This window comes from Platichthys flesus, chromosome 7, assembly GCF_949316205.1.
Source record: "Platichthys flesus chromosome 7, fPlaFle2.1, whole genome shotgun sequence".
NCBI classification, from domain to species: domain Eukaryota; kingdom Metazoa; phylum Chordata; class Actinopteri; order Pleuronectiformes; family Pleuronectidae; genus Platichthys; species Platichthys flesus.
The window spans coordinates 11,212,891-11,466,000 of record NC_084951.1 but is presented as its reverse complement, the minus strand read 5'-3'; the positions used below and the strand labels follow the sequence as shown (position 1 = coordinate 11,466,000).

Here is a 253,110-nt window from a genome sequence, read left to right as displayed (position 1 = left end):
TTTGTACATTCCTGACGTCGAGCAGCTTCCTGCCCCGACAGGAACCAAATAGTTTACAATGAAAAAAAAGAATGCATGGTGACTCAGTACATTCCTGTGGGGACATCTATCCCCTTATAAAGTTTGTCTTGAACTGCAACTTTTTTAAAGTTACGTTTTATTTCATTATATCTGTTAACGAATGACAGGGAATCTGTGGAGGGGGATATAGGTGTGACATGCAGCAAATATCCCCGGCCTGGTTTGAAGCAGGGATGTTGGATTACATTACATTCGATTTTAGAACTGTTCAATATTTCAATCCTGGTAATTTATGAGAACATTTACAGGAAGTGTTAAGGGGTAAAGAAATGAAAGAATAAAGTAGAAAAGCATTCAAATGTATTTTGTTCAAAGTACTCTGATGCACTTTTTCAGTTTTCATTAATGTTTTTACTTCTTATCGTTTATATACCTTCTGAGTCTGATGAAATATCCTCACAAATATTCCCTCTGTGTAATATTACCTCAAAAACAAGCTTGAGAACTATGTGAAGCTCAACAAGCACCACAGATGTGGTTTGGCCAAACATCAAAGTTTCTCCTGACACTGACACAGCTTCTAAATAAGCATGAAAAGAATCAATTTCCTGTGTTTACATCTGTGCTTTTTCATCAGAGCAGCCACGATGCATTTTAAGAATAGTTTTCCCGCTGGCCACACAAAGAAACCCTTTCAACCCAGCTCGTTTCATAAAACTAGAATCAGTGAAGACTTTTCAGAAACCTCTTCTTTATCTTTCTTATGACGCATATAAAGACTTCACTATGTTACAATCTTTATTCATGTGTTCAAGATTTGTGTGAGCTCTTGCACAACTTTGACTGTTTCATTACCAGGGGACACAACTATGCCAGTGCAGGTGTATAACACAGGAGTAAAGGCAGTGCAGTGTTGAGTGTAAAGTTGCTTACTATTCATTGGTCTAATTTCACCCATTGCAAAAAAAGGACCTCAGAAGTGATATATGATGATAAATGAGAGTTTCATTAAATGGTTTTTTAAATGGTTTTGTATTAATATAGCGCTTTTTTACTCTGATGATGACCACTCAAAGCTTTTAACAGACATTTTTTACATTCACCCATTCATACCTATTAGCACTTTGTTGTTCTATGAGGGGAAATTCAGGGGTTCAGCACTTTGCCCAAGGACACTTCGGCATGCAGATGGGGAAGACTGACGTTCGAAACTGCCGACCTTCAGGTTGGAGGACGACCGCTCTACCCCTCAGCCACAACCGCCATTACACTCAGAAGTTTGCTACTGGCCTGTATTTTCAACTTGATTGATATTTAACACACAAACACAAGACATTATTCTGAACAGGTTGAGGCTAACAGGAGAGAAGGTAAGTGATACATGATATAACCTCAGAACAGACTGCTGTCATTTTATAACTGCATGAATGTATTCCAGTCTGAAAACTAATGAAACTAAAACTGTGAACTATATTGTCAATTATAAGTTGTGTTTTCATCAAATGCTTGTTTTGCAGTGGGTGAGGTTTAAACACTTTAAACAACACAACCTCCAAACCAAACTAAAAGGATTTAATCATGGGGAGACTTTGTGCAGGGAGGACTGCCCCACTAACATCCACGTCACAGCACCACTTGTGCGTCCTCAGCCTGCTGCTCTGTGGAGCCGCTCACTGAATAACTCTCAGACTGACAACAGCTTCACAAACACACGACAGAGAAATGCTGACACTGACAGACCACCCTAACTATATTTGGAAATTGTGGGAAAAGTCAATTGGGCCGTAAACGGATTATAGCGCTTACGCCGAAGTTGTACAAGTGACAAACCACAGAACAATCAATGAAGCACAGCAGAGCCTCACAGCAGGAACATTACACAACATCTGTTAATACCCAAGCTCCCAGAATAAGTTCTAACTACTGCAAATGAATTTAAATAACTGCTTAACATCATCAGGCAACATCTTTACCCATTTCAAATGACTTATTATCATTTGAAATGATAATCCAAGATAGACGGACCTTTATGTCAGTGTATCAAATACAATAAAATCGGACAGCTGTCCTTGCCAGAGCACATGTGGAAGCAAAAGATCACATAAAGATGAATAAAAACAAATAAGACAGATAAAACAAACCCACATTGCATATTTAATTACATACAACCTGCTGGCCAGATCAAAGAAGGTTTCAAATTTTGTTGCTGTGGTGATTTATGATATTTTCACCAATTTCCCATGAAAAAATAATAGTTCAATTAAATTGTAAATAATAATAAATAATTTACCAATAAATTAGCTTTTTGAAACATGGAAATCTGCAGCATGATACAAGACCAGAGAGGAGGCACCAAATTCCATGTTCCGTCTGATGAGCTTTACTCAAGTACCTAATAGATATGGTGGTGTTCTACCTTTTATCCTACAAGCTGCGCCTTCCGACTTTAGAGTCACCAAAGGTTGTTTTTTTCCTGAGTGCAACATCTTGTGTCTCTCGACCTCAGCTCAGCCGGTGACAGTCAAGCATCGGCACACACTAAATGACTCCGTGGCCGGACATAAACGCAGGCTGAGCAGAGCGACAGTACATGACCACCGAGGCACAGAGAAGGCCAGACGGTATATTTAGTAGCTTCACAGGGATCAGCAAATTGGCGCGTGGGGGAGGCAAACACTAATCATGACGGCCTCGATCACTCGGACAGTTTCAGGGTGGCTGTAAAGTGGCAGTCAGGAGGCAGCCAGGCCGATGTTTAAGTCATTAAAAGCACGTCAGGGAATTATGAATGAGCCGGGACTCTATGCACATCTTTAACTCCTCTTGTGAGAGTTGACGCGTCTGTGCTGTGAGTGTGTGTGTGTGTACGAGGTGTGTTATTATATCGCAGCGTGGCTGGGCTTTCACTGACACAAACATCCCATCTGTATTTAGCCCACAGATGCACTTAGCAGTAACTCACACCAGCAGAAAGATCAGAAATGTCACATTATTATTATTTCTGTTTCTATAACTGTTCTTTATGAGAGACAAATTATTTAACAAATCAGATTTAGCTCATTTGTGTTAGACCTCCTCATGTATAAGCAATATATCGATATATTGAACTTCGATCATATTCCAAACAGCAACTAATTTAATTGCGATAATTATTCATATTATTTTATTACCCAGAACCAAGATGAAGCACACAAAGTCGAGCTAATCAGACGCCGAAATACATAACGTCAAATCTTTTAAATCTCTCACTGAATCCTTTGCAGCCACATACTAATGACTAAAGTGATAGGAAATCTTCAGGAGATGTCAAGTACCTTCATATGATGTGCAGCTCTGCAAACTGAAGCTCATCATAAAACCTGTGAGATTTCAACACTTTGAAAAGTTGCCTCAGATCCACATCAGCTCTTTCAGCACTTTGACTTCAAGTTACTGTAACTGAAAAAGTCTCTGAGTCTCATGAGAAATGTTGCTGTGTGCTCTGACTGCAGATGCTGCCCAGGCAAAGCAGCATACAGTAGATACACTAGCAGGCTACAGGCGGGGGAAATGGTTTGTATTTTTGCAGACTGAGCTGTCGAGAATTTTTCCCCATTGAGTCACCGGGAAGGGACAAGACGTCTTTCTGCTGCAAGAGAAAAGATGCTCTGTGTAACCTGGTCAACACAGGAACAAATACCCAAACATTGAGGTCACTCTCAAAGCAGGAATAGTCAGTTTAACAGCCGCTGGTCTTAACGACTTGGTAAATTAGCAGGAAACAGGGTGGGGGGAAACAGACTCATAAATAAATACATACACACACGTACGACGCCGGAAGCACGCAAAACGCAGTGTGTGTCTTGGCAAATCAAACCAACAGGAGAGCTGAGCGGGCATTTTCAAAATTCTGCTCCCTACACAACATCCACTGAGACGGTGAGTGCCAAACAAAATGAGCTTTATGTACAAACGGGGCGCGCTCTGTCTCTGCAGCAGAGGTAGAGGTGACAGTAGATTCATTCAGGATTCACAGGGGGCGAGATTCTCAAAAAGCCCCAAATAAAAGAAAATGTCGACCTCCGCAAATCAGACACACCAGACGGCACTGATTTCAAACATCCCCTCCCTGATGCTGCATGTGGGACGGTTTCCTAACACCAGATCCGCTCTGCCTCCTGAATGACTCACATGCCAGTGAGCCGGGAACCAGGAAGGAGGCAGATACAGTGGCTGGTTTGTGAAATATGCCTCAACGGCCAGTAACCTGAGACCTTCACCTTGAATCATAACACTCCGGCAAAGAGCAGCGGCCAGCGTGAGCTATGGCAGCGATGCTGTATGTTGTACACAGACAGAGCGCGTGCATGTTTCGACATAAAAGGCGACTTGTGAGGACATAACGTATAAATGAGTCTGCGGGATTCTTAAAGAAAAGAGCATTCTTGTTTGCTGTGTGTTACAGGGAGTTAATTCAGTAGTGTTAAAAAAGCTGATTGTGTATTTGAAGATGTTCAGGGCTGAAAATAATCATTTTTTCTCGTTTTCCTGAATTCATTTAGTTTATAAAGTGTCAACAAATTGTGGAAACCATAACATGTTCTAAGAGTGACAGGCTTTATATTAAATGATTTTGATCTAAACATTTCAGAATCTTGTATCAGCTGATGTTGAAAATGTTTTGCTTGATAAATAGTAATCAAGAATCAAATGTATCAAAATTGTAATTAATTGACAATTCCATTAATTGACTCTGATATAATATTTAAATATAGGATTAGAATAAATCTCTTTTCCCTGCTCATGACAGGAAACATCCTGATATACTGTGTTGTTTAGAGCTTTGCTTCATATTAACACAATTCTATCCACAACTGCAAGTCAGCAAATGGAATCCTCGCCTAGAGCAAACAGTGTCTTGTCACAACTGTGGAGAAAAGATGTTATCTGAGATTAAACTAAACATGATTTCAAATTGACTGCTATTAAAACCACTTAAAACCACTGAAAGGACCAAATCCTGTGAACGAGAGCAGAGGAGGTGAAAGTGTCTCAGCAGATTGTCACCTTACCATCTTCCTTTCTGCGTGCTCTTATTCCCATTCATCACAAAGGCGGAGGCATCTGACATAATCCAAACAGAGTCAGAGTCGTTTACAGCACTGCTGCTCCTCCTGCTCGGCGACTGTTGGACCAAAACGAAATCCATTCTGCCTGGACACTCGTTCACAGCTGAGTGAGTGTGGACAACCTTAAGCCAGCCGGATGAGCATTCGTCAAGTCCTCAGCCGAGCCACACTTAGTCTGTGATGTGTCTTCTTTTCCTCCCTCACTCTCTCCTTCCTCTCTCTGAGCGTTTCTCTGATTTAATGGGCTCTCTCTCTCTCTGCCTTCCGCCTCTATGTTTGCTCTCTCCCTCTCCCAGCCACTCGAGTGCCGGGGGCTATGTTTGTCTGAGAGGGGCAGTGTGACCGAACATGAGGAGAGGTGAGAGAGGGAGGGAAGGAGGGAGAGAGAGAAAGAGAGAAACAAGCTTCATAGTGACCCTAGTTCATACAAGCACTAATTCTGCTTCTTACACCATAATCAGACACCCTACACCTTACCCTAACGTTAGAGCCGAGTCGCACTTTAAGATGTAAAGATTTACATGACAGGCTCTTTCTCTCCAAATGGAAGTTGAGTCCTCACAATGTTAAGGTGTAAAGAGATCTCCTCACAACATGAGGGATATAAGCACAAGCACACACACACATAATTAACCTACTGTATAGTGCCGACAGGTTACAGGATCCTTGATACTAATAAGTCAGTGCCAGATAAAACAAAATTATACAGTCTGTGTGTGTGTGTGTAGTTGTGCCTGAGTGAAAAACATGTAGAGATGAAAGAGATTATATTGAGAGTATACTGCAGAAAGCAAATTCGGCTTTTCTTTCATTTTGACTGTGCACACGCACACACACATACACACACAATCACTACAGTATCCCTACTTCTGCTAGTGGACATTTGGGCTTTAAACTTGGTGTAAATGATGCAGTCTCAAGTCAAATTTAAATGTCGGGGCCTGCGTGCACTTGGAGGACACCACAGGAGCAGTATGGAGGCATTTCATGTTGTTTTACTGTTGTTTTATTACTTCTGAAGAAAGTTATTTTAATTGTATTGGATTTGGCTGAAACACTGTGTACCCCTGAGACTCCAGAGGTGTGTTGTGGACTCAATCGCTTCACCCACCCCTCCATCGGCATAGTAGATAATGAGTGAATTTACATTTTTTCTGTGAGCTTTCCCTTATTCTGGAACCAGGTCGACCAGTTACGAGATGAATTGTGGCCATAAAACATTTCATTATGAGCCAAAAACTAATTGTACAAGTTACAAGACTATTTAAAATTGAGGGGATTAAACATCCCATAAACCATTGCAAACAATCCTTTTCAAACGACCTTCAGCTGCTTCTTCTTGCGTTGAGCACTGGAATAACCTTCAGCCCTTTCACCTCTTTTCCTCAAGAAAGAGAGAGAAATCACGGTTGCTCTGTGGTGTAATGTAACGTTTACATCCGATCGTATCTGATATGATTTCAGTAGTTGTGGTAAACACTTCCATAGCAGCGAGGAGCTGCACCAATCAGAGAAGTAGCTGTTACTCCTGAGGATTGTGGGTGGTGAAGGAGACTTGTGGCTTGTATACAACATTGGTTCACAATCTCTGTGATGGTTACAATGATGATAATGACAAATTCATAAGCTGAATGATTTTTTACTTCCAGAACCACACTGTTGAGCTCTATGGACTGGCAGGTAAACATACATGTTGTGTAACTTAATAAAATAAATGATGGGGCATTGAGGACATTTGGGAAATCAGCAGACTGGGTGTCAACAAATAGAAATCTGATATAAGAATATATACTTTTAAATAATATATCGTTTAATCATCATTTGACTTTCTCTTCTTTACACTAAATTTGTATTTCTTAAACACCACCACTACTACTACAGTACACAATATGGCAGCGTTTAAGGCCCAACTAAAAATAAATAAACCCCACACAATTGTCTTTTCTTCCCCCATTACATTAGTAAGTGCAAACTCTCAAATCAGGAGGGAACCAGTCATCTCATAGCCACAGGGCTAACACGCTGGCAAACACTATCAAAGAAAACAGCCGCACAGTCACTAAGTCTTTGACAAACTCAATGCTGTCACTGTGGCTGGGCCAAACCACCGTCCACCACTGCCTCTCTGTTACCGTCACAAGATCATAGTGAGGAAACCCTGAAACAGGACGTCTTAGACTGTGAACAATCAAAACAAAGGAAGCGATGAGAAGTGTTCGCTTTGAAGAAAAGTATCACTGACACTTCAAGATTTGTGTATTCTTAAATAATATCATGTAATCACAGTTAACGCTAACACACAAAACAAAAACATTAGAGACAGAAGTGCCTGGAGAGTTTTTAAGATATTTTGGTGACTGGGACTGAAACAAGAGAAGAGACAGAGACGAGAGAGGAGAAGTGAAGACGTGCTACTGAAAGAAAGGGAAGAGGTGACGAGATCGGGTGAAACACCATACGGACGGCAGCTGTTGTGAGACAGCGAGAATATCTCGTCTCTGTATGTTTGACCTGGACATGTCAAAGATGAGACAAAGAGTGACAGAGAGTGACAGACTGTGGGTGGACGTCCCTCTCTCTCTAACCCAGACTGTGAGACAGAATCCATGCAGCACATTCCTCCGGAGCTTTCTCTGCACTTCTTTCCTTAGAAAACCACAAACGTGTGGTGTGAAAGTGTGAAACGTTAAAATGGATGTAGTACGATTGTTACCTTGGTAAGTATCAACTATGTAGGAACTGTATATGTAAAAACACTGTGTATATATAAATGTAAATGTAAGAATTCCTATTTTTCATACGTTATTAGTTTGAAGTTATATATCTTTTTAAATAAACAGCTGTAATGCTGCATTGGACGGTAATGGGTTAGCTTTTTGTTACCTAACGCAGTGCAAAATAAACTGCAGGTTTTTATGGTTCTTAGGAAATGGCCGGCCAGCTTTATGCAGTGATCTTGATGTGGTTGATCCATATTCTCTCATAGCAGCTGCAGTCTGTAGCTCTTTTATAGTGATTGTTGGTCTCTGTCTTACTCTTTCCCTAGATTTCGAATGAATGCTTTCAGTGCTCACTGGGGTGTCCAACCTTAGATTTCACTTTGTACCATTTTTATAATGTATGTATCTCTATTACTTCTGTACCTCATCCTCATAACATTGTAAATGTTTGTCATACAATTGACAATTTTATGATCAGCAATCAGCATAATTAACTTTGTCTATACTCTGATCAAATGTATTTATTGTCATATTTTACTTCACAGAACATAGACACTGAGGCCAACACTTCCATGGGGCAAACTGTGACGGGAGTGTATGTCATACACAAGGTGGGTGGGGAGCCTGAAGAGGAGCCAGAGGACATTGGTGTCCTGATTGAGGGTGTGAAGGTCCTCAGTGGTTTAGGTAACATTGCAATTGCCTGTGCTCTGCTCTTTGGACTGATATACTGTCTGAACCTGAGCTACCAACCAGAGCTCAAATGCACTTTTGAAGTCCTGCAGAAGATTCTCCTAAACCTGGATGGGCAGAGGTTGTCGTCCAAGGCACAGTTCCTGAAGACCAAGCTTCTGCACTGAATGAGCTTAAAGAAGACTGAAAGAAGCCTGGTATTTGTATATATATATATGACTTCTTTCTTTGTTTTTAAGGCCCGAGCACTGACATGAAAGGTCAGGTGAGACCCTATTGAAATTGTAATGATTATTTTTATTATTATTATTATTCAGGCAAATGAATTTGCTTTTTGAGGGCTTTAACATGCTCAAATTCTTACCAAAATTGGCAGAGTTAGAAAGTGGTGAAAATGTACGTATTCTGGAGGAATTTTCAATGGGCATCACAAAATGTCTCAATGTTGCCCCTCGAGTGGGCTCATTGGTGGAATAGTAATGGTTCTCTTACTATAATGGAATGCTTAGTATGGAGGACCATACATGACATAAGTAAAAATAAATAAATGTATAAATAAATACAGAAATAAATAAATAAATACATAAATAAAAAAGGAAATAAATTAATTAATACAGAAATAAATAAATAAATATGTTAATACCAAAAGAAATGTCAAAAGAAAAGTCTTGAAAACATTTTAACATTTATTTTTTCCCTGATACATTTCCTTTGCATTTGCAGTGTCCTTATGCTAATGAGAAAGGCGGGCCTAACCGCAGTCTCGTGCAGGATTGGTCACAGGAGTGTAATGATCCAGCCCTACTACTTCTGCCTCTCAATGCTGACTGGTGTCCAGTAGCTGTTTGCAGCGTTGAGCCAGTTCACACTTAAAATGAACTAGTTCAAGTTTAGAGGGTTAGTTAAGGTTATTTTTTATTGGGATGATTTAGCTGTCAGTAGTCCTGACTGTGAGCGTCACGTCTCGTTTTCTACTGAGCACAATGAGCGAGCCGAGAGGAGAAGGAGGAAACAGAAACTCCAGCTCGTAACAAACCACCTGCAGCCTGTGCTCTGAACATGAAGCCGCTGATCTCTAAGCAGATGTGACCAGAGAAACTCTGTGTTTCCACTGTTTCCACTGTTCCACAGAGTCACTAACTGGCTGTTTCACGGTGAAGAGCTCAAGTCTCAGTCACTGCCCGTGTCTCTGAGCGATTGTGTGGCGGAGCGCAGGGGCTGTGTATGTGTGTGTAGCTCAGTTGACTAATCCTGCTCGAGACTGAGGTTAGGCCCGCCTTTCTCATTAGCATAAGGACACTGAAATCGATAAATAAAAGTTGGAATAAATGTGGAAATAAATAAATAAACGTGGAAATAAATGCAGAATTAAATAAATCAATGTCTTAAACTTATTTCCACATTTATTTATTTATTTCCACTTTTATTCCAACATTTATTTTTCGATTTCAGTGTCCTTATGCTAATGAGAAAGGCGGGCCTAACCTCAGTCTCGAGCAGGATTGGTCAACTGAGCTACACGCACACACACACACACACAGCCCCTGCGCTCCGTCACACACTCGCACAGAGACACGGGCAGTGACTGAGACTTGAGCTCTTCACCGTGAAACAGCCAGTTAGTGACTTTGTAGAACAGTGAAAACACAGAGTTTCTCTGGATAAATCTGCTCAGAGATCAGCGGCTTCATGATCAGAGCAGAAGCTGCAGGTGGTTTGTACCGAGCTGGAGTTTCTGTTTCCTCCTTCTCCTCTCGGCTCGCTCAATGTGCTCATTACAACACGAGACGTGACGCTTACAGTCAGGACTACTGACACCTAAATCATCCCAATAAAAAATAACCTTAACTAACCCTCTGAACTTGAACTAGTTCATTTTGTGTGAACTGGCTCAACGCTGCAAACAGCTACTGGACACCAGTTTCCTTTTTTATTTATTTATTTATTTATTTACTTCTGTATTTATTTATACATTTATTTATTTTTACTTATGTCATGTATGGTCCTCCATAGCTTAGTGTTTACAGTTTACGGACACTTGGAGACTTTATTTGATAGGTTTATTCAAGTAAGAGTTGGGACAGCTTTATCAGGAAGCTAATAGTGGAAAATGGTACTCCTCAGGGCAGTGTCATTAGTCCACTATTGTTTTACATTATGATTAATGATGTATTCTCTCAAGTTCATGGTGGTATTAGGCGGGCTCCTTCTTCTTCTGTCTTTGGTTAATGGCAGGTGGCAACTAACATCAGAGTGCATTATCGCCACCTTTAGATCTACTAGCTGCATTTAAACCTTATAGAGCACTATAAGGTTTAAAGGCAGCTAAACATCTATAATCATAGGCAACATGCATGCATGTTGCCTATGATTATAGATTTTAACTTTTCACCTATAATGAAATCTAGTAGTAGCTGGTGGGAACGCATCTTAACATAGGTTGCAACAAAGAGGAAAAATAATACATTTCCACTTCAGCACACCATCAAACTTCATTGAAGACGAAGAAGAACTTCAGCACACTCTATCAACTTTAACAATGAAAAAATTACTTAGAACCTTGAGAAATTTTTTCGGGCAATGCTTCTGTTATAGGTGAGCATAGTGCAACATATCTCTCATATTTTGATCGTTTCATTTATACATTTAAGAGGACAGGAATTATCAGAAGAAAGCCTTCTCAAAGCATTCACAAAGCAGTAGCTGGTCAATACTACGTGAGAATGAGGGGTATAAAACATATGCAGAAACAGAACAAAGATACAGACCACCAGATTTCTGTCTATTTTGAGGAAGATTATAACAATATGGAGGTATGCACAGGAGAGTGAGAGATAGTAGAGGTTAGGAGGGAGGACTACAGGTGAGAGCTGATGAAAAGTTGGAGTTGAAGATCATATTGAGATTTGATGAGGAGTAGCGGACACACTAGGCGTGTGAACAACAAACAAACGACACATAGGTGAACTGCGGCTCAACCGCTGCCTGTGAGTCCAGAGAGTTCATAAGATCGACGGTGAACACTGTGGGCTCATTCGTGGAATAGTAATGGTTCTCTTACTACAATGGAATGCTTAGTGTTTATGGTTTACGAACACTTGGAGACTTTATTTGATAGGTTTATTCAAGTAAGAGTTGGGACAGCTTTATCAGGAAGCTAATGGTGGAAAATGGTACTCCTCAGGGCAGTGTCATTAGTCCACTATTGTTTTCCATTATGATTAATGATGTATTCTCTCAAGTTCAGGGGGATATTGGGCGGGCTCCTTCTTCTTCTGTCTTTGGTTAATGGCAGGTGACAACTAACATCAGAGTGCATTACCGCCACCTTTAGATCTACTAGCTGCATTTAAACCTTATAGAGCTCTATAATGTTTATAGGCAATTTGCATGCATGTTGCCTATGATTTTTAAAATAATCATAGGCAACATGCATGCATGCTGCCTATGATTATGGATTTTAACTTTTGACCTATAATTAAATATAGTAGTAGCTGGTGGGAACGCATCTTGACATAGGTTGCAACAAAGAGGAAAAATATAGATTTTCCACTTCAGCAAACCATCAAACTTCATTGAAGACGAAGAAGAACTTCAGCACACTCTATCAACTTTTAACCATGAAAAAATTACTTCGAACCTTGAGAATTTTTTTCGGGCAATGCTTCTGTTATAGGTGAGCATAGTGCAACATATCTCACATATTTTGATCGTTTCATTTATACATTTATGAGGACAAGAATTATCAAAAGAAAGCCTTCTCAAAGCATTCACAAAGCAGTAGCTGGTCCATACTACGTGAGAATAAGGGGTATAAAACATATGCAGAAACAGAACAAAGATAAAGACCACCAGATTTCTGTCTATTTTGAGGAATATTATAACAATATGGAGGTATGCACGGGAGAGCGAGAGATAGTAGAGGTTAGGAGGGAGGACTACAGGTTAGAGCTGATGAAAAGTTGCAGTTGAAGATCATATTGAGATTTGATGAGGAGTAGCGGACACACTAGGCGTGTGAACAACAAACAAACGACACATAGGTGATCTGCGGCTCAACCGCTGCCTGTGAGTCCAGAGAGTTCATAAGATCGACAGTGAACACTGTCAAATCATTGGTGGAATACTAATGGTTCTCTTACTACAATGGAATGCTTAGTGTTTATGGTTTACGGACACTTGGAGACTTTATTTGATAGGTTTATTCAAGTAAGAGTTGGGACAGCTTTATCAGGAAGCTAATAGTGGAAAATGGTACTCCTCAGGGCAGTGTCATTAGTCCACTATTGTTTTCCATTATGATTAATGATGTATTCTCTCAAGTTCAGGTTGATACTGGGCGGGCTCCTTCTTCTTCTGTCTTTGGTTAATGGCAGGTGGCAACTAACATCAGAGTGCATTACCGCCACCTTTAGATCTACTAGCTGCATTTAAACCTTATAGCGCACTATAATGTTTAAAGGCAGCTAAAAATCATAGGCAATTTGCATGCATGTTGCCTATGATTTTTAAAATACATAATCATAGGCAACATGCATGCATGCTGCCTATGATTATGGATTTTAACTTTTGACCTATAATTAAATATAGTAGTAGCTGGTGGGAACGCATCTTTACATAGGTTGCAACAAAGAGGAAAAATATAGATTTTCCACTTCAGCAAACCATCAAACTTCATTGAAGACGAAGAAGAACTTCAGCACACTCTATCAACTTTTAACCATGAAAAAATTACTTCGAACCTTGAGAATTTTTTTCGGGCAATGCTTCTGTTATAGGTGAGCATAGTGCAACATATCTCACATATTTTGATCGTTTCATTTATACATTTAAGAGGACAGGAATTATCAAAAGAAAGCCTTCTCAAAGCATTCACAAAGCAGTAGCTGGTCAATACTACGTGAGAATAAGGGGTATAAAACATATGCAGAAACAGAACAAAGATACAGACCACCAGATTTCTGTCTATTTTGAGGAACATTATAACAATATGGAGGTATGCACGGGAGAGTGAGAGATAGTAGAGGTTAGGAGGGAGGACTACAGGTGAGAGCTGATGAAGAGTTGGAGTTGAAGATCATATTGAGATTTGATGAGGAGAGAGGAATTTTTTCAGTGAGTCCAGTGAAATTGATTTCTGTGTTGAAAAACAATGCAAGATTTCAGAGATGGGAATTGTTGATTGTTTGAGAGTTTGTTGATGGTGGTGGATAGCAAATTTGGATTTGGTCCACATGGAATGAACATGTACTCAGGGTATACTCCAAATGTGGAAAAATAATAAAAGTGATGAAATGTCTACAGGGTCAGAATGGGGAGAGAGCAGGTCGTCAATGGAAAAATATTTATGAATGGCACTTTATGTCTGTGCTATGGTTGTATTGCCGATGGTTCAGCAGCTAAAGCATTTTAAAATGGTTGGAGATTACGGAAGCTCAAGCTTTGAGACCCAATATGGACTGCTTTCACTCCAAACACTGAAAATTGGGTCTGGTTTGAGTAAATTTGACTTTGTTCAAAGTAGAATAAGACTAATTGGTAGGTGTGTTTGTGTCTGTCAAGATCAAGCTCAGCTGATAGAGAAGAAAAAGCAGACAAGAAGAGACAGAAAGGCTGCATAAGAAAAGACAGTCCCTCAGCCGGCAAGACTCCCGCTGAACCGCCAACCAGGAAGATACCTCTACGAGAAAGACTCTTTGGGAAACCGGTGGATAAGAAGAAGCAGCAAGACCGGGTTTCAAAAGACAGTCCCTCAACAACCAAGACTGCCACTGAAAAGCCAATCAGTGAGAAACCGTCAGACAAACATGTCTTAAAGAAACCAGTGGTAAGGTTTCACGTTGAATAGATTTAAGAAGTTAATAAGATATGTATTCTTTTATGATTGTGGACAATCAAAATGTATGACTTTTTTTTTTTACTCTGCAGGGAAAAAAGTCTGTTTTGAAAACAGTTAAAAGAGAACAAAGCTGCATCTCAAGGTAAGTAAAACCTCTCCCTGCAATCACTACCCTAAAAACAAGAATGTCAGATATTTCTGTGCACGCTGTGTCTTACATTAACATTTACGGGTTTACCTCAGTAAAATGTTTTATAAAAAGGTTAGCACGATGGAATAAGTTCTTCATCACATTTTTCAGCAGGGTTGTATGGGCTGGTGGGGTTTTCTGTTTCCAATTCCACATACTCCTGCTTAACAACAGCCACAACTTTTTTCACAGTAGAATAAATATAATCAGTAGGTATGTTTTTGTCTGTCAGCAGTGGTGACTCCACTGACATTCCAGCAGCTGCAACAAGAGCAGCTAAAGGAAAGAAAAAGATATATAAGAAGAAGCAGCAAGACTGGATCCCAAAGGACAGTCCCTCAACAACCAAGACTGCCACTGAAAAGCCAATCAGTGAGAAAACTTCAGAGAAACATCTCTTAAAGAAACCAGTGGTAAGGTTCCACGTTGAATAGATTTTGGAAGTTAATAAAATATGTATTCTTTTATAATCGTGGACAATCAAAATGTATGACTTTCTTTTTTTACTTTACAGGAAAAAAAGTCTGTTTTGAAAACAGTTAAAAGAGAACAAAGCTGCATCTCAAGGTAAGTGAAACCTCTCCCTGCAATCACTACCCTAAAAAAAAGAATGTCAGATATTTCTGTGCACGCTGTGTCTTACATTATCATTTATGGGTTGACCTCAGTAAAATGTTTTATAAAAAAGTTAGCACGATGGAGTAAGTCCTTCATCACATTTTTCAGCAGGGTTGTATGGGCTGGTGGGGTTTTCTGTTTCCAATTCCACATACTCCTGCTTATCAACAGCCACAACTTTTTTCACAGTAGAATAAATATAATCAGTAGGTGTGTTTTTGTCTGTCAGCAGTGGTGACTCCACTGACATTCCAGCAGCTGCAACAAGAGCAGCTAAAGGAAAGAAAAAGGGAAATAAGAAGCAGCTTCAAGACCGGATCCCAAAGGACAGTCCCTCAACAACCAAGACTGCCACTAAAAAACGAATCAGTGAGAAACCTTCAGAGAAACATCTCTTAAAGAAACCAGTGGTAAGGTTCCACGTTGAATAGATTTTGGAAGTTAATAAGATATGTATTCTTCTATAATCGTGGACAATCAAAATGTATGACTTATTTTTTTTTACTTTACAGGAAAAAAAGTCTGTTTTGAAAACAGTTAAAAGAGAACAAAGCTGCATCACAAGGTAAGTGAAACCTCTCCCTGCAATTACTACCCTAAAAAAAAGAATGTCAGATATTTCTGTGCATGCTGTGTCTAACATTAACATTTACGGGTTTACCTCAGTAAAATGTTTTATAAAAAGTTTAGCACGATGGAGTAAGTTCTTCATCACATTTTTCAGCAGGGTTGTATGGGCTGGTGGGGTTTTCTGTTTCCAATTAAAATGGTTGATTTATCCATTTAAAAAGAGATTTTATCAACAGCCACAACTTTTATCACAGTAGAATAAATATAATCAGTAGGTGTGTTTTTGTCTGTCAGCAGTTGTAACTCCACTGACATTCCAGCAGCTGCAACAAGTGCAGCTAAAGGAAAGAAAAAGATATATAAGAAGAAGCAGCAGGACTGGATCCCAAAGGACAGTCCCTCAACAACCAAGACTGCCACTGAAAAGCCAATCAGTGAGAAACCATCAGATAAACACCTCTTAAAGAAACCAGTGGTAAGGTTTCACGTTGAATAGATTTTAGAAGTTAATAAGATATGTATTCATTTATAATCGTGGACAATCAAAATGTATGACTTTTTCTTTTACTCTGCAGGGAAAAAAATCTGTTTTGAAAACAGTTAAAAGAGAACAAAGCTGCATCTCAAGGTAAGTGAAACCTCTCCCTGCAATCACTACCCTAAAAAAAAAGAATGTCAGATATTTCTGTGCACGCTGTGTCTTACATTACCATTTACGGGTTTACCTCAGTAAAATGTTTTATAAAAAGGTTAGCACGATGGAGTAAGTTCTTCATCACATTTTTTAGCAGGGTTGCATGGGCTGGTGGGGTTTTCTGTTTCCAATTCCACATAGTCAGGCTTTGTGCTCAGTGTGTCACAAAAAGTATAAAATTGTGGATTTATCCTTTTAAAAAGAGATTTTATCAACAGCCGCAACTTTGTTCATAGTAGATTAAGAATACTCAGTAGGTGTGTTTTTGTCTGTCAGCAGTGGTGACTCCACTGATATTCCAGCAACTTTAACAAGAGCAGCTGAAGAAAAGAAAAAGGGATATAAGAAGAAGCTACAAGAGCAGATCCCAAAAGACAGTCCCTCAACCACTAAGACTGCCACTGAACAGCCAATCAGTGAGAAACCTACAGTTGAACATCTATCAGAGAAACCGGTGGTAAGGTTTCACGTTGAATAGATTTGAGAAGTTAATAAGATATGTATTCATTTATAATCGTGGACAATCAAAATGTATGACTTTTTTTTTTTACTCTGCAGGGAAAAAAATCTGTTTCGAAAACAGTTAAAAGAGAACAAAGCTTCATCTCAAGGTAAGTGAAACCTCTCCCTGCAATCACTACCCTAAAAAAAAGAATGTCAGATATTTCTGTACCCGCTGTGTCTTTCATTAACATTTACGGGTTTACCTCAGTAAAATGTTTTATAAAAAGGTTAGCACGATGGAGTAAGGTCTTCATCACATTTTTTAGCAGGGTTGGATGGGATGGTGGGGTTTTCTGTTTCCAATTCCCCATAGTCAGGCTTTGTGCTCAGTGTGTCATAAAATATATAAAATTGTTGATTCATCCTTTTACAAAGAGATTTTATCAACAGCCACAAATTTGTTCACAGTAGATTAAGAATACTCAGTAGGTGTGTTTTTGTCTGTCAGCAGTGGTGACTCCACTGATATTCCAGCAACTTTAACAAGAGCAGCTGAAGAAAAGAAAAAGGGATATAAGAAGAAGCTACAAGAGCAGATCCCAAAAGACAGTCCCTCAACCACCAAGACTGCCACTGAACAGCCAATCAGTGAGAAACCTACAGATGAACATCTATTAAAGAAACCGGTGGTAAGGTTCCACTTTAAATCCATTTGAGAAGTCAATAAGATTTGTATTCTTTTATAATCTTGGACAATTCAAATTTATGGAATTTGTTTTTACTTTACAGGAAACGAAGAATGTTTTGAATTCAGATGGAGAACCAAGCTCCATCTCAAGGTAAGTCAAACCTATCCCTGCAATCAGTACCCTAAAAAAAAAAGAATGTCAGATATTACTTGTAGAGATTAAAGATTATAAATACTGAGCTTGATGAATGGTCTATAAACTCTACCTACCTGGCTGATAGGATCTGGTATACTTGGCTGCATCTAACTTTGTTCGTAGTGTGAAAGATCACCAGCATAAATATTCCATCCTTATGTCTTACAACAGTGCGTTAAATATCAGTGAAGGAGACCTGATCCCCTCCCCCACAACACATTACGTTGCACAAAAATACCTTGGCAACGGCGCATATGGAATGGTCACCCAATGCAGGAATGTGACCACCGGTGAGACGGTGGCTCTAAAAATCATCGAAAGCCTCTGGGACATTGACTATGCACAAGTAGAGGAGGTCATCCTTCAAAACATGAAGAAGCTCAGCTCAGACAGGTTCAACATCGTCCGATTTTACGAGTCCTTCTTCTACAAGGAACATTACTGTCTTGTGTTTGAGCTCCTGGATATGGATCTGCAGAAATTCAAACAGATCAGCCCGGGTCAACACCTTCAGCTGAAGCAGATTCGCCCCATTCTGCAGCAGGTTTGTTTTTTAAACTCAAGCTCTTACACTTACTGCTTTGTAGATTGAAGGGTAAACTTGGTCGCTAAAAAGTGACTGTTACAGTTGTTGTTGATGAAATGAACTCTGTAGCTCATGATTATTATTATGCTTTTCATGATTTCAGCTAGCTACAGCCTTGGACTTTTTGAACATCGCAGGGATCATTCATGCAGATTTGAAGCCAGATAACATCATGCTGGTGGATCATGTCAGGCAGCCACTCAAGGTTAAAGTAATTGACTTTGGCTTATCCTTTGATGATCCTGAGGAAATGCTCGGTCAAACCCTCCAGACCTTGTGGTACAGGTTAGTAACTGACAGCATATCTGTATACCTGGGACAGCTGTGTTTGCTGTAAATAATTGGACAAGTCCTGTACACTGGCATGTCAGATTTATATCTCAGAAACTGACAGTAACAAGGAGTTTAGCAAATTTTAAACCTCAGTAATATGTTTGTGTTTCTTATCCTAAGGGCTCCTGAGATTCTGTCTCTAGATTCTTTCAGCGGGAAGATCGACGTATGGTCTCTCGGCTGCATTGCTGCTGAGCTGTCAATGGGCACACCGCTGTTCCGTGCCAAGGATGAGGAAGATTTGGTCAGTATCTGCACTTAAAACACACCAAACACGTACAGTTCTGCCTTGATGTTTGTGTATTTTCAAATCCATACACTTGATTATTATAGTGAAAGAGTTTCAAGTAGAAGTTCACTGATTTTTACTATTCTACTAATGAGACAAACAAGAGACACTTCATTCATATGTCTCAGTAACAGAAGTGAACCTGATGTACATGATCAACAATGTAAACTTGAAGTTAAATAACTCTCACAATGTTGTGTTTTTTCCACAGATGATGAAAATTGCATTTGCACGAAGAGATCCATGGCAAGGAGGAAACCTCCTACCACATGCGTTCTGGCCAAGATCTTGGTTGGAAGGCAGATTTATGGTATAAAACTATTTTACAACCATTTAGCTGGCTCCAGTAGCTCACTAATTAAGGTGTCTTTCGTTCAGTCTGTGTTTCTTTTCCCTGTGCCATCCACTGCCTTTTGAGCAATCTATCTCAATGAAACAATTCTTGATTTCAGTCAATAGGTTCAATTCTAGTTTGAGATCACCAGCCTGGATGAATTTATAACAGCACGATGCCTTCATAATCCAAACAGGAGTACATCTAACATGTTTGTTCTCCTCATCTTGTTAAAGAGGAATCATCCTGCCTGGTCTCAAGACGTCCAAGCGGAATTTTATGACCTGCAGTCCTTTATGGACCTAATGACTGAGATGCTGATGATGAGTCAGTATAAAAGAATTACCCCCGCCAGAATTCTCCAGCATCCATTTATCACCATGAGCCACCTTCAAGGTTCATGCAAAAACAGCCTCTAGTAAGTCTATGTTTAGATGTTCTGATTAAGTCTGTGCTGTTGGACATGGGTGGAAAATATAAGAGCTATAAGGTGATTATGGTGTTTGGCTCAGCAGTTTCTTTTGTCTTCCAGTGTGAAGTCATGTAAGGATCAGATGGACATCTGATGGCCAGGATCAGAGCTCTGAGGATGGAGGACATTGATACCAGGTGATCCTGCAAATGTCCCTGAGCAAGGACTGCTCCATCAGCACTGCCAGCCCAGCCAAGGAGGGCAGAAAAGGGAATGCAAAGTCTGGCAACAGGAGAGTGTTTGAAATATCTTTCTGTTGGATCATTTTATGTTGTAGAAGAATAGTTCAACATTTTGGTAAATATTCAGTTTTTTTGCTCAGAGTTCAATGGAAAGAATGATACAACTCTCATAACTATGGATCTGGAGCCAACTGCTTTATGATCAAGAGTTAAATTATTTTCTTATCCACATCTCAGACCAGAAGACTCCCAAGCCAAGGTCAGAAGGAGTGAACGACTGGCAGCCACTCGAAAGGGCACAAGTGGGAAAACTGGCCCATACCAGTCCAAGAGGATGAGAGAGAGGCATGATCCCTCATCCAATGGCAAGCCCTCAAGAAAGAAGAGACACATGGGCCCTAATGGAATGAGAGACTCCCAAGACGAAGTCAGAAGGAGTGAACGACTGGCAGCCATTCGAAAAGGTGCAAGTGGACAAATGGGCCCAATCCGGCTCAAGAGGATAAGAGGGAGAGACGACAGTGTTGGACGAAACCGGTTCATGGCGAGAAGAGGATAGAACTTGCCCTTTAAAAATCAACAGTTTAAAAGAGGCTGATGAGCTAAAGACTAGAATGAGGAGACCGAAGATCTTAATTTATGTTTTGTCTGCTCTTTTTAATTGATTAATTGATTTTTTAAATCTCCCCTTATTAACATATTCACAGCTTGATTGTGAATTAATACATATGAAATAAAGACATTTGTCTGACGTGGAGATTTTCCACATTAATAACTGCGGTATTATTGGATGAAACTCCCGCCAAATTAATAGAAAAGCTTGAGCTTGCTGAGAACCATACTACCCTTCCAAATGTTCAGTGTTTTATTTCTAATTTATTATATTATACTTAATTTGCTTTTACCTAAGTGTTCCCTTCTTGTTCCTTCCTTATACCGTAATGTACATTAACTTTGCGATTTCTCTTAGTCGAGTGTATTTTGACATTGGGTCATGTCAAGTCATTTACTTTCCTATAAAACAGTGAAGCTGAAAACCTCTAGAGTCATTTTCACTGCCGAATTTCTACTATTGACCCAAAACGAGGGAAAAAAAGGATCACATTTAGCCACCTGGTTTTGCCTTCCTTGGTTTTTTAATAATTAAAAATTGTACAGGCGAACATCCATTTTCACCATGTTAACCCAAATCGCGGGACAATGTCAGCAATCTCATATGTTAAAGAACCATTACACAGAAAAGCTCGAGGAGTTCACCAAGGTGAAGGGAAAAAAGAACAACTGTGGCAGAAAATTTAGGAAACTGCATTTAACCCAAGTAATGAATTCTGTAACTTATGGAGTCTATTGTTGTGTTATTTTTCATTTACGACTATCAAACTAGATAATAAAGTTCTTTGGCATCATTCTGTGTAGGTATTTGTTTAACCTGAGCAAGAAAACAAAACAATGACAGCTATAATTACTTCTATGAAGGATTAGTGGCATAGAGTCGTTAACAGAGCCTGAATCGATGGATCATTTTGTTTTATCTGGCACTGACTTTTTTGGCATCAAGCATCCAGTTCCCTGTCAGCATTATAGGTCAATTATGTAAGTATGTGTGTGTGTGTGTGTGTGTGTGCGCGCACATGTATCACTCGACTTCCAAATGGAGCCCGATCGAGAACTTCCACAGATTTATACAACTTCTCATCAATACCACTTCAAAAATTGAACTTGACAACACCCACAGTTAGGGTATCCACAAATTATAACCCCTAACCTCAACAATACAAAACCACTGCAAAGGAAACCACAAAGTGACAGCAAAGTGTTTGTCAAACTCACACTCAAGATTCAAACAAAACTATTCTTCTTAAATTTACAAATAACATGAAGCAAGGAATAGAGACACACCAAGCTTAATCATTAATTTTAGGATATGATGAATAATATCTTGGTAATTTAACAACGAGTAGTACTATTTCAGGAATAAACATTTGTGAATCATTATGTAGCCTACATCATTAGGGTAAATAAAAGAAATAAAATAATGAAAAAGTATAAAACAGGTATAGTTTCAGAAATGGTACCATGGCTGCATCTAACAACAACTGTCTATTGTGCTAATGATTAATACAATAATTAGTCAGATTAAATAATGGAAAAAATAGTTAGTTGATAAATAACTAAGAATCGTCAATTAGTTAATGGATGTAGCCACTTTCAATAGCCAAAGATGAATAATTAAATGTAGTTCTCTGTCCAAACCAAAATCCAGACATTTTGTTTGATGACATGAGATTATTATTATGTTTTAGCTTTATACATGACTGAACCATTATGCTGTTGATTCCATTTATGGACTTCGTGTACAAATAGTAATAGTATATATATATTTCATCATGTATGATATTTAAATGATTTTCTGTGCATGTCATTCTATATTAGCGATAGTGTTGTGCTCCGGTGAGAACAGAAGAAAATCTCAGCTGCGTATGTTTATTCTCTGTAATGTATGTGAGGGTCACGTGTCCTCTGCACAACTTAAGCAGCTGAGAACGAGCCCGAGGACAAATGTGTGTTCATGTTGTTGTCGTTGTTGTGACATACTGGCGCAATCACGGTTGTTCCTCCCTCTCGTCCTGCTCGTGGCTCTGTTAATGCACTGACTCCACTGGGCGACAGGGCAAATCATGTACAGTTCACAAAGGGACACACAAAGACAGAGAGAGGGAGAATGGGGGGGGGGGGGGGTGGGGAAGAGGCAGGAAAGAGGATGACAGAGGATCAAATGTATGTGTGTGTGTGTGTGTGTGTTTGCGTGCGATTGTCAGCATGTCTGTGGTATTAGGCCTGAGCAGAGCGAGCGTGTCCTCGCCAGAGGAGAGAAGCTGTTGATTCAACTGGTCGTAGCCAAGGCTTTGTCGCCCTTGTCCTCATCTCTCTGTGTCCCTCTCTCACTCTCTCTAATTCCCATTCTTACCCAGTCTCGCTCTCCCCTGCCCTGTCTGCATGTCACTCTCACATAGAGGACATTTTGCTTTAATCCCAAAAGCCCCTCCTCTTGTGCTTCTTTGTCAGGTCATCATTGTAAATCTCAATATGCGTAGAATCGGCCAAACTGGTTCAAAATAAATCCACATTCTTATGTGTGTGTGTGTGTTTGTTCATCCTTTCAGAGAATGAAAGCTGCTTCAGTGTGACACATGTAAACATATGTGAGATCCAGATGAGGAACACTGGTGAAATGGAAATTTGTATGGATGCTTCCTAGTGTCGCTGTTGCATTTTCACTCTCGTCTGTGTATCCTTACTTCAAGCTGCCAGATTTGCCCAAATCATATCTTATGCACAATAAAGACTGAAAAAGCTCTAAAAGTGGCTCATCTTTCTGGATTTTCAATTTCTTCTACAACTTACATAATTTGTTTTAGTCTGACTGGGAAACCAGAGGGAATTTTAGGGAAATCTGTGATGCTCAAGCAGGCAATAGTCTAGTGTTTCTATTCAAAGGCAGGCTTTGTAATGTGTTTCTGAAAAAACTTTTTGTTGAAATCCTGCACGTCTAAAAGCCATCAATAAATAGTTATCTGAAAAAAAAATAAACAGAGCTGGTGCCTGTGTTACTCACAGCACTGTAATTAAGAAGGCCAAGTGAAATGATTGGCTGGTGTAACAGTCCGTCACTAAAAACTTGCATACACCACTGAAGCAGAGTCGATGGCCAGAAGTCAGTGAGCAATCACGGAAAAGTCGGCTTCAAGCAGACGTTCATGTGTTTGGGGATGTAGCACTGATAAGAGGGCTGATCCGAGGTGGGATGCATAGGTTGTGTTGTTTTAAGGATTACCAACCCTAACTTGAATTTATCATAATGAGGTAAAGGTTGATTGTAAAGTGTCCAGGAATTTAAAGAGAAAGCAAGTAATATGATCATCTTTACACGCACCATGTCTGATCCTAAGGTCGGATTTTGTTTTTTTTAGCAGGATCCATAAACTACTGAATAAACTAGCATACGTCTCATTTCGCAATGTTAAAAAAGTTAAATAATAGTTAAAAGAAAGTAACTCCTGCCTCTGCCTCCTGTATTGGATCAGCATCAAACTTTAATGACTTCTTGTCTGACACACACCACATCATGGAAATCAGTTCAGAAACAGATTCTCAAGGTTTATTATCTGACACCTCACAGAGGAAAAAACACATTATAAAAATAAAACAAGTATTTGCATGTAGTGTTTGCCTTAAGTCCTGGCAGTGAATGTCGCTGTGCAAAAAATAACAGCTCCAGACATATAGCAAACAGCCAATAAAACACGTGTATCATAGTGTTCTTATTGTATTTGGAGGCAGAGCTGTGTGTGTTCTCACAAGTCATTGTGCTTTGTTACAATAGCCTTAATGGAACAGCGTGTTTAGAAGCTGCTAATCCTGAGCCAGTGATGGAAACATGCGCACCTCGAGCCTTGGCCTTCTATTTTTGCCTCCAGCATCCTCAGCACTTTAGGCATGCGTCTTCCCAAGCTCGAGCTTATGGGCAGCTAGCACCTCATTAGCATTCTGCAAAGCAGTTAACATAGCTGAAGATGCATAGGGGGTTCAGTGTCTTGCTAGCAAGGAGACTGAGAAGAGCCTGGAATCGAACTTTCGACGTTATGGGAAGTAAGAAAAGAAGGAATGACAAGAAAAGACTTTGGCTGTGCGTCCGTCTGAAATATACAGACCACAAACTTTTCATTCCTGATTCCTGTGTATGTTGCCTGTGATCTGTGGTCAGTGGAAAAGGAAAACAACTGGCAAAAAACCCCAATGGTTTTTCAGCAAAACAGCATTAAGCTGCGTCCGCACTGGTTTTCACTCATCATAGCTGAACCTTACATCCAATGCGACTGCCTTAAGATACAGTACCTGTAGTAACCACTAGATGCTGACCCCAAGAGACATGCCTGAGTGGAGGTTAAATGTCTTTCTACAAGGCAATACAAGCTGTGATCCCAAAAGTGCATGTCACTCTTCTATTATGTCATGACAGTTTAAAAATATGTCTGACATTAAAGCTTTGAGGACGTAAGGTAAGGCATGTGTTAGCACCACAGCCTTCAATCACAGCCTGTTCAACACACCTCTCCTCCACTAGAGTGTGTTTTCCAGCTCCACAAAGGTAAATGAAGTCAACACACAGTGCAGAAAGTATACAAGCACTGACCCACTCTACAAAAGGTGCAGACAGGCTTGACAGGCATGATGACCATCACTATAGTGACACCAATGTGACAAACAAACCCTACTTTTTACAAACAGGCTGAACCAGGAGATCCAGGCTGTGTGATTCAACAGCGACAGCTCCGGGTCGCGGGGGACAAATCGACCAAGTGGAGGAGCGAACGAGATGAGTCCATTTTGGCCGTCCAACTGACTGTGAGACCGCCTCACAGCTCCCTGTTCTGGAACAGACACGGGTGGACATAAATCACCATGAGCTCTTTGGGTTCACTCAGAGTGAACTGTGAGTGGTTACTGGACTTTTTTAAACATATTGTTCTCACAGAAGCCAATCTGTGTGTGTGTGTGTGTGTGTGTGTGTGTGTGTGTGTGTGTGTGTGTGTGTGTGTGTGTGTGTGTGTGTGTGTCTGTGTGTGTGTGACTGAAATGTGATACCTACAGTGGCTGTGCGGACTAACAAAATAACGATGAAGGAATGGCAGGATGCTAAAGACAACCTACAGTTTATAAATTTGGCAAACTACTGGGTTTAACGTTTATTTTTTAATCCTATTCCTGATAATATGCCTTCATCTTGCAGCAGAACATTACTGACCAGCTGCTGTTATCTGTGTGATAATTCCAGATATCTGTGTTTGTTTGTTTGTGGCTCACATATATTAAGAACTGTCTATATTATCTGCTTCACACATGGCATTTGTATCGTTGAGGGCCCAAGGACGTCCAGTGTTGAACTTGGTGTGATTTGGACATGTGATACATTCAATATTAATAGACTCATCAACGCAAGCAACATTGTTGATCACGACAACAGATGTGTTCACGACAATGGCAACGACAACTGACTCTCCAGCTCATGGTTCTGAGTCGAGCTTCGCTGAACTGCAACCAGCTTCACCACAGGCCAAGTTAACGGCCCATTCTAATCAGGCAAGTTAACAACGGGCTCTGCACTAGTCTATAATAAAGAAAATTACCATCCTTGGCCTTGACCCAGCTCTGGCCTGCTGGCGAGGTCTTATACAGACCTTTACATTGACTCATACAGTACTTGTTCCTTGGGCTGGTACTTATGCTCATATGAACGATGCATGTGGAACTCTGACAGACGATGTCAGGTCACAGCCGGCCTGGAGAAAAAAGAAGCCGGAGATCACATCCGTAACAAATTGCAGCAGAGGCACGTTTTTCAGTGAGGCCTTTTCTACAATGTTTCTTAATTTAATCTCTGATGTTAATGAATAGTTTAACATTCAGAGAGAACAGATAGGTTAGTCTGTCGTGGTGGGTTTTATTACTTTAGGAAAGGGACAGGCTGTTCCCCTGTGTGGAGTGTGGTTACAATCCTCTCATTTAGGTCTAAGCAACACAAATATGTGTATTTCCCAAAATATCAAATTATAATTCAATAAAGATATCGATGAGTGTGTGTGAAATTTGGTGTTGGACCTTGGAGGAGGCATATCTGATTTACTGAATGACATTCTAGTTACTTGTGAATCCAGTTCATTCTGTTTTGTTCTCTCTTGCAACTTAGTTATTAAAAAAATGATATAGCAAAATGTCATCAAGTCTCATGCTAAGATTTGAGTTGAGCTTGAATGAGCATTCAGCTAAAACACAGTATGCTGAGCATGAGTATGGTGACCTTGTATCTCTGTATGCGACTATCACTGCTGGTGGTCTGCCCTGCAAAGCTGGGGCCACTTTCCCATGCTTCTCTCTTTCTATCTGTCTAGACAAGAACACACACACACACGGACATAATTTATCTCATCCGCTCAAAGATCAGAAATAGCATAGAAAACCTCAAAACTCTGGTTCTTTCTGTTGGGTTTTCTCTCCTCTTCTAGTATCTGCACTCTGGCTCATGTGCTTGATAAAGAGGAAAACCTCCTCAATTCAAGGTGTTAATGACTCTTAGCATCTCATTAAATAGGACAAATTAGAACCCTAGCAAATTAAAACACACCAGTCATGTTTCCAGTACCTGTATATAAAGATACCTACTTAGACTATTACTGCTATTACTTATCTGTATGCATATTTATCGATATCGATAGTGGATATCGATAATTATGATGATAAATGTAATATTGCTATTTATTTATGCTCCGAGTGAAGGTTCAGGTTTTAATCTTTTCTTTAAGAGCATAGAATGACACACACTTGACAAACAGCAAAGCATTTCAGATATTGGAGGTGGACAGGTGATGCTGACCCAACACACACTACAGCCTGGAACCCCTGAGGTAGAAGCCAGGTGGTATAAGAGCTTCTGCGGCCTGTGAACAACATCTAGAGGCCTGAGAGTACACCTGCACTCTAGAGGAGACAAAAAAATGTCCCCAAGCAGCTGGTTAAACAACACACACACACGGGGGAAAAAATAAAAACCTTCGGCCTTTTATTTATAACCTCAGCCGCACAGCAGAGAAGAAGCCTCAGAGCAGAGAAGACGCAGCCACACACACACAGACAGACAGTAACAGCTGGTTAGTGGAGCGAAGTCTCACAGTTCAGGTCACACAGCAGCTACACTCTACTTTAGGAATAACAGCTAAAGGCCACAGCTTTTATTTCTATAGATTACTTTTTTAATTTATTGCTTACGCCTTTAATAAAAATATATTGGCAAATGTCCACCACAAGTTTTACAGATCTAAAGTTGCATAAATAAGCACTTACTAACAGCCAAAAACCTCAACAAATATTATTTCTTTAAAAGGTTCAAATGTTATTTACAATCGTGAACCTGAAACAAACAATTCTTCAAGGAAATTCAACAAGTCAAAGATGAAGATAAAGTGATTGTATTTCAAGTTGAAAATATCAAAATACTGGAACTATTCCAACACACACACGCATGTCTCCATGACTTCTGAGAACTTTATATAGATTTTCCACATACTTACTATAACCTTTAGCCCAATTATTTCTTGCCCAACACTAACGCGAACCACAGCCACTACCTTAAAAAAACCTAACAACATGTTCTTATGATTCACGTTATATGGGAATAAGGAAGACATGCACCCATAATGTGATTTAGGTCCCAACAAAATGGGTAATACCTGGACCAGACACACACACACACACACACACACACACACACAGGACATTGTGTAATGATGGACATGAAACATGGACTTCCTTTAAAAGGGGAACCATTAAAGCTTGCAGATTTTTAGTATCAAGACAAATATCTCACGAACAAGACTCCATTAGCAACACGTGAGCTGCACAGACAAAAAAATCGGCTCTTTCACAAGGAGTCAAATCCTCAATCATTCTAATCCACACCAGAGACACTGTCCGGCATGTCTGAGAGTGTGCGTGTGTCTGTGTGTGTGTCATCACATCATCAGTTTAACTTTTTTTTTTTTACTGACTGCCAGCAGAGCACATATTTGGGAGGTCTCATCTAACACCTTCTGATTCAAAGAGATCTACATGAATTCATCAATCCTCTTTTGATGTGAACTCTATCAGACAAGAACACAATCCTCTGGGTGCTGATGATCATTAGAAAACATGACAGAAATTTGCCATTAATAAGACGTTTTTAGTGAGCAGACCGAAACTGTGTAAATCCCGGGTCAGGCGGGTCAAACATGTGACGCCTTTAAGGACAGATGACTTTATTTCCTCTCCCACAGAGAGCCTAACCTGCACATACTCATCATAGCTCTCCTCTCCAGAATCCTACAAAGTTCCGATCAATCAATCTGTGGACGGCAGAAGAGACAGCCTAATAATACTCTGATATGTCTGAAAATAAAGATTTAAAAGCATCCGTCTCAGTGTGACTGTATAACATGTGCAGCAGCGGCATATTCTGTGATCAAATTGGAAATGAATATTGATTGAAGTAATTACATAATGAAGTCAGCTGACCTTTCTGCCTGATAGTCACAGAGGAGGATCTGCAGCTGTAGCACACTGCAGATACATGAAGATACAAGGCAGACATCTGAGCCTCAACACTATTTCACCTGTTTCATGCATGTGTCATGATACAAACTCAATTTTATACAGTTGTTCAGAAGTTTGAACATTAACACACAGGACTGGACTTTTCAAACTGAGGCACCAGGACGAGACATTGAACTGCAAATACTACAAACTTCAAATAATCTCTTATAAAGAAATCGCGAGAGGGCAAAAAGCCACCATCATCATCATCCTCATCCTTATCAGCCACTCCACTGTACCAACTTCAAACTCACTCATCTCATAGTAGCACAAGTGCAACATGCGTCAGTGGTTCACCTTGTTAAGATCAACTATTATATACTTGATCGATCATATGAGTAATCGATGGTGGACTGACTGACTTCATGCGTGCGGCCGCTCTCTACCTTGCGTGTTGCTCCTCGTGTCCAGACTGCGGCCGGTGCGGGACTGGGTGCGGGTACACGCTGCTGCGGACACCGGAGAAGCCGCCCGGCTGTGCGTGAACCTGGAGGTGTGGAGGTGGAGGCCCCGCCGTCTCCTGCTGCTGCTGCTCAGCGGTGTCACCGCGTCCTGCTGGTGCCACACAGTCTGTCCACGAGGCAGCGGGGGCGCGCAGTGGGGACGCACGCAGAGTTCAGTGGGAAATCAATGGAGAGACAGAGGGAAGAGGGAGAGACCGAAACCACAGAGAACAAGACAAGAGTCTCTGAGCGTCACGTGTCCACAAACTAAACCCAATTTGACGTTGCAGCTTTATACACACGGCACAACCACAGAGAATTCATAAGCTGGGTATATTTGTGTTAATTAATCAATTTAACTGTCATCAGCTGCATTTGATTTTTTTGTTATAGCTTGGTTCTGTAATTATACATATTTGTTAGGGCCCAAGCACTGTCAGGCACTTACAGACAGTACGGCCCTATTGTAATTGTAAGGATTATTATTATTTTGCAGGCAAATTAATAGGCAGAAGTGAACTGCGCAGGATTCATTTCATTTCATTAAAAAAAATATATATATATATATTTTATATTAAATACATTTTTCTTTATATAATTTTTTTAAATATTTTTTAATATTTACTTTTGTTTTAATGTGTGTATAGAGTAAGACATTTTGAAATGGATAGGTGGTTGAAGGCCTGCCAATTTTAGGGGTCCAATATCTTGCCAAGAACGCCTCAGCATTCAGATCAGGGGCGGCTCCTGGTACAGGCGACATGCCGAGAGGGCGGTCCAAGAGACTTATTTATCATGACGTGACACATGCAATGTAAAACAATAAATAAACGTCACACCATCAACCTCCAACCCCGGGGACGCACAGGAGGTAAAGGCGCCCGAAAAGCGGTTCGCCTCCTTTCCTCGCCCATGTGGAATTAGGCTGCTCGAACCAGCAGCGTAGTGCCGAGAAAAACCGGGAAGCGCCGGCCACACACACACACACACACACACACACACAAGCACATAATCTCCTGTGGGGGGGTGGTGGCTACAGGCTTTGCGAAGGCCAGTCACCTGTGAAGACCAGCATGATTTACCCCTGAACCAGCGCGGAGAAATGATGATGATGATGATGATGATGATGATGATGATGATGATGATGATGATGAAGCTGAAAAATTAAATATAAAAAAATTAAATTAAATAAAAATGTTGGGCTTCTGCACATCCAGCGCAGAAGCCCATTGCGCAGGATGTACGCGCATGTGTTGTGTTTTGTATTTAATTAATTTAAATTTACATTGTGTAGATATTTTGCAATTGATAGGAAAAATCGTGCCATATTTAAGAGTTCCCTATATTGCCAGCTTGAAGATGTGAAAGAGTAGGATTTGAACCCGGTGACATTTCCTTGATAAATGGTTGGAGGTTTTATTACCTCTGCTAAGGAGTTTATGTTTTATACTCTGATTTGTCAGTCAACAGGTTTATGTAATAAACTACTGGACCAATAACCACACAGCTTGTTAGAAGGAAGCTGCATGGATCAGAGAAGAACCTACACGGCTCTGTTGAGCTCTACTGAGTGCCAGTCTAGTGAATGAATCTTGACTCTCTCTCAAAAAACATTTATCTATCTATCTATCTATCTATCTATCTATCTATCTATCTATCTATCTATCTATCTATATATCTATCTTTCTATCTATCTATCTATCTATTTGTTATTTGTATAGTACATTTTCACTTGCAGAGAAGAAAATAAAACACATTTATTAGTATTTATCAGGAAACATAAACCAACTCTGCTTCAGACCACAGACCTGTTCACAGTGCAATGATGCTTAGACTTCATTTTAATATCCTGCTGCTGGTGTCAGAGCAGAGGCCCCGTGTGAACAGTGTCCTCTGAGGACACACCTACAAGGAACAGCACCTTTGAATGAACTTTAAATGAACTGTAAATGCTTGGAGTTGTTTTAAATCACCTCAGTGAACGGACGAGTTTAAACAGGTACAGAGCTTCAGTCCAGCCGCGCATGCCACAGGTGTATTACGGTCTTCTCATCCTCGGTGAATCCAGGGTCAAAGGTCAAACTGTTCAGACCAGCAGTGACGTCCACCATCTTCCTTTTATATAAGCTTTCAACTTTATATGTAGTCTATGGTCTTAACACGTGTGACATCTGATGAAAAAGAAAAAGCTACACAAAGTAGGAAAACACGTTGTTGCCATGCCAACAGTAACAACGTAACTGACGCTCACCAAAACGCTGCATGGTTTTCATTATCATTGTTGATGTTGTTTTTATTTTTATTATTCTACATTGATGACCTGAGGCTGTTTTTTCTACAGGTGTAAGCATAAATAAACACATGAAACTGAATCATCCTCCCTCTGAACCTCACATTATGAAACTATTACACAAAATATCAAAAGTAAGTAAACAACTATTTATGATGAATGTTTATACTCTATAATGTATGAAGCAGAAACATCACTAGTCAGTTAAAACACATCAGTTAATAATGGGAATCAGCACTATAAGGGTATACTGCTCCAGATAAGGCTAAACAATAACTCTGTCGGAATAACTCAAGTTAATTTATTTTCTTCTTTTACTCCTTTTCAGAAGCAACTAGTCGTTTCCAGATAATAATAACACTTTAGATTTCTGACCATCTTCTCTCATCAGCTGAATGTATGTTATTATAAGAGCATGCAGCAGATTCCAGAATGAAGATGCCTCACGTTCCTCTGCTGTTTACATCGCTGCCTCCTTTCTCGTGGGAACGATGCAGAGCGGCTTATTATAGGGAGCAGAGGAAGTTCCTTTGGGTTTTTCATCACTTCCGCAGAAGAACCATGGCTGATGACTGTTCATACAGAGAGTAATTATCATTACAGTAAAACAGAACAGGAAAGAAAGAATGAGTTACATTCGCAAGAGCAAACATACAAATATTGATCTACTGGGATCTCAGAATCTTACCTACATACCCCATTAAACATCTCTATCTTATATCAAATGTAAAAAATGTTTTATATATATTAATATTTCACAGTTGCAGGTCTCAGTAGAGCACACAACTCTGTCCAACAGTCCCCTGAAATTCAATAAAGACACACTAGATTCCACACTCATAGATATTAATCCCCTTAATATGTCAGATCTTTTAATAATCATCATTCATGAATTATTCACAGTGAAATTGGTGAAAATATAAAAAATCTCCATATCTTGTCTGGATCCATACCAACATTTTAAGGATTCTGTTATGGCCTTTTTCATCCTTCCTCCAGGTTTTGTTGAAATCCATTTGATGTATTTTGTGTAGTCCTGCTAAAAACAATCAAACAAACTGACTTCTTAGCAGGGATCAAATGCAGCTAGGGAACCAACTGCAGGACTATACTGGTCCATAGAAATCAAAAAGTGAGGTGTATATCTCTTTAATTGTGTTGAAAAGCTGAATAAAATGAAACTGTTTGTGTTTTCAGACGTTTCTCTTTGGACCAAAATGATTCCCATCCACAATTTCCTTTCTACAAGTTTATTGAACTTTTTACTACAACACAATGGTTCACATACAGTACAGCATAGTGATGAGTCTATATATACAGAGAATTTGCACGGTGATTCTTCACACAGACATCAGTCGACGCTACAGTATCGGCATACAGAAATAAATAAAACAAACGTTTCTCGGAACAAGGTTAGCGCGTACCTTTCCTTTGCGTTTCACTATGTCATGGCACGCTACTTTACTTACAAGATTAACAATATATAGCACATACATTTTTAGATATGTTGAAATCAGACAGTGGGGCAGCGGGTGACAATATAGTACACATTCCCCCTCCTTTAAAATTATTTATTACACTTTAAACATGATGTCAAATAGAGGGTCTGCTTGGACACGTACAGTAGGGTCTGACCAGGGTGCTGCTGAGGGTCCATTTCATTTAGGGGGTCATGAGCTAGAATGGAGATGTTATGTACTGTTTCTATGAAATTATATTATTTCTTTAAGAGTCGTCATCCTGTTTGGTTGTTTAAGAACACACACTGAGCTGATTGTTCATCTGCGACCGCGTAGCTTTGAATCTGACGAGGAGAACAGTGGTGGTGTCTCGTGGTCAGTGTGATTGTGGATGTGAAGCCCTGAGATGTTGTTGATGTCAGTGAGCGCATGAGACCGACTGGTGGCGTCATAACTGAGGCTGTCAACGATCATTCTGAGATCATGCTGTACCTGGACAGAACAAACCCAGTCATTTACATTGAATGACTGGGTTTGTTCTGTCCAGGTACAGCATGAAGTTTCACTGAAGTTTCCATCCAGAAATAGTTTTGAAAATACAACTGAAGATTGTGTTGTTCAAATAGTAAGAGGCTGAATGTAACTCGTCAAATTAAATCTCTCTCATTGACACATATTTGTGTTATATAGAACCGTAGAAGGCACATTCAGCTTCACAATATATCATTTCAATTTGGTCCAACTTTTCCTACACAAAGAAGCTGTTTTAATTTAGGAACACCACGTCTGATTTAATCCGACCTCTTGTTCAGTGACTCTGCTCAGTCCCAACACGCCCATCACCTACGACGCGCTGCTTTCTTCTATCCTGATTGGCTGGTCAGGATTTTTTAACAGAAGAATTACAGCACGAGCTGACGACAACCAACCTGTCAAACTCCCCGTCCACGCCAGACTGGTGGCTGCTCAGCCGGGGACGAGTTTACAGACACTTCCTCATCATCGGACGTCTGAAGGAGTCTAAAGCAAAGAATCACTAAACCGCCTCCACAAAGTCTTAACAGGTTCTGAGATGTTCCTAAATCGAAATTCAGAAGTACGTCAATAGTGCAGCTTCAGATTAGGTCCTTTCAGCCTCAAAAGTTAAAAACGTTAAGGGAATTATTTGAGAATCGATGTAGTATATTTCTCCTTTAACAATGAACTTGATATTACTGTATATGAGCTGACTTGATGAATGAACCCAGATGCTCAGTTACTCTCCTGCAGTAGAAGGTTTATGTAGATGTTTCCACCTAGCTCTAAATCTACTTTCTAACGAAGAACATCTACGCAGAGTTTTTGTACCTAAGTTGCAAATTGTCCGATAAGCTTAATTGAAAGACGACATCTTAGTATACTGTGTAATGAGTAGCTTCAGAGGTAGCAATTACAAATGTAATCACATGACCGCATGTTCATTTGATCATGAGAAACCAGCTCTTGGTTAGGCTCGGTAAGAAGACTCACAAGGTGGGGATGCAGCGCAGGGAGCAACACTAAATGCATATGGGCAGCATTACCTGGAGTGTACAATAGCATGGTAGAGCTGTGACATCACAGTATGAAAGCAATTACAAAAGGTTTCCTCTATACACATTAAATCTGGGCCGGGTTTCCCTGGTATTTTTGCATCTGATGTCTCCCTCTAAGATAAAAAGTAGTAGTTTTTCAATATTTCCTGTGATACAGCCACAACCATTTATTTTAAAATAGAAAATTGAATGCACTGAGACCAGGATCGGGATTAAGGGAAACCAGCTCTCTCTCCTTCTGGGGCATCTGTCGGAGTCGATCAGACGCTTCACGCGTGGCATTCCAGCTCCTGAGTGGAATCATGACATGCAACAATTTGAAAGCTAACCCGCTAACATGCATGAAGAGCGTGGGTCTTCTGTTACAAGCCGGCACTACACTATGCTCTTATTTACGACTGAGAAAGAAGGTCATGTGTGCCTACTGTATGTCGTCCACGTGATGCCCTACAGGAGACGTGTGCGGGGGACGGTGGAGGCTGTGCGCTCCCACAAACAGTTGCTGGTCGAAAACCTCTACTGGAGTATACAGCACTATTATTTACAACATGTGTGTACTAGGTGTTCAGGGATGGAGTCAGACCCACCTCAGTTCAAACACCTCGGGGGGTTAATCAGCATCAAAGGCATCTTCTCGCAAATTGTGGTCAAATTCGTTGTGGTTATTCTGTAACTATAAAAACATCTGATTTGATGTATTTCTTGCACTGACTGAACTGGAGTGGAGCCGATCCCAAACCTGACGATGAGGGTGGTCACCATAAGAGCGGGGGGGGGGGGGGGGGGGGGGGGGCTTCAGCTAGTAATTAGAATACAGGGCTACAGATCCTCATCATCGTCTTCATCAGTGATGCAGTGGAGGGACAGGGGGACGGGCTGCATGCAGATGGGAGGGGAGGGTCCATGGTTGGAAACAGTGTTTGGTCACAAATCTAGAGAGAGAGAGAGAGAGAATAAGAGGTGGTCATCATTTGGAAAGATTGATTTGGACACACCATATTAATCATTTGTAATTAATAAAACTCATGAAATTGAACCCCCCCCCCCCCCCCCCCCAGAGTTTGGCTGCGTACACTTCGAGGAGTGCATTTATCTGCCGACAGAAATGTGCTTAGTTGAAATTGTTATGCAGCCGGCAGTGATGTCACAGGTTCCTGGAGTACACCTGTGACATCACTGAGGGAGAACGAGAAGTGCAATGGCTGGAGGTCAGTGAAAACAAGCTGCTCAGGATGGGTTTATGCTTTCGTTTCAGTTCAAATATTTTTTTTCTAATCAACTCATGAAGTTTTGATAATGCAATCTCGGAGCCCATGTGGAAGAATCAGCCTCTGGAGGCAATGGCCAATATTTCGGGGCCTCCGGTGTAAACAGCAGATATCTGGGCTAAGATGCTCCTTACACTGTTTACAGTCCATCTGGTTTCTTTATCACACATTTAGAACATTTCTCCACACAAAATATAACAGAGATACTTGTATACTTTGTATATGTTTTAGGTCAAATGAAATGTCTGCTGATCTCTTTTAACACCTATCTGTATATTAATGTAGATACATTTAAAAGCTGCTGCATTTCGGTCAATGTGTTCCGCCTCTTTTGTCTCCTGTTTACCTGCAACCAACCAAAGCCTCCTTTGTGTTTGTATGTGTTTGTGTGTGTGTTTGTGTGTGTGTGTGCGTGTGTTTGTGGTTAGTTACCCTGGGATTAACTCGCAGCTGTCTCCTGCTGAACGATGTAGTGCCTGTTTGTATCATCCACCTCGCTGCCACAGTGAACATCACTCCTTAATGCAAAGGACACACAAACTTCATACTCAGTGCACAACCAACTCTGTCATTATAATTTACTGCAAACAACTCTTACTGGACGACGCATTTAGTATCAGCTCAATGAAGACCAGCAGCCAAACTGACCAGTATTTAACATTTTCCTTTCACATCATTTTCCAACAGAAAATAATAAATTATTATTTAGGAGTAAAATCCCTGTTTAATCTAGAATAGAGTTTATTTTCAAACAGATCAAGTGACTAGAAACAAGAAGCAGCTCAAGTCCTCACCTGTTGTCATTGATGTCTCTCGTTCCACTGAGGTTGTTACCTGTAACAAAAGAGTGGTTGGATTTATTTATTTATCGAAACGGTCCATACTAATACTTCTTTAGTAATACAAATGACTTGAATTAATTGATATTAATTGATACAATGACATATTAAAACCCATTTTGTAATCAAATACATCATCATGTACATAGTATTATTGTCAAATACATTATTGATCATTATACTGCATACAGGTACCATTGTCAATGTTGAGTGGGAAGGACTCCAGGATGTCTCCATTATATTTGCCTGCTCTGTAGCCCAGTGCTGTGGAAACTCTGCGTAGAACACAGGAGAGAACAAATTAAAACCCTGGCACAGTATGTGAAGTTACAAATGAAGATCCTTAATCATTTGAAAATAACAAAAGTAGATAATCGTGTATACAGTGTGTTCATATGATACAGTTTGTTTGCTCTCTTTATATAAAGACGTGCCTGTTTAATGGATCTCTGATGGACTAGCGATGAACCGGCCTAACCATGGACCTGACATTAACACTGGGTAACATCAGGCAGAGGCAGAACAGGTCACACTCACGTGTTGCTCTGGACAGAGTTGGGGCTGCAGGTGGCGCTGGCGGCGCTCTGCTGTGATGCGCTTCCTTGGAAGAGGGCGTTGCTGTAGGTGTTGGCGTGTTCAGTGGCACGGATGTAGGTGTAGAACGGATTTGTGGGAGAGCAACTTGGCAGCTGCTTCGGTCTCACCGGCTTGGCTGTCGGGATGAAAGAGTGATGTTAGGGTTCAGCTGTGTCATTGTAAAATATAAATATATTTCCCATTATTAATTAATTAATTAATTCAGTCAAACGATTTGACCGAAGTGCAGTACCGATCTGTGCTGCGTGGGGGCGACGCATGGCGTTCTTGGCTCTCATGGCGTCCTTGATGCGGTCGACCTCCTGCTGATAGCGGCGGCGGTCCATCATGGCGCCCTCCTTGGCGTCCCTCAGTGCAGTCTCCAGGGCCTTAACTCTCTCAGCAGTAGACCGAAGCCGTTTCTCCAGCTTTGGAAGCTCACAGCGCAGATCTGCATTGTCACGAACCAGCTGGACGGGAGAGAGACAGATGAGAGAGAAAGAACGACACTCGAGAGAGGAGAGAAAAATGTAGTGCAGCTTCAAGTTGCTGGTTGAATTAAATAAAAGGCCCCCAGTTCCAATAATGTGTAATGTGAGAAGATAATTGATTCAAATCTATCCGCGACTTTTCCAGCCACTTAAATTTATTTTCGATTCACTTAAAACATGTTTAACTTATGTTAAGTAAATTAATTGTTACAAATAATGAGCAAATTACTGCTGTGTCTCTTGGAATGAAAACACCAGTCTCCCAGTCTAATGTACTATAAGGATATAAAAGCAGTGCAACCTGCGAGCAGTGTTTACATCAGTGAAAGTTACAGGTGAAGTTTCAGGCTCTTGATGTGTGTCTTACCTGTTTGTGAACCTTTGTAAGTTGGTCCAGGTTATTCTCAAGAAAGGAAATCTTCTGCTTCTGGGTGCAAGACCCCCCACTATCATCAGGTTCCATTTCGGAACTCTGCCGGAGAGACAGCGGAGCAAAAAGATGAAAAAATAAAATAGAAAGTAAGGTGGTGAGCTTACAGCTCGGTGATAGACCACAACATTGCAAGTAGGAAAAAAAGGAAAGGTCAAATGCCCAAAGTTACTAGTTAATCATCTAGTATTTTGCATGGTGCGATATTACGTCTTTGGGCCTCTGGATACTTCCTCAGTTTATTCCACTATTCTATATTTAAAGTAAATTTCTTGTGTCTCATACATCCTATCTAAAGGTCAAAAGGATGAGAGGGATTATGGATGTTGTTTTTAGTTATAGGTTGATCCGGGAGCAGAATTAAGGTCAAAGATTCCTTAAAGCCCTCTTATAATGAAAACCAAAAACATCCAGAGTCGCGGCCTCCTGTTTACCAGCTGCTTACTTTTTTAACCCTCGACGTGAGGTCTTGAACGAACAGCTTGCGCAGGTTGTGGAGGGTCTGGAGTTCGCGGGCCTGAAGAACAGACAGAATGAGACAAGGTTAGTTGTTTAACATAGTTTAATATGAAGGAAAGGAGAGACAGACTGAGGTAAGACACGACTGAACGGTACAAGGACAGAAAGAGAGAGACACAGCAGGGGACAATGTTTCAGAGCAGACGCAGGCAGAAAGATGAAGTAGTTATATTTTACTCACGACAGTCTCCTCCAGACCCCTCAAGTCCTGTTTGGTCTGCTCATGACGTTCATGCAGGAATCTGACAGAAACAACAAAACTCTCATTTTAAACATGACGATATTTGTTTATATGTCAGAACATTGTAGTATTTTGTTTTGAGCTTTGAGTTTCCTGTTCTTGAATCTAATGAGGAGATAAACCAGGGACGCTGGAAGTCTGTCAGTGTTGAGGGTGTAAGATGAAGTCTAGACAGTGATTATTCTTATTGATTTGAAAGTGCAACATTTGATGCTCAGAAGCAAACAATCAGCTAACTTAGCTTAAGGGTCTATTTCCAAAATAAGAAAATACACATCAGTTTACGTCTAACGTCAACTATGACTCATCTGTGCCACAGAAAATATACTGAATGTGTTAAAAATGGATTTAAATATAAAAAATAATGGCAGAATTTTCGGTCTGCTACTATGCTACTGTCAAAAGGTTACTGTAGAAAATCTGATTAAAGATTATTTAATTGATTTTAGAAAACTGTATTGCCTTGTTGTTGCTCTCCCTCACCAGTAGGTGATGCTGAAGCCCCCTAACTTTCAGCATCTTTGAGGTAGACTGGACTGTGTCCAATCACTCCTCTAATATTTAACATCCTCTATAGAGGTGTTGATCATTATGCCCCCAATCATCAACATGTACTGACTCTCATGAGTCCAGGATTTCCCTGACACTTACGAGAGCTCCTCCAGGCGCTCGCTCTTGGAGTTGTCCTGACTCTTCAGACGCTCAAAGTCCGCCCGAACCTGAGCCAGCTCCAGCTCCATCTTAGAGTTACGACTGGAGGAGAGAACACACACTCACGTTCAGGAGGATAAAGCAAATGAATATGAGCAAATTATGAACCCTAATGATAATCTTTGTGTAAAGATAGAAATAATGAATAAAGATGGTCACGGACTCATTTAGCTCATCGATGACCCTCTGCTTCTCATTGATCTCGTCCCGCAGGCGGGTCAGCTGCTGGTGATGGATGCCGCGGTGGGAATCTCCCTGCTGACGGACAGTCTTCTGCATTTGAAAAGAGCACATGCACAAAGTCTCTCAGAAAGTTCTAATACAATAACATTTTAAATCAACTAAATCTGTTTGACCATGGCGGGAGAAAGCACGCTGAATAGGAGGAAGGACATCACACAAAAAAATGTGATGTGAAGAACAAGTACATGTGATATTACACATTTACAGACAATTTAAATGTATGTATGTTGAAAAGAAATAAATAACTATAAAAGATAACATGTACATTATATTACAGCTTTTGCTGATTTGCTGAGCATAAAAATCACAAGATACATAGATCAGGGATGAGTCATGGTGACTCACATTTCCAAACAAGAGCCCAGGATCTTACTGGAAATATTTGAGCTGTAACTCTGTAACTGAGCTGCTCAAAAGAAGCTTTCAAAGCCAGCTCACTTCTCCATTCTTTGAAGCTGATTTCCTCCGTTCCCATGTCAGAATTTAAAGTATCTTCTTACCTTCACATTTCCCTCCTCAATCTCGCCCTTCTCTGCATCCTTCCCCTCGAGCAGGGAGTTATCTGGAAAAATGACGGAAAGAAGCATTTAGTTAACACATAATAAATTCCCAATATACATTACAGTAGCACAGTTTTCTCTTGCTTGCATATTAAGTATTTCACTGTTGTCATGTTACCCTGGTCTTGCAGCTTGGCCAGCTCTTCGCTCAGCGAGTCGTGGCTCTCCTCCAGCAGCCTCTTCTTGTGCTCCACACTCTGCATGTACTCCGTCAGAGAGCGGATCTTAGCCTCGTGCTGCACAAACACAATCACCCACATCAGATCACAAAGGGTGCCTTAAAACCCCGCCACGATGAGCATGAAGATTCTCTACAAATACATTTCACTTTCTCAATTTTGCCTGGTTCAGTTTTTCCAAGCTACATCACTTTATTGGTGCCACATCCCTTCCTGTCTCCCTCCCTCCGTCCCTCACCTGAGAGATGAGGAGCTGGCAGGAGGAGAGCTCCCTCCCAGTCTCCTCCATCTTGCGGTGGCACTCCAGCTGCATGATCTCCAGCTGTCGGCAGCGCTTCACCATGCTCTTCACCTCCGACTTGATCTTGCTGATGTAGAGGCGAGCCACCGTGAACTCCTCCTCGATGGCGCCGCTGATCTCCACCGGCTGCAGGTCGGAGGAGAGATGCAGATCAGTATCTGTTCGGCCGTCTGTTTGAAACGTCAGTCAACGCTTGGGATTCCACTCACCAGCTTGATCTCGCCGTTGCCCACGATGGTGCTGAACTCACTGAGGTCCCTCATCAGGCCGTTGAGGACGTCAGCGATGCGTTTCCTCTGCTGACCGCTCACTTCCTGCATACGAGACAGCTCCGCCTCCAGCTCCATCAGACTGGCCTGTCACACAGAAGAAGAGTCAGTAACTTTTCTAACAAACTAGATCCTCCAGATCTCAAACTACAGAGGGACATACAACTCACTGACTTGGTGATGGATGCCATAATTTATATATCTAATTTCTAAAACCAGTTCGAGGAGCATTAGGACTTTGTATATGGATGGTTTATGTATGATTTCATGAGAGTCAGATTCATGACCAATGAGAAAAAGCCATTTAAAATGATCAAGTTGCTACCTACAGCGCCACCTTCAGGTAAAATATGTATAAAATATAGCAGGGTAAATGTAGGGTAAATGTAACCACATTCTTCCACCATCCCTCTTGTATCCATCTAGTATTTTTTGCATTGTCCTGATAACTAACTAACAAACAAATAAATCTCCATGATTGAGGTAACGAAAAACATACGAGGACTTAACCTCCTTGGTGGAGTAAATAAACTGTGTAAAAATGCTCTAAAGAGTTTCCTCCGTTACCTGATTGCAATCTCATTCCTGCATTTTGTTTTATTCATGATCAACTGCACTGCTACAGCAGCTGTTTGTCTCAGTGGGGCAGTCAGCTAGTGACTGGATCTTTCTGTTGCACCTCCAGCTTCTGACTTCAGCACAAACACACACCATACATCTTAAAACATACCATTTTCTGGGCCAGTTGGTCGGCCAGCAGCTGGTTCTGCAGGCCTTTCTCCTCCACCTCCTGGCTCTTCTGGTCATAGTTGATGGCCAGCTCCTCCAGAGCCTGAAGCACCTCCTTCACCTCAGCCTTGGCACAGTCACTCTCCACCTGCAGCCTGCCAAGCTCAGCCTGGACCTTGTCCCCGTCCCCACGGGATGAGGCCAGGAGCTGGAGGAAGGGAAACATGGTGAGTGTCAATGATAGGGAGACAATTAGAGAGGCTTTAAAATGTGTGTGTGTGTGTGTGTTTGTGTGTGTGTGTGTGTGTGTGTGTGCGTGTTTGTGCGTGTGTGTGTGTTAGCGTGTACCCACCTCATCCTGGTCCATCATCTGCTGCTTCAGTTTCTCCACAAACTGGCACTGCAGATTGATCTCATCATCCTGTATTAATGATAGAAAATCCAACATCAGTACCACCCGCACTGGAGAACTTGCATGAGTGTATAATCAGCCGTGACACAGACAGATTCATCTTGCCTAATATTTATAAATCCATAATGAAATTTCAGGGAATAATGCGTTTCAGGGGTTTGTATAATCTTTGATTAAATAAACTATTATCTTCTGAAATATAATATAAGTAATACATATCTGCAAATATACCGTTCAATTGAAAAGTGAGACCTAAGTTGTTTCTATTTGTTGTTTCTACAGCCAGAAAGTCTGAAATAGGAGAACAAGTGGGTGGTAAGACACGCAGCAAAGGGCTGGGTCCAAACCGAACCAGTGGATTGTCAAGTCTCAGGACTCAAACCTCTGTATTGTCTCTATCTAATGTAACAACAATGTTTGTGCGTTTGAACCTTGTCATCCAGGTGCTTGTACAGCTTCCTGATCTCCTCCTCGTACTTCTGACGCTCCTCCTCGGAAATACGGACCACAATGGAGGAGGTGTCGTTGTCCAGAATGGGGCGCTCCTCCACAGTATGGATCACCACGTCGGCCGTAGTCTGCTCTGTCTCAGGCACCTCTTCTCCTGAAGGCAGGGATGAGGTACCACAGGACATCAAAACATGTGCGCTAGAGTTGCTGTTATGCTGCAGAGACAAGGCTTCTTGTGAAAGTCTCTCAGTCGGAAAATATCGATGACTCACCATTCCTCCAGCGGTTGAGCTCGGCCTCCAGCTTGGTGATGGCATCCTTCATGGTTTTGTTCTTCTCCTTCTCCTTCTCAAACTTCTTCTTCCACTGCTCCGCCGTCAGCTCCAGGTTGATGGAGGCGGTGTTCCTGATGGTCTTGGCACTGTGACAAAGACACAGAGTCCCCGATTAACACATCTTTGAAGTATCTCACCTAAAACCACTTCAATAAGAAATTTTGGTGGAGCTGTTCACAACTGATGTGTATCTGAGATGTGGCTGCATTTACTGGTTTAATCATAAAAAGTGTTTTATTTTAAAAGCTTCTTATATTATCCAATGTGTGGTGAAGTTCAAAGTGCAACCTTGTCAATAAATATATCAAATAAATGTAGTGGAATAGAAAGTACCATATTTCCCTATGAAATATGGAGAAATAAAGCAGCATAAAGTACAATACCTCTAAATTGTACTTGGGCACAATACTTGAATAAATGTACTTTGATATGTACATTGCAACGGGTTTTATTCAAGTGAACAGTGTTGTTTAGCATCTGCATCTTCTCTGTTTGGATTTTAGGGTATGCCCAAACTAACTCATTGGCCTACTTACTGTAATAGGGGAACAATAATCAACACAGCAAGATGCGGAAAAACATAAATCACGTTTTGTGGATTGCTTTCTTCCTTGAGTAAAATTCAAAACTTCTTTTTTAACCTTTACTTAACCAGGAAAGGTTCCATCGGGTCCGGGAAAAAAACAGATTATTGATCTCAATCCAAATTAGATGAACTCTGCCTTGTTTTCCTCCTCATGAGTGAAACTACTTAAAGTCATCAGTAACTATGATGATAACAACAGTGAAGTGTGCAGTGTAATTGTGCACCTGCCATGTCTTGATATTAGTCAAACATGGTCACCATCCTGCTTCAGTTTGTTTTCCTGCTTAATGTAGAGGTTATTTCAAATCTACAATGTTTTATTCTGAAAAGCATGGTTTCTTTCCAAAGACAGGGGTATCTACCGTTGGCCAAACATCAGAGTCGACTTGGTCTCTGTGTCGTTGTAGCTGGAGGGAGAGCAGCAGATGAACATGGTGGTGCGACAGTTGCCACCGAGGGAGTCCTGCAGGATGCGGGTCATTTTGCTGTCACGATACGGCACGTGAGATTTCTGAAGGAGAGAGGAAGAGGAGGAGAGAGGAAGAGAGAGGATGGGGGAGGAAGAGCGACGCAGAGGGGGGAGGAGAGGAGGAGAGAAGAAGAGGATACATTGATTGTGCTGGATTGAACTCATCTTAAAAGTACCAGTGACAGTTTTGGTGATTGACAGTCAAACATGTTGAGTCGGCAGAAATAAGAAAAGTGACAGAGCTGCAGTACATGAGTCTCAGAAATGAGATGGAGATTTGCCACATTATATAGAGTCCCATTTGTAGGAATGAAGGAGAACTCCACATGTTTCAGTTTATTTTGTCAGATTCCACAAATAAATCTTTCAATTTCAAATTTCATTTTGCCTAAATTGAAAAAAAGGAAATATATCGACTAATTTACATCAGATCCATAAATGTCTCATATATTGGCTCAAGACAGATGCGGTCACCAAAATAATTTGTTGAATGAGTTCGGGTGGGAGTGACTCACCGTGCCCTCAGCCAACGCAGAGATGACGTTTCCCAGAGCAGAGAGAGACTTGTTGATGTTTTTAGCCTCATCCAGGACAGCTCCTGCAGCTCCGGTCTTACTCACCTGGAGGAAACACAATGCACAGCTCAGAATCAAACAACTGTTAAAAAACAAAATCTCTGAAGATAGGATGAGCTGCAGGTGATGCAGAGTGTGTCCCACCTTCTCACTGCCAGCCAGATCGACCAGGTAGAGCTTTCCACAGAGCTTCTGCTCAGTCTCCACATGCTCCTGCTTGATGTTGATCAGGAAGATGCTGTGGCTGCGGGAGCTGTGCTCGTTCATGTCTGAACAGGGACAGAAACAGTCGGGGAAACAAACACCAGAGGTTTGAGTGCAGTCAGAACTTACTGTACAAGTTCCATCTTCAATTGGTGTTGGAATTAGTGTTTTAGAGGGAAAGTCAAGAATTCAGGAATGAGATATAATCACCTTGGACTTTTAGCCTTGTTTTATTTAGGAATTTTATTATCCAAACCAAGGAAATAACATTCTCACAGTAGAAATTGAAAGAGGGACTTCCATTGATCATCTGTTATTAAAGACGTTTATTTTAAAGATTATGTTATTGTGTGGCGTTCACTATAAACATTCAGCCACCAGGCCGATTTTTTTTTTTTTAAATCAATGAGGACATAGATGTTTTAGAGCAGACAAACTCTTTTCTATGTGACTTTCTCCTGTTAAGTATCAGCAGTGTTTACGATCATGACAACTTTTTCCTCCCATTTATGTTCGGGAATTCAGAGCAGTGCGTGGGTATTTGATATGCACATCCTTTTTAACAGGCATCCACTGAAGCAGAAATAAGTCCCCACTCCCAGTGCAGATAAGACTGATCTGAATGCCTGTAGCTTTATTGGGCGTCCTCAGAGTCAGAGAGTTCAGGTTTCTCCAAGATGATATCTAAGGGCCTGAGCTCAGTGTCTGCTATCAGCCCACCCCTCTGCAGCACGGTGAGTCAGCAAGCACCGACAGGAAACAGGCTGAGGAGCTCTCACTAAATCTGGCCCGCTGCTGCGTACATTCATCCAACTCGTCAGGCTGGATTGTTGTAGAATTGGATTCTTATCACATAATTACCATTAAAATACTTTGTATTTTAAGAAATATGATTTCTGCTCCGCAGATCTGTCCTTCTCTTAGTGTGAGTTACTTTCCCCTTTCATTATTTAAACGAGATATGATCTATTTCATTTGTCATCTGTCAATCATACACATCCATCATCTCTCTGAAAAACAAAAAATCTATACAAATGAAAGCTCACATGATTCTTTACATAATATATATATGAGCGGATCTTATTCAATCCCCTTTTCGATGACACTGTGTAATTCAAAGTCATAACACAGAGGCAGAAATGAATACTTATATAATTTTAACATGCAGCAGGGGCTCATCTTCTACCAGAACGAGCTGCAACTAAGTAGGAGGAGGAGGAGTTGCGTTTCATTGGTCCGTCTGGTAAGAGACTGGTAACAGATCAGTTCAATGGATGGATGATTTATGACACCAGTGTTCTTTTATAGTGCTCTGCAACAGACTATTGATCTGAGCCTTGGATTTGAATCCATTAAGACCCACTAGTCTCCAACCAGAGACACTCTGTAGATGAGTCAGTGCTGATGTCTGCACAGAAACTGTCAGTAGCTGGACTCCAGTGTTACATTACTGATGTAAACACATTTTGAACAGCACTAGCCTTTAATTTGATCCTATATTCAATTAACTATATTTTTAATGCAAGTCTCACTCTGAAGATGCATTAACTCTGAAGAAAGGACTGAATGGGTTGAGATGTATTTATAGTGAAGGAGTCCCTGTGTTTTTGTTGTGATCAGAGAATCCCAGACTTCATCTGATCCCACTCTTTTTTCACCTCTCTGCGGTCAAATTCAGCAAAGGACTCTGACTCAGAAATAATAAATGAATATTTTCATTCATTAAATAAACAAGGCAGTACATATACTGCTTTATTGCTGATAGAGTTCTCAGAGGAGGTTTCTTTATTGTATTTTTATTATTTTTTCTTTTGAGATACCTGAAAACACCAAATCTGCAATGATAGCAGGTATTCAAACTTGTTTCATCAAAAATTATTCTTTGCTTAAAAAAACAATTATAATTACACTTCAATTATGTCTCATACAGATAAACAGGTAAAACCAATATATTCCTTATCAATAATGTGTTTTGTCTTTCAATATATTACATATCTACTGAAATGAATGAGTATAATGACTAACCTAATTAAATGGTAATGAAGTCATCTGTTATCTTTATGCTTTAATACCGTTTGTGAGCCAAGGCTGAAGCTACTGCATCACACTGATCGGTACTGGAGTCATTAGTCAGACGTTATTACTGGACCAAAGGGAGTGAGTCAGCAGCTCAGAGGAGAAAACCAAGAGCAGGGATTACGTCAGATCCCGGAGCTTTTATTGTTGAAACATAATTAAAAGTAAAAACCCTGATGCTAGTTGACTGAACACTGCCCTGCCACAGATTATCGTCTAGTTTTAGTTATTTGTTTTACTTGCTTGTGTTTTATTAAACCAATGTAAAGTGTCTTTGAGCATTGTTAAAAGCATCTGGAATAGTATAACACACTGTAACACAAAGATGACATAACAGGACACAATAACAGGCCACTCAGCGATGAGTTCACGCATCAGTGACGAGCTGCGAGCGCCACCGACGAGAAACCACGACCACGTGCTCTCATGCGCAAGTGGAGCGGTAAGAAGACTTCCTGCTACTGTCAAGAGCTGAACATGTTTCACTGGGAAAATTTGTATCGCTCTTTTTAAATATATGTAACGACGATTTCTAATATTCAAGTAATGTGATCAAATATCAGAATATCAAAAAAGGACTCACTGGTCACAGCCACGTGACGGTTGCTTTTGCCCTCGTCGATCACATCCATGACCTCATCAGGGCTGGAGACGAAACGCTCAGTGCATCCCTGCCACGGAACAGGGGACAGATTTAATGCAGAGGATCTACTGAAGACTGATTTTTGACACTATGTAAAACAGAACTGTCACAAACCTTCACATAGGGCACCCTATTCTTATCCTCATGGACAGACAGGTTGGTCTTTGTCACTGAAAAATAAAGAAGGATTATAATAGTTTATTCAAGTTCTGAAAACGAAGTAGTTGTGGTGGTGCATTACACATTATTGTAGTCTGGAAACTCAAAGTACTTATAAGCACTAACCATCCAGCAGGTCACGGATTTTGTCCATGTAGATTTCAAAGTAGGAAACCTGTTGAGGAAGAAAGGACATTTATTAAACCCCCCCAACAAATTGTGTTTACTTGTTTTACAGCATTAAAATTCGAGCAACAAGAGACAAAAGTTAAATTATTATTATACTAATCAAAAACAAAACTGAACTGTGGATACAGGGAGAGAGTGGACACACACAAACCGACCCAATAACACAACATAAGACATTAATTCCTCACATACCTTGATGTGGAATTCAAGGTTTTCATCCATTGCAAAGATGTGGTTGAAAATGTCCTCGGCGATGCGAGGAATAATACCCATCTGGTGAGGGTCGTGGAGTTTGCCCTGCAGATAAAAGTATCACTGGGTGTTAATACAAAAATGATATAAAATGATCATGTCTGTTAATTCAAAGTAAAGGAAAGTAAGAGCATTCTGTCATAATCACATATATATATAATGACAGAGAATCAATTAATAAAGATGAAATACATGGTGTCATTCAAAACAGAAATCCAGTAGGAGAGAAGACAGGGTCATTTTCAAATGGTTGAAGTAACATTAAAATGAATCTGGTGAAGACATGTTCAAAGTGTTTTATTTATTCTATAAAATGACCAGAACAGAAGAAAACAAATTTACAGTACAAACACTGCATATATTTAGTTAAATGAAAAGTGCACCTCCATGGTGTGAGTCTTCCCGGAGGCGGTCTGTCCATATGCGAAAATAGTGCCATTGTAGCCACCCAGCACATCTACCAGACAAAAAAAACAAGAAATGAGACCACAGTGCATATTTGAGGTACTTCTTAATATTTGGAAATAGGCTATTCATAAATACCCTTGACAATCTGCTTAGCACAGGTGTTGTACACCTGCTCCTGGGTGGTGTTGGTTGGAAACACACGGTCAAAGGCATAGGACCTCCCCTGTGAGGAACATGAACAACATCACAGTTAATAAAGGGACATATGAGAGAACATTTATCACCAACCTTTGTGGAAATTTCCAGGTTTCAACTAATCAATTTTGAAAGTTCTGTAATTAATCGTATATGTCTGAATTCTTTAACAGAGCACGTGTTAGCTATGAAGTGACTGGAAGGAAACTAATAAGGGTGAAATAATGACAATCACTGAAAAAAATAAAAACATCAACTTTGATATTGAATATCAACTGTAATCTATTGTCTGAAACCAAATTCAATTTTTTTTAAAACACTTCCCCCGAAAGCGAGTCGTCTATGTACGTAAGCTTTGGGAAATGATGTCAGCTCTGTGAGTCGCTCAGTGACTGACTCATCCTCATTGGCCTGAATATAAAGACACCAAGAATAGGATGTACACTCATCTAAAAAAAGTGCAACTCTCTTGAAAAAACAAATATTAACGCTATTATCCAACACAATATATTGCTGTTGAAAACATGCAACAAATGTATTTCTTTAAGGTTAGAAACGTTTCCTGAGATTATGAAATACAAAAACATATTTAAGCTTCATTTCTGGAAGTGGAGATGGGTCAACCACAGTTATATACAGTCTATGGTCCTAATGAGCTGTTACATTAGCATCTGTAACTCAGTAGGTTCACTTATTAAGATAAATTGGAAGGCTCATTCACTTTACCGCCAGGAGTTACTACAAGCTGCTGAAAGATCAACATGAAGCTGCAGCCAAGAGATGGTTAGCTTAGCACATAGACTGGAAACACAGGGAGGAAAAATGTTCAGTGTGTATGATTATATGATGTCTAGTGGGCAAATTGCAGATTGCAACCAATGGAATAGCCCTTCATCAACCTCTAATTGCAAAGCGTGTGGGAGAACCCATGGTGACCTTCAGGTAGCGCACATTAACGCAAAAGACCCTCTCTAGAGCCTGTGATTGGTTTGTCTGCTCCGGGCTACTGTAGAAACATGGCGAAGCAACATGGTGGACTCGATGGAAAACAGCCTGCTCCTGATTTAGAGTTTTAGAGTGAGTTTGCGTCAAACGTAACAAGAAGACAATGATTCTTAGTTTCAGCCAAGGGATCATACGCTGACGAAAACATTTAATTATGAATATTACGTTACATTTCTGCAGATATAGATCATCCTAAGCCCAACACATCGAACCTGCAGAGCTCACACTAACACGTTGCATCCTATTTGTTGCTTCAGATTGTTTTGTAGTGACGACAAAATGAATTCATCTTCAGAGAGAACCGGACTGGACGTTTCTCCATTACCAGCCTTAGTGCTAAACTAAGCTAAGCTAACAGTCTCCTGGTTGTAGTTTTGTATTAATATTTCGGATACGTATGAGAATGGTATTAATCTTCTCATTTAACTTTGGGCTTTTACAGAAAACAGGAGAGCCGTCGAAACCCATTCATTTAGAATATGAGCAAAGAATTCATTCATCTTTTGACGTCTCAGGGGAAGTGGTTGAATTAGCATTCTACAAAAAAACAACAAGAGACAGGAAATGAATTTACATTAAAGCTCAGTTAAAAGTCTATGAAGACCATTTACTTAACACTAAATATCATAAACATTAGAGCGTATGGTGGAGGCTTCATCCACAGGAGTACGGTTTGTTTACTTCAAAATGTGTCCCCAATACAGCAGCTCCACCTACAGCACAAACAACCTCTGTGAGACACACCGACGTGTGACTCAGCCCCGACGCTCCTCCCTGCATAAACCAGGCCTTTAAAGCCTCTGAATACCCCCCTCCCATCTGATACACTGGCCCACAATGCAACACAATAACACGAGCCGCCAGGACACGAGCCAGCCGTATGAAATGTCATCAACAGATTGATTCATCTCTGCACGCCATGACAGGGTGATTCCACTGAGAGGGGCAATGAGGAGGGAGGGACGGATGGACGGCTGGAGGAGGAACAGAATGAGACGTAAAAATGGAGATGGATGAGCGAAGGAGAGACAGTGAAAACAGGGGAGGAAAGAAATAAGAGATCGGTGAAAGACAGGGGCAGAGGAACAGGCAGGGGGATGGAGGCAGAGAAAGGAGAAAGCAGGTCAGTAAGTGATGTATGAGCTCGTTTAATGATTATTGATCCTCTTGCAATTAGAGGGATCAGTTTCTGGCTCTACTGTCCAGCATCATGCTGAGAGGAGAGAGGAAGGTCAGGTCCAAATGTCTCCATTGTCACAGGAGGATGTTTCAACGACATTCCCCCAACGGTATTCCTCCAATGGTATTCCTCCATTTCACTACATTTGACCCAAAGCTGAATATTCCTCTCTTTTGAGCTCTGTTTATTCTTTAAGTTTCCTTTAAACCTCGTCACACACGAGTTGCATGGTTAAGAAAAAAAATGTAATCTAAAGAGAGACCACCAGTAATATATGTGTGCAAAAATTGAATAAAACAGAGTATTATGCTAATTGGCCCCATTTTTTAATGATCTGAAGTTACATAATTGAATGAAATTGATGGACGAGCCTCTGAAATTTGATTTGACCTCATTTAAACTCAGCATGGGATCAATTTCAAGTGCGATATTCTGAATTTCAAATGTAACCATGAATCACAAAGCAAAGGTGGAGTCACTATTATAAATAAACAAATAGGCCTACGTAGTTAAACTCCATTTGTCTAGTGGGACTATTTCAGATTGTTTCCAATGGAAATCAAGTTGTTCCAAGAATTCTTCTGGAAATGAGAGTTTGTTTCATTGACGTATATTGAATAAGGCTAATACGAATCAACAGCACGTACTCCCAATTAAAAATTGAGAAAATGTGATTATATTAGAAACTAACATTAGAATAAGCCATCTACTTTCGAAGTTAATTGATTGAGCAACATTTTTATTAGGTAAACAGATGGAGACGTTTTGCTGTGTTGGATACATTTTGATAATCTTTATATTTAGTCAATTTCATTTTCACAGTTTTGACCAAAATCGAATTGTGGTTTCCTGAAAAGGTTTATCATTCACAACAAGTTAACAGTGTAGTCTGGTTTCAGTCCACCCAGCTAGTCACCCAGAGTCTATGTAACATCATCACTGACCTGAGACCAGCATCTGCTGACTAACAACAAAGAGTCTCCTTTATATCGGAGAATGAATTAGAAAGAGGATAATAAACTTAATCATTCGAGTGATGAGGCCCAGGAAAATAATTTGTCATGCATTACATCATTTTAATTATAAGGTTGTATTGGAGTGTGTTATGAATCAGAAGCACTGAGATAGAATTGATGTCCATACAGTAAACTAGAACCTAGAACTATAAGTATTTGATGTAGGTTATACATTTCATTAGAGTTAATGCAATGCACCTATATCATTGAGGGCAGATCTCCAAAGGCCCGAGTACGCACGACAACAACATTGCACCTATTTTTTGCTTTGTCATGTAAAGACAGAATACAGATGAGGTGGGGGGGATGTAATATTTCCATGTGCTGCACCGATGATCAGGTTTTGCTGCACAGCCCACCACCCAAACAGATGTCTCAGGCTCCAGCTGATGATTTATGGATGAGGGGCCTGCGTGTGCACAACAAAGCGCCTCCGCTCGTATACTCACCCCGACGGAGACGGTGTCATCGCCCTGGAATTTGGGCAGGAACAGGTCCCCGCGGACAATCTCCGACTGGTTGAGGGGGCGAAAGCGACACAGCACTTTTATGTTGCACTCCGCTGGGACGTCGGCCATGGCGCAGACTGATCTGGTGGAGGACGCTGCTTCCTGCTGGAAAGATGCGGCTGGAGGCGGACGCGGAGCCTCGGGGAGAGCGATGCGCAGACACTTGGACCTTCTTGGTGCAGAGGAGGCCGCAGGACGGGCCGGCTGGTTCGGGCTGAGATCGACTGCAGATGTATTTGTGCGCAGCTGGTCGGTGTGTCCGTGTCGCAGTGAGGCGAAGGAGCTGGATGTTGAAGTCAAACCGTGAAACGACCCGCTACATCATTACAACCACCGACACTGGCTCTGCTCGGGCTCTTCTGTTCGACGATCGCTATTTATCCGCCGTGTGTTTTTTGCGGGCGCGGCGGTGGACGTGCGTGTGTCCGGCTGAAGGTGAGCTGCTGCTGGAAGGACACGGAGGTAAAGCGGCTGATGAAGATGATGGGGACGGTGCTCGGCTCGCCACAGCGCCCTCTGTCGGCGGGTCGAGAAAGGGCGTGGTCTGCATCCGTCTCGTTAAAGTGGTACCCACAGCATCAGCATCACAGCTCAGCATCCCTCCCTCCTCCTTCCCACGGGAAGGCGGAAACCAGCCGTCACAGCCGAGCAGAGAGGCGAAGGATGACTTGATTAGTTTGCGTAAGGCAGCCACCAGGCCCCATGACGCAACCGCTCTTTCATACAGTCTCTGGCCCCTCTCCAACGCCTGACTGTGTGTCCTCATAGACACAAGACACCGTCATGGGAGGGCATGGAGGACTTTTGAGTCAATTCTGTTTATGAAGCCCATATTCACAAATCACAATTTGTTTCATAGGGCTTAACAAGGTGTGACATCCTCTTTCCTTATCCCTGGACTAAAGAAGGGCAAAACTTTTAACCTTTTAAAAACCTCAGAGCCACAACTGAAGGATCTTCATGAACTCTAATGATGTCATGGTTCATTTTTAGTGTCTTTCCAAGGCTGATAAACTGATGAGAAATAAACAGAAAAATAAAGAATGTTGCCACAGTTAAATTCACTAAATCCAATTATCTGGATCTGCAACAAATTTTCCCCAAGATCCACGAGTGATTTAAGCCTTAATTTTGGGTTAATTATAAATATTTTAAGTCTCAATTAATTATGTTTTTTTGTGTTTGTATATATACTTATTCATATGTGATTTTACTTTTGTTTTAAGTCTGTTCGGCTTGGAAAATCAGAGTTGACTTTCTTGATCTGTAATACCTGTAATTTTATGATTATTTAAAGAATGTACGACTAGGAGTCTTATTCTTTCCAAGTTATCAATTACTACAAAGTGATTTCTTCATATATTTTGTTCAAAAGGTCTCATCAATATGATGCATATTCAACAAAGTTCAGGCTAAACGCAAATTCAGATAAATACTAAAAACTGCATCATAAAGCTGCTCACATCCTTTTCTGAACAGACGTCAACACAAGATACATTTTCTGTAAATAGTTTAATATTAAATAAAAAAAGACTCCCATATAAAAAAGAAAGCTACAGTCCACAATTTAATCGTCTTTTAAACATAAGTATTGAAAGCAAAGGGGTAGAATGAGAAAAATACTTAATTACAATTCCCAGAAAAATTCACAATTTATTGTTTTCCCGTCTCTTTCTCTAACAATATAAAATCAAAATAAAACACGTTAACTGTACATATGTACAAATCTCCAAGTGTAGAAATTGCATAATCTGCTTTCTTTTTCACTTTTCTTTATTCTTTTTTTTATTTTATTTTTTTAAATACAGCTAGTGATGCCAGTACTCTTGGGGCGGGGCAGTGTGTGGAGGAGAGCTCAAACAGTGACATGAGATAGAGGGAGGATATGACTCCAAATCCACAGTAACACACGGATTCAACAGATCCACGTAGGACATTATTACTCTCTGCGTCTTACGTTTTCCAGACATTCATTCATACACTCCAAAGACATACTGTTCTTTCTATAAACTGAGCTCATGTTCAGTTTCAAAATCAAATCCTTCTTTTTTTCTCTCCACACATGTTTCTCGTGGCTGGGGGGGTGAAAGTTTTGCGTGAGTGTTAAGTCAACAGATAATTACATAGTCTCCATCACACCACAGCCACAAGTATTTCTTCACAGCAACAAGTAACGCAGCATGTGGAATTTAAGTGGGTTACAAAAGTGAAGTAAATGGTGCTCAAAGTTTTTTCTGAATTGTTCCAGATTCAGTTGTGGACCTTGCAAACTTCAAAACCTGTAGGTGTGGTCAGAGTCACTTGTTCCCTGCTCTTTAGGGGGAGGGAATTAATGTGTTATGACACAAACAGTTGTACAAAAAAAAAAAATCAAATTTAGAATTAACATTTTCTCAGTTCGTAAGATTATTAGTGATATATAAACCATTATGGAAAATCTTGACAAGATGTGGAATCAGGATTAGAAAAACAACATGTGACAAGTGGCCGATGTAAACTTGAAACCTGATAAGAGTGAACCACATTATTTCCTTGGCTTAGTCCATACAAAGGTTATTTCATCCTGAGGAAGGAAAACAAATAACTCTGGTTCTTCTCATATTCTTCCAGCACCTTTCTTTCTTTCTTTCTTTCTTTCTTTCTTTCTTTCTTCATGAATTCTTTGAAATACAACTACTGTGCATTTCTTTACCTCACTAACGAACCGGGTCTTGTGTGTGAGAATTCAACTCATGATTGGACAGCGAGGGGCTCAGCAATAGCACTGTTGTCCAACACACACTCAAGACACATAAAAAGACACACACACTTCCACACATGTGCACACACACACTTTCAACAGAGAGCATCGTTCAAGTAGATGGGCTTTATCCTGACTCACAGTAACACACTGATGAGAAGAAAACAGTACTTGTTTGTTATTTTTTGTATTTTCTCACTGACATAAATCTAACACCAACCATAATTAACAGATCTCTGATCACAATGTCAAGCAACCATTATTGTGTGAACTAGACCTAAGAGAAGACCTAAGTGAAAAAGTATCCACAAACTCTCCAATTTTCTTGGGACTTTTTTATAAATTAATTTTCAGACTAGATCTCTCTCCTATGCGTTTTTCGTAGTGGTTGCCATAACAATGGTTGACCTGACAACGACATATTAGTGCAGTTGAATTAATAAGAAAAAGGGCTAAACAGTGGTGATGATGGTGGAGAAATGGAGGGGGGGATAGAGGGCTGCCTATGATTGCTGCACATAGCGCTGACTGACAGCTCCCTCCACCAATCACTGTCTCTGTGACCTTGCGCCTCGTCGCCTCCTGCCGCGGACCGACCTCTCAGGCTTCAGCAGTGCTGTCTGGAACGAAAAAGAGAGAGAGAGTACAGTCAGTCAGGCTTATCTCCTCATTCCCCTGTAGCAAACGTTTTGAGACTAGAGTGCAGAGCAAAGTAAATATAGAATTCCGAGCCTCCGGCTGCTGATTCAGCGTCTTGTTTTCACCATTTGTCGGATTTTTCTTAGGAACTATCTTTTTGACATTAAAGTTTCATTCTTGACCTTGAAAACAGTGACTATGTTTACATGGATACCAATGTTCTGATATTAACCTGTGTTGCTCAATTTAATGACCTTTCAGTAGAAGACAGTCAGTAGTATTTTCCTACAAGCACGAGGTGGAGCTTTCCTTCAGCAGGCACATCTCTCGATGCACCTCATTTAACTAACCACAAAGCTGCTGATCTAGACATAAACGAGCTTCTCTTTCCCTTGCTTAATAAGAGCTTGTTGTCATTGTCTGATATCAGAAGCACAGGCCGAACATGCAAATAGAGCATTACAGGGATTTCAGGGTTCTCACACCTTCTTAAAAGAACTTTTTCAGGATCTAATGCATCAAATTAGTTAGAGAAACGGGTCAAAAATAATAACAGTTACAATATATTTATAATGACAAGCTTTACAGTAGCTCACGGACAACATAGGCAACTGGTTGTGTTTTAAAATGGAAGAGCAATCTTTAAATAATTTTTTTTTTTTTTTTTAAATTTAGTTACATATTAGAAATTATAACAATAAAAACATTATATATATAAATAACCTTAAAACAAACGTTTGATCAAACTTGGATGAAGGAAATGCTATCTGATTCCAGTTTCACCTGGGTATTTTGAACAGAAGTTCTAGTAGCAAATTATTTCAGAGCACCTTGAGCTGGTATAGTTGTACTGTTACGCAGGAAAGAATAAAAATAATTTAAAACCCAGATCATCTTAACTTACATTTTCTCAAATGGAGAATATTTTAAAACTGGAGGTTTGAAAGCTGATCGGCAACCAGCACTGCTGATAATTAAACTGATAGATCTGTGAGGCACGGAGGGGGAGCTGGCTCTTACTGTAGCCTTGGTTTCCTCTAGTGCTGTTGCATCCATGTCTCTGAAGTCCTCTAACACGTTCTGTAGCCTAACAAACAAAGTAAGAAACACATTAGTACTCAATACATATGCTAGCAAATATGGTTGATAAGACAGAGTTGTGATGAATCATTAGCAAAACTAAAATATTGTCTAAAGTACTGAAGATTACAGTGTTTGCTCAGTGAGTCCATCTCAGATTTTTACTGAAAATAAATGTTTTCAGATTATTCCAGTGTCTACATGTCTGAGAAATGAACCATTAAAAAGAGAACTTACGTTTGTTTCCTTTTCCTTCCTCTTCTGGCTCCGCCCCCTGTTCCTGCTTGATCCTTAGAAGGTGAAAAGAGAAATCCCATTACAAAAACCCAATAGTGAAAGCATCCATCACTGATATAAAATGCAGCCTCTCAAATTCGTTACAATGCTAATTCATCTATTTGTACAGTCTGAGGTTGATACAAACATCCAAATCCGGTTGTCTCAGCAGGATGATGCTTCTGTCCAAATTTGTGATACGAAATTGTGCCTGAGCTGAAAGAAAACAGAAGAACGTGACACTCACCCTCCCCTGTTCAGTGTGCAGCAATGTCCCAGCTGTCTCCTCGCCGGGCCTCACACTGCATCCATCCATGGTACTGAGGTACCCTGAATGGGGAATACGACCCTGCCTATCCCCACCTGCCTCCACGAAAGGGCACGCAGCTGCAGCAGGCCCATGACAGTCCGTCTTAGCCTCCTCCAAGTATATGGGTGGCATAGGGGGCTCTGGGTGGGTATGTCCCTCTACTATGACTGGCTTCCTGTGCAAGGGTGACGTAGAACCGTCCTCACTGGGTTTGGGCGTCCCCTGAGCAGGGGAATGGGCTGCTGCTTCCAGATTGAGTCGGGAAAGGTCTGGGTTACGGAGGGAGCAAGCCCTACGAGGACTTAGGGAAACCGGGGCACTTGCCTGCGGCAAAGTTGGGACAGGGGTGGATGGGGTATGGTGCTCCACTGGGAAGGAAACCGGCGGTAAGGCACAGAAGGGTGAAGTGGGGTCAGATGGCCCCAAGTGGGCCCCATCTTCCTGCTCTTTAGCACTGACTTGAAGGAAGGAGGTATAAATTGTGTCCATGAAAGAGGTGTAAGGATCAATAACAGACCTTCCCTCAGATTCTCGCTGGGGGGCTGGCGTGGGGCCATGAGCAAGGGTAGGAGCTGATGGCGGAGCTGGAGCAGGTCTGTGGACCATATCAGGAGCAATCTGATTGGCTGGAATGTCTTCCTGTGGAGCAGGACTTTGTCTTTCCTGCATTGAGACTGGCTTCTCTCCTTCTGAGTGTGATGCAAGGTTAAGCTGGAGGGCAAAAAAAGAAAAAGTTCATTCAGACAGGCAAGCTTTCCAATAACGTTTTAAGGACCAAAATGGAAAACAATTGAAAAGCAAATTATCAAAATTCTTTGGCATATGCACTATACTGTACAAATACTGGATCCGATACTAATTTGCCTAAATGTGAAATAGGTGCCCTATATATTGAAATATCAGCTGTAAAGTACTATTAGGATTCATACAAATTTTGACCAATGGATTTCCATGACTTTTCCATGACTTTTCAATAACTTAAAACCAAATTTCGATGACCGAACATTTTGTGAAATCTTGATGTATACGCGAAAGTGACAAAATGTAGTATTTAAACTAACAATGAGAATTCCAAGGCATACAGTATACTTTAAATGACACACACCCAAGTTACCCGCTTATATTTGGAGCGTATTTCTTTAAAAGCATATGAATTATTTAAAACTCAGCGTAAATGACGACATGAAAATATGAATATAACTAATTTTGATGACTTTTCCAAAACTTTGGGGATTTTTTTTTTTCCATGACTTTTCCAGGCCTGGAAAAACACATTTAAAAAAATCCAATGACTTTTCCAGGTTTTTCATGACCGTAGGAACCCTGACTATTTTCACACATTTTCTAACAAACTACAAACTAACCAGGACCTGGCTTAAAGCTATTTGGTTTCTAGCAATAAATAATTGATAGAATTAAAGTAGATGTGATGCAATCCACTAGAGTGACGACTTCTCACTCTCCTCAAGTTGCTGGACTGAAAAAAAACAACACATCACTTGTACAGAGGTGTTAGTGAAGGTTCTTTACTCACGCAAGATCAATCAATGATCGTTCCATATCTGACCTACTGTGTTGACGTTTGGGGAAGTGCTAGCAAAACATATACCAAATCAGTTTTTATTTTACAAAAAAGAGCCATAATAATCATTGATAGAAGTCGATAGAGTTTACATAGAGTTTAAAGTATTCTGCAAATTGTGTATAAAGCTACTTTGCCTACCAACATCCAGAGAGATTTGAAAAGAGAGGAAGCTATTATAATTTAAAAGGAACAGACATCTTTAAAAAACTGAGATTCAGAACCTAATTGGTGGAATGTCACAGAACAGTGAAAGGAATCAGTTAATGTAACAATCTCAACAAAGAAACCATACAATCTCAAACAAAAACTATATCAAAAAAATAAACAATAAAGCCAGTATGTTGAGGAAATACAATGAAATGTGTTAATTAAGTTTTGATGTGAGGGGCTGTGTTGGCCTGCAGCTATTTGAATTTTGTTTAATTATTAGCTTTGTTAATTAATGTCTTGTGAAGAGGGGCAGGATATAAATATATATATAAACTGATAACTGTTAAAAGGAATGGCCGATAAGACTTGCCACTGGCAACATTAAGCATTTTAAAGTGTAAGTTACATTAAATACTTCTGCCACTTTTCTATTTTGTAAACTTCTCAGTTTTAATGAGAGTCTGAGTCATCTGTCCAGATCTTGATATTAAATATCAGTTAAAAAATTCACAGCATCAATGAATATTCTAAAAGCATTCATCCACAATAAAATCCCTGTTCAGGCAGTAGCCTCTATGTACACTTAATCCACCAATTACCTACCTGTATGTTGTTTAGCAAGTTGATAGCCCCATCAGGACCCTGCAGCAGAGGCATACCCAAAGCAGAGGTTTGGACTGAGGGCAGGAGGATGGAACCTGCTCCAATCATGTTGTGAAGGCCCGCGATACCAGAGAGATCTCCTACCGTAGACACATTTCATAGGTTCAGTGATATCATACTACTACAAAGAGCCTGCAGTGTAGGGCTGTCACGATACCAAAAATTCAGTAGACGATTCTCGATGCCAATTTCGATTCCAGGGTAAAAAAACGCTTCACGTCATCCTCCAGAGCAGGGGTCGGCAACTTGCGGCTCCGGAGCCGTATGCGGCCTTTCAGCCCCTCTGCAGTGGCTCCCTGTGCAGTGTTTTGCATGTTGTGCATATTTTTCGTGAACGGCAAACTTAACGAATCAGTTTTCATATGTTGAACGTCAGTGAAAGTCAAGTTCACGTAAATTTTTTAAATCGTCATCGTATCAGGCCGTCATGAAATACCGGGAGCGGGTGGTGTGTGTGTGTGTGTGCGCGCGCTCCGAGATAGAGACTGTGTCTCTGAGCGAGTGAGCGGGGCGGGGAGCGGAGCACACAGTGAGATCACAGCTCGTTCACGTGAAGCAGTCGCTCACTGACTGACCAGCTGCTTCTTATCAGTGGAAACAGTGAAAACACAGAGTTTCTCTGGTCTCAGCTGCTCAGAGATCAGCGCCGCAGCTCCAGAAGAGGCGCAGCACCGATGATAACAGCTGGCATCGGCGCTCACGGTTCTTACGGTTCTTCAAAAAAATGGGCATCTTCTGTGTTTTGTTATTTTAGTATCGGAAGGTATCGTAAGTATCGGTTCTCGTGACATCCCTACTGCAATGTTCCATGTTTTTATACTGAGAGTGGTTAATATAAGTCATTCCTCACACAATTAATGTAATCTTGAGAAGGGTGGGCACAACTCACCTAATACAGCGGAGTTAAGCAAAGTGGGAAGTAACTGTTGGAGGATGGAGTTGTCCTTGCCTTGGAGAGACAGGGGTATGAGGGTGTCAACACCAGCATCAGTAGATACCTGGAGAGTTGAGTAGAGAACAGGAGAAGATTTCAGTTTCAGGCCTCCCAAAAAACTGATTAAAAAAAGGTAGAGACAGGGACAGCTTTCCAGAAATAAGTGCATTCACAACTCAATTCAGCAACCACAAAAAACAATGTTGTTAGAGGAGGACTTCATTTAAATGTAGTTTAGAAAAAACATTTTTCAGATGTGAAGGAATTTTCTGCTTTTAGAGGAGAAGGGCAACTACAGCAGAAAAAATGAAGCAGGCAAGGGAAGTAGCTCACAGGTGCTTTAAGGGAAACTAGGAGCTCCAAGGAAAGAGTTATAGGAGACAAGGGAGCCTACCTGAGATTGGGTATGTTGGGATAGCTGTGCAGGAGCTAACTGGGTGTGGGGAGGCGGGTGGAGCTCAGCAGAGCTCAGGGCAGCGGAGAGCAAGGCAGGGCTGAGGGGCAGGAAGGCTGCAGGGGAAGGAGGAAGAGCGGCAGGGAGGAGCAAAGACTGCAGGGCTTGGATAAGGCCCTCAGCTCCTGGAGGGATCGGCAGAAGGCCCTGGGCGACCTCCAAGAGCCCCGGGCCCAGTAGGGTAGATGGATCAAGGAGGCCAGATACTTTATCCAAGGTGAGGCCCTCCAATGTGGTTGGGATCTGCTGTGGATGCTGAAGAGGAACTTCCAAACTGACCTGGCTCAAATGACCCAGCCCAGACAAAGGTATCAATGGTGCCTGCTGTTGCCCGAGCAACAATGATGCCATGAGCAGAGCCTGAAGGTTGGACTTTTCTGTTAGCCCAAAATCAGCTTCCTGTCCTGTGTTAGGGGTAGAGCCTGGGGGTGGGAGGGGGTTCAATAAGCCCAAAAGGTTCAGAGGCAACTCCCCTTGGGTACCACTCAACAAGGGCAACAAGGGAAACAGGGGATTGTTTAATTGCTGTTGCTTCTGTTGTTGATCCTGGTGTTGCTGCTGCGTCTCTTGTTGTTGTTGTATAAGTAACTGATGTTGCTCCGGTGTTTGTAGTGTCGCATTGGCAGGGGGCATCTGGGCATGTTGCCCTCCCAACCACATTCCCCCTAGGGGCAATGAAGCAAGGACTGTAGGGTCCAGGAGGGATGGTAATCCTCCTGTGGATGACAGCAGTTGAAGAAGCTGCTCTTGGTTCATGAAGGGAAAGGCCTCTGCCAGAGGTAAGGTGCTGGTCGAGTCTGCCATGGCTGAAGGGGTATGTGGATTGTTATTATCCCCAAGAGGAGTGGAGATGGCAGGCCCAGGGCTGACGGCTGCTGGAGGTTTAGCTACTGTTGGGACCTTTGGGTCCGCACATCCAGGCTCCTCTGGCCCTGCAGAAGAAAGGACAACCCACCATTTTATAACAGGACTTAACTGTGGAGACCATATAGCCAAACACATTCCTTGTATTTATCTTAAGTTGTAAGATAAATATTTATGACAGATTTTTGGTCTCCATATAGGTATATTTTAAGTATGCTGTAAATCTTTAACAACAATTTTACTTCTATATGCTTTAAAAAATTATATTTCATTTGCAGGAGCAATACACTGCAGAATAAAGAATATCCTAACCTGTAGCACGATTTCCTTGGAAAGACATCTCAACATCAGTGGTACGGTCAGAGGAACTGCCCTCCCCTTGTGGAGCGGTGGAGGAGGCTGCGAGAAGGGCCAGGACATGGTTGCTAAGATCGAGAGGCTTCGGGGAGGTGGATATTGCCATAGAAACACAACCATGAGAGGGAGTCAGGTCCACTGATGTTGATGTGGTGCTACTACCCATCTCCATTCCCATGGTGCCCCCTGGTGAGGCTTCCTGCAAAGGTGCCTGGGAAACTGAGTCTGTTGTAGGAATGTGACTCTCAGTTGGTTGAGTCTTGTCAGAGGGAGTTGGGCACGTACGCAGAGATGGGCTGTTGCTGTTAGGTAAAGCTACATTTGAGTTGGGCAGCAGTGTTGAAGAAAGAAAATGTCTCTGTAGGGGACTTGATTTAGTTGACGGCGGGTATGAATGAAACTGTGCTGATCTGAACTGAGGGGAAGTGGGAGGAGGAGAGAGTGGCAGAGAAGTAGTGTCATTACTTTGGGAGGGGGACTGTGAATGCCTGACGTTAGAATGATGAGCAGGAGAAGAGGGTGACAGTCTCGGGCTCTGTCTATTAGTGTGTCCAACTCCTTCAATAGACATAGATCCTAGCTGAGCAGAAGCAGAGTTAGAGACTGTAGTTGTGGTCTGTGCATTCTGCACACTGAGTAGGTGTAACAGAGCAGACAGAGGCTGGGTTGGAGGATCCAAGCCAAGGGGTGTGGGCGTCAGGCCTGTAGTGAAATCCAGGGGCTCGTTTTGTCGTGGAGGCCTGGGTAGGTGTGCGGTCTGTCGAGGAACAGGGAGCCTGGTTATCTGACCGGGGAGGAGATGACGATGATGGGTATCCATGACAGCATTCTGGTTCTGCACAGTTGAGGTAGAGGAGGAGGAGTGCAAGGAGGAAGGGGACGAGGACAAGGAAAGGTTGATAACTGTGGCAGAAGCAGCTTCTCCTGGTGACATCGCCTGTGGCCCATTAGCCAGCTGCTGAGTGTCTCTTAGCATGCTGAGCACTGTCTGAGATCGCCGTTGCCTCTTCCTGTGCGATGCATTGCGCTCTGCGGTGGGAGGCAGGTGGGGCAGAGTGGAGGCCAGGGACTGAGCCAGAGAGTGGCATGGAGGAAAGAGGATGGCAGAGGCTGCTGCAAGGGAGGGATGGGGAGACCTAGAAGCAGTGGAGGAGGGAGGGTGGCTGTTATGTAAAGTGCTGTTAGTTACCTTTGACGACTGCTGCTGCTGTGCCTCTTTCAAGATGTCCAGAGAAGAGTTCAAGCTCCCTGCGTTGCTGGCCACATTTGAGCTCTGGCCCTGGGTTATCTGGTTTGCCAGCTGAGCCTTGGCAGCCGCAGAGAGCAAGCTACTTGCAGGGAAAGAAGCTGGGTGTGGCATTTTGCTCTGATGGCTGTGGTGGTTCAAAAATGCCCCCAGAGGTAAACTAGAGGGACCGGCAGAGTTTAACCCAAAACCTGGTGGTCCCGAGCTGGAAGTCTGACTCATGATACTCTTAGAAGGCTTCGAGGAGCAAGCATGAAGGTTGCTACCGCTTTGGTTGGTCAGTAAGGAGGGGTTATTAGGGTTTAGGAGGTGGTGATTATTAGTGCCGCTGTTGCCTGAGTTCTTAAACTGCTCCAAGATATCTTCCAGCTTATACCTCGGGAAATGGGGGCTGGGGTTTGGGGAGCCACCAGGGAGAGGGGAGAGTGGAGAGGAAGAGGTGGATTTCCTCCTCTGAGACAAGTTACTTCCCATCTGCCCTCCTCCTTCTGCTGCTGCTGTAGTGCCTCCCCCCTGCTCAGAGATAGGGGAGGGAGACGCAGATGGGTGGCGTGTCCGCTGGTGAGGAGAAACACAGTTTATGTTATGAAAAGAGGGAGAGTGGGAGGGAGACGGAGAGGGGGTGGAGCCCCCCGAGATGACACCATGAGGATGATGAGCGTTGGTCTGTCCTCCTCTTCCTCCTCCACCAAGGTTCTTAGGGGAGGAGGGAGGAGGTGAAGAGAGCGACCCGAGTAGAGGAGAACTAGGGGTCTCTGGAGTTTTGGGTGTTCTTTGACCTTGGCTGACATTCTGAGGTGTGGGTGTGCGGGTTGACCTCTGAGCAGCACTGTAAGAGGGGAATGTGGAGGTGGAGGAAGAGGTGGAAGGTGCAGGGAGAGAAGGAGGATGGTGAAGCCTTCTCAGGGTATCTAAGGGATGATGAGGGTTTGTGCCTGTGTGGAGGATATTGTTGGAACCGTTATATGGGTAAATAAACTGGTGGGAGGATTTAGGGCTGGCACAGGGATTTGAGTGGAAATTGTTGTGGGGTCGAGCAGGGGATGGATGGAGTTTGGGATGGTAAAGGCTTCGGTCCTCTTCTTCCCGCTCCACGAGTATTCCATTAAGATCGCGACAGTCCACTCGACTGCTCACCTCTGAAAGAGAAGACACACACAAGAAAGGCTTGTTATGTCCTTTTCTCATCCATTATTACATTACATTACATTACATTTCATTTAGCTGACGCTTTTATTTATTGTAAGTCGCTTTTATCCAAAGCGACTTACAATAAGTGCATTCAAACCCGAGGGTACATACCAAGGACATATAAATACTCTTCTGGGCTAATTACTGTGTATGAATATTCTGCCAGTGAGTGTGTGGGAAGAGCATCCGGATGTTTCATCTTTAATGCGGTAATTGGTGTGCAAGGTGTTACAGAAATAAAACCAAGCACAACCACTAACTTTTGCTAAACTGGCAGATTTTGAAAAATGAAGGTCTGTGGACAGAGGAGATGTCAAAAATCATCCATCCTTCCATTATCTAAACCACTTATCCATCAAGTGTTGCGTTTAAGGGGGACCGGAGCAAATCCCCGCTGACATTCGGTAAGAGACAGGATTAACCCTGGACAGGTCACAAGCTTATTGGAAGGCAAACATACAGAGACAACAGCAACTCACATTCAAACCTACAGACAAATTTGAGTCTCCAATCATTCTACCCCAAATCTGTATGTCTTAAGAGGGTGTGAATGATGCCAGAGTAAACTGAGATAAATCATGTATACATGGTTATAACATGCCAACTCTAAAAACGATGACACCTTACCAAATATAACTGTACAGGTAACCATTGATGTAAGGTTACTAATGTGCATATAACACACGCAACTCCACCATGGATAGTTTTGATAGAAAATGAAAAAATTTAGGTTTTATTAAACTCTGGTAGACTGAGAGTCTCAATCCACAGCTAAATAAAAACTATAATTTACTTTACGCTGATCAGCCTCTGTTTAGTAATTCGTATAGAAAAGTTATTTGCATGGATTGGTTTACTATTTTATTCAACAGTGTTTGATATAAAAGGTTCAGGAGTGGTGTGTCTCATCTGAAGTGTGTCTTAATGCTTCAAGATTTACCTGCATGATGAAGGTTGTTGAAGGGCAGCTGGGAGGCCTGCATACTGCGACACAGAGCAGCCATGGCTACCACTTTCCTGCGGTGGTTACACAGTTTGGTCATGTCCTGCTCTGTTTTGCCTAAAGGCTGGCTGTGCTGTTTTACCTTCACTCCCACAGTGAAGTTGAAAACCTGCAGGATACCAGAATGAAAGAGCATTAAGAGGAGTTCAGAGAGAACTTTGCCTGATGTTTATTACATACTGGTCAGTTGATTTTGAAGAGGTTAAAAGGTAATTTGTGGATATGACAGTAGTAGTGTTTTAAACTGAATTCAAAGAGCAAGAGTGGCTCCTACGTTATCACACAAGTACTACTTTATAACTTTTATACTACAAGCTTACCTTATGGATGATGAGTGGACACTCCAGACCACATTTGCAGGTGCCATCAGTCGACAGATAGGTCTTGACCTCATCCAGAGAGGACAAGGCAGTGCCACTGGGACTACAGGAAGAAGGCAGGAATATTTAGTTACAGCAAACTCAAAGTAAACAGAAAAGTGAACGAGCAAAGACAAATCCAAGGCACAGCATAGTGTTAAGTAACAGACCTGATCACACACCATAACTTGTTGACATGAGTATTTGAACCCATCCCCAAAGTAAAAAAAATTGTGTTTTAAGTGCCTCTCTAAAAGGTTCCCCTACTGTATGTTTTTGGAACTGAAAAAAGAAAAAAATACATGAAATTGCAGGAAAAATATTTTTCCGATATATCGTGCAGCCCTAATTTATATCCATGTCGGTCCAGAAAAATGAAATGTCTTTAGTGTGTTTTAATGAGCATATTCATTCATTTAGTTGCGGCCAAAATCAAGTTTTGTGACGTCTGATTGACCTTGACCTTTGACCACCAATTTAGTCAAACTTTAGGTCCAAGTATAAGATCACAAATCTAGGTTATAGTTTATGTATAAATAAATTGCTGTGACATAAGATCAAGCTCATTCAGCAGTGTATTTCCATTTGACCAGTTTGAAAATATACGAACATGTGCAGTGAGCTTGCAGACACTTTCAACTGAGCCAACACACCTGACATAGATCACCTGCCAGCCCTCCACTCTCCTCTGCCAGCCGATGGGGACGTGTATTGCAGTGGCGTGGACACCATCCTTGTCCCCACTGACAGTCTCACTGCCTCCCATCATTTCGTAGCTGCCGTGTGCCAGCACCTTGGAAAAGAAGCTAATGTTAAAAGATCATTCAAGCTCAATACCGTAAAAACAAGTTCAATTACTTTAAGAGACAAGAGGTCGGATATATATTGGCTGCAGCTCCCCCCCGCTGTGAGCCCCATAAGATAAGCAGAATGATGGTGGATGGAGTTTGGGTACGTTAAACTTCTTTTACATAAAAATTATCACGTACAAAGGCTCTTCAAATGCACATAAAGAAACAAAAAAAGAAGAATTACTCCTTTCCCCTAGCCAGTAAAGGAGTTTGACTTTCTGTTTTTTCTTTTAATGAGTCATGTTTGATGTCAAAAATGCACCAAAATACTGAGAAGCTCTCTCATCTTGGTGTCAACCCAGTGAAACATCTTGCATGATAAAAAGAAAAAAAATTGCAGTTGTGCATTGTTCCCAAGATGTAAACAGAAAAAACAGTTTTTCAGTTCATGGCCAGAGTATTAATGGACACTATTACTCTGAGCAGAAAATGTGGAGTCAGTTTCTAGACTGCCAAGTTTAAGAAGTAAGTTGCGCGTTGCCTCAGGTGTCATTTTTCAATCACTGTCTATGTCATGTGTTCTGCAGAGTCATCTGACCCGGGAATGAATTCTGATGTATCCATTCCCATTGCAGACAATAGCCAGATGTTAGTGGGGGCTTTACAAATACCCTGTTGAGAACAAATCCGTGTTTTTCATTTTCAAAGTCATTGTCTTAAATGTTTTCATGTGTTCATTTTTTAAGGTATGGGCTACAGATCAGTCAATGACATTGTGTAATGACCCATTACTACTGCATATAGCATCCAAGGTTTTTGCAGAGCTTTAAAATAGGCGCGTTTATTTTCAGAGCCCATATGCATGTCTTTGCAGTGATATCTAAGGAATATCAACACTGATTAAAACAAGCTGCATGCCACTTCCATCTTTTGAAACAACACCACATGTAAATGTCAAAGATCCAATATTAATAAATTACACCACTATGATGAAATCTGTATCGCTTTAACAGAATCATGAAACATAAACGTAATCTGATAATAAACGTATCACTGGGTGTGGTCAAGTTAAAAGAAAACACGATTTTAGTTTAAGGTCAGTTAAGGTACAAAACAAACTAACTAAGCACTTTTTACATACCGTGTCATCTTTGGGAAGCCAGGATCTGTTTTGGCTAGGGGATCCACTGTCCGGTGTACATGCTGGTGGGTGAGAAGCGCACAGACTGCCAGTAAAACCTGACCCGATGCCTGGACTTTCCCCCGGCTGGCCTCGCTGTGGAGGATGACTCCTGCAGACGTATTTGTTCTTCTCACATCAGAGTAGGGGCTCGGGTGAAGATGAAGCGCCTGCAGAAGAAGTGTGGAGGTGGGTTATGTAATCTGTCAGGGTGAAGCAGGGTAAATAACTCGCGCTCGAAACTGTTTCCTGCAAATGATGTCATGGCAGCGGCGGCAGCGTGCTCACATCACGGAGATCACAGTGTTATAAAAGAAAACAAGTTCAGGACGAGCTGCGGCTGCTCTCATGTGGGAGGGTGTGTTTCGATAGGCCCGTAGTTTGCTGGACCTTTAGCTACAACATGAAGCAGATACACTCCCAAGAAGCTAGCGTGCTAGCAACATGGACGCAGCTTGAAATACAAATCTTGAAGATGCAGAACTCAGGGGAACAAATCTGCTTTCTGCAACAACAGTTCCTGCCCAACTACGAGGCAAAGCTAGCAGCTAGGATAGCGGCTAGCAGGCTACCCCTACTTTATAGTGCGTTCGTCGTGACAGCTGTCAGGCGCACAGAACTCTCCGATGCGAAACTCTTGCGTGTTAGCCACGGTGCCCAGAACCGAGCAGATCCCAATACAGCTGCACAGGGAAATGCATGCGTGGCCTCACTCCCTCACTTACTGACTGACTGACAGCCGCTAGCTAGCCCCGGTGTTAGCGGGACCTGCGAGCCTCTCTCAGCCTGCTGGCGAAGTTTTGCAGTCCTGGCTTTTCTGGGTCGCGGGAGAATCAAGAGTTAGCTGGTTAGCTAAAGGACTAGCCGCGGAGTGTTTTGAAAACGACAGATACTTCAAAATAAATCACCGCGAAATAAACTAATCCGTCCGTTCAAATCACGCACTGGGGCGAGAAGCAGCAGCCCTAGGCGTGTGCGCGACGTCTGCCGGGCGGGTTTAAAACAAAGGGCAATAACGCTTCATTTTCCTGCGCCTGGGCTGTCGCTGCTAGCCCCAGTGGCTAGGCTAACACGGCTAACTGACTGAAATTTACTTGATGGTGGAGAGTCCCGACAAGACTGGAGGATGTCCCGCTGCTGCTGCTCCGCTACCCGGCCGCCACCTGGCTCCCAGCTCCCTTAAAGCGTCTTCCAGTCCGCCGTGGTCCCAAAACCATAATAACGACCCATGTAATCCAGATCCACAGCTACCCTCTGTGTTTTTTTTTCTTACAGATTCCGAGAAAAAAAAATAATGGAGTTTTTTTTTTTTTTTTTTTTTAGTCGGGCATGCGCACTGGGTGACCAGGGAGTATTGTACCCGACATGCACCGGGACCTTTGTAGTGCTCTAGACAGGAGCAGGCTAATGGAGGAGCTGTGTGTGTGCGTTTCTGTGGGGGTGTGTGCGTGTATGTGTGTGTGCGTCTATGCTTGTGTGTCTGTGTGTGTGAGATGATGATGATGATAACGCCACAATAATAACAGCTCTTACAGTTGTACACCTTCTCTACTGTCTGCACTGAAATTCACCTTAAAAACACATAGGATGCTGACAAAAATCCAACACACACTCATGTATGATATGTATGCATTTATATGTATTTTAAAGTGTAATGCAATAATGCAAACCACATGACCTTTCCTTTCACTCCCTGCTCCTTCCATGGGAAACTTACTGAGATTTTCCTAGATGTTGTTACTATAGCAGATCGTCAAAAGAAAACGAGGGAACACGTGAAAGAATAAAACTGAACAGACATAGGCAAATTAATATAAATAGGACTGCAATAAAATGAAATTCAGCAAATATCTTCACTCCTGCCTCTACAGATGAAATTGTATAGAAAGAGATACATACGTAAAACGCAGTGGCATATAGGATGATTGCATGAGGATATAAACTGTGTATGGGCTTTTAATCATTTTAATGAGATACTAAAATAAATGTTTATAAATATATGCATATATAGACTGATATATAGGAAGGTATTGCGTACAATTTTACCTCGATCAAGATTTTGTATTTCACTTTACTTTTTATATCTTTTGTATATTTTTCTTTCGTATTTTTTTTTTTCTTATGTGTGTTGTTTTTATTGTGTTTTTATGTTTTATGTTCATTGTATGCACCAACAACCAGAGCAAATTCCAGGTAGGTTTAAACCTACTTAGCAATAAATAGATTCTGATTCTGATTCTGATTCTTTTTTTTTTATTACCTCCACCAAGGATATTATGTTGTTTGCTCGTCCATTTGCTAGTTTGTTCGCTGGATTACAGATAAACTACAAAAATGATTTCTGAAAAAAATGCTGGAAGGTTGGTATATGGGCCAAATAAAAAAGAAATTTGGTGCAGATCAGGGGCAAAGAGGTAAATCTAGGATCTTTTTCTTTTTACTTTTTCAAAATGGTAAGAAAGGCTTTTTTTTTCTTTTTCTTTTAGATTTCCAATTTAATAACAAACAGATCTTTATAAAGAACATCTGGCATATTTAGAGGACTGATATCTAAGAGTGTGTGACCTTTGGTGCAGATTGTTTTAATTTAAGGGGACTTTTGGGCCCTTGACGGAGGTATCTTCTCTACCACAGCACCACAGGAAAATAATTCCTCAAAAATGTCACGGCTCAACAAGCTGCAGCCTCTAAAATGTGAAAAGGCCAGCTTGTATAAAGGTGTTATTGAAGATGTGTTAACACAGACAACAGCACGTCTACTCATCTGTGTATGAGGTGGTTTAGGTGTGAATGCAACCAGCCCTGGTCTGATGTAAGAGCACAGTTCTAGTTGTATAATCCACAAACAAGGGCAGCTGCCAGGGCAGAAACACAGGGTTCATGAGTAAAAACCCCTCCTACACAGCACTGACTGAAAGAAAAGAAGAAAAAAAAACTCACATTTGATTAACCATTTCATATTTTAAGATATTTTCTTAAAGTGTAAAATCAGGAAAATAACAAGATTGTCATTATTAGTCCTTTTTTGCTGACAGTGCAACGTAACCACAATATAAAATATTTAATATGGCACTTTTTTAGATAAAGGTTTGTGCATCCAATTTACTGGGATTAAAGGACAAGGGCAGTGATCAAAGTATATGCCTTAGTGTGTCTGTGTGTGATTCTGTTCCCCCTAAACAAGTGGGACAAGGGGAAAGAGGGGAGTATTTGTGTGTGTAATGACAGGGGGGAGAAAGTATCTGATTTCCCCTCGTCATCGGTGCTCAGTCCGAGGCCCCCAGCTGTCGCAAGCAGTCAGCCTGACACATGAGTGCTCAGCCTATCACAAAGACACACACAGACACACACATACAAAATTGTAGATAACTACACAAATACTCAGATCTTGAGCTGGGAATCCTACTTTGGAAATCACCTGAATACACGGCAGAGAGAACAAGGCCAGGGGTCCAGCCTGTGCAAGTTTGTGCACACAATCCAAAGAGCCCTACGCAGCTGGTTTGACCGACTCGGATCTACAGGGCTCCAGTCATTGTCAGCAGGTGACGGACTTATTCAACCGGTTTGTAGTGTTCCTCTGTGTGATGTGGGGTTTTGGAAAAAAAAGATTTTTCTTAATTAACAAAGACTTTTTGGCTTGTGTTACATTTATTGACAGAAGCAGCCAATTTAGCTGTGATTAGATTCAATTTCACACACTCCTGAATAGTCGAGGTCAAGTTGTCAAGTGCATTCAAATGATGTGTGTGTGTGTTTGTGTTTGTGTGTGCGTATTAGCATTAGGTGCAAGGCAACATGTAACCTTTTGTTGTGTAGTCCTATATAGACACAGGAAGACATACTGTAATCTGTCCATTCCTGCTTTGTGTCACTGTGTGCCTTAAATAAAATTGTGCTAAACTAGTTTACATCATAACAATCATATCATATACACAACGTTCAGTTTCATTCAGTTGTGTTGATTAGAAGTGTGTAGGCTTGTGGCTTTTGTCCAGGTCAATGGCAGTTGATATGGGAAATGACACAATTCACAGAAATATAATAATACATTAATTTAAATGTAAACCAATTTTATGATAAAATTAATAAATGTGCTAAAAAGATGAATGAAATATAAATATCCTCATAGGGGAGGGAGTGCTGACACCGTCCACCTAACACCATGGACCAGTGAGTATACTTCCAAGAAACAAATACATTGCTTCCCCCACTTTGCCTGCCTGCACCTCCTTGACCCCCCCCCCCCCCCACACACACACGACTCTGTTGAATTTCTTATTGAGCTAAATGTTGCAACAGCCCAGACAGAAAAGTACAAAATCCTCAGATAGCACCTACATCTTAATCATTTATCCATATATCACTAGAATGTAAAAGCACCTAGATGTTAATTTGATCAAATGAACCACGGGAGTCTCCCAAAATAAATGATCAACAACTACTTTAAGGTGGAATGGCAATTTGATGCCAACACAAATTGTGTCAGCTACATCAGGTCACTGCATGAAGTTGTTGTAACAAACCAGAAAACCTCAACACAATCACTTTTCATGTTACCATCCCCTGTTTAAGCAAAAGTTAAAACAAACTTTAGTATCTTTAGTATTTGCTTGATTTGATCTTCCTCTTTGCTCTGCTTTACTTTCTTTGTGTGTGTGTGTGTGTGTGTGTGTGTGTGTGTGTGTGTGTGCGTGTCTGTGTTTCAGGGAGGATGACAAAAACTCCCTGGATATCCATGACAACCCTCCAGCTCCTGACAATCTACTGAAGGAGGACGGAGACACTGTGAGTGACAAGACCATGTCAAATCCCAGCCACCCCCCAACGTTAGCGGTGCCATTCCCGAGCCGTTTAAAATAGCCACCAGCTGGGCCAGGAACGCAGTGCAGCGTCAATTGGAAAAATATGAGCTCTGACTTCAGAGTCTTTTATTCCTCATGGGATAATGTGAAGCTGCAGGCTGATCTGCAGAGAGGGCGAGACCTGCATTTTAAATGTGATGAACAACAGAATGCTCAACTTGTCAAACAGGGATGTTGGGACCCATCAAATTCTGCACTAATGGTTGCATCAAATAAAAGCACCATCCAGTGGCAGTCCTCACTCTGTAGGAATTTCCCTGCATATTATTTTTAGGGCAAAACTGCAGACCATGAATATTCCACACAAATGTTTGCTTTTGACAATAATACAGAGGGAATGAAGGTGTGGATCCAGGATTTAATTTACTGAAACTTTTTTATAAAATTTGGTGCAGTTTCAAATAAAAATCTGATTCTAGGCAATTGGAATGTGGTTTCATGAAGGGATTATTGGGCCTTAGCGCCCCACTGAGTGCCTTTTTGTGTCTTTAATGACTGTCTGACATACGGCCTTTATCTCCAGGTCTATTTCATATATGACGAGGAGGTGGAGGTGGAGGAGAAGGAACCAGAACCTCCTCCACCAGTTGTCAGAGTCAATGACAAACCTCACAAGTTCAAGGACCACTACTGCAAGAAACCCAAGTTCTGTGACGTCTGTGCCCGAATGATCGTCTGTACGTACTGGACCTTCCGTCGAGATAGTACAATTTTTCGATGTCAATGTTTTGTGTTTACTGCTTGAGTCTGGATTTCTGACCAGCCCCTCACATGTCCCTTTGTTTATCTTTCAGTGAACAACAAGTTTGCTCTGAGGTGTAAAAACTGCAAGACCAACATCCACCATTCATGTCAGTCATATGTCGAGTTCCAGAGATGCTTTGGAAAAATTGTGAGTCATGTTCCTTTTTTTAGAAAACAAGAATATCTACAGTACAGCAGAGTGGGCGGCTAAAAACGCACATATATTCCCACTGCTTTGCCTGCAGTGGGACAGATACTTTTGACTGCAACTGATTGGACACATTCAAACCCAATGTTTTCTTCTTCTTGTTCCCGTAGCCCCCTGGCTTCAGAAGGGCCTACAGCTCCCCCCTGTACAGCAGTGACCAAGATCCAAGTAAGTATGGGTTTGTCCTTATATTCAGCGCTGTAGTAACATCAATAACATTTTTGTAATAGCCTCGTTTTTTTATTACAATCTGTTGAGAGATATGGAGAAAGTTTAAATTCTACAATTAACAAAGCTTCAAGTCGAATTTTTTTATCGAAGACAACTGAACAATTAATTTGATCAATAAAATACTAATGTCCAGTTTATCTCCAGATTTTATAACTTTTAGGTTTCCAGATTAATTGAAGGATTAAATAATCTTGGTTTAAAATGTTATCCAAACACTAGCACGTGTATGGAAAAAATAAGTATCTAAAAACACACTGAATTTTCGAACATTTCTTGAAGCTTGATACAGTTTTTATGGATTTGCAACCACAAACCCAAAGTATTTAAATATCTGGTCAGACATCTCTTGGACTCATGATAAAAAATCCAGGCCATGACCTTTATATATCGTATAGTGCAATTCAATTATTTCTGAAGGACGATAGCTTATTCATAAAAAATATCTAATTTAAATGATCCACTAATTACTCTGTATTTAACCAGATAACTCGAGGAGCGACCCCGTCTTCGACACCCTGCGGGTCGGTGTCATCATGGCAAATAAGGAGCGCAAAAAGAATGAAAACGACAAGAAAAACGTGAGTACTCAATATAGTTTCAATCAGATCATAAACACTTTTCATGAATTCACATTCACAAGGTATCCAAGGAAATACAGCATTTTGAAAAGGTTTGAATTGTATGTGTTGATAAATACATGGAATATAATATTCATGTGCATTTCAGATTTTATCATTGTTTTGTCCAATAGTTGATGGTGATGATGGAGGAAGAGGAAGAAGAGAACCAACAGCCCAAAGAGAACGATGAGGGAGAAGGTACAAATAAACAATAGCGTTAGATGGTTACATGTTTTCTGTGTTAGATATTTGTTGTAACAACTATACAAAATTAACATAATTTGTGCATAACCCATATTTAACATGGAATACAGTAAGAAAATAAACATCTAGAAGCTGTGCTGTAAAGATGCAGAATAACTGTTAAAAAGTTATAAATCCACACAAGGATGTTATATAATACAAAATACAAAACAATAACCATAATATGAAATGAGTCGTTCTCATGTTCTTAATGTTGATGACTCTGATGTGCACACAGGGAAGCCTGATGATAAGAAGGACAAAGGAGAACACAAAGCAGATGAAAAGGTGAGAACCAAACCAGCTGCAACATTTCTACCTGCACCTTTTAATTTCTCTGCAACAGTCAGTGGCTTGGAGCATTTTCAGGTCGCCCGTCCATCCGACCAATTCTTCAGGTTTTGAACAGATATCCTTTGGACTCAAAGTTGAATTGATTAGATGTCAGGGGTCACATGTCATGATGACCTCATGCGTCTGGATAAACAATGTATTTAGACCGAAACTGCATTGGTTGATGGAGGCATACAACAACAGGGTGATCATTCGAGCATTGCTATGAATCAAGACCAGTTGTAATCTACAGCAGCCCCTGTTCTGTGTCATCAACAGAGTAAAGGTACATTCTCCCAATCCCACTACTACCTGGCTCTCTACCGCTTTAAGGCCATTGAGAAAGACGACCTGGACATCCAGTAAGTTTGAAAGACAAACAATGCCATAACTACTAACTACTGACTCACAAGCATTTCTTCTTTTATTTGCTTAATCAAATCATTTTCATCGTGGAAGAATTTTTAAAATGTTGATTTTAAATTCTGGTTGTGTTTAGCCCCGGTGATCGGATCACCGTCCTGGATGACTCAAATGAAGAGTGGTGGAGAGTGAGTGAAACTTCCGGATTATATTAAGCTTTAATCTGCTTCAGTTCTGTCTTGCTTTTGTTTTTTAAAGATTGTACTGAGAATGAACTCAAAGTCTCCCCGCCGTGTTTTCAGGGAAAGATGGGAGATAAGACGGGCTACTTCCCCACCAACTACCTCATAAAAGTGCGCGCGTCGGAGAGAGTCTTCAAGGTGACTCGCTCCTTTGTAGGGAACAGAGAGATGGGACAGATCACACTGAAGAAAGATCAGGTAACTGCTGCACTAAAGTGTGCAAGTGTTGGCATTTACTGAGCAAACTGTAACAATTTTCTGATCATACACTGGAACTTGATTCTCATCTGTTGGTGCATTTATTGCTTTATAGGTACAAATATAACATATATCTCCAGATATCAATTCATTTTCTTCAGCGATCACACAAAACAGCTGATAAGGCAAAACAAAAAAACACAGATATGTAAAATCAATACATCAACCTCCCGCCCTTGTATAGGCCTATTGTTAATTATCTTAATTCTTAGTTTGTATGATTGCAAGCAAGATAACACAAGTACAACCGAATGGATTTCCACAGAACTTGGTGGAGGGACACGTGTAAGTCAGGAGAGTATCGATTCATTTTGGAATGGATCTGCACAAAGTAGTGGTTCCAGGATTTGTTTGTGTTTCCTAAACATTTTCAACTGAAAGTTACAATCCTCTTCATCAGCTTCTAAACATGGATAGCATAACTGTTTAGGATCCTTTGAGAGCAGGTGGAAGTTCTTCCTGACGACACTGCTGCACCTCTGTGTTTCAGATTGTGGTGAAGAAGGGAGATGAGAAAGGCGGCTACCTGAAGGTCAGCACCGGACGCAAGCTGGGCTACTTCCCTGCTGATCTGCTGGAGGAGATCACTGTGACATAGAAGCCATGATGTCCAGTGATAGAGGCCACAACCCACTTTAAATATCAGCACAAACTGGGGCCTTATAGCTGTTTTCTGCATCTGGCACACACAATCTACATTTGCTCTTACTGGGTCGGTCTCTGCAGATGCGTATTTGCTGTAATCCATTTGCGCCTTTGACACGAAGTGAAGCATGAGAACAAAGACATTGCGGATTTGAAAACTGTTTCATTGACACTGACAGTTTTAAGTTGGAAAGACACAATTTGAGATGTAATGGTTTTGTTGTGAATAGTTTTGAAAATAAAAACGCTAAATGCTTTAATTTACTGCCGGCTGACAGCTTTGAGGACAGGCTTGGGAAACCTGCAGAGGTCATAGAGTAAGTCATGATTGTTTTGCAATTGATATTTGAAACATGCATCCATGTATGTTTTTGACAATAGTGATGGAAAGTTCATCTAACATCTTACAACTCTACCTCTGAGTAGTAGATACATTTTTATAAGAGGCAGCAGATTGGAATGATTCGTTACCATTTGCTTCTCTGCCCTTGACAGTACCATAAATAAAAGCCATTTCCACATGTACATATCTTTCTATTAACATTGTAAAAAGGAAAACCACAGACAATTTTACTGGACTGGGTTTGAACTGAATTTCACATGATTTTACTGTGGATACGACTGGATAATGACTTACGTGTAAATGTTTCAAATATTAAACCTGAAGTGCACTTAAATACTTTGTGTGAAACTTTTTTCTTTTTTTAAAATATATTTCTGGAAAGCATCATACTATTTAAAGGTCATAATTTGGTGATTAGGTAAATGAAGAGGCTCAGATGAGCTATTCAGGCAAACCGACGGTGAGGGCTCAGGAAAGGTTTCCTCTGTCATTTGATCTGCTCACAACTGTCTGACATGTTCCACAACGAAGACCAGCAATACATATTTAGATTACCAACGTGTCCCTGCTTTGTTTGCTTCATTGAACTGTCTGAACTCATCTGAAGAGTTCACTGGCAGAGAGGCACTGGACTGAAATAAAAACCTATTGAGATGCGAAGAGAATAAGAAGATTTCACACGTGGAGCTGCTCGATCTGCCCCAGATACAAACTCCCCCCCACCGGGCTGCTTCGTTAGCTTGTCAACAACACCACCACCCTATAAAAAAAAAAATCGCAGATTTGTTGTGGCGGCAGAGAAGAGCTCATCCTCTTCCTTCTCTGTACGTGACGCCGTAATGACTGTTTACACTACTCATCGCAGCAAAGCGGGACTCGACATTTTGTTGAGCTTTCTTCCAGTATAATAGTCAGCTGGCTGCTTGGTTACTGCCACCTACTGCCCCGGAGGATAAAACACACGACAAACTCGCAATGCAAATCCAATTCAGCGACATGTTCTTTTTACTTAAACTAAATGTTATGAAGGGGACCTACACAATTTACACAATAAAACACCCGGTTGTGCTTGCAGGATATTTGTGAAGTGAATTCGAAAAAAGAAAGAACGCCTCGCACGTGCGTGACTGCAAGAGAAAAGTCAACAGTCAAATGTGAGGATACGAGGCCATAGTTTGGGTTTATGTTGAATTGTGCACCCTCTTGTGGCCATAGATGCGCATTACGTAATCATTGAACTGCTGCTTCAAGTACTATTTATTAACATGTTTCCATTCATGTTATGAGACCTTCAGGTGAGGTTATATAACAGCAATAGTGTTTGTAACACAGCTAATCAGGATCAGTATTATTTGGAAAATGTGAACAACTGATAAACACACGGTGCAATAACTATTCACAAACACTACATACAGGTAAAGCTGTTACTTCATCTGCAACGAATGTCAAACTGCACCTTTGAATATATATAGTTTTAGTTTTGTACTGTATTGAATTTGACTTTTTTATAGTCAGCTCATTCTACCTTGCTTTTATTTTAATGTAACTATTGCACTGCTGAGCTGACCTGTCTCTTCCTGTCCAACAGCTTTCATTGTGCTGTTGACCCTGTGCTAGCCTGCAGATGACCAATTCAACTTGAAACTAGAAACATGACTCAGGTTTATTTGCCATGTATAAGAACACAAACTTGGATTCTAACTTCAGTGGAGTTGAGCTCAGTGCAGTGACAAAAATAGACACACAATTCTCAACAGGGTACCAGGAACTTCTTCTTCTACATTATTAGTATTCACCATATCATCTGTATATATATTCATCTGCTGTATATATATATTTATACGCCACAGTGTTTATTCATATGCTGCTGCCTGGTCCTGTACATATTTTCTTCGTCCACCTTAACTGTGCATCATTTATGTCTGCATTTTCTTACCTCAATGCACTGCGATCCATTTAGCTCTAACCTAACAACATGAATTAGTGCGAAAGAACATACAATGGATTGTCCATCTTGTGCTTTGTTCTAAAAGGGGACAGTGTTTAGTTTAAAAAAGGGCAGAGAGGTTATGATGTCCTATCTACTGAGTGGGCCACATGGTTTCCATAGTACTGCCATACAAGCCAGCAGCCAGTCAAGACATTACATTACCTTATATAACATTTAGCTGACGCTTTTATCCAAAGCGACTTACAATAAGTTCATTCACCTTTTGTACTTTCAAGAATCAAGAAAGTACAATTTCTTCAAATTCAAAGACAAAGCGCCTCAAGCTCTCTTGCCTCCCAACGTCTCTCACACCAGCCAATAAGGAAACATATTAATTCGGCCATTTCTCTGCACTTTGTCTGGGCACATTTTTAGGGTTAGTGTTGAGGCCCTGGAATTTGCGCTATTCCGCTGGTCTTGTCCTATATTCTGAAACAAAATTCATTCCGTATTTACCTGCGTTCATACATCTCAGACTACTCTTAGTTTATGATTTTTGCATAATGCACTGGTATTTAACTGTGAGTGGTGTGTATTTATGTAGCAGCTTTTCTAGTGCAGGTGGCCACTCAAAACTCATCAGTCCTACACAGTAATTTCACATCCATCCTGAGCCTCTATGTGCAGCGCTTTGTTGATATGCATTAAAATAGTGTAACACACTCAAATACAAAATCCTCTTTAATGCCTTCGGGACATGATTCATAAGGGTGAATAATTAGGATATAGATAAAATACCCTAAAGAACTTCTAGATATTTGAACAGAGTGAGGAAGCCCAGCTTGCGCCGGGCATCAAAAAATTGGACGAAACTCTTATTGTTCCTCTCCACGGAAATCTTTAGTAAAAGGCGAAAGATTTATGCGATCTGAAGAGAAACAAGAGTGTACTGTCTCCTCAATGTCCGAGTGCTCCGACCCTTTCTCTGCCTCACCCTCCTCACTTAGGTTTCACTTTTCAACCCACATCTGAGAAATTATTTTTAATCCAAATGGATGAACGATTCGCATTATAGATCTACGGCAGTCAAACCAAAGTCCTATTTATGAGGATTACGTGTAAATAGTTTAGTAACTGTGAAACAATCGCAAAGCATTGTGGGATATGGCGAACTCCACCACGCCCCCTTAAGAAAATCTCCTCTATTGATTTTAAAACGATCTCATTCATTTTATATTTGCAAAACAGGACGGCTCTTGAACACGTGCAGCTGTGAAGTGGTTTAACGATATGTTTATATAGTTCACGCTCTTCTCGCTGTCGCGGCGTTTACAACGCATGCGCACAAAAATCAGAGATTAAGAGTCTCACACGAAAGTGCTCCGCTCAATCCGTTCAGGACGCTGGTGAGATGATATTATAAAGTAGGAGTATTAAACTCCATAATAAGATAATTTATACATGACTGCAACCTTTAGGTCAACATATTTTGATAGAATAATATGTTTTCAACTATTTTTATCCACTGTTATCTTCAGCTCAGTGTGTAGAAACGAAGACACGGGGACTTTGAGATAACTATCTCCAAGAGCAGCTGTTGCCAAGGCAGGGCCACTTTTATATATGTGTATGGGTAAGACCATTGTTAAGAATACTCACGTGGTGTCATTGTGCTCTGTCTGGGTTTACAATATGAAGCAAAGGCTCCTGAACACAGACCACAACATGTGGCCTTTCATGTCAAATACGTGATATTACACTCATGTCATTCATTTACCACCATTATCACAGTTTTAGGAACTCTGACTATTCTAAATCAACAACACTCAGATGTACCTCCTGTAGATTTTAAAAGCTTTTCTGCACTGAAATAACTTCAATGGCACAGTTACCTTTCCAGGGACACAAAGGGGCCTACCACTAATTACAGCTTTACATTTATCAAAGACCGATCACTGGTACATGAAAAACTTTCAACAACTGAGATTATTGAGAACATTTGTGAAAACACAGTTTGCTGCCGATATCAGTGCTTTAACATTTACACCATTTGAATCCACTTCTAAGATCACAAAAATATCTCCGGTTGACCTAAATGTCATCCTTATTTGCAAGGTGTGTCTTGCGACCAAGTGGAGGAAAACTATGTGTTATGTGTAATTTTACAGGGGGGGATATGAACAGATCAACTCCAGCGATTTCATGGTCTTAATATTATGACTTTTTTCTCATTAAATTACAACTTTATTCTTGTAATATTACATTTTTTCTCATTAGATCACAACTTCATTTCCATAATATGATGACTTTCTTCACATTTCATTTTTCATTCTTTAAAGTTTCTCATTAAATTGTACTTTATTTCCATAATATGACAATTTTCATCTCAATTACAACTATATCCTCATGATATTCTGACTTCTCCTGATTATATTACAACCTTATTATTGTTACATTGTGACATAGCCTGTTCCGTATTTTTTTGTGACAAAGACAAATCGTTGCCAGATCTGAAGGCTATCTAATTGCTAATTATCTTCTAAACTGCTAGAATAATGAAAAGTACATTCGTTACACAACAAATGTTTCATAGAGCTGATTTAAACACTAAGACACTTTGCAGACATGAGGTGTGATAGTTGTCAGTGATGAAGCCCATAGCTAACGGTCCAGCATCTTTGAGTCCAGCTCTCTCATTATGCTTCTTTACACGAGACAACTTGTCTGCTCGGCTCCTACATGCAGTGATTTGTTGGGCTGGATTCGCGCTGATAGGCTGAGGCGGTGGCAGCAGCTCACCACACTTGTCAGCGCTGTTTTAACATTTCCCGGAGAGAGCCCTTGTCATTTTGTCAGCCTCCCCGTGGCTCCAGCATGCGGGGGACCGTGGGGCGGGCTGTCACACTGCGCCCAGCCGAGAGCGCGTTTCCCCGGGCTGATGAGTCATAACAAGGGCCGGCCAGGTGCTGGGAATGAGCAGGGGACTGGCAGGAGCATTAATGCGTGTGTGTGTGTGTGTGTGTGTGTGTGTGAGTGTGTGTGGTGTGTGTGCGTGTGTGTGTGCGTGTGTGTGTGTGCGTGTGTGGTGTGGTTAGTGCGTGTGTGTGTGTGTGTGTGTGTATGCATGTTGGGTGGTGACAGAGAGAGAGAGAGAGAGAGAGAGAGAGAGAGAGAGAGAGAGAGAGGGGAGGGAGGTGGAGAAGGAGCAGCTTCACTCCAGAACTTGGGGGGGATTGTTGCGTTGTGTCCTCTCCCTGTACTTGTACTTGTAGCTCAGTGGAGCAGCACTTGTTGTGGAGCCGCCCGTGTGTTGGATGCTGCAGGATGAAGTGCGTGTGTCTGAACTTTTTCTTCACCGTCACCTGTCTGTGGCTTCTCCCTCCAGCGGTGAGTGACACCGGTGAACGGCTCCGCCCCTCCGCTGCTGAGGTGGAGGGTTTGTCAATCTTCTGCACGTTTACCGATGCTGTGCTGGGAAATATATATGCTCTTTGTTTTTAGGTTTCTTTGTTTTATTGCTCGATTTGATTGTTTAAATTGTTTAAAGTTATAATCACGCTGCATGTGTTTTCTGTCCTTGTGTCAATTTGTAAACCTTTTTTTTTTAAGTGCGAAAATATATTATTGTTGGTCATCAAATTGCAGCATTGATGAAAAAACACTGGTATTGTGTGTTCTTGGTGAAAGGCTGTGTGGCTTCTGTGCATTACAAAATCAACCAACCTGCAATTTTAAAAAACCTTTCTGCTTCATGGTGGTTTGAAAGCATTCTATATGTATCTTCAACATGGAGACGTTGACCGCAGAGTGAATCCTCCAAATCATTTGATGAAGTAGACAGAGGTGACAAGTCCACTCAGCTGATCTGTGCTCTGGTTTGTTGGGATTGTTCAAGACTTGGCTTCTTTGATGATTCTGATCGGAGATATCTCAGATGTTTTATTCTGGGATTGAGACTGGTGCTGGTCTTTTGTCCTGACGGGATTTTGACACAGACCCGAACACTTCATGATTTCAGAGAGTGTCAGGGCTCGATCAGAGCTGTCTCGTTTGAAATTCACGTACCACCCTCAGATTTGTGATTAGTTCCAGCCTTATGCTCTGCAATTCTTAACAATAGTAAATGAATCTGCTGTCCTGTTTTTAATTTAGCTGGGCTGCCTGAACAGATGTCTGCACCCTCTGTAACTTTGTCACTGAAGCTGTCAGGTGAATCTTCAAAGCGAGCTCATTTTGTGCTTTATGACTTGAACTAAATGAATCCTCAGTCTTTGTTCGTTTGAGAAGTTATATCACCCCGGGGCTTAGGAAACATTGTCACCTCGTCTTTTCCTTAAGTCTGAAAAACAAACACATTAAGTATATTTTTAGCCAATGGCAAGAATGTTCTCTCTGGCCTCAAAAATGCAATTACAGCTCTCAGGTTTCCCAGATTGTTGTATTCCAGTGCAGGTGCTCTTGCACAGGTGTTGTGTTTGCATCCGCTCCACCGCCGCTGCTCACTTGCACTCACGGTGCTGGCATCTTGACACAGAGCCAATGACAAGGCTGTCACCCCATGAGCTCCAATTAGGGGTGGTGAGAACAGCCCATAGTTGGAGATTTAGGTTTGTAACAGTAGGCACAGCTGGAGCTCACTTTGTTCCAGGAGGTGGCAGAGATTGGCACATGGGGCAGGAGGTGGTGAGGGGGGATGTGAATCCCACTCGCTGGTGAGAGATAATGATACCCTGGGATCTATTTATTCCGAAATCCGGGGGAGAATATTCCTAAACCTCTGCCTCCGACACGTTATGATGAAACTAGAATAAAGTCCTGAACAACAAGTGTGCAGAACTTTTTGCACACCTTGTTTCTCGACTCTCTGGATGTGTTGCTCACACTGCATGAAGCTTCAATTAGTTTTCACCCTCGACAGTGATTTATATTCACATTGGTTTTTTTTTTACGTCTGTACGACATGTTACATCTGATCACAGGACAATGTTGCAAGTGAATCTGACAAATATCAGTCACATAAACATCCTCATTAATGACTGGATTTATTGGGCTTATAATTTGCTGCTTCATCGAACAATCACTTCATTTCTGCATTCGCTCTCCTCTCATATTTTCTGTGTCATTCTTTTAACAGTTAAGTGCAATTAGCCATGTTGTGTTTGTAACTGATGCTGTTTCCTCTGTGATCAATGTCATCAAACTGTAACTGGTAGCACTAAAAACATATATACATATATATGCACATGTATAAAAAAATAAAGTACAGCTTCTCAATCTATTTAATACTTTACTAGTCAATTAGTTGCAATGAATGACGCCTTCTCTACAAATATGATACGACAGGGCAAGATACGATACGACAAGCTATGATATGAAAAGACAAGATATGACAAAAGTTACGAGAAGATATCATAAGATACTAAAAAGTAGGACAAGAAAGATTAGATACGTCCGGATACATTAGGATTTGATACCATTAGATACAACAACATACGATACGAAACAAAAAGACACAATACCATAAGGTACAATAAGATAAGATATGATACAATGCAATAAGATATCACAAGGTATTATACAATACAATATGGTCCAATACGATACCATTCAATACATCAAGATACACTCAAATCCAGCATGATATGACACAGTGCAATACGATAAATGGGAAAGAAGGGGACATTTGCTGGACTACAAAAGCAGTAAAGGGATATAAAAAAAACTTCTGAAAACATGGAATATAATCACATCGGGAAAATATTCAATTGAATTCAAATATTTTTGTATCGCATTGAAATATAACATACATTATCTCGAGGCACTCTACATAGTAATGTCTACACCTTGAAAATTAGAGAGAAACCCATTCTACTAGTTTCATAGTTCCAACAACTACTAACAATATATACAATGCAAATAGGTTTGCACATGGATGATTTTGACATTGCACAGACACAACTATAGAAGTTGCACTGACAATGGTAGAATTGCTGAGTTTAAATTAGGTTACACACGAGTAAATTATTTATTTGTTACGGTAGATACCTTTATATGGTGTATTTACAGTAGTGTAACAGCAACGACTGGGATGATGAAACTGAACTGCTCCTCACATGAGCAACAAGGTGAATCCAGGTGAAAGCCCAATCCTTAAAACAGGAAAGAGAAGACGGGATTATTTTTTGTCTTTTTGAGACCGACAGAGAAGCTCAGTGTGGAAAAGATGCTGCGGACAGTTTGCACATTTGTTCACCTTTACGTTATAAATGGTGAATGAGCATCAAGCATTCAGCAGTGACCTGTGTTGACTGGGTCCCGGTCTCCTCTACAAACACATTGATTAGTAAGCCAATGGATTCAGTTCATGATCAAGGTCGTTCTGTAAAGACGATCGGGAGTTTTAACAAGGCAACAAGAGTACGAGGGAGGACAGCCAAATTAAAACGTGTCCATTGAAATGGGGCTTTGACATTGTGCATGTTCCTTCCTGCAGTCCTTGCCTGAAGGGGCTGATCTACAGTATCGATCACAGTCAATCGCAATTTGCTCTCGTTCAGGGGATATAACACGTCGAAGCGTAATTATTATCATCGATTAACTGCTTCCTTGTAATGTAGCTGCAGTGAAAACTGTCCTTCATCTGCGGTCGACCTGGTGATCCAAAGGGCTTCTCCCCTCTTATCTGTCTCGTGACTTTTTCTTCTGCAGAGCTAATATTGAAATGCTAGAGCTGCCTGCGAACATGATGACTGAAGAGTGATATAAACACAGTGTTTCAATGCAGAGCTGCAGGGGGTGTTATAACACAAAGAGGGAGTTTAACTCTGAAAGGACTGAACCTCCGGATGAAGCGACAGACTGGTGAAGCCTCATATTAACTTCAGATTCAGAACTTGAGTGCTGCTCGTTGATGCTGACACGCTGCACTGAGCATCTTTTTTCATGCTGTACAATTTCCTTTCAGTCTTTGCTTTTAATGGTACATCCAGAGCACAGTGAGGACCCAAATGCAGATGAGACACTCGAGGACAGATCAAAAAATAGGGTTTGATAAGACCAAACAGGTTCGGGACACAGAACGTTTTTTATCTTAAAGACACATTTAATCACCTGGACATGGACATGTGAAGATATTAGTTTTGAAAGTTCCATCTCTAAAATATCAGAATTGTTGTGTTTGTAGTGCTCACAGCAAAGGTTGACAGCAACATGTCAGTGCTCCCATGAATAACTCCGGATGATCCACACACACTCTGTCAGAAGAGACTATGATAGAGACTATCTTTTTGGTATCCACAGTAACAGAGAGGCTATTTGTGGAAATAAAGTTTATTATTAGGACATGTAATTGTTCACGTCTATAAAATATCAATAACAGATTTCTGTTCATATCTATTGGGTGGTGGTGAGATAGATACAGCTACCTCAAAACCAAGACATTTTGAACCAGATCTACTTTACTTGTTACAAACCCAATGTCACAGCTCGCTATTTATGTTTTGATTCTTCTCTGCAGGTCCAAGAAACAGTGAATCCCTTGGACCAACAGTGGAGGGAGGGGGGAGGAGGAAGAGAAGACTCTGTGGGAGCTGCGCTGAAGGTGAAACACATCTCCAAAGATTTACAGATCATCTCCACCAAACACAAAACGCCTGCTTATGGCTCGCTCGGCCCGTACGGCTGGCCGCAGAACTTCTCCCAGGCCTTGGATCAGTATCTGTACCGCCCTGCTCCCAGATCTCCTGCCAAAACATCCACAAAGGCCAAGAAGATCCTGGGCTGGGGGGATTTCTACTTCAACGTGAAAACAGTCAAGTTCAGCCTCCTGGTGACGGGGAAAATCGTGGACCACATCAACGGGACTTTCAGCGTCTACTTCCGCCACAACTCCTCCCGTTTGGGGAACATATCCGTGAGCATCGTCCCGCCCTCCAAACCTGTGGGTTGGGAAGTTCTGCCTCCCGTGACTCAGAGCGCTCACACCAGAAACTCAGTCCTGGTCCCGGAAGTGACGCCCTCGAACCACAGCCTGCCTCACTCCACCAGCTCCACCCCTCCTGACCAGCAGAAGCAGCAGCAGCAGCCGGATGGGATGATGGTGACCGAACTCAACTGCAGGATTGAGTACCAGAGAACCAACCGGTCTAAGAAGACCAAGCCCTGCCTGTACAACCCGGGGCAGACGTGCTACTCAGAGAACACCCAGTCCCAGGCGGCCTGGATCTGCGCCAAGCCCTTTAAAGTGATATGCATCTTCATCGCCTTCACCGGCACCGACTACAGGCTGGTGCAGAAGATCTGTCCAGACCACAACTATCAGACGGAGCAGAACCAGCAGCACTTTGGATGATGGACTCTGCAAAGCTGAATCTGAGACGTTGAACACTGACTTTTCAAATACACTGTTTTTTAAGATGTTTAAAACACATGACAGCAGTTTGAGCTAAAACTCATTTCTAGCTTAGACCCAGTGCAATGTGGCATGTTACGCACAAAAAAAACAAACACCCACCATTCATTTAGATACTGTGCTTCAGACCATATGCTTATTTATAATGCAGTATAGAGCCCAATGGGTTGATAGTAGAAAATGTTTATAGTGAGTTTGAAAATGTGAGTTTTGTGTTGTAACGACACTCACTGAACAGCTCCATGTTATATTTGACTTCGTATACAGTGTTTTGTTGAGTTTTGTTCTTTGAATATGTATCAATAGATGTGAAGACTTTAAATCCTAAATATTTGCTATTGGAAAAATGTGATTTCTTGCCTTCTTAATAAAAACAAAATGTACATTTCCAGTTGAGACTTCAGGGACAGAATTATCCGTAGTTTTGTAAAAATGAACTGACTTCAAAAGGTTTTTATACAATGAAAGGAAATGTGCACAGTAACAATGATTGGTACGTTTCTTCCTTCAAAGACGGGAACCAGTTAATTTACGCCTGGAATGACTTTTATCAGTGACCAGTGTCCCTGGCTCACCTCCAGTTGTGATTTTACTTTCACCTTTGCACCATGAGAGTGTTTGTGTTTTCCCAGCGCTCTGCTGTGACAAACATGTTTTCTCTCATGCTCCGGAAGACATTTTGGGTAAGTAGATTTGTCCGACACTATAGTTATTATATTTTAAAGTTTTTTTTAAATGCGTGAACAGATGACGTGTGTCTGCATTTAAGATTTGAGTCTTCTTTTGTTTAACTCAAATCACTCATTTCTACAAACTAGGTCAGTCTTGTCACCTCAGCTCACCTCTACCCTGACAGAGACTGGTTTGGAAATGCACATTGTGTGTTTTTTTGTGTGTTGTATTTTCAGTGGCTCGGCCCAGTTTCGTAAGTGTTACCGTGTTTGTCTGATAACTGTGGTTATCAGGTTGTTAGAAGAGAAAAGAGCCCCACTGTTTGTCCTGGAACAGTTTTTGTTGGAGGAAAATTGACTGTACAGTCGTCTCTTTATGCAAAACTTAATATAGTCACAGCTTAGAGAACATAATGAACCCAACAGATGAAAGTAGAGTTGCTTGAACATATATTTAAGCTTGAATAGTAAACTGTGTATTAGGCCGAAGTGAAACATAGTTATATAACTATCATGCAGGTACAAGGTGCTTTCAACAAACACGATACTTATAACCAAGTCACGGCTTGTCTGGGTTTATTCCCCATAACACTTTTCATGTCCAAGGTTTTCCATAACCGCTCCACTGAATAACACATTTGGTTTTCGCTGCCTTTCATTTAATGGATTGTTTAGAACATCAAAAGACACATAATTCCAGCTCCCTTGTTTCAGAGCCCCCGGTGCAAAGCATTATAGTTTTGAGTGATGAAAGTGTTTATGCACAGGCTTACTCTTCATGGGTTTCTCGAAAAGACATAAAAGAAGCAATCCTAGACAATAGCAACAAAACAAGACCACTCGGAAACTTTTCAACCTTTCACAGCTTGCAGCACAATGGAGAGTTGCCCCCACGCTGCAGCCCCTCTTCCCCAGGGTTTCGGGATGTTTGGTTAGAGATTGCCAAACCACTGTGGAGTCATGCAGACGAGGCCTCAGCAGCTCCAGTGGCTGGACGGGACAGGAGAGCCTGGCCCAGGATGACCCAGAGATGTGGAGCCTCCTGCAGCAGGAGAAGGACCGGCAGTGTCGCGGCCTGGAGCTCATCGCATCAGAGGTGAGAGCCAACAGTAAAAAAAAAGACATGGGCAGAAGCAGTAGTAGAAGGGAGTGGAGATTTATTATGTTTCATCATCGGTTTAAGCTTCATGATTTTCATCTACTGTTACATTAGTATCACTGATCATGAAGTTGAGTTGAACTGAAACTTAGCAATTGAATGTTATGAGGTAATATTGGAGAGTCAGGTAAATCCATTTATCGCTGAATTAAAAGAATATTGATCTATTTTGTACATAGCCCTGAACAAAGTGTACGCACAGTAATGACAACATGGTTTAACTGTAACATGTACTCACTGTATTCCGGTAACGTGTGTTGGCAGCGTAACTCTGTTCAACCCTCTCAGACCACAGACTGTATATAAAGATGTCAGCTCCTCAAAAGGGAAGCCAGAGCCTCTTGATCACAGCTGAGACTGACTCCCGATTGGCCGAGGACCTCTCGCTCTAAATGCACAAGATGGCAGCGTTTTAATCCGGCATATTTTATATTTCATGAGAGTGGTAGGAAGTGGAGTCCGTCTTTATGTACAGTCCACTTCTTACACATGCTCTTCTCAATAAAAAAGGCCTTCATCAAGCAAATTAATGCTTTAATTTTACACAAGGTGATAAAATAGATATCATCTGTGGGTGAAATCCCCCAGATCGTGCAGGTTATATGTGGATTAATTTCACTCAACTGTCGACCATGATGCAAAGTGGCTGGGGCTTCACCTGTGACAAACAGGGATAATTCATAATCAGTGAATTCATATACAAATATATTTTAACATGTAAATCTTGTGTGTCACAGTTTTTCTTATTACCTGAACAGTTTTCGATGTCATGCTTAGCTTAAATTCTTGCCTTGCATCTTCACTGTGAAAGCAGCTGTTCAACCTGTGAATATAGAAGATGATTAAGACATTAAGACAGATTATCTCATGAGGTTTTCTTTGGACAGACATGTTAAAGATGTTGTGTGTGAGACAGAAGGCAAGAAAGACACTCAAGGAGGAGCCCATCCAGCCGTACAACCCCATTTCACCGGAGCTGCGGTTTTCAGAATTGATCTGTTTTCTGTGAAGAGTGAAAGTGACTGTTTTCATCTAAGTGGAAGCTTTTGAGAAAAGAAGGGAGCTTTCATTCCTTTATTCTCTAGCAATTATGAATCCAGCACCATCAGTCACAATGACATCTAAAGGATTTTCATATTTTTGCTCATGTGCTGCCAAGTCAGTCAGTCGCCGTCGCAGGCTGGCTCCCAACAGAGAGTCTGCGTCTTTTCTTCAGGAACAGTCAAATGATCCCAGTAGGTTCCCACACTGATTTCTGCCATTGATCGACGGTGAGAGAGAAGAGGAGGTGTGTGTGTGTGTGTGTGTGTGTGTGTGTGCTACTGTGTGTTGAGGTACAGTTTTGAAAATGTCCTAGAGAGACACATGTCACATGGGGGACAGGTTTGAAATCCCACAGCTATGATTGCGGGCTCCCTGAACAGAGGCAGGCTTAGTATAATAACAAGGCAGAGGGGGACAGCGAGAGGCAGATAGAGAGAGAGGCTGTGCAGGAGTGAGAGGAGGGAAAAACATTGAGACAGGAAGAAAAATTCATTTCCATTCGTTTCCTTTTCTTTCTGCAGCTCCATCTCTCTTCTGACTCTCGTCTAGGGAGATTTGACATCTTGCCCGAGCCCCATGGGGATCAGGCAGAGTGAATATGGAGACACTTTTGACGTATTTCACCATATTCATCCATTAATTCTGACTACCTCCAATATTTAGTTATTTTTAAATGAGCTCATTTTCGCTTTCCGCAAGCTTTGACCTTTTGTAAAGATTAATGCAACAAATGTAATTGATTTAAATAGCTTTGTCCTTCTCTGATTCTGGAATGTGTCTTACTTTTTATAATTGGTGTTTACAAGAGAAATGCTAAACTAAAACAGACTGCAGGATAAATAGAGTTAGACTTTGGCTGTACTGTGTAGCCGAGTCCTCGCTGAAACAGATCTTCAGTCACCTTTATCCAGTTTGAATTTATATGGGGACATTGTTCTGAATATTTAAGCCTAATAGAAAAGAATCAGTGTGCGGTTCTGGATCCTGACTCTGAGCTTGTTTGTTCTGTCAGAACTTTTGCAGCCGTGCGGCGCTCGAGGCCCAGGGCTCATGTCTGAACAACAAGTACTCTGAGGGCTACCCAGGACAAAGGTAACCACGAGGACAATGAACTTTCCACAATGCACATACTGACCAAAATTATAGAGCTTCAAAAGATGATCAGAATCCCAATGAATCCAGGGCTTCTGAAAGGTTTCATCAAATGTCAGTGGATTTGTGCTGGTTAGTTTACTCCCAGATTACAATTCAACACACAAGGATAAAATATCATGACACGGCCAAATAGGATACAATGATATCATACAACACGGTCTGACAAATTATAGTATGATAAAGTACAATATACGATACGTTATGAAATACTGTGAAACATTTCAAAGTTATCACATTGTTGTATAAACATATAACAATTTCACTTGGTGCCCTAAAAAATTCAAATAAAAAAACAAAGCAAATACTTTTAGAATATTCCAATTTTAATGTGATATTAATATGACATTGCTCATCATTTGTCCCACCAAATGCATGAAGGTAATGGAGGCCGCTGTGTGTCACAGGTACTATGGCGGTGCAGAGGTAGTGGATCAGATTGAGTTGCTGTGTCAGAAACGAGCGCTCGCCGCCTTCGGTCTGGACCCCAGTTTGTGGGGCGTCAACGTCCAGCCATACTCCGGCTCCCCCGCTAACTTTGCAGCCTACACGTCTGTGCTTCAGCCTCACGACCGCATCATGGGCCTGGATCTGCCTGACGGAGGACAGTGAGTTAACATCTTTCTATAATGCCATCACTGTAAAAAGTGAAAAATAACATCTAGTTGAATTCTGTTTATTATCTTTTATCTCCAACAAGAATAAGCAAAAGTTACTACTTAAAAAAAGAGGAACATTATAAAATTGGCTAAAACCGATTTATTAAGTCCTTCTTAGTACTTTTAAATGGAGATTTTATTAAATGTCTGACATGTATAGTATTACCAGTTGCTACAGATTGACATTGGCAGTATATTTGACATTGGCAGAACAACGAACCGCTTCGAACATGTAGCTGTAATTTTCTCTCAGACGAGAAGGAAATACGGTCTGTAAATGATCAGTATTATGCAATTGGGGCACGTGGAATGGGGGAAACTGGGATCGAACCACCAACCTTCAAGTTAGTTGAGGACCCACTCTACCTCCAGTGCCACAGCCACCACAAATATAATATGGTATATAAGGTAAAAATTAAATTGAGTCTCTGGATAATCAGACAAATACTAGATGGGTAGGACTAAAGGAATGATGAAGACGATGTGTTTCATAGAAATCACTTGTGCTAAATCTGATGATGTAAATATCCTGGTGAGACTGAAGAGAAACCAGGAGCTCGACAAGTCAGAACAAGTTCCCACAGAGCAGAAGAAGACCTCACATGAACCCCCCGCTGCACATGCTGAACTCAAATAATGTCCACATTTCAGCCTTACCCATGGCTACATGACAGATGCTAAGAGGATCTCGGCCACCTCCATCTACTTTGAGTCGATGCCTTACAAGCTGGACGTGAGTCATGTTTTTATGATTTGACTTTTAGAGACTAGGAATAAAGATTTAAATCATATTCATCAGAGCACGTCTGTTGGGGGGGAAAATACCTCTCTGGCTGAAAAGATATCAACGTTTCCTGCATCTAAGTGTCCACCTTTATTATCTCAGCCCAAAACAGGTCTCATAGATTATGAGCAGCTGGAGACGACGGCCCGGCTCTTCAGGCCCAGACTCATCATCGCAGGAACCAGCGCCTACGCTCGCCTCATCGACTACGCTCGCATGAAGAAGGTACGTCCAATAGCAAGAAAGGAAATAAATCATCAAGCTGAATAGAAAAACAGAAGAACATTAAAAGTAGGAAACACAAAATAAGTGTGACCAATGAAACATTTCCAAACGATGGCTGGTTTCACTTATTGTCTCTGACTGTGTGTGTTGCAGCTGTGTGTGGAGCTTAAAGCCTACCTGCTGGCAGATATGGCTCATATCAGCGGCCTAGTGGCAGCAGGGGCTGTTCCATCCCCTTTCCACCATGCTGACCTGGTCACATCCACTACCCATAAGTCCCTGCGTGGAGCGAGGTGAGGGCCTGGATACCGTGGGACTCTGATAAGCTCTAGAGGACACGACAAGTTTATAACCACGTTTAACATTCAAAATGTCAGGCATTGGGCTCTTTCTCTCTCTCTCCACTTTGCAGGGCCGGTCTGATCTTCTACCGCAAAGGCGTGCGATCTGTGGATAACAAAGGTCGGGAGGTGACCTACGACCTCCAGGACAGGGTGAACTTTGCCGTTTTCCCTTCGCTTCAGGGAGGGCCTCACAACCACGCCATTGCCGGGGTGGCCGTCGCCCTAAAACAGGTCCAACTTACTTTCACATAAAAAATTCAACAAAAGCATAGAGGAGATTAAACCCTCTGGGGAGGCCAATCTGCAGATCATTTTAAAACACAGCGTTATTTCAGTTGCTCATATATAAATGATACATTCCTATCTGGAGTGTCCTGGTGTGGACTCTGTAACTGGGATTTTTCTCTGCAGGCGTCCACTCCCATGTTCAAAAAGTACATCAGTCAAGTGATGCTGAACGCCAAGGCCATGGCTGACGCCCTGCTGAAGAGAGGCTACACCCTGGTGTCAGGTAGCGAAGCAACTTCTGATGATTAAGATGCACGTCATGTGTTTTTTTTGTTTAGTTGTACATGCACATACACAGGGTTAAGGTTAGAGTCAGCACTTTTCTTTATAGTTTTGTGTTTTTCCCACTGATTCTGTATTTAGTATTGGTTCTAAGTAATATTGTTTTTCTGTCTTTCCATGTCCCTGACAAAGAAATCCTTTAAATCACTGTGATCAATAATTTTACAGAAAGTCTCTCCTCCTCCTCTGCCTCCTCCTCCTCCTCCTCTTCTTCTTAGGTGGAACCGACAACCATCTGGTCTTAGTTGACCTACGACCTCGCGGCATGGATGGGGCTCGGGCCGAGAGGGTCCTGGAGCTGGTGTCCATCACCGCCAACAAGAACACCTGCCCAGGAGACAAGAGCGCCCTCACTCCAGGAGGACTCAGGCTCGGTACTTAGATAAAAACATGAAAGCTGGTGCAGGATGTGTGTGTAAATGGATTATTCTTGGTGACGAGCTGCAGGAGCTTGTTTGTGCAGAATCTGTCAACCAGTCAGTCTTCCCACCTGTAAGATATTGGACCCTTTCTTCTCTGCCTGTCTGTCTCATAGCTTTCGTCTGTCTGCTCATCTGTGTCCATCAGCCTGTCACTCATGAGTCAGCATGTCTCTCTCAACTGCACCAGTCTTAACCTCCTCTTCAACTTTATCAACAGTGAATTTTTTTTTTTATTCTTTATTTTCTTTTCTTCTCTCGTTGTTTTCTTCACAGGAACTCCGGCTCTGACGTCCCGACAGTTCAACGAGACAGACTTCAAGAAGGTTGTGGAATTAATTGATGAAGGGATTCAGATCGCACTAGATGTGAAGAAGAAGACTGGTGGGTGGAGAGGAGGAGGAATTTCTTAACTTTTAAGAAATTCATGATTTATCCAGTGAGAATGGTAGAGGTGTGGTGTTAATGGTAGACACAGGTTTCCAAGCACATGCTGGGGACATCTTCACAATATCATTTCTTTTTTTAAAGCAGGGAAGGATATTTTTAGCCTGATTGATACGACTAAAACCGAAGGCTTGTTTCTGTTGTTGATGTTTCATCCGTCTCTCAACAGGAAACCTGGCCAGCTTCAGGTCCTTCCTGCTGCAGGACCCAGAGACAGTGTCACGCATCTCAGAGCTCCGCCAGCGGGTGGAGCTATTCTCAAGACCCTTCCCCATGCCAGGATTCACTGACCACTGACTACACACCCTCACGACCCCATGGACATACTGGATCCTTCAGACCTGCTCTAATGTCACGTGTCAAAGTATTGAGACCGGCCAGAATATAATATTGTCATTTTATCTTAGCTGTATAAGCATCTCATTCAGAAGAAATATATAATAATTAGACGTTGACTACTTATAAGGGTACTGGCCAAAAAAGTTGGACTACTTTGAAAAGTAAGTGTGGGAAACATGTTTGTTTGATGACATGATTGATAATGCTACTCATTTACATCAAGTTGGGATTCATTTTATGAAATACTGTACTCTGCTGTACATTCTCTGGCAGTTGATAAATTGACATGTTTCCTCTTGAGAGACAGAACATCTAATAGACGACAGTAATTCTACTTATGTATTTGGCTTTTTGTCACCAAACTCTTTTAAGAGCCCTTGTCGAAGTCAGGCTTTGTCCGGGAGCCTGGGAAACTCACAGCAGCTGCTTTGGGAATTGAAAGACACTCACAGTTTACACCGGTATGCACCCACAACACAACAAACCAGAAACGATTATACAAACTTAATTTGGGGGGGTAAAACATACTAATGTCACATACTTTACCTACACTTTGATTTGTTATTGAAATAAAAAGTCTGAGTACAAGTTGATTGACTTCTGGAATAAATCTCCCTGTCCCTTGCACTGGTCTCACTGTGGTACGTGGAACCCTGCTGCTGTGTAACACTTGATAGAGAGGCAGGAAAATTATTTATGTTTACAGTCGAAGGAAGGAGAAGACTTGAGATTCTGTAAACACTGATCCGTGTTAAGCTGTAGGCATTTCCTCTTCTCCTTTTCTCTGTCCACTTCGGTTCAGAAAGAGGAGATAAAAGACCCAGATCTGACAGGAAGATAGTCGGAGCCAGAGAAAAAAACATCTTCTGTCAGCTGTTTCCTGCCAATTTTAATATTTGTGCTACTGTCTCTTTAAGACACCCTGCTTTATCATATTAGTAATGCTAATAAACACAGGTTGTTATATACGTGAGAAGATTATTACATTATGTAACACCAGTGTCCTTCACTGTCTTCAGAAAAACCTTCTGAAGCTGCGTCTCGATTTATTTAAATGCTTCCCGGTGTCTGCTCCCTGCAGTCAGTGATGTTCTAATGTCTTTTTCAGAGAATGATGTTTCCTCTTAAACACAAAGTGCTTCACAGTGCAGCACTAAACTTCTGCCTTATTATTTGTTTCACTGAAGAGCTGAAGGAGCTTTTGTATTCGTCAGATGTCTTTTTAAGATCTGTCATTCAGTTTGAAATGTATTGCTACGGCTTCTGCCAGAGGAATGTGTCCCCTCCACAGAGAGTGAACAGCTGAATCACAGGTCAAAGGTCAGGGCAGCTCTCAGCCCTGTCGTCAGAAAAACACACAAGGACACACAGACACACACATGCAGCATCACAACACAAATAACGACTCATCTCTGTGTCTGTTTCTCATGACCTGACAACACCTTTGACGCAGTGTGTGCGTGTGTGTGTGTGTGTGGGGGGGGGGGGTTAAGCTTTAGGCCATTGAATATCCTTTTGGGAAATCATTTGATCCCACATTTTCCATCGCTCGAGGTCACCAGACCTCTCCTTGTTGCTGCAACATTCCCTGTGGCGTTCACAAGAAGGATGTTTTTTTAGGGGGATCTACGTTATTCTTATTCTCGCCCCGTTCCCTCGTTTTGTTGCGTTACTCTGTGGAGAGCCCACAGCCGACACTGAGATGAAGACGAGCACAGAGTCGAAGGAGAGGCTGAGGTTTCTTAAGAGGATGAAACAGGAATCTCACCTTCACTGAACAAAGCTCAGAGTAACTGTCAAACTTCTAAAAGTCTGTTAAATTTATCTTTCAGAGGTGGTGAGGTAGTTACTGAGGAAGAGAATAAAGCGTGAACGAGGGAGTTTGAAGTTATGGACTGACAAATTATGAGTGTTCCCACAGAGTTGTGTTCGTTTTAACATAATCTTTCTCCATTTGCGGTATCATTTTTGAATTAGCACTTTCAGTATTCAATTCAGAATAAAGTAAGAATGGAAGAAACTTTCTGTTTATTTAATTTCAGTCAGTAACCATCTTTTCGTCTCTATGTGGCAATTTTAGAGATGAACCTTCACAGATATTGTTCCTAATGGATCCAGAACATTTCATTTTCATCTTACGTGTGCTCCGTGTGCCCGTTTCTGCAACATGCAGACACATTAGTACCTGGAAGACTGTGTGCAAGTGTGTTTGTGTGTGTGTGTGTGTGTGTGTGTGTTACTCTCAGGTTTTACACAGTGTGCTCTGCTGTCATATATCAACGCCATGCTTAGGGACTGTTCAACATCCTGCCACTGTTGCCAATGATCAAAGACACAGGGCTCACACACATACACTGTTGCACATGGACACACACACACACACACACACACACACACACACATACACACACACACACACACACACAACCTGGTGATACAAGCACCAATCACCAGGCTGCAAAGTGATGGCTCTGCAGATGGATCTGTTCCATCAGAGTTGATAGTGATACGATGTGGAAAAAGATCTGTATCTTACTGTGTGCTGTGCAGGTGAAAGTCATCTGTCTGTGTGTGTGTGTGTCCGTGTGTGTGTGTCTGCGTGAGAGTGTATCTCATGAAGACCCCAATAAACCTCATGGGGACCAAAGCTTGGTCGTAATTAGGCAAAACCTAATTTTCAGAGGTCCTGGTTAAGATCAGATGTAAGATGTGAAACGTGGTTAGGTCCATAATGAATGGAAGTCAAAGGAAAGTCCAAATAAGGATAACTGCAAACAAACGTGTTTGTGTGTGAGCATGCATGCACGTGTGTGATGAATTATATTCTCATCCAAACTCGAATCTGACGGTTTCTTTATTGAAAGAATACAGCTTGGTTTATGCATTACTACCATTTTCATACCTCACAGAGTCATTGTCGATATAAGAGGCTGCTAAACACAGAAGAAACACGTGCAATTAAATCTCATTAACTCCAGTGAGATGCAGCAGGGTAAGTAAGAAGTTTGTACATTTAAAAGCTCCACACAGAATATGAGACACAAGTTTCTCAGCGGCGGAAGCAACACTGTGCTGCATTTAACCTTCAGACACGGAAAATAAGAATGAAAAACTTAAAGAAGCACATCAGAGTGTGGGAGATGCCTTGAGTGTTTAAATAAATGCATTCTTACCTCTAAAACACTGCAGCATAGTTAACAAAATACTGAGTGTCCTTTGGGATTTATGAGCAAAAGAGACCAGGAAGGTTTAGACATGGAGGAAGAATGTATTGACATGAATCGTATGTGATCCATTGAATTATTATGTGACGATCTCCCTTGTGTTATCAATGATACCATGCTATCACCAGTGACACTTTAGGTTTAAGGCGTCTGACGCAGGACGAGGAGAGGAGCAGGATGAACCTGATCCGGGATTTGGATTTTCTAAGACGTATAAACTCTGATTTAAAACTTAGGCCCATCCTTCTTCAAGTTTTTGTAGTCTGTGTTGACGGCGACAAACTGGGGAAGAAGAAGATCAAAAGAAACAGATTTGCGATGTTATAATATCTGCATCCAAACAATTGTTTTTATTACAGCTGGTGTGTAACCCTGTGTCTTTATTTACCTTGTACTGATACGTGGGGTCAAGTTTATTCCAAGGCTCAGGGTTCTTGGTCTTGTTCCAGCTAAACACAGACAAATGAACAAACTTCAGATAAACTGGCATCGTGTCAGGCTGTTTAAGAATCTGATCTACATGAATAAAGCTCTCATTTCAGAACTAGCACGGCAATATTCACCCCCCCCCCCCCGCTGATACTGATACCCCTGAGAGCTGCTTTATCCCCTCCCTGCTTAGTTAGATAGCACACAAAATAAAAAATAAAATAAGATAAAACAGAAGTTGAGGGTCACATTCAAACTGAGTGCACAGTGCGTGCTTTAATCCTGCTGTGCCGCCACCAGGACGCTCGCTCTCATAATTTCATCAAGCCTGTAAACAGTCAGCTGCTGTAAAGAAGTGAAGAAAGACCTGCAGCGGTGCACCCTCCTGTGAGCTCGTGTTAAAAGCACTTAGCTGTGCTGTGCTGTTATTGGAGTATCATCATGAGCAGATCAACAGTTTGGAAAGCAGCGGGAGGAGAGGACGTCCCAGCAAGAGGCGAGCGGGGGGAGAAATGAAAGCAAGCACGGGCACCCTGTGGTCAGTAACACTCAGAAGACAGATCTCTGTGTTTAATCATGGTGGAAAGTGTCCGTCTGTCCTCCACACGCGTCATTAAAATGATAACACATCTTCATTTCACTCTGACAGGAAGGAAGTCTGATTTTAATGAGGCTAAAATGAATATTTCCTTATTAATTTGAAAACAGATCTTAACCGGTGTCTTAACACATGTGTTGTGAAGTAGCCTTTGTGCTCAGTGAGGCACTGGATCCAAGATCCGGTGCTTAACAATGAGAAAATACAGACGTTCAAATTTGATATAATTTCTTGACGATCCTTACACAACATAGGGTCCTCTGGCCAAACGGAACAGATACACAGCCGCACCGCCTAGTCCCAAACAGATGAAGAAGAACTGGGGGATGAGCTGAAGGCAGAGAGAGAGAGAAACTCAAAAGGTTACACTTCTTAAATGTAATGGAATTCTAGTTTATTTTGACTTTTTCAGAAATGGAAAAACTGCCAGGGGCAATACGACTCTCTGAATGACACTTGATTGGTTTGGCTGGTTGGCAGGTTGGTTGGTTGGTTGGTTTGTTGGTTAGCTGAATGGCTAGTTGTTGATTGGTTAGTTGATTGGCTAGTTGTTGGTTGGTTATTTGATTGGCTAGTTGTTGGTTGGTTATTTGATTGTCTAGTTGTTGGTTGGTTAGTTGATAGGTTGATTGGCTGGTTAGTTGATTGGCTAGTTGCTGGTTGGTTGGTTGATTGGTTGGTTGGTTGGTTGGCTGGTTGGTTACACAGTCAAACCTAAATGTGCTCAGCATTCAAGTATGGAGTATGTTAACACAAAAGAAATTCCCTACCAATAAGTAGATATCTAAACATGCCATCTTTTTTTGTTTATCCTGTAAAAGTTGTGTTTTGAACTGATTTTGACTGAACCAGCACATTGTGGCCTGATGTCTGTTTTATCCATGCTTCTGCATTTTCATTGTGCTGGTAAGTCAACTGCTGTACAATACCTAAACAGCTACCCTACATGAATACAGATTCAATGCTGATTTCAACAAATAGTCTCTTATCTCTACAGGTTCATACAGTGTTTAACCTACAGATAAGATGTGTCGACTGATTTCAAAATGTCTAGCTTCTTGCTGCATGGGGATACGGTTTGGTCTAAATATGATACACATGTCAACCAGTTATTGTTTATTCATGCCAAACGTTCTGGGAGGGTTTCTTTAATAATACCAGCTTGACTCTGTGCTTGGTCATTATCAAGGAGGGGGGTCTTAAAGAGACAGAAGCTAAAACCGAGCATTTCAGACAGAGGCTGAGAAGAGGCGGGGCTGAAGCAATGGACAGCATATGAGGAAAGGGATGTGTTTATCTAAACCTATTCCCACTTAATATCCTTTAAGTTGTGGGTGACTTGGACACACCTGCAAACTATCTGATGACCTCTCCATCGATCTGTCCGTCTCCGTGCTGTCTGTGGTCCCATCTGACTCTGGCTTTAACAGTCTGTCTCATCTCTGTCTGTCGGTCTGTTGTAACTTGCGGCTTTTTGAGGCTCATAGGGATTTGCTCCCTGCAGCTTCTCTCTCTCTCTCTCTCTTTTTCTCTCTTGCTGTCTGTCTCTCTGCCCGTTTGTCTGTTCTGATGATATTAAGGATCTCTAGTGGAGTCTCATAGGGATTTCTTCCCTGCAGTGTCTCTCTCTCGCTGTGTCTTTCTCCTGGGATGCTGATGACAAGAAGTTAAAACTCTGTCACTCTGTTCTCTGACAGCATATAATCCCGTCCCCTGCAGGGACAACTTACATTTATTTCATTCCAACTACTCGTTTCCCAAATGCTGAGATTTTTTGTAAATTGAGATTTGGGTGGTTTGTAAAAGTCACAGAGTTTTTAAAGACTCAGTTTTACTTGAATTTTAATGAGACACCAAAGCAATTTAATAAAAATGAAATGATACAACATTTGATTTTTGCCTCTTAGTTTGACTAATGCATTTACCAACACTCTAATAGGGTTTTGACATTGCGTTAGTGCTACATAACTTGAATTTTAATCTGAATTTAAAAGACTCACCGGGGGTGCAGGGGGCTGCAAGTTAGCTTCAGTAAGCTGCCCTGCTGCATACAGTTTAATTTACATCACATTCCTTTATTCTGTGTGTAACAGTAACACAGATCCACTCAAGGGACAAGGGACTACGCAAGTTATACAGCTAACTTAACTGTATCTACATTGATATTTATGTAGCTAATGTGCACTGCTCTGGCAGAATAGAAATGAAAAAAAATATATACAGGAGCTTGTAAGAAGCTGATTGCATTCAGTGTAGCACATCCAAATTTCATTAATTTTCATTTTGATTAGACATTTCTGCCTGGTTATTTATTTTATTATACCTTCATGAATGAAATTAAGGAAATTTGGCAGTTCATACACTATAACTGGTTCCTAATCTAACTTGAACCACATGTTTAAGCATTTTACTTTGAAAACAGGGTAATTACCACTTTGCAAAAAACATGAAAATATTTCAAAACAAACAAATAGGAAGTAAAGAAAGATTACTTACGCCGGGGTGCCTTCTAGCATGCTCTAGAGCTGTCCGAAATATCATCTCTTCAGTTCAGGAAGAAATTATTTTATTATAAAGTCAGTAATAGGCCCTTGATATCAACAAGCACAGGCTTTGCAGAGCTGTGCACTGACAGGGTTTGGACCTATTGTCCTCTGCATGGGGAGGGAGGGGTGGAGGACGGGGTGGAGAAAGAAGTCATTTAGGTCTGATTTCTGCCACTTCTGCTCCCTCGTTGGGGGGGATTAGACTGATTACACTGTGCAAGAGTCACTATTTAAAAAAAAGTAGGGTTTTATCCTTGAAAATGACATAAACTCATTAGTCATATCAGGATGTTGGATCACAATAAGTTGTTTATTGTCCTGCAGGGAACACCGAGGCCTGTTCTCCCTCATTTCCTTCATCAAGACTGAAGACTTTTCGGCCCTTTGGGAGCTGAACGGAGGAAATAGAAAAGCATACAAACTCTGTGGCCTTTTAAAATCCACTGGGGGATATATGTGTGGATTAACTTCTTTAGTTTCTACACATCAGTAGAGATAACAGTGCAAAAAGACTATGTATACAGATATGCCCAAACACACAGTAAAAGCACAGTTCACTTGAAAACGTCAAACACAAAGATAAAGAGAATAAAATACCATCTCAGAAGAGTAAAGCTCTAATCCCAAAAACAACATTCAAACACAAACTCAAAAGTCGGGTCATTAAAATGCAGCGGGACACTATTTATGGTAAAATAAAATAGAAACAAATGAAGAAAGACTTCAACTGAAAACATAGACACCTGCAAAGAAGTCTGTTGTTTTCCACAGTGCTTTCATTTAGTCTCTCTCTCTCAAAACCTCTTCCAGCTGATCACAGTTTCCTGGAGTGATGATCCTGGCAAACCAAGGTCCAGTGGCACTCCAAAAAATAACCACAGTCACCATGTGAGTATCTTATTAGAAATTCAGCACATTAGGAAAGTCAGCACAGACCTGGACGCACATCTAAGAGAGATTGAAAAAAAAGGTGTTATTAAAAGTGAATTCTCAGGTCAATGTTTTACATTTTTTGGATCAGATTGGATGATTATCAGATCTTATTCCCAGGAAAACATCCGCATCTAAAAGGGTCAAAGCTGAAAAACATTGCTTGAAATCATGGCAACTTCTTGATGGAAACTTCATACAATCTCTCCTAAAAGTCCCTGCAAAAGACAAACTGCTGTGTTTTACGGTTCTTCTGTCACTGACTGACACTGACATTAACTGTGTGCTTACATCAAACAGAGAAAACCTAATGGACCTGTGTCTGTGATTCTATAATATAATATAATTATAATTCAATTTGACACAGAAGCACATTGCTTTCAACTGCAGAGAGGATTCAATATTAATTACAGTTGTCTGTCTCACGTCTTCTGACAGTAAAGACACAAGATGGTTGAAAAAGGCAGACAACGCTGTGCATTATCCGGAAATGAAACCAAAAATGTTTACTTTTTGGTTTGTCCCATCCACTAACATGGAGGAAGTGGGGTTTATGAGCTAAACTGCAGCTAACCTGTCAGTTTACTATGTCCAGAATCGACCTGTTCAATATCAAACACCTACGGTACAGCTCCTCCTGTCAGGATGAAACGTGGCTCTGAAAATGTTGAGGGGTTGGGTTACAAAAGATTCTAAATGTTATCACAGTGGTTTAAAAAAGTATGAAACACTCACAACATAGTCAACTTTTCCCACAGTTACCTATATAATACCTATTCTATTCAAAATAAATATACCGTTCTGGCTAAACTAAATAATCATGACACATGAGAGGAAATTGCTAATTCAACATGCAGCAAACTACAAACTGTTTTATAGGAATCATTCAAAACTACTGTACTAGAGGGTTTCATACTCAAGGAGAGACACATTTTGAGTGGAGTATCCCTTTAACAGATATAATTTAATGTTAAAAGCAATATCATTCAAATAACAGTTGGCCATTAATGACACAGAGACAGCAGTTTCTGCTCAGACAGGAAGTGTCAGGTTTGTCAGGGTCAGTCAGTTCATAATGTTGATGTTGTTGAAGCTTCTCGGTGAGAGGAGCAGTGACACAGAACAGTGACACTTCTGTTAAAGAAAACTGAGAAAACTGCTTCAGAATCAAGAAACTCTGACGGGAAGACAGTTTTTATATTGTGAATGCTTATGTGTATGCTGACAAAGGTATTTGAATATAATAATATTAAAGCATAATTATGTTTATAAGCACTTTAAAGGAACATATCAGTGTTATGATTCAGGGTAGACTGCAGATATCCAGAGACTCCAGTCACTGTTCACAGTTTACAGTTTGACTAGTTTCTTCTTTGAAACGAGTCGAATGGTTCTCCACACAAAAGGTGTTTTAGGTCCCGACGACATGTTGGTTCATCTCTATTAACATCTGCCTGCATATGAATAAAAGATAGATTGTACATTTTCACATACACAGATCTTATGTTTTAAGACTGACTCTACACTTCAGGAAAACTTCAGTTCATCTCCAGAAAATGTAAAAATCAGCTTGTGGACACTTTAATATGGGTTGAGCACAGTGTTGTTGAAAGGATCAGCAGTGTCTTCACATGCTCCCATCGTTCTCATGGGAAGCCCTGACATTTGAGATGAAACAGACAAACAGAACTGAACTGATGAGCTTCAAATTCCCACAAGACAATGAGGAGTTTGTCAAACTTGGACATCTTTGAAGAACATGATGACAAATCTGCTTATGCTTGATTTTGCTTTAGACATCGAGGGAACTCATATGAACACGTCAACAATCTAAAAGTGTATTGGAGGATTTAAATTGTGTAATTTTGTAAATGCAACTTTTGCTTGAATAAACTAAAAGTAACAAATATGTGTAGTAAAGTTTCTCTGAAATGTGAATAAAAAAAAGCATAGAACGACACAGACACACAAATAATGTGTACATCTTCTTCATGTGCTTAGTTTGGCCTAGAGGGGTCAATTGGACTGGTGGGTAGAGTAGTCTTTCTCCAAAAGGAAGGTTGCCGGTTCAATCTCCACTCTTCCCCATCTGCATCCAGAGGTGTCCTTGGCCAGATAGTGAACCCCTTAATTTGGCAGAACGTCAACCACCTATTCATTACAAAATATCTTAAATATCTTAAATATCCACAAAATATATGTAAATTTAAAAGCAAAAATATATTACAAAATTTTGGTAAGAAATTGAGCATGTTAAAGCCCTCAAAAAGCCTATTCATTTGCCTTAGGGCCTGTCTGTCAGTGCTCGGGCCCTAAATACTTTTTTAAATGATTCTTACACATTGTCATATCCAGTGAGCTTTGCTGAGACGGGATCACGAAATGTAGGTTTTAAGCTGCAACCACATTACCATTCGACAGTGTACGTCAACTAGAAAACCACCTACTAGAGCTCAACTCCACCAATTCACAACAGTCGGCTAATCAAACGATTTAAATTCACTAAATCAAAAAAAAAAATATTTGGATCTGCACCAATTTGCGCCCAGCATCTCAGTCCCCTTGACAATGTCAGATTTTTTCATCATGACCCATGAATTCTGAACTGAAAGTTAATGAACTGAAAGTCACTATAACTAATGACATGATGCCTCACTGGCTTCCCAGCCTCACACCAGGTTGTCCTTAGCACAGACTGAACCAGAGGGAACATGGATACAGTGGCTTACATCAGGCTGGATTCCAACTCAAAACTGGCCTCTACCTGGTGACTTCTATGTAACTATGCCAACAGGAAACACTGCAAACAGGCTATTTTAATCTCTGTAACCATGAAGACCCATCTGTACTGAGAGCGAGGGTGGGAGAGCGAATTGGAGGAAGAGAAAGGGAACATGCATTACTCAGACGTTTTGACAAGTTCTACGCAAAAATCCAAGATCGTGTGACACGAGCTCGGCCCTGTCTGCTGTTCCTGCTGACCTCCAACACTGCAGCCCACAGATACATCCTCCCCTAATTAGCAGTGTTGTGCATGAACGAACGGAAAATAACGGGTTCATTGAACACGTTCACTTTTATGAGAACGATGAACTGAACGCAACTCAATGACAAATAATGAATTTGAACAGTGAACACGTCACTGGTTATCTTGGCTCGCTGTCTGGCCGGTAACCAGCCGTCCGGACCGCTCCGTGAAGAAGGAGGAGGAGATGTTTCTTTACTTGGAATGCGGCCACTTCATTTCTCTGATATACAGCAGGAGCAACACTCGCATCACCTCTGGGTGGTCCGTCACTTCTCGTCATACACACACTTTTAGCGTCTTTACCCACAATACCCAGATGCACTATGTCACACACTACAAACTTTCCTTAAAGGGGCAGGCCATACCTGCAACACAACAGCTCTCTGTCTCATATACAGATGGCAAGAGAAAGTAGAGACGCAGACTCAGCAACTACATCCGAGATCCGATGCACCTTATTATTATCTGAGGGATTTTTACACACTGTCTGATAAACATTCCGACAGTAAAGGCAAGGGGTAGTGATGAATAAGGTTTTCTTTAACAAGTTAAGTCTTTCATTCTCACTTTCCACATAAAACTATGACATGAACTGAACTATGAACTAGTTCAGAATTTAAATGGTGAACTATGAACGTGAACAATTCATGTTTACTTGTATGAAATAATATTTGAACTAGTTCATGAGAGGTGTGAACTTGCACAACACTGCTAATTAGACACTGTACAACAATGTGGCCCAAACAGGGACCAACAGGGTGCAGGCTTGTTTAAGAATACACAGCATGTCCATGGCGTCTATACAGGATCCCCTGAGCTGTTAGAAACCACCTCACCTAATGATGACGTTTATTGATCCGAGCAGTAAATTCTACTTGTGCATCACAGACAAGGCAGCGAGGTGACAGTGCACACAACAGAGAAAATAGGGAGGGCAGAGGGTGAGGAGGAAGCAGGTGAGAACACGGATGTACGTCAGCACCATATCAGCACCTGTGTGGGGATTGTTTGCTTTCTAATTTATCAAAAAAAAGTCCAAGAATCACAATGCATATTATAACCACAGATATTGTGACTATCGAATGTTTCTCTGTATTTCTAAAAACCCTCTGATCAATACACTTCCAGAGATGATTCAACTGGTGGTCAAATATAATGACTGTGTTTCATATGGAAATAAAAAGCATTTTACATCGTTAGTGTCGACCAGCACAGGCAGCTGAAGTTATATTTCTCTCTGTAATATCATTAGGAAAGCTTTGCTGAAATGTAGCCATAGAAATAAATCCTCTTTAGCTACTTTTACACATGAAAGATCGTCTTGTTTTTCCTATTTAATCCCTCTTTGCTGAATTTGAGCCAATCACTCGGCAGTCCCATGCCTGGTTTGACTCTGATTAAGCCCACTCTGCTGCGTGTGAGCGTGTGAATGTTTGTGTGTTTGTGTGTACCTGCACCTGCCGGCTCCTTCAGTCCAAGTCCAAACCTTCAGATTAGACCGGAGTGAGCTCAACTCTAATCACCCTAATTATGTTAATGATGATGAATCCACAGGATCAAGGGTCCAAGGTTATTGCTTTTGTATGTTTTCTTGTGTATATTAAGCTGATTAAGGTGTGTGGAGTCTTGTATTAAAAACAAAGTTAATTTTGTTCCATAGCAGTCGTGGAAACCACGGCAGCTCTATGAGATGAAACCCTTGAAAAACAACTATCAGATCTGAGGTCTGTATAATGGATTTACTACTGTGATCATGCTGCTCACACAACACAGGAGCTCAGTTGACTGTGGAGGCTGAGGACGTGACACAGGGTTAATCTGTGCCATCTTGTGGTGAAATACTACACTGCAGCACCGTATAATTATATGCTGCACAGTAGACAATAAAACCTGGTTCTCTCATCTGCTGTCGTGTATCCATGACAATATTGTTGCTTTTATTGGTCCAGATTTGGAGCCATTTACTTGTTCAACTTAATCAGGAAAGTCATTCAAAGCAAACACGTTTTTCCATGAGTGAGAATCAATTTTTTTAAGAAAACACAATTAACAAATTCTATTTACAGAATACAAAATACATACATTCCTAATGGGGCCTTTGAAGATCATTCGATGTCCATTCAATATGAACAGTCTCGTGTGGATTTTCTAAAGAAAATAAAAGAAAGCTGTACCCACAACTGGTCCATTCACAAAGTTAAAAAAGTATCTGGAGAAAAATACAGACCATATATTGTTTTATCCATCTATTTATCCATTATCTATACCAATTATCCTTCGAGGGTCACGGGGGGAGGAGGGTTAAATCCCAGCTGATATAACTTTGTACTCTTCCTCAATACAAAGACAGATTTAGGATTGGTTCATTTGAGACTCTAAACTGCCCATAGATGTGATGGTGAGCAGGATGGTTTGTTTCTGTATGTTGTATCCCACCTCTCACCCAGTGTCAGCTGGGATTTCCTCCAGCAGCCCCCTTCAACCCTTACAGGAAAAGCTGTATAGATAATAGATGGACGGATGGATCTTCATTTTCTTCAGACTCGAGGAGAAAAGTCTTATTGTACTTGATTCTGAAATAAGACTCCTGATATCAGAGGATTTTAGTTCACGAGGTAGCCATAGAAACATTGGCAGCAACGGTAGAACAGGATGGAGTCAGGACAGGCGTGGGCGTGGAGACAGTGGTAGAAGCTCCTGATGGAACCGGCGTGGTCATGGAGGGCTCGGCTGGGCGAGCGGGAAGGGGCTTGGCGATCTGAATGGGAACGAAGACGTTGGAGGCACAGTGCTCGCTCAGATACTCGCCTCCTTTCTCCTCGTACTCCTGTCTGCTGATCCATCCCTCTGCAGCTCCTGCTCCAGGTGGATGCTCCAAGGCCCAGTCTCGTGCCCCATACCAGGCGCCCAGGGCCGGCTGCGACGCCATGGTCACCTGGGGAGGAGTCGGCCAGTTGAGTTTTAATTGATTTTAAAACGGAATAGCTCTGGTTTAACTAAACTATCCCAATCTGGAGAGTGTCTGGCCATCGTAACCGGGGAGAGTGACTGCCTGGATTTTTATTTCTCTTACTTCATATCACATTCCGACTGTAAAATGTCTAATATGAGGAACGAAGCAGAACATTTATTGATTCAGATGCTTTATCGACAACAGGAAAATGTGTGGTACATTCGGAAAAAAAATATTTTATAAGTATAACGATACCTGCAGTTTTGAAAAAGTTTATAGGCTGTACCTTGAATTGTGACTGGAAGGGTCTCATTGCCAGCAGTTCTCGCTCTACTCGCTCCTTCATCCCTGGGTACTGCATGTTCCCACCTGTCAGAAACACATTGCTGACCAGCGCCTCCTGCTGCTCTGGAGTATACCTGTATGTAGCGTCGAAGAAGTAAGCAAAACATCAATATCTTTGAGTTGTAACATTTAAAGGCTAAGAGAAAAAAGAGAAATATTGTGAGGTAAAAACTGAAAACTGACTGTGCACACTTGCTGTAATGTAGTATTACCTGGCCAGGACGTACTGCAGTGTCTCCATCAGTCCCATCTGGTCCTCTCCGGTCAGCGAAGGCTGGAACATTATCTCTGAGCACCGCAGACGCTCCGTCCCCACAAACAGCTGATGGTACTCGGCCACGCTGAACATGGGCTGGAGACCAGATTCAAGTTATTCATCACCAATATGATTGTTCGAGATGTACTGACACCAATGTTTCAGCTCATGAGCTCATTACTGTTCTGGCACAAAAACATTCCAAAAGGACAAAATGTTTCTCACACATCCTGCCACGCATTAAACTGGCAGGTAACTGCTTGCACAGGATTAATGAGGATTTAAATGTCAGTCTGGGAGGTTCCAGTCCCCCTGTGTAACTACCTGAACCACATTAGCAGGTTTTTCTGGCAGCGTGTCCTCGGGAAAGTCAGGATCCATCAGTGCCACTCCGTCTCCCTCGTCCATCGGCTGCTCCAGCTCAGACACCTGGCAGAGAGCGACAGAGAAGCCCCAGGCATTTTGTCAGCCGTGGTACATCCGCTGTAGCAAACGAGGATGAACACTCCAGAGCCCCGAATCATATTCACATTTATGACGTGAAGACCTATTTTATTATGGAGTCGTTTTTTTTTCCACTGCAGCTCCGTGGCTTCTAAGTTAAGTAACTGCTGACATTTTATAAAATATTGAATTAAAAACATATATATTTTATGAACTTTTCTAGTTCCGATAACCTATCAAACCACAACACTATAAGTCTTATTCACACTCACAATCATTCAGAGCTACTCAATTATAGATGCCTTTTATTATTCTACTCATTGTGAAAATTCGCAGTAGGAGATAAAATGGTGTCCAATAGTGAGCATGACAGAAAAATGCAGCAAGTCAAAGCTGTTTCAAAAAACGTCAGGACCTTAAAGTCGGAGAGTAAACGTGATTGAAACAATGTGGTCCTATGTATTTTTAAACATGCAACCATTTCAGACTTGGTGTGTAAAGATCTTATATTCCTCTCCTCTCATTTGCTGGAGCAACACCCACCTCGATTTTCCCCTCTGCTCCGTCACTATGCAGCAGCTTCTGTCTGCTCTGCTCCACGGCCAGCTGCAGTTTGTTGATGTACGACTGCAGCTCCTCCGCCGAGTCCATGTTGAGCTCCACCAGGCGCTTGTGAAAATGATCCAACAGGCCGTCTTCCAGCAGCTCCTGGACACATAACACTCTGTGATCACTGTGCAGAACACACCAGATGTGTTTTCAATTCAACCTAACTGAGAGAGCAACACATTATTATGCACATCCATATAGATACTGCTGCAGTGATTACTTAAAAGAAATATATCTCTTTGTGTCGTCTTCTTTGTAATCTGGACTGCCATACGTATAAAACAGCACAAAAACAAAACCAGTAATGCAATAAACAATAACACCATGATACAACAGGGTCCTTGCCTGCACTGCCATCAGTCTGTCCAGCTTCTCTTGGTCCTGCTGCAGCTTCTCTTCCCGGCGGCGAGCATTGATCTCCTGGAGCCGTCGCAGCTGTTGAGCTCGTCTCTCCTGCCTCTCCTCCACGCTCACACATCCACCGGGCACCTTACCCGAGAAGGGGAGTTGCATCCGGTGCACCTCCTGCTCATAAAACGCTGGGCTGCGCCACTTTTCCAGCTCTAATTGGAACAAACAAAGTGGGAATGGAAAGGAAGTGAAACAGAAAGGAAGGTAAACAGATTGTGAATGGTATTTAAGGTTAACTGGGAGTCAACTATTCAGACAGTTAATTGTAAAGTTCTGCTGTAACTTGGAGCTGTACTGGAGCTTTCTAATTGCACTTTGTACCTTCATGATAATCCACGGCCGTGTAACTGTGTTCATGCAGCAGTTCCTCCATGCGGCTGAGTGTGATGGCGGCGAGGTGACCTGGGTATTTCAGATGGAGGAGGCGCTGCAGGTATGATGCTGCCTGGCTCCCAGCCACATTCACACGCTTACAATTCACCGCATCAAACCTGGAATCAAAACCATATCCAAGTTAGACTGTACACAACAAACAGTGGGAGTTAATGGTTGCACTTACTGAAGTCCAAGCAAATCGCTGAAGAAGTGTCAGAGGAAGAAAAGTGCAGGTGTGAATAATCCCTCTACTAATTCCAGATATCTCTGTCTGACTGTTTGTTTGTTGATCGCACATCACCAGAACTGTTCATCTCATCAGCTTCACTCTTGGCATGTGTATCTTCAGAGGTCCAAGGGAATGCAGTGTAGACTTTTGTGCGGTTTGGACACACGTTCAATATTAATAAACTTTTCAATAAACCGGCAAACAGCGCTCTGTAGAAGCAGCCCATACAAATGTTGCCGCAAGAACTGACTCTACTGTTCAGGGCTCTGTGAACTCTTTATTCGCTGCGGCTCAATTACTGCAGCTCACTTTTACAGTTTCAGAAAGAAAACTGCAACCAGCACCTCCACAGGCCAAGTGAACAGCCCATTCCGAAGGGGCAGGTTTGGAACAGCAACTGCACAAGTAAAATGAATGAGTCCTGGTGTTCAACGTGCTGCTTCACAGTCACACTGTCATGTCTTACAAAGCAGAACTGCTCTTGATGTTATTTTTTCCACCTGAACACTTCCTACGACGATAAGCCAAAAGACCTGCTGTAAAAATGCTCATCAAAGCAAGACAAATCTAAAGATTAAGATTAAGATTAAAATGCATTTATTAGTCCCAAACACATGCACAGACATGCAAAGGCACACTTGTACAGCGCTCGGGGAGCAGATGTTGGGGGAGTAAGGTGCCTTGCTCAGGGGCACTAGACAGGGTAGGGAGACTCTTGGATTTTTGGACAGATCAATCCAGGTTCGTCTTTTGTTGTCTCTCCGTGGAGTCGAACCACAGACGAACCTTCTCTACCAATAGTCCAAGTTTCTGCCACTAGACCACCGCCTCTAAATAAACTGAACAAGCAAATAAATCCCAGAGGCATCTTGTCTGTGAATCCTCACCTGCCGTTGATGATGGGCAGGATGTGAGAGCAGTGGTATCCCGAGGACAGGACGATGCCAGTGTGGGCTGGAGGGACGCCACTGTGAGCGTTGCTGTGGTAGAAGCTGTACAAGCCGTCCACGCCATAGGAGACGTGCGGGACGCGGTAGCACTCGAACAGCAGCTCTGACATCATCTGCCGACAGTGCAGCGGGTTACAGGGGGCCTCGGTGAGCACAACGGGATGCTCCACACCGGCCTGCAAAATCATGGCAAAGAAAAGCTGTGAGATCAGCTGGTCATCACTGACATAACATGTGAAACAGAGATACTGGCAAAATGCGACTGTGTGTTAAGTTAAATTAAAAACTTTATTAAGGCCATAATAGATAAAAATCTCTTAAGGCAAGTATGGTATATATGAAGGAAAATCAGAGTCCATGAATTACTTACACTAACCTATTATTGATGATGGGTGAAGTAGACAAGTAGAGAATAGCCCTCAAACCCTTGTTATTTCAAACTACACACAGTGACTGAAGATATCCATCATCTTTCCTACAGCTAAGCTGAGTGCACTGACAACAGTTATCAGCTCCATGTTGGTAGTTTTATAACAGCGTGCTAATATCAATTATAGTTGAGTAAGAACTACAAACTGTGCAGTAGACCAAAACTTTGAAATTAGGCGCCTTTTTGTAACACACAATCTTCTCATTGGTTTTGGTAAATTGAGTTTAGGTACTTTTATCAGTATATGTAATATAGTCTACAACTCCAGTTCATACAATAAGTCACAATATCTGCAACAATTTTCAGAAAAGTACATATTCTAAGTTTTTGTCAGGCCAAGATAGAAGCCTAATGAACTGAATGAATTAATATGAAGTTGTCCCACTGGTCATTGTTTAGTGCATTTCAGTTTTTTCCACTAATGGTTTATTTATTAATATGAATGTATTTTATATTGCTTTGATCTCTATGTTGTATTTGTTTGTGTCAGTTAAATAAGTCACCTACTGGAGACCTGTGTTGCTGATAATCTGTTGGTATTCTTGCGAAATAATAGGAAGAAAATAAATAATAATATTTGCTATGACTTTACAACCTAAACAAACTTGCTGAAACTTTGGGGAATGGCAAAATAAAAAAGCTACATTGAAATCAATGATTACAATAATAATACTATAAAAATAAATATAAAAGTTATAAGACATTAACGTGTGTTTTCAAAGATAACTCGCATGTGTGCTGGGGGGGGGCACCATGTTCGACCATGTTCCAGCACACTTACCTCAGAGCTGATGCCCAGACGCGAGAACACATGGTCGAACATCAGCTCCTGGATCTCGAAGTTGACCACCACGTTGCGGTCGAACTGGCTCTTCAGCAGCCACCGCAGAGGCTCCAGGTTCGGGATGTCGTTGCCGATCTGGGTCTCGCTGCGAGCGGCTCCTCTGCTGCGCGCCGCCACGGACCTGAAGAGCAGCCGCGGGGAGTCCAGCTCCGCCGCCGCTGTGGCCCAGCCGGCCCGGGTCTGGAAGGAGCCATTATCTATCACTATCGGGATCGGTGCAGGGGTCAGGCTCTGGGCGGGAAGCTCAAGCGTCGGGTCCGGAGACGCTTTGAAGTCCTGGAACGAGAAGATCTGACAGACCGGTCGCTCCGTGGAAGCCATTTTGAAAAGGTGCTACGGCAAAATACCACCGAGTGGAAGCTTGGTGTCGCCTATAGTTCTGCCCTAACTTAAGAAGCAATTGAATCTTTGCACAGGAACAAACTTCTTGTCAATTATTTTAATATCACTTAAGAAAGTTAAGTACAATTCATATAGTATAATAAAAGACGGTGTTTTTATAGTTTTTTTTTATAGTTTGCATATACATTGTCCGACATTTCCAGGATTTGAATTTTAAGCTTAAGCAAGACCTTAACACATCTGTCTGTCTGCACTGCAACACATGTTAGCAGCAGCGTTGTGTATGAATACGATGTGAATTTGCATTGAGGCAAGAAAGCTGTTTTTATTTGTAAAGTACATTTCATACACAGATTCAAGGGGTCGTACAGGGACATAAAAAAAAAACATAGACAAAATGAAATCCATCAGTAGAAAGTTTAAAAGAAATTTGAAGCAAATATAACAAGCAAAGGAGATGAACCTGATAAAAGTGTTTGAAAAAGAAAAAAGTTAAAGGAGTATAATAAAACAAATGAAATAGATAAACAATGTTAAACAATAAAATAAAATGATTGCATGACCTAGATTTTGTAAAACAATTTGGTTAAAAGCAGTTCTGAATTAAATGATTGGGGCTATAACCATCGGTTCCAGCGCTGTTTTGCATAATGAATCAAGGCTGATTTAAAAGAAACTTGAATAAAAGAAACATACCTACTTTCTACCACCAGGGGTCGTAGTACGACTACAATGTTTGTAATATGACTGTGCGAGATGAGACACATTGATTTATTTTAGTAATTTAAGGTAAACTCCCCGATTGAGCCTAATTATCATTAAATCACAATGTACATGAGCATAATGAAAACATTTCACCCTCATATTTAAAAATAATTTGCTGAATAGAAAATTACAATGTGCACAAGGAATTTCAATGCACGACTAAAATCTGACTCATTGTTTCAAGCTGTGCAGCCACATTTTGTTCAAATCCACAGACCTCCATTTTAAATGCTAGTCCCCCTGATGGAATGGTGCAGTCGTAAGAAGCCCTGTATTTACTGCAGAGCTATTTTCAATCTGAATGCAAACTAACAGACTTTGTTATCGTCACCTCAAATTGGGCCCAACTTGGATTATTCGATGGACATGCATTGTCGATTATGAATGAAACAATGTGAAGAGACATTTCCCCTCAGGCCTGATATTCCTGATTTCTTTCTGTCTGCCATCCTGTTACTCTCAGCTGACCGGGTGAGGCCTCAGCTGGTGATGTGGGACACCTGCACATGAGGGATGCTGCATGCCCCACTTCAGCCCACTCAGTCAATGGACGTGCTGCAGATCCCCCACTCTGATTGTCATCCCCCTGCATTGTATAATCTAAAGCTTGATGGAATTTCTGCCCACGCGGATTCACAATTTTGAGTGCAGCATTTTCTCATGTTCTGTAAATTGGGTAGATACCTAAATTAGCAGCCCAGAACTTTTACCTTTCATTCATAATTTTATTCAGCAATGTGTTAATGAAGCGACAATTAATGAGAGGGATTAATATGATGTGAAACCTAATCTACGTTGGATTAAAATGGAAGAATCAGATAGTAGCATATTTTTCTTCACATGCAGCAGCCTTCAATGTGCTCCTATTTATTGCCTTGTGTTTAAAGTTTAACCTTTGATAATATATTCTGACTGCTAATATAATGAAATGATTAAATCACGGCACAGACAGAGATACACTGTAACTGTAGGATCCCTTCAAAGGTTCAAGATTAATATGCAGAGACATTTAAAAAAAGTTTCTGATTGAAATCCCAAATATTCCAAATATGTCTGAAGTTAATTATGTTATTATATATACAATAATCCCATTTGATAAATGGTTGATTGGCTATTTAATTCAATCTGCTGTGTATTGTGTGGACTTGTATAGCAAGTCCTATACATTTTGGAGATTTTCTGTTCTTGCTATCTTTTACTTGTTAATTCATTGTGTATGTATAAGAGATTCCCTCGCTTAGAAGAACATGCAATTAACAGTAGGAAGTGGGGGGTCAATTTCCTGGACAGCAATGGTATTTGGGTGTATAAGAAGGATAAAAGAAGGGAAGTGTGTGTGTGTGTGTGTGTGGGAGGGGTGTTACTGTATGAGGTCTAATGGTGTGACACTGAAGCACGAGCACAGTTCAGTGCTCAGGCACAAAGCTCTAAGTGCCTGCCGTCCCCCTCCTCCTGATGCTAATAAGCAGATCTGGGTCAGCTAACTCTCTCAAACACACACGCACACACATGCACACACACATGCACATACGGCCTCAAATTCATACAACAAATACACCCCCATCTATGTTCGCTCCTCCAAAACACACGCACACACACGGCGTCCATTACTCCCAGGAGGCAAGACATGACATTGTACCGCTGTCCGTGCACGTTGCTCGCAGCCCTCTGCATGTTGTGCTTGTCATCCAGGCAGCAGTGATGAGGTGCAGGAGAACTAACAGTCTACAAGCTCTGTGGGACTGCCATGCCTGATGCCAAGCAGTGTCCATTTTGTGGAGGAATGAGCAGACTGTTAGTTCCCACAGATGGGGAGGAAGGGGAAGGAGGGGATAGCATGTGAGATTTTACACCCAGTTTTGTTGAATGTTCATGATCAATAGGGTTTGATCACATCTTTCATGATTTCTAGTATTTATTTTGGGTTGTTCCCAATGACCATGATTTCATTTAAAGAGGAAAAGTCATTAAAAAATGTCAATGGCAATACAGGAAAATGCTGCATATTTGGGATTAATGGATAATGATCGGCCAATTAGATGATTTCTGTATTATATTTCAGTTTATTTACTACTGAGGTCTCTTTCATATATTTCACAGTCGAGCATCCTCTCTCTCTCTCTCTCCAGGGATGAAACCCTGAACCACCCGCTCACTTCTGGTCCTGTCATGTGTTTGTGTGGGCAGGAAAAGACTGTGACTTGTCACTGACTTTATGCTGTTTTGTTTGCAGAATGCTCTGAGGGGAAAAACATCTGTCAGTGATGATTATGTGCGTGATTGTGAATCACAGAGTACCGCAATCATTTCCATTCAGTTGTCATGAAGACAGAGTAACCACATGATGCTACTTATTTCATATAAATTGGAGCTTTATCCATCCTCTGCTGTTGTGATGTCACAGTAGAGTTATCCATTCCAAAGTTATTCACTGTTTTATACCAAATATTTCTTAAATATTCACCTGTTCACAGGAGCAGAAACTCCTCAGTGAGTGAGTGAGTGGGTGATGAAATGGCAGTTGGAGGAGCAGAGACCAGTTTACATAACAATCCTGACTCTGAGCACTTCTTATATATATCAGAGTCTCAGTGTGGACAAAACCCCCTGCAACCTCTATGACTCTGCTCCGCGCCCTGTCACGCCTGCATCCACCCACACACACACACACACACATATACACACACACACACAGAAACACACATACACATTCCTCTAGACGCACACACTGTAACCTCTATCTCTTTCCCTTTCTCTTTCTCTTACTCACTCACTCACACACACACACACACACAGCCCACACACTCACACACACACAGTCTGTCACTACTGCTCTCTTCAAATGGCCCTGTAAGCCCAGCAGATATTTTTGGGCCACAGACTGATTAATGTGTTTGTGCACCTGTCACTATTCATGCATTCATGTGTGGGAGTGTGTGCACAAGTGCCTGGGATGTGACTGTGTGTGTGTGGGAAGGGTATTTCTAGATTTAAAAATATTAAAATGTATTTGTGTGTTTGTCAGTGATGGTCGGGAGAATCCTCCCTACATCACTCACATTGTGGGGACTTGTCTTCCTTATAGGGACAAAAAGCATGCTCCCATTAAATGACTTAAATTAACTATTAGATTACAAGGTGGAGACAGACTTTATTTGCGTGTGTGTGTGTGGGGGGGGGGGGGGCTAACAGACACACGGCAGTAACTACAGTGTACATTGTTTCCAGCAGGTGCATCAGATCCAACCAAGATGTTACGGATTAAGTAAATCTGTGTGTGGGCACCTCCACAGTCCTGGTATCAGTTTAAACACCAGGACTGTGGCAGGTGTGTGTCACTGTATTTTGCAACGAGGCTGATGGGACATCTCATTCACTCGTAATTATATTGAATTATGAAACATCACCTCTTCTTTTAAGTCTTGGCAAAAAAAATTGGTGGTATATTCTAGAATTTACCAGGGGGGCCAGACTATATATATATTATATCTCCATTATTATCTGTGTACGACCATTAATTTTCGTGTCATGCAGGGATTTGTACTCTGTTTTGGAAAGTGCTTTATGAATAAAGATTTAATAACTATTAAAACCTGCTATTAGAAGCAAAATCGAATTTTTTATAATCACTTTTTTTGTCTAATATTTTGGGCAATGTCACTTACACTTACACAGATGTGTTAAACTTCTTTTTGTAATTTTATGAACATTGGAACATTTCATGTATTCTTCAACCTGTGTGGCACATGTACTGTTTTTGGATTAGAAGTAGACAAATCCATTTATTCACGTGTGTATTAAATTCACTATAGCCTCAGTGGTACACCAACAAATGATAACTTAGACTTTTTGAAATAAGTGTGACTGATTTTGTGCAATGTAATTTTGTTTTGATATATATATATAATCATAAAAAATCCATTAGCAAAAATCGAATTCTCAGTACTTTGCATCCTTGAAAGAAAGTGTTATTTCACCACTCTGTAATTTGTATTTCGCTTTTATTGAGGTTGGGCTTGAATCCTTTAAATTCTTCTTACATTAAACTTGTGCTAGTAAAATCTCTTTTCTCCAAAATCTCCATGTACACACACACGCACGTGCACACATCCTGTCCAATTACTGTGACCATGGCAACTATCAGAGATTATTGCTCCCAGTCAGGGCTGCATGGCTGTTAAAGGAGGCGGTAAGCCCTTCCGTATCTCAGGCCTACACACACACAAACACACACACACACACCCACACACACACACACACACATAGCACTGAATTAATCCTTCTCTTTGTAGCCTTATAGAAGCTAAATTGGTCGCCACAGCAACCAATCTCAAAAACCCATTCAAAGAGAAAAGAGACTGAAAATCCATTTTGTCATGAAGCATAGAAATACATCTATCTAGTTTGACAGGATTCATAGGGGAAATGTTACAGCTATGTTTGTAATATATTATATATCCGCCTCATTATGTTTCCTACGTCTCTTCCTTTTTCGTTGCACAATTTCGGTTATGGGCTGCATGCGTGTAGCCTATTTTCATTTTTTTGCGTGCTTGCGTTTCTTGTGAATGCGCGTGTGTGTGACATTTGCAGACCATCCTCAGTCCCAGCGTCATCCCGGGGTTTGTGCATGTGCATGGGGGGAGGGAGAGACGCCTCAAGGACTCTCCCCGGTTCCTCACTGTCCCACACATACACACGCACGCACACACACCCACAAACACACACACACACACATACATACACACACACACACACACACACACACACACATACCTCCAGCCATTGATGACACACACTCACTAACAAACACTGCGTTGGCCTGAACACAAACAGCAGCTGGCAAAGCCGCCCAAGTCAAGCATGAAAATATGGGGAGCTTTCTCTGTCCTCCGGCTACTTTCTAAATTTAGACCTCTCCTCCATGTTGCGTTTTTTTTTATATTGTCTTGCGACGCTACTCGTGCATCATTGTCTCTCACTTCTCACAACATTTTCCTTGTTTGAATCCAGTATGCACAGCTTTTAAATTATTGCGACTATAGAGGTGAAAGTCTTGGTATTTTAGCCTTCTTGCTATGGTGGGCTTCATTTCTGCACGCATGCTGCAAAAAAAAGAAGATGACAGCTTTGCTGAGCCGTGTCACAGCAGATTATGGCGGCGAAGTCGAGGTGCTTCTTATTCCCGATGATTAGAGTCGAGGTGGAGAAGAAATAACTCTCCCTCTCTCCTCTCTTCTGTGCGGAGCTTCATTACATGTAACAAAGCTGAATAAAGAAGTATTATATTTACCAGTTAATAACTATATTTGTTTTCGTTTTGAACTCTTTGATGGTGAAATTAATAAAAGTTGAGAATTCCGGTTTTCCTCGCAGTGTGTGTGAGGAGCTGTCAGTGGTGCTGCAGCATCAGGCCAGATGCCCGATGCTCATCATATCAACAACGAGTTGCTTCCCTCCGCGCACAGCCTGCACGTGCACATCTGGAATCCAGCTGTTAAATGAGCAGGAAACGTAAAACTCCGCATTCATGCGTGAGGAATAAATGCACAGATCTGGACAAACAGCGCCATTTCTTTTAAATGTTTTAAACGCGGGGCAAGATTTTCATACGGGATAATTGAATTATGTTTTTGACGCGAACAAAATGAATCATTTTTAAGGGAAAATAAACAAGGTCGGGAAACAAATATAATTGTATTTATGAGAAAATAATATTAGTGCATTTTCTAAAATATTATTTACGGGACGTACTTTTTTCTTTATATTTGTGAAAATACACAGTGTGTGTGTGTGTGTGTGTGTGTGTGTGGTCGTGTGTTCACGATTAAAAACCTAGTTGAACAGACCAGGTGGAAGATTTTTTCAAAACGATTTTCTTTTTAATCAAATTCAATTTTGAATAAAACCGAAAATACGACTGTGGATAATGCTGCATTTTGTTAAATCAAAAATACAGACTATTTACGATTACTTATATTTTGATAAGTTGATGCAGAAATTATTTTTGTATTTCTCATGCTATTGTTGCATGCATGATGGCTGTGTGTGTGCGTGGGTATGTGTATGTGTGTGTGTGTGGACCTGTTGACAGAGTAGAGCACGAGGGCAGGTGAAATGTTTGATCTTTTCATTCATTCACGCATTAATGTCAGATACACTGTTGTAATACACTTACTCTATGCGGACATCTCTCTCTCTCTCTCTCTCTCTCTCTCTCTCTCTCTCTCTCTCTCTCTCTCTCTCTTCGTGACAGTTCCTCTGCGGTGCACGAGCCGTGCTACACTGGCACTCTATGCGGACACGTGCCCCCCCCCCCACACACACACACACTCTCTCTCTCTCTCTCCCTCTCTCTCTCTCTCTCCCTCTCTCTCATTGGGTGAGGCAGTCAGAGATTCCACCGCTCGCGCTGTCACCATCAGGACCCCCAACAGGGAGAATAAAAAAACAGCTTGGATGAGAGAAATATGCCAAATTGTCTTTCTTAACCACAAATGATCGAGGACACATTTGTTGGTCTCTGCATGTTTCCGGGCGTTTCCTCGCTGAGACTCATGTCTGATTGTCCTCTAGTTTTTTCTGCGAGGGACTAATATGGATGAGCAGGCTGAGAGAAGAGGCTGAGGATCTGTGAAGGGTTTGGATGAGACGCTCAGGCAGCTCCACATAGAAGAGGCAACAGGCATGACTTCAGTGTAGCCCTGAATCAAAGCTCGATCCTGCATGCATCTGCATCTCCGCTTTTTCACTCCGTAATATCATTCTCATTCGAAGACCGCATTTTACTCGGATAGAAGATGGCTCACCTGATCCGACACAAGCTCTCCAACAAGCTGACCAACGCGGCCCACACGGTGTCCAACAAATCCCAGGCCAAGGTCAGCGGGGTGTTCGCCCGCCTGGGCTTCCAGGCTGCGACGGACGAGGAGGGCCTGGGGTTCGCCGAGTGCGATGACCTGGATTATGACTACCGACAAGGGATGCAGATGGATGTCCTTCAGGGCGAAAACGAAGGGGGACACGTGGAGGGAGATGGGGATCTGGACGGAGACAGCCACTACCAGAGAGATGGCACCGGGCCCCGGCCTGCGCCCCTGAAGACAGGAGGCTCCCTGGACGAGGACAAACCAAAAATCACGACATGGGAAGCTGGCTGGAACGTCACCAACGCCATTCAGGTACACTGTGATCACTTTATTCTAAAAATCATGTGAGGATGCAAAGAATAGCACGTGATGCATGAAGGCCTGCCACTGCACGAGATGTCACCTTGAAGATATTTTAGGAGGAAGAGGGCCTGGAGATGCGCGTACATTTATTCAATAAAAACACCGAATAACGAATAAACATTTTATATAGCAGAATAAAATTATAAGCAAATATTACAAAATCTGTTATATTTTAATAATGGTCTAATTCAATGCATGCTTCCATTTAAAATGTAACAATTGCAGGTTTGTGTGTGAATCCATTGCAGTCAGTGCGTCTTAGAATGGATTTATTCAAATCCTTTTATCAGTGGAGCTGCAGGCAGGGCCTGTTCCTCTGTGATAGCTCCGAGGCTCAATGGCTCCACGTGCTTATCAGCGGCTCCATCAAATGCAGTTTTGAAAGAAATTGACTTGAAATTCCGTTTTTAAATTGTTTTCTTTATAATGCTCTAATTGCTTAAAGCCATCTAAAGGCCTGTTTTTTCAAGGGCGAATTCAAATAGAAAATAATGGGTGTGATGAAGACATTAGAAATTGATCCGTTGTTTTAAATCACAAGTTTGCTTTGCAGGACATTTTAATGCCAAATATACATGTTTATTCTTTGACGGTTATTATGTAAGCTGTGCGCTGTGTGAGTCAGTCATTGCCCGGGCTGCCTCGGCCTGTCAATGCGATGTGGGCCTCGTCCATTATCATTCAACTGCGCCTCTCTATCCGCAGGGCATGTTCGTCCTCGGCCTGCCGTACGCCATCCTCCACGGCGGCTACCTCGGCCTCTTCCTCATTATCTTCGCGGCCGTGGTGTGCTGCTACACGGGCAAGATCCTCATCGCGTGTCTGTACGAGGACAACGAGGACGGCATCAAAGTCCGTGTCAGGGACTCGTACGTGGACATCGCCAACGCCTGCTGCGCGCCCCGCTTCCCGGCCCTGGGCGGACACGTCGTGAACGTGGCGCAGATCATCGAGCTGGTCATGACCTGCATCCTCTACGTGGTGGTCAGCGGCAACCTGATGGTCAACAGCTTCCCGGGGCTCCCCGTCTCCCAGAAGGCCTGGTCCGTGTTGGCCACGATCGCGCTCCTGCCGTGCGCGTTCCTGAAGAACCTCAAGGCCGTGTCCAAGTTTAGCTTGCTGTGCACGATGGCGCACTTCGTCATCAACGTCCTCGTGATCGCCTACTGTCTCTCCAGGGCGCGCGAATGGGCCTGGGAGAAGGTCAAGTTCTACATCGACGTGAAGAAGTTCCCCATCTCCATCGGCATCATCGTGTTCAGCTACACCTCCCAGATCTTCCTGCCCTCCCTGGAGGGGAACATGCAGAGGCCCAGCGAGTTTCACTGCATGATGGATTGGACTCACATCTCCGCCTGTGTCCTCAAGGGCCTCTTTGCACTGGTGGCCTACTTGACTTGGGCGGACGCCACCAAAGAGGTCATCACAGATAACCTGCCTTCAACCATAAGGGCCGTGGTGAACATCTTCCTCGTCGCCAAGGCGCTGCTATCTTACCCACTGCCTTTCTTTGCTGCAGTGGAGGTTCTGGAGAAATCCTTCTTCCAGGACGGCGGCAGGGCCGTGTTTCCTGACTGCTACGGCCCCAATGGGCAACTGAAATCCTGGGGTCTGGGCCTTCGAGTCACCCTGGTAGTCTTCACCTTGCTCATGGCCGTCTTTGTCCCCCATTTTGCCCTTCTGATGGGCCTAACTGGAAGCCTCACCGGCGCCGGCCTGTGCTTCCTCTTGCCGAGCCTCTTCCACCTGAGGCTCCAGTGGAGGAACCTCCTGTGGCACCACGTCTTCTTCGACGTTGCCATTTTTGTTATTGGAGGTATATGCGCCATATCTGGCTTCATTCACTCAGTTGAAGGACTCATAGAGGCCTACAGGTACAATCTCCACGACTGAGAGCTTCAGAGAAGACCTTTTACTGAAACGTGACATCCCATAATGCCGCACTCCTGCAGGCTGTCATGAAGCAGACCTTATCCAAACATCATGTTGACCACTTGCCATAGAAGCTTGTGAGGAGGATTATTTGTGTGAAATGTAGCCTACATCTTTTTATTTCGCCTTTGTGATATAATGTGCAATAATGAACTCTACAGTCATTGTGTAAAGTCTAGTCTTCTCATTCCAGAAACAATGTTTTATTAAGTGGACAGAGGAACACAGCCTCCGCATGACAGGGGGCTGATTAAATAATATGCGGGCATGACAAAGTCTGAGTCTTCATGCAAAGTTATCAGAGATCCAGTGAAAATGTCAGCCGTGGCTCTATAACTGTGAGTGTGTACGTGTTTATAGTTGGGGAATGAAATATGTGAAAAACTATGAGGTGAATATGTTGTTACTGGTTTTTGAGCTGCTAGATATATCATTAATCCCACTCCAGAGAAAAGATAAGAGCAGGGCACCCTTCAGATCACACGATACTCTGTGGAAATATAAAAAAAAAACATGAATAACTTTTGTGTAGTTGTTTAAAACAGAATGACTTTTTATTTCCAGTTTGTTTTTTTTGTTGTGTTTTTTTTTGACATCTTATAGATAGTGGTCCTGTTGGCTCGTTTTGTTTTCTTGGTGTTTCAAGTGTCATTCTGGATGAAGTGAATTCAAAGTTCAAGCAAGTGGGTCCTAACTGTGTTATATGTATGAAAACTGTCTGTCTGATGATATTCTCTTCCTATTGAACGTGTTACTTGTGATTTAAATGGAACTTATCATGGTGTGTGAGACCAAGAGTTTGTTGAATTAAGAGATAAATAAATCAAATATTTTATGGCTGGTGATTCTAATGTTTCCTTTCGCATTGAATTGTGATGAAATGTAACCAGCGGGTGACTGAAAGGCCTCAGTTTGCTCCGTGGAATTATGGGTAAATTTCTCTTATCACAACAATCCGAACATGCGAAGAGTTGGTCGATTTGCAGCTGGTAAGCTGTGTGACAACTTGTGTGCTGCCACTTTAGTAACAGAGGCCTCCAAAACAGCTTGTTGCAGACTGTGTGAAAACACAGTTCCTGCTAACATCCATTTTAGAACATAGGGCATGATTTGGAATATCCCTTGTATGTTTGAAGGTTTACGTAGCTTGTTGTCAAGTTGCCAACCACAAGCAGATATCAGGGATCAGATGTCAGCAGTCATAGTGTCATCGGACGATTTCGGCCTGGTAATCACAAACCCTCTCTACCATGGCAGGCCCACCACAGGCTGAACAGACCAGGGTTTGGTAATACAATCTTGGGGCTATCCTGTAATTTTTTTAAAATATCATGTTTAAAAAATAACAGGATGTGGAGAAGAATACTTTTCTGTTGGTAGGTAACTAAAATAATAAAAAAAAAAAGAAAGTAGGTTTCACTTCACTTTTCAAGATGATTGGCCCTGATAGGTTTCTATTCTCAGAAAAAGAATGTTGTTTACAAAGATCGCTTTTTGAATGTCGAGATTTCTTTTTTCAAACTACAGTGCCTTCCAAATAAGTTATTAAGGCAGTCAGAGCGAGATAATAAGAAAAAGAAAAAAAGAAAAACTACAACCGGTTTTTCCAGCCATCAACACACCAACAAATCTCCACCGTCACATGTCGCTGAGTTTCACTTCTCTGTGACGAGAAGTGAAAGGAAGCACCAGCAGCACGTAAAACCACTGCACAGAAGCGGAGACATCGTTCCTCACACGGAGAAGAAACATCAGGAGCCACCTTCAGCAAATTCATCCTGCAGTGATTCAGGTATGTGCTTCACATCCGTAACATAACTGATCAGCTTTTATCACGAATACCATGTTTGATTTTAGACATTATGTTTCACACTAGAAATGTCTCAGTAGCTCTTTGGGTTTTGTGGTTGTGGTCACTACTCGCATGTTTCATTCGGTGCATTACAGCAGCCCGGCAACATGCTTCTGTCAGTGGCAGCAGTGCTCCTGCTCCTCTCCTGCACCAGTGGAGAAAACCCTGCAATACAAGTCCTCCTGACCAACAAAGGGCTTCAGTACGGTAAGGTGTAGGAGGGAGAGGTATTGTTTTACTGTTTAAGTTTTGTTTAAATTGTACATAGTTCTATCTTGTATTGTTCCTTGTATTCGTATTGTATACATTTACTCATTTATTTCCTCTGTATGGCATTATTTCCTTTCTGCTGCTAAACAGGGTCACGGTAGACACTATTTTTCCTAGTTGGACTAACTGAGGATGATAAATTATGTAATCTCATCTTACTTATGGTTTTATTCATTCAGTTGCTAAGTTGGTTGAAGCACAAAATAGTTGTTTGGAAAGTAAAGCAGTAGTGCAAAATCTTACTGTCTGATCTATATGTAAGACATGTTGAATTCACAATTCATGCTTGTGCTGTGTCACAGGGAAACACGCAGGGACAGACTGGATTCAGAGGAATTTGGAGGGTGTCACCCTCCCTGACTTCAGTGGTCACTTTACTTGGTTACACCTGTTTAAGATTGGCTTCACACTGACAGGGTAGGTTTTACATTCGACATTCCTGAACACTGAAGCGTCCTTTTGGTTCCAAATCACTTCACATACAAGTTTAAGATCATATCACCTCAAACCATTTACTATTTAGAGGGTGAAGGCTGAGTGTATTTGAACTTCGAAAATTTGCAGCATTACAGCAGGAAGAGTCAAAAAGTAAGTACAAGTAATAAGTAACATGCAATACTTAAGTGTAAGGAATATAAAAAAAATATAGAAATATTTTGAAAATTATTAATGTAATTCAACTAAAGTATGCAACGTAAAGACAGTAAAAAAATATATTCTGTGTGAGAATATGTACAGGGAATGGATTGCACATGAACTGTTGATATTGCATAGGCAGATGAACATAGAAGGTCTAAATTGCTGCAACAAGCGGCCACTAGGGAGGCGCCATCTTACTGTCGGTAAAGTTGTGCACCTGTCCTGTTACGACATGACACCAATCCTGGCTGCTCTTCACTCGTTAGTTTAAGATTTGACTGGTAGTTTTTGAAAGCCATGCACGGTCTGGGTCCTGCTGAACCCCTACGAGCCTGATCACTGCCTGAGATCCTCCAGCAGAGCCCAGCTCAAACATCTTTCCCCCCCAAAAATGAAGGCAAACAATAGGAAACATGTTAAAAGCATTTATAAAAACACACAGCACTGGGGCACAAATGCAGAAATATTAAGTGTTACAGATGAGAGAAGAGTAAATAAGAAGATAAAAGAGAAAGTTCACATATGACAGCATGTCTTTAATAGAGATTTAAAAGAGGATAAGAATTCTCTCAGGGAGATAGCTCCACAGAGTGAGTAGGGCCTTCACTGAGGACCCCAGGTCACGACGGGGCACATAAGGAGTCAATAGATCTGAAAAGTACTTAGGTTCAAGTCTGGAACAGGCCTTAAAAGTCAGCAATAAAATCTAAAAATCAATTCTAAAATGTATTGAATCCAACAAAGAGAAAGTGAAATCTGAGAAAAATTATCTCCTTTAGTAAATTTGATAACAAGTCAGGCTGCTGCTACTAACTGTTCCAAAATGAGGACGCATAACTAAAGCTGAGCAGGCTCCTTCTGCTCGGGCTCCTCAGCTGTGGAACTTCCTGCCTGGAGATCTCAGGCTGGAAGTCTCACATCTTCTTTTAAATCTGTGCTCAGAACTCACTTTAATTGGCACATTATCAACCTTAGCTATGGTTGAAACAATACAGTTTTGTCTTTTTACATTTTACATTTTGGGATTTTATTATGTTCATCGTCTGTTATAGAACTAACTTCGTTTGGAAATTTGCTATCTCGATAAAGTTATGATTATTATCAGTAGGTCTGTGTCACTTCACCTATTATCATGCCTGTGCTCTCCTCATGTGCTCCTAGCACCCGGATAAAGAAGTGTGACCTTCCAGAGCCGTCTACTGAGTTCTATCCAGATTCCACAGGATTCAAGACATCACTGTCAGGCCTCAGTGTTGCCTTGTCCGGAGAGTGGAGCACCAGCTTCATGAGATTGTGAGTTTCTTCTCTTCCCTACATGTAAACTCCTTCATGTGTCGGGCTTTCCATTTGGGCAAAAGACTAATCTTGAGAGAAACTGAGGTAATCATCAAAAGTGTGATAAAAGAGTGGCTGTGTGAAAAGGTCTATGTTACACGCTTTTAAATGTTGATTAAGTTCTTCGTTCTTAGATAAAAAAAAAACCTTTCTATATTCATGTTCCACCATCCTCCCTTTATATATGTAACTCATCTTTACTTTACTCTATAAGTCACCAAAAGATTCAAAAGACAACATTGTGGAAACCACATGGTGACAAACTGCCCTGAATTAAATGTGTGTAATTTTAGTTATAACCTGTTTTGGTGACCTCCTGCTCTTTCCCCTTGTGCTAACAGACCATTGTGTAGTTGTCTGAAACTGACCGCTGACTGGTGGTTTTGTTAGGCCAAGGCAGAGGTCTGCACTCTGAGTTAGTTCTGCATTAAACTGTACAGAATTAAGGAATAAAATGACACAGTTTTGGTTAAAAACAACAGAGGAAAAGCCTTTTTTTCTCAGTGGTATTTAAATCCAGCTTGTAACATTTCTAACTCCAGATTTACATCTATTAAATCTGTATTATTTAGTCACAGCTGCTTCGAATTATAAGAAAGTTAAAGTGTAAATGATGAAAAAAGACCAACTGAATATGTTATCGATTCCGCACTATAGTCAAAGGACAGATGCTGTCGCACCTTATACAGATTAGTAAAATATTGATTGATTAAAATATAAAAAATACTCATAATCATGTGTAAAAAAAACACATGATAAGTTATGACTTGGATGAGTCACTGAGGCACAGCCAGTCACCTGGATTTATGTGGCTGATGGTGACTACGTCTTTTGTTGCACAACCAGATCTTCACGTGCACTGATCTCTTTGTGTCGTTCAATTTCAGGCGTGACGGTGGAACTTTCGACATGGCTGTGTTTGGTGTGGATGTGACCTCTGTGGTGAAGCTGGGGACAGATGCTGGCGGCCATTTGTCTGTGACCAGTGTGAGCTGTGACGCTCGCGTTGTACGTGTAGATGTAAACATCCGTGGTGGAACCAGGTAAAGGAGAGTAGAGAGAGAGAGAGAGAGAGAGAGAGAGAGAGAGAGAGAGAGAGAGAGAGAGAGAGAGAGAGAGAGAGAGAGAGAGAGAGAGAGAGAGAGAGAGAGAGAGAGAGAGAGAGAGAGAGAGAGAGAGAGAGAGAGAGAGAGAGAGAGAGAGAGGTTTGATACTGAAGCACGACATAAAGCCCTGCATTCTCATTTGTCATCAGACGCACATTTCCGTATTTTGTGAGGGAATTCAGGAGCGGTATCAGGAGACAAATAGAGATCGGAGTGAGTGTTTCTCCTCTTTCGTTATGTGATCATTAGATGATTAATATACTGTAACATTTTGAGCAGTGGACACTGCATCACCATTGTAATGTTGTTCCCTCCTCAGATTTGCCCCCATGTGAAGGAATATATTGGAAACTTGGAGCAACACCTAGAGGCCATAAACGGTATTGCAATAGACGACTGTATTAAAATAATTCAAATTTGAATCAATACATAAAATGTAACACGGAGTGCCTTACATAACATTTGATATAAATAGCAGGTTAAGGTAAATATGAACAGGATATAACAGCCACCAGGTACAACATAATAAATAGTTGACTGTTCCATAGTTTTGGGGCAAACTAGTAAAACAATTTTTTATTAATTCTGTGACAGCCCTGCTGATTAATACATTTTTTTACTTTCCTGTGGCTGCTTGGGTGAGAAAGGGACTGACTTTGGAAATATTCCTCAACTGATAAGGACTAAAGAGACCCCAATTACAAAATACAATGCATACACTGACACCAGATAGGTTACTTTAGGTTATGCGTGATAAAACTATTTAGTTATATTAACAGAGTACCACTAATTATTCCTATTTTATCCAGTTTTCTTCGATGTGGATCAGGCTCTCAGCTTGGACCTTGCTCTCACCACTTTACCTGTTGTCAGTGTTTCAAGTCTGAATCTGGGTCTCAAGGTAAAGACACCATACACACACACACACACACACACACATTCACACACACACACACACACACACACACAAAACATCATGTTACATACACTTATACGTCTCTTGTCAAGCTACCCTGGCTTCTATATCTTAATGAGGTCTTGTGCATGTGAAAACAAAAAAACATTAACTGTGATCAAAGGTTCAACTGATCATTGGAAACTCTTTATTTAAAGGGTGAGTTCTACAACATCAAAACTCATGCAGAGCCTCCGTTTGAAGCTCCGTCCTTCACTGTGCCGGAGCAGCAGGGCTACATGTTTTCCGTGGGCCTGTCCGACTTCACTGTGAACTCGGCCTTGTATGGATACTACTCAGCCGGAGTGTTTCGGACCCTCATCAACGACAGCGTGGTCGGTTCACTTGACATCACGCACCAACAAAAGCAGAAAAGGAAAGCAAGAGGATTTAAGTTTGGTTTGAAGTTTGTATTTAATAACAATGTCCTCCTCTCAGATCCCCCCAGGCTTTCCCCTGCACCTAAATACCAGCTTAATGGGACCCTACATCCCTCAGGTATGTTTATTTACATATATATATATTAGCTTTTATTATCTCAATGGTGTGGAGCCAGCATCCACACACTTCAAGATCAGGAAAACAGCCCTGAAAATGGTAATGAAAGATTTTCCAACCATCAACATCTCTCTCTCTGCAGCTTCCCAAGATGTTTCCCGGTCTGCTGATGAATCTGCGGGTTTCTGCCACAGAGGTTCCGGTGTCTTCATTCCAGCCTGATTCTGTTAAGCTGAGCTTCCATGGCGCCGTTGAGGCCTTCGCCATCCAGCCAAACGCTACCGAGACGCCACTGTTTGAACTCAGTGTTGTGAGAAACTTTTCTTTGCTGTCCTATCACTTCACCCAAAAGTAAAAACATGCAAGTGTCTGTTCATGGGAAAACCTGCTCACCTAGAAGCTCACGTTAAAGATGTATTAGCCCTGTTGTTTTGTTTTTGAGCATAACTAGTTTTAGCTATTTAAAGGCAAAAATTGACTTTGTCATGGTTCCAGCTTCTCAAATCAGTTTTAATCACATTGTTCTGAAACATTTTGTGCTGGATGTCAGACGTCCTATTGACTTCACACCAGGGGAAATGACTTCCTGATTAAAATAACCATTGATAGAAGCCTGAACTCCGACCACTGTCTTCATCCAGGTGTCAAACTTCAGCAGCAAAGTGTGGACCGCCGGTGAAAGAGTGAAAGGCTCTGCTTCAATGGACAAGTGAGCACATTTTGAAAACACACAATGTGTGAGTTCACAATCTTAAAGATGAACTAATGAATTTTCTTATCTCAAATAGTTTCACACTGACGCTGGTGGGAAGTAATGTGGGACCCTTCAAGGTACATGAAACATATTAACACAACACACCTTGTTTTGTTTGTGTGTGACTGTAAACAATCATGTTCTCTTTTCAGACTGATGCTTTGGAAAAAGTTGCAAGGATAGGAGTAGAGATGGTCCTGGCAAAAGTGAATGGTGAGTCTTCAGTTTTTCATTTATTCATATCTAACTTCATGAATCACCCCACAACATCCTGGTTACAAAGGATAATCATTTGTGTTCATTGTAGAATCACGGAGTATTAGGGCCGTGTTGATGAAAACTATTCAAAGAATAATCGAAATACGACGTAGATTAAATTCATATTTTTAGGTATTAAGGCCACGTGTCACGTGAGAAGGGAAGATCAGAAGATCAGCCTTCTTTAAAATGAGGAATGTGGAGCATCTTAAGTTATACTTTAGTTATAATAAATAACAAAACAGTAAATATTTTGGTCATCAGTGCCATATTATCATAAATACCAGGACTTTAAAAAAGATTGTGTAATAATCTGTCTCTATTCTGAAGAACCTCACAGACTCAAAGAAAATTTTCAGTAGTGTTCGATGTCATCCACCGACCAATTTTAAGGAGCTTTATAGTTTCACAATGAGAATCATTCAATATTTTGCAACTAGTGAAAAGAGTTAATATTTTTTTCTTTTAATATTACCTTTCAGTTTATGACTTCAGTCTCAGAAACACTATTTGTTTCCCTTCGGCCCTGACACTGTAAAGATCCAACATGTTGCTTGTTCCTGTTTCAGAGACACTGGGCGAAGGAATCCTTTTACCCGGACTGGGATATGCACAGCTAGTCGACTCAGTTCTGAAAGTGCATGAGGTCAGTATTGGTAAAAACAACTATTAAATACATAACGTTTTAAACTGAGTCTTTAAACTGACCACTGTCTTTGTTCCTAACAGGGGTTCGTCGTCCTCCTCTCTGATGCTGAGGTGTTAACAGACAGAGGCTTCAGCTCACACACTGACAGAGCTGAGTAACTCTGGCACATCGAGCAGCCAATAGACAAGTTTCTGTCTCTGATGCCACGCGACAGAAGCTAAAGCTCAATGACTAATTTGTCTCAACAATAATCAATTTAAATCAACTCTGACTGCAATAAAAACGTTTTCCAAAAAAAAAAAAAATATATACAGCCTTCAATGTTTCCTACATTAAGATGAATCAAATCAAATATTACTTAATTACCATCAAACGGTCATTCGTATAAATATGTTAAGACCTATCTTACTTTGGGGAATGTTACTGTCATGAGAATTCAGTACTCATAATCAGTGTTTACATACAGAATTATATATATTTAATTATTTCTAAGGATGCATTCATGTGTAAATACATATTAAATTGAATGCTAATCCTGTTTATTAGTGAGTACAAAATCTAAATAAACATTCTACTTTGTACATTGCAATATAAAGGTTTTATTCAGGATTTGTGGTGGTTATTCATGAAAAAGGGGGTGGGGCTTATTTCTCTAGTCACTTTGATTTCTTCCCGTTTAAGTTTTTGCCAGTTTGGAGCAGTGGACTTCCACCAGAGGGCGCCCCATTTCATAAAGTCTACATAGCACAAAATGAAAGAGATAACGGGTTTTACTCATCTAAAAAGTATTACTGCACAGTGTCTTCATTTGAATAAATCTACCTTTAATTTAATGTAATTTCTGGATCCCAAAAATATAGCTATTTTCAATAAAACTGTATTTGAGTCAATGCTCAAATTCAGTGGCATGAATATATTTGTTGGTTTCAGATATGAACCCAAGTGAATCCCCTCAGAAGATGAGAATCCTATAGTCGTCATTTAACATCAGAGCCTAATCAATGTATTTAATTTAGCTGAAAGCTAAAAAGGTGAATAAATATGAGGTTGGTAAGTGTAATAAACAACTGGACTTAATACCTGTTTGAGAACCTCAGTTAAAGTGAAAGTTGAGACATTTAACACTTCACAGCAGCTTTCATGAAACAATGACATCTCTTTATTTTTGAAACACTTCAGTGTGCACTCTTCAGATTGTGTTACATGTTCCCATTCTCAGAATGTAACACTACCAAAATATAAATATAAGCCTATTTACAGCCACTTGTACTTAAAATGTTCCCCATAGAAAAATCATCACAGTTCACTCATGAAAGGAGATGCTGCGTGTGGATACTGCCTGGATGATGGCTGCGTTAGGAAGTGGACCAGGCGTCAGGCAGAAGGATCCAGGGCAGGACAGTGCTTGATGGGATTGAAGTTTAATGATAAAGCCGCAGTTATAAACTTGCTCGACAGCATGATGGTCGAGCAAGAGACGAGCTGTGGAGCCACGTGGGAAGACTTGAGATTGTGTGGAGCTCCATTGAGAGAGGGTACAGGGTAAAACAGATGTAGCAGTAAACTGAACCATCATCGTTTAGCATTTTTATGAGTGTCCTACAGGGATGTACCTGGGAAATTAAGTGTAAAAATTGCAGATACAATTTTTTTTAAATAAATAAATCAAACAGCCTTTGTCAATATTCACCAATAGAAATATACAATAAACATCACCATCTATTAATAGCTTGTTTATGAATGATATCCTAAGTGAACGTTACAGGGGCTCTGAAAATGACTTCCATGTTGGCACACTCCATGATCCTGAACATCACCCTGTAGTGGTCCTCTGACAACACTGATGAGCGTTCACAACACGCTGGACACAACTCTGCACTTTTCAAGAAACTTCCCGCCCACGTTCGAGTACACATGCTGAATATAAGTTAAACATTCAAGCTTGTTCACATACTGAAACAAAACAGACAAAACACGCGAGATTATGAGGAGAGAGAAATCAAGTGATCTTTACAACACAATCTGAGGATCAGTCCAACAGGATCACGGCAGACAGACCAGCAAATTTTTATTAACGGCACAAAGGGTGGATTTCGCTAATGCTCCATCTCCCATTTTGTTTAGCTGCTTTGACGCCTTCAACAAATAAGCCTAGAAGCCGTCATTGTTTGCTGTTCAACACCTTGATCAGCAAACCCCCCCCTTGCAGCAGAGCTTGGACCTTCAGTCTACTGTCTACCTCAACAACTATTATGCTGTTTTCAAACAAGTGTTTAAATCCCCGTCCAAACCAACACACCGGAAAGCCCATATGACCATTCTCGTGCACTGGGCATGTTGCTTGAGTAATAGCTCTTCTACGAATGTAATCAGTTGTATCATTGTGAAGAGCAGAATGTAACTACACAACCGCTGTTAGCAACCTGTCCAGACTAAAACACAGCCTCGGGGTTTTCAAACTCACACAGGGCAATGCGGATGCCAGGTGTTTACGTAGCAGAGTTGATACATTTTCCAAAGAAAACGTCGTACTGTGGATGTAGCCACAGTCTCTCCGACTTCTACCTGGAGGCCAAGTTGTGCTGCTTGTAAAAGACCCAGACAAGAGAGGTGCCATTGTTTCCCCAGCCAGTGCAATACCTGCAAACTGGTGTTACTGTCTGGCCACTTAGCCTGTACTCAGATCTGGCACTGAGCTGCGTCTCTCTTTACAGTAGAAACAAACTGTTCACACAACAGGTTGACAGATGTTTGTCAGTCGAGTCGTGACAGAAACACTGCAATCCGGGAATTCCAAAAAAATTGTCCCAAGGACTGGAAAAGACAAATGTGCAGTTTTATTACCAAAAGTCTAAGATGATAACAGCCAGTCTGGACTGGTGAGGTTTTGGTGGTGACATATTTTGGCCAGTTCTGCTGGAGGGTGAAGTGACTTCATTTCAGCTGCTAGCAGTGCTCAGCTTGTTCAGAAAGAATTCTTTTAATTGGAAAGAATTAAAAGAGATTTAAGAAGACATACCCAGATGAGGGGGCGGAGAAAGATTAGAAAAGTTACGCATAAGTTATGAATGATGCGGAGGCACACGTGAATTTAAAAAAAAAAGAGCTTTAACTTCACAAGTCTAAATCCTATGAGCTTCAAGTGCAGTTCAATTGAACCCTGTGTTTGTTTGCTCTGTTTTTTGTATCTGTCCTCGGCTCAATACTTTCCTTTACTGCCCACAGAGACGAGTATCGAACTCGTCTGTGCAGAAGGCCGAGGAAGGACGAACAGCGACTTCTTGTGACGTACTAAGACAAACATACCAAGGGACGGGGCTGTGGTTACTAGGCTGTGCTGGCAGATGAGGACCCCTTTAAGGGGCAAAGGCTCGAGAAGACCATCGGTTCATGATGCAGGAGGAAGCAGTTGGGCAGGCCCAGGATCATTTGTTTGTAACGGCTGCTGCCATGGGAACACGCATCGTACCACGAGCGGTCGCCGCCAACTCTTCGATTTCAGTGTTTAGTCGTCTGATGACCCACTCCATCGCCTCCCGACCCTGAGACAGACAAGTGAATTACTATACAGCTAATTCAGGGATATTATTATTAGGACTAAGTGCAGTAAGGTACATTGTGGAGTCATTGTGTCATGAAGCCTTATTGGGAGATCTGAGTGCTTTTCTCACCTTGCCAGCGTTGACAGAGATGGTCTTGGCCATGAGACCCTCGAGGTAGCTGCTCAGACTGATGCCTTTCACACTTATCAGAGCCTCCTGTGTCAGCACCGTTCTGTAAATACAGACAAACAAACACATGAATAATAAGGTCAACAATGAACCTGAAAATCTATCGGGACTTCTTCATATTTGTACAAACTGATATTTTTCCATCAGATCTGACTTCACAGGAACAAGGCTCAATTACTTTTCAGGATCCTGCGGATGTGGCTTGTACGTCAACTTCTCGTCCACAGATACCAGGTTAGTGAAGGAGATCTGGATAGACAAAAAAAATTGTTGGTCTTTTTACATCACATATAAAGTTTACAACGTCAATTATGTTTACATTTACTTGCCATAAAGTTTTTTTTAAAGCAACTGCAGTGAGCCCAGTCAGGGAGAGGAGAGCCACGAAGCGCTAACATTAATACTCTCTCTCACTGAGACCATTCCCTTGGTAAACGAACAGAGGAAACTACTGATCTTTAGTTTGGTCTTTATTTCTTCTCTTTAGGTTTGATCCAAATGTCTTACTAACTAGATCTGCTGCTCCAAAAGAGGTAGTACTTATTCTCATTAATATAGGTCCATCTATCAATAACACTCACGTTTGTAGATTGCAGCTCGAAGGACTTCTCTTTGGGGTCCACAACTGAATGCTCCTGAACATACGTGCATGACCTCGTTGCCCCAATCATCTGCAGGAAAATGGACACAACTCAGGCTCAGTGCACAGAAAAACTATTTAACATCATCGAACAAAATGCAGCATCACTTCAACTCGAGCCTTTCCTTGAGGATGTAACTTACAGACTTGGCCATGGCAGGGAGCCCCCACTCTGTGCTGAGCAGTCTGGTGCTGTGTAACCGTCCGTCTGTGTCCACACGTCTGTCCAGAACATCCACGCCAAACACTCCAGGGTTCATGGGGTTGGGGTACTTCTGCATCGCCGCCTGAGTCACCGTCTCCCATGGGTGGCTGTCAGAAAGCAACACGGACATTAGAAACAGTAAATTCCTCCCGGTTGTTTAACATCCCGGCAAGAGACTGCATATGAAAATTTACAGAATCTTATTGAAAATCTGTGTGGTGCCAAGTGACATTTTCAGATTGATCCAGCAAAAACCACTTCCAAACCACACTGACTGATCACTGGTGGCAGTGAGGAACATTTAGAGAGGATCAGTGTATATTGGTTTGTTGCAGGGAACCAACTCAATTTCGAATTATGTTGGAAAATCGTGAAAGGTAGTGGTGCCTCGGGACCTGCATTTAAGTGGAGATGTCGAAATTACATTAATGTTTAACAGCCTGAAATAATGAGTGTTACTGAAGCATTGACACTCACTGCTCAGATAGAGATGAAGCGGTGAACGCCCCCTCCGCACATGACATATCAACCTATCGTGTATTTACAATTCAACAAAAACAAATCAACAAAAACATTCCACGTCTCAGTGCTACACTTTCATTTCTGAGTGAGAAAGCGAACTATTCCCAGGACTGGAAGGACCGTCGACTCCTTTAACCTTAGAGCTTCTGGTGTAACGGACCCGCAGGCCGTTACATAACAATGTCACATTGAGCCGCAGCTAAAGTCTCCGTGATCAAAACACAACACATGATAAAGATAACCTGTAACGGGCTGTGGATGTAATGTCACCAGGAGCTTCCACACAGAAAACGATGCAACGTTGAGAGCAACTTGCATCAGATTTGATGAAGTTAGCTTCGCGGCTAGCAGCTAACGCTAACCTAGAAGTTAACTGTCTCCGCTAGCTAAAGCGGTTATCGCGGTTAATGGCGGAAATGTCATATTTGTAGGAAGAGCTGAACCCTAATGGTGCGTGTGGCTGATTCTCAGAGCTGTGATAACTAAAGTACGAGACGTTATTTAGGTAGTTTAACCTCTGGCTCCTTGTGAGAAGTTACCTAACTTAGGTGTAACCTTAGCAGCGTACAGGCGGCGGCTAGCAGCGGCTGCCCGGATAGTGTGGAGGGAACCAAACAAAACAGCTCATTGAAGAGGAACCCAGTGACCTTGAGCCGCCTCCTCACATATCACAAGAACACACACAGAAAAGCACTCACTTGAAAATGTGCTCTGACGTCCAGATCTTCATTTTAACAGGCTTCTCTGTCGGGGCTCGGGAGCCGGCGGCGACTGGTGACAGCGTGACCGGTGCGAGCGAGGAGGGAGGAGCCGGAGGAGCGATGGTTTAATTCCCATCAGCGCCGACACTCCCCCTGGCGGCAGAGAGTCGTACTGCACCCCGAAAACATCCAGAACAATCCGAGTGTTGGTTATGTTTTTATTTTAATAAACTAATGAAAATGAAGGAGAATATGAACGGGTTCGTGTCTCTAAAACTCTTTACCTATGTTTCTCCACTCTACATCCAGGACCGTGTTGATATACCTTCACTAGGGCAACAAAATAATGGGTTTACTCTGGGTATTATCACCACATAGTCTTATCGATAATAATGATCATTAGTAGCTACTTTCCTTGTCTTGAGTCTTAAATATTGCTCCAAAGGTGACAAAAACAACTATATGAATCCTAAATTTAAAAAAATTGATCTTTGAAATGAATACATGGACACAGTAAATAATGTCGTTGATTCAGAATAACAGAGTAGATATTTGTTTTCTCATGGAAATAGAAAATAAATGTATTTATCCAGAAAAACAGTTTTTAAAAGGGGTATACTGTACTTTTTATTTTACTCTGCATGAGGGGACGGACCAGAACCCATCAGAGCTGTCAAGCACGACCCTGCGCGGTCCTCATTGGGTGACAGAAGAACCACGGGAACAAGAGCCTGCGTAGGTCAAAATACGTCATCACGTTCAAATCCAGCACTGTCCTTGAAGCCACAACACAGACAAGATGGTTGCATACTGGAGACAGGCAGGCATAAGGTAAGAAACTGCAGGAAATAGCCACCACACAGTCAGTGTTATGCTCACAGTTGAACGCGGTGTCATTAATTAAGACCCTGTTATCTGAACTGCTAACGATTACAAAGTGGTTTTCCGTATTTCCTTATTAAATCTTAACCAGAGCTACATGGCTAAGCTACTAGCCTGAGTTAGCTTTTCCACCCATTCGTTGAAGTGACAACCGTGTTAGAGGCGACTCTCTCTGCTACTGCACCGGGGATGTCGTGTGTTTTTTAAAGATGCGCTCACAATTGTCTCCTTTCAGATTGGTCATTCTCAGTGATGTTTGCCCTTTAGCATGCGGCTAACGTGTGTGTGTGTGTCCTCTCTGCAGCTACATCCGCTTCTCCGCCATCTGCGCCAACGCGGTGCGCGCTGCGCTGAAGCCGCAGATCAGGGACGAAGCTATGAAGGTCGCAGAAGCCAGCGTCAAAGTCCTCAAACCCAAAGTAGCAGCATAGCGTAAGTTTAACATGTCTGCAGCGACTGAGTCCCGTGTGCAGGTGGAGTCATCATGGCCCCTGAACGCAGCAGGGGGGTGTGAAGGGAAGGCCGCAGTGACATTGACACCTTCACACTTCAGTCACACTCAATACCACACTACAAGCAAATGCATGTTTAATAAGAGTTAAAGTACAATAGTATCACTGGTTTAAGTCTAAGTTAAAACTATAGAAATCCATTATATTTTATACGTCAGTTACACGAGGCCCAGATTATGTTTAGTATGCTAAATCTTTATCTGCATAGTAACAAGTAACTGAGACTTGAGTACTACACTATATTTGACTAACAACTGGATATGTATCTAGAATGGCATTCAGTATATCACATACTGCTGTCAAGGCCCAAAAATAATTTTAAAATGAATCAAGCTGGATACACACTCGGATATCATTCCCTTAAATATTTCTAAAAGAAAATTCCATCAAGATCTGTGAAAAGTTGCCCCCTGATCCATATCCGAGGAATTGAATGGATTCTAACCTTGACCCATATGACATCCTACCAAGTTTTGGGGGAATATTGCTGACTAACAGACTGACAAAATGATGCTGATGAAAATATAACCTTGTGTAAAGTAGTATTATAATAATCATGAAAGTTACTACATTTGTGTTTGATGAAATAAATGTAGTCGTCAGAGGTTAGTTCTTTATAATCCTTTTCATTTGGCCCCTCATCAAAATTTCTGTTAATGTGCATATACTAAGGAAATGTAATATTACAGCTTCCGGTTATTGTGATGGCACCAAATGATATTCTCTCTGTGACGCCTGGGAGACCGTCTCCCAATGACTCTTGTTACCAGAATTTGTTGGTATTTCTTTGAATTTATTTTCTATATCACTGGTGAAATTATCACTTTCACTGGCTGCAACACAAGTCCATTTTATTTATATATATATATATATATATATACATATACATGTTAATGTTTAACAAGCTTTGCACTCTTCTGCTCTGTTTTTCCTCCAGGATGTGACACTATGATGTAGTTAACTTTTGTGGAGTTGTGAGTGAGGTCCTGTCACTATCCTGTGCACCACCGAGAATGGAAAAAAGATGGATGTTACCAAGATGACTTGTTGGAACGGGGACCCGAATGAAATTACAGTTTTTCCCTTTTATTTGTAATTAAAATGGTATTAAAGATAAATATCTGAAATGCACTCTGTTTCCTAGTATGTGTGCTTGTTGAGACACAAACCATTTAGTCTGTAACCACAATTTTTATTTTGATATAAATAAATCAGAGCAGTAGTCTACATAGACACATTGGTATTTACAGTACAGAGGTATGTGTGTGTGTTGATCTGTAAGTATATCAAGGATATTTTTTAAATGTCCCTAAAAGAGGAGTATGATGATTTGTGCTCTTAACAACAGTAAAAACCTAAATCAGAATTGCATGCATAATACTCAACAGGGCAGGACATTTTATTCACAATGACAAATAGTAGCCTGCACTCATTGATCTATCTGCTGTACAGGCCTTGTTAATGATTGAATCATTTTCCTGGATGAAATTGTTAAAAGAAGTCACATAATAGTTAAATCTACAACATTATCTTTTACAATTTTAAACATGGTTATAAATAATATCAGGAAAAGTATGAATTCTTACAATGTAAAATGTTTTACTAATCAACTAAAAAAGTCTGTCCATGAAGGTCTGAGGTCAAATTTTATATCAGAGAAACGGATTCTCTTCTTCATTACAACTGGATCGATATGGCGAGTGATTGGTGCTAGATTCTGGAACCCTAGCTGTCTTTCTTCTCACGGGTCATCTTGATCATGGTCTCCGGCGATCGGTAGAGGAAGATGAGTTTCTCAAACAGTGTCTCCTCCAGCTCCATCTCTCCCGTCTCCCGGACCACGAAAATGTCCGTGCAGAGCTTCAGGACCCGGTCCACGCACGGCAAGTCCTCAAACATGATGGACCTGGAGATCCCGTTGAAGAACTCCCTGACGAACTTCCCGATGACCAGCACCACCGACATGTACAGACCCACGATGCTGTGGTGAGGAGCAGAGAGTGAGGGAGTTTAAGGTAAGGGTGTGGGAGACTCATTTAAAAAATATCTCAAAGTGTACATTAGAACACTTGACCTGACTCAAAACACTGTTTACATCAGTGCTACAGCATCAATTGGTATTCTGTGGTTTGCTATGATCGGCCAATGTTTAAAGCTATGTCAGCTGTATATCACCTCACTACAGTGTACTCAGTAATATTTGGTTTTAAATGCTCAATCAGCCCCCCTCAAAAAAATCTGATTTGACAAATGCAAAAGATGTCTCTTGGCACTCGTAAAGCAGTGGTGGAGGAAACACTCAAACATATTATATAAGTAAAAGTACAAATATATGTACTCAAGTAAAAATATAAGTCCCACAACAACCGTTCTACCAGAGTGAAAGTAAAAGTACAGACTGTCATATTAATAAATAATGTTGCAGATGCCGCTACTGAAAATTCTTGGCTTTGTTATATTAGTTAATGACTCGACAGTGGCCTCTTCGGCATTCATTTACGATGTTTCCTCTCCATCAGTGATGCTGCCGCTGCAGGTAGATCTAATATTACATGATCGCTCTGATTGTAACAATTGAACGCTTCGCTTCTTCTTATGGATGACTTTTAAGAATACAAAGAAAAATGTGATCATCCAACTCAAGGTTCTGTAGTTATGAAGCAGAAATATATCTGCGGAAATATGTTTGAAGTAAAAGTGAAAAGTACCTGTAAATAAATGGACTAGAACAGTTACATGAAAAATGTACTTAAGTACAATAACTGAGGAAGGGTAGTTTGTAACATCCCACCGCTGTGACAAGGGAAGAGGCGGATGTATAAATGCTAGAAATGAGGTGTATGGATTATCAAAAAGAAAAATATCTAAACTTCAAGCACTCTGAGAAGAACTGAGCACTGAACAGTTTTGAAACAAGGAAAGTTTTACATAGCACGTTGAAATGTCTCTTTAAAACCAGAGAAGAGGGGGAATCGAGTCAAGCCACAATCATGATACTGATTTCTTGACGGATCAAATTTCTCTTGTTACCTACCCATGTCCTGCCAAAAAGCCAAGACTGGAGGGGCTGACTTTATCACTGAACACCACGATCTCTATACTCTCACACTTGAGCTCAGAGGAGGTGAGAACAGGCGAGCACTCCTCCACCCTCCACCACTGGTCTGAGTCCTTCTCTGACGTCCTGTTGACCTGCTGAAGTTTGACCGACATGGGCCTGAAGAAAGCGAGCCCCTGCCGGTCTGTGCGGTCTGAGGGCTCTGGGGGAATAGGAAAACCTGGGGTCAAATCAAACTGCAGGACTGATCACTCTGATCAGCGGAACCTCTCTGGAGTCCAGACATCATCGATATACAAAGAATTCGAAAAAATCCCACATAGAAAGAGAGCAAAAGGAGCTAAATACAAACAAATGTATGACTACATTCTTTAAATTAGTACAATGCAATTACAATTTGCCAAAGAATAAATGCAGTATTTTTTAATGTAAAATACACTGTAACTCACCTACTTTCATCCTGGTCGCCATTTTGGATTCAGGTCCTTTGGGACCCCTGATGAACTTTGGTAGCAGAGAGTTAATGATCCTGCAGAGCAGAACAACAAAACATAACAAAATATAGTGTATGTGAGGACGCAGATGAACGTCTGGGCTGTGAAAGTGTTGAGAAACAGTTGAGAACATACAGTACTTCAACCTTCATTCACATTACATTTGTAGGTATGAGTTTTACTCTTTTTTTTGCATTAGAATCTCAAAAGGAAACCTGCAGAAGATAGAACAGCCAAAAGGCAGCTGTTTGTGCACGTTGACAGAGACTCACACAGAGTTGCTGCTGTTGCCTTTGAGCATGTGGACGATCCCTTCCCTCAACTTCTTGTCCTCAAACTTCACAGTGTGTTCTCCCACCGTCTCTGCGTTCATTGATATGGACGCATTCCTGAGGAAGTGACACAGGTGGCAAAGTTTATGCAAAGCTTTGTACATGTGTTCAAAAGGCAACCAGAGGAAACGCATGACCCATTTTAACGTAGTAAAAATAATCTGTGATTATGTAAACAGTAAAATGGACCATCATCACAACCTGACTCATACAGTACAAGCAGGATTAAAATGTTGGAATCCCAAAGAAATTAATCTGACAAAATAAACTGGTGTCATGGTCATAACATGTCACGTGTGATGTCACCTGTCATGTGCAAACTGTTCACATCCATTCACACGTGAACTATTAATCCGGCTAGTCAACTAGTGATCAAAATACAAAACCGAATAAGTAGAGAAAAAAAAAACAGTAAGTATGAAAATATATTTAAGCAGCTAACATTACAGAAAATGCTTGTATCAGCAAATCAGTGTGTAGCTACACATGTTCCCATGAATGTATACATTAGCAGTGAATCGACATGACCACATACAAGCACATTGTTCTATATCAGAGATTATGAAACACAGAACTGACCGTAGCAGCGTCCAGCCTAGGGTCATGTATATGTGAGAGGAGTTGCTGAGCTCCTGTATCATGGCCTCTCGACTGGCCGGGCTGATGCTCCACACCAGACTGGCATCACTCTTGATCTTAGCAACAACAATGTCCTGAGCATAGTAGTTCATTAAGAACTGCATGGCAGACTGAGAGAGAGGGAGAACATTTAATAGATGTTTACTAGTAAATCCTAAAACACACAAAAAAGAAAAAAATGATGTTTCCTGAATATTTTGTTCCTCTAACTTGAGATCAGGTGCTGGAGTGAACGGTTTCCTCTTTGGTCTCACACACAGGAAAATGAAGCGGTGCTTACTGGTTGATTAGCGTAGACTTTAATGAGCCGGTTCAATTCAGCTTCTGTGTATGGAACCAGGTTCTGCTCCTGGGCGCTCATGGTGAATAGAGGCTGTGGAAACACAAGCAGTCAGACCAGAGAGTAAAATACATGTCCTCACACCTTCTTCACCCTTTTTCTAATCCCAGTGACATCACAATAGGTTATATAACAGGCAAAACAAGATACATTTAATTTGACTCAACAAACATATAAAGATTCACGGTTAAACAAAGAATTTATGAACAAAACCAAAGAATAAACAAATGTTAAATAAATTAAGTGTGAAGACCAAGAAGAAAAGAAAAAATGGGAAGATCTGGTCCAACCAAACAATGGGCTGTTGGATCAAGATTCTTCCCCTCCGGTCTACCTAAGAAAAAATATCTAAATAAAATAAAAAACAAAAAGCGGACTACCGGACCCCAAACTCAAAAGGAAACCAAAAAACAATTCACACTGCTGGCACTCAGTTGGCAGAGAGAGACAGAGAGAGAGACTCTTAAATCCTTTAAATCCTCCTCCACGTGGATCTGTGAGGAGAGAGAGTGAGAACAAACAGGGTACAACAGGATCTAAACACCAACAGACTTTTCATATACCATCACTTTCTATGTAGTGCGTGGCAATAAAAAACGTTTTTCCCGCCTCTAAATCAAAGTCTCTCCAGATTGAAATATAACTTCAACACGCTCATATCCATCCTGACCTCGTATCCTGCAATGCCGAGCTGGATGGAGACGTCCACCGGCTGATTGGTCACCCCGGCTGCTGACTGGACCAGAGACATGAAGAGGAGTGGGAACCAGATGATGCTGATGAGAGCGAAGATGATGAATCCTCCCATCCCGTATTTCACCACCTTCTTCTTCTTCTGCCCTGGAGTGTGGGGGTATTTCTGGAAGAAACAACCTGCCATATTTACGAAGCTGAAGATATAAATGCTCTTGTCTTTTGTACGGCCACTTTACTGTTGTCTCTAGCTTGAGTGTGTGCTGCGTGGCGATGATGCAGCAGGACACCAATGTCCCACTTACTTTCTCAGACTCTCTCCAGCACTTGAGGATGAATATGTTTGCGTAGATGTCTTCAACACAAATCCAGCTGGACAGAGAGAGGGTGGTGTCGGTCCAAACCCAATCCATCACTGCTCTCAGCTCTGTCAGGAAGGGGACCAAACGGAACCTGAGAGAGGAGAGGAGACTCAGATTCAGTTCCTTTTGTAAAACGTTCTCTCTCACTCTCCCCGCCTCTTCTAATCGGCTGTATGTTGGGTGTTCCAATCTAATCTAGCCATGAGCTCAATCAGCCAATCATGTCGCTGCTGTCAAATCTGTTCCCCTCTCACTCACTGTTAGCTGTCATTTCATTGATGTACTATTACATCAAACATCACCAGTGGTCAGCCAGATTGAAGGGGTCTCATTCATTCATTCATTGTGCATGGCTATAACTTTAGTTAATTTGTCATTTGAAATCTATCCTGATTGATATTAGTCATTGTAACTATTTCCTACCCCTGGAAGAGGAAAAGGTTCAGGTAGTTGTAGTTCTTGGTGAGGAAGTTTCCCAGGATGCGGTTCGGGTAGCCACACTTGATCTGGTAGGCAGACAGGCCGAAGTAGATGCACTTTACAAAGTACCAGAGCTGAGCGATAGAATTCGTGTTGAACCGCCTGCAGAGATATAAATGACACAATAGAAGAAGATATCAATGAGGAAAATAAACGGATGTTTTTCTTACAGAAATTAAGCTATTTCTGATCTTAAGAGTTTATTTTGAAACCAACCAGACTGTAGTTCTACTCTGAGGGCCATCATAGTTAATAATATTATATTTTAAAGTATTCTCTTTCTTTTCTTTTTTACCCTTTACCCCTTTTTACAGTATGGGACACAAGGTATCCTCTTACATATCAGGACCGGGAGCAAATCACTATGAAACTATAGTGGGCCACCATAGGCTAGCTCATGAAGGAAAACACTGCAAGGTTGTATACAATGCACCTCCAGGGTATGCATCACCCCTTTTGCTTTTGTGTGTGTGGACTGAATGACCAGAAACAAATGAAGGTGATGAACTCTGACCTCTCAGTGACCCCGGGGAGGATGAAGAACATCCAGAAATGTATGCCAAACACCAGCACCACCTGGAAAACACACTTTCCCAACAGGGACTTTTTCAGGTAGAGAGCACGGTCCACTATCATGGTGCCAAACTGCATGAGCAGCATGACCAGGAAAGCCTCTGGAACCTGGTCCTCCGACAGGGACTCTGAGATGTCGGCCGCTCCGGAGTATTTCTGCACAAATATGACACAGATTTTCTTATATTGAACACAACATACATTTAAGTGTGAATTAACTTGTTAAGTAACATTATGTATAGATGTGTATTCTGAGTTTGACGAGACACCCAAAAGACTCTAACCCCAAAAGCCGAATATCCATATATAGTGACGATGAAATTGACCACGTCGATGAGAAACATGAGGGCGTAGACGTCACACACAGGACTGTAGTCTGGGTGGATGATGTCATAGAAAAACTGCCTTATGGGTAAGTAGATGTGAAGGGCACTAGAGAAAAAGAGACAAAAGTACAGAAATCAGAAACACACAGAAGCTGGAAAAGGTACAATCTTTTCTCTTAGACATCAGACGCAAATAAAACATTTTATATTGTTAGCGGGAAAAAAAGATTATATGCAAATGCAATAATGTGTCATATGTGAAGCAAAAACTAAAGACAAGAAAACATCGTACACTTCTATGATGGCAGCTTTGGCCTGTAGCATCCTCTCCCTGATCTGCTGTCGGATCCTCTGCTTCCTGGTCAGTGGCGCCTTGTTTTGCTGGCGTCTCTTCTTATTGCTGTGCTGCTTCTTGGGCTTCCCCTCTCCAGTGAAAATAATCAAAGGGAGTCATGTGAGTCACGTCTGGAGATTAATTTCATCAAGCGACTAGCAGGACAGGCAGTAGAGCTCATACCTCCACCAAGTCCCAACAGTCCCCTTATGAAACCACATTTCAATGATTGAATTAATACACTAGATTTTGTACAATCCTTCTAAATAACAAACAAACATTTTCGCCTGGGTAACTTTTTAAAACTAAAAATTAAGAAGGAAAGAGAACAGAAAAGAGAGGAGAAGTAGAACTCTCATGAAAATGTATTTTTATCTCAATATTCACCATCCTGAGAGCCTCCAGAGTCGCCTTTCTTTCGTCTACAGAAAATGGAGGTGGTGGAGGCCTGGAGCGGCAGGAACTTGAGCCGACGTGAAGCTTTCCCTTTGCTGCCCATCTTATCTCCCGCTGTCATCTTCGTCTTGTCCACTTTCTTCTTCAGCTTCTTAAAGAAATCGGGCATCTCCACCTCCTTGTTGTCCCAAAGCCCATGGCACTGTGCAGACACGGATACAAAAGTGAATTTAACATAGCTGCACGGAAAACTGTGCTGTAATTCCTGTACAAGAGATACCGCGGCACGTTGGTATATTCGAACGAGCAGACGTATCTGAACTGTCATGTTTCAAGACAACCTTGAGAATAGAGCGGTGGAAGAACAGAGCGAGCAGCTGGATGAGATCCATGAGGACGTAGCCATCTTTCTTCTCCACCCCGATGATGTTGGGCAGGGCAAAGGGCAGGTCTGCATTGATGCCTCTGTAGGCCGACGTGGTCCAGGGGAAGAAACCAAACTGGAAGAAGTACTTCACCACAACTGTCAGCTGAGAAACAGAGGAGAAAGTCCTGGATTGAGCATCAAATGAAACAATGAATAGTTATGACCAAACAAAAACAGGAACATTATTGCTTCCTCGACAGATATAATGACACACATTAGATAATAATATCAGAGTTCTTTATTTGAATATGTCTCTCTAGTTGTAGAAATAATGCACCGAAAATGTAAATTCAGACAGATGAATTCTGTTGAAATGTTACTGTCAATCTATATGAAACACCAGTTTAAATCATTGGAGATCGAATGAGAGAAAAACAGATCTTAGAAATCAGTGGCCGTATTTTCAACATGCATCTTAGTGGATTTCCATTTATTTGTTCAGTAAAAGGTGCTCTGCAGTGGGTAACACTTTCTCCTCACAGAAAGAAGGTTCCTGGTTCGAATCCCGGTTCGACCTGGGTCTCTCTGTGTTGAGTTGTCAAGCTTGTGATAGTATTGAATTACTGTATTATATATTTATCTGGTGCAGCATCATGAAAAATATGACCACAGCAACTATTTCTGCTGCCAGATAAAGGTCGAACACATGCAAAATTGATGAAGGCCATCTTTATGTTACTGTGCAAGCAGAGCATTAAAAGCATTGTTAAAAAAAAAAAGAAGACAACCTGAAATAAACCTCCCTTCTTTAATTTCCATCTTTGGTCCAGACATTTTTACTATACCACCAAGTCGATGAGAAACACTTTGTTTCTACAGTCATTTTTTTATGACTGTAGCTCTGGTGATAAACAGCCTACCTCTGTGTAGATTATAGCTGTCATCCAGAAGCGCTTGGACGGCCGAGGCACAGACAGCATGGCCCAGAGGAAGATGAGAATGGGCAGGATGAGTGAGAGGAAGGAGGCCGACACGATGTGGTTGAGGATGATGACGAAATAGCAAAGCATCTCTGATTTGGACACCATGGTGTTGTAGAGGGCGAACAGAAGCTTCAGTGGCCTCGGCAACGTCACAAAATACTTGTCGGAGTCAGAGATCTCATCATTTTCAAACATGCTGCAGGAAGATGGAGGGAAGTGAGGAATAGACAGAGTGGGAAAGACAGTGAAAGAGATGAAGATTAGAAACTGCTCTCTTGAAAAACGTTTTTTAAAGATGCTCTAATTGTGTTTAAAAGCAACACATTTCTAGAATCAACTGACTTGTTGAGCAGCAGCTCACTGGCAGTGAGGTTCCTCGTCTCCTGACTTAGAGGCCTGGGTGACTCTGTGAGGTCCAGACTTTTCTCTCCATCACTCTCCCTGAAACCCACCAAGTTGCATTCTGGATATTCACCGCACTCATCTTCTTCCTGCTGCGGCTGATCCATGTCCAGCTCGATCTCTCTCTCGATCCAACAATCCTCTTCACGCAGTTCGACCTTCTCTTTCTCCTCTGTCTCTTCCTGTTCTCCCTCAGGTTTCTTCTCAACTTCTGTGTCCTCCTCCTCCTCCTCTTCCTGTTTGGGATCTTCCTTTTGAAGGTCGCCATCTTCAAAGCTTTTGAGGATAAGATGGAAACAGATACTTCGTCTTCACAAATAAAGGAAATTTACACAACACATGTAGAGAGCAAATGTTGTGTTGCGCAAAAACATTCAAGAAATAGCTATAAAAAGACATTAAAAGCTTATCAAACTGGAAAAGTTCTGGAGTCTGGAATGGCAGGAAAAAAAACATCTGAGACAAAGACAATATGATGGCTTCCATTTAATTTGCACTAATTGATGTTGATCGAATCCCACACAGAACATTCTGCCCACACTTACATGATGGACTGGGCCTCTAGAGTAGATCCACTGGAGCGGACCCTTATAGCATTCTGATCTGTTTCAGTTAGATGCTCTTTCCCACATCCGGTGATATAAATAAATGCAACTCTGCAATGTCTTCTTTACACATTTAAAGGATCTTATGTTAATTGTTCTCATTTTGTGGGGAAAATAGATACTAGCCACTTTAATAGGTAAACCTATTACAATTTATTGCAATATATTACCACAGATATGTCATTGTGATAGATAAATGAATCAGTTAAACACTTAAATGTGAATATTTTCTGTTTTCTTTGCTCCTCTAATGACTATTTAGTGAATATCTAGCCGTCTTGGGTGTTAGGAAACATAGATCATCTTTTTTTTCCACCATTTTCTGACATTTTATGGACCGAACTAATCGATTAATAAAGAAAATAATCAACAAACTACTTGCTAATGAAAATAACCTTTAACATCTGTAAATATAGAACAGTATAACTCAAAACCACTGCAAACTGCCACTTCAATTGTCAACATACAGTTACACATACTCAACACCTCACTGAACATTATTTATTTTATAAAGGAAGAACTTATAGCTTAACTGTCCAATTGGATTGCATTGGATTTCGCATTTCCACCTATTAAAGTAGCCGTAGAGTTGTGAATTTATTGTCCACAAAAACCTTTAGCAAATCTGTGTGTGAACACTGAAGAGTTCTCCTTCACCTTGGTGAGAGTGCGTCAATCTCAAAGGAGTTTAGGTCGATGTTGGTCGTCTTCAGGAGCCTCCGTCTGAGTTGGTCGGCAGGGGGCAGCTCATCCAGCTCCTCCTGGGTCGGCTGCCGGGAGCCCAGCATCGTCTCATCCGTCATACAGCTGAAGGTGGAGGAGAGAGAGCAAATGCAGATGGGTATAGGTGGTCTAAAAGACAAGTAGACTATGAACAGTATGGTATATAAAAGTTTGCCTTAGTAAGCCAACTAAGCTGACCTGCTATACTTATTTGCAGTTGGACAAAGAGGATGAAATACACCCAACGCTGGTAGAAGATAGACAACATGAGAAGAAGGTCATCATGTGACTAGCTCAGCGTCCTACCTGGAGACGCTGCTGCCCCAGGACACTTTAGACGCTTGGTTCCTCAGCTTGGCATATGTATGGTGTGAAGAGACAATGACTGGCGGGGACGGAGGAGGCGAGGAGTCGTCCAGGAAGTCCTGAGACGACTGTGTGTTCTGACGGGACAGCCAGTTCTCATAAAACTGCTTCACACTCTCCTGGCTCACCTCTTTGCCCTGAGGAGTGAGGAACACAACGCTGACACTGTCAGAAAGAGAGAAACTGAGGCTGTAGCTCACACATAACACAGTGTGTGTGGGAGGTATCTACTGTACAATATGAACTGTTTAGAATACATCACACAGAGGGTAAAAGGATCTGCAACGTTTTCCAACTGCTAAATATTTGCTGGCATGAATTATTTTTACTAAAATACAATAAAACCAATCAAATTAAATGTTTAACGGTAATCTATTTTTCGTGTCCATACTCAACATGTTAAATATGAAACTGAAAGTCTGAAGATTACATTTACAAATGTCAGTCTTAAATCCTTTCATCCCACCTTCTTTTGCTGCTGGTTGAGTAACGCTCGCTCAAAGCGCAGCACTTCGGAAATGTCCAGGGTGTCTTTACAGAACGAGTTGAGGCTCTCCGTCAGGTCGTCGAGAAGCGACTGGACAAACACCCAGCTGAACTTCAGGGTGCTGATAACACGCTGCAGGATGTTTTCTGTCGGGAGAGGACAAATTCATACAGCACATGTGGATCCAAAATTCTGACACCACTCGAACACTGGTGTTGGATTCCAGTGGTTTTGTGCAATGAGGTCGTCCATGTGTGTTTACCTTTTTCCTCCTCTTCCACCTCCTCCTCCACTGTACTTTCCTCCAGTTCACTGGAGTCTGCTCTATCAATGCCTGCAAAGAGGTTTTAATGTTGAATAACTTTTTTGCAGCTGGCGACGACCTGGTGTCCGACAACAGCAGAAAGTCTCTACAACGATCGGCCAGATCAGTGTCAAATTCATGGTCTCCAGAGGATTAAACACATTCCGTGACTTTTTGACCTCAAGTTCCAGGACAAACAATTCACGATATTATACACAACTTCCGAATTGACCCAATAAATCCCCTGGTGCCATAATATTCACCTTTAGGGGTTGAATGCACTTACTGTAAGTTGCTTTGGATAAAAGTGTCAGCTAAATTAAATGTAATGTAATCTAATGTAATATATATTAATCTAATGGAAAGATTGAATCAAAGTTTTTTATAAATCTTGCTTTAAATTTAGGCACTTTGGGCAAGATACAACTTTGTAAACAATATACTGTATCTTCTTCTACTTTTCTCTTCTACTCTTTAATCCACTAAACAGATAAAATGTAATGTCTGCAGATTTGGATTGGGATTAAACTCTGTTGCACACAGTACGCACCACAGGGCGCTCTCTCACCCTGCTGTCTCTGCAGCTCTCTCTTTGCTCTCTTCTTCTCTTCTTTCTTTCTTTTCTTCTTATCCTTCTTCAGGTCCTTCAGCGCCGTCTTAGAGCTGGTCACCCAGGCGTCATAGGCCAGCTGGAATATCACAGACATAGTTACACACGTCTGGGCTGGTTCTGTCACCTTATAGAAACATCAGCTGTAAAAAGACTACAACCAGTGTGACCCTTGACCTTTGACCACCAGCATCCAATCAATTGATCCATGAATCTCAGTGAACATTACACAACAAAAAGTAGTTTTTGTGAGGTCACAGTGACTTTGACCTTTGATCTCCAAAATTCTAATCAGTTAATCTTTGAGTGAATGTTTTGCCAGATGTATCCTTGGTGGTGTTCCTGAGATGTTGCATTCACAAGGTAAGAAAGGTGTTTAGTGAGGTCACAGTGGCCTTGACCATTGACTATCAAAATGTATCAGTTAAAGTGAACATTTGCTGCACACCAAAATCCTCCGGCCGCTGGCTGTCACCAGTGCTGAGTCATAAAGGCCATTATTATCATTCAGTGTATGGAAAACATGGAATTAATCCCTTTTATTGATGTGTAGTTTGTGTCACAGGTGTTTTCTGGCTCTTACCTGGAAAGCGGATTTCTTCTTTGGTGCTTCTTCCTCCTCTTTCTTCTCTGCAACTTCCTCGTCCTCCTCCTCCTCCGTGTCGCTCTCAAACAGGTGGTAGCCACAGTTGTTTTCCACTGCGTTAAAAAGAGCAGTGTCATAACATCACGATTCACTGTGTTCAGCCTTTGAACAGGCCCCTGATCTTAAGCTGCTGCGGTGGCCGGGCTTCATCCTTCCACATAATATGCTGTCTGTGATTTTAAAACATGTGTGCTTGCTGTTGCTCACCTCCAGGCTGAGAGACCCAAGGTTTCCACCATTTTCCTGCATCTTTCTTTGCCGTCTCATCATCACCTGAGAAACACAGTTTATCATCTGTTCAAAATTACATTTCTTTTGGTTTTCCTTCTTATGGTGTTTGAGGTTGATGAACTATGAGTCATTGACAAATCCCTTTTTAAAGCTTGACTGATCCCACAGCATAAGAACAATCTTCAAACTGTTCTCTATATCTGAATCTATATCAAATATGCAAAACATTGATATGTGCTCTGATACGAAATTTTTAGTTTTATGTTTGAGTTTCTTTATGCAAATGAAACTGATTTCGTACCAAACATATTTTCCATGGAGACTTTTCGTGCAGTTGTGAATGCCTGCTCATGCTTTGATGGGTTATTAACACTAGGAACAGAAAATAGGTTCACCTGTGTTACCCAGTGCCCCCTGTTCCTGATCAGCAGGAGGTCCTGCTTTGTTCGCTGATGGGGGCTTCTGTTTCGATTTGATCTTTTCCATCCTACAGGAAGAGGTTGGACAGGTCAGAGGTTCACTTTTAGTAAACTTTGTTGTTAAGTTTGGGTTAAGGTTAGGTTAAGGTTTAGGCAAGTTGTGGGAAATAGATGTAAGTTAATGCATTAGAGAGAGAGAGAGAGTGAGTGTGAGAGGAGACTGTGTCTGATGAGTACATGCTCTGCAGCTATGAAGAAGGATTTTACCATTTTAAGAAAGGTATCAATCATTATGTGGTGGTAAGTTTTGATATTGTGGCGGTGACATATGGTCAAATAGAGACATAAAAATGAGTTTAAACTGTAGCAGGATCTCATGACACATTCAGGATGCATTTCAGTGCATTCGCCCTCTATAACTGACCTCTGATCAGATCACTCAGACAGATGTTGATAGGTCTGAACAGCGTTACACTAGTATTCTAATACACTCAAGAATTGAACTCCGTTGGACCAGGAATCCTTGGTTTTCTAGTTTAATCTTTCTTAGACTCAGACTTTTCTTAGAACATTCACCATTGAACTTGGTATTAAAAAACCTTCATTGAATTTTCATCGTGCCTCTGTATTCAACGTTTCAAAGATTTGCAGCATATGTTCTTACTGTTTCTTCAGCGTCTCCACGGATTTCTTCTCCATCTCCAGTCTGGCTGCCACCAGCTTCTTCACCTTGGCCTCAAACAGCTCAGCTCCCCTTTGAGACGAGGAGAAGAAGAGATCAAATAAAATTTCAGATAATAACTGAATAATGAATACATGTGTAGGCTAACTGAGTTTGGTTTCAAAAACCTGTAAAATGGCAGATTGCAAAAACTCTCTTAAACAGCTGTGAGAGGATATTTCTTGATCTAAGCAAAGTTGAACTTGTCTTTGTCGATCATGTCCCTTCTTTTATGAAGTTAATATAAATAAGCTTGATTGGATCTCTGGGAAATTAATTTAAAACTGCAATTTTCACTTTCATGTTTATACCCTCAGCATATTTGTACCCCCACTATCTGTAAGCAGGTGTTTGAGCATTTGTAGAGCTCAGACCTGGAGGCCAATATCTTAGAAGACTTGAGGTCCGACACCACATAGAGGAAGTAGTAGCTGAGGAAGACCCTCCTCTGTGCGAGGAGGACAGTGAAACAGATCGCATCCCAGACGATGCCGGCCTCGCCCTCCGGCAGCTCACACTCATCATCAGGATTAGCTGCCACATGGGAGAGAAGAAATATATACATATTGTATATGTGCACTGTAAGATTAAATGACAAAACAATAAATGTGTTTTATTTCTAGTTTTGTCTAATGTGATATAAAGTAAAACTGTGTTTGTTTCCTGTCTAATTAATGACACATTATTTTAGTTAAGTCTTATAAGCGCTGTGTAAAATGAAGTTCAATCAAGTTTGCGATGTATACTGCATGAAAGTAACAGCAGCACTATTCATGTAATATTAAATAAATAAAAACATGCTCCGATCATACACAAGGAAGATGTCAGTGATTGTCATTACAGACACTTACGCAAATCGTAGCCTTTGATGGTGCAGAACATACTGAAGGCCTGAATTAACCAGCAGCCATTCTTCAGCAGGCTGTCCAGGTACGCACAAGAACCGAGCTGAGCAGAGAACAGGGAAAGAGGCAGAAACAGGATGTAATCAGTTGAGGCTAAAATGGCAGAAAAAGCTAAAAATAAATCAACACATCTCTGAAATGATGCAGACAAATGCTGAACTTGATCACTGAGTGGTAACTCACAGACAGTAGGTTCTTCATCGCGATCACAAAGCAGGTGTAGCCAATGAGCCAGTCCCACAGACGCAGGATGTATCTGACAGGCTGCATCAGCACGCTGCCGCCGAACAACATGAAGTAGAAACAGGCCACCAAGTAGCCAAGACAGAAGATGTTGATCCGAGTGGTTCCGGTGATGAATATGAGGCAAAGCACCATCCAGAAGAAATAGCTGAACACAAACACCTTCACCATGTCAAGGTAAGACCTGAAGACCAGACAGAGACGGACGTTTCACAACATGAACTAATTTCTTATCCTTCTTGTAGTATTGCAACAACTTAGGGCTGGGTGATATGGACAAACCAAGAATGAGTTTGGCAAACCAAACTTGACATGGTCTGCCAAGGCAGCCTAGCTATGTGCCTCCAGTCTACATGCTAAGCTAACCTAAGATCACCATTCTCTCGCTATAGCTTCAGATTTGTCATGTATAAATATGTTTTTGATTCCTTTACTGTTTTTATTGTAATTATAGGATAGAAAGCAATGCTGTATCATGTTTATTTTTGTCAATCAATTTTCTAGCTTTTATTGAATTGATTTTGTTGTAGTTCATTACAAGATAAAAACATTTAAAAGCCCAATTTCAAATCAAAAGTTATTAAAATTACAAATCTGAGGGATGTAGCACTGAGGGCTGAGGGCTGAAAACAAATAATTTGGGCTTGATTAATGAAACAACACAACATCTTAAAAATCAATGCATTGTCCATGAATATGGCCTTGTAGGAAGGCTTTGGTTTGGGTTGAGTTTTGTTTTATTGAAATAAATCGTGTCAACAGCAAGAAATCTGATGATGGGCTGCAGCAGAAATTGAAATGAAATCCATAAGCAAAGGCCCTGATCTATCATGGAAATGCCAAATGTCCATGAGTGCTTATCCGGCATTTTCAGTTTACCAGAACAGCTCTCATGAGTCTTACAACGGACATAAATGAATGATCTAACTCAACCCATTAATGCTGCTAAAACAACCGCAAACCAGAGTGATGGAGTCCCGGTTGTCCACCTGCAGTTTAACCTGCAGACCAGGAAGCTGTTTTAAGAGATTAACTAAGTGCTTGATTATGGAGTCAAGGCTTGTTCATGCTTTTATTCAGAGTCCATAAATTTAGATTTGAGAGTCTTGTGGATCGTGATTAGAAAATAAATCCAATCATAAGTCACATATATTTTTTTATAGTGTAGATAGCCAATTAAAATGAACCTTTAGATCAACTGAAATGGGACAAAGACTCAACTCGCAAAAAAATTGAAAAGCTAAAACTTCTGACCTGCAGTGAAGGAAGTTATTGACAGGTATGAACTGGTTGAAGGAACAAGGATCCAGACTGCGGCTGATCTCAACGTTGTCTCCGGCCAGCAGTCGCACAGCCGCACGGTTCTCCTCCTCAAAAACATGCCACTGCAGAGACGAACCCAGCAACAGGAGGTGGTCGTCTGCAGAGAGCAGGAGAGACACAAACCATCTGACATGAGGAAGGACAGAGGAGGCACAGTGGAATAGAGGAGTAAGAGAAAAGAGGAGGAACAAAGGAGCGAAAGAAAGATTGACTCACAGAATATGAATAAAGGATCGGGTCTCATGGCGAAGTCAGGCAGGTAAAACCACTTGATGACATTGGAGGTCAAAGGTTGAAGTGCAGTTCTCCAGGGGTAATCTGACAAGTACAATAGTAGAATATACAACAGAGTAGACAAGACGAGCATGGAATGACAATTTTATGCAGTGAAATAGTTGAATCTGAAGGTGTTCATCTGGATTTTTCCTACATGTGGACATCTGTGATGTTTTTGGACTATATTTTTATTTTGGACACATATCTACTTTGTCTATTACATATATAAATCTTGCTTTGCAGTTCCTCATCAGTTTTTCAAAGAAAATCTGTATTTTTATAGGACCTGGATATAAATAATAGTTTATACAGAAATCAAACGCAGATCAAATATTTCATACCAGAACAGAAGGCGGGGGGGATGCCGACGCAGAGCACATACTGCAGCACCATTAGCCCCGCCGTAAAGCAGCAGTATTTAGGCCACACCTCCCCGATAGCCTTCCTGCGTCGCCTTGACAGGACTGCCAATAAGGCGCAAGAATGGAGCAGGGCGTAGAAATCCATCCTTTGACCGATCACATTAACCGCTACGATCAAACTGATCTAAGAAGATGTGCACGTGTGAGAAAGAAGTCAATGTCAGACATATCACACAGCTCAGAAACACGTGATCAGATCTTGACAAACATACAGACAAGGCCTCAAAGTGTACCTCCAGTCCAAATTTGTAGTAGCAGAAGTTGATTAAGTACTTGATGCAGGGCAGGACGCCGTGGTCCAGGTGCTGCCTCGTGATTCCCTGGAAGATGATGCTAAAGGGCGGGCTCTTCAGGTCGTTGTGGAGACGGAAGTAGAGCTGGTGGCGATGGACAGTCGCCTCGAACACCAGCAGCCCAAGAACCATCAGATGATTCTACAACACAAAACACTTTTTAGTAAAAATATTAACTAGGACTTAATGACGTAATGTCACGGTTAAAATGATAAGGAATATGAATAATGTGATAGTTAGGTTAAAAATGGTTCGTATGGATATCATTTTGCATGGGCCATGATGTCACAATTTATAACTGGTTCAGTGTATTTCATGTCCTATAATAGAAATGCAAAACCAGTTTGTTTTCAAGTTTTCCCTTGAACCAGACTATACTGTAAAATATCACCATACCCTGAGACAGGGGAGAATCCTGCCCTCACACTTGCGCAGTGCTCCACACCAGTAGATGGGGTCCACAGGCTCGATGTAGAGTATTGATCTTCCAAGCAGCTCCACCATGTTCCCCCTCAGCCCGAATACATCGTCCAGGCTTGAGCTGTTGGACGGCACCAGCCCCTGAGAAACATAAGACAACTATGTGTAAGCAGGAAGTTGAGAGTCATTTTCCACAGTTGCGTGTGATTAAAAATGAGGAGGGGTGATGCCCAGAGCAAACAACAACAAAACACAGCGTTCTTAGCATTTTAATTATCCATCAAACACACAACTAGCATACTCACAGCGGTGCAGTTGGAGGAGTAGTCCAGGGGTTTGATGACTTTGAGCTGGTAAAACATCTTACACACCACCATGACGCAGGCCCACACAGCGGAGATGCTGCTCGCCAAAGGTCGTAAGCGTGGGAACGGGAGCGCAAACACCCACAGGACCAGGAAGACCAAGTTCATCAAAGAAACCTGAAAAAAAGGAAAGCAGAAATGTTTTAATTCAGGACTGATAATTGAATTCTACACAAAATGTTCATTGATTCTCTCCTTGAATATACAAAAATGTATTTCATGTTCTTTTTACCTCCACAACACAAATGAGAGGTTTTTTGTCTCTTCATTCAAGAGCATTGTGTTTCAGTTTGAAAACAGGACTTCACATTCAGTTCTTGTATGGCTTTCACTCTAAACCCTGCGCTTGCACTCAGATAGCCTCTGCTTATGTTTTAGTTTTCCTGCCCTCCAGTCTCAGGTCCTCACCTGGCGCTCACCCTGCCTCTGTGAGAAGCACGTGGAGAAGAGCTGAAGCTGGAAAGCAGGAAATGAGTCTGTGTAACAAAATGTGCAAGCGCACAGTTTGAGCACAAGCAGAGCAAATCTGGATGACAGCAGGGTCTATTTAAGTGCAAGCATTAGAAGTATTTCAAAATCGGAACCTCAAATCAATTTGAGGTTCAATCAAGTCCTTCTTCTCAAACTGAAAGATCACGCTCCTGAATAAAAACAGGAGAAAAAAAACATATACATACTTTTTAACAAACGCACACATCAAACATCCCACCTCCTGCAGTGACACCCAAATGATGCCCGTGGAAACGATCTTGAGGCTGTGGAGCTCCAGCAATCTCCAGCTCAGCTCCTGGAGCCTGTGGAATCCAGAAAGAGCCTGAAGGATTAGCAGGCTGGCACGGTCCACGATCACAATCCACTTGTCGTCCTGGCTGCTGGGGTCAAGTCCTGGGAGCAAGAGAGAAGTGAGGATCCAAAGCAAGGGAAGGAGCAAAGCATCAGACATAAACTGAAAATTGACCACAACTCTGCTGCAGCGCTCCTACAGCTCATACAATGATTTACAGAAAGGAAATCTGCTATGATGAATTGATATAAACCTAGCATAACTGTGAACTTGTTTGCATCATGTAATCTTCTTTTCTTTTTATGTAAATAGTTTGAATCTTGATACACCTTTTCTTTTATGTTAGAGACTGTCTTTTCTGATGAATGTTGTAAATAAGTTATTTTCCAAGTAATGCAATGTTAAGTTTTACCAAGTAATACAATGAACCACAATATGAATTATATATATTCACATATTATTTTTGTTGTCAGTCAGTAAATGAGACTGAAGAGCCATTTGGGGTTCTGAGCTGCAGTTACCCTCTCCTGCCGTCTCCTCCTGTTCCTCAGCTTCTCTCTCAAACGACGCTTGTGGTCCGATGTCATCCAGAGTCTCCTGACTTTTCCCATTTCCCATGTCCTCCTTCACAAGTCTGCAGGACAAGAGTGAGCGTTACACAGTTTTCGAAAAAACAAACATTCTTCTTTACTATTGTCATTCGAAGGAAACAATCAGCTAAATGCTTTTTAACAATAAAGGCTGTCCTAGCTTAAATGTTCTCAAAATTGACATAGGTACTTATAAACTCTAAATGTATTTCTTTTTTTAAATGAAATTAAATTGTATTTCATTTATTCAATTTCCCTAGTTTGTCCTTATTTGTGGTTACTGTTTTTCATCCTAAGTTTTCTATTTTGATTATATATCTATGTAAAACATGAAAGTAATAATGAGAATATGTAAATATGTAAAGGATAATCTTTGAATGATCATTAAAACAACATTTAAATATAGATCTTCCAAGTTAGAATAATTTAAGAGTCATTACACAACAATAATAAATAGTCAGACAAGGCTCTTACCTTTTCTGGAGCTTTTCAATGTTTTCTTTAATGCTGGAAATTAGATTAAAGAAAAATTTGTGAACTTTCCAAAAAGTTAACAGTGTAAGTGTGTAAGATAAATTAAATTGTGATTAGGCTGTACAAATCTCTGAAATGTGAGTGCAACAAAACATTTATTGAGATATATATGCATCACTTACATCTCAGATATCACATTTACTGAACCCCTGAGTTCTTCCTCTCTGTGTGAAGAGAAAGACACATGAAACAAACAGGTTGTTTATATACAGAATATATATATTGTCTCTTGAAAAGTGACCAGATTTAACTAGGTGTCTGTTATACAGAGTAGTAAATGGTAAATTATCTGTATTTATTTAGAAGCTTTTCTAGTCTTGATGACAACTCAGGCACTACAAGCCGAAGTACCAGTACACATTCACCCATTTGCACACACATTCATACAGTTCATCTATGTGCATCACTTTTTCACATATCACTCACACATTGCCAGCACAGGTTTCAGGGGCAATTTGAGGATCAGCAGAATGAGTGAGACCGGGATCGAACCACCAACCTTCTGGTTAGTTGACGACCCATCTTTAATTAGTAGTAGTAGTACTTCATTGACTCTCTATATTCAAGGGGATTTTATGTCAGGTGAAAGTATCTGTATTTGAACAGGATGATCTTTGTCTCACCTGGAAGCCTGTCTCACAGGTACGTTGTCGAGGTCAGTGAGCGTCAGGAAGTCTGAATTGAAGTAATGCAGCTGGAGAATACAGGCCAATAGAAACGCAGCAGGAAGGAGAATACGCGCAAACAGCTCCACTGTGTCGTACCGTTCCAAACCCAGGTCACGAAGACTAGAGAATCAAACAGGACACCCAATATAATTAAAATGGTCAAGACTGGTAAATAAATTCATTGTCTTTTTTCGATATGAGCAAACACAAAACAATTACCCTTCCTCCGACATGCCCATGATCTGTCTAAACAGCCCTGACACACTTCTGAACTGGTACATGTAAATGGCTATCAGCACCACCATGGAGTAACCGACCACCACGGCCCAGAATGTCTTCAGGACCCGTCGCCACACGTCATAACGGATCTGAGGGGGAACCAGACAGACAGAATTTACAGTACAGTACTTTTTTATCTTAATCAAAATGAAAGGTGGCAGGATAACTCATTAGTAAGACCTCCTGTGATGAAACAGTTTAATCTGCATGTTGTGTGTCTCTGGAAATAAGCAGGAACATCATCATAAATAACCGTTTTGCCTTTACTCCCCCCATCACACACTACAGCGTGTAAAACAGCTGTCTGCTGCAGATGTAGTCCAAACAGACAGACACTGCTCTCTTGTGTTGCGTCACCTCAACAGCCATTAGACCTTCCTGTAAGTGCCCACCGTTTCTTTAAGGTCAGCAGAAACATAAGACAGTGGAGAAAAAAAACGGAAAACAGCAAAAAAAATAATGGCTGCGTGTTTATGAGAAATAATCAATAGTTGTAACTGTAAAGCAGCATTGATCTGGCACAGGCGGTGTTTGTGTGAGCGCACACAGTTTAGCTACACAAGCTAGAACTGTTCTCAACATTTAAATTTTCTGACAATAGCTAAATGATTCACGGATGATAATTTAGGAGTCAGCATGCGTCAGATGAACCTGACTCATTAGTGACTTTGAAATAAAAAAATCAACAATATCTCAACTACATAAGCTGACGTCGTATCCATTCACTGACCCAGGAAGCGCAGTATTACTATTTATTCCATCATCTACTCTACCATGTGTACAGTAGGCTGCATAGTCTGAAAATAAAGTATAAACTAAAGTTTTCGCAACGGGGAGAAACGTCATTACTGTACAAGATGCAAGATATACGTTGAGTCATTGGCTTTATTCCTTCTTAAGACTAAATATTATTTTTCTCTTATCAGACACATCTCTAAAAACACTCACCTGATAGAGGACAACACAGAATAGGAAGAGGACTATGTAGAGGATCTTGTAGACGACCACCTAAAAAAGTAGAACATGGTCAAGAAAGATAAGGTCGATTTCACTGCATCAAATATTATTTATATATATATAATATCTGCAGTTACTTTTCCTTTGCTAGACGGCCAAGAAATCTGATAAAGCTTACCTAAGCTTCTAAATTACAGAATAAGTATTGTGTCTCTGTATAGATAGCTTCAAAAACACAATTGTAGTGTCACTATATAAATCCAAAGTAAATCAATTCTGAATATTAAATTAATATTATTGATTGAATAAATATTTTATACTAATTTGATCATAAATTCCTTTTTCTTCTCAATTAAACACATTTTCTCAATTATATGAAAACAAAACCCGCAAACGCAGACCTGAACCCAATGACCCCCCTCTCATGCAGTTTTACAGTTTCCTGACTTCAGATCAAACCCAAATACCTGCTATGGGATTTCTTCAATTGATAATACCAGAGATTAAGTGGCAGAGCTTGGAGGGTCTGATTAGTAATATGTCATGAACGTAGATCTCTCCAGCACTTTGAGTTTAAGTGTGTTAAAATATACCTTTCCAGAGAAGCTGATGACAAAGAACATGGAGCAGCAGAAGAGTATCCAGTATTTCACCAGTGTCCCTTTCACTCCTGAGATCAGCATGGCTATGAGAGCCGAAGGCTGATTTTCCTCCACTGACATGGAGAAAAACAGAAAAGGAGGATGAGGAAGGAGAAGGGAAAAAGATGGGGAAAAAGTTGAAAGACAGAAGGAAAATAGATGACAAAAGAAAAGGAAACAGAGCCAGTCAGACACAGTGTGTGTTCCATTGCTCCAAACCCCATATTTCTTTTTCTTAGACATTAACCATGATATTTACAAAGAAAATCAAAAAATGAATTACATGACTCGACTTTGACTTCATCTAGAGACTCTGCCTTTAAGCTCTTCTCCTCCTGTCTCTCCTTCAGCTGCTGACGAAACATCAACCAAAAGCTGAAGGTGTAGAAGACCTGCAGAAAACACAGTTAATCGTTAGTAAAACATTTGTAATGTACATGTGCAGCGCTTTACTCTGCATGGTAAACACATTTAGGTTCTGAATATAGGTCCTAAATCCCACCTCCTCAATATGAACAAATTGGACCTGAGCCAAACTAAACAGTACACATTAAACGATTCTGTATTGTTTCTCATAGAACTTGTCACAGGTATTTAATGTAATTAAGATATATTTAATGTTAAAACGTTGTCAGCTTTATTCAATACACATGACTCTTTGAACAAAGTTGGATTCTTAGCTTTAAGTTTGTCATCAGTGTTTTCAGAAAAAACAACTTTGTTAGGTGACTCCTCTGTCCACTGACCTTTGCCCCCAGGTGGACACAGGGCGCAGGGTGGTAGCTGTTCAGGTCAAAGTCCACTATGACGGCCGGGGGCAGACCCGGGTAGAGCTCGGCCCGGCTCAGGCGCAGGCCGCTCAGGAAGCCCAGCACCAGCAGCACGGTGCCGTAGATGGCGAGGAATGGGGCTGACATCATGGCATAGCGCCGGCGATCCCGCATCATCCAGATGATACAGGACCACACCAGCAGGGCGAAGGTTAGCCAGTTGTTGTAGGTGATGCTCCAAACCTTAAAACACATATTTTAAATGCATTGATGCTAGTCTCGGTTTTTCCTCCATTGAACGGCACTAACATCAAACTGTATATGAAAAAAAACTGTGTTAGACAGGGTAAAAAGGTGCTATTTTAAATGATCCTTGTGGTATTTTGACCAAAATATGTAACAGACATTTCATTAAGACCCCAAGGAACCATATCATCTTGGGGTAAAATTGGCATAATATGTCCCCTTTAAGGAAAAACAATTAAAACATTTTAATACACTTTATTTGGCTTGAGCTGACCCATGCTCGAACACACCAGAGCGTATATTCTATTTCAGACGTCTCTCTTTTCTATGATGGTACAAGTAATGGTCTTTATAAGACTTGTCACACAAACTGGAAACCATCAATAATCAGTTTACTTTACCATCATGATGATCAGGGCACTGACATAACTGTGTTTTTGCACCAGCTGTCCAAAGATGACCAGACCACTTGGACCTGAGGGAGGAGCCAAAGTCTCTGCTGGACTATTCGGTTCCTCCTCACTCTTCTCCTCCATTTCGTCCTCGCTTTCTGTCCCTACCACCAGATATAGACAAAGGAAAATATCTCACAAAAGACTTGAGTAAACGGAGCAAATGGAATTAGACCACAACATTTAGTGGGCAAATCAAGTACAGTTCATTAATATCTGATGATTTGACCGAATCCTTCCCAGGGATTTAACATATGTGTGGGTGAGGTTTGAGGACACTGCACTGAGGGTTTGTATCCAGAGATGTTAGCGCGTTTACCATTAGAAGCTGAGTCTTTGTCTTCATACTGGGGCGGAGAATGACAGTTTGTGTAACCGGCCACTCCTAACAGAGATCCCAGTTCATTTCTATGGACATCTTGCCAGGAGCTGCTTGTCATTAAGATCATTGGCTGAAAAAAACAAAAAGTATATTAGGCTGTAAGTTTAGGTCTAACAAGTTCATGATGCCAAAAACAGTGAGAGAGCCACTAGAACTGCTTAAATGAGTCCACACGCCTCCAGTTTTTTTTATTTAATACTACTATTTGCCCATCTGTGATTCATCTGAAAAACAAAATTGGGCAATAAACTGGCTTACCTCATCAGGTAGATAGGTTTCATCATCTGTGCTGCTCAACAGCTGAAAAAATGAAATCTTTGGTTGGTTGTGTCTTCTGACATTTGCAGCAGTGAAACCGCAGGAAAACTATGATGTGTCATTTGTTTTTTCAGCGTGCATCTGATGCTATTGTTATCTGAGGCAAACTAACCATCGCAGACCTAGTGAATCAATACTTTGTTCAGAGCCAAATACATTAACATTATTCCTGTGACCCAATCATTCAATTAAGAAGCCAAACATCTGTGTTTGTAGATTACCTCCTGCTTATCTCCTGTGATGTAGATGACTCTGGAGAAGCTTGGAGGAAGGTCTGGACTTTCCAATGGACTCTCAGGTTCCTCAGCATCAACAGCATCCTGAGAAGCACAGTAGTTGGGAAGAGCCTTTCATGTAAGTTAATACCATCTGAAGGATATGTGTTTGAGTTAATGAATGTGAATTATAGTGATACAAAAAAATAGCACAAAAGAAAGACATTTGTCGTTAGAGGGGGCAGCAGATCCCAGACTTTTAAGTCACATTGGCAGTAGGACTTGTCAGCATTAAATAGTAAATGGTCAGTTTTGCCATTGACACATTCACACACAAGTTCATCCATGAATCTATGTTAAGCACATTCACTATCACAGATTACTCTCACACTACTGGCATAGCACAGCAGGGAAAATTCGGCGTTAAGTATCATGCCAGAGGACACTTGGCATGTGGAAAGGGGTAGACTGGGTTTGAACTACCAACCCTCTGGTTAGTGGATGACCCGCTCTGAGCCACAGCCACCGATTACGAATGAAATTAATTATGCGTTAACATGTTAATACGCACAAAAAAAACAACCAAACAAACCTCTTCAGTTATATGCACCCATTTGTGCAGCAGGGCCACCAGTGTGTAGTACAGCAGCAGCAGAACCAAAGGGTTGATGAAGTCAGGCCAGCTGACGTTTGGGTGCAGACCAAGAAAGTTACGGTCTGAGCTGTTGGTTCTGATTATACCTGTCATACCGAACAGTCTGGGGACAGGGGGAAGAGAGAGTTACGATAGAGTGGAGAGGTTGTTTGCAGTTCAATAATGGAAGTACATGAGGGGATAAAACCCTTATTGGGCAAAGTTTTTTTTTTCTCCAGGCAAAAGCACTTGCCTTTTCTGAGCCCTACATTGTATTTGAGGTAATTGAAGAAAAATAGACTAAACAAACTAACTTAAAAGGCTGTGTCTGTGAATAGGTCTTAAACCGCCGTTCTTGAGAAAGAGGCTGATGACAAAATGGTGGCAAATCTACGTACATCGTGTATATTGCCACTCGCCCCCTTCACAAAACACTGGAAAACCTAAAGAGCACCTTCAGCCAAAGACTCATTCTACCTGTGTCAGTACATCAATACGGTATTTCAATTCATCTACCCCTGCCTGTCAACATTTATACTTATCACCAAGATGATCGCATTATTTGCGATCATCTTTGTTTTTATACTGCACCTTATATTTTTCTGTATTTTCATTGAGTAGAAGATGTACCTTGCGTTGAATTCTTTGTCCTTGCATTCAAATAACAAAAGCTTGTAGCTTGTATTTGTGTTAAGGTTACATTACATTGCTAATATTGTATATTTAATTCAAACGCCAGATGAGTCCACAATGTATGTCTAACCTTTAAACACTTCTGTACCTGGCAAAGACGTCTTCTGGTGGGACAATCTGCTGGGACAAGGGCAGCTGGTAGAGGTACAGAGCCAGCAGGTGTCCCCCACTGAAGATAGCCATCATCACACACAGGGAGCTGAAGAGGAGCAGGCTGATGGAGCGGCTGAACACCCACCACCACACTAGTCCAAGAAATACCCCAAAATACAAACCTGAGGTGAGGGAAGGCAGCGTGATACCTGTACACACACACACACACACACACACACACACACACACACACACACACACACACAACAACAACAACAAAGTGTGATAAGGCAAGAGATTTTTGTTAAAGCGATAAGTGACACAAATGTATGAGCATTGTAATTATGATTGTCATGTACCTGCCAACCCCAGCAGTAAGGTCACCACCACTTTCCCTGCTGTGTTCATGATTGCTGACAGCAGCAGCCTGAGTCCGGCTGCAAACACTATCAGCTTCTGGACAAACTGGGGCGGCCTCGCCTGAACTGGCACCGTGGTCTCGTCTGAGCTGTCAAAGGAGGAGCCCTCTGAGTCACTGTCTCCATCAGACTCTGCTTCAGACGTCTCCACCTCCTGCCAGACGGGGGAAATTATCCAATTCATATCACTGCCAGGTTTTTAGAATAATGTCAAAGCAGTCGATGAGTGTGCCTGTGGTTACCTCAGGGTCAGACGGGGGTATTCCGTTTTCATGGAGACTGATTTGGGGAACGGGGCGCAGGAGTTTTTTACAGAGTCTCAGTATGAAAAGGGAAGAAATGAAGAGGACCACGTCTGGGGCCAGGAGACGCACAATGTTCCCTGGATCCACTGAGCTGAATCTGGAAACACACAAGCATGTTCTTACTTAAAGACACATGGGTATGAAGATCTGTTTGCTGAGACCTGCTTGAGATGGGTCATTTATCTCAATAGACAATAATGTTAGTGGTGCTGCTTTACAATGCATCATTGATAAAAAAACTGATTAAGCAATGTTTTTTACAGGCCACAATGAGTTGATTTCTTTATAATGAAATTAACTTAAAATCGTTGTTTGGAAAATAGAAAGTGGTTAGCAGTAATTTAGATGCAATTTAAAGTTTTGTTGGATTTCAAATTTCTTCTTGAAAAAAACAATGTCAAATGCGCACCCATACCTTAAAATGCCAAAGTGGTAGAGGACATCGTCCAAGTGGCCGCTTACTGTTAAAGAAAACATGTTCATCAAAATACTTTTTAGTTCCTTTAAGATTTGAATTTGTATATGAATAAAGAAATTATTTGCAGTGCTTTCATTGAACTTCTACAACATTCATAGTTTTGAAGTATGCTCACAAGACTGGTGCCATTCTATTTGAGCAGAAGCTGTCTTATTAATTTTTCTTTTACCATGTGGAGGGACGTAGGTGAAGGGGATCTGCATGAAGCACTGCAGGGTCAGGAAGATCAGACTGGTGTAGATGATAACCAGCAGAAACTTCCCGGTTTTACCTGAACAGAGCAGCAAACAGTGACAGAAAGCCAAGAGGAGACAAAAGTGAAAGTGAACAAATACATGTCACAGTTAAGCTATTCAGACCAATTGTAAATCTTGACAATGTACTGAGCCAAAAGCAGTTTATGGTATATTTATTTATTTCTGAATTGGAGTGGTTGTCACAGCTCTATTTATGTATTAGACCAGAGAGAATCCTTTGGCCCTCATCTTTGAACGGGACAGTTGAGGTCACATGGCAATCCACTTCTGTGTTTTGAGCAGTTTTCTAACCTGATACAAACCATACCCGAGTAGACACGATTCATATTTAATACCACATTTTGGAATCAAGTGAAATCAGATTCAGACCTGAATCTCTTACCTCTTTTCTACCAGGGCAGTTCAAGGTTCTAAAATGACGCTGACTAAAAAAAAAATACTCCAATTTGAAATCTCAGACTTCACTTCAATACTAGTGACAAAAAGAAAGGAGATCCGAAGGCTTGAGAGAGTCAGCTGAGCCAGCATATCTGCTATTGATGTTCAGGATTTTTTACTAAAAGCAATTTTTCACTTAAACCTCTCTGCTTCCCAATAAGAGACACACACACAAACACAGGCACACACAAGATGTACACACACTCGACCACTTAGCCCAAAGACAGCGAGCCCATGTTTGGGAGATTTAGATAACTGTGGGATCAGTGAAGCTTTCAAAGACCAGCAATAAAGCAAACTGTTTTTAAATGGGGGGATGGGAGGAGAGAGAAAGAAATAAAGAGAGGACCCTGTCAAAATGCTGACAGTACATCTTTTAATTCCTTGCTGTAATTACCAGGCTATGTATAATTGATTCGACTGCTCCGACCACATCCCCTTTACAAAGTACTTTGAGGGAGGGGTTAAGATACTTTAATTCATCAGAATGCAGTAATCAATATAGAGAAGGCACACACACACACACACCCACACACACACACGAAGCAGACAAACACATACGCACACACTTTTTCAATTTTACTCAATATATATTATATGTATATATATATATATATATATATATTATAAATTGTGCTTTGTCACCACTTTTTTCATCACATTAAACTTTAATCAGCCATTAAAAGTATTTTTGTCATCAGTTTTTTCACTAGAAAGTAATAAATGGAGAGTCAGAGGACATACAGGGAATGCATTTTGGTGTTTTGTATTATGTTGTGTTTATCTACAGGTAGTTTATATATGTAGCCACATATGTAAACACATGGAAATGTTTGTATGTCATAATAGAAATAAAAGCGCAAAGATATAGCACAACAAACTGCTGAGATAATTTTTTTGATTCATTTGATATTCCTTCTGCCCAATTATTATTATGTTTGAATTATTATGTTCACATCCGTTGGTCTGGACACAGATAAGTGCTGGAGGTACAGTACAATGCTATAAAATATTTACAACTTTGATTTAACATGGGATGTTGCTTGCAATGTTTAATGTACATGATAGTTAATACATAACAGCCTTAAAACGTTTGCTCTATACTACTGGTAATAATGAGGAAAATTACTTTGACAGAAACTGTGGGAAGAACATACAAATGAATTTCAAGCAAACACCGCATTTTATTGTAGAAGTTTTGTGACAGTTTTTAATTCTATAATCTGCAAAATCACACATTTTGGAAACTGGGTCAAGTAAAAATGTTTAAAATCATACAAATTATATTGTTGGTCTTTGAAGCCACTCTCACCTTTCATGGTGACCAGGCTAGGATTTGGCATCAGCGGTAAGACGAGCAGGAACAGGAAATACACCACTGACAGACCATTGTAGCGGAAAGAGGAGGCTGAGGTGCAGAAGAAAGATTACACATGTTTCATCTGTTTGATATAAATACATTAATCAACTATAACATACTTACTATTAGAGAAAACAAGTCAATATCCTGTGTAGAGTGTATCCTGCCTCCTGCTTGATTTTTTTTATGTTTGTAAATAAATGCAGATCAGCAAATTCTAAAATTATTTCATCACACTATATAGAAACCACAGTTTTCTGAGACTTAGCATTAAAACTGAAAATGAGGTCAAAAGAAACCTGCGTCAGTTTGTCTTGAGCTGAAATTAAGATACATGGATACATTAATCTCCGACGTTGTGTTTTATTTTAATACCAGTCATCAGGTTAAACAAGTGGACATACAAGAATCATTACTGATCAGGATAATTGTAATTTAAGTGATAATTTTCCGTGTAAATTTACCTTAAACAGAAGTTTTCCAACTATATTACATACTGTATATGTGTTTGCTCCAGAGCATTATACAATTTGATTGACATTTTTAATTCAGGAGATTTGTTTTTAGTTTTATGTAAGTGCACCCTAACATTATATGGAAAATGGTATGCCCACATGTCGAAACTGTTTAATATTTAATATTTTCTCCATTAATCAGCCTATTTATTTAAATATTTTTGAGGGAGAGGCGGCTTACACCCTTGACAAACCATTCTATCACAGGGCCCAATACACAGACAAACAACTATTCGCTCTAGATTTGCATCTAAGGACACTTCAGAGTCTCCAATCATCTCAACCTGTGACCATAGGCCAAGAGAGAACCCAACTTTATTAGAATTTAAATTAGGTTGTTTAAGTTTAACCAATTCATTTTTAAGAGCAAAGGGACATACTTAACCATTCACAACAACATCATTGCATTAAAAGCAGTGATAATGTTGCCTATAATCATCTGCAGTCAGCATGATCCATTTCAGTCGGAACAAACTGCTTCTCAAAAACAACCCTGAAGACCCAACTCAATGCATCCAACAGAAATCTAAATCAGTCGACAAGCTGGAATTGGGGTTTAGCCATTGGAGAACTGTGTGCAACAGTAAGCACACATGTACTACAATAACTCTGAGTCTTTGATACATCGCCTTCAATAACAGGAGGAAATATACCTTTATTATTGTATATTCACCATAATATAATTAATTCCAATTTGTTAGAAAGTAATATTTAATTTCAATCTTTTTCTAAAATATATGAAATGGAGATTAGAACAAGAAAAAAGCTTACGACCAGATGTCTTATTATGTGATTCTGTTTTGACATGATCCGGAGAACTTCATTTCTTTGTAAAACACTTAATTGTTCTATACACAGAAACTGCAATGCAAATTATTAGTTTAATAAGATGTTTGGTATACTTAATGATTAGTTGTAAAAAGATCTGATCTGATCTCAGGCACAATGATATCCGAATCAGCTGCAGAAGTACTCTTTGTAAATTTAAACTTAGCTTAATATAATCCCTACTCTCGAGCTGATCTCAGGTGAACAATGCACCACAAATGTCATTCCTGTCAGCAAAGCAGGGATAAAATAATCACACTACAACTCACCAGTCAGCAGGAGCAGTGGCAGTAATAAGTTATAGAGCATCCCGACCACAAGGTCCCCTGCCATGTCTCCTCCTCTGTGTCAGAGACACCCACGCAGCTCCTTCAGATACTACTGTCCTCCAGATGTCTGCACAAATCTGGGAATGTCTCAGCGGTTTGGAGGGAAACTCCAACTTGCCCACACATGTCTCTGAAGAAGAACTTGTGCAGATGCAGTCAAAGCATCCTCCGACACAGCAGTGAAAACACAGTCAAACCACAGGATAGGTGTGTTGGTCCAGTGACGCTCAGCACCGCAAAGAAAAAGAGAGGAGAGGGAGCTGAAGATCTTAACTTAAAGCCGAGAGGACGACTCCCTCTGCTCTTTGCTTGTGTCTCCGTCACACCCTCCTTTCCCTCCCTCACCTCTCACTCTCTCTCTTTGTCTCTCTCCCGGACATAATGGGTTGTAACCCATCAACTGTGTTACTATGCCCCTATTGAGGCTAATCTCACTCAGGAGAATATCCGCCATCATTACTTGACTGAAAAACATGCCTCTACTAAAACATAAACGCCTGACTAAAAAACAGCAACAACTGAGAGAAACACTGACACATTATATTGTGCAAAATATCTCTAAAAAAATATATTTCATGTGCTTGCAGGACTTTTTCCACACATTGTGTTGAAACCACAGTCTTTATTTGTCTGAAACCCTGACAGATACTCTCGCAGGATTTTGTTTGTATCCTCGCAGCCACATCAGGCTGGTTCATCACATTTGCACTGTGGGGTGAAGGGAAGTGTATCTAATATTCATGGCGTTGAGGCCATTAAGAGCTGGTGTGACTACAGCGGAATGAGCAATGCATGGACTGAGATGAGCAAATACATCAAGTTTATTCCAAGATATGAGGAAAAAATTGAATGGGATATTTTTGTGTGTCCACTGACACTGTTGGAAAAACATCCACCAACGACAGAAATCTGCTAATATAGCAGCTGTGTCTGCTTAAGACTGTTAGTGAGGGAAAGTGGTTAATTATTGCAGATTCTTTGGCTTTATTATGAATTACTTTGTAAAGTTGATCTTCAGGAGCTGCACATGTGTACATAGGCAACTGGACTTGTTTGACTTTGTTGGAGAGATTTCCCCTCTCATCCACAGGGCTTCCTCATTTCTATCTAAATAGTTGGAGGTTTCAGGTATTTGACCTCTGGGTCTTCACCTGTGTTTAGAGTCATCATGTAAAACATACAAAGTGATTTGTTTTTGGAATTCAATGTGAATTAACACAACTCACATCCACAAAGAAAACGAGACAATAGGAAAAGGAAGAGGGAGCTTTTTCCTTATTTACAAAATGCTCAAAATATCAACACAATCACTAATATTTTGATCCCTACTTAATAACTAGAGGTCATACAGACTTTCCAAATCTTGTTAACTAAGGACAAACTAAGGTAATAAATTCCTTTGTAGATTATTGCAAATGATGCCCCTCTGTGGGCAGATAAACCTCCTGACTCAATGAGAGGGAAAAAACACACATACTCAATTACTGCTCAGCAGTAGATCTGAATTGATTATGATGAGAATGAGTGCTGAGTAGGCAACTAACATTTCATGACAGTGCAGTTAAAAAGAGCTGTGAGTGGATGTGCTGTAAAAGGGTGATGCGGGAGGAAAGCATGTGTGTGTGTGTGGTGGGGGGGAATGAGTGTGTGTGCCAGCCTGGGATAGAAAAAAAACATTATAAAAACAACTGAAGTACTCTCTTCATCTGTTGGGGACATGGTCAACGCATGTGCATAGGCTCAGGGCTCCAGACTAACTTTTCGCATATCATTTAGGCGCACCCAAAAATACACCTATTATATATTTTCTTGACAGGTACCATATTATATTGGTAATTTCTTGAGGGCTGGGTATCGCCACTGATTTTCCCAAATATATTTGATTCCGATTCACAAGGTTTTTATCATATTCGATTTTTGATTAGAATGAATATCGATTCAGATAAGATTTCATTGTGCAAAACCAATCTTGTCTGGATATGATAAGAATTCTCATTGCTCTTAAATACGTGTCTCATAAACCATGGAGTGAATCAAACAAGCACAATGTAAACTTCAGTTCTGTTCAGGTCCTAATAACTTGTGATTGGTGTTGGTGTTTATTGTTAAAATGTAAAGTGAGCGCAGAACAGCAGGAGGGTGGAGGGAGGACGGCCTGACAGGAGACTCTGACATGATACAAACCAAACACTGCTTCTGCTCGGGTCCTGAAGCAGTGGAGCTAATCGGTGGTATTAGCAGTCCCTTGTGGAAATCCTGTATTCACACTTTTTATCGGCACTATTCAACATCTGTCATTTCTGCCTCAATGTCCGTGTGTCAATGTGTGAGCAAAGAGCAACGCTTACATTCTACACTGGTAGCCGAAGCGTAAAGCCCAGTGACACTGTTCGGTTCGTCCACACTAAAACTCAGCCCAGGAGTTTGTGAACTGAAACATTGCGCAGCAGCGTGTCCAAACTCTTTTGTTGAAATAACAAAAGACTTTAGCAAAACAGAATCCACAACCTCAAAGATGAAAACACAATTACATTAACTTCTGGAAAAGGTAGATAGGTGCCATCAACAATAACTCATTGGATGCACCCCTGTGGCATACATATGTAAGTGTAAATCTTAAATTTAAAATCCACACAATGACAAATTAAATCATGACGAAATCTTATTGTGGTATTAATATCATAACAATCTTATACTGTAGGTCTCTATTGTCTTCTTTTCAACTAGCAGTTTATTGTTTTCTTTTATTCACGTAAATGTATGGTTTATATGCCCTAGAATATATATATATATATATATGTTATATATATTATAACATAAAACACATGTTATATATGTTTCCAGATCTCGAATAATGCAAGAATCCGTTACTTACTTTATTCAGTTGGTAGAAACAGAAACAGTTATAGATTGCATGTTGGGGGGGGGGGGGGGGAGGCGAGCTGCAGAAAAAGGTGTGGCTGTAATGTTACTCATGTTAGTCTAACAGATGGGAGGCTGCTCCTCAGAGATTTGGCCTCATGCTCCGGAGAGCACCAGATCAGCACAACACTTTATTCTGAAGCCCACCACAAAACCCAGAGGACAAGACAGGGAGGGTTTTAAATACAGAGCTTGGCACAGCTTTTAGTCCACTCAAGGATGCTTTTCACTTTTTATGTGAGATAAACCATGTGAGTGTCAGGTGGTGTTTTGTTCTGTTTGCTGTGCCTATAAAGTGGAGGATTTGGGTGGAGAATCAAGCAAATTTGTTTGCCTCAACAAACAAATTTGTCTATAGGTGAATTTTTTTTTAATTTAAACCTATTTACAGTTCCTGTTTATTTTAAGATGCTTTCAAAGTCAGCCCAGAACATGAAGTAACAAATCTATTCAGAACATTTATTTTGATGAATTAAATAAACCTTATAGATTGTGGAATGAGAATTACACTGTTGTAACTTTACAGCTCATAAATTAACCACGAGCCCGCTTCCAAGATTTAAGACTGCTGCCACCTAGTGTTCAATATACCTAGCAGCAGTGTAGGCACGTACCCCTGCTGTGAACACGTAAACCTTTTACTCAGAAGCTAAATTAATTAATAGAGAACACATGTGAGGGATCCCTCGCCCAGTCGGTATGTTTAGCTAAACACATCAACAAAATTACCATATTTACAACATTGATTCGAAAAAACAGTTTTAAACATAATGGAAAGGTGTGTCAATGTATAAAGTATTGATGCATGTGAAAATGTCTGATGGAGCAACAATGACAATTGAAATGGAGGAGTTATTGCCAGTAATGGTAGAATAGGTGAGTAGGCATATTGTATTGTTGTAATGAAAGTCCATGATCAGCTGCTACCGCAATCACAATTCACCCTCTCTATCCATGATCAGGATCCACAATCCACCATGCGATCCAGGATCTGCTGCCACCATGATCATGATCCACCATCACAATCTCTGATTCGTGATCCATCTTCATGATCTATGGTCCAAGATCACAGTCTACGAGCCAACGTCTCGATCCACGATGTGGCCGAAGCAGGGATCTTTGATCTACAAACAATATAGCACAAGGACTCCGGTGAAGAAGTCAAGTCAAAAACATGTCTTGATGAGACATTAAGGGAATAGTTCACCCAAAAATGAAAATGCACTCATTATCTACTCACTACTATGCCAATGGAGGGGTGGGTGAAGTGTTTGAATCTACACAAAACTGGTTGAGTTTCAGGGGTAAAAAGTTTTGCAGCCAAATCCAATAAAAATTGAAGTAACAGGTGACCACTTCTTCAAGCATAACAACATAAAATGCCTCGATACTGCTCCTGTGATGTCATCCATAAGCTCCAGCATTCAAATTCGAGTTTGAAAAGGAATAATATACACCATGTTTTAACCTAATTGTCCACTGTTATCCTTCTGCCTGTAGCCGCATTCATGTTTGTGTGCACCGCACAAGCTTGCGCCTATATGATCTTGTCCAAGGGGCATGTGACGAGATCAGCAATCTCAGCAGTAATTGCAGTGATGCTACCGGAACCAGCGATGCTACAGCACACCCTTGGGCGAGAGCTTTGAAGATAGATTGATTGTATTCAGTAAAGTACTATTTATTGAGGGCAGACTTTCTTGAAGTAACATCGCTGGAATGGGATCTAAGATACAAGTTTTGGGTTTAGACGATGAGATAATTGAGGTCAGCTAACAGGACTTTATCAGTTGCTGCTGAAATTTCTGTGCTTGATGCTCTATGCACATCAGTTGAGGGCAGGAGATGGTGGATTTTATTTCAAATAGTTAGGATTATATCGTTAAAGAAGTGCGTAAAAACATTGCTGTTCAGGGTTTCTAGGAATCCTGGGTTCAACGGAGCTGGGACACTCTGTCAGCCTTCATGGCTACAGTGCTGAAGTTCAGGTGAGGGAGGTCAAGGGCCTGGTCACACACATACAAATGTTTCAGTTGTGAACCTTTACTTTCTGTTCACTTCTAATCTGTTTGATATGAAAATGTAACATGGCTTCATGAGAAGTTCATCTTTGGTGAATATGGCTTCCGATATTGGCTTTCCTTCAACATATGTATGACCATGCCCAAAGTCAGGTAGCTGAACATGTGAAACAGGTGACCGAGTGGAGTTGTAGACAGGCAAAAAGTCTGACTGAATGTACTACTCAGCAAGTGCAGTGCTCATCCTGTCATATAAATCATTATGTTATTATTGTTAAGCTCCTGGGTTCAGGTTCTCACTATAGATGTGAATTTCTTCCAGGTGCTGCTGTTTCCTCCCACAATCTATAGACTGGAGACTCAGAAGACCAGTTTACTTCTGGAGCACACACACCTGTGGGAATGTGTCGGTCAGTCGGTGACCTGAGGTAGATGGTGTCTAGGGTGAACGTTGCATCTCACCCAAATTATTCTGGGATGGATGGAGACAAGATAAATAGATGGTTGTCATTGGCATTTTATTGAAGGCCCCCGGATTTTGACCCATTTGTCCCGTGAGCTATTTAGCTACAAAAATATAAATGGTTTTATATTAATATAGCGCTTTTCTAGTCTTGAAGACCACTCAAAGGGCTTTACAGTACAGTTTTACATTCACCCAGTCACACACACATTCATACAGTGCATCTATTCGCAGCACTTTGTTATTCTGAGGGGGGGGGGGGGGGCATTCAGGGTTCGGCATCTTGCCCAAGGACACTTCGGCTTGCAGATGGGTCAGACTGGGAATCGAACTGCCGACCTTCAGGTTGGAGGACAACCACTTTACCCCTCAGCCCCGGCTATTTATAAATATTGTCCTTATTCTGTATCATTCTTCATTTTGAGCATTTATATTGTAGCCCACTCTATACATTTACATGTAAATATGAAACACTGTCCATTTATATATTTGATTGACCTCTATCCTGGTTACTTCATTGATTCACGTTTATGAATGCAAAATATCCAACATTCACTTTATGAAACTACACTTAAAAATTCACTAGATCCGAACATTTTTATTTGGATCTGCACCAGATTGATGAAACATGTCGGGCTATAGGCCCCCTGATCCGGATCTACACCAACATCGAATGGGTCCACTCCTTGCATCAGCCTGCTGACAAACCCCAAAAACACAAACCCAGATGGAAACATGACCTCCTTTGCCGTGGTACTTTTACTTAAGACCCCCCCCTTCCCTTGATAACCCGTGTGCGGTGGGTTTTCTTTGAACAGGGCGCCGTTTTCTCCGCAGCGCCGCCGACGCCGCTGCCCCGCGCCCGGGCCACGTGACGGGGCGAAGCGGCCTCTCCTCTCTCCTCCTCTCGCTCGCTCTTTTCCCCTTCCCATGGTTCAATGAGCGCCGTGTGGCCCCACCCCGTCTCTCCTCGGCGCTGCCGCCTGTCTCCTCAATGTGAGCTCCTATTCTCGGAGCGAGCGAGAGAGGGAGAAAATAATAACCTCCAAGAATTGGTTATTCCTGTCTGTCACCTTCCACGAGCAGCGGCCAGGAGGGGAGCGGCCTACGCGCCGGGAATGTGCTGCTACAACCAGCCCGTGGCCTGTTTTCTGTGAATGTGAATTGCACATGTAGCCTCCACCTCGGACCCGAGAGGAATATGTATGTTCGCATGGGAGCGTGCACACACTCACAGGCCGTGCGCCACAGAGGCTGAAGCCTGACAGCGGCCGGGGCTTTTCTTTTATTTGTCACCTGCAAGAAACGTGGATACATTTCGGGGGATTTTTTCTGTGTGTCTCATCTCGAGTCACGTTTTAATTTCTTCTTCCTCCTTTTTTAGGTGGTTGTGTTTTTCTTCCACTCGAGGAGGATCGCCGGAGCCCATTTTCACAGAAGTGTGCGGGTGCGCAGTTTGTGGAGGCTCGCTGGAGATGTGAGGGGCTGATAACACATTTCAGCAACAAAAGAGAGCGCGAGGGAGGGATAGAGAAGGAGAGTGAGAGAGAGAGAGAGAGAGGGAGAGCGAGCGAGTGAGCGAGAGAGAGAGAGAGAGAGAGAGAAGGCCCCGTGGAGGAGAAAACACACCAAGCAGCCATCACGAATAACAAGGAGGATCAATCAGGGGAGATATCGGATCCCAGGGCGCCCGAGGAAACCGTGCGAGTCCCGGAGCTGCCTGTGGTCGACTCGGTGCAGAGAACGAGAAGGAGCCGGATGGCGACGGAAGCAGCGAGGACGCCTCACATGTAGCTCGGCTTTGGGTGTAAATATCCTCTCTGCCTCCCCTCCTCCTGTCCTGCAAGGCCTCCCACCGCGGAGAAGACCCGCCAGCAGCGAGCACACGGCACACACACGCACCTCTGGAAATGTTTGTCACGGGAGGAGACATGGAAACGAGCCGCGCCGCAGCACGGGCGAGCCTTTCGGACACGCCGAGCGGGGCTCCCCGTCGCGGGCAGCAGTGAGACGCAAGACCCGGGCTTTTTTTTTTTCTCCCGGAGATGCACATTGGGCTGTTTCTGCTGCCTCCGTGCGAGGAGAAGCCCCGTTTTTTCTTGCGGTGCTGTGGATTATAGTTGTTAACGTTACGCAGAGGGGAGAGTGAGAGCGTGTGTGTGTCTGAGAGAGAGAGAGAGTGTGTGTGTGTGTGGTTGGGGAAACTGAAGCTAAACTACAGTGCATGTGAATGAGGATTCAGCAAACGGAGAAGGCGGCCTCGGTGTCGTCAGCAACAGGATCCTGCGCCTCCTCTGACAGCAGAGAGACGCGTTATGGACTCGTAGTTCCACCCCGTGCTGCGCTGCGCTGTCCCCGGAGCAGGCCGGTGTGAATGTAGGTGACATTGCTGCCAAACCCACGGGTCAAACGCGGGATCTCGGACTAGTTTATCTATTTATTTTTTCACTCAGCATATATCCCCCCCCCCTCCCCACCCAGCCCCGTCTCCTCCCCACCTCCACCACTACTTCTGCTGGTTCTTCCTCCTCCACCACCACCTCCTCCTCCTTCCCTGGACCCCCCCACACCCCCTTCCCCCCCTTTTTGAAGATGGGTTGTTTGGGCAACAGCAAGACCGAAGACCAGAGAAATGAGGAGAAGGCACAACGAGAAGCGAACAAAAAGATAGAGAAGCAGCTCCAAAAGGACAAGCAGATCTACAGAGCCACACACAGACTGCTACTGCTGGGTGAGTTGGTCATGTTGGTGTCCATGTTGCTGCCCCTGCTCGCTGGCTCCTGCAGGCAGAGGCCTCGGTGTGCACAGTTGGGCTCTTGCTTCCTCTCTGTGTAACCTTCTGGGATGTTGTTTTGGGAAACATTGTCAACAGTGTGACTTGCCATTGCATAAGGCTGGAAGTACAGCCCTGTGCCGGGGTTTTTTAAGCGTGTTGCTTTCCAAAAACACCAAAACAAGCTGCAGCAGAGTCCATAGCTTGATATGGGAGTCTACGACGATGTGGAGGTGTACTCGTATGGTGGTTCAACTGCTGTCAGTGACCATTGAATCATAAACAAGCACATACACCAATCAAATAGGATCTATTGTTATTTATGGTTAATTTATCCATTCTTTTTAATTGAACATAACTTGTTCAGCATCAGTTTGGGAACATGTAGCACACAGCAGTGTCGAGAACTCATTATAGTCCTAAACATGCATGTAAGCCTGGAAGTTGGCTGAATAACACTACACGGCTTCTTTTAAGATAATGTGACTTTAAGCAGCTAAAACCTACTTGATGAAGAAATGAATGTGTGAGACTCAACGTGTGTGTGTTAGAGAGTGAACTGGAGGTGGGCTGGGTCTCTACATTACATAAGAGACAAATACGAGTGTCTAACTTTCCCCTGCCGGTCTTTCTCTTCTGTACCCTCCTCGAATGACTGCTTACAGGCTTATTATCGCTTCCAGGAAGTCATAGTATTCTCTGGAAAAAAACCAACATGTTATTTAATTTCAGAAATGCCAGCAAGGGTGTGTATTGTATGACATGGTGGTATTTATGTTGAGGAGGAAGTTGTGGAAACTTTAGTAAAGCAGAAGGACAGGACCCACATGAACACCTAAACAAAGATGTATGCCACCATTACATAATCTACTAGTTTGACTTTTTCACACACTTGCAGACCTGCAGGGTCTTATTTGCAATTCTGCATGTTTTCGGATGATAAGGCAAAACAGCGAACAAAGCCGAACAAACCATAAAAGGGTCACTGTCATTCCTGATGAAAAAGAATGTATGCAAAGGGCCCTTCGCTTGGTTTGTTTCCATGTTGAGAGAAGATAGTATTTGGAATAGTACAAAGCATATTCTTACCATAAATAAGCCAGCAATGAAAGTTGCAGCCAGGAAGTCTGTGTGTAGGGGACGCGTGACGTTGATTGTGTGACCATTTATTTACAGAACAAAACTTAAGCATGTCTTCTTGATCACTGGATCATGTTGCTCTGTATGATTGTTACCTACAAATGAACTGCACAGGTCAGTGGATTAAGCAGATCATCTAATTGAAGTCTTAAGGGGTTTGTGGGCCATGTTAATAACAGACTGGTTCACAAAAAGAGTTATGACATTGGTTATTATATTGAGCAGATATTGATTTACTTTTTACAAAACGGCACAGATGGGTCCCTTTTTTAAAGGAATATCTAATGATTTACAGGCAACATTATTTTCACCAAAATTGTTATATTGATCTCCACTAAAGTTTTTATTAGTAATTTACCTCAACTTTATGAACCTCAATGAAAGATTAGGATGAGTAGCCAATTATTACATAAACCCAACAGACTTCCAATAACATTTATACAACAAGTGATGTTTTTATACCTAATATCAATACCAACTTACCAAATCTTGCAACAAATGGGCGTGCCGGCAATAATGTGAAGCACTTTAGGAAACATATTTGCATTTGAGCTGTTTTGTAAATAAAAAGAATCTGATCAAAGATTAATGTATTTTGAAGTTAAAGTGAACTTCATGACCAAGTTACTGAGTTGACATAACAATTCGAATGCAATATCAACACAATATTTGCGATTCAATGAGACAATCCTCTTCGCACGAAGCTCTGCAGATGTTTGTCCAAACGGTAACATCCTAAGTGTTATTAAACTGAAGTAAAAATGAAATGTACAGTATTGAATCTTGCCCCAGTTCTCAAGATCAGAGTTTGTGACAAGTCAACTTTTGTCTATGTTGCAGTGGAAAACATTTGTGTGTGTATTTCTAAATCATAGATTCTTAATAGCTGAATTTATTACTGATATTATGAGGGCATTTGTCATTATGGGTTCAGGTTATAAATGCTTCAAAGCAGACCAGACCCACCAGCAGCTAGGTTAAGATATTAATACACAAGTTAAATGGATTATCTCATAACTTCTTAAGGGGATGAAACAACCTTTTCAATTAAATACAGGCTTCCCCTGTGAATACTGGTATATTATAGTATGATCTGTAACTTACTTTAACTCTTTATCTGGTCTGAACACAGTTTTGATGATTCTGGTTTTGTGTGCTAGAAGAGGTCACCCACCTTGAGTGCAGGTTATTTCTCTATACACACACATTTGTATCAGTTATTTTGGAGATATGATACAGTTTTTAAAACTTGTTTTATAAGTTTCTGCAGGATGTAGGCTGGGAATATATCCCGTTGGACACATCACTAATAAGTAATCTCAATTAGGCCTGTCACACACCTCAAGGTTGCAAATGAGATTGTGGGGACAATTGTTGGTCCCCATTAGATTTTATGTTTGGTGCCAAACTCTATTGAGTCTGTTTTCAAACATGCAACCACAAATGATTTCTAGCACACAATAAGTACATGCCCCCAAATCCCCAATACACTGTTGTGTTTTACTTTACTTTACTATTTAGCACCATTATTTTTCAAGATGTTACAGCATTTCGTCAGACAGTGCACTGTGTGAGATGGCAGAGAAATGGGAGCGCTGACTTTGCGTTGCATGAGGTCATCAGTCACATTCGAGAACATGATGTTATGAGTTCATGGTATGCGCTGTAGCTTGCTGAGCAGGCTATTATTGTTTAAGAAAAATGTAGTCTCTTTGTCATCTTGTATAAGAGACTCAGTAATTTAAATGTCTTTCATTCACCAGGTATCAAAACCATTGACATTAACTTGTCTTCAATTGGGGCTCGTCTCATATGCGAAACTCAAATTCTATTGGTAGTAGTCGAAGAGTATACTGCACATCAAACTCTTTTACAATTAACACAATGGGACCCACTTTTAAATGGAAATCTTCAACCTTGCTTTTCATGGAATAATCTAATAATCTGCCACAATCATCTTTAAACATGTAGTTTTGGATCCCATATTTAGTATTTCAGCCCTGTCATGCAGCGGCTGGCATTGGATTATCCTCTAGCTAAAGTTTTCCGTGAAAAAAAGTAATAGTTGCGTATGAAATGTGTTTGTCGGTTACAAATTTCCTGTAGAGCATAGTATGTCACAGCCATGACCGGTTATGAGCATCCAGCTGTATGTGGTCCTGTTTCACATGTAAACGGATCCCCATTTTCTTTTCTTTCTCTCCCTCAGGAGCTGGAGAGTCAGGAAAGAGCACCATAGTGAAACAGATGAGGATCCTTCATGTCAACGGCTTCAATGCAGAGTAAGTGTATATGTGAAACGTTTAGGCAGCTTCTGTCGCGTGCACCAAAGATACCCTTTGACAAGGCTAAATCTCCACCGTCTCGCCAAACCCAAAGTTATGGTGTCAGGGATTCAGACTAACTTCTCCAGCGGTAGCTCTGGCGCTACAAATGTTCTCAAATGGTCGCACCAGCACATGATTTGGTACAGTGACTCTACCGACTATTGAACAGTTGTAAAGATTGACCGCTAATTGTGAGATTGTACTTTGAAAATATTTTAATCTGATCCTTGCTCTTCCCTCGGCCTCTCCCTGCCTGTACCTGTATTCTCCCTGCATCCTGCACTCTCATCAGTTATCTGAGGCAGGACCTGTCATTGGCTCTCCCTCAACATCTGTCTCTTTATCTCCACAGGTTGTTTTTTTTAAATAATCAGCTATGCTCTGCTTCATCTTTTGGAACATGGCATTTTTTATATTTCATCATCAGTGCACATGTACTGATGATGAAAGTGCAGGTTGGGAGAAAGTGACCGAGCCAGTAAAGGAATAGTTATTTGAACCACAATGGCTACGGCAGTAACCGTGCCGAAGGGGCACCCATACAGCCTCATGATCATCATGCACTCACACGAATGTGACCACATGATATTTTTAACCAGGACATTTCTTAAATAGTGGTTGCATATGTGACCATTTTGGCTGCAGCCTGGAGCCCGTGTATTTGGCAAAACTCCGGCATTGACAAATTTATCTCATTGTGACTGCCCTGACAAATCTGTCAAATGCTAAATACAAGTGACAAACAGGTACAAGTTTCATGATGTATTATTTTACAGAAAGGTTGTCACAACATATTGCTGATGTAGACACATTAATATGACCTTTATTTTATCTGTAAGACTGATGTGATTTAAATACCTCCATTCTTCAAATATATTTTTGCGTTTTACATATTCACCACTAACTGGTGACCAACTGACAACAATTAGCCTTCATGCAATGGATCAAGTGATATTGATGTTCACAAAGGAAACACCAGTTGTGACTTGGTCTGAGGGTCTGCTTCTGGAGAAGCCGGACATAAGTCAGTTCAGTGCTGTTCTTTTTAAACTACGATTGAATTTTAGGGTTAAACTGTTGATACTTAGTGAAGGTCTGTGCTCTGTTGATTGCCGTTCTATTTCTTAATATTGGCAGGTCAACAGAGATGATGGGCACTTTATTGTTGTGAATAAAGGTGACATTAAGCAATATGATTCCTGTGCTGTTAGCTGGTATGACTGAGCACAGTCGGTGGCTGTTGTTTAGGTAGAAAGGGTTGTCCATTAACCAGAAGGTTGGTGGTTCAGTTCCAGGTCCATGCGGCAAGACACTGAACTATAAAATGTCCCCCAATGTGCTATCAGAGTGTGAATGTGTGAAAGAAAATGCAGCATATAGTAGCACTCAAATTGTTCAATGTGACTTCTAGTGTAAAGTGCTTTGAGTGGTGGCTAACACTAGAAAAGTGCATATAACTGCTCTCTGTGTACCATTCAAATGATACTTTTCTGACTTTATTGCGTTGGTAACAATATCTTCCAATAAGCTTGTCATGTCTGAATATTTCAGAAAAAAACTTTGTTCAATAATACACTTTTTCATCGAGGCTAGTCAGGAAGTTTTGAACCGCTTCTACTTTTGGTTTGTCATACCTTTCTAGACCATATTGTTTTAAAACTGGTCTGGTGACTCAAACAGGGAAACTGGCATCTGGAATAATTATTTTTTTCCCCCCATGTAGTTAAGACTTATAGGTTATACCCATCAATGTTTTAATTAGACATCCCACTGCTTTTGCTCCTTTGATTTGTTCAATTTTTTGTATTTTTCTTTAATACAATATAGATAAACATACAACTCTCAAGTATCTCTTGTGAAAGAAAATGCAATTATGGCACTCTCTTTTCCTTGCCTTTTGCCACAAGGTATATTTGAGTTGTGTAGGTTACAACAGGAGAACTTAAACATTTTTTGTGCGTGTTTCTGTAAGTTGGTGAAGTGGCATGTGTTGGTCTGTTGGTTTTGATGTGGATTGGAAGCATCCTTGCAAGGTTAGAAGAGAAAATCAGCACCTAAGGCTGACAAGAGCGTATGACCCAGCGCGTGACTGCATAACACTGAACTGTGTGTATGTGTGCGCGTGTCATAGGCTACCATTGGGGACAAATTTCCTTTCTGAAATTCCTGATTAGACCTCTTCTCAGGACTACGATGTCTTGTTTTCATTCTTATTGATCCATCTAGTTTGGTGACATTATAATTTACCATCATAGTTTCGATCATTTGCAACCTGATCAGGTGCAATCAGTTGGCAATGATAGTGACATAATTTGAAATTGACCTTTCTTTTTTCTATATATGTAAAGGCAGCATAAATGAACCTTTTAGTGTGACTGTATTTGTCTGTCTGTGTGTCTTCACTGGTTGGTGAGTGTCTTCATTAACGAGACACACTAAGGCATACAGCATCACTCCAGGTGTGATATGTGATCTTGCTTGGATTATCTAGATTTTCCTTCTTACAGTATGGCTCCTTTGACTCCTCACAAGTATAACAGAGGTTAACCCTGTCTACATAGGTTGAATCAACCGTGTTGCAGACAAGTCACTTGTGCGTCCCCACATGACGAGCTTAATAATAAGTTTGAATGAGCTTGGATCCTGAGGCAGGACATACATTACAGCTTTGGGGCTGGAAGAGTTCAGTAACATCTGTGACGAAAGATTTTGAGTAAATGGATTGAGTGTTGTGGTAACCTAAAGGTCAGAGTAATTGGCTTGTGACCGAAAGACTGCTGGTTTAGTTGCTGGCCTGATTTAGAAGAGGAATTAATGACTGACTCAGCCTTCTCCGTGACCTGCGTGTGAGCCTATGAGCTGGCCTTAGACAAGACATGTTACTGCCAGCTTTGTTACTAGAGTTTTTAAGTGGTCAACAGCTGGAGTTGTTTTACAAAAACGACAAGACCACATGATTATGCAAAAGCTCTGACATCTAGCAGACCAGTACGTACACTGGGCATGTGAATACACAGGAAGCATTTGGTTGTCATTTACAGCAAGAGCTAGATTACAATTGAGAAGCAGCAATGGCAAGGAGTAAAATCATATTTATTATTGTAAAATCCAGAATTAAACTAAACTGCAAACAGGGTCTACAACAGATTATCTTTAAGGGAGCAAAGTCTTGTATCGCTGCAGTATTGTGGTGCATTATTAGGGGCAAGGAAATCCACCTGCCCATGCATGAAAATAACCAAGTTTAGCCCATAGGTCAATCCCTATGCCAATAGTCCTCAGCTGGCTTTCTGGGCCAATGGTCCTGATGGTGGCGTTACATCAGCTATCTAAAGTTTAAAACATTGAAAATTCATAGCAAATCAACCATTATTGCTAGAACTTAGGAATTTTCCCCAGATTAAAGGCATAATTGAGCAAAAACTTGTATTCACATGAGTTGGCAGCAATTAAAAAGTCCAATACTCAAATACTGTACTGACAAACTAATTAATCCTGTCTCCTCCCACAATTTTGGATCAATTGACACCAAATTCCTCCACAAACAATTCAGACTGATTTTGAATTTATACAAAATTTTGCCCACAGTGCATCAAAATGTCTTACTGTAAACATATACTGGAAACTCTTGCTAAATAGATTTCCAATGTTCACAAAGATCATTGACAAAATTCTCATGTCTTGGCTGATGCAAGTGAAAAATGTTTGAATTTTTATCTCAATAACTTTATTATCATGTCACCTATTGCAGTCAATGGAAATGCATTATCTTTAAACATCATAAACAGTTTCTCACTCATGGAGTAATCTAACTTTGTGAATATAAATCAAAGGCATATCTATACTGCCAAGATAAAGTACAGGAATTATCAAGTTTTTATCTTGATAACTGAATTTTATTACAGTAGTAATAGTCAGCAGACCTGCAGACTGCCTTTATCATAGTGTCAAGTTGCCTCCTGAGTCAAGTGATGTCACCTGGCAGGTGGCTCATCAAGATCACAACTTGCCTGTTGAAGGTTGAGTGCAAACCCTGGCTGAAGCACAATAATAATGTCTGTTCATCTTAAAAGCATCACGAAAAGCAAATTCCTCCTATACTTCCTCAAAATGCCTAGCCCTGACCCATTGCTGCTAAATCAGCTATTGTTGTCATTTAATTGTCCCAGCCTCCGTATTTAGCTTTTTCCTAATGATACAGTCCATACCATGACACATGACATGACAAAAATGTTACATACTGTAACTCCCACTACTCTTAATTGATAATTGAATGCTTTAGTCACCTTAATGTATCTCTAGACTTTGTCAGTAATACAAGTTTGTTGTGTCATGTCTTCTTGTCTCCTTCCCCTCTATCCATCCACCCACAGGCATGCGCTTATACGCTCTAATCTGGAGAATGCCCACACACAAGACCATATGATTTAGTTTTTAAATGACTCTCAGGTTGAAAATGTAAACAAGGCCTATTTTTCTCATATATATATATATATATATATATATATATATAATGGGAAGTATTTGAGACATTGTCTGTTTTCTCTGGACTTTCCTTTCATGTATGAAGAACACTGCAGGAGGTTCTCTGGTCAGATACGTTCAAAACAACACAGGGATCTATGCAGCATTGGGGGAGGGGTGGCGCAGGAGACACGACGTAACGTACAAACTTCACTGCGGAGATCACCCGTTTTTGTTTACTGCACATTAACACTGGCGTCAGCCCTTATCACCAAAAGCTCTCTTCTGTGTCTTCTACGTGTGTGATATCGCTTTTTCATTTGTATCATGTGTTAGAAACACTATCACCACACCTACTTGCTCGCAGTGAGTCCTCCGGGTGATCTCGTACTGTTTTGGTCATTTTGACATTATCCAGAGGTTTTACTGGGGGGGGCTGGCAGGTCGAAAATCTACAGCTAATGACTAGGTTATTTGTTTTCTCACATACAGCCCCTCCGGAGAATTTGAGGAGATTATCTGGAGTTCAGTGCATGTCTGAGAGCAGCAACTATCTATAGTTTTTATTTTCTTTGCCAGTAGGTGGCAACATAGGGATATCTGCATCTGCATGTCTATGCTGCTATTGCTATTACTTTCCTTTTATTCAATATTGGCATAAGTACACCTGGTCTGATTTAATACAGCAATGTCCCCCCTGCGAGTATATTGTTATATATCCCGAGGAGAGGCGGTGGTCTAGTGGCAGAAACTTGGACTATGGGCAGAGAAGGTCTCTGGTTCGTCTCTGGTTTGACTCCACGGAGAGACAACAAAAGACGAACCTGGATTGATCTGTCCAAAAATCCAAGAGTCTCCCTACCCTGTCTAGTGCCCCTGAGCAAGGCACCTTACTCCCCCAACATCTGCTCCCCGAGCACCGTACATGGTCGCTCACTGCTCTGTGTGTCCTGCACCAGATGGGTCAAAAGCAGAGGTTACATTTCCCTACCTGCATGAGTGTGTTGTGCATGTCTGTGCATGTGTTTGGGACTAATAAATGCATCTTAATCTTAATCTTGATTTGAGTTAGAATCCACTAAAACTCTGGTCGTTACTTCTGAACCATGCAGCCCAACATTGTACTGTTTAAAGAGTGACCCCACCCCATTTTTGCAAGGGTTTGTAACGGTACAACAGTGTTTAGTTTTATGTCAAAATGTCAAACTGGCACAGAGCAAAGAGGCCCATCTGACATGGAACTATTGTAAACACAATGCACTGTTTTCTTGACATGCTCAAGGTGAAAGATAAACTAACTGGTTCTCCTGTTGCCTTTATTAGAAACATTTATGTCACATAGAGTCCAAACGTTTTGTACAAACAGCTCTGCTCCACAGTAGACAGACATAATTTCTCTAACATGTGAGCCAATGAAGGTCTGTTTACCCTTCCCGCATCAAAAACAAACTTCATGCAGGTCACTCTAGTGCACCGTGACTCGGTAACATGGAACTTTTTTTTTAACTTGACTAAAACAATACTTGATAGCTAAATACAACTGTTTTGTGTTCAGTAGAAGAAAAACAATAATGAAAAACTAGGTGCAGGATCTTTGATGATGAATTACAATCCGGATTTAGAATGATGAGTGCAAGTGACAACATTTAATGGAAAGTTCCTGTTAACATTATAATATCCAGTAAAGCATTTTTTCGTCTAGTGATGTATTTTGTCCTGGGTGTAACTACATGTCAGGGCAGCTGGACAATTTGGCTGCATTGACTTGCCTTATGGAAATCTGCCTCTTTTGAGCAAATCACTTGAGGCTGTTATTAACTAATCTAGGTTTATATTAATCAATTAATTTTGTATCATGGTCTGCGATGGCTCTGTATCCCAATAATGGTTGTGTGGATCCAAGACTTTCTTTGTATTTCTCACCATTTATTCTGACGACACTCTTACTTGTGTATGTTGCCGCTGTACAACAATAATGCCTAACTTTATCCTTTCTGTCTGTTTCAGAGAGAAAAAGCAGAAAATTCAGGACATCAAGAATAATATTAAAGAGGCCATAGAGGTAAGTGTCTGTTTTGGTGTCATTTCTTTGCTCGTAACCAATGAAAACATTGAAATACCCTCAGATATTCTTACTTGACTTAGTAAATAAATTAAGTCGAGCTGATGTGCTTTAATTTAATGTTGAAAAATGTATCTTCTGTCTTCTAAATAATTTTGTGTGTTTGTGACAGACCATAGTAACAGCTATGAGCAACCTGACGCCTCCTGTGCAGGTGGCCTGTCCAGAGAACCGGTACCGGATCGAATACATCCTCAATCTCGTCAACCAGAAGGACTTTGAGTTTCCATCTGTGAGGAGCACAAAATCAGACGGCACACACACATTTGCACACACCATCTGAGAGAAAAAAAATCATCTTCACAACAGCTCAAAGGATGTTTTACAGTTTTTACAGCTGTTTTTGCAGTTTGGCTATTTATACCTGTTGCTATGAAGACAGAGGTTTCTGCACCGACATCATTGTTTACAGCCATCCGTTTTGATCCACTGCACATTTACTAGTTGTTCAAGGTCCAGTGTGTCAAATTTAGCGACATATAGCGGTGAAGTTGCATGTTGCAGCTGAATGCCCCTCACCTAAGCCCCCTTCCCCTTCCAAACATGAAATAGAACCTGTGGAAGCCTTCAGTTGTAATAAAAGGTGTTTAGTTTGTCCAGTCTGGACTACTGTCAAATACATGGTGGCCTCTGTCGAGAGGACTCTTTCCAGATGTTAATTTAAAATGCTCTTTCTAGGGTAAAGAAAACAACAATTTGTACATTTTAGATGAAACACACTGGTGAAAACATCTAGACACTAGGATTATTTTATAGTTTTAATTTCTGCCAATAGATCCCTTTCACCTATATCTTACACACTGGACCTTTTTAAACTGTGGTCTGTGTAACACACACAGGTGCAGCGTTCCCCTGCTGCTTGTGTTTCCGTGGATGATGATTGGTAATTGTGACGATATCCCAATTGTTAATCCCATGACACGGGTCGCAGACACTGAGGTTTACTAATGACCTCATTAGTAAAGTCTGTGTGGGGTTTAGTATTCCCTTAAGGGAGATTCTCATTAACTAATTGTCAAGGCCAAGAGACCAAACCTCAGTCTAAATGTTCATCCACAGCCACCTGTGGGCCCACCTTAATTCACTTTCAATATATACTCAGTCTCATGTTTGAACAGAATTTACTTTTCTTGCCATGTGAATTCATTTCATTTCAATGTTACAATACATGATAAAAACTTATATTCATCAACCACGTTTGAAACAGTTGATGCTTAGATTTGGTCATTACTTAAAAAAATAAATAAAAAATGTTTCCCTGAAAATGCTATTTAAATAAAAAAATTCAGGCCATTTATTCAGTGTTTGCTGAAGTAAATTTTTTGACATTTGATTTCAGTGCATTTCAGTATAGTATGAAAATCTACTATTGGAGTCATTTATAAACTCAGCTAAAGGGGTAATGTTTAATCTGTGTTTGTTTGTTTGATAGTTATTAGGATTATGCACAAACTACAGGATGGATTAAGATGGAGGGATGCAGAATTGGTCGTGGGGGAAAGCCATTCAATCTCTGTGTGGTTTCGGGTCAGGGTGGTTTCCTTTACAATGTTAGATCGGAGGTTTTTAAACATTCCGTAGATTTTTCAGAGATTAATTCATGGATCTTGATTAAGAAGAAAAAATTTTGCCAATTTTTGGGAACTGATATTTACTATTGGGTAAAATTTGGTGCAGCTTAATGGAATTGTTTCGAATGGTTCACTGTTGTAAAGTGACAGTTACTGGAGGAACAGAGAGAGACTGTAATAGAAAGAGGTGAAGGAAAGGAGGGAAAGAGGAAGCATTACATCAAGAAAGAGAGTGTTTTTTCTTAAAGCACATGACTGATTTATTAAGACTGCTCTGTTTGTAAACATAAGTGTGCCGTCATGGAAACCTGCATGATGAAAAGATTATTTATTATTTTACATGAAACAGTGCAGATGACAATTTCTGTCCCTAATGGGGCAGGCGACTTTTCCATTAGAGCAGTGTCAGTGTCTTCTACATTTATGAAAGTTTTTTGTATTCTTTTTAAAAATGTCCATAAAAAAATTGTAACCCAGTTTTGCGTCTGTAGCGTTTTAAAAAACGTCATCAGTGAACACCCACTGTTCGGTCCCAGCGTGTCGGTGAGTCTGTCTGTAGTGACTGTGCACAGCGAGTTGCGCCTCTCTCACCCGGCCACTATTTACCTTTACGGACATATACAGGCGTCGCATGTGGTGTCAACAGAAGCACTGAGAGCCCTGTGCCCTCAGACATGCACCGTGGTTGACTGACATCACTGGCCTTTTTCTTACGTCCGTGGTAGCTTTCATATTGGGTGTGAATTGCACTGTAAATAATGCAGAACGTCTCCTGCTTGTAGGAACATTTCCCCTCTTTGATTCAGCTGACCCTAACCCTGTTTTATCAAGTAAAGATCACAGCCTTAAAGTACAACAGATCCACCGCTTTCCATGAAACAGAACTGTGTGTGTGTGTGTGTTTTGTGAATTCATCTTAAACAAGTTTCTGACCTGTGCATCAGCTTTGTGAAGACACACAACAACAGTAAAAATCCCAAGAAGGAAAAAAATGTATATCTAACTCTCCATCTGTTTTCAAACCCAATTTTCTGTTACCTCCAACTAACGTATTTCTTTGTTTTCTGGCCTCTGCAGGAGTTTTACGATCATGCCAAGACACTGTGGCAGGATGAGGGGGTCAGGGCCTGCTTTGAGAGATCCAACGAGTACCAGCTAATCGACTGTGCACAGTAGTAAGTAGCTACCTGCTCCACTGTGACTTGGTGTTTACACTGAGCTGTGAATTTATTAGGAAATCTTGTGTGGTTTGAGGAAATACCAAATGTTACAACAGTGTCACAAAAAAAATGACCATTAGGTTTATGCACTTTGATTCAGCTCTTGCAGTTGGTGGTGGTAAAATTTTGAATTTTGGACTGCAATTGATAATTTACTATATCAATTAATCTGCTTGTTATTTTCTCAATCAGTGAATTGTTTTGTCTGTAAAATGGCAGAAATAGTAAAAATAAATTGTAAAAATGGTTTGCTTAAGCCCTCTGTGATCAAATCACATACAAGTCTAAAGCAGAAAGAAGATTTTAGGATGCTTGTTGAACGAGACAACGATCTGTCAGAGCCTTTATCTGTGGACTCTTATTTAGATGTTCCTTTTGAACCTAGCTCTCACTTATGTTGTTTTTTCATCAATTAGCATTTTGAAGGAGTAAAATTAACTTTTTCTGTATGTGAAGATTTTTTCCTAAATGCTATTATGGCATTGTCAGTGTCATTTTTCCCTCTTTCTCAAACAACTTGCCGATGTAAACTTTGAAAAATGATTTGAGAGTGGTACTAAAACTGTGTGAGAGAAAAAGCACTGTGCACAGAAGCGAGGTATGAATGTCAGTGTGAATGTGACCTGTAGGGTAAAGCACTTTGAGTGGTTGGTAAGACTAGAAAAGGGCTTTTCATTTTCCATTACTGCTTTTCTGCACCGTGTCCTATATCTGACAAGGTCAAGTGCTAGTACTAAACAATTCATGGACAGTCAAATATGTGTGTAAACAACAGACGCAGTAAATGAGCAACACAGCTGTCACGCACTGTGTTAGCCCAGTGTGGCCCAGGAGAAACCTCTCCTGCCAGCCATTGTATACCTCTACAAGTTGTGTCCCTATTAAGTAACCAACATCTTTGCTGCTCCATGTCAGTGGCTCAACACTGAGCTCTCTGTCAGTGGAAGCCTGTGTGAGCATCGAGCTGTTTCAGTTTGTTAACTAACAAACTGAAGCATTTCCGAAGCATGTGCTGTTGAAAATATAGTAGAGGAAAAAAAATGTAGGGAGCTAGTTTTCATAAAACAAAAGCAGTTTTCTGTGTTTGGGAGCAAACATGGCGGAGGCTGAGTCATCTGCAGATCAGTGTATGTTTAGAGGTGGGGGGGGGGGGTACTGTTTTCAGGAGGATACTGTCTCTCCTCAGCTCTATTTTGTGAGCCTCAGCTGCTTTCTACTGGTAAATCCCTCTTAGAGAACATTACACATATTTAATTAAGCATTTACATTTGGTTTGGGTGTTTGTAGGACCAGAAACTCTCCACCCCATCCTCCCTCAGGTGGTCGAGATGGTACAGTCCAGTGTCTTGTTCCCTCCCTCTTCCTGCTTGCAGACATCCAGCACTAAAACACAAACTCATCCTGCTTTCACTTTCTTCTTCTCCTCTGCTTTCTTCCTGTTCTCCATCCCCATCTGTCTGTCTGTCTTCTCTCTGGAGCTACTCCAGCCGCACTAGATTGGGAGCTGATAGACTATTAATAGCTTCTGTGGTTGGGTCTCCATGGTAACCTCACTGTGGGCCAGGGCGCTGGGGAGCTATTTTTGAAATCTGCTCTGTAATATCAGACAGACGCCACTATACTTTCATTCTCTCTCTCTCTCTCTCTCTCTCTCTCTCTCTCTCTCTTTCACTTTTTCACAGTCGCTGTCCTCTCTCCTTCCCTTTCTTCACCTCCTTCACGTTCACTCAACGTGCACTCTCGTCTCAGCACGTGCTCTTGCTCTGCACATAGATTTTTCCTCTGACAATATTATGTATTGCTTGAAGTTTACTTTGCTTTTCAGGAAAAAACAGTTTTTGCAAAATACGTCCCGAGATCTTCTCACTTTTGTGAGATGAAAAGTTCACAGTTCATTTCCTTACCTAGTTCACATGTGATTCCTTTAGTGATTTTGTCTTGTGAGAAGGGCTGCAGCGATTTTTTTTTTTTGTAGTCGAGCATTCTATTGATAATTTCATCAATAATCAAGTGATCAAATGGAAAAATATTTTTGCGATTATAGCAGTGTCCTACTAGTTTCACAAACATCTATCTTTTTGTACATTCTAATCTTGCGAACCATTCATCTAATAATCTTCAAACTTGGCAGGTGTGTTCTTAGCGGCCCAGGAAAGTGCATTGTCGAATCGATTTGAACATTCAATACACGTGTTAAAGTCATTTTATTGTATTGTTGTTTTAAAACACAACTTTGGCCACATTTACATCTGACCTCAATACTATACTCTAGAGTTTTTGAGACCCCCTAACTTTTTGGAAATTCTTTGGGCGCCATTTAACTGTGATACCTCCTTGAATACATTTTAGTCTAGACAGTCAGAAACGTTTCTGAAACGACACAGATTAGTTTGCTTCCTAACTGGGTCATATCCACCATGACTTGACTACCCGTGGTTATAATAACATTGATAACATATGTACACTGGCCTTGCTAACCTTCAGTAAACGTTCCACCTCATAGTCAGTCCCTGGTCTTAGTTTTGATGTTGTTGTTCCTGGTTGGTGACATATCCTGCAATTAAGCAACAAACTGCAGAAAATCTGCTGGCTCACACACGATGCTCAGTCAGTATGGTCAGATAAATTCTCCTTGCTAAGAGGTGCACTGTTATGTTAAGAGCTCAGACTTTAGCTTTTTAGGGGGGGTTGTTACAAAGTGTGGAGCACATCCTCAACAATATAAAGGAACTGTTTGATCAGGGATTTTGTGACCGTCTCTGAATTGTTACGTTTTTTCCTTTCTTTCTTCAGCTTTCTAGAGAAGATTGACATTGTGAAGCAGCACGACTACACTCCAACAGATCAGGTGGGTGAAATTCTGCCAGCTCAAAGTCAAAATAACTTACTGCTCATTTTACATGAATGTCTGCCTTTCTTATCGACCAATTTCAATATTTAGAAATTGTATTGCGTGCAACCATGTGTGTTGTGGATTTTTTACAATAAAACAGCAATTTCTTAATGATTAGCTTCTGTTTTCTGATCTTTTTTCACCAGGATTTGCTGCGTTGCAGAGTTCTGACTTCAGGGATCTTTGAGACAAGATTCCAAGTTGACAAAGTTAATTTCCAGTAAGTAAAATACATAAAGAAAAGGACCATGATCTAATAGTGTACATTATGGCTGTACCTTAATAAGACTCTTGTCAGTTTCAACACTTTTTCTGAACTGCAAGCATTTAAACAGCCGAGAGCCAAGTATGCTAACTATGCTTATAACGGATCGAAAATTTGCAGCAGCATTTAGAAAGCAAACAAAATCCAGGAGACTATATCGTATTAAGTTGGTACACAGCCGCCTCTACTTGTCACATATACCTTTTACCAAGCAGACAACATCTCTGTCAATTAAGGAGCCTCCGACTGCTGATTTGAAATTGATGGTTTTTGACCTGCTAACATTAATGTATCATTTGATTTATACAGTATGTTCGATGTCGGGGGTCAAAGAGACGAACGCCGGAAATGGATTCAATGCTTTAACGGTAACTCACGTTTATTTCAGCTTCCACTCGTCTCATGTCTCTGTTCCTCTCCGTGGCTCAATCATCTCTTTCCCTCTCTCGTCTCTTATCAGATGTAACAGCCATCATCTTCGTGGTGGCAAGTAGCAGTTACAACATGGTGATCAGAGAAGACAATCAGACCAACCGATTACAGGAGGCACTCAACCTCTTCAAGAACATCTGGAACAACAGGTGAAGAGGGGCAGACACCAGCCCGGTGTTTTCTATAGGAAAAACAGAAACAACATGGATCCCCAGTTTCAAAGTGATTTGGGGATTTTTTGGTTTTCTGGCTTTTCGAACTGCAGATGCATAATCGTTAAAGACCAAGCCAAGTGTCAAGGCTGATAAACATTTGATGAACTTGCCTGCTTTTTCTCCTGAATGATTGCATAACAAAGTGCGGGGGTTCCTTAGCAACACACACACACAGCATAACACCAAACAACGTTAGATCATGTACTTTTTTCACAAGTTCCACACTAATAAAAGTTTCAGAATGGAGATCTTTGGCAGCTTAACTGCAGGCATTGTGAGTCTAGAAGTTAAAAATGTACTTGTGAGGTTTGAGTGGAAATGTTTGGGTCCATTAGGACTCTTACCTTGAGATATTCATCTTTCGCTGGAAAAAAATTGACCCATTGTGTATTTCCAGTCAGTGATTTCCTCTCATATCTCATATCACACTCACGTTTGTTCTGTACAGGTGGCTGCGGACCATTTCTGTAATCTTGTTCCTAAATAAACAGGACCTGCTGGCAGAGAAGGTGCTGGCAGGGAAGTCCAAAATCGAGGAATACTTTCCTGAGTTTGCTCGCTACACCACACCTGACGACGGTGAGCAGCCGTGCTTCGGTTTAATCCAAATTTGTATATTCCATTTACATTTTTTGCCAACAATTCAAATCAACATTATCCACGATACTATCTGTACAAAGACAACTGCCATATTTTGGGGTTGGGTATCGACTTGACGTGCCAAATCGATCATTTTAAAATCAATTCATAACAGCTTTTTCATTGCTGTTTGACATATAAACTATTGCTAATTGACATATTTCCTGTAGTGAGTTTAAAGTAGGGTAAACTTCACATAAATATTCAGATATAATGGGTACAAAACAAATTTACATAACAAAATCGCATTCTAAATAAAACCTAACCCATCTACAGTGATTTAACACTAAATTCCAGTGCTTGATACAGTAAGATACACCAGCTCCAAACACGCCATCAAATGTCTCCCCACTGCCGGGGTCACAGTTTATGTGCTTGCAATGGCGGTTAGAAAATAGTCAAACACAGAGCATCCCTTTGCATTCACATGTATTTGTGTGTCCCCAGAGGCCTCATTTAGTTTGCACACATATAGAAATGTGTGTTTTTAGCATTTTTTCTACTAGGAGGCAGTATTAATTTGACCTGCTCAACTTTTGACTGGCTTCAGAAACATCATCTGTGATCAGACACACACTCATCCACAGAAACCTGGAAATTAGTCATTAAACAAATGCTAACAAATGCCCTAAAAAGCACATGTTCATGTTGGATCGGTCCCCACCTGAATGATTCCATGTCATAAGAGATGAGTTCTCACTAGTCTTGTTCTCTTCTCTTAGCGACACCAGAGCCGGGAGAAGATCCACGTGTTACAAGGGCAAAGTACTTCATAAGAGATGAATTCCTGGTAAGTGCATAAGCTTGTTTTTGTGCTTTAAGTAAATTTAAAGGGTGAGTTTAAAAAAAGTTTTACAATAGTCTCTACTGTTCTTATTTTCATAAATCCCCTGATAAGACCAAAACCAACAATGAACTGATCCTACTGGCGCGAATCAAATTTATCTGGGAGTTGTTTTTTAAATGTTCTTTTCAATAGGAATAAAAAAAAGCAAAAGCTCTCAGCTGAGAGCCTCCAGCGATGTTTTGGTCTTTTCATTGGATTTCTATGGATCTTTTAATGAGTTAAATATGGTATGACAAAGAATTTATTAAGCATTTTGTGAGTTAAAAATAGAAATTCATCAACTCTGCAGATAGTCCCAGTGTCCACACTTCAGCTGCTAAAATGTAGAGGTTTGGAAACACAGCTGATCCAGTTTCAGTTTGAAAACTCCAGGGGAGCGATTTAGTCTGAACGGGCCAAAACTGATTGCTGATTGGGTCTTTTAGGTCAAACCTTCACTGATTTGTCAGGATCCTGTCACATGTCCCCCTTTTGGAAGAAAACAACCGGCATCAGCCTTGGCCACTAGCATAAAACACAAAATGGATAATTATTTACAAGGGTTGCTGACCCTGTTGTCCTGCATTTTTCAATGATACAATTGTGTTGGAGACGAGTTGTTATTCAAACAATCTGTAACACCTCAACCAAATGCCTTCTGTGTACACTGGCACACGCATGACCAGTGCACATGAGTGGCAATATGATATGTGTTTTCAGGCATCTGCTAAAAATGAGCCAAAATGCTTGTGTTGCCAAATTGCCATTTTCAAAGGAAAACCTAGTAAAATGGATGTAGATGGAGTTCATAATAGTTCTAGTGAAACCATTTCCTCACATGTTCTATTCTTCCATCTACAGAGGATCAGCACAGCGAGCGGGGACGGGCGGCACTACTGTTATCCTCACTTCACCTGCGCCGTCGACACAGAAAACATCCGCCGCGTCTTCAACGACTGTCGAGACATCATCCAGCGGATGCACCTGCGGCAGTACGAGCTCTTGTGATGGGAGAGGAAAAGGGTTCGACCAGAAACAAACAAAAAAAACCCTGAGTCTCTGAACTCTCCTCTTCCATAGAAGTGTGTGAGCTCTTGTGAAGGAACAGGGGCCAAACACACCCACATAAACATACACATATTTACACACAAACACACCCTGAACACAGAACTTCTCCTTATGAAAACTCCCAACCTGCAATAGACGGAGTTATTTGATGAAGGGGTTTGAGGGGCTGAAGCATAAAGGAACTTGGATGTCCACGTTCAGCCACACTCCCAGCTCCTATCCTCTCGACATCCTGTATCACCCCTGTTACCTTCACCTGTCCAAACACCCTGACTGGCCCAGTCTGGATTGTATCTCCTGCAGTGAGGAGAGTTTGAGCTGCAGTTGAGGCTGTACTTCGAGCCGGCATGAAAACTGAGAAAGCTTCTGCTTCAGTGCGACTGGGAAAGAGAAAACTGTTGGAATGACTACAAAAATGGACAATTAACATGTCACAAAAGATCAGTTGAACACTGTATCTAACAGAAAACACAAGCACTGTGCTCTTGACTTGACCGTGTACAACAATCGTTCCTATCCATGAATTCAACCACAGGATCTGCTTGCACACAGAAACTCATCGCATTTGCTTTTATCGGAATGCACAATCGGCGTGAATCTGGAAACGTACTGATCCCTGCTGACGAGCGGCAGGCTCCCTGACCTGCTGGCGTATTGTTCCAGCACAGTGCTTTGAAATGAAACTGAACGAGTGACCGACTGCAGCAGTACCACAGACTACACGGACCAGGGGTGTGTTGTGATCAGTCAGGCTGCAGGAGGCACAAGGGACAGACGGCCGACTCCAATGTGAATTACTTTGATGGAGGTTCGGACACGGTCGAGGGCGATGGCGGTCCCTCGACTTCTCCACAGCATTGTTTAGCCACCTGACTCTGCCTTGTTGCTAGTGGAGCAAAACGTGAGGAGGATGTATTGAGTTGAAAACAAAAAAGAAAAAATAACCATCTTTTGTGGAACTTGACAAACGGAGGGCGAAAATCATCCTTCGACCGTACAATACCATATAAGTTAAAAAGAACTCTCATCTCGTCATGATTGACCCTGTTTTACTGTCTCCACAGCTGTTTTTGTCTGTGTAGACTGTTGTGCCATTGTGCCCTGTGCGCTCTTTCTTTCTCTCTAAGCTTTCTGTCTCAGTCATTCTCTCCTTCTTTTCCCCTCTGAGGACTTCACTCTCCTCCCCATTTTCACATCTTTCCCGACTCCCTCCTCCTCCCCTCCTTTTCACCTCTCTTTTCAGTGCTCTTTTTGTTTTATGACAAAATAAAATATAATAATCCTGGAGTATAAAAAACAAGATGAAAACAACAACAATGGGACACTGTTTGATTTTGTACAACAATGTGCTCGCACCTCCCTGCCATTCATCCATCTTTCCTCCCCGACCGCTTGCTCCTTTGTACGTCTGTCTTTACTTTACTGCTGAACTATTATTCTTGTACAGACTGTAAAATGTATTATTTTGTACAACTTTATTGAAAAAAATTACTTTTAGAAGATCCCTGTGCCTTGATCACGACTGTACGTGTGTAATGAGCTAAAGTGGGTGTCATACTGCGCTGTATAGCTTGGCCAATCCCCCTTCTAACTCCCTGCCTCCTTCGTCCCCTCCTTTTCTCTCTCTTTCTTTATCCCACTCTCTCTATCTCTCCCCCATGTCCTCCGTCACCCTCTCCTCTGGGACGGAGGACCACCATTCGTAGCTTTTGTAGTTTTATTTCTCTTCCCCTATCCTCCCATTCTCTTTATGATTTAAATGTCTATTTTTGGATCCATATACCCCAAAAAGATAAATATATGAAATGTATATGGGTTTTAAAAAAAAAAAAAGTATTTTATTAGAATCAAATGAACCTTGACAAATTGTACACTTGATAGTGTGCGTATTGCTATAACTTAAATCCTTTCAACTGAAGTTGTGTTGAGGTTTCTTTTGTTTTCTTCCCATGACAACTTAGACATTTAAAAGGGTTGCTTGTTTCTACAAAATGTGCATTCTTTTGCTAGAAAAAGCAAAAACTTGACAGGAAATAATTAGAAATCTCAGTTCATTTTCTGACAAGGGGAAAAGGAGGGTCCTCCTCTGTAGCCTCGCCCATCAGAAGTACAGTACTAGCATCTCAATCATTTCAGTGCCCTTGTCTTCATTTAATGTGTACATTAGATATGGGTCGCTACTTTCTGAAGGGGAGCTCTAAGAAATAAAGTTGTTTTTATTTGGGTGCAGACAGTAACATGTCTTTCACAACAGTAAAACAAAAAGCTAACACCTCTCTTACATGAGCAACATCTACGCTAGAGGAAGTGGAGTTTCCTGGCCGTTTACCAGCCATTTCCTTCTCATATATACAGAGCTTGTATTTATCGGGACAACCATGATGGATTGAATGTTCTACTCTGACAGCAGGGCCTCACTGCACATTGTCTTGATGCTCGATAATGTGGAAGTTATTTCAGTACTCCGACAGGTTTTGAATTCTGAACCTTAAACTACAAAATACAACTGATAGATGTGTTTCATTTGTTTTGGGACAAATGTGTATAAAAAGCTGCACTAGACATCGTGACTGACTGGTGCTGTGGTAAACAGCATGGATTTCGCTCTGTTAACAATTCTCATGATGTCATTGTAGAGCTGGAACACACTGATAAACTATCTTGATATTATACTGCTGAGGTGGATTAGCTTAATATTCTCAGTCTTTAAGCCACTTTGAGAGAAAAGTTAAGGTATCTTTAAAAGAATTGTTTCATCCAAAAATAGAACGTTTTCTCAAACCAAATAGAAGGCTTATGTCTCGATCACCAAACAACCACAGAACGTTATCCCCTGGAGTTCTGTCTCACTAGGTTTTTTATTTACTTGTCATCTTTTCACAGGGCTAACACATGCTATCCTGCAGTCTCACATTTACCCCAGACAAGTGTTTTATAGCCACAGTGCATCTAACAGTCTAAAATATACCAACTTCTCTTAAGTTTTAGTTGATTAGAGGAGGGTATAGATTAAATGTTGCTTTTATTGTTGCCTCTGGTATAATATGATGGAACGGGCATCAAAAGAGAAGTGGAGTGTGATGAGAAAAAATAGTATATTAAATAATTTTTTTCTTTAAGAGAAATTAAAGCATATGTGGATGGAAGTATTGAGCTTGGAGATGAACTATGAACTGAAAATAGAATACAAATCTCTGCAGGGTAACAAACCACAGCTGACATCTATGTATTTAAATAAATGTCGAAAACTGTAGTGCAATTCATTGAAGGAATTAATCACTGATGACTTGTGTGTCAAAGCCTAAAGAGATGTAACTAACAGCAGTAGAAACTGATTTGCAAATTCAAATCTGGGGCCCCCTTACTCAGCACTTTCATGATTCACGGGTGGCTTTGTGATGGTAAGTGATGTTAGAAATGTAACGGTGTGGTAACACATCTGTGAATAAGTTTTTAGTTCAACTCAAATTGGATTCCTCAAATCTCTTGACTACGTTGAATTTCAGCTGTGATGATGGTAACACTTACAAACCTACCGTACAATATAGTACAACATGTTTTTTTGGGGGGTAATTTTTTATATAATGGTTGTAGGTGCTGTTTTAGGGACACATTTGGGAATCTGCAGTTTGGGTATCCTGATAGGTCAACAAATGTACATATCATGGATATTTGTACATGGTATTTCCAGTACTTTCTCTGTCAATAGGTCTAAATATGACTGATTAAGAAAGGTAAGTAACTTTAAAAGATTTGTGACTTTTATAGTGTCTGATCACAGAGTGTGCTTGTAGCAACGGATCATGTAACCTCACTATTTCTAATATTTGTGGTGCCTCTACTGACTTCCTCTATGCATGGCAGTTTCGTTATGACCCTTAAAACAAAACAGTCGTCTGGAGATCAAACTTTTCTCATATTTTCTCCATTTTCGCCAATAGAAAAGTCATAATCATTCTGTTGATTGGTGGACTGACAGAGCAGGGACTTCAGTAAAGAAGGAGTGGCACTTTCAACCATTTTCTGATATGTTCTGTACTGATTAATTGTCAATTCTTTAAACTGGATAGAAAGATGAACGATGTGTCTCCAATTCCTCTTGATAAAAAAATGAAGCGATCATCCCAGATACAGGTGCCGCCATCTTGCTCTTTGGATGTCATTTGGAGCACAGTCCTGATCATGGATTGGAGACGTGGTACCAGGGTCCTGCAGACACACATGTTCAGACTCAGCTGTCAATCATGATGTTTCACACTGTTTTTACAGCATCAAGTAACTAATTAAAACTTACCAGAAACACAAGTGAACATACATACGTGTGATAAGATCTACCCAACTTGACTGTCAGGGACTTAAAATTATTATTTTTGAACGTTCATCACCCATATGCTAAAATGGAGGAGGTAGTGTTTATGACCTATACTGCTGCCAGGCACAAGGGGGCGCTCAAGATAATCTGGGTTCAATTCTTTGAAGCTGTCATGTGGGCCATCTTCATATTGGCTACAGTCTCTTATCAATCCACTTTTAAATGATTGTCAGCTCTATTGATTGTATGAGTAACAGTCATTCCGCATGATGGAATGACACTAGTTTGATTCTCTTACATATGCAGAAGCTAATATGAAGGAGCCATCATTAGTGATGTTGTATTTAATAATGTTTAAAGATGTAAGACATTTGTCTTGTTCTTAAGCTGAAATCCTTCTCCGGTCCTTCTCGTCCCGTGACGTCAGCCTCTCCCTTCCTTCCCCTATCTCCTTCTGCGGCTAGCACAGTTAGCATTAGCCCGTTAGCCTCCGACAGTCAGTCAGAAAGATACAGAAGCTCAGATCGTGGCAGCGGCAGCTCGTACAGGGACTGAACCTGCCACTGATCTGTGAAGGAAGTTGTCGCGATATGAGGCAGCTGTCAGTTGACCCCCCCCCCCCCCCTCAACTAGGTTTATACCGAGTTTATGAATGTTTATCAGCCTGTTACTGTTCTGAGCACCCACAAATATTCATCAGTTTTTCTCCACTTGTTATATGGCTGATTTGTACCGATTCTGCTTAAATGCTGTTAATGCTTTGCCTAAGTGTTGTGTCATTAAACCGAAGCTTGAGATAACGCCGCAAATTCTGCGCTTCGATCTGTCTGGATCGTCTGAAGGATCCGGTGACTATTGGCTGTGGACACAGCTACTGTATGAGCTGTATTAAAACCCACTGGGACAATTGGGATGACAGTGTGGACAGACCTTCACACGGAGGCCTGTCCTGGTGAAAACACCATGTTAGCTGATTTACTGGAGGAGTTGGAGAAGACTGGACTCCAAGCTGCTCCTGCTGATCACTGCTGTGCTGGACCTAAAGATGTGGCCTGTGATTTCTGCACTGGAAGAAAACTTAAGCTCTCAAGTCCTGTTTGGTTTGTTTCACTTTTATTGTGAAAAACACCTCCAATCACCTCCACTTAAGAAGCACAAGCTGGTGGAGCCCTCCCTGAAGCTCAGGAACATCTGCTCTCGTCACAATGATGATAAATCACCAACAGCTTTAGTTGCTCTCAGACGGTGTGACATCAGAGACAACTGACTCTAAACAGTGTGGCATCACAAGGCAGCTGCCTCCCAACAGTTTCTTATGTATGGCAGTAGCTGTTGACACCGGAAGTGCCTACCGCTGCCACGATTCGAGCTTGCCCTTACTGCAGTCAGACCGAGCCGTGGTGCGTCTGTAATCCTCCTCCCTCCCGAAGGAAAGAAACTGTGAACGGCTGGGTCGTTACCTCGGAAGCCAGCTGCTCCACCTCTCCGGGCCACCTGCAGTACAACGTTGTCGTCCTCCCCGCCAAGACAGGAAGAAGCCCTGGGACATGGCCAGACCAGAACAAATCTTGGTGCTAGAGCCACAACACGAACTGAAATTCAGAGGTAACGCTGGAGCATAGGGCCGGGTCCCGGCCGAGGGCTAGCTAGCTAACCCAGAAGCCCTCGATGAAAGCTAGTGTGCGGATTTCAGCGTTAACCACTCAACTTTGTACCGGTGTCGTGATTTGTTGTTGCTATTTCGTCAAATCAGACACAGCTAGCTAGCCGCACTATGCGTTGAAACAGGTGAACCGACACTGTGCGCGACGATGCTAATCAGCTAGCATTCAGCTAACCGAGCTACTAGCAAGTGAAACTGCTAGCTGTCATTGCAGCGTCAGGGCAGGCCCACCGTCCCATTTCTCTAGTTCGGACTCGTATGGTCGCTGCCTCTGTCTTTTATCCACTGACAGCAGGTGAAACGACACAGAAATGTGGTCTGATTCCTGACATGCACCGTGTGATCGGTGCTGTCACCATTACCCGGCTGTCAAACAGGGAGTATTCTGGCATATGCTAGGACCGGGGTGTCATTGCTTAGCCTTATCGCGACATTTCACAATTTTCTAAGCTAGCAAGCTGCCAGCAGGAGCTTTACACTCAAACTGTGCAACCTGAATTCCTTGACAGCTTTTCTATATCCGGGCAGAATGACCGTGAGAATGCAGGCTGAGCTGGTGTAATTCCAGGGATAAATGCGGGTTTCCGTGTAGAACTGCCTTTGGGTGTGATAGAGCCGGAGAAATGGGTCAAGTGATGGCCTAAGGATCAGTCAGTGGTAGGCTGTTCACTGATTGATTATTAGGGCAGGATCCATCCTGTTCACCCTCACACTGTAGGTGATGAGTGCAGAAAGCTCATTGAGGTTTCTGCCCGACACAAATCTCCACAACCACGGTTTAGTCATTGAATTAAGTTGAACATCCACATCCAGAGTCATACTCATATGTCCCAACATCACCTCTGGTTTCCACAGCATCTGCTTTATGGCAAAGGGCGGGGCATAAATAAAATAATAAATCTGTGCGCACTTTGCTGCTCTTTCCACTGTGTTCCACTTAATGTTTAATGTGCAATTTTTATGGCGGACTGGATTCCCTCACAAACACCACTCACATATACATCCTTGCAGACACACGAGTGCTCCCTCCGTTTAGATATTGATTGATTGATTGATTGAGGTAACACAAGTCATTATTACAAATGCAGCCTGCAAACTACAAGCCAAGTCTGCGCATTCACTCATCTGCTCCATTGTCAATGTGCTCTTTCTCTCTGTCTCCCCCTCAGGCCCGTTCACAGACGTGGTCACTGCCACTCTGAAGCTCAGCAACCCCACAGATAGAAATGTGTGTTTCAAAGTCAAGACAACTGCACCTCGCAGATACTGCGTGCGCCCCAACAGCGGCATCATTGACGCTGGGAACTCCGTCAATGTTTCTGGTTGGTAACAATTTTTTGCATCCTCTGGCAACACAGGTGATAAAGTTCACAATTCCATCAGCAAGCAGCTAAGTCAGCATGTTAAAAAAAACACAAACTGTACATGTCCACAAAGCCGGTATTGACTACATGATACTTCTTAAGTCATTCTAATGAGGTTTGAGCTATGGTCAGAAGGCACATTAGCTAATTCTATGCAAGTGCTGTGTAATCATAATATACACAAAAACATGTAGAAATACCTTGACACTATGTTTAAAATATTTGATGAATAGAAGGTGATGGAAATATAACGCTGTGGTTATAAGTGAAATGTTATTGAAAATATACCATAATAATCAGCTCGTAGAATTATCTTTTGTTGTTGTTAATAACCTTTGTAAAAAAGTCTTATATAATGTCATAATTATTTTTTCCGTGCTGCCCTGCAGTCTGCTGCATTGACATTATTAGTTATTTCTGGTGGAAACCTTCACAAGTCAGTGAGTTTGAATTGAACAATTCAGTGAAAACTGAACTTCTTACATTGATCAAAACCAGAATCATTTAAATCTCCACAGAGTACATTGATCATTCAAGCATAAAAATGCTAATTTAATACAGTCAGTTCTCGAGGAGTAAGAATGTAATGCTGCAACTCGGATCATAAACTTGACCAATGTCTTTTCATTCACGGGTTGCGTAATAGCTGTTATTGGTCAATACAGGAAGTTGGTCTTTCCCTAATGTTCTGGCTCGCCATTTTTCCATTGTGTTTGTCCACAGTCATGCTACAGCCTTTTGACTACGATCCCAATGAAAAGAGTAAACACAAATTCATGGTGCAGTCCCTGCTGGCTCCATACGACATGACCGACATGGAAGGAGTTGTGAGTATTACAGCATTAAATCTGATTTGGCGAAATATTTTGTACAGAGCAAAGGGTATATCTTTGAGTATGTACTGATCTACTGACCCTGAATATTTAATTGATGATCATACTGGAGACATCACAATCACACAGTACCTCCAGCCAAGCTCCGGAATATTGTATACAGTTTATATCCGTCTGTCTCTTTGTGCAGAAGCTATTCTTGAAAGATAGAAAGACTTGAGGCTAAAGAGTCTCTGTATGAATCTTCACAGAATTTTCTTTCTGTCTGTTGTTCACTCTTGATTTTTGTCCTTCACAGTGGAAGGAGGCAAAGCCGGAAGAGCTGATGGATTCAAAGTTGAGATGTGCTTTTGAACTGCCTCTAGAAAATGACAAAACTGTAAGTCTTAATTTCTACCACAGGGCCATCTGGCAATTTTTCCTATTAAATAGCACTCGGGCATCGAAGCAAGACAACATAGGATATACTGAGCAACAGCGCCCTCTGAAGCCATACACAACTACACAGTGGTTCATTCTGTTGTGCTCTGTCCACGCGATGTGTTTTTCATGTAGAGTCTATCAATGTCTCGACCACAGCCCTGACTGTGCCTACTGAACCAGGACTAATACCCATAATCCCTGGCTTCCTGAACCAGAAGAACTGCCACCATCACAAATACACAGCTGTCTCAATAAATACTTGCATTAATGCTAGTATTTAATGACATAGATGTGTTTTTAACTGATCTACAGTTCAGTATTACTAATGAACTTGCTGAGCCTGATTCTGAATATTTAAGCTGCAACTACCAGTCAGTTACACATTTCTTCTATCGTACCTGCTTGCTACAACTACATATAGCAAAAACAAGTTTGAGGTTTAGATGCGCAAAAGATTTTCTCACATCCCCATCTAATCAACAAACTTGGATAAGATTGGATAAGATCTTACAGAAGACAAAAGACACTCGCAATAGCATGTGTCCTTAGTTATTTTCTCAATCACCTACCCATCAGCAGTACATCACTGTGTATCACCCATTACATGTTTTATTTATTCATTTATGATTTTTTTGTCTGTACTTTCATCTCACTCCTTGCCATGTCTCTTCACCCCCGCCCCTCCTCTCCCTCTGCTCTCACCCCGTTGTCCACCCACACCCTGACTCTCTCCACAGCATGAGAGTGAAAGCAACCAAACTATCTCTTCCTCCTCTGTTAAGACTGAGCACTCCGTGCTGCCCAAGTCAGCCAGCGCCTCGCTGGATGATGGAGAGGTGAAGAAGATCATGGAGGAGTGCAAGCGGCTGCAGATGGAGGTGCAAAGGCTACGGGAAGAAAACAAACAGATCAGGGTGAGAGACACAAGATTAAATGAACTCATTAAGACCTTAACTGTTAAAGCAAAACATTAGTTGCATTGAAAAAGACCCACTAAAACCAGAAAGTTTCTGAAGACCTACATTTTCCAGCCCTAGAAGCAGATATTGAAGATATTAAATTAGAAACATTTGATACCTTAAACATGTGCCTTTCATTGTAGATTATTGTAGTTTAACTAAACAAGCAAAAAATTCTAAAAAAAACAATAAATCTCTCTTACCGACTGAGCATTGGTCAGCAGGTCGGTTGGTCACATTTCCTGGTTTCGAATCTACTTAATTTTTCATCTCTGTTTTTTTCAATGAAGCTTCCGTAATCTGCTTCACTATCTCCGCCTTCGCTTAAATCATCAGCCATTGTCTGAAACGCTACTGTAAAAACTACATTTCCAATAGTATATTTTCTCTTTCGTGCAAGTATTTCAGTCACAGGACATTGTAAATGAGACGCAAATGTCTCATCCGGCTGATTAGGGTATATAAACATATGCTGCATCCAGTCTCAATGGGACAATCTGTCCTCGGCTTCGTCCACACTAATATATGAAAACTTCAGTATTGCGTTTTAGTAGCAACAGCTAGAAATGGAAACTTTTGGAAAAGGTGATGCAGCCTGATTCGTTCTCATCAGTCTTGACTTGATTGACTGGTGAATACAAAAAGTTGCGACTCCTTAAACTTTAGTAATCCCTTCAACTCTTTATTTTGATTTTTTTACATTAAAACGTTTGTGGTTTGAAAAGAAAGCTCCAGATCATCTGGAGTAAAATTACAAGGTGAATAACTTTGATGTTGAACATAAATCTGACTCCTCTCTTCATTGCAGGAGGATGACGGGCTGCGGAAGAGAAAGGTGACGTCAGTGGCCGCTTCTCACTCCTCCGGCATGGCAACCTCGGCTATGAGGGAGGAAGGCCTAAGCACCCGTGTCCTGGCACTCTGCGTGCTGCTCTTTGTCATTGGAGTCATCTTTGGCAAGCTGGCCCTGTAGAGACACAGATGGACAGAGCACAGGGATGGACGGGCGGCGTGCTTGGACGAACACGCGTCAATGACGGCAACAGGGATGTCTTCTGGGTTTATGTTGATTTCTCTTTCTTTTTTTTACATTTGAGGCAATATCATAATGGTTTGTCTGGATGGATAATAATTTAATGTATGAAAAGAAAACGATGGAAGGTGTTCCAAGTTAAACCATGATTGCAAACGTTTTTGTCACAGGTCTTGCCTTTTCCTTTGTTTTGTGAAAATATCTCTGATCTGTTCTTTCCGTCCACCCCTCTTTCCTAAATGATCCTCCACAGCTTGCACAGGTGTGTGAAAGTAGCTTCACGCTGGCTGAATGTCTGAAGTCTTTGATTTATTCTTTATAGAATCATTAGTCTCCGACTTCCTCACTCACATCGTCTCTAAGAAAGCTCTAACACTCCTCTGATAATCTCTCTTCCACTTAATACTGATGATCTGCAAAAGTGAAAACAAGTAATCGGTGAAAGACTTTATTTCCTCGACTCAGACTGTGTATCTTCTTCTAAAAAGTAGGCGGTTAAAATGTGAGCCGGTAGAGGCTATGCATTTGTGTGTGTGTGTGTGTGAGTGTGTCTTATGGTTTTGCCTCCTGCAGGAGGGCTCATGTGACTGCGTGGGGATGTTTGTATGAGGAGGCCACAAACGATAAAATCACATGCTGTTTCAGAACAAAGGAAGAAGGGTGGTGAAAAAATACCTGTCATCTGAACAGATTTCCTGTACACAACAGAAAAATGGGGTTGATAAAACTTTTGATTTTAGTTCCTGACCAGGAGTAAGAATTCAACAATCTATTCCTAAGCCCTTTTTAAAAAAGAGGGTCCATAAAATCAATATAATGATCAATAATTGCTGCTGCAGTGATCTAATTCAAAAACAGAGCTGTAATGAAGTTTAAGGCGTCAGATTTTTCCAAGTTAAAGTTAAAATTTCCAGATAATTTTACTGCCTCAGGTTGCCAGAGAGTGGAAAAAAAGACCTAATTTCCCTCTGAAACCATACAAGTAAAACATATCAAGTAAAACCAACTCTACATCTTTTGCAGTTAGTAACATTGTTTGAATTCACCCAAGGAGTATTGTGTGTCCTCTAGTGTGTCACATTGGTTTGTTTGCATTTTTTCTCCCTTACATTATAATGTAGCCACGAAGCTTCTGTTGTTTATAATATTCAAATGCACTATATTAAGGTGTCCTCTCTGCAGTTTGCATGGAATGACCTGGGTTTATTATGATTATTATTATTATTCTTTTGAGTGTTGAAATCATATTAGCGAAACAAAAAAAAATAGCTGTCTTTAAAAAAAAAAAAGGGACCATCTTGAGTCTGGGGTATCGGCTTGTGTGTGTTTTCTTTCATTTCAGTCATTTTATTTCTGTTGGGGCAAAGGACGGAGGTTGTGAGATAACAGAGACAACACAGCTGTATTATCTCGGTTATCACGTGGCCGCCTCAGCAAAACTGGTTGTTTTGGAAAAAAACTTTATATGTGTATTTTTCGTTGCGTGAGGGAGCTCGGGGAGCAGAAACGTGGGCGGCTGGGAGGAGGACTGACCTGTCAATACACACTACATTAAAGAAAATAAAAAAAGTCATCTATGCTTCAGACTACACATGCAGAGATACAGTCAATGTAATCACACAGTAATTGGATACTCTTTTGTATGTACATAAAAATAAAGAAGACTTCAAAAGATAACTGGCAACGTTATTAACATACTGTAGTAAAGGAAGAAAATGAGTAAATGACCACCATGGATCATGTAGCATCATAATGAATTAAAATACATAAATCCCCAACTGTCTGTTTCTGTGAAAACTTTACTTTTTCATTCTCCTCATGTGAGTTGGACTGTGTGTGTGTGTGTGTGTGTGTGAAAAAAAAGTGCACGAAGCTGATAACATTAAATGGCAACTTTACAGATGGTGATTAATTTAATCCACAGTTTTTCATGATCAAGCTGAAGTGCTTTGAGAACATGATATAGACAGCTTCTAGTTCCTAGTTGGTACCTACATGAGAGGACATTGGTCGCACTGTGTCATTAAGAAAGCAAAATAAAGAAAAACAATTGAATGATGTGTGTGTCCAAACTTTTGACTGGTACTGTATGTGTTTTCTATTTGTAATATGCATTTATGAATGAAGCCCTTGGCCGGCATGAGCTGTACAGAATAAGCAATGAGTCCAGGGGCGGCCACTGGTACAGGCGACATAGGCGGTTGCCCAGGGCGAAAAATGCCGAGAGGGAGACTTATTTATGATGACGTGACACATGCAATGTAAAACAATAAATTTAACGTCACACCATCATCCTCTAACCCCGGGGACGCACCGGAGGTAGAAGCGCCGCCTCCTTTCCTCGCCCATGTTAAATACTTGGGCTGTTCGCAGCGGCAGCTTAGTGCCAGGAAGAACCGGGAACCGCTGCAGCCAAACACAAACACACACAAGCACATCATCTCCTGTGTGTGGGGGGTGGTGGCTACAGGCTTGCGTAGGTCAGTCACCTGTGAAGACCAGCATCATTTACCCCTGAACCAGCGCGGAGTAATGCGCTCCCTGGGCCACACCAGTGGACACAGGAGCTGGGTCAGGTTGTCGTGTTGGAAGGACTTCAACCACCTATTCATTTCACAATATCTAATACTATGTAAATAAAAATTAACCATAACCATTTAATTTTTTTTTAAATTAAATTAAATATACAAAAAATTAACTAAAGTAAATATAAAAGAAATCTAACTAAATTAAATTAAATTAAAAAATAAATAAATTAAATATAAAAAAATTGTATTAAATTAATTTAAATTAAATTAATAAAAAAATAAAAATCCTGCGCAGAAGCCCACAGAAGCGCAGTTTTTTTTTTTTTTTAATTAATTTCAATTTTTTCTGTTTTTGTGTTTTATTAAAGGGGACATATAATGCCCATTTCACCACAGTTGATATGGTTCCTTGGGGTCTTAATGAAATGTCTGTAACATTTTTTGGTAAAAATACCCCAAGGATCATTTAAAACTGCACCTTTTTACTCTGTCTAAAACAGACCTCCTTAGATCAAGCTGTTTTGAGGGCCCCGCCCCCCTCTCACCCCACCCCCTTTCACCCCTCTCATCCCTCCCCCTTCTCACCCCTCCCCCCTCTCATGGAGGTGTAGGACATGTGTTTGAATGTGTTCTCACTAGAGAATGCATTCAACATCTATAGGGCAGATTATGGGCCTTTATGTCTAAAAGGAATAGAGCAGTAAGTTGTTTTGTTTTTTATGCATGAGATATCAGTCATTTCTGCAATAAAATTATGACTGAGGAATAAAATACATAAATAACTCTTCCCTCTGTATTACTTTGCTAACTGCTCATCTTACACGTGTCAATTGTTGACATGTTACATATCAAACATTAAAAGCACACAACTGTTTCTATAAACTTTTATTGTCAGAAAGATTGCCACAGAGCTTTTTAATCATAGTTATTAAATGTACTGGCTGGGACAGAGGTAATAAATACAAAAAATACCAAGTATAATAAATACATTCATTACAAAAATACAATTTGTGCCATCAGTAGCTATACTGTAAACAAAGGAACACTTTATATTTGTGTGTCACCTTTTATTCTCTAAATACAATGTGAACTTTGCTCAGCCGTTACAGGTATTTGGCGTACAGAAGCTTTGTGAGCTGGTGTTGGGGCCCTCTGGGCCGGAGAATCAGGGTGGTCCTGCCCTCCTGCTCGGTGCTCCAGATACGCAGAGTGTTCCCTGAGTCTCAGGGAAGTTATACAGGGTTCAGACCTGCCCTTGCTTGAAACTCGACACATAGCTGGCTATAACTTCCTGCTTGTCAGGTTTCTCATACTAGGCAGAGAGATCCTCAGGTTTTGAGATCTTCAGCACCTCATTCACATATGGGGCCGGGTCCTGAAAAACCACGTGAAAGATGAGGTCCAACAGGTTATCCACGTTATCTGTAATACAAATTGGGGAAAAAGTTGGACATTTTGCAATTTTTTGTATTTATTATTTTCTTTTTATAATTATATTATTCTATTTATCGTGAAGACGATAAATAAATGGTCTTTAAATGGTGAAGACCATGGTGAAGACCATTTAAAGACAGCAGTTAATTGATATGTTATTTATGTTTCACATACTGTTTGTACATTGTTTGGCTTTTAAATAGAGCCTGTAAGAATCATGGAAGATTGCATCTGCTTCCACCGGCTTTGCTGTGCACTCGCCCTTCTTATATATTACATCTGTCCCCCGCCGACACACAGGACACACCTCGAACAGCTCCAGGAGGCAGTTTTCATAGACAATATATGTGGGTGTCTTATGAACAGGGTTGGAAGATTCCATTCTATTAGAGCGACAAAGATTTCGCCAAAAGGCTGCAACAGCTAAAAAAGTGTAAGATGATAATCTGTGATTATTGAAATGTTTAGATTAAATATTGAGTCACTCACGTCACATCTTGTCCTCTCCCTCCTCCAAGCGAGGTCTCTTACAGCTGAGGTCCCAACACCGACATCAGTGCAGCACAGTTTTCTGTGTGCCTATGATAAAACAGACACAATATCCATGGAGTCACAACAAATGAGATGCTGTTACAACTTTAGAACGGAGACACAATCAATGAGACCGTGGAGACCACAACACTCACGAACCTGCCATGTGATCACCGTTCACCGTGGACTGCCAGCCGTCCTCGATTAATGAAAACTCCTGTAAAGTCTCTCCCTATCCGCCACCACTACATACTAGCCTCACACACACGGCACAACATGCTAACGGCACTAGCCTCCACACAAAATGTCTAAAAGAAGCAAATACCAGAATTGTAAAAAAAAAAAATACTTACATTTCCCTCGTCTTCAGTATTGCCATGGAAAGATGGCACCGACCCCTCTTTCAATAACAACCTTTTAGAGAATCCAGCGTTATATTGTCCCAGGTTGATAAAACAGTCCGATTCAAAGTGATGGCAGGAACGTTGCCATCATATATGAACTCAATCCATCTCAATCTTGTGTCTTCTGAAGCTGGAGTCACATGAAGACATGTTTGCAGCCGACCACCGATTCATGCTGCTAGTTAGCTAATCCAAGTGTTTCCAAGGCTTGCACGAATGACATGGCGGACACCGGTGGACCGATCTTCTATAAAGTGGGAGGGTCCATCTAGGGGTGGGTCGAGTGGTAGTGGGGGAGTGCATAGAGCTATGGGGGAATGTACTAAATGGGCATTTTTCGACTATGACGTCTATTTCGGGGGAAATTCCATTGGACGCACTTTAGCACATAGTTTCTGAAATAGAGGATCCAGAGCTTTTGGGACGGTAGACATGCCAGATACCCAAACTAATGCGTAGAAGCACTACAAAAGTGGAATTTATTACATTATATCAATTTAAATTGATATAGTATCAATTTAAATTGATATAGTGTAATATATTTTGCAATTAATAGGTGATTGAGTTCCTGCCAATTTTAAGAGTTCAGTATTTTGCCGGCATGAAGAAGAGAAACTGCTGGGTTGCTGGGTTCCTCTGCTGCTCTTGTTTGGTTTGTGCAGCTTGTGATTAAGTAAAGTTGTCCATAAAAGAAAATCGTTATTATCCTTCAAGCAATCAGTGCACGACAAAAATACATACCCTATAGACTAAGTATCAGGGGAAAATGAGCTTTTAATAAATGAATTGATAAGCTGAGCAACAGAAAATTACCCGTCAACTATTTAGATATTCTAGAAAAAATTCTTTCTACATTTGATTTCCTGTTGTGTCTCTAATAATTATTACCGTAGTGACATTTCCTTGATAAATAGGTGGAGGTTTTATTACCTCTGCTAAGGAGTTTATGTTTTCATCTCTGATTTGTCAGTCAACAGGTTTATGTAATAAACTACTGGACCAATAACCACAAAACTTGCTAGAAGGAAGCTGCGTGGATCAGAGATGAACCATACGGCTCTGTTGAGCTCTCCTGAGTGCCAATCTAGTAAATGAATCTGGAATCTTCTCTCAAAAAACATTTCCCCCCCACAGGGTTTGAGGTTTTTTATGAAGATGTGAAGGAAAACGTCAGACCAAGTGAATCCACTTTATTCCAGCATGAACCGTTAGCATCACAACATACTACTGGATTTCCTCTCATACGATGAAGGTTACTCTATCTCTTCAGTTACTAATAAAGCTCTGTTCAGTTAGACACACAAAGGGATATAAGAACTGGGGTTAATGAAAATGCAAGAGAGTTCATAACCATCACAAATTAGTCCTCATTAAGTTTTACTCAACCTGCGCCCTGAAATTCAAGTATGTTTCCCTTCTGTTTTTCCAAAATCACTTTTAGCATTTTGACACAAAACACCGGCATGAAATTGAATTAAACATGGACACTACAGGGGTATATCAGGCAGTCCATGCCCAACATACTATATTGCCAACTTTTTGCAGCTAGAACCTGAGAAACGAGAATACATAACACCTCAGTATCATTACAAGAGCAGCACTCCAGCTGTTGTCCTGAATGAGCTTTGCTAATGAAAGAATACCGTATAATCACATGCAGTATGCGTTGAGAGCATAGCATGTTTAAATGTTACTATTAAATGGAGTATCCGCTCCTGCGCAGAAGCGGACTGTGCAGGATTAATTTAATTTAATTTAATTTAATTTAATTTAAAAAATAACAATATTTTTGGATTATTTATTTTTTCATTATTTATTTGAAGTTTAATTATTATTATAATTATAATTACTTAACAACTTCCCCAGCAGGTGGAGACAGTGGGCGCAAGAAGCACCGCCCACATGCTGTCAGTGCTCATTACGTCATTGGGCCCTATCCAGGAAGTAGAAAAACATCAACAATCGTCCGTGTTCAGACTGGGATCAGTGTCACTGTGGTCCAGCCGCTGAGCCTCGTCCTCTCCGGCATTACGCACATTTGTTAGTTTCATTATTGATAAACAGTGTGTCTGAACTTCGCGGACATGTCGTTGTTGACTAAGATATTCGGGGCAGGAGGAAAAGGAGGAAAGGGACCGAGCCCGCAAGAGGCGATCCAGAAGCTCCGAGAGACGGAGGAGATGCTAACGAAGAAGCAGGAATTCCTGGAGAAGAAGATCGAGCAGGAACTGCAGATCGCCAAGAAGAACGGCACGAAAAACAAACGAGGTGGGACAGCAGCGTGGGGTTTTCTGGTTTCTGCTTCGTGGCATAAAAAATGCCTGGTCAATAACCCGAAGCTAAGTGTTAGCATGCTAGCTAAGTTAAGTGTGATCGTCACCACAGTCACTGTTAACTCAGTTGATCGCTGTGTGTTTTATTGCCTGTGTGTGAGATTTGATTCTGCACTATCGGCTGCTTCTGTCAGGAATCCTCTGTTACCAACGTGTCTCTGCACATCACGTCTTCGTGTGATAGATCAGTGGCAATTAAACCCAATCAAAACACTGGATTAATGGTGTGGACATGGCTGTGGACAGTTGTCCTTACTGCAGAGAGACAGGCCATGAAGATACTGACAGGGACGGGGACAAGGGTTGAGGTCTGGAGTATTAAAAGTCACTGACGGGGAGGTGGGCGTGTTTTCACCTTGGTCAGAAGTCTGTAGTGAAGCCTGCAGCAGGTCCTGCACCTCTCTGTAAGAACACTGTGGGACTCCGGACTGTCAGAACACATTCACAACCACTCATGAAGCTTCACTTTTAAAACACAAAGACATTGATCAACATGTAACAGGAAGCAAAGGTTAGAGCCATTTCAATTATGATGTGTACAATGCTGCCAACGAATAAAAACAATTATTAAGATGACAGTCACATTAGATTGCAGTGTATACAGTAGAGTGATGTGGATTTATTTGGGGCAAGAAGGAAGGATCTCAGAGTCTGAAATAAAAGTGTTGACCATCACATTTATTTATTCAGCAATTAATGATTATTTCATTATTGAGTAATCTGTTGATTATTTTCATGATTGATGGATTCGTCTTTTGGTCCTAAAATATCACTAACCAAGTCATTAGAGGAGCAAAGTGTCCAGAAAATAATCTTATTTAAGAAGCTGAAATCAGAGAATTTAGATTTGTTTTGTCATAAAAAAATACTCAAACCAGTTAATAGATTATTAAAATCGTTGTCGATGAATTAAGTGGTCGATTAATCATCCAATAAGTGTTGCAACCCTTAAATCTATCACTATTATAAGTGGACATTTAGGCCTGACTGTGGTAACGATCACAAAGTCAAAAACAGTTAGATCAATTATCTGGGACTGTGAGTATATATTCCAAAGTCTTTGGACAGTAGTTTTGAAGACACCTTTTCATGCAGGAGCGTGTTGATTAAGGGTAGAACTTTGACCTGAAGGTTCAAAACCAAAGGTCAAAGTGTCACCACAGTCAACGTTGGTAATCCTTCCTGTGCTTTGATCACTTACGGAACATTTCCTTTATTTACTACGTCCGTGATGAGAATAAGTCAGCCCTGCATGATGCTCTCTGACACTGTAAAAGACAAATGGACATGATGACTGTTCAGAAGCGCTTTAAAAGGGCTCCGTGACACATTCAGGAGTGTGATGGAAATATCGTGGGTCAGATTTCCCTACAGTTGATCTCCATGCAAAGCCACGCTGTGATTTGCCTCGCCACAAATGTTTTATTCACTTCCTCTCTCGCACAGATTGAAAGTGAGCGGGAGGCGGAGGTTCGTCTCTGATACATTTGTGTATGTGTGAGCGGGCTCAGTGCAGTTTTGCTGTTCACCCATTCACACACAAATTCATACAGTGCATCTATGTGCAGCACTGTCTTTATCACCCATCACTCACACACAGCCATCATGTGCTGTCTGGGGTTCAGTTAGTCGGCACACGGAATGGGGGGACTGACATTCTGGTGAATGGTTGACCCGCTCTCCCCTGTGCCAAAATAATTTCCACCTCATCTCTCAAATGCTTGTCATATCCATATTTAATTGTCCTCCTTGTTGTCCGTGCTGTGACTAACATGTCAGATTAATGTGTAAGTATGTTGTTAATGATTCCTGTCAGCAGTGGAAAACTATGAAGTCACAGAGCGTTAAGCGTGGTGCTGACTAACGCAGCAGACGTTTAACAACCCGCTCCCATGACAGTACTCTTCTGTTGGAGCACAAAACCATCCCCATGATTCACAGTCTAACTTCACATTTATGTTGTCAACCTGTCTCTACTCCTCGTGACTCGTTCTCCTCTCACCTCCCCTCTGTCTCTCTCGCTCCTCAGCGGCCCTGCAGGCTTTGAAAAGGAAGAAGAGGTACGAGAAGCAGCTCGCTCAGATCGACGGCACGCTGTCGACCATCGAGTTCCAGAGGGAGGCTCTGGAGAACGCCAACACCAACACTGAAGTGCTCAAGAACATGGGCTTCGCTGCAAAGGCTATCAAGTCTGCCCATGAAAACATGTAAGAGCCAACACGCTGTCAGTGATCCGATTCAGATCCGATTCCTCACAACTTCTCTGATCGATCAATCAGACGGACGCGGAACTGGTTTAAAGAAATATTCTCTCAACTGCCTTCATTGGAATTCAGGGAAATAGGCAACAATTTAGTCTTTACTTACAATAGAATGATTTTGAGGAATTTGTTTTACCCATATGCACATATTCCCTCAGCCAAACCCATCTGCATCTGCTGTTACTTGAATCTTCAATGGGCCTTAAATGACATAAATGAAAGACTACACTAGACATGTATTTATAGAAACTTATCTGCTAAAACCTTCACATAAAATCTCCAGATTATATGGACAGCATTAGTAGTTGCTCACACTTGCTACATGCAACCCTCAGGTATATGAGGTTCGGTTATCAGGGAGTTGAGTGTTTTCTGCTTTACTCAGATTTTGTTCCTTGTCGTTCATGTCTCAGGGACATTGACAAAGTGGACGACCTGATGCAGAACATCACGGAGCAGCAGGAGCTGGCCCAGGAAATATCCGACACCATCTCTAAACCTGTAGGCTTCGGGGAGGAGTTTGATGAGGTCAGAGACGTGTTTTGTGTTCTTGTGAACACGATATATCATGAACACCTTGAGGAAATTTCCATAAAATTGGTAAAAATGTTCAGTTTGACTCAGGAATGAACTGAAAGGAATTTGGTGGTCAAATGTCAAGTAACTGTGACCTCATGTTCTTGTGAACATAATGTATCAGAAACACTCATGAGGAACTTCTTTACATTTGGCACAAATATTTGCTTGGATTCGAGGATGACCTCATATGTGTGACCTCGCAAAACCCATTTTTAGAAGTTATAAATATATGTTTTTAAGAATGCCTTGGGAATGGACTCAATGTTGGCATAAATGTTCACTTGGACTCAAAGCTGGATCCGATTTTGGTGATCAAAAGTCAAGATCACGTTGTTCTCACTAAACATGTTTGTGTCCTCTTGAACATGACCTTTCAAGTCTGTCTCTTGGAATCAAAGATTAGATTTTAAAGGTTAAAATATCACAGTGTCCTCATATGAGTCTGCTAAACAAAATGTATGTAGACTGTAGCTGCACTGTCTGGCAGAGGCATACAACTACAGAACTTAGATTCTAGTTTTGTTGTTTACTCTAAATTCAGTTTGTTATTCTGAACTAATTCCTGCTGGTGTGTCATATTTGGCTTCAGGACAATCTGACATTACAAACCTAGAAACGTTATATCCACCAGTAAAGGTCATGATTCTTCTTGCCCTGTTATTGCAGGACAGATTTTTTCAGCATCATCCTCAACGCTTCCATCTCAGGCTCAACACTGCTGACTGACCTCTGTGTTTCTTTACTCACTGAGGCTGTAGACTTCATTTTGAATGGTCTTATTCATAGCTCGACCTCACCACAGATGATTATTGGGTCCAGTCATCCTGGGATGATTTGGGATAAAATTATGAATACGTTCTTTCTTAATTTCTCAGTCAACTGACTATAAGTATTTTAATATAACTCAGCGAAACATTTATCTGTTTTCTTTATTACAATCATCGACTTAATGTTTTTGGTGTTGCACAAAATGGTTGGTGTTTTTCCTCATCTGCAGTGTTGCCGTGTTTGTGTGTTTCTCAGGATGAACTGCTGGCGGAGCTGGATGAGCTGGAGCAGGAGCAGCTGGACAATAACCTGCTGGAGATCGGGGGAGCAGAGAACGTCCCTCTACCAAACGTGCCTTCTACTTCATTACCTTCCAGACCTGGTGAGATACTTTAAAAAGAACTTTATTCCACAGCCCTGACTGCTAAATCTTTTTCTATCAGTGAAAGAATGGTTAAGTTTAGTCTTGTTTAGAGTTGGGTGGGAAGTTTGAGAACACACTATTAAATAAAATGTCTCTCTAGCTGTTTTATGATATGTTCTGCAGAGAATATTCCAACAATGGGGTCAGGACTTTCTCCAGAGTTGGCATTTTGCACATGAACAACACAGCAGTAGATTTTCCACTCAGGCCTGTTCAAAACAACACAGAAATCTCTGGAGCATTCAGGTGAGGGGTGGAGCTGCATGCATACAGCGCTGTAACAGCACTGTGTTTTGGTTTACAGCACATAAACACCAGCCCTTATCACCAAAAGCTCTTGAATCTTATTGTCTCTCCAAGAGGACATTTTGTCTGTGTCTTCTATGTGTATGGCTTCTCTTTTCCATCCTGATACATTTGTATTCCGTCATTAACATGTCAACTTAAATGAGGTCAATCCTTTGGATAATCTCTGGCTGTTTTCCCCACATGGGCTTACCTGGAGTTTTAACTAGTGGGCTGGCAGCAGAAATTCCAGAAAAAAGTCCAGAGCCCCTCTCTCAAGCACACAGCCGATCTGGAGAACAGGAATCTGTTCAGGGCTCGTCTGAAAGCAGCTTCTGTTTTGTCATTATGTTGATTCCTTGGTCTAAAATCCATGAGACATCAACTAAAACATAACATAACATTATTTCTGTCTTTTCACCCGTAAAGCCAAGAAAGAGGAGGACAAGGACGAACTGGAGGACCTGCAGCGCTGGGCAATGGAAGCCATGTAAACGCAGCACCTGCCACATCATACTTGCACCATAGAGGAAAGATGAAAGAACTTTGGGGAAATGAATGGACTGATAGGATGTTGTGATGAGTGTTCTTCGTGTGTCTGCAGAGAGATAGCGTCTATTTTATGTAACACTAAAAAAAGAAAAGCAAATAATGCTGTAGTGTCTCCTTTTCCATCCCCTGCACTCCTGTTAAATGAATATGAGCCACTCGGCAGCTTTTATATCGAAGCTCTGTCACTTTATCATGGCAATTTCCATGCCCTTGATTTCGATACAACACTAGCATTTCCTGGTCCTTGCAGTGGGTAAGGCATTTCAACACCTTCCGAGCTCATATTGAAGTGTGCTACTATTGTTTATGAGCTCAGTTGTGAAGTAATGGAGCTGTCGTGTGTGGCGTTGTGAACGTCACTGGATGACGGGGGAAATTTGAATGAAGATTAATCTTAATTTATCTGTGTCTGACTCACATATTTACCTGTGTTTGTGGGGTAAAATCCACTTGATGTTTTATTTATTTTTTTCCTTATTGACAAAAGTTATTTAACTCCCTGTTGTTTGATCTTAATTTATTTGTTAACTGCACTGAAAAAAGGAGAGCAGCTGAGCATGCGCTGAGTGAAGAAGCTAGAGGCTAGAGCTAGAGTGTGTGTTCACCAGAATCTGAAACTCTTCTTTTGTATTAGGTTGTGTGCTTTGCCCTCCACTTCTTACTTTTGTTGTCATTTCAATGCACCCACCACACAGAGACATTCTCACCAATGGTCCTTGTTATTTGTTGTAAATAGCCCAAATGTATCTCTTTTTATATACTGTATTTTTGCTGTCACCAAGAGGTTCTGTTGAGGTTGTGTAAACTGAAGCATGCAACAGCGGGAAATCACAACAAAAGTCACAATGCAAAGCTAGAGAGAGAGGTTGAACCTAAAATGTTCATCCGGCTCCGTCTGTCTCTGTCATCTCATAAAGGTTTCTATTTTAAATTGTATAATGTAAACAATAATATTAATAATGATGATAATACAATGTCTACAACATCAGCATTTTGGAGTTGAAAGAGTTAATTCCTTTAGTTTTTCAAAGTCATGATGTACATTTTTTACATAAGAAAATTTGAAAAACATAACAATGAAGGATGAAGAAGCATGTTTGCATTTCAGTGTTAATTTATCCAGATGATTTCGAAAATCATTAAAAGTTTTCAAATTATTTTATTGTGCTGGATTTTCGTCGTCGTGTGATATCAGTGTATTTTGCTTTACAGGCACTTCAGGCTCACAGAAATTATGTCATTATCAATTTATCTCGTAATTGCCTTCTTGATTGATGAGTTGAACATTTTAAAGTTGAAGTTTTCATGTTGAATCTTTTGTCTGACAAGCACATAAAAATGATCAGAGAAGACACTAAATCCCACGGTATCTGAGCAGGTTTGGCCTTTTAGTTTGAAATTATTATCATTATAACTAATGGAATTATTACCCAAAATAGCCAATAGATTATTTTAGCTGATTGACTAATCAAGTTATTGGAAAATGATTTCAGTTGTAATTTAAATGAACAAAGATCGATGTAGTGAGTGTGTGAACATTTGGACAGTGAAACTTTATTTACAAAATCTTGCAACATATGACTAGAAACACTTTATATAAATATAAAAAATATAAATATGATACTTTTATTTAAGCCTCTGTATAAAAAAACATAAGTTATAATATACATAATATTAGAAGAGGCAAACTCCCTGATTTCATTCATGTCAGTTTGGTTTGTTCTGTAAATGTAACAAGTGTGTTAAAACAGTTCAGGTGTGCTCAGAATGATATGAGGTGGGCTTTTTTATTTTTTATGATTATCAGTATTACTAATATTATAAGAAGATGAAAGCGAACTATTATTTATTTATTTCCCATATTCCGTTTATTAGTAAGAAAACCATAACACCAGCCGGAAGAAGCAGTATAATCATCTAGTATTCAGCTAACATACATAACATAAGATTTAACATTAAAATGACTGTTTTCAGCTCCTCTCACTCACAGTAGCTATTTAGCAACAGTTGTGGATTTGGAGTTGCTCTTGAACGCAGCTCCACTGATACGCGCCGTCGCGCGTTGAACACGTCAGATTGCGTCGACGTCACGCTTGCGCACTGCGGCTCCGGCGCTGATGCAAGACATTTTCGGTGCGGCGGTGTGGGTCTGATCGAGGAGGACAAAAAAGTGACCGGATTTCAGACTCTTTTCATCCCGCAACCATGTCAGGAGACGAGGTGAGTCTCCGGGGGTTGTCCGCCGAGCGGCCCGCGTCACCGGGCTCACTCGCTGGGTAAACGTGTTGGGGTTCTCGGCTCAGATGGAGGTGAAGGAGGACTTTGGGCCTCGCCGCTGCTGCTCCCCTCCCTGTCCGCCGCAGCTCTCACATGGCAGCAGCCGAGCTAACAGCGGCCCGACCGGTCGCAGACTACGAGGAAACCCTCCGATGCACCACTGTAACACGATACATGCCATCGAGATCATCGAGTAGATTATCAATAGTAGCGTGGCTCTTCAATCCGCCTTGTCATGGCCGCTGGGGAACTCGCACCGAGTGGCTGGAGCTAGCTAGTTAGCATAGTTAGCTTACTGTTCAATAAGCTGCTGCGCTAGCAGTAACCGGGGAGCTAACGGTTAAATTTCAATGCAACTGAACTGGCTCTAATATAACACACAGCGGTGACAAGACAACTGTACGACTGTTCATCAGTATTATAACCCATTATGTGGTTTTATTACATTTAGCTGCTTTTCATAATATCAGACGATTTGACGTCAGATCTCAAACGATAGTCGTTTACTACTAGTTCTCAATGGCTGACTGTTGTTCGTGCTTTAAGGCTCACCAATGAATCAATGATGTTTCTGTTCCATCACTTTAGAATCACTGGATTTTGAAGTTCAAAATAATGAGCTGTTCAATGCACCATCATATTTCACTATATAATCTCATTATGCTCACTATCAATTAAACTTAGTCAATGAAATGAGGGTTTCATGCTTAGTTTTATTCAGTATTTTCATTTAGGCTGTAAAACGGTAATATGTCAAGCTACAGTGAGTTTTAACAACAGTACAACTGGAAAGACATTTCATACAGCAGGTGGCTGTGGTGACTTGATATGTGAAGAGGAGACCGGTTCTTCTGTCTCATTTGGTCTTTTTGTACATGGGACACCTGCGGTAACTGTCTAAAGTCGTTAGGACATTAAGCACGTAGTGTTCACAGTCCCGTAGCTTGAGGATCTTCTACATTGGATGGTAACAATACTATGGCAGAAAACCAAAATAGTATTAGAGTATTCAGCAAAGGAATGGCCGGAACCACAGCTTTATTGCCCTGTAACCTGTAGTAATCACATGAAAGTGGAAGCTGGAAAAGGGGAACATTAGATAAGGAAGAAAAATGTGCCGGCCATGCTGAACTGTAATGGCGTCAGAAGGTCAAAGTTCAATTAAAAAATTAAAAGAATAATTTCTTACATGGGAAGAAAATGTCGTCAATTTGCTGTCATTTGGTCTTCTTGCTAATCGGTTCGTAAAACTTCATTTCTTTCTTCTTGTTTCTTCACTTCAGATGATTTTCGATCCCAACATGACCAAGAAGAAGAAGAAGAAGAAGAAGAAGCCCTTCATGCTGGATGAGGAAGGAGGAGAGGGCGGCGGCGGAGAAGAGACTAAAGAGGTGGAGGCGAAGGAGGTGGAACCAGAGGCCGGAGAAGACAAGGAGATGGATCTTGAGGAAGATGAATGCAGGAAGAAAGGTTTGAATGAAAAAACAAAGATGGTTCTCACTGAAAGCTCATGTATAGGCCTTGATGCTGAAGTGGGATGTTGCGTCATACATTTAAATGTCACTCTGCATTAAGGTGGATCTAATCTGTGTCTCATCTTCTCTAGAGCCATCCGATGATCTGAACGACCTGAACTTCTTCAACCAGAAGAAAAAGAAGAAGAAGCCCAAAAAAGTATTTGAAAATGAAGTTGAGGAGGGTTTAAAGGTCAGTCGCCGCTAAACTGGAACATCTGCAATCCTTCTTTCTTCTCTCCTCATCACTTGTGTGAATTCTAATTCCATTTTACATCGGTTCCTCCTGTTTTACTGTAGCTTTCTCCTCACTCCACTTAAATGCCGTAACCACATTCACACGTAGTCTTCGTCATCTCGTCGCTGAATTTCATCTTTTCTCGGTCTTATCCAGGAGCTGAAAATTGAAGGAGAGCAGACCGAGGTGCCAGAAGAAGACAACCTGGACTTGGTGCTTCCGACCAAAAAGAAAAAACCCAAGAAAGTTGATTTTGACGAGGGAGAACTACTGGAGAAGGACGATGGTGAGAATAAACCACCTCCCCCTTGTTCATGTAGAGATTGAAAAGGGAAGAAAGAAACTTGAGCGATAATGTTTGTACGATGTGTTTGTAGCTCTGGACGACGACGACGGAAAGAACAACGATGGCGTCTCCTTCAGCTCCTGCATGGGACCAGCTTGGGCCGGCACAGAAAGAGACTACACTTATGATGAGGTAGGGCACCTGTGAACTATCACAACACACACAACCAAGATTCCGTTATCAACTGGCAGCCTAACCAACATGCTGGACAGCCTCTTTGAGTTTGACGAAACTATAAGATCGCGTTTCTGAAAATGCAGTGATAGAGATTTAAAGTCTTCTCATCCAGTCGTGCGTCACTCTCGCTTGTTCATTTTTGAATGGAAATAAAGTTGCCTCAAAGAATGAAGTTAGGTGAGACCAGAGGAAGTTATCTCAATTCTTACCATCATAGGGTAAGAATAGAATGGATCAATGACAAGTCTGTAAGTTATTTGATATGTTTTCTCTCTGACTTCCTGGTCCCAAAGTAAAGCACAAGTCCAAAATATTTTTTTTCAAATAGAAGTCTGTCTTTTTGTTGTTACCAGCTAAACCTGTAATAACTCTAATTAGCACCAATCAGGATGTCAGTCATCATTCTTAAACGTCTGTTTTTTGCTGTCCATACAGCAACACAGACCCAGAGTTTCAACCGTAACAGCTTTTCCAAACAAACAAAGTAGTATGGATTTGGCCCACGGCTCAGTTTGTCTCAACATGGTCCTAATATTTCTAGAATACTGACCCCCATATGTGTCCTATAAATCTTTGGTCAGCGAGTATCATGAAAGGTCCTGGTGTAAATACTTTCGGCTACAGTCGGCGTAACTCTTGCGACATCTGTGTGTTCAGCTCCTCAACCGCGTCTTCAACATTATGAGGGAGAAGAACCCAGACATGGTGGCCGGAGAGAAGAGGAAGTTTGTTATGAAGCCTCCTCAGGTGGTGCGAGTGGGAACCAAGAAAACCTCCTTCGTCAACTTCACAGACATCTGCAAACTGTGAGTCTCTCTCTCCCCTCGTACACACTAACCTCCTTCACTCTGACTGTGTAACTCCCTTCACTTTGATGCCACTGTAAAGTTTGATTAAAACTAATTCGGCTGATGTATGACTTGCATTAAACCCGCTGTCCTCTTGGTGTTGCTACCTCTAAAATGACCATTCATGCATTTCATCCCAGGTTGCATCGTCAACCTAAACATCTCCTCGCCTTCCTGTTGGCTGAGCTTGGAACAAGGTACGTCTTTGTGTTTACTCTGTAGACTTCTCAAATGACAGCAAACCCATGTGTACACTGCCCTGACAGTTTGTTCTGCTTCTGTCCACAGTGGTTCTATAGACGGAAATAACCAGCTTGTGATTAAAGGCCGATTTCAACAGAAACAGATAGAAAACGTGTTGAGAAGATATATCAGTAAGTTGGAATTTCACTTTTTACATGCAGTAAACATTTTCAGATTTCCAAACAGATGTTGTGGTTGTCTGCATGAACAAAGTTTCATCCACCATCCACATGACTTCAGCTTCAGGAGTCAAATTCTTGAATGAAATTGTTCAAATTGGCGACCTACATTCAATCATTAAACTATGATTACAACATAAACTCCTACAAGGTTCAACTGGATGATAGGTTTCTAATTTCACATTAAACTACGTCTAAGATGTAAATGTAACCCATCCATATGATAAACGTATAAATGGGATTGATTAATTTATTCGTAATCATTCATCACAACTCTGGGTCCTCGTTTAGACTATTCAAAGAGGGGAATGCAGGTATTTGTCCTCTTGTATTGAATTGAACTTTGATTGTCTCCACCAGCAGCTGCGACACAGCAGTAGTAGCTACAATGAAATGATATGGGGCAACAGACAATGAAATGCTCCTTGAGTGTTTTTCTCCCCAATAAAAGCATCGGGACCACTTGTTTCCTGCAATGCTAATAACTGTGTTCTCCCCTGCAGAGGAATACGTGACGTGTCACACCTGCCGCTCCCCAGAGACCATCCTGCAGAAAGACACTCGCCTCTATTTCTTGCAGTGTGAGACCTGCCATTCCCGCTGCTCAGTCGCCAGCATCAAGACCGGTTTCCAGGCTGTGACGGGCAAGAGGGCGCAGCTCCGCGCCAAAGCCAACTAAAGGCCAACAAAACAGGGCTCCCCGCTCCTCTCTCTGCCTCCCCTTTCCTCGTCAGAAGGGCGGGAGCTGGGACGGGATGCCCCTTGATTTGCTAAAAGGACTCTCTGAATCGAACTGCGGGAGGGTTTGGCTGTCTGTTAGCTGGGTCATGGCCTGACCAGGCAGGAAGTTAGAGAGTATCTGAAGGTGATGCATGGGGTTCAGGGTGTTGTAGACAGATGATGTTTCTCCACATACACTGTTGGATTTGATTTGTTATCTGGCTGATAAACCCTCCACGGTTTAATTTTCTTCCCATTTGCTGTGATTCTTGATTCCTGCAAGAAAACCCTGATTCAACTCGTATTCTTCCGCATTCATTCTGGTCCTCCCTTGCATACAACACACATGAATACATTTCTCCATCTAACCAGCCAAATTGTAATTTCTGCAACAACAGTTCACTTCTTTTTGCTTGAGCTCAACATTGGTTTATCTGAAAGTTGTGTTTCTGTGCCTGGTCTGGCCCTGAATCACAAAACTGCCACTCCAGAGTCAATTTTTGCTGTAGCTTAACAAAGATAAAAATCAAAGTCACCAGGCTGGAGAACATACAGAAAGATTGTTTTACAGGAGAAAATAACAAAGTAAAACTTGCAGGGGTGGATGGTAGCGGGAGCGCCTTCTCACTGAAGACTTAGAGACGAAGTATGTGAGCCAGAATTAGAAAGTGTGTTTGAGTGCTTTTGAATCATTGAAGAACAGCTGTTTACTTGATCATTTCTTTGATTTCAAAAGTTTATGATAACACAATTTGTCAAACTCTAAATATTTGATTAGAAAGATGTGAAAATTTATAAAAAATATTTTTCCCAATAAGAGCAGAATTCTTGAGCTAATGACGGTCTCTGAAAACGAACACGGGTCATCAATTTCAAGTGTGAATCAAGAAGCTCAACACAGGCTAGCAAGTATATGAAGAGTTTCAGACCAACGATGCTGCTTCTCTTGTTTGGAAAAAAGTGGATATGGTCTGACTGGAATCATTTTAAAACCTGGTTTTTACAAAAATAAAATCTTATTCTCTCTCTCCATTACTGCTTTCTCTGTACTTTACATCTGCACTACAGTTTCGTATGTACAGAACGCAACTGTTGAATCCTGTCATATCGAATACATTATGTATTAATTGGAGCGGGCAACAGCCTTTTACACAAACAGTATGTAGCAAACTACCGACAGAACTGATACTGTTTTAGATATATTTTAACCATCTATGATTGCTAAAAACCTGTGATCCTCCAGGTTTGGGCTGAACCTACTACATTTACAACCTACATCACTTTTTATGAATCAGAATGGCTACACAGAAAATACACTTATTATATTGAAATAATTTGTATGTTTCAAAATAAAAACTATGCGATTACATAGCGAAATGCAAGACCAGAGTCAGATACTCTAAATGTGAACACATACTTGTGCAGAGAATAAAGGAAATTTGAACTTTTTCAATTTCGTATAAGAGCTGGACAAGGGCCGCCTAGGGCTTTAATCCATATCAATGGGTTTTTGTTGATCTGATGGAAGCCCTGGTACAAGAACCTCAAAGTAAAAATGTGGAATCTGGCCAAAATGGCCACTAAATGCAACATAGCAGGCTTCCTGTTGCGTTTTTACAATTGCACCTGTAGACTTTTTGGTTTGTCTGATCATGATACACATGTGTATCGATTTTTGTGAAGATCGGTCAGAATAACTTATAATATATAATAATCCTTACAATTTCAATTTCACTGACTGTCAGTGCCTGTCAGTGCTCAGGCCCTAATAAATGATCAAATATAAAAAAATGTTCTCATTAATTTCACCTCAATCAAATTCAAATTGAAATGAGGAGTTTTGGGTTCTAGGGAAAACTATGAAATCTCCGCATGTGTATCTGAACTCTTCCGAAGTGGTGATAATGAGGAGGGCATTGAACAAACTGTCCTCGATCATGGACAACCACGAGCACCCTTTTCACCACCTAGTGGACAGCCAGAGGATCACTTTCTCCAACGAACTGGTTTCGCCCATAGATATATATCTATGGTTCAGCCCCGCCTCCGCAAGGACTCCTTCCTGCCCACGGAGGTGAGGAGAGGTGAGGAGTCGTAGTCTGTCAAAAGGCCAACCCTCAAAACCATGAGCCCTATAGTTCCTGTTCACACCAAAACTCTCTGATTGCTTTTGCAGCCACAGTGAATTTATCTTCTACTGATATTGATAAATTTACCTTTCAAACAACTACTGCAATTTTGCATGCTTGTCTCTTTTGTCGCCTTCTGCAATAACTATTTTTTCTTTGCTCTTTACATGCCGCTGTAACACAACAATTTCCCTGTCTGGTATCAATAAAGTAAATCTGTCTATCCATCCATCCCTCCATCCCTCTCTATTCTGGAGCTTTTAATTTGAAACTCCGTTCCGGAAGAACGTCACCTCTAGCCTGCCGTTGATTGGCTTGTCTTGTGTCGTCAGAGACAATATGTTAGCGGAGACGCTAACTGCTAATCTCACTCTGCACGGCGGCATCGGCCCTCTCCACAACGACCTGTGAAGATCAACTATCCGAAACTACACCAACTAAACGCGGAAGACCATGCCTCGGGTGTACATCGGGCGACTGAGCTATAATGTCCGCGAAAAAGACATCCAGCGATTTTTCAGCGGATATGGGAAACTCAACGAAGTCGATCTAAAGAACGGGTGAGTTTTTCTGAGAATAGCTAACGTTTGCTAGCCTCTCATGCTAACGACGACTGTGCAGCCCGAGTAAAAAAATCTACGATATAAAGCAAATGTATGTTTAGTTTAATATTCGAGTTAGCTTGCAATGTTTCTTCGTGTGTTTGATTTGCTGTGATATTATTCTTTTGAGTTTAAATGTGCTTCACGTCCTCGACATTGTTCTCAGCCGTGTGGCAAATGTCGCATGGCCAACATGTCGTCTTTGTGTTTGCTAGAGCGCGGAGCTAGCAGGCCATGCTAACCATACCTAGCTAGCCGCACCATAGCGGGCTGATCTAACGCACTGGGATTGAACCTGTTGATTTTTAATTTATTTGTTCTTACGCCATGTTTTATAATTGTTCTCCGCATCTAGCTATGGATTCGTGGAGTTTGAAGATAACCGGGACGCCGACGATGCCGTGTATGAGCTGAACGGGAAGGAGCTGTGCGGGGAGCGGGTGATCGTCGAACATGCCCGCGGGCCGCGGCGAGACCGAGATGGCCAGGGTGGGGGTTACGGCGGCGGCGATAGAGGTGGTCGCGGCGGAGGCGATCGCGGAGGGGATCGCGATGGTGGCCGCAGTAAGTGGAGTCTATTACTAGATACCCCCCCCTCTCCCCGGGGCGAGGTGTCGGATGTGGCCTGCACACACAGCTGTTTAGTGGAGTCACTTTGGCGCCGTTGTGCAGACCTGCAGCTCAGGTTTACAGATGTTTAATCTTTTCATATAATTGCCAGGTTACACTGACAACGGTTTATAACCAACCACACATTGAATCCCTAGGTTATATTACTACCACAGTTACTATTACTATTCAGATTGCATGCACTCTTAAACAGTTACACCAATAGCTACCCAATGCTCAAGAATAATCCCATTTATTTGACGTGTAAACCCTGACTATGGAGAAAATGTCAAATGAAATCAGCACTGATCTACTTTTGTCACTCAGGGAATCTTAACTTTGCCCCTAATCTCCTTTTGGAGACCAGTTGTTCTTTGTTTTGACTATCCAGGGTTGGTGGCCTGCAGGCTTTTGCTCCTCCCGTCTGAGCCACACGCAATATTTCTGTGGTTCATTATTGGGTATAAACAAAAAGCTGCAAGTTGGAGCCCCCAAAAAGAACTCTTACTTAGACTGCAAAGATAGAGTTGGTTAAAGTAATTTGTAAATAAGGTGCCAGTATGGTTTTCAAACTTCTTTTGGATGATGGTGAGCCTTGTTTTTAAAGGCTTGACTTCTCTTATGTGTTGCAAACAAAATTTATTTTTGCAACACGGAAGAGAAGCCATCACATTTGACCGAGAACACAGCTAGTGTAGTTTTAGCTTGAACGATTTAGCTAGACTAACATTTTCTTGTGAAATGTGTATTTCTAACTTTGGTTTATAATATAATATATATATATATATTTATTTTCATATTCAACATTAACAAACGTCCTTGATGTTTCAATTTGAAAGAGTCCAGTTGCGGCTGAGAGTCCATTGAGGCTAAAGATGACTGGCTAAGATGACTGCCTGTCCCGTTTGGCCTTGGCTTTCACCTTACAATGTGTGTGTGACCTTTGCCCCCCTTGATCCTTGGCTGACCTAACCGGAAGCCATGATGACAGCAGCCTTTTGCCAATAGACCAGGGGTGATGGTGAGAATTGCCATTGGTTTCTATGTTGACAGCAAACATAAGTGGACCGGCTCTGGTAAATAACTTAAAATCAGAAGAGATGCTGTAAGTGGAAAACATTTTCAGACTGATATTTGGTCTAGCGACTATATCAAAAGATTGGTGAACGTGTTTCACTACACCATTCTCCCTTAATTTGATTGAACAGTGTCCTCGACCGTAACCTATGTGGGTGCCTCCTTTGTTTGTTACAGGGTTCAGGGGTCTAGAAAGAACATCACTGTCCATTTCTTAATGCAACTAAAGCATCACAGTGTGATGCATCAACGTAAGACAGGCTTTGTATAGCCTGACATGGATGCAGTGGTGTTCTTTGCAGCAGAGTGCAACTTGGACATACTGAACAATAGTGGCTGTTGATCACCAAATCTGAAAGTGGGATCAGAGCTACTCTTTCTTTAAGTTCAAATTTTTACTTCCTTGGTCTTATTCTTTCAAGTAACTTCATGTGTTCATTTGATAACCCACAGTAGTCAGAAGTGACGTGGCCATTTTTGTTGGTTCTAACTTTGTCAATGTGTCGTGTTTTTAAAGGCAGTGGTGGTTACAGCAGCCGGACCCACACTGGCAGGGAGAAGTATGGACCCCCAGTCCGTACTGAGTACCGTCTCGTCGTTGAGAACTTGTCAAGCCGCTGCAGTTGGCAAGACCTAAAGGTACACGATTGGTCACAGTCTGTTTCACTTCAGTTTGGTTAAGGTGATTCACATCAGACTGTTGGTGTGTATATGTTTTTTCCTCTACTAAAAATGTCTCTGCCCTCCAGGACTTTATGCGCCAGGCGGGGGAAGTTACCTATGCAGACGCCCACAAAGAGCGCACCAATGAGGGAGTGATCGAGTTCCGCTCTCAATCGGACATGAAGAGGGCACTGGACAAGCTGGACGGAACAGACATCAACGGGCGGAAGATTCGTCTTGTGGAGGAACGACCCCGTAAACGAAGATCCTGCTCTGGCAGTCGCTCCAGGTACGATCAATACAGCCCTCAATAATTTAACTAACTGGGGACACACTAGGCTGTGCTGTAAACTGTGTGTTGCTGGCACACTGGCAACCGTTTTTTGCATGTAGCATTAATGTGCATCTTTTAACTTTCTCCTTAACTCATCCTCAGATCTCGCAGTCGCCGCCGCTCCCGTAGTAGGAGCCGCAGGAGCAGGAGTCGCTCCAGGAGTCGCTCCAGATCCCACTCAAGGTGAGGATCTCCCTAATCTAGATAGCACAGCAAAAGAAAACGGATAAAGACCCTATGTATTGATTTATTGCACTGACAGATAAAAGTGTAGTGTGGAGTCTGTGTATTGTCTCTTGTGTTAATCAAAATTTGTTTAATCTGATCTTCAAATCACAAAGCAATAGATAAACATGTATTTTATTGATTACAGATCTCGTTCCCCTGTCAACAAGAGGAATCAATCCGACTCCAGAACTGGAAGGAAGTCTCGCTCCAAGTCAGGAGAAAGAAAATCTCATTCTCGCAATCGCAGGTCACACTCTCGTTCCCGCAAATCCAAATCTCATTCACGCTCCCACTCACCTGACCGGAAATCCAAGTCTCGTTCTAAGAGCCGTTCCAAGAGCCGTTCCAAGGCAAAGTCGGAGCGTGATTCTCGCAGTCGCTCAAAGGAGATGGCCGTTGACAAGAAGTCCCGCAGTCGATCAGCTTCCCCAGTAGAGAACGGGAAGGAGGAGCGTGCTGCAAAATCTGCCTCCCGCTCCCCATCCCCCCGGGAGGATGACCGCCGATCCAAGTCTATGGAGAAGCGCTCAGTCTCCCGCTCAAAGTCCCGTTCAAGATCTCGCTCACGATCTAGATCAGCTTCTCAGGATTAGTGGGATGGGAGATGGGGGAATTCATCTTAATGTTGAGCTACATCCCTGTGCTGTACATAACGAGCAGTGTTGTCATACAGGCTTATGCTCTCTGACTTGTCTACTTTTCTCCTGCAAGTGTGCACTTGTCTTTAATACGTTTTAGATGCAGTTTTATTAGAGGATGCACCCAAGTGACCAGGCTACCTTTTCGGGACAAACTTGAGTATCTGAATCATCTGCCTCCCCAGATTTATTTTCAGATAATGAACTGCTAGTATATAGTCTTAAGATCTGCAACTTGAGGTAGTTTAAGTCGCTTTGTCTCAAACATCTCACCCTGTTACAACAGTCTTATATTTGTGAAGCTGTAATAGCTTAGCAAACAAAGTTTTCTTTAATGGACTTAAATCATCTCAGTTTGCCACAGATCTTAGCTAAAAATACATCAATCATCAGGCTTTGTTTGATGCAATCTTTGTTTCATACACTCAACTGCCTGGTTGTGGGAGAAAAGTAGCATATGGCCACAGCATTGGAGAAAGTTCTGTTTTGATCTGCCTTCTCTAAATTGCTCTCCAAAAAAATCTTTGTTGTCTTGCGGGACTTTAAAATGCTCAACTGAATGCAAGAACTTGTAACTTCATATTTGCAGGAAAATTATAAGGGTTTGAATTTCACGTTTGAACAGCTTGTGTTGTAGGTGGATTGTTATGACCTCTTTTTAACCTCTTGTACATAGATCTTGCATCAAACAGATATATTCCTTTTTTGTAACCAAGACCAGGTAGTCTGTGGAAGACCACTTTGTTTTACTTAATGGTTTTCAGTTTGGCAAGTTTCAAGGTGTCAAATGCAGCGTCACATTTTTCTTGGCTTTCCTCAGTTTTGATTACAGCCTTGACGAATTAGTTTTAATTTGTTTAGTTTATCTTCAGGCGTTCTTTGGGGTTAAGGGTTTTGTTCAGCCTCTGCTTATTTAAAGTGTACAGCTACTGCTGGATTGTTTTTGTACTGGAAAGGTACATCTATACTAATCTCTGAAAGGTCAGCTTTATATCAGAGCGAACATCGTCAGATGTTTTCAGACATGAACTCCGGGGAATGTCCGCACGAGGGTCCACCCTTCAGAGTTAACCTTTCGCACAGAACAACGCAGCAGATGCTCCGCTCAGAGCATTAACAACTGCTGCGAGAATCACGCGTTTCTGACTGACACCTGGTTCTGTCCTCGTCACTATAAGCTCTAGATATCGTCGATAGTGTGATATTCTCCCCCCCCCCTCCAGAGTATGGCCTGCTATTTTCTCACATGGAATAATTTGGACTTTCTCAGGAGTTTTTACTAGGGTTGGCTGATAAAAGTCTGGAGCCTGTCACTTGTACTTTTGTGTTAACTTACCGTTCAGTGCATGTATGAAAGCAGCTTTGCAGAATGCTGCCCCCCCTCTCCAGGATGTGGAATAGATTTGTATTTTTCTCCATGCAAATGAGATCTAACAGAAAATGTCCTTTTTTTATTGTATGTTCAATTAAAGATCTTAATGAAAAAAAAATTGTGTGATGTTACTTATTTGTTTGACGTCAGTATTGATATGACATATATCCTGCTAATTCTAAAATGAATGCTCCCTTAGTACGGTATGGTATTGTGGGGGGAGAACAGTCTGGTTTGCAGAAGAGGTTCATTAATTTTTGAAATAAGCTGACGTTGATTGGTCTCCACTGTAATCGATAATATTTTCACATCGATCGCTACTGAAAGCAAAGCGCTTCTATTCTAAGGCAGCGGGCAGTGACTGTGCTGTGGGCTCGCGCATGCGCATTGTGAGCCCCGGAGCCGCAGGAGATCAGAGCTGGTGAGACAAATTTCACTTCGCAATTTATCCCATTTAATTCCACATTTGATCATTTTCTCCTCATTGAAGCGTCTTTAAACCGAACGGGTTTTAAAAAGGGGCGAGTATCGACGGGGTTGTACCTGAATGTGAAGCGTGTTCGACGATAAGGATTTAAAGCTCAAAGCTGTTCATGTTAAAATATATAATAGCGCGCGTTCATTGAAGCTAATCGAGTGATAACACATTTGAACATGAAGAAATGGCGCTGGGGTCCGAGTCAGATGTGACATGCTAACGCCGCCGTGAGGTGGAGATGTCGGCGGAATGGGTGACAGGGTTCAGTTTTTCACTAAATGGGATTTTCACTGTGGATTTTTACACATTTCATTTTTGTTTTTGGCTGAAGGCTTTCACGTCCTCCGCCATTTTAACCAAAATGCCATATTTGACGTGTGTGGAGTTTGATGCCTGCGAGTAAATACAGTAGTTTTACATTTGAAGGTCTTTATTAATCACGCCTGTTAAAAAGTCAGACGGGGTCATCATGGCTGTTGATGAGGGAGCCCGTCTCTCTTCTTCATTTCTATTCAAGACATTGCGCTTCATTGTTTTTATTGTTTGTCTGATTATGTGTAAGTTAGGAGAAATCTCCAGGAAAATATTTCTCATATAGTTCTAACGTTGTCTTTTAATGGTTCTGTACATCCAGGAGCCATTTTAGGGGAAATGGCAGGCAGTAAATACACATGGAGATAAAAACGACATAATTGTATTTGTTCATAGCACCTAAGTGTGCCTAGATCTCAAATGATTTCCCCTTCCGGTTGATGTCCCCCTGTGAATTACTAATATGAATATCACAATCATACTCTTACAATAATGGATTTTAGCACAAAAGACTGCAGATAAATAAACTGATGTATATATAAGAGCTATAATGACTAAGATTTCTTACCGAGTCATGTCACTTTGATTTGTATGTGTCCAAAAATGACGATGTGCCTCAGTGATTTTTAAAAGATGGATTTTCCTGACACTATATTTGAATGAATAGTCAGACATAGATAGATAGATAGATACCAAAGGAAATGAAGGCATCCAGGAGTTTAAAAATATACTTACTGAACAAGAAAAGCACTCAGGAATTACCGAAGTCTGTGTCTAGGAGGCTGCTCCAATAGTCAGTGTCATATAAGGTGGACAGTATAAAATTATCATTTCGTGCAAAAATACTAAGCTTGAGTGCATTTACTACTACTATTAAATTGTAAAGTAAGTGAAGAAATTGTAACTTAAATCCAAACATGTTCTGCATGGGTGCTAATGTAGCCAGTAACCATATTATTGGTCAGCAAAAAGTTCTACAAACATTATGGGAAAATATTAGAATAGGAGGCACTAAATAATAACTATCATAATAACTATTTGTAGAGCACTTATCTCAACAAGGTGACACAGTGCCTCGCAAACAATGAATCAACTAAAATAAAAGGTATTCAATTCAGTTTAATTTTAAAGGCCAAATCATAACATAATAAGGCCAAATTATTTGAGAAACCCAACCGTTCCCACAATGAGCAGCACTTTGGTGACTGTACAAATAGACACAAAGTGTATCATTGACTTTGTGGTAATGCAATTCCCTCTATATTTTTCTTTGTTCATAGCTGCAAAGTGTGCCTTCACCTTGTATTGTTTTCCTGTGTATTGTATTGATTTCACATTGATACTCTTGTAATTGATAGAGTGAGTAATAAAAAATGATTCAGATAGGTCAATAGATAAAAAGAGCATAACTACTATAAATTAAGATTTCTGAACAAGTCGAGTCAGATAAACCAAAATCAGTATGTACCCCAGCGTGCTTTCCGACCTACAGTTTCCTCTTGACCCTTGATTTGACGAATAAACAAAATAATCACAAAAAATTCAAATTGAACCTCAACGGGAAAGAATTTTCTTGGATGTTTTTATACAGGACCCAGACCACAAAACCACACCCTGGTAAAGCTGTGAACTTGCCATCCTGTCAGTCCTATGTGTTACATTGTTCCTCATTCTCTTTGATTTTAAGCGCTCCGGAGTAAGGGACAGGGTCATGAGTGTCAAAGTGAACATGGAGGCTCAACCGAAAGAAGAGCACAGATCTCTGGATCCGTCCGCCTCAACTCCCAGTGAGACCATTCTCATCTGTGGGAATGATGGTGTGGCTAAGAAGGCCCGGCCCCAGCCCCAGCTCCAGCTCCAGCTCCAGCCACAGCCCCAGCTCCAGCTCCAGCCACAGCCCCAGCCCCAACTCCAGCCCCAACTCCAGCTCCAGCTCCAGCTTCAGCCACAGCCCCAGACCCAAACCCAGACCCAAACCCAAACCCAAACCCAAACCCATCTGCAGACCCAGCCGCAGCCTCAGCCTCAGCCTCAGACCCAGACCCTGCCTCAGACCAAGCCTCAGAGCAAGCCTCAGACCCTGCCTCAGACCAAGCCTCAGACCCAGCCTGAGACCAAGCCTCAGCCCCAGCCCCAGCCTCAGACCCAGCCTCAACCCCAGCCCCAATCCCAGCCTGAGACCAAGCCTAAGCCCCAGCCTCAGCCCCACACCACCACAGCTCTACTCCTTCCAGGTGAGCACTGGTCTGATTGTGTTGGCGAGACCATCCTTTAACAAACTGATGCCTGTGTACATATACAGTCTGCCAAAGAACATTCAAACATAATATAACCTTTATGTGACCAACATTATTTACACACATACACACACCCAGGGCGAAAATGTAAATTAGAAAGATAAGCTTTTGTTCTTAAATTCCTTATCAATTACCACACCCACAGTGTTTTACTAGACTTATATTCTTCACCAAGGATTCTCACAATCACTCATTTATGATGTGACATTAAGTTAAATTATTTAAATGGTGTTTGGCTAATTTCTTTAATTTCCTTTGAGATTATAAAGTGTTTAACAAGGATGTGACACAACCCGCTGGTCCCTTTTGACGCTGCTTTTGGTATCAGTAAAACTCCTTCTCATTAGAGAAGAAATTATTATTTCATTAATTAGTCGTCTCAAGTCAAAGAAACAAATCAATCAGCTTATTTTACTAAGCTGATAGTAAACAGAATATTTGTGTTTTGGACTTTTGCTCAAACAAAATAAGACAGCTGAAGATGATTTTGCAAAGTTGTGATTTGCATTTGTCAAACTTTTGACATTTCTCAGACCAAAAAGTAAATGATTTATATGAAAAAAAAATCATCAGAATATTAAAATTATTAGTAACCATTGTATTTTGATATAATAAGACAGAGAACATCCCAGAGATATTCTGTCAGCAGATGTCAGCATTAAGCACCAGTCAAAGACAAGACAGTCAGGGCTCTTTACAGTAAAATGCAAATACAACATTAATTATAAGAAAATATAAGGAAAGTAATTATTCCACCTAAACAAACAGGTAGTTTTGAAATTTTTCCTTTTGTTGTTGTCACTTTTGACCATTATTATAAAAAAGCTAAATAAATGGTGTTATGATAATTTCATTCATTTTCTTTTCCCCCTTGTGCCACAAAAAGGAAATGACTTTTTCTTAAAAAAAAAGAAGATTAAACACTACAGTGATGCGATCAAATAAAAATACAGTGTGTTAATTGAGATAATTGAGTTGTATTCTCTAGGGTGAACTCAGAGAGAGAGTTCATGAATCTGAACGCATCTCTCCTCAGCTCCTGCTCTTAGTCATCAGAAGGTGGAGGTGACTCCAACTGTTGCTGTGGGAGACCTAGGTAAAGGAGTCAGGGCCAATCACACGGCTCTGCCCACCCTTACAGCACAAGTGGGTGGGGCTTGTAGCATCGTCCATGTCCTGGAATGGAAGGAGGGGATGGCGATACTGCCTAGCAGCAACCTCAAGGTGAGTCATGTGAGAAATATATTTGTTCTGCTACACATAAATCCTTCTTTCCTCACAGCATTTATTTAATAGAGGATTTCAAGCTTTTTCTCACCTGCTTGTTTGTTTCTTTAAGAGCTTTATAGATTGTGGCTCACTTCATGGTGTCTCATCGATCTTATTCCCACAGCAATTAAATTATCACACATCACCAGCTCCTGTTCACAAGATAAGCTGCAGCAAGAGAGGAGAACACTTAACACAAGGAAAGGAAACAGACATTTCCAAAACAAGAGCACTTTTCTGCATTGTTTATTATACAAAATAAAAGCTTTTATATATCTTCATTTGATTGGGAAAGGCTCATATTGGCTGATTTAAATTTGGCAAACAATAAATCGTCCAGGCTACAAATTACAACAGCTTTTATTTCCTGGCTTTGAAAGTAGCCAAAAATACCACCAGAAAAAAAAAATGATAGCTTAAGGGCTGATCCCTGATAGTACCTTCCCTGTGTACTTGTTGGATGATCTCACACCACGTGCAAGGTGGGGGATTGGTTTCTGATCAGACAGTGTTTCATCAAAAAGATCAGAGAGGCTTGTGACTCATCTGCTCCTTTCTCAGGGGCTCAGGGAGGCTTTTGCCACTTACCTTTGAACACAGTGATCCTTTATCTGCAGTAAATATGTAATATGTAATTAAAATAAATATTCAGCACTGGAACTCATTTCACTGGGTCAGTATGAAAGCAAACACAGTAACAAAGCCAATCAGCCAGATAAACTAGATGTAATGCAACAAATCTCACATTAAAAAGAGGGAGAGGTCATCAGAATGATAATAGCTTATTAAAATCCTAACTCATTAAAATGATCTCATTTGTCCTCACTCTGATCAGAGTCTCAACTGGAAACCGCCTGCCACAGGACATATTTAATAAATGTCTGATAAATTGTTGCATGGACATCTTAAAAACCTCAGGACACATTTTGACAGATGGACTCATTGATGTGTGTGTGTGTGTGTGTGTGTTGTAGTTCTGTGTGAGTGACGTAGGAACGCTGAGCACACTGATCACCCCAGGGACGACCAGCAGCACAGCCGAATTAGCAGCAGGGACTTCTGGGAGATCCGCCGATGCAGAAGGGGCTCCAGCAGACAAGCCAGGTAGAGTCATAGTTGCACAAGGTTTTTGTATCATTAGGGACTAAGCAAGAAATATTACATTTTAGATGGAGGTAATGGCAGCCAATCTCAATGCCTGACAAAAAAATATCAAGGAATACAGTTTTTCCGTTTTTTTTAAAGTGACCAAATGTTCATCTCTTATATAACCGAACATATCTGATGAATACAGATTTTGTATTAAAAGAATAAAATTTCCAATGTTGCAGGTGTTATGTTAGTTAAGGACGGCTGCTGTCCGTATATGGCAGCGTGCGCTTTTCAACAATGACTAATCTGCTTGAAGCTTAAATGAGCAATAATTACATCGGATAATTACAGCAGAACTTTTCTTGACAAGTGAAGATAAAGCAGCTGCGGGTTCGTGTTCAGAATATCAATATAAGATGTTTGAAGAAACTAAATTCAGCTGAAAAGTGGGTACAAGTAATCAATAAGTTTAGTCAGAAGCAGCGGTGGGTAGAGTAACAGAAACAGTACCCAACTAAAAGCATTGTTACTTTATAAGTAAAATTAAATGCACTCAGGAAAAGTAGGACTTAAAAGTATCTATTAAAAAAGTAATATAAAGTGCACATTGACTGCAATGTGCACTTTACTTTGCACTGCAATGTGTGTAAAAAATTACAAAACAAACAAACATTTTACTTTTGAATATTAACCTAATTAACATAAGATATGAAGACGCGGACATTCAAAAATAGAAATAGTATTCCAATAAATTAGACAAAAAATTCTATACCATCTTATAAACCAGCTCGTAAGAACAGGTGAAGAGCACCAATATAGGCACATGGTGTTGTTTCAGCAGTGGCTTAGATGAGGTCATTAAATAATGACATAAATAAAGTAAATCTTTACAATTTAAAATTCATGCATGAAATATGCAGAAGTCTTTCAGTAAAAGACCCTTTGCTCAGCTTTTTCCACGTGTCTTTAAAACATCCATCTTTTGAATCGAGGTCTCGCCTATTTTCTCCAGGTACAGCACGGTTCACAGCGGTATAGACAGGGAAAATTACCTTTCACCACAGTTTTAATGTTTATCTGTTTAATATGTCCCAAACATAATCTGTAACCCTTTCAAAGTAAAAGCACTACAGCGTTTCTCCTGTTCAAACAAGGTTTCGTTTTGACAAGATATTTAGTGTAATTGCAGGACTGGAAGATGCACGGTTTCATAGAGTAGTATCCTCGCATTAGTATAAAGCTGTACTTTTATTCAAGGAAATAAAGTGATCATACCAGAAACCTCACATTGCAGCTCCGCCTATGTGACAAACAGACATATGTGCCACGCAGCAGATCAAGGATCAGCTGTTACACTCACACAGCCAGTGCAAATCACAGACATGGAAAAGTAACGAGAAGTGTGTGGCCCAATGTAATTTTTTTAATCATAAATGTAATTAATTAAATGCCTGATTCTGATGTGACAGATGTGTCAGCCCCTGTAGGCCCTGTGCGAGGCGCAGCTGTAGAGCTGGGAAGGTTGGTTTCCATCAAACCTGAAGTTCAGGTTGGACTGGGACAACTTAGCCATGATCCCAGAGCGCAGAGGCCCTACATGGAGGAGCTACGAAGAGAGCCCATCACTGACAGGTGTGTTAATAGTGGCTGCTTCTCCTGTATAATCTCTCATACAACTCAAAGTAAGTGTTATATGGTCACTTACTTTGAGTTGTATGATCCTACTCATTCTATAGAAGTCTGTCGTCTGTATGTGGAACTCATAACTCGCAAATGGTTCATCTCATCGGCTTCAAACTGGGCTTTGTGTGTGGTTTTTGGCACAGGAAAGTGCAGTGTCAAATTTAGTGGGAGTGTGAAAGGTAGAAATAAACTTCATGAAAATGGATCAGAGTGAGGTGATGTTTTTAGACCTGAGGGACAGTATCTGTGCTCTCTGCACCTTAGGAGGAGCGCTGGCGTGGAGAAGGTGCCGGCAGGTGGCAGGGTCTCCTCCCTTAACCCTGATCACCTTAAACCGATGAGGAAGAGGAAGAGGAAGGAGTACCTTAGTCCCTCTGAGGAAGACTCCGACATGGAGGGCACGGTGGGACAGTCATTTTTCCTCCCCTTAACATATGGGTTAGAGTTTGCCAGATGTTGTGGTATATGAAGAGTTTATTCGAATGGTCATGACTATTGCCTTTCATGACTGAAAGTATTGTGAGCGACATGGTAAAGCTGACTGAATAGTTCTTGCAAATAACACAAACTTATTGTTTTCGAATCAAAAATCAGCTTTAATTCAGTGACTGTGTCTGAGGCTTTTATACTTACGCAAGTTTTCTAACATGTTTTTTAGGATGAGAAAATGGATGACTCTAAAGCAGACAGTCGACACATCAGAGCAGGTTGGAATACTTATTCTTTACATGTCGTTCTGTTGGTGTCATTTCATCTTTGCTCTAATTTTTGGTTAATTTCTTTCACTTAAGCAGGCGACATATTAAGAAGTTTAATACCGATTACATATCTCGGGTGATATAATGCAGTCCCATCAAACAGCAATAAATTATGACTCTAAAATGACCTTCAAGTTAAAGGTTGTAAACAATTTTTGAGGCTATAAAAGATGCATTTTATTTATTATAATCCATCTTCAGTAAAACATTTTGTGAGACAGTTATTTCAACCTAAAGTTGTAGTTGTTGTTTACAATTTTTCAATTTTCGACAAAAGTTCTTTTGAGAAGTTGTGTGTAATATTACAGAAGCAGCAATCTTGCAACATTAGCTGCTGAAGAAACTGTTTTTTTCACAGTCTGACTTATTGTCTGTCATCTGTTCCACTTTTTAATTCTTTTAGTTCCTTGGGTTGGACTAATGCCTTGTTGTCATGCACGTTAATGTATTAATTTGTGTTTTTGGTGAAGCTGGAGACACTAAGACTGAGCAGTGGACGTGGGCTCTGTATCTGGAGGAAACCAAAGCAGTTTTTTGTCCCAACAAGCTTTTCCAAGAGGTATGTTAGACTTTAATATTCAGACTGTAGCTTCCGCCAGAGCTCATGCTACCTACACACAGCTTCTCCCAGTATACCCATGTTTTTTTATTACTGCCTCTTTAACGACCACTGCAGCTATCTTTATAGGACAGGGGAGACCCAGTTGGCATTGTACATCATTGTCAAGGGAGGAGATGAGAAAAGTAAATTTAGCTTGGAGATAGTGATGCATGCTGCCAAAGACTTGCGTTTTTATTTTGTTACTGAGTGTACCGTCGAGAGTGTCATGGAGTGATTCTATTTTTAAAGAAAAGTATTCCTGTAACTATCTAACCGTTTTGCAAACTGAGCTTTGCCACCGACTATTTGTCCCCAGAAAAATTAAGTATAAATCCACTGCGAGAACATTTCTGTACTCCTGCTTGTCAATTTGCTGTGTTCTTATCTTTCCTCTGTCCTTTGCCCTAAACCAATTTCCCCACAAGGATGATTTTTACTTAATTTTATCTTAGTGTCTGTTCTGTACTGAAATATTTGCCCTTTTATCCTGCGTGTCCAGTCTCAGAGAGTGCCGACAGTGAAGAACGGCTTTAAACAGGGGATGAAGCTGGAAGGCATCGACCCGCAGCATCCGTCCATGTACTTTGTCCTCACTGTGGCTGAGGTGAGCCACACGTACATTAACACGGTCAATGGATCTTAATGACAAGGGGGATTATTTTGAATTAAAAATCCCCTTTCAGTCACTTCACAGGCTGCTTTGCATGCAGGAGGAGTCCAGCCAGGTGTCACCTCCTTCAGCCTGGCTTTGTTTTTCTCTAACGTGGCATGTCTTTGTCCAGGTCTGTGGTTACCGGTTGCGGCTCCATTTTGATGGCTACTCCGACTGTCACGACTTCTGGGTGAATGCAAATTCTCCCGACATCCACCCTGCAGGCTGGTGTGAGAGCACAGGACACAAACTGCACACTCCCAAAGGTCAGAGGTGACAACAAAGTGTACACAGACCAAAGACTATGTTTACCCTTTCAGAGGATGAAGCTTATCCTTTAAAACAATAGTTTGAAACTCTGGGAAATACGTTCCTTTCACGTTCTGGGCGAGAGTTAGATGAGGTCGATACCATGCATGTTTATACAGTAAATATGTATAATGTATAAGCATGCAAATTGACATGGCTCTCCTGTTTTGCATTTTGCATTTCACTTTTTATATCTTTTATCTTTTATATATTTTCATTTTATATATTATTTTTTATTTGTTTCTTATGTGTGTTGTATCTATTGAGTTTTTATGTTTTACGTTCATTGTATGCACCAACAACCAGTGCAAATTCCAGGTAGGTGTAAACCTACTTGGCAATAAATACCTTCTGATTCTGATTCTGAGCCTGCAGAGAATTAGCTCTAAAGATCCTATCTTTAAGCGAAGGTAATACATTTATCCAACAACAGCATTAAAACTGTAATTAACATTTTATATCTCGTTTATTTAACCCATTCAAGTGGAAGAGGAAGGTAAATTCTTTATATATTTTACAGTTTTGCGTCTCTCGGATGTTAGAAACGTCATCAACGTTCCCAATCGACTGCAGCTAATCCGCCGGAGAATTTCATTCTGTTTCTCACATAGGCTCATTCTGATTTTCCCAGAGTTTTTAGTAGAAGGCTGGCAGTTGAAACTCTGGAGAATGTGCTTAGCCTCTCACTTGGACATTTGGGTTCTCACATACAGCCCGTGTGGAGAATGTAAGGAGATTAGCTTGAGTTCGGTGGGTGTCTGAAAGCAGCTTAAGTAAATTTGTCAGGTGGGGTTTTTTTCACCTCTGGACAGAATCAGGCAAACTGTTTCCCCCTGTGTCCTGTAGACATGAGAGTGGCATAAGTCCTCTCATCTAACTCTGGGCATGAAAGTGAGCGAGTGCTTTGACTTGAATTATTCCTCTAAATGTATATAATGCTTTACTGCTTTTCAAGACAATGACTCAAGCCAATCTTGTGTTTTTCTGTCTTGTCTCTGCAGGCTGTAAAGAGGAGGAGTTTACCTGGACCAACTACCTGAGAATGACTAAAGCACAAGTGGCTCCCAAAGAGTTGTTTGCCAGTCCTGGCAGGGTAACTACTGTTATACAGTATAACATGTTGTATATAATGTGTAATGTAACATCTACAAGCATGGATTCAAGTAGGATGACACATTTTTAGTTGAGGTTTCTAATGTTCGTGCTTTCTGCTCAGGTTGACGTGAAGTGCAGCTTCGACATAGGCATGAAACTGGAGGCTGTCGACCGCATGAACCCCTCCCTCATCTGTGTAGCAACTGTCACTGACATGGTGGACTATCGTTTCCTGGTTCATTTTGACAACTGGGATGACACATATGACTACTGGTGGGTCTTTCTGAACTCATTCGATTTGGGAAGTGATCAAATTACTATGATACTGAGCAGCTATGGAGAAAATGCGTCCTGTGTTGTGCATTTCCCTTCATCAGGAGAAATGTGTTGTTAAGGCATCCCACTGTTGCAAACTGAAGTTTCTCAGTTAACTAACAGTTTATATGTTTATCCTAAAGCACCCATGCACCTTTGTTCCTCTCAAACAGCTGCTGGAGCTGTAGAGCTGTACAACTTCCACTTCAGTTGTGATGAGCCTGCATTCATCTAAACCTGGCCTCTAAGGGAAAGAACTACCAACACCCCTGAAATTTAATCTCCATATGAAGTGGCTTGGGCTAAAGTGATAGCACAAAATTGTCTCGTTACATCCAGCAGACAAAAATAGATACTCTATCGAATTGTGAATTGGTGTTCTCCTTTTAGCTCTGATTTGGTCTCACCTAACCCCTTCCCCTTCTTTATCAGCTGCTAACTTTGTCCTACACATTTATTAGTATATATATATAGCACACCTCAGTAGTTTATGTTCTTTGTGCAGCCTCCTAACTCATATCATTCACCAGGTTGTTTTTCTTTACAATGAAAGTGCAGCATTGCTTCTTCATTTTCATTTCATACACCAACTTTCCTCAAAACTTTTTTCCAGAAAACCTAATAATGTTTTCGTTGTTGACTGTCAAAACACACAGGTGTGATGCTAGCAGTCCGTACATTCATCCGATTGGTTGGTGCCAGGAGAGGAACCTGCCCCTAACCCCACCCCAAGGTGACCAATGTGATGCTTGTTAATCATTGATTTTACATATTCATAGTTGACTGTCTTGTCGAGTTCTCCTCCATGTCCACATCATTCCCCTTTTATACTCTGCAAAGACACAGTATGTCTTTATGTCAATCAATCGATCAATTACATTTTATTTGTATAGCCCATATTCACAAATCAGAATTTGTCACATAGGGCCTTAACAGGTTGTGTTGCAAATAAATATGTGGAATTGACTGTACATGTACATATACGAAGTTAATGGGCAACCAGTGAAGGAGCTTGGTGAGAATGTGTGAGGCGATATGTATGAGCTGAATGATTTTTTCAATTTTTGCTGCTTCAGATTACCCAGACCAGGCCCGGTTCTCCTGGTCTCACTACCTGGAGGAGACTGGTGCTAAGGCTGTGGCTGCTGATGCCTTTAAAGTGGTGAGAGCAAAGATCTGTTTTGGACTTCATTCACAGTATCGTTCTATTGAATCTAAGAATGGTGCAAGCGAAGCCAATGCTTTATTGAAGAGAAATTGTTCTTCCCCAGCGTGTGGCCCACAGCTTCCAACCTCAGATGAAACTGGAGGCCGTGGACAAGCGAAGTCCTGGTTTGATCAGAGTAGCCACAGTGGAGGAGGTCGAGACTCACCGCATAAAGGTAATACTCTGTGTTTGTGTATGTGTGTGTGTCCTGGACATTTAAATACAAAATGTCTGAGGTTATGAATTGTATGATCTTGTATATGCACAATATTGTTTAACACGTTTCTGCCTCAGGTCTATTGTAGCTCTAACTGTGTGTACTTGTCAGCTGGGGCTTTGGTGCTAATGGTCTTAACTGTTCCTCCTCCAGATCCATTATGACGGCTGGAGTCACGTCTATGATGAATGGGTGGACTCAGATCACCCAGACATACATCCAGCAGGCTGGTGTGAAGCAACCGGTCACCCACTGAAAATTCCCCCACAGGACTCCAAGACACAGGAGCCACACGGTAGCAACTACAATACTGTATACACCAAAAGGTTTAGTGTGTATGATTTAGTGGGATCTAGTGGTGAAGTTGCAAAGTACAACTGAATACTCTTTGCTCCACCGTCCAGTAGAAACTGTGGTGGCCTTGAAACAAGAACCTGAAAGGTCCTCTCTGCCAGAACCAGTGTTTTGGTTTGTCTGTTCTGGGCTACTGTAGGAACATGGTAGTGCAGCTTTGTGGACTTTGTGGAAAAGCACCTGCTCCTGATGTTAATATTAAGGGGGCTCATTCTGAGGTCACAAACAGTTTTTAGTTTCAGGTGATTAAATACTCATGAAAATACAAGTATGAATATTATTTTCCCTTTCAGGCATTAGATCCTCCAAAATCCTACCCACTGGACGTAACTCTACTTTTTCTAAATGGTTGATAACACAAAATAGTTAAGAGTATATTGTAAACCTTGTTTTCAAGGCCCCAGATTGCCATGTAAATGATAATTCAACTGGTTTAATAAAGAAAAGTGAAATGCTAACCGAAGTTACTATAACTCCTTTAGTATCTTTTATTAGTATTTGAAGAAAAAAAAGAAAAAACAATTTACCATTTTTTTATATTTCATTTATGTTGCTGATATACTCTGTTGACTGATATTCGTATCTGCTGCTGGAATAACACCTTTAGATGTGTTCTGTAGAAAAAGCACAGGTGTAAATATTACATATTTTCCTACTCTGACCAGTCAACTGTATTAAGCCTGTAGAAATCTGCACTGCTTGTTAATTCATGACAGAAATAATGCCACACCGAGCAGCATGGGATTAGGGTTTGTTGAACATCCTGCTGTGTGTGCACATGTGAAGCCTCATCTGATTTTATTTGTGTGTTTGTAGGTGTGAGGGAGCCTCCTGCCATCGGTCAGTCGGTCTGCCCGTCCTCTGTTCCCTGCAAGCCCATCAGCCACCCCAGATCCAACAAGTACAGCTTCCACAACAGGTTCTCACCAGTACCTGAGATAAAGACATTGAAAGTGTTTTCAAACTTTGAAATAATGGTGTGATTGTTGGTCTTCTTAAAGTTAGGGTTGGTAATCCTTTAAAAGGCAAGAGCTGGGTGCATTTTTCAACCGATACATTCCACCCCCTTGCATCAGCCCTCTTGTCAGAGTTACGCCCCAAACACACATAGATAGATAGATGGATGCTTTATTAAACCCGTGGGAAATTTAAAGGTGCACTGACACCTGCTGGAAGCCGACTTTTCTGTGACTGGCGAACTAACCTCTGGCCATCGTCTCGGCTCCTGCAGTGTATTTCTCCCTGGCTGAAGTCTCCTCTGAATGAAAGGATCGGTCGTGTTTATTACATTCCTGCGAGGGCCACTGTCATATGTTTCCGTTTTTTTCCAGGCCACTTTATTTATTGATGGTCCTGAGGATGTGAAGAGGATTTCAGCCAATAAGACAAACAGTGTTTCAGAAACGTCTTACCAACCCTACCTTGATATTATACTGAGGCCAGACTTCCATTTGATGGGGATCATCTGTCATTTAAACAGGAAGTGTCCGACTCCAGGTTGTGACGGCTCAGGCCATGTGACTGGTCGTTTCACTGCTCATCACTGCATATCTGGCTGCCCGCTGGCTGAGCGTAACCAGGGCAGGCTGAAGGCTGAGCTGTCAGACTCGGAGTGCAAGAGGAACCTCTTCTTTGGCCAGAGGACCAAGAAGACCCATTACCGTGGCAGGTAAACATGTGTGTTAGCATGTTTGTGTGTAAGCATATGTGTAAGCCTTTGTGTGTAGGTTTGATTTTCCCACATGTATATTTTTTTCTGTTTTCAGGATCGGCCGTCCTCCCAAATACAGGAAGAACCAGCAGCGAGACTACCAGAGTGAGTTTTCGGCTGATCCTTCTTTGACTGAACTTTATTAACATAGGAGATATGGACAGCAACGTGTTTAATCCTCTATCATCTCCCATTACATTTACTTTATCCACAAAAAACAGTTTTCTATCCCTGAAGCCTCTGAGAAATAACATATGCATACACACACTCAGGCCTAGTTACTGCTGTTTTTTTGTAGATTTTTTTGTTTGTAAGCCAGATTACACAACAATAACAGACTAGATGAAAAAATGTGCCGAGCTGATTTAGCGAGCTGATATCTATGATCGTGTGCGATTTGGTGCAGCTTGATAGACTTTAAGGAGACTGTTGGGCCTAAGCAGAGCTTTGAGCTGCTCTAGTTACCATTCTAGTTGTGTCATTTCACAAAATTAAATTTTTGCGGAATTACTAGTTTTTTTCTACTGTGATGTGTAAAAATCTGAAGTGTTCATAAATTGACTGGTTGTGATGTGTATGTTTGCCCTTAGACGTGTCCTCAGAGGTGTATCCGTCACTGTTCATGTCGGCACTGGGCGGCCAGTCAGACAGGACTCTGTCTCTGTGCTGGGAGCAGCACTGTAAACTGCTGCCTGGCGTTCAGGGCATTCACGCGAGCCAGGTAGCGGCATGGAACGTTGAAGAGGTCAGTGAGCATCATTGCTTACTTTTTTTTTACTTGTTTATTGTGAATATTTTCTGACTGTTTCAATACATTTCCACTCTACGCTGCAGGTCTCCAGTTTTGTCCAGAATCTTATCGGCTGTGAAGAACAAGCTCGTGTGTTTAAAGACGAGGTGAGACCACCGAGTGCTCATGAATAAAGCATCATCCAGCTTCATCATAATTATCGGTCATGTTGCACTGTAGACACTTGCGTAGGGAGAATACTTTACCGCAGGCTCTAATTTTCAGGGCTGAATAGGTGCTGAAGAAAAATATATTTCTTTTTATTTTGTTGACTCCTATGTGAGTGTGACCATTGACATCTCCCGTGTTGCCTGTCTGCAGATGATTGACGGGGAGGCCTTCCTGCTGCTCACCCAGACCGACATTGTGAAGATCATGAGCATCAAGCTTGGCCCCGCCCTCAAGATCTCCAACGCCATCCTCATGTTCAAGAGCACAGACGAGGGACTCAAGTGATCCCACCCCCCCGCTCATTAGGGGGGTGGGCCACGGGATGGGACCATTAATCATTATGTGCCAAATTCATTATATTGCAGGGACAAAGACCCTGACCCCTTTTTTCATGTGTTTGGTGTCCTGTACCCATCAGAGAGGGGGGGTGGGGTGGGGTGGGGGGTGTTAGAGTAAAAGAGGGGAACAACGCAATGCATCTATTTTTGGGGAGTAATGGAGGAATGTCTTGAAGATGATGGACAAACTGTGAAGGGTGCCTAAAGGCGGCATGAGGGGCACCAACAGACGTTTTTTTATAGTTTGGTGGATTTACAATTGATGAGTTTGGTTCAGTCTCACAGTTTGATTTTTACCAAACTACCGAACATCACTTGTTTTGAATACACAGCTGTCGTGGCCCCCTGCTTCTGATCACTCTGCTGCAGAAGCGTCGTGCTGCAACTCACGGCCGAACTGGGGCTTCTCAGAAACTGATTTAATATGTTGACTCCCTGAATGAGTACGGTTCCTTTTTAATTCAAGCTGTTACACGGGTCAGTTGGAACTGTACTCA

General features: G+C 41.3%; 20 protein-coding genes and 1 non-coding gene across 28 annotated transcripts; 14 read left to right on the top strand and 7 right to left on the bottom strand.

Annotated features, from left to right (window-relative positions):
• The first annotated feature begins 12,430 nt into the window (after positions 1 to 12,430).
• LOC133957019 (homeodomain-interacting protein kinase 1-like) lies at positions 12,431 to 18,829 on the top strand. Its single transcript, XM_062392422.1, has 7 exons — positions 12,431 to 12,486; positions 14,105 to 14,338; positions 17,409 to 17,586; positions 17,687 to 17,736; positions 17,953 to 18,325; positions 18,471 to 18,572; positions 18,821 to 18,829. Exons 1-7 carry the CDS (start codon positions 12,431 to 12,433, stop codon positions 18,827 to 18,829), a joined length of 1,002 nt encoding a protein of 333 aa, XP_062248406.1.
• LOC133957030 (homeodomain-interacting protein kinase 2-like) lies at positions 18,825 to 19,996 on the top strand. The gene is made up of 4 exons (XM_062392449.1): positions 18,825 to 18,944; positions 19,201 to 19,299; positions 19,560 to 19,741; positions 19,856 to 19,996. Exons 1-4 carry the CDS (start codon positions 18,903 to 18,905, stop codon positions 19,887 to 19,889), a joined length of 357 nt encoding a protein of 118 aa, XP_062248433.1. The 5' UTR covers positions 18,825 to 18,902; the 3' UTR covers positions 19,890 to 19,996.
• A 15,709-nt stretch (positions 19,997 to 35,705) lies between these two features.
• On the bottom strand, positions 35,706 to 53,441 carry kif5aa (kinesin family member 5A, a). 2 transcript variants are annotated; one of them, XM_062392495.1, is made up of 29 exons: positions 52,890 to 53,441; positions 49,180 to 49,267; positions 49,020 to 49,093; positions 48,577 to 48,681; positions 48,322 to 48,370; positions 48,151 to 48,206; positions 47,977 to 48,064; positions 45,258 to 45,382; positions 45,054 to 45,158; positions 44,432 to 44,580; positions 43,421 to 43,569; positions 43,130 to 43,302; positions 42,639 to 42,707; positions 42,288 to 42,494; positions 41,498 to 41,644; positions 41,226 to 41,414; positions 40,927 to 41,044; positions 40,749 to 40,810; positions 40,169 to 40,278; positions 39,946 to 40,047; positions 39,235 to 39,295; positions 38,980 to 39,051; positions 38,472 to 38,576; positions 37,867 to 38,083; positions 37,575 to 37,749; positions 37,233 to 37,312; positions 36,993 to 37,032; positions 36,631 to 36,713; positions 35,706 to 35,862 (listed from the first exon to the last, which is right to left on the bottom strand). In XM_062392495.1, exons 1-28 carry the CDS (start codon positions 53,016 to 53,018, stop codon positions 36,638 to 36,640), a joined length of 3,120 nt encoding a protein of 1,039 aa, XP_062248479.1. In that variant the 5' UTR covers positions 53,019 to 53,441; the 3' UTR covers positions 35,706 to 35,862; positions 36,631 to 36,637. The 2 variants fall into 2 exon arrangements, with proteins under 2 accessions (XP_062248479.1, XP_062248478.1); XM_062392494.1 differs by having other exon boundaries at positions 36,631 to 36,716; positions 52,890 to 53,438.
• Positions 53,442 to 54,442: 1,001 nt separating this feature from the next.
• mbd6 (methyl-CpG binding domain protein 6) lies at positions 54,443 to 70,056 on the bottom strand. The gene is made up of 13 exons (XM_062391815.1): positions 69,866 to 70,056; positions 68,733 to 68,941; positions 67,454 to 67,593; positions 66,762 to 66,864; positions 66,379 to 66,550; positions 62,957 to 65,386; positions 61,721 to 62,712; positions 61,282 to 61,390; positions 60,333 to 60,472; positions 57,932 to 58,705; positions 57,646 to 57,698; positions 57,349 to 57,415; positions 54,443 to 56,309 (listed from the first exon to the last, which is right to left on the bottom strand). The coding sequence occupies exons 3-13, from the start codon at positions 67,567 to 67,569 to the stop codon at positions 56,238 to 56,240; spliced, it is 5,028 nt and encodes a 1,675-aa protein (XP_062247799.1). The 5' UTR covers positions 67,570 to 67,593; positions 68,733 to 68,941; positions 69,866 to 70,056; the 3' UTR covers positions 54,443 to 56,237.
• Positions 70,057 to 72,056: 2,000 nt separating this feature from the next.
• On the top strand, positions 72,057 to 78,189 carry stac3 (SH3 and cysteine rich domain 3). Of its 2 annotated transcripts, none has more exons than XM_062391114.1 (13): positions 72,057 to 72,316; positions 72,904 to 72,944; positions 73,481 to 73,559; positions 74,160 to 74,313; positions 74,431 to 74,528; positions 74,699 to 74,756; positions 75,303 to 75,397; positions 75,571 to 75,637; positions 75,921 to 75,970; positions 76,295 to 76,377; positions 76,515 to 76,566; positions 76,681 to 76,818; positions 77,369 to 78,189. In XM_062391114.1, exons 2-13 carry the CDS (start codon positions 72,937 to 72,939, stop codon positions 77,474 to 77,476), a joined length of 990 nt encoding a protein of 329 aa, XP_062247098.1. In that variant the 5' UTR covers positions 72,057 to 72,316; positions 72,904 to 72,936; the 3' UTR covers positions 77,477 to 78,189. The 2 variants fall into 2 exon arrangements, with proteins under 2 accessions (XP_062247098.1, XP_062247099.1); XM_062391115.1 differs by having other exon boundaries at positions 72,057 to 72,336.
• Positions 78,190 to 80,630: 2,441 nt separating this feature from the next.
• Positions 80,631 to 80,744, bottom strand: LOC133957888 (U5 spliceosomal RNA). The gene has a single exon (XR_009921652.1). It is a non-coding gene; the product is annotated as a U5 spliceosomal RNA (small nuclear RNA).
• Positions 80,745 to 82,991: 2,247 nt separating this feature from the next.
• On the top strand, positions 82,992 to 88,620 carry LOC133956526 (neurexophilin-2-like). The gene is made up of 2 exons (XM_062391648.1): positions 82,992 to 83,183; positions 87,313 to 88,620. The coding sequence occupies exons 1-2, from the start codon at positions 83,121 to 83,123 to the stop codon at positions 88,144 to 88,146; spliced, it is 897 nt and encodes a 298-aa protein (XP_062247632.1). The 5' UTR covers positions 82,992 to 83,120; the 3' UTR covers positions 88,147 to 88,620.
• A 190-nt stretch (positions 88,621 to 88,810) lies between these two features.
• Positions 88,811 to 96,607, top strand: LOC133956525 (serine hydroxymethyltransferase, mitochondrial-like). The gene is made up of 12 exons (XM_062391647.1): positions 88,811 to 88,889; positions 89,743 to 89,973; positions 92,093 to 92,172; positions 92,640 to 92,840; positions 93,543 to 93,624; positions 93,778 to 93,900; positions 94,054 to 94,193; positions 94,313 to 94,475; positions 94,656 to 94,755; positions 95,033 to 95,188; positions 95,510 to 95,617; positions 95,850 to 96,607. The coding sequence occupies exons 1-12, from the start codon at positions 88,815 to 88,817 to the stop codon at positions 95,975 to 95,977; spliced, it is 1,587 nt and encodes a 528-aa protein (XP_062247631.1). The 5' UTR covers positions 88,811 to 88,814; the 3' UTR covers positions 95,978 to 96,607.
• A 2,248-nt stretch (positions 96,608 to 98,855) lies between these two features.
• ndufa4l2a (NDUFA4 mitochondrial complex associated like 2a) lies at positions 98,856 to 102,914 on the bottom strand. Its single transcript, XM_062391198.1, has 4 exons — positions 102,767 to 102,914; positions 100,516 to 100,601; positions 99,632 to 99,692; positions 98,856 to 99,525 (listed from the first exon to the last, which is right to left on the bottom strand). Exons 1-4 carry the CDS (start codon positions 102,809 to 102,811, stop codon positions 99,469 to 99,471), a joined length of 249 nt encoding a protein of 82 aa, XP_062247182.1. The 5' UTR covers positions 102,812 to 102,914; the 3' UTR covers positions 98,856 to 99,468.
• A 5,877-nt stretch (positions 102,915 to 108,791) lies between these two features.
• actr5 (actin related protein 5) lies at positions 108,792 to 114,975 on the bottom strand. Its single transcript, XM_062392899.1, has 9 exons — positions 114,558 to 114,975; positions 113,284 to 113,522; positions 112,114 to 112,283; positions 111,727 to 111,944; positions 111,316 to 111,480; positions 110,653 to 110,757; positions 110,285 to 110,424; positions 110,014 to 110,146; positions 108,792 to 109,709 (listed from the first exon to the last, which is right to left on the bottom strand). The coding sequence occupies exons 1-9, from the start codon at positions 114,939 to 114,941 to the stop codon at positions 109,383 to 109,385; spliced, it is 1,881 nt and encodes a 626-aa protein (XP_062248883.1). The 5' UTR covers positions 114,942 to 114,975; the 3' UTR covers positions 108,792 to 109,382.
• A 7,162-nt stretch (positions 114,976 to 122,137) lies between these two features.
• On the top strand, positions 122,138 to 125,727 carry LOC133956270 (vesicular inhibitory amino acid transporter-like). Its single transcript, XM_062391184.1, has 2 exons — positions 122,138 to 122,908; positions 123,665 to 125,727. The coding sequence occupies exons 1-2, from the start codon at positions 122,528 to 122,530 to the stop codon at positions 124,850 to 124,852; spliced, it is 1,569 nt and encodes a 522-aa protein (XP_062247168.1). The 5' UTR covers positions 122,138 to 122,527; the 3' UTR covers positions 124,853 to 125,727.
• An 808-nt stretch (positions 125,728 to 126,535) lies between these two features.
• bpifcl (BPI fold containing family C, like) lies at positions 126,536 to 133,512 on the top strand. Of its 2 annotated transcripts, none has more exons than XM_062392587.1 (16): positions 126,536 to 126,683; positions 126,839 to 126,950; positions 127,316 to 127,430; positions 128,814 to 128,945; positions 129,875 to 130,030; positions 130,243 to 130,306; positions 130,413 to 130,473; positions 130,903 to 130,994; positions 131,207 to 131,383; positions 131,487 to 131,546; positions 131,689 to 131,856; positions 132,188 to 132,255; positions 132,335 to 132,377; positions 132,453 to 132,513; positions 133,128 to 133,204; positions 133,288 to 133,512. In XM_062392587.1, exons 2-16 carry the CDS (start codon positions 126,851 to 126,853, stop codon positions 133,363 to 133,365), a joined length of 1,452 nt encoding a protein of 483 aa, XP_062248571.1. In that variant the 5' UTR covers positions 126,536 to 126,683; positions 126,839 to 126,850; the 3' UTR covers positions 133,366 to 133,512. The 2 variants fall into 2 exon arrangements, with proteins under 2 accessions (XP_062248571.1, XP_062248572.1); XM_062392588.1 differs by having other exon boundaries at positions 126,574 to 126,683; positions 126,842 to 126,950.
• Positions 133,513 to 134,343: 831 nt separating this feature from the next.
• On the bottom strand, positions 134,344 to 139,146 carry LOC133956981 (PRELI domain containing protein 3B-like). The gene is made up of 6 exons (XM_062392361.1): positions 139,004 to 139,146; positions 137,722 to 137,890; positions 137,520 to 137,609; positions 137,117 to 137,187; positions 136,879 to 136,981; positions 134,344 to 136,749 (listed from the first exon to the last, which is right to left on the bottom strand). The coding sequence occupies exons 1-6, from the start codon at positions 139,033 to 139,035 to the stop codon at positions 136,633 to 136,635; spliced, it is 582 nt and encodes a 193-aa protein (XP_062248345.1). The 5' UTR covers positions 139,036 to 139,146; the 3' UTR covers positions 134,344 to 136,632.
• Positions 139,147 to 139,678: 532 nt separating this feature from the next.
• Positions 139,679 to 141,531, top strand: atp5f1e (ATP synthase F1 subunit epsilon). The gene is made up of 3 exons (XM_062392748.1): positions 139,679 to 139,837; positions 140,193 to 140,320; positions 141,338 to 141,531. Exons 1-2 carry the CDS (start codon positions 139,806 to 139,808, stop codon positions 140,317 to 140,319), a joined length of 159 nt encoding a protein of 52 aa, XP_062248732.1. The 5' UTR covers positions 139,679 to 139,805; the 3' UTR covers position 140,320; positions 141,338 to 141,531.
• A 143-nt stretch (positions 141,532 to 141,674) lies between these two features.
• si:dkey-11f4.7 (piezo-type mechanosensitive ion channel component 2) lies at positions 141,675 to 172,727 on the bottom strand. The gene is made up of 56 exons (XM_062392747.1): positions 172,664 to 172,727; positions 171,004 to 171,099; positions 169,166 to 169,267; positions 168,934 to 168,979; positions 168,456 to 168,615; positions 168,154 to 168,367; positions 167,790 to 168,003; positions 166,955 to 167,132; positions 166,381 to 166,479; positions 166,100 to 166,141; positions 165,779 to 165,911; positions 165,409 to 165,563; positions 164,738 to 165,004; positions 164,275 to 164,383; positions 163,944 to 164,065; positions 163,342 to 163,401; positions 162,334 to 162,482; positions 162,070 to 162,234; positions 161,569 to 161,610; positions 161,387 to 161,419; positions 160,844 to 160,956; positions 160,248 to 160,423; positions 159,479 to 159,655; positions 159,150 to 159,314; positions 158,694 to 158,894; positions 158,380 to 158,584; positions 157,979 to 158,080; positions 157,694 to 157,859; positions 156,380 to 156,623; positions 156,143 to 156,239; positions 155,666 to 155,825; positions 155,235 to 155,324; positions 154,556 to 154,638; positions 154,128 to 154,193; positions 153,858 to 153,973; positions 153,233 to 153,353; positions 152,623 to 152,694; positions 152,340 to 152,506; positions 151,814 to 152,010; positions 151,442 to 151,591; positions 150,120 to 150,455; positions 149,715 to 149,973; positions 148,769 to 148,957; positions 148,419 to 148,629; positions 147,990 to 148,122; positions 147,656 to 147,803; positions 147,313 to 147,527; positions 146,742 to 146,900; positions 146,262 to 146,409; positions 145,934 to 146,122; positions 145,204 to 145,296; positions 144,864 to 145,033; positions 144,225 to 144,341; positions 143,908 to 143,987; positions 143,435 to 143,660; positions 141,675 to 142,381 (listed from the first exon to the last, which is right to left on the bottom strand). Exons 1-56 carry the CDS (start codon positions 172,725 to 172,727, stop codon positions 142,126 to 142,128), a joined length of 8,247 nt encoding a protein of 2,748 aa, XP_062248731.1. The 3' UTR covers positions 141,675 to 142,125.
• A 6,326-nt stretch (positions 172,728 to 179,053) lies between these two features.
• Positions 179,054 to 202,002, top strand: gnas (GNAS complex locus). The gene is made up of 12 exons (XM_062391701.1): positions 179,054 to 180,860; positions 184,252 to 184,324; positions 190,841 to 190,895; positions 191,068 to 191,187; positions 193,604 to 193,701; positions 196,540 to 196,594; positions 196,786 to 196,859; positions 197,214 to 197,272; positions 197,365 to 197,485; positions 198,000 to 198,130; positions 198,913 to 198,980; positions 199,878 to 202,002. The coding sequence occupies exons 1-12, from the start codon at positions 180,722 to 180,724 to the stop codon at positions 200,022 to 200,024; spliced, it is 1,140 nt and encodes a 379-aa protein (XP_062247685.1). The 5' UTR covers positions 179,054 to 180,721; the 3' UTR covers positions 200,025 to 202,002.
• A 3,735-nt stretch (positions 202,003 to 205,737) lies between these two features.
• LOC133956563 (vesicle-associated membrane protein-associated protein B/C-like) lies at positions 205,738 to 212,520 on the top strand. Of its 2 annotated transcripts, none has more exons than XM_062391709.1 (6): positions 205,738 to 206,001; positions 207,229 to 207,381; positions 208,147 to 208,250; positions 208,555 to 208,635; positions 209,462 to 209,593; positions 210,447 to 212,520. In XM_062391709.1, the coding sequence occupies exons 1-6, from the start codon at positions 205,944 to 205,946 to the stop codon at positions 210,609 to 210,611; spliced, it is 693 nt and encodes a 230-aa protein (XP_062247693.1). In that variant the 5' UTR covers positions 205,738 to 205,943; the 3' UTR covers positions 210,612 to 212,520. The 2 variants fall into 2 exon arrangements, with proteins under 2 accessions (XP_062247693.1, XP_062247692.1); XM_062391708.1 differs by having other exon boundaries at positions 205,744 to 206,001; positions 209,417 to 209,593.
• Positions 212,521 to 217,512: 4,992 nt separating this feature from the next.
• LOC133957100 (charged multivesicular body protein 4b-like) lies at positions 217,513 to 223,927 on the top strand. The gene is made up of 5 exons (XM_062392533.1): positions 217,513 to 217,836; positions 219,931 to 220,108; positions 220,576 to 220,690; positions 221,765 to 221,891; positions 222,648 to 223,927. Exons 1-5 carry the CDS (start codon positions 217,653 to 217,655, stop codon positions 222,710 to 222,712), a joined length of 669 nt encoding a protein of 222 aa, XP_062248517.1. The 5' UTR covers positions 217,513 to 217,652; the 3' UTR covers positions 222,713 to 223,927.
• A 904-nt stretch (positions 223,928 to 224,831) lies between these two features.
• On the top strand, positions 224,832 to 230,344 carry eif2s2 (eukaryotic translation initiation factor 2, subunit 2 beta). Its single transcript, XM_062391856.1, has 9 exons — positions 224,832 to 224,990; positions 226,331 to 226,517; positions 226,654 to 226,754; positions 226,956 to 227,085; positions 227,177 to 227,277; positions 227,980 to 228,128; positions 228,311 to 228,367; positions 228,459 to 228,544; positions 229,096 to 230,344. The coding sequence occupies exons 1-9, from the start codon at positions 224,976 to 224,978 to the stop codon at positions 229,269 to 229,271; spliced, it is 1,002 nt and encodes a 333-aa protein (XP_062247840.1). The 5' UTR covers positions 224,832 to 224,975; the 3' UTR covers positions 229,272 to 230,344.
• A 1,452-nt stretch (positions 230,345 to 231,796) lies between these two features.
• On the top strand, positions 231,797 to 237,082 carry LOC133956290 (serine/arginine-rich splicing factor 6-like). Its single transcript, XM_062391207.1, has 6 exons — positions 231,797 to 232,001; positions 232,399 to 232,607; positions 234,247 to 234,368; positions 234,479 to 234,681; positions 234,829 to 234,909; positions 235,100 to 237,082. The coding sequence occupies exons 1-6, from the start codon at positions 231,895 to 231,897 to the stop codon at positions 235,545 to 235,547; spliced, it is 1,170 nt and encodes a 389-aa protein (XP_062247191.1). The 5' UTR covers positions 231,797 to 231,894; the 3' UTR covers positions 235,548 to 237,082.
• Positions 237,083 to 237,212: 130 nt separating this feature from the next.
• l3mbtl1 (L3MBTL histone methyl-lysine binding protein 1) lies at positions 237,213 to 252,694 on the top strand. 4 transcript variants are annotated; one of them, XM_062391204.1, is made up of 22 exons: positions 237,213 to 237,385; positions 239,442 to 239,988; positions 241,088 to 241,275; positions 242,295 to 242,424; positions 243,900 to 244,044; positions 244,360 to 244,498; positions 244,754 to 244,802; positions 245,324 to 245,412; positions 245,954 to 246,058; positions 246,237 to 246,372; positions 247,417 to 247,508; positions 247,632 to 247,783; positions 248,482 to 248,558; positions 248,902 to 248,987; positions 249,097 to 249,207; positions 249,403 to 249,544; positions 250,420 to 250,556; positions 251,088 to 251,272; positions 251,370 to 251,419; positions 251,905 to 252,059; positions 252,149 to 252,211; positions 252,426 to 252,694. In XM_062391204.1, the coding sequence occupies exons 2-22, from the start codon at positions 239,466 to 239,468 to the stop codon at positions 252,558 to 252,560; spliced, it is 2,889 nt and encodes a 962-aa protein (XP_062247188.1). In that variant the 5' UTR covers positions 237,213 to 237,385; positions 239,442 to 239,465; the 3' UTR covers positions 252,561 to 252,694. The 4 variants fall into 4 exon arrangements, with proteins under 4 accessions (XP_062247188.1, XP_062247187.1, XP_062247190.1 ...); XM_062391203.1 differs by having other exon boundaries at positions 243,882 to 244,044; XM_062391206.1 differs by having other exon boundaries at positions 237,214 to 237,385; positions 243,882 to 244,044; positions 250,420 to 250,504; positions 251,084 to 251,272.
• Positions 252,695 to 253,110: the final 416 nt, after the last annotated feature.

What these genes read in the sequence shown, in the direction of transcription:
- LOC133957019 (XM_062392422.1), top strand. Translation starts at nt 12,431, where the DNA reads ATGGAGGTATGCACGGGAGAGCGAGAGATAGTAGAGGTTAGGAGGGAG. An exon ending in AAGCCAATCAGTGAGAAACC is followed by an intron (nt 14,339 to 17,408) that starts GTCAGACAAACA and finishes GTCTGTCAGCAG; the next exon opens with TGGTGACTCCACTGATATTC. An exon ending in TTCGCCCCATTCTGCAGCAG is followed by an intron (nt 18,326 to 18,470) that starts GTTTGTTTTTTA and finishes TCATGATTTCAG; the next exon opens with CTAGCTACAGCCTTGGACTT.
- LOC133957030 (XM_062392449.1), top strand. Translation starts at nt 18,903, where the DNA reads ATGGGCACACCGCTGTTCCGTGCCAAGGATGAGGAAGATTTG. An exon ending in CCAAGGATGAGGAAGATTTG is followed by an intron (nt 18,945 to 19,200) that starts GTCAGTATCTGC and finishes TTTTTTCCACAG; the next exon opens with ATGATGAAAATTGCATTTGC. An exon ending in GGTTGGAAGGCAGATTTATG is followed by an intron (nt 19,300 to 19,559) that starts GTATAAAACTAT and finishes ATCTTGTTAAAG; the next exon opens with AGGAATCATCCTGCCTGGTC.
- kif5aa (XM_062392494.1), bottom strand. Translation starts at nt 53,018, where the DNA reads ATGGCCGACGTCCCAGCGGAGTGCAACATAAAAGTGCTGTGTCGCTTT. An exon ending in TGCTAAGCAGATTGTCAAGG is followed by an intron (nt 49,094 to 49,179) that starts GTATTTATGAAT and finishes TTTGTCTGGTAG; the next exon opens with ATGTGCTGGGTGGCTACAAT. An exon ending in CCCCCACGCAGCACAGATCG is followed by an intron (nt 37,750 to 37,866) that starts GTACTGCACTTC and finishes TCATCCCGACAG; the next exon opens with CCAAGCCGGTGAGACCGAAG.
- mbd6 (XM_062391815.1), bottom strand. Translation starts at nt 67,569, where the DNA reads ATGATGGGAGGCAGTGAGACTGTCAGTGGGGACAAGGATGGTGTCCAC. An exon ending in TGCACACTGAACAGGGGAGG is followed by an intron (nt 57,699 to 57,931) that starts GTGAGTGTCACG and finishes TCACCTTCTAAG; the next exon opens with GATCAAGCAGGAACAGGGGG. An exon ending in TAGAGGAAACCAAGGCTACA is followed by an intron (nt 56,310 to 57,348) that starts GTAAGAGCCAGC and finishes TTTTCGTTCCAG; the next exon opens with ACAGCACTGCTGAAGCCTGA.
- stac3 (XM_062391114.1), top strand. An exon ending in CAGCAGTGACCAAGATCCAA is followed by an intron (nt 74,757 to 75,302) that starts GTAAGTATGGGT and finishes GTATTTAACCAG; the next exon opens with ATAACTCGAGGAGCGACCCC. An exon ending in TCACACTGAAGAAAGATCAG is followed by an intron (nt 76,819 to 77,368) that starts GTAACTGCTGCA and finishes TCTGTGTTTCAG; the next exon opens with ATTGTGGTGAAGAAGGGAGA.
- LOC133956526 (XM_062391648.1), top strand. Translation starts at nt 83,121, where the DNA reads ATGAAGTGCGTGTGTCTGAACTTTTTCTTCACCGTCACCTGTCTGTGG. An exon ending in TGTGGCTTCTCCCTCCAGCG is followed by an intron (nt 83,184 to 87,312) that starts GTGAGTGACACC and finishes TCTTCTCTGCAG; the next exon opens with GTCCAAGAAACAGTGAATCC.
- LOC133956525 (XM_062391647.1), top strand. Translation starts at nt 88,815, where the DNA reads ATGAGAGTGTTTGTGTTTTCCCAGCGCTCTGCTGTGACAAACATGTTT. An exon ending in CGATGCCTTACAAGCTGGAC is followed by an intron (nt 93,625 to 93,777) that starts GTGAGTCATGTT and finishes TTATTATCTCAG; the next exon opens with CCCAAAACAGGTCTCATAGA. An exon ending in AAGTCCCTGCGTGGAGCGAG is followed by an intron (nt 94,194 to 94,312) that starts GTGAGGGCCTGG and finishes TCCACTTTGCAG; the next exon opens with GGCCGGTCTGATCTTCTACC.
- ndufa4l2a (XM_062391198.1), bottom strand. Translation starts at nt 102,811, where the DNA reads ATGATATTTCGGACAGCTCTAGAGCATGCTAGAAGGCACCCCGGC. An exon ending in GCCAGAGGACCCTATGTTGT is followed by an intron (nt 99,693 to 100,515) that starts GTAAGGATCGTC and finishes GTCTGTGTTTAG; the next exon opens with CTGGAACAAGACCAAGAACC. An exon ending in ACCCCACGTATCAGTACAAG is followed by an intron (nt 99,526 to 99,631) that starts GTAAATAAAGAC and finishes CTTCTTCCCCAG; the next exon opens with TTTGTCGCCGTCAACACAGA.
- actr5 (XM_062392899.1), bottom strand. Translation starts at nt 114,941, where the DNA reads ATGGCTTCCACGGAGCGACCGGTCTGTCAGATCTTCTCGTTCCAGGAC. An exon ending in GTCTGGGCATCAGCTCTGAG is followed by an intron (nt 113,523 to 114,557) that starts GTAAGTGTGCTG and finishes ATGATTTTGCAG; the next exon opens with GCCGGTGTGGAGCATCCCGT. An exon ending in CCTTCCAGTCACAATTCAAG is followed by an intron (nt 109,710 to 110,013) that starts GTACAGCCTATA and finishes ACTCCTCCCCAG; the next exon opens with GTGACCATGGCGTCGCAGCC.
- LOC133956270 (XM_062391184.1), top strand. Translation starts at nt 122,528, where the DNA reads ATGGCTCACCTGATCCGACACAAGCTCTCCAACAAGCTGACCAACGCG. An exon ending in ACGTCACCAACGCCATTCAG is followed by an intron (nt 122,909 to 123,664) that starts GTACACTGTGAT and finishes CTCTATCCGCAG; the next exon opens with GGCATGTTCGTCCTCGGCCT.
- bpifcl (XM_062392587.1), top strand. Translation starts at nt 126,851, where the DNA reads ATGCTTCTGTCAGTGGCAGCAGTGCTCCTGCTCCTCTCCTGCACCAGT. An exon ending in GGCTCTGCTTCAATGGACAA is followed by an intron (nt 132,256 to 132,334) that starts GTGAGCACATTT and finishes TATCTCAAATAG; the next exon opens with TTTCACACTGACGCTGGTGG. An exon ending in GGTCCTGGCAAAAGTGAATG is followed by an intron (nt 132,514 to 133,127) that starts GTGAGTCTTCAG and finishes TTCCTGTTTCAG; the next exon opens with AGACACTGGGCGAAGGAATC.
- LOC133956981 (XM_062392361.1), bottom strand. Translation starts at nt 139,035, where the DNA reads ATGAAGATCTGGACGTCAGAGCACATTTTCAA. An exon ending in TCCCTGCCATGGCCAAGTCT is followed by an intron (nt 137,610 to 137,721) that starts GTAAGTTACATC and finishes ATTTTCCTGCAG; the next exon opens with ATGATTGGGGCAACGAGGTC. An exon ending in CATCCGCAGGATCCTGAAAA is followed by an intron (nt 136,982 to 137,116) that starts GTAATTGAGCCT and finishes CTGTATTTACAG; the next exon opens with AACGGTGCTGACACAGGAGG.
- atp5f1e (XM_062392748.1), top strand. Translation starts at nt 139,806, where the DNA reads ATGGTTGCATACTGGAGACAGGCAGGCATAAG. An exon ending in TGGAGACAGGCAGGCATAAG is followed by an intron (nt 139,838 to 140,192) that starts GTAAGAAACTGC and finishes TCCTCTCTGCAG; the next exon opens with CTACATCCGCTTCTCCGCCA.
- si:dkey-11f4.7 (XM_062392747.1), bottom strand. Translation starts at nt 172,727, where the DNA reads ATGGCAGGGGACCTTGTGGTCGGGATGCTCTATAACTTATTACTGCCA. An exon ending in ATGGGCATGTCGGAGGAAGG is followed by an intron (nt 162,235 to 162,333) that starts GTAATTGTTTTG and finishes TTGATTCTCTAG; the next exon opens with TCTTCGTGACCTGGGTTTGG. An exon ending in GCTGGAGAGAGTCTGAGAAA is followed by an intron (nt 146,123 to 146,261) that starts GTAAGTGGGACA and finishes TGTTTCTTCCAG; the next exon opens with AAATACCCCCACACTCCAGG.
- gnas (XM_062391701.1), top strand. Translation starts at nt 180,722, where the DNA reads ATGGGTTGTTTGGGCAACAGCAAGACCGAAGACCAGAGAAATGAGGAG. An exon ending in ACACAGACTGCTACTGCTGG is followed by an intron (nt 180,861 to 184,251) that starts GTGAGTTGGTCA and finishes TCTCTCCCTCAG; the next exon opens with GAGCTGGAGAGTCAGGAAAG. An exon ending in ATGGATTCAATGCTTTAACG is followed by an intron (nt 197,273 to 197,364) that starts GTAACTCACGTT and finishes GTCTCTTATCAG; the next exon opens with ATGTAACAGCCATCATCTTC.
- LOC133956563 (XM_062391708.1), top strand. Translation starts at nt 205,944, where the DNA reads ATGGCCAGACCAGAACAAATCTTGGTGCTAGAGCCACAACACGAACTG. An exon ending in CTCTAGAAAATGACAAAACT is followed by an intron (nt 208,636 to 209,416) that starts GTAAGTCTTAAT and finishes CTCTCTCCACAG; the next exon opens with CATGAGAGTGAAAGCAACCA. An exon ending in AAGAAAACAAACAGATCAGG is followed by an intron (nt 209,594 to 210,446) that starts GTGAGAGACACA and finishes TCTTCATTGCAG; the next exon opens with GAGGATGACGGGCTGCGGAA.
- LOC133957100 (XM_062392533.1), top strand. Translation starts at nt 217,653, where the DNA reads ATGTCGTTGTTGACTAAGATATTCGGGGCAGGAGGAAAAGGAGGAAAG. An exon ending in AAGTCTGCCCATGAAAACAT is followed by an intron (nt 220,109 to 220,575) that starts GTAAGAGCCAAC and finishes TTCATGTCTCAG; the next exon opens with GGACATTGACAAAGTGGACG. An exon ending in TCGGGGAGGAGTTTGATGAG is followed by an intron (nt 220,691 to 221,764) that starts GTCAGAGACGTG and finishes TGTGTTTCTCAG; the next exon opens with GATGAACTGCTGGCGGAGCT.
- eif2s2 (XM_062391856.1), top strand. An exon ending in AGATGAATGCAGGAAGAAAG is followed by an intron (nt 226,518 to 226,653) that starts GTTTGAATGAAA and finishes CATCTTCTCTAG; the next exon opens with AGCCATCCGATGATCTGAAC. An exon ending in GAGACTACACTTATGATGAG is followed by an intron (nt 227,278 to 227,979) that starts GTAGGGCACCTG and finishes CTGTGTGTTCAG; the next exon opens with CTCCTCAACCGCGTCTTCAA.
- LOC133956290 (XM_062391207.1), top strand. Translation starts at nt 231,895, where the DNA reads ATGCCTCGGGTGTACATCGGGCGACTGAGCTATAATGTCCGCGAAAAA. An exon ending in GGATCGCGATGGTGGCCGCA is followed by an intron (nt 232,608 to 234,246) that starts GTAAGTGGAGTC and finishes GTGTTTTTAAAG; the next exon opens with GCAGTGGTGGTTACAGCAGC. An exon ending in GCAGTTGGCAAGACCTAAAG is followed by an intron (nt 234,369 to 234,478) that starts GTACACGATTGG and finishes TCTGCCCTCCAG; the next exon opens with GACTTTATGCGCCAGGCGGG.
- l3mbtl1 (XM_062391203.1), top strand. Translation starts at nt 239,466, where the DNA reads ATGAGTGTCAAAGTGAACATGGAGGCTCAACCGAAAGAAGAGCACAGA. An exon ending in CACAGCTCTACTCCTTCCAG is followed by an intron (nt 239,989 to 241,087) that starts GTGAGCACTGGT and finishes ATCTCTCCTCAG; the next exon opens with CTCCTGCTCTTAGTCATCAG. An exon ending in CAAGACACAGGAGCCACACG is followed by an intron (nt 249,545 to 250,419) that starts GTAGCAACTACA and finishes GTGTGTTTGTAG; the next exon opens with GTGTGAGGGAGCCTCCTGCC.